This window comes from Plutella xylostella, chromosome 17 (genome assembly GCF_932276165.1).
Source record: "Plutella xylostella chromosome 17, ilPluXylo3.1, whole genome shotgun sequence".
Taxonomy (NCBI): domain Eukaryota; kingdom Metazoa; phylum Arthropoda; class Insecta; order Lepidoptera; family Plutellidae; genus Plutella; species Plutella xylostella.
The window spans coordinates 6,457,636-6,720,110 of record NC_063997.1 but is presented as its reverse complement, the minus strand read 5'-3'; the positions used below and the strand labels follow the sequence as shown (position 1 = coordinate 6,720,110).

General features: G+C 38.0%; 14 protein-coding genes and 1 long non-coding RNA gene across 29 annotated transcripts; 6 read left to right on the top strand and 9 right to left on the bottom strand.

Moving 5' to 3' along the window:
- Window positions 1–7,853: 7,853 nt before the first annotated feature.
- On the bottom strand, window positions 7,854–24,589 carry LOC105383643 (putative inorganic phosphate cotransporter). Its single transcript, XM_038108712.2, has 10 exons — window positions 24,458–24,589; window positions 22,066–22,150; window positions 21,021–21,220; window positions 17,961–18,197; window positions 13,967–14,176; window positions 13,507–13,674; window positions 12,715–12,931; window positions 9,863–9,984; window positions 8,830–8,946; window positions 7,854–8,397 (listed from the first exon to the last, which is right to left on the bottom strand). The coding sequence occupies exons 2-10, from the start codon at window positions 22,097–22,099 to the stop codon at window positions 8,170–8,172; spliced, it is 1,533 nt and encodes a 510-aa protein (XP_037964640.2). The 5' UTR covers window positions 22,100–22,150; window positions 24,458–24,589; the 3' UTR covers window positions 7,854–8,169.
- A 2,267-nt stretch (window positions 24,590–26,856) lies between these two features.
- Window positions 26,857–39,307, bottom strand: LOC105383640. Its single transcript, XM_048626901.1, has 16 exons — window positions 39,299–39,307; window positions 36,561–36,794; window positions 36,083–36,289; window positions 35,519–35,692; window positions 34,750–34,966; window positions 34,087–34,325; window positions 33,669–33,885; window positions 32,183–32,236; window positions 31,798–32,015; window positions 31,291–31,530; window positions 30,631–30,840; window positions 29,877–30,044; window positions 29,476–29,692; window positions 27,728–27,839; window positions 27,422–27,548; window positions 26,857–27,112 (listed from the first exon to the last, which is right to left on the bottom strand). Exons 1-16 carry the CDS (start codon window positions 39,305–39,307, stop codon window positions 26,882–26,884), a joined length of 2,874 nt encoding a protein of 957 aa, XP_048482858.1. The 3' UTR covers window positions 26,857–26,881.
- Window positions 39,308–39,935: 628 nt separating this feature from the next.
- Window positions 39,936–45,800, bottom strand: LOC125489776. Of its 3 annotated transcripts, none has more exons than XM_048626787.1 (3): window positions 45,670–45,800; window positions 42,988–43,037; window positions 39,936–40,216 (listed from the first exon to the last, which is right to left on the bottom strand). In XM_048626787.1, exons 2-3 carry the CDS (start codon window positions 43,019–43,021, stop codon window positions 39,951–39,953), a joined length of 300 nt encoding a protein of 99 aa, XP_048482744.1. In that variant the 5' UTR covers window positions 43,022–43,037; window positions 45,670–45,800; the 3' UTR covers window positions 39,936–39,950. The 3 variants fall into 3 exon arrangements, with proteins under 3 accessions (XP_048482744.1, XP_048482745.1, XP_048482746.1); XM_048626788.1 differs by lacking the exon at window positions 45,670–45,800 and adding an exon at window positions 43,471–43,761; XM_048626789.1 differs by lacking the exon at window positions 45,670–45,800 and adding an exon at window positions 43,373–43,428.
- A 2,576-nt stretch (window positions 45,801–48,376) lies between these two features.
- On the bottom strand, window positions 48,377–150,845 carry LOC105393738 (inactive rhomboid protein 1). Of its 3 annotated transcripts, none has more exons than XM_048626986.1 (13): window positions 149,780–150,845; window positions 82,918–83,069; window positions 81,037–81,244; window positions 78,954–79,116; window positions 70,189–70,358; window positions 63,432–63,596; window positions 57,855–58,068; window positions 55,801–56,007; window positions 54,744–54,773; window positions 54,087–54,175; window positions 53,154–53,409; window positions 52,627–52,881; window positions 48,377–52,436 (listed from the first exon to the last, which is right to left on the bottom strand). In XM_048626986.1, exons 1-13 carry the CDS (start codon window positions 150,277–150,279, stop codon window positions 52,005–52,007), a joined length of 2,841 nt encoding a protein of 946 aa, XP_048482943.1. In that variant the 5' UTR covers window positions 150,280–150,845; the 3' UTR covers window positions 48,377–52,004. The 3 variants fall into 3 exon arrangements, with proteins under 3 accessions (XP_048482943.1, XP_048482945.1, XP_048482944.1); XM_048626988.1 differs by lacking the exon at window positions 149,780–150,845 and adding an exon at window positions 147,479–147,815; XM_048626987.1 differs by lacking the exon at window positions 54,744–54,773.
- Window positions 66,993–68,454, top strand: LOC105393309. The gene is made up of 3 exons (XM_011565048.3): window positions 66,993–67,145; window positions 67,607–67,693; window positions 68,033–68,454. Exons 1-3 carry the CDS (start codon window positions 67,107–67,109, stop codon window positions 68,351–68,353), a joined length of 447 nt encoding a protein of 148 aa, XP_011563350.3. The 5' UTR covers window positions 66,993–67,106; the 3' UTR covers window positions 68,354–68,454.
- Window positions 150,846–158,787: 7,942 nt separating the features above from the next.
- On the bottom strand, window positions 158,788–159,534 carry LOC105385557. The gene has a single exon (XM_011555960.3). The coding sequence runs from the start codon at window positions 159,532–159,534 to the stop codon at window positions 158,788–158,790; it is 747 nt and encodes a 248-aa protein (XP_011554262.3).
- Window positions 159,535–159,839: 305 nt separating this feature from the next.
- On the bottom strand, window positions 159,840–160,794 carry LOC125489783. The gene has a single exon (XM_048626824.1). It carries the CDS (start codon window positions 160,592–160,594, stop codon window positions 159,947–159,949), a length of 648 nt encoding a protein of 215 aa, XP_048482781.1. The 5' UTR covers window positions 160,595–160,794; the 3' UTR covers window positions 159,840–159,946.
- Window positions 160,795–161,439: 645 nt separating this feature from the next.
- LOC105385575 (SUN domain-containing protein 5) lies at window positions 161,440–166,205 on the top strand. The gene is made up of 8 exons (XM_038108696.2): window positions 161,440–161,761; window positions 162,938–163,171; window positions 163,619–163,678; window positions 163,983–164,079; window positions 164,170–164,222; window positions 164,943–165,126; window positions 165,467–165,584; window positions 165,996–166,205. The coding sequence occupies exons 1-8, from the start codon at window positions 161,656–161,658 to the stop codon at window positions 166,182–166,184; spliced, it is 1,041 nt and encodes a 346-aa protein (XP_037964624.2). The 5' UTR covers window positions 161,440–161,655; the 3' UTR covers window positions 166,185–166,205.
- Window positions 166,206–166,725: 520 nt separating this feature from the next.
- LOC105385556 (40S ribosomal protein SA) lies at window positions 166,726–169,415 on the bottom strand. The gene is made up of 7 exons (XM_011555959.3): window positions 169,265–169,415; window positions 168,949–169,076; window positions 168,527–168,760; window positions 168,172–168,336; window positions 167,738–167,899; window positions 167,354–167,533; window positions 166,726–166,863 (listed from the first exon to the last, which is right to left on the bottom strand). Exons 2-7 carry the CDS (start codon window positions 169,045–169,047, stop codon window positions 166,768–166,770), a joined length of 936 nt encoding a protein of 311 aa, XP_011554261.1. The 5' UTR covers window positions 169,048–169,076; window positions 169,265–169,415; the 3' UTR covers window positions 166,726–166,767.
- A 452-nt stretch (window positions 169,416–169,867) lies between these two features.
- Window positions 169,868–189,012, top strand: LOC105385555 (growth factor receptor-bound protein 2). Of its 2 annotated transcripts, none has more exons than XM_011555958.3 (6): window positions 169,868–170,173; window positions 170,261–170,358; window positions 170,482–170,601; window positions 179,400–179,565; window positions 186,529–186,639; window positions 187,118–189,012. In XM_011555958.3, the coding sequence occupies exons 1-6, from the start codon at window positions 170,096–170,098 to the stop codon at window positions 187,178–187,180; spliced, it is 636 nt and encodes a 211-aa protein (XP_011554260.1). In that variant the 5' UTR covers window positions 169,868–170,095; the 3' UTR covers window positions 187,181–189,012. The 2 variants fall into 2 exon arrangements, with proteins under 2 accessions (XP_011554260.1, XP_011554259.1); XM_011555957.3 differs by having other exon boundaries at window positions 179,400–179,574.
- Window positions 189,013–202,326: 13,314 nt separating this feature from the next.
- On the top strand, window positions 202,327–203,629 carry LOC125489753. The gene is made up of 2 exons (XR_007267216.1): window positions 202,327–202,575; window positions 203,249–203,629. It is a non-coding gene; the product is annotated as an uncharacterized LOC125489753 (long non-coding RNA).
- A 1,262-nt stretch (window positions 203,630–204,891) lies between these two features.
- LOC105385553 (mitochondrial uncoupling protein 4) lies at window positions 204,892–220,468 on the bottom strand. 5 transcript variants are annotated; one of them, XM_038108989.2, is made up of 7 exons: window positions 220,156–220,468; window positions 210,895–211,036; window positions 209,960–210,036; window positions 209,460–209,658; window positions 208,841–209,017; window positions 207,643–207,865; window positions 204,892–205,657 (listed from the first exon to the last, which is right to left on the bottom strand). In XM_038108989.2, the coding sequence occupies exons 2-7, from the start codon at window positions 210,995–210,997 to the stop codon at window positions 205,483–205,485; spliced, it is 954 nt and encodes a 317-aa protein (XP_037964917.1). In that variant the 5' UTR covers window positions 210,998–211,036; window positions 220,156–220,468; the 3' UTR covers window positions 204,892–205,482. The 5 variants fall into 5 exon arrangements, with proteins under 5 accessions (XP_037964917.1, XP_037964918.1, XP_011554254.2 ...); XM_038108990.2 differs by having other exon boundaries at window positions 220,160–220,467; XM_011555952.3 differs by lacking the exon at window positions 220,156–220,468 and adding an exon at window positions 212,467–212,599.
- A 3,938-nt stretch (window positions 220,469–224,406) lies between these two features.
- On the top strand, window positions 224,407–230,881 carry LOC105394661. Its single transcript, XM_011566568.3, has 6 exons — window positions 224,407–224,675; window positions 226,101–226,197; window positions 227,528–227,839; window positions 228,554–228,758; window positions 229,229–229,367; window positions 230,077–230,881. The coding sequence occupies exons 1-6, from the start codon at window positions 224,527–224,529 to the stop codon at window positions 230,171–230,173; spliced, it is 999 nt and encodes a 332-aa protein (XP_011564870.2). The 5' UTR covers window positions 224,407–224,526; the 3' UTR covers window positions 230,174–230,881.
- A 211-nt stretch (window positions 230,882–231,092) lies between these two features.
- Window positions 231,093–241,301, bottom strand: LOC105394668 (protein asunder). Its single transcript, XM_048626681.1, has 13 exons — window positions 240,840–241,301; window positions 240,430–240,504; window positions 239,960–240,105; window positions 239,535–239,678; window positions 239,149–239,239; window positions 238,651–238,779; window positions 238,290–238,400; window positions 237,687–237,847; window positions 236,967–237,107; window positions 234,919–235,069; window positions 234,363–234,505; window positions 232,437–232,585; window positions 231,093–231,377 (listed from the first exon to the last, which is right to left on the bottom strand). Exons 1-13 carry the CDS (start codon window positions 241,065–241,067, stop codon window positions 231,142–231,144), a joined length of 1,905 nt encoding a protein of 634 aa, XP_048482638.1. The 5' UTR covers window positions 241,068–241,301; the 3' UTR covers window positions 231,093–231,141.
- A 2,023-nt stretch (window positions 241,302–243,324) lies between these two features.
- Window positions 243,325–262,231, top strand: LOC105394659 (ubiquitin carboxyl-terminal hydrolase 7). 6 transcript variants are annotated; one of them, XM_038108700.2, is made up of 23 exons: window positions 243,325–243,732; window positions 243,811–243,940; window positions 245,491–245,615; window positions 246,854–247,173; window positions 248,185–248,348; window positions 248,796–248,913; window positions 249,479–249,620; window positions 250,170–250,344; window positions 250,897–251,089; window positions 251,442–251,595; window positions 251,947–252,083; window positions 252,881–252,977; window positions 253,388–253,624; window positions 253,980–254,253; window positions 254,523–254,614; window positions 255,949–256,106; window positions 256,599–256,706; window positions 257,101–257,263; window positions 257,358–257,479; window positions 257,784–257,919; window positions 258,349–258,507; window positions 259,695–259,788; window positions 260,087–262,231. In XM_038108700.2, exons 2-23 carry the CDS (start codon window positions 243,862–243,864, stop codon window positions 260,200–260,202), a joined length of 3,363 nt encoding a protein of 1,120 aa, XP_037964628.1. In that variant the 5' UTR covers window positions 243,325–243,732; window positions 243,811–243,861; the 3' UTR covers window positions 260,203–262,231. The 6 variants fall into 6 exon arrangements, with proteins under 6 accessions (XP_037964628.1, XP_037964629.1, XP_037964630.1 ...); XM_038108701.2 differs by having other exon boundaries at window positions 246,851–247,173; window positions 255,961–256,106; XM_038108702.2 differs by having other exon boundaries at window positions 246,851–247,173; window positions 260,102–262,231.
- The last annotated feature ends 244 nt before the right edge of the window (window positions 262,232–262,475 follow it).

Here is a 262,475-nt window from a genome sequence, read left to right as displayed (position 1 = left end):
CACGGTCATCATCATCATCAGCCATCATTATGAGTGACTTATTTAGAAGGTATCGAGTAACGTGCGCTATTCATCAGTGATTTTGGCATATGCAGACGAACGTTTACTGCCAAGGTTGGTCATGTTAGCCATACAAGGGCACACCAAGGAAGCCTGAGTAACCACCTGCAGTCGCCGTAGCCGCATCGGCATGGATGACGACAAATCGGGTAACGTGCACCGCTTCTAAAAGTGTTATAGCACTTCAATTTGATGCCTCCGCTGAGGTAGGGTATTCTATTAAAGCAGCTTTCTTCTGAACTGCCCAAAGTGACCTGTAGACTGCTCCTGGGGATAGTTGTGCAATCATTTTTTTATTTCGATGTCTCTGCTGAAGAAACTGTCTAATGCAGCTTTTGTTCTAAACTGCCTTAAGATCATTGGACTGCTCATGGGAATGGTGACGCACGGTAAGTACAGGAGCGTTACTCTATACTGATGAGAAACGAACGAACGAGAGTTGTCGTGCAATCGGCACGTTTAATACATACAAACAGATAGAGCGTGCACTGAAAGTTCGTTTTTCGTCATATAAAGTGACCCCCCAGACACTATCTTAAGTGTCATGACACATCGGCAGATTCCAGCTTTGAGTCTTTTCTTTTCTCGGCTATGAGCAAAGTGAATCCCACCGGCGAGTGTTCAACCTAAAAGCACTGAGCTAATTCCTGATTTCGTGAAAGTCGCTGTTGCTATACCATACCGCTTCACAAGTTACCGAATTTATTATGATCCTACTGTCGGGTGATCATGATCGGAGTGTCATCGCGGTTTCTGAGTGGCACCATATTAGCTGTCTTCCTTATGTCCCAGTGGATTGTGAGTGTGTATCCGAGCTCTTTGTTGAAAAATGCGTGAACCTCCTACGCAGCAGCTGTCTACAGTTGTAGTTTTAGTTTTGTTGTTAGTTGTGTAGCGAATAAATCGAGTAACGGTGCTCTTGCACGAGACGACTACCTTTTGGTAAAATTATAACTTCCACTATTCTGGGAACATGCATATACCTACTGTGTACTGTGTATCACATCACGTGTAGCCGCAGCCCTAATCAACGTACGGGGCTAGATAATAAACAATGGCAGTCGTCATTAAATTTCTATGAATTTCGAAGGTCATCATTTGGAGCACAATCCAAAGGGTGAAAGTACCTATTCATGCCTAAACGGCTTCTCTAATGAAAATGTATTTTTAATTCGATTCTGGCGCAAACGTTTCATAACTATTTTTCAACACTGTATCTGCTGAAACTACTTAGACTGACTGGTTAAGATGCAGACGTGCCGTTTTCACAATTCCATTTTGAGTAATCCTCAACTGTTTTATGGATCTTTCAGTTAGTTACGTAACTAGTTACCAAGTAAAAAATTACTTGTGTCATGCTCGTACTCGCATCTCATTTTGGAGCTCTCTGGCCTCTAGCTGAAGGCTAAAACTGGTATATATATCTACTAAGCTAGTACAGAGTTATAACCGGGCAGCGGTGACATGGTAGCTGCTTGATTTATTAGAGTTTGCTGAAAACTTTCTAAATAAGTAATAATTATTAGTCATAATATTAACTCTTCGCAGTTCTTTCAGAATGCAATACCAGGTCGCTGAAGTAGGTAACCTTCCTTAGCTGGACAACAACAAGCCTTTTTGTTTTAAAGAGTGTCACAGTTATTCGCCGTTCCACTGTCATATCGATGTCCAAGAACTTTTTCTTGGGTATAGCTAACTACCTAAGTTTACCTATAGATAGCCGCAAGCTATCTGCTGTTGGCGAACTGTCAGTTCTGATTGATAAGTCAGGCTCGAGGTGGCTCGTCCAACTGTCCATGTTCCCGCCACCATGATTGTTGCTTCCACAGATTAGAGTGTCTATGTTGGCTGTCGTTGCATCATCTTTACGTACCATCTTTATTTAATCGAGCTATTTTATTTTGTTTTATCTAGGTTGACTTAATGGTTTCAAAATCGAACCTACAACAATGTAAGTAGGTACCTACCTACGTACCTTTGAAGTTGCAACAAGGCGAAGCCTTAAGGTTTTGGCCGAGACCTGCCCTTAGTGTTGACGAACATACCTAAAGGTGACCTTGTTAATGTTTTCCATATGAAGTACTGAACATTTTACTTATCCTGGTGGCATGACTGATCATTTACTTACCCAGCTAAGACATGTTAGCCGGGTTTCATTTATCAACTATTACAATTGTTATTGTTGTGTTAATCAATCTTTATTAATTGATGTCATCTACCAAGGAATGCTGCCAGAGCTCATAATATTCACACATGATGATACAGAATGATAGTAGCCCACAAAATCGGTGCAAAGGCTTATAAAATAACTTTCCTTCCTAGTAGGACTGCACAGGAACTCGTTAACCGCCGAGTTAGTTAGAATACAAAATTAGACTGTGTGTTACTTGTCAATCTAGAATATGAATATAGTGACCTGCATCATGTTTTGAAAAACTGAATACTTAGTTATCCGCCAGTGTCACAGCCTTCATCTAATCTTTTCCAGTAGCTGATGAGGCTGAGATATTTAGTAAAATTATCTTCCCTTCAAGCACCACTCCTCGTTCCAAGGACTAGATGCCGCGCCAGGTGTTGCAGGCCGTGTCGTCGTACGGGGCTGACTGAGCAGGTCCTCGAGGCTCCAGGGTCGGCTGCTGCATTTCTGAGGTCAGTCCAGAATTACATACCCTAGTCAGCATGTGCTGACCTGAGCCCCAGCGGCCTGGATCGATATTCTACATTTTACAGCTTTTAAATATTGTTGCAAAGTATTTCACTGGTTCCATCCATTCGGCTAGTGTATGTTAAAAATATTGCCTTGACAATAACAAGATTTTGATCAATAATTACTTATAGTATTGCTTTCGAAGAGGCACTGTGTGTATCCATATGTATAAATACCTACCTATACATATGTATAGGTACATACCTTCCATAACTTTCTGACAAGTCAGGAATAATAAGGAAGTACTTAAGTCTTATGTATACTTATACCTTTCTTTTTAGTATATCTATTACCTAGAAATCTATGCATTATAAATTTATAGATTCAAATATTTATCTACTGATATACTCATCAGTAGCTTATGGGTCACAGTTGGTTTTCTCTCCACCATGCGATAATAAACACATCTCACAATGTTTAACTAGGTTTCAGATAGGCTCAGACTACATAATAGACGCATTTTTCCTGAAATAAAAATGACATATTATGTATCTAGCCTATCTGAAACCTAGTCATTTCTGCATGGTGATATTACAACTGAGGCGCGCGGGCGACTCACTCTATTTATATAGGCACCCGCACCTTGCAAATTAAAGGTGGAGAGAAAAATGGACTTTATTTAACTGTCACTGTGACCCTTATGATGCCGAACACGGAGAAAGTCGAAACGCCATATCTCACAATGTTTAACTAGGTTTCAGATAGGCTAGATACATAATATGTCATTTTTATTTCAGGAAAAATGCGTCTATTGTTACGGTATAACATTTCAGACTTAATGGCGTAAACAGCGACTGAAAAACAACGGCTTTATAGGCAAAAAAAATGAGAAATATTTCTTAGTATTAAGTTGTTATATTTTCAGCGATTTTAATGTTTGTTATTAAACAAATAGTTCTGATAATTTTAGTTTGATAGTTTTTTTCACATTATGATTAGTTTTAATTGAAGAAAGTATAAAGATTGTGATTGAGATACCACTGTGTTACCAATTAACCACAGCGTTATCTATTTGTCCCTCGTTTCCTGAGAGTATTCACAAACATTTTAGCTACTCTATATTAGAAAGAATGTTAAACTAAATATAATAATTATAATTCACCTTATTTAGAGCTATTTCTAAAACTTTGAGCAAAAAATTATGATTATTTTGTCCTTTTTAGGGTTCCGTAGCCAAAATGGCAAAAACGGAACCCTTATAGTTTCGTCATGTCCGTCTGTCCGTCTGTCCGTCTGTCCGTCTGTCACAGCCGAATTACTCGGAAACTATAAGTACTACAGTGATGAAATTTGATGGGAATATGTGTTGTATGAACCGCTACAAAAATATGACACTAAATAGTAAAAAAAAGAATTGGGGGTGGGGCCCCCCATACATGTAACTGAGGGATGATTTTTTTTTTTTCGATGTACATACCCGTGTGGGGTATCAATGGAAAGGTCTTTTAAAATGATATAAAGTTTTCTAAAAAACATTTTTCTTAAAGTGAACGGTTTTTGAGATATCAGCTCTCAAAGTCGTAAAAAGTATGTCCCCCCCCTCTATTTTTATAACTACGGGGTATAAAATTCTAAAAAAAATAGAGGTGATGCATGCTAATTAACTCTTTCAACGATTTTTGGTTTGATCAAAGTATCTCTTATAGTTTTTGAGATAGGTTGATTTAACTGTAATATTATATTTGCTGCTACGGAACCCTTTGTGCGCGAGCCCGACTCGCACTTGGCCGGTTTTTTCGAAAAGTATTGCATTAAAACTTATTGATTGGTAACGCAGTGGGAAACTTTATTATAGAATGAATAACAAAACTGAGAATATTTTGTAATTTAAACTGTTAGATTAATGTTTTTTTTCTTACTTTTTATCTGGTATATGTTTACGAACCAAAATATATGTTCCTAACAATAAAACATAATTTTGTATGAAAGTAACGCAGTAGTATTTTTTTCTCATCGTTCCTCGATTAAACGTCAATAACTTTAAGAAATAGCAAGAAAATATCGCTGCAAATGTATTTAATGAATAATATAAATGTTAATTAACATAAATAAATATTGAAAGGTTAATCAATAATAAGTTTATTTTTGAAAAAAATATCTGTAAAAGTATGCCAAATTGTACCCAAAATAAAATAATGGCCCGAATAATTAATAATAACAAACCATATTTTACTATGCCATGTGGTCGAAATTATGGTAATTGCTGTAAGTAGCCGTAGAAAAATACCTACACAGTCATTTATGAACGAATATTGTAATTTATTGCACAAATTATAAGTAAAACTTTATTATAGGTATAGTAGGTCAGTGATTGAATAAAAATTACTTTCCCGGTACCTAAAAATGTATGCTCGGTTGTGTTGTGGCACTCGTACCTACACAGAGCCTATATGCGCAGCAGTGGACGAGTTCCTACGGGCAAATTAATGATTATGCTCGTAGCTTACCAATTTATAACTGAAAATTTCACGTGACATTATTGTGTATTTTAATTGATAATAAATAGGCAGATAAGTCTGTTGTAGGTATGCGTGGATACTGCGTGCAAGAGTCGCTATCTTCATACACCAATGATTAATCTTAATTAAGATCAACTTGTTTTAGTTTCAAATACCAACATGAGCTTTATGATTACAGCTATGTAGGTACTTAGTCATATTAGGGACATGCAGCGTTTCATCGATAAGTAAATACCAAGTCAATTTAAATACTTATAGGTTTCTTAACGTTTTAGTCTAGTCTAAGTACTGGATAAATACCTAAATCGCTGGTGTAATTACCTGTTATAATTTTATCCTAATATGTCTATGAGATCCTTTTGCTCACCAGTAAGTATAGAAGTTAGATTAATCGCATTTGAATGTCTATTTTTAGATCTAGTTCAAAGAACATAACAGAACACTAGTCAGGAAAACAAAGTACCTAAGGTGTACTTGATAATGCATTATGCATGCCATACTTTATTGCCGATTCTGATCGATAGCAAAAGCCGTATTCACTCAACTGCAACGTTTCTACTGCGAAAGTGATATCGTGTGACGACTAGCTCTGGAGTTGACTTGCGAGTATAAGTGCCAATTTCTCCAAAGGCGGTTAGAGCTTAACCTTAATTAAGGTAATAGTGGTGCACTTTTGACACATCTGTCAATAAATTTATATGGAGATGACGTATAATTGATGAACGTAAATTGGCACTAAGGCAGTGGTCCGACCGGCGGCGATGAACGAGAAACGAGTAGAACTAGAAACTATAAACTATCAACGCAATGCAAGTGCGTTATTGGCATCGCACATCTACTTTCAATGCCGCACTGTATACATATAGAAATGATAAAGCGGGAGAGTATTGCTGAGCGAGATTAGTTTTGAAAGCTCGTCGCTTAGCGATAAAACTAGCAAAGCGAGTCTTCGCCGGCAGTGTGAAGAGTCAGCGATCAACTAACTATTTGTACATGCATCTCTTTTATTTACACGGAATGTTATATCTATTGTACGTTTCTTAAACGAGAAAATAGACGATAGTTAAGCGTTTACTCGCCGTTGGTGGGACCACTGCCTAAAACACTTTGTATCCTATTTTCATCGAGGTTTTTATTTGGTATACTAACGTAAATTCAGTATCGCTTTAGAAACGCTGAATAGAACAAAAATAGGGTGGTAGTTTACATAGTACAGTTCGCAGCATAAGTCAATATAAGTACTTAGTTACAGATCCAAATATATTATAAATACTTACTAACAAAACCATGATTATGTTATGTAAAGTATACCTATATTTTGTAACAAATAAATAAAAATTGAACTCTATTTACAAATTCAAGCAAATAACAAATTAAAGAATCACGTAAAAAGTTGTATCTGAATAACAACTTTTGCAGTGGACTGTAGGATAGCATGACATTGCTTTGATATGCATTACCTTCTAGACGTTTTAATCAAACTGCTCAAGACCACACACAACATGAAAACAAATATTGATAAGATAGGCTGGCAGAGTGTAAGTAGGTTGATACCGAAATATCTTTGATCGGCACTATGTATTATGTTCCCAGTATAATTATGTATGTGTGGTACGAAATTACAAATCAAAATCTTCAAAAATGTTACATTAATAAGACCTGAAGTATTTGAGTTTCAGTAGGCATAGAGCGTATTATTATAGTAGTGTAGCATTGGATGCTACGATTTAACTTTGTTATAATATTTTATTTTTGTTAAACAAGAAGTTATAAGTTATTACTTATATCCCAACGGTTCATTAACATTTGTTTAATTCATTGTAAATTTTTCACCCAACGAACGTCGCGTCCACAATGTACGTAGTTTTTAGACGCAACTTTCATTGGGAGAAACATTCAGGGCTAACAACAGTTCATTGGTCACTTATCAATCGGCAGCATTGTTTCAGACTAGTGCCAATTTCTCCATTTTCGGTTAGAGCATAACCATGGAGTAGTGATTAACTTTTGACACATCTGTCATTAATTTTATATGGGGATGACGTTTAATTTATAAATCAATCCCTGTCGATTAGATAACCGACAATGGAGAAATTGGCACTTAAAAGATTTTTTTCATTGTTGGTCAATATGGAATATACTTACTCTATCAGGTTTCTTCAACTCCTATCAGGTTATCTTTCTCAGTTGTTACAAAATTTTAAATGCATTAGATAAATTGCTTGCGGCTTTTCAGTTGTACATGTACCTACATTTTTTATATCTAATATCTTTATCTTTTTATCCGAGTGTTTTGCAAACCTCTTATTTTAATACGTAGATATAATATACATGTACGTACCAGTACAAAAGTTTATTCAGGTACTTTTTGACTTAGTAAACTCTTCTGTGGTAGAACATTTATGTTGTGTGCTTCTTGCATATTATTGTTGTACTGAGGTTAAATAATTACTCTACTGTAAATATGCTAATGGCATTATTGATTTATTACCTGCGTATTGGAAGTTTCATAAATTAATCTATTTAAGTATAAGAAGTAGTTTAACCTTTTGCCTGTCATAAAATCAGACTCAGTGTTCAAGGTTGCAATAGGACCACATTTTATTAAGTAAAATAACATAGAAGAATTACTTTAAATGTATTTATTTGTAACAAACTTAACTGTATCGATATTTAATATCACAATAACTCGGTCATAAATAAATTCGTTACTCTATTATTGGTAACAATAAATTATAAATCACTACAATAGCATTAAAATTTACTACTTTGCTGCTTTCATCAACATTTGCACCGTCAACCCATTTATCATCACATCATAATCTCGTAAATAAATGGCACTTGTATTTTATACACGCTCTATGCAGTTACACATATTGATAACCGATAAAATGTCATCTTCAACCTTTTTCTAACTGAAGCCAAAACGCTATTCAACGAAAATTAGTTACTTGCTACATCCATTTCAATCTGCTTCCTATTTTGATGGTTTTCATAGTCCTTGTCGTTTTTTCTCAGAGGGCCATGTTTCCAGTCGTCAGGGTAGCCATGTTGGGCCACGTCGTCCCACCACTGCTGCTTGCCGTCGGCCCAGATTATGTACATGATGTTTGTGCCCACGAGCACGGCGAAACACACCCAAAATGCCACTCGCCATTGCGCTAATGTTGACTGAAAAAAAGGAACGGATATTTAAAATTGCTGCTTCCCGTTACGTAATCGGCTTAAAAAGGTATATTTAGCAGTTTTTTTTAACAATATTTCTGTAGCTCATTTCAGGGTGGAATTCTTCATAACCTGGAATGTTGCCTTCATAAATATTGAGAGAATTCAGTGCCAGTAAAGGTTTTTTTACCTGTTACCTGAAACGTATGCTTTCACTGTCTAAGGGGCCGTGTCCACAAGCGAAAGAATCGCGACGAGTCCGCTGTCCTATCATTGGGTACCTACATAGTCTCCAAGGACGACTCTCAACGGAATAACAGCGTACTTATCCGTATTTTGAATAAAGTAGCTGTTCTCTTAAGCCAGCTATACCTAGTTGATGTCAGATAGCCAATTTTGTCAAAAAGGCGGTGAAATCAGAAATAAATTAATACTCACGTCAGGGGTGAGTAAACCGATGAGGTACGGCGTGATGATGCCAGATATGGTGGATGTGCCGTTGATCATGGCCGTCAGTGACCCTGCGTAGTTAGGAGCCAGGTCCAGTGCGTTCACCTACAAAAATTATAGAATTTGTTAATTGGATATTAATTGGGGATGAAAAGTACCTACTCAGGTATAATTCAGCATTATAGGAATCAGTTCAGAGCCTCTAGTAAGGGTTTTTAAGGAAAACGAGAAAAGTTTAGTTTTCTTCTGTTTTCCTCGTACATTCAAAACATTCATGATAGTTTCCGCTAGACGTAGGTACAGCAGTGCGACAAACTTATCTGTTCCGGTGAGAGCGAACGAAATTGATCCATATCTCATTACAGAGTAATGAATTCTATATTGATATAGATTAGATGGGTTAATTAAAACCGCAAGGGCGAATTACCACTACAGGCAAATTTAAAATCCTATAGAGTGAAGAAATATTTTACATTTAGTCGAGCTCTTACCGGAACAGATAAGTTTGTGGCACTGTACAGTAGTTTTAGTGCCTATTCAAAATAAAAACACTTATAATAGAGTGTAGGTATGCATAGGTAGATAACCCACAACAATGATGAGTTGATGACATGATGATAAAGTATTGACAGAATTTAAAATTTTATGTAAATATAGTTAGGCATTGTTATTCATTCGCTCCATTCATTCATGATGTACATTCGTAGGCATCAGCTCATCAGACAATTTGACTTTAGTCCAAGGTCAAGTTTGAATGAGTGGCAATGATTTATGGCTAATTAAGTCAAAAAAACGTATCAGTGAATACTGATTAGTCGAGGCCTTCTATTTCGGGATACGACTTCGCAAAGCAGCAAAAAACTTAGTCTCGATTTTCGAATAGGGTTTCAACTTTAAGCTAATGTCGATAGTAAGGTGTCGACTTGTACAGACGAAAACACATTCATTAAATAGCAGGTGTAATTAATCGATTAATGTTGTTTTATATTTATTTCTTTCTTCCTTCTCTGTGGAACTTTACCTTCATCCCGCTGTAAAAGCCGCCCATCAAAGCCATGGAGGCTATGAAGTAGGCGACGGCTGCAAAACGGTCGCATCCGGAGTACGACGCGAGGATTATACAGATGGCCGGCCCGGCCGCCGCTGAAACAAGAGAACAGTGCGATAATCTTACTGCCCCTGTATTTTGTAAGTTATGGATCTTTAGAAACTGGTGATAATTTGAACAAACTTAGGGACTTATGAACCGAAAACGCAACAAATGTTAATAAAAAATACTGTCAGAAAGTTAATAAGTATATAATATATCGGGTAAACTACCCAATTATTGACACTTTAAGACGAGTTGTCTGCAAAACTGGCCATAAATACGCATAAAATATTAGTATTGTGGTATTTTTTTCTGTAGCGGTTTCAGGTGTATATTCATTTATAATATTTTTGACAAAACAATGACCCTATAGTCTTAGTTTTTTATTATCAGCTGTAAATTTGAAAGAACCCCTATTTCCCAATTATTGACACGCGTTTTCCAATTTATGACACCTCCTGTACCAATTATTGACATGCTTGATATTAGGTAATAAAAACCGTTTTTAACAGGAATTAAACCTTTGGGAGGGTACCATGGGTCCGGTTCTCTATTTGGTATATCACGGTGATATATTGAAACACCATAAGTGTCACATACCATAAGTCGTCAGCTAGCTATCTGACATACCATATGTACTGCATCTAATGCTGATGCTAGCAGACTAGTCCCACTGAGTTAGGCTGCTTCGTCTCATGATCTCCTGGGCATTTCTCAAAGGTTCCAGCCAGTGCGTCCTGCTGCTGAAGCCATATGGTTCAGAAACGTGGTCACGGCTGGGCTAACAGGTCCACTGATATAAATTCGTAATGCGGACTGAAATGGGGTAATCAGGATTGATCGCCAATAGGCCAGCCACCCAAGAAGAAAGACAGTTGGAGTAATCGAGTTCTCGAGTGGAGGTAACGAACAAGCAAGCGTGACATAGCACGCCTTTTGGCCATCAGGACCAAGGCTGATCTTAGACATGTACCTGGTAAGTAGCTGCTGGAAGAGAAAGGCCAAAGAAAAAGTGTGGTGTAGCTTTGTCACATCTGTATTGATGAAGACATCATGAATCATGAATATGCCTCTGATATCTCCAGTTTATGCTCGCAGAACTACACGTAGCATCCTTGAGGGTTGGCCTGTAGATAAACATGTTCAAGACTAAGGTAATGTCCAGTGTCCCAATCGAAACGAACGATACCGCTGGATATCATTCAATTTTGTGAATCTTAACACCTATCTTGATCTTGATTTACCCGCCGCGCCGGGTCAGAATCTCAGTTTTAATAGATTACGAGGTGGATTCAGCTGGGTGGGAAGTGTGCAGGACACTTTTGGACAGGCAAAATGATGACAGGTGGACGTAGAGCAGTTGGCAGGCCACCTGCCACTGATAGTCAGACGACTTCGTATAGGTTGCAGGAAGGCAGTGAGAAGTGAAGCAGGAAAAGTTATTTTTTGAGTGTCATAGTATAGTAAGCTCCCATAAAAATATTTATCGTTTATGAGACTAATTATTGACACTTTGCCTATATATAGACATGTCAATAATAGGGAAATAGATTACTGACACTATGTCGATAATTGGATTTCACTGTATTGACACTGTGTCATGAATTGGAAATTCGTGTGGGATAAATGATTAAATAGTGTTAACATGATCATTATAGGATATACTACCGGAAAAAGCAAAAATATGAATATGAAAACAAAAAACATTCCTTCCAATTATTGACCCAATATGTCAATAGTAGGAAAATATACCGAAAGTGGTACCTATAATTGACACCACCTAAATTCGAAGTTATAACCGAAAATAAGTGGTTTTTGAGGTAAGAAATGGAAAAGGAATTTTGTTCACTTTTCAGTCCAAATAACAAATTTATAATTTTTTTTAAGAAATACTAGTAAATTTCTTCTTAAAGTGGCCACTGTCCTTTGCAAAAAGCGATCCAAGATGGCGGAATTTGAAGAAGCAACGGAGAGGCACGAATTGTCTATGTTTTATTGGTCAGCCATTGCTGTAAAAAGACTGACGAGTGTTACCATTACAGAATAACTATTACTGCTGCATTCAAAGATAAATATCACTAAATAGAACGAAGCGTTGTCTTGTTTTCTTTAATTATTCCGCGCTGTGTCAATAAATGGAGGGGTGTCAACAATAGGGTAGTTTACCCTCCTTACAATCAACACAAACGTTTTTTAAATTAGATTAGTCAGTATCTAAGTTGACAGTCATTTTAAAACAACCAATGTCACTCGGAGTTAGGCCTCTCCTATTACGCGCCGTAGGTCGCGTCCAGTGTCACGCCGTAGGCCGCGTCACGATGCTCACTACGTCTACGCGCCAACGTCGGCGTGTGAGGGAGACCGCATCAGTACATTTCTACTCGTATAGTGAGCATCGTGACGCGGCCTACGACGTGACGCTGGACGCGATCTACGGCGTAAATAGGAGACCCGGGCCTAACGGAATAGAGGCTGATCGAAGTTAAAATACATTGTCAGTGTTGAATTTGTATAGTGATGGAACACACAACGAATATTACAGTTTTACAAGTAACATTACATAGGTATACCGCTAAAAAAATAATAATAGTAATAATCTAACACATGCCTTTTGGCTATAAAAGAGATCTCTACCAAGCAACCTTTGTGTATGTGAATGTAATGGATGTAATTTGTAATGTTCTGCTACTACACGTTTTGTATAACTTACAAGAAGAGTTTCAGAACGTGTTTATACACTGTGTAAAATTTGTGAAGAATATTTAATTTTTGAATCTTTTTACCAATAGTAGTATGAATGATCCTTCCAGTCTTAATAGTATGCCAGTTCCTCTTGATGCAGACGTCACAGACCCAGCCGAAGATAAAGGAGCTAACCCACATGGCCAGGTAAGGGATGGCCGTGAACGTGCCCGTGGCCGCGATGTTGAACTTCAACACGTCAGTCATGTACTTGGGGAGGTCTGTCACCATTGTGTAGTAGCCCCAATCGTGGCCGACCTGGGAAGCGGAGTAAGTTATGTTGTTAAGTAATTTAGGAAGGCACTGTGAAATGACCAACCATTGGTATTTTGCGATGTTGTTAGGTCCGTACCTTTTCCTTGAGTTTTTCCTTTAAAGTAAGTATCGATTAGAATAGAAAACCATTGATTAAACTATATACCTAGGTACCTAACGTTTTGTTTGATGACATCATGATAGATGTGGTTAACCTTTGAATAATATACAATTTCTCTGAATTACGTTGAGGACACCAGATATTTGTTCATGTGGTAAATGTACTTATGTGAATCAAACAACACGCATTAAACCTATATTTTTTATGGTTGTGGCTGGTTGTGGTAAGGTAAATTTAAGCGTCCAACTTACGGTATCTATCCAACGACGTATCTACTTATTGGACCAAACGGATTTTCATAAATGTAATGTATGGAGAAACGGCTTCAGCAATGCCGATAAAGTGGACGAATTTCTGTGTATTTCTATACAAAGAATACCGAACGCGATGCGTACGTTGCGTGCCGAAAGGTGGACACTAACCCTAATACAGACAGAATAATAGCTAAAACACTTACGGCGGCAAAAAGCAGTCCCCAAACGGGGAAGGACCGCACGATGGCCCTCCAGGGCACGGGGTCCCGCACGCTTCTGTTCTCGGCGCTCGTGACTGTCTCGTTCAAATACTTGAGCTCTTCCGCGGAAATGTACGGATGAGTGTTTGGCGTACTGAAGCAGAGGATGCTCTGCAAAGAGGTTGGGTTTGTTGATAGCGGTTAATGGTTTGGGGGTGAGAGTAGAAAATAAGTGGTGGTAAATTAAGTTGGCCTACTTTTTTTAAACAATTTTCCTGATTTTGTTGACAATGTAATAATTACGCTGACGAAAAGTCTATAGTTACATATAGAAATAAGATGAAAGTTCCCCGATTTAACAGAACAGTTTAGCGGGAGTCGATATTATTTTAAAGACAAAAATGGAAGCAATATAACATCTCTATTACTTTTTGTATATTTTTAAATAAAATATACTGCTTACCCAGGCAAGGAACCACAGGATACCGAAGCAGCCGAAGAAATAGAACACATTGGCCCAGTCACCATCGCCGGCCATGAGGAAACCAGACATGAAGGACCCGAATATGTTCCCGATCTGAGCGCCTCCGAAGACCAAGGCACCTTGGCGGGACCGCTCATGAGGAGGCACCCAGCGAGCCAACACTATCATCAAGGCTGGCATTGTGGGGCCCTGGAAATAGAGTGAATATAAATTACATAGATACTATACCCGAGTCCACGTTGTACGTTTCTTCTTTATTTATATATTGAAACACTTTATTGTATACAAAATAAAAAGATGGAGAAATTTAAACTAAACTAGTATACAAGGGCGGACTTATTACCAAAACGCGATCTCTTCCAGTCAGCCCTTTGTATTTATAATTATAGACTTTGTATATATAATAAAAAATAATAATAATAATAGTTTTGAAAAAAAAATTTACAGAAATGGCCAACTTAGGTGTTGCTATAATCCGCTGCCCAGTAGCGCCTAATTTATTTATAAACGCTACGAGTTTTAGAACATTCAAAAACTATAATATATTTTCAGGCGTTTAGCCGGATAAAGTTAGTAAAGTAGCATTTAATTCTTCGAAGTCTGTTGTCTGAATCTGGCTGTTTTAGTAATCGTGATAGCATTCATAAATGGACACAATTTTTATACTTACTCAAATAAATTTGTGTAATAGGTATTTAGGGCGAATTCGTCCAAACATCATCTTACACGAGAATAACTATACCGGAATAAAATTTATACGCGAGTAAATATCTAGGATAAGTACATTTGCATTCTACCAAGTTATACCATGATTAATTGAATGAACGAGGAACGAAACTGTAATGCAACTAAAATAAAAATAGTTGCGTTTCAAAGCATGCAATAGAAATGACATGCCAACTTAGTTTGAATGGATTATAATAGTATGAAATTGTTTATGTTTTAATATTTTATTCGCTGTTGTTATTTTGAGAATTTGCCTATTAACTTACTTTTGTTTATGTTTTGACAGATGTGCTTATATGTCATTATGACGGTTTTCTAATCAGCTGATGTGCCGCCGCCATTACAAAATTACTCTCGGATAAGCTCGTTACACGGTCAATTTTGGCGGTATAACATTTTATTCTTGGGATAAGCTACTTATCTTGGTTTCGGGTTTGGTAGAATGCAAAATCGGCTTACTCGCGAGTAACTGCTAGTTTACTCGTGAGTAAAAAGTTACTCGACGTTGATCGAATCCACCCTTAGGGTGAATTCGTCCAAACATTACGTTACACGAGAATAACTATACCGGTATTAAAATTATACGCGAGTAAATATCTAGGATAAGTACATTTGCATTCTACCAAGTTATACCATGATTAAATTGAATGAACGAGGAACGAAACTGTAATGCAACTAAAATAAAAATAGCTGCGTTTCAAAGCATGCAATAGAAATGACATGCCAACTTAGTTTGAATGGATTATAAAAGTATGAAATTGTTTATGTTTTAATATTTTATTCGCTGTTGTTATTCTGAGACTTTGCCTTTTAACGTACTTTTGTTTATGTTTTGACAGATGTGTTTATATGTCATTATGACGGTTTTCTAATCAGCTGATGTGCTGCCGCCATTACAAAATTACTCTCGGATAAGCTCGTTACACGGTCAATTTTGGCGGTATAACATTTTATTCTTGGGATAAGCTAGTTATCTTGGTTTCAGGTTTGGTAGAATGCAAAATCTGCTTACTCGCGAGTAACTGGTACTTTACTCGTGAGTAAAAAGTTACTCGACGTTGGCCGAATCCGCTCTTAGGGCGAATTCGTCCAAACATCACCTTACACGAGAATAACTATACTGGAATAAAATTTATACGCGAGTAAATATCTGGTATAAGTACATTTGCATTCTACCAAGTTATACCATGATTAATTGAATGAACGAGGAACGAAACTGTAATGCAACTAAAATAAAAATAGCTGCGTTTCAAAGCATGCAATAGAAATGACATGCCAACTTAGTTTGAACGGATTATAAAAGTATGAAATTGTTTACAGTGAAACTATAAAGTCCTGAAATTAATGTTTGAGGAACTAAAATTTTCAGGAGCCTGGCACCATTAGAAAAGAAACATAAAAGTCATAACAATTGTTTATGGCAGTTGGCGGTTGGCTGTTTTTTCCATTTTCTTATTAATTATTAGGATAATCTAGATAAAAACAACTATTTACGCTTGTTTGCAATTAGGAAGATGAAGAAAAATATTCGTAGTCAAGCTAGGGAAGTTATTTATCGAGTTTATATACAATGTTTAGCGGAACATGAAGCTGGACACATTTTGTCGAATTTGGAGGATGTTTACGCTCTTACAGCGTCTATGACGGGTATGTAACATTGTACAAATTGTAATAATTCATTTTTTATCAGTACCAACGCTTCATTTATCGATAAACCTAGGTTTAGAGCCCAAGTCGAACATTGTTTACATACCGCTGGTTGTAGGTTTGAGCTGGTTTAAGTTGAGTCAAACCATAACATTTTGATACTTGAAGTTATATTTTATGTTTACTTACTAAATTCTCATTCTGTAACTCTGTTTTTCTTAACTTAGGGTAGTTTCAAATAAGCATTTTTTATTTTATTTTATAGGAGTATCGGACAGTACCGTCTGGCATATTGCAAAAGAGGGCTCTATAATGGAATATTTCTAACTCCGGGAAGAAACAGAACAGGCCGTCTAAAAAGAGATTGATGATTTTACTATGTGTGCCCTTCGTCAACAAATCCGGATATTTTATACAGTTCTAATAACGTTATCTAAATAAATATTTATTGGTTTCACTATTATCCTTCATATTAACACCTTCCAGCTTGAATAATGAGTTTTTTTTTGTGGATGGTAAGTTGTTTTTAAATACAGAAATAGGGTAGGTAGTCACAGGCAAAATTTCAAGTATCAAAGTCAGTTTTGTTTCGCTATATAGGGTTGCTACATGAAAGATAGCTGCGCCCTCATTTAATTTCAGGACTTTATAGTTTCACTGTATGTTTTAATATTTTATTCGCTGTTGTTATTCTGAGACTTTGCCTTTTAACGTACTTTTGTTTATGTTTTGACAGATGTGTTTATATGTCATTATGACGGTTTTCTAATCAGCTGATGTGCTGCCGCCATTACAAAATTACTCTCGGATAAGCTCGTTACACGGTCAATTTTGGCGGTATAACATTTTATTCTTGGGATAAGCTAGTTATCTTGGTTTCAGGTTTGGTAGAATGCAAAATCTGCTTACTCGCGAGTAACTGGTACTTTACTCGTGAGTAAACAGTTACTCGACGTTGGCCGAATCCGCCCTTAGTGAAATAACTTTCATTAGCGTTTTTTATTTCAGCTTGGGCCGCTGAGGTCTCGTAGGGGTCTAATTTTACAAAATTCCAGCTATATCCTTTTACAACCTATAAAAATTGAATAAAAGCGCAGAATTTTGACCTGCTTGTTTTAATACTTTTAATAGTTTCTGAGATCACGTGGTGTGAGGCCAAATTGCTAAATTTATACGCCTTTAAAACCTCTAAACGATTTCAAGTTCAATGGCCGAAGCTTCGCTTAAATCATTAACTTTATGCTAATAATAAACTAAACGAACACCTATTTTTATATAACATAATTATGTTAATTATAAAGCCTTGTATGGAGTGTAAATATTGAAATATTATTTATAAATAGTTATCTGCGGTTTATTTATACATTATTACAGCGAAAAGCGGTTTTCTCGCTTACAATTCACCTCTGACTACCCCTTCGGGGATTACAGTCGTGAGAATTATGTATGTATGTAGTTATCAGTGGAATAATTCATTGTTGCGTCTGAATATTTGAATAAGACTGTACCTTACAGCAACAATTTTATTCCTCAAATAAAACATCTATCCGACAACTAAAAAACTAGCCTTAAAACAATAAAAAATGAGCAATAATCGTACCTCCCCCATTCCCTGCAAGACCCTCAGTATGAACAGCCAGGTGGCCCCTCCAGCCTTAACCACGACTGGAGTCAGGAGTGTGAAGACGGCTGTGCTCAGCAGACCAATCCCGAGGGTCCACTTGCCGCCGTACCGCTCGGCCAAGTAGCCCCCAGGGATGTGGGTGATGGCGTACCCGTAGTAGAAGCCACTTAATATCAGGCCTTGAGTCGACTCGCTCCAGTCGAAGATTGCGTGCTGAAATTTGGGATAAAGTTTGTGTCTGAATTATATCAATATATAATTATTAGGAAATATACAATTATATAATTATTAGGAAAAAGTTAATGAGTTCATTTGGGTTTAATAAGACCGAAAGTGTTTAGAGATGTGGGATGCAAAGAACAGGTTTAGATTTCTGGCGACCAGAAGGTTAGAGCTGAGTGTGATGGTTATAACTTTAGTAAAAGCTAAGTTAACCTAATTTAAGTATAATAAACACAGGGGCTTTACCACAAAAACTTAGACAGTATCTAACGGATGTTTACCGCTGTCAAACGCCTACAAAATCTGTCAAATTTCGTTTTAAACACTAGTTAAACAGTATTTAAAGTTTTTTGTGGTAGCACAGTAGCAGTTTTTAACTAAGAGACAAAAAAAAAAAAAAAAACACGCACTCACGCCTTGTACTAATGTACTCCCTTGCGGGGTAGGCAGAGGTACATTGCTGCACCCACTTTTCGCCAGAGTGTATGTTAGTCCCAATGTAATAGGGGGCGGGCCTATTGCCATTTTACGGGCACATCCAAGACCCGAGAACAAATATCTGTGTTTAAACAAATATCTGCCCCAGCCGGGAATCGAACCCGGGACCATCGGCTCAGTAGTCAGGGTCACTAACCACTACGCCATTCGGTCGTCTAAGTAACTAAGAGATAATTTGAGGTAAGTACCTACGATCCTGAAATTAAAAAAACCCATTATAAGACTGATATAATGTAAGTAATCTCTGTGTACTCAGAAAATTGCTATATTATCTGTATGTACATCTCTCTAGATCTGCTGTATCAGTGTAATGAACACACTGATACAAACAGTGAAAGCACTCAAAAGTACTAAACGATAGATTAAATGCGTTTCAAGTGTTTATTGTCACTATACTCGTGTTATTGCCGCGTCTGATAACACCCCAGGGGGTCACTCTAACTAACTAAGTAACTAACAGTAACTAACTCGAAAAACGAGAATGGCCACGCAATGACCACGAGTTAATACAACAAGATAGAGTCGTCAATTCTGGAGCGTGCGTAGTGGGAATTAAAGATTAACCCCCCTAATGAAAAGTAGCTGATACATAATAAAACACATACCTAATAATAATGATGGTAAATGGAAGGTGTTTTAACTATGCTTACCGCTGATCTTATGTTTTTTTATAGAGTCCGTTTATATGCAATACATGTTTAACATTTTAAGTGTCTGTTTCACAATGCCTGAATAAAGATATACTTTATTTACTAAATGTGTGATGGCAAAACGATAGACGACCGAATGGCGTAGTGGTTAGTGACCCTGACTACTGAGCCGAAGGTCCCGGGTTCGATTCCCGGCTGGGGCAGATATTTGTTTAAAGACAGATATTTGTACTCGGGTCTTGGGTGTTGATATTTATATTTAGTATCTATCTATGTATGTATTTGTGTAGATATATCAGCTGTCCGACACCCATAACACAGGTTCTGCCTAGCTTGGGGTCGGATGGCCGTGTGTGAGATGTCCCCATATATTTATTTATTTAAAACTGTTATGGTTTCTGAACATTTTGTACTTACTTTACTTAGATACCTTCTCTTAAATATTATTCCAGAACCAAAAGTACTAAGTAGGTACTTGCAAAATAATGTAATGGTGCATGTTTAAGGCATGCGTAAATAACATACGTAACATTTTGATAAGGTTTTCATTTACTAATACGTAAATGATTAATCAATTACGGAAAATAACCTTAGTATTTTCCAGTGCCGCTACAGTACCTAGTAAACAATTTAGACCTAACCTACGACAACCCTTATTGGTTTTGAATGACTTCTAGATCTTACCGAGAAGTCATTTCATGGTGTTGGCTTATGTAGGGTAATTGATATTTTAAGTAGTTAGCTAATAGACGACCCAATGGCGTAGTGGTTAGTGACCCTGACTACTGAGCCGAAGGTCCCGGGTTCGATTCCCGGCTGGGGCAGATATTTGTTTAAACACAGATATTTGTTCTCGGGTCTTGGATGTGCCCGTAAAACGGCAATAGGCTCGCCCCCTATTACATTGGGACTAAAAAATAACACTGGCGAAAAGTGGGTGCAGCAATGCACCTCTGCCTACCCCGCAAGGGAGTACATTAGTACAAGGCGTGAGTGTGTGTTTTTTTTTTAGCTAAAATACCTACTGTAACACTAGAGCTGGGCAGGGTTTGCCGGCGCCGTGGGGAAAGCATCCAAAAGTTATATTAACGTCAGTCGCTGACTGCTCCGCCGGACGTATATTGCCAATAACATCCTTACTAATATTATAAATGCGAAAGTAACTGTGTCTGTCTGTCTGTCTGTCTTTTATTCTTTCACGCCAAAACTACTGAACGGATTTGAATGAAATTTGGTATACATACGGTCTAGACCCTGGGAAAGAACATAGGCTACTTTTTATCCCGGAATTCCCACGGCAAAACTTTTTAAGGCGAAGCGAAGCGCGCGGGAACAGCTAGTAATTTATATAAAGAACAGAAACAGGTGATACAAGGAGGCTCTGCGACTTATGATAGAAACCTTCATTATAGTCTACAGTTTTAATTATGAGGTACTAACTAGGAAGACATAGATAATATGAATCAATGCAACTAAAAATAATGAATACCATTCTCTGTTAAAATTAATTACGTTTCATCTTACAAGGTTACCTCTATGTTGGGTAGGTACATACTATGGGTTGGGTACTCCTACACCAACAACTCATTTTGGCTAATGACTAAAAACTCATACACACCGCATTCAGGTCACGCGGGTCATAATCGTCCACTCAAATCCAACTCACCGGCCTCAAGCTGACAGTTCCATTGCCTATGTACTCGTCGTCGGGACACGCCAGGGGGTCCTCAAAGTGGTCTCCGTCGGTCTTGGAGTTGTTCACCATCTGAGTGACGGCCAGGTTGAGACACACCCGCATGGTGTACGCGTTGCACACCGCCAGGAGGCCCATGATGCCGAGGACATAGCGCTGCGGGATCAGGAACACTGGAACAGGGAGTTATAAGAATTACTAGCTGTCCCCGCGCGCTTCGCTTCGCCTTAAAAAGTTTTTCCGTGGGAATTCCGGGATAAAAAGTAGCCTATGTTCTTTCCCAGGGTTTAGACCATATGTATACCAAGTTTCATTCAAATCCGTTCAGTGGTTTTGGCGTGAAAGAGTAACAGACAGACAGACAGACAGACACAGTTACTTTCGCATTTATAATATTAGTTAGGATTAGGATTGTTTAACTATTAGTATGACTTGGTATGTACGGTCAGCTTCAGTAGTTGTTAGTGAGTTTTGAAAGGTACAAAAGTTTATTTATAGCTAACTCTAGAATACTCTAGATCGACTTGTCGTTGTTGCGAGTTGCGTACTCTACTAGGAAGTGAAGTAAAAAAAAGGTTTGTTCTGCGAGTTTCGGAAATTCAGTGTAACATGTACAGTAGATGCAAAATGGGTACGATGCTTGCAAACAAAATATATGAATCCATAAATAAAATAAATGTGTGATCTAAGCGTACCTATGTCGTCGAAAAGAAAATTGTTACGGAACGTGTACTATCGTTTTTTTAGAGTAATTTTGAAACATAAGAAAATTACTTCAGTTTTTTACAACTGAAACAAGTCTTGTCTTGGTAATTATCTTCTATACATAAAATTAATACGAAGTAGGTAGGTGTTTGTATGTACAATTATATACGGTAAGAAGTACCTACTTATTGAAATAAGCAATTAACATGAACAACTAATGTAAATTCTTATGACGCGTTACTTAGTTGTTATAATGTTAAAAACATTATAATTTTTTTTCACGGCAAAAAAATATAAAAATATTTTTACTTACATTTTGATACTGTGAGTCGCCATCCTGTCAACATTGTTTATAGGTCCGAACGTCACCAGCTAAGATGTATAAGTACTGGTTTCATCTGAAATGATAAAATTTAATTTTTATATTTTCTGATTGTTACAGTTACAGCATAATTAGGTAATTAAGTAATTCTCCTTCTTTTTCCTTGTATCGGTGATGAACGTTAAGTACCAATTTTTTCTGGACCAAAAGATACACTAACTTTTTGTTGTAGTTACGTACTTATCATATTTTAGTTTAACGAACGATAATCAACGCATCCCGTCCTTAGCATATCGTCTTCGGTGGTTCTTATGACGTCTTGTTAAATTATTATTATGGATATTTTATGTAAAAAGTTCTGCAAGCGTTGAGTAGAACCTAGATTATGCTTTGGTTAGCATGAAAAGAATTCGTGAGCGACCCAATAATAATACGGTAGAATGTACCTTCAATATACATATTTGTATTTATGTATGTAAATACATTTTCGTTGAAAGAAACCATGTTTTCCTCAATCCATGTTTATGGTATTTTCATTTGCATTTCCATATTATATATTGCTGTTAGTAGTAAGTACTTAGTTTGATTACTGAATCAATTGGACGACCGAATGTATATGCTGAAGGTCCCTGGTTCGATTCCATACCGTGGCAGATATTTGTTTAATGATTAAACGTGTACTCGGGTCTTGGGTGTTAATTTGTATCTATCTATGTATCTGTGTAGATAGATCAGCTGTCGATCCCCTTATTGCCTAGCTTGGGGTCGGATGGTCGTGTGTGTGTGTTTGGTATCATTTTATTAGATTAGTCGTTTATGACCATCAATCTATTCTATTTTAAAGCATGGTATGCAAATATAACTCTACCTAAGTCAATTATGGTATGTATGAATTTCAATTATATCTAGCTGGTGGATGTCGGACGAGCTATAAATAAAATTGTATGCGGCAGTATCCTGGCTGTTATCAAAAAGGGTATAACCGGTTTATATAGGAAAGGCATGACTAGTTATCCGTGACGAGTCTGCCATTAAAATCCTTATTTACTTTTACAACTCCATCACTAGAGTTATAGCAGTTTTATGTATTTACTAGGTATGGTTATATACTTAAATCAGTGCATGATTACTTGATGTTACGGACATGAACTAAGTTAATCATTTCACACTATGTACAAACTACTACACAAAAAATATACAGGGTGTTGCAAAATTGGTATACTAAGCCGAAACCTACATGTGCAGCATGTTATATCTAAGCCCGAAACTGAAATCAGAATTTGGAAATTCGCGAAAAAAAATTTTTTTTTTCCATAGTAAAAGTCACGTGGCCATCAAAGTTTCTATGGAAAATGAATTTTTTTTCGCGAATTTTTATATTCTGATACTTAGTATACCCTTTTTGCAACACCCTGTATGTATGCCACCCCGATTCGTATCTATTCGAGCACCCTCAAGTCGAGCGTTATCTTAAGACAAAACCATTCATTAGGTATCAATCATTAATGGCAGACGACTAGACTGTAAAGTGGTTAGTGACCCTGACTGCTATGCTGAAGGTCCCGGGTTCGGTCCCCTGCTAAGGCAGATATAATTTGTTTAAAGAAAGAGATTTATACTCGGGTGTCGCGTGTATTGCCATATCTCCAACCCGTGGGGAGGCTCATTTCCTGGGGGTTTACTCTTTAAATCGACGAACGAACGAACAAAAACTCATTATGCCATCCAGCTACGAAAAAAATAATTGTATAATAGAGTATAACGTCTAGCTAGTATACTGATCACATGACTAAATTAATCAATATTTAATTAGTAAACAAGTTTTTTGCAATATCTTGCATATAATTAAGTTTGCTATGTACTCCTAAAATTATATTTTTCATCGAAAGATCCAATCCATTTTATTCATCATTAAGGTATGTCAGTTATTATATTTCTAACTTTAATATTTATTTTTAACATGACATAACAGTTGTCCACAATAGTTTATCTAATTCAAAGTTACATCTATCCAGGTATCATCTTTATCTAAACAGTCATAAAGCAATTCTACGAAGTAAACAAATTAACAAATCAAACATAAGATTTGTATGCGGAAAAAATAGTTTTGTGCCGAGATAACTTTTATTGTACACTATATTAATTAAGAAAATACTTTCAGTAAGTAGGTACTTTACAGTTGTATTTCTATGTTTTTGTTGTAACTAACTAAGCGCAAATTTATTAAAATAACTAAGGTTGCAGACTCAAAATAAATTTGAACTAAGCTTATAAATACGAGTGTAATAAGTACTTACTTAATTAATCCTCGATAGTTTTCACACTTTCCCACGGAAAAAATTCCAAATTAAAAAACACACACTCTTTTTTTTTCTGTACTTACAGCACGTGCCACAGCTAAAGGTGCAAAAAAGTAAATAGAGGTTTGCTTCGAGCGTCGGACACGAACTGGCTAAGCGGCGCCCGCGCAGCCTGCGAGCAGCCTCGTCTAGATCAATATGACGTTCGAGACGACTAATCGTTTAACTTTACCCAATGATAGCGCTTAAACCATTCTACATACCTACCTACTCTACATATTTTTTAATAGCCCGTTTTTAGCACCTGGTATTTTACTAACTAGATCTTTCATTGCCGCAAAAAGGTCGCAATCGTCTTCATCCTTAAGAAAAACTCTAATGAATCTAAGAATTAGGTTAAATGGTATTGTTATTATGTATCTAGTTTACACTTGTTTTCTCTTAAGAGCAATACATTGTTAATTAATGAGTATCTCGAGGGTTCGGGATACAGTATGTGTGTAGCAATCCTTATCTTAATGCATTGAGTGCTGTTTTCAATGGATCAATACCCAATTATCAGCGGTTTGCTCCTGGAGTAAACATCCACGCTGAGTTACTTCACCCTTTTGGTCCGCTTCAACACACAACCTGCTAAGTACAAACCTGTCTTTATCATAGCTACTATTTAGTTATAAGTACAAATGTGTATATCTGTCATTGTGATTGTTGTGTATGTAAGAAAGTGGATCAAATAAACGCTTTATCTATCTATCTATCAATTAAATTCCTAAAATAACTCTTGAGCAACGGAAAATACTAACTTATGAATCTATTTAAAAATTAAATATAAAAAAATGTGGTCTATTGTAACGACATTTTGTATGTGGAACCTTTTCATTGCTCGTGAGTGTATCTACTTTTGAAGAATAAATATAAATACTTTTGAGGTCGGAAAAAATAAGTCTTTTAAGGTATTTAAATGAGTCATCATTTTCTGAGTGAAGTGTTTAACAAACCACTCTACGTGAGTAGATCAACCTAGTTATTTGTTATGTTAAAATACATAAAAAAGATATGAGAATTATGCATGTTAAAAAGTAATATTAATAAGCTTTGTAGCAACTTAAATTTTACTATAGCTTAGAACCGGTTATGGATGCCAAGAAGTTAATATTTATGATATAATAAAAATTACTTTACATAATTTCTAATTAGTCTGTGAATAAATTAAGCAACATCACTGTTATTTATATTATTGGCCTTACCAATAACTAATAACCAATAATTGGTTACAATACCTCATCCTCATCAACACGAGTCGACAAATTGAATAAAATTGCATTACCTTAAAAAGTTTGTTTTTGTTCTTCGCATGTTTTTTTTGCTAGATCTTGTAAATTAATCGTTGAAAGCAATGTTTTTAGGGCTTGTCCCCTTCATTATTTATTACTAGCTGTTCCCGCGAGCTTCGCTGCGCCTTAAAAAGTTTTCCCGTGGGAATTCCGGGATAAAAAGTAGCATATGTTCTCTCTCAGGGTCTAGACCATATGTATACCAATTTTCATTCAAATCCGTAAGTAACAGACAGACAGACAGACACATACAGTTACTTTCGCATTTATAATATTAGTTAGGATTAAGTACCATTATTCACACTCCAATACTTACTTAAATTTTTTAACATTTACAAAGTATGATCTTTAACATTGTATAAAATGCTAACATCATTCCTAACTGCGAATAAACTATTGACAGAAAAAGTGCAACAGTCCAGCAGAACCTTGGAATCGCAAACTCTGTATCTGCGACCTTAACTATCGACTGTCACTTCATAATTAAACTGTTTATACTCTATCGGAATTTAATTATTATGAATGGAGTTTTATAATCAAGATGTTTAATTTTGTTGCTAGTGGCATTGACATACTTCTTGACCAATATCAATATTAAATTGCAGACCTAAGCTTACTGACTTACTTTATTTGCTTATGCGCGGGGATTTTTGTTTCATTTTTTTTTGTGGCGAGAAACCTATGTTCAGCAGTGGAGTGATGATGATAATGATGATTATGACCTTTTCTTTAAATAGCCTTCTTATTAGTTCTTATGTTTAGTCCATCACTGACCATCCGCGCAGAACAGTCATGGTCATCCCGCGTAGCGTAACGCCTGTATTCAAGTCATGTTTAAAAAGTAAAATCATATTACAAGCTCCATTGATTGCAAAACATCTTATAATTTGGATTCACAATATAATATTAATAAAATTAATAAAATATGTTTTTTCTTATAAAAAAACATACAGTTCAGTACCAGTGTACCTATAATTTTAACAATGAAATCATCACTGTAAGCAACTAATAACTGATTATAGCATGACAATGGGCCATGCATAGATATTATGCCCTGTACCTTTCACTCAGTCATGCTACGTCGGTCCTAACCTACGACAAAGCAAAGTAGAGTCAGTAAGTTGGAATACATAACAATAAAACAATTTTTTTAGTTTATACTTTATATGTGAATCAGTCAGCAGTAATAGGCGAATGGTCATGCTTTGGATAGACGACTTTTTTTTCGAAGTCTTCCCTCCGTTTCTTCAAGGGTCCGTGCTTCCAGTCCGGTGGGTAGCCGTATTTGTCCACGTCGTCCCACCACTCGGGCTCACCGGAGCCCCAGATCACGTAGATGAGGTTGGTCCCAATGAGAACACCGAATATCAGCCAGAACGCGATCCGCCATTGATGTATGCTTTGCTGAAATTGAATAATTAAACTTGATGATATGTATGACATGTACTATTTAACATCTGACTAATACCCCCCCCCCCCCCGTAACTTAAAGATATTGGATTGCTGCTCAGTTGATCACCTCAGAGTATCTACTTTATGAAACTCACAAATATTTTCTAATGAGATTTTTAGCACTACATTGTACATTTTACCAATTCAAGATAGAATAGAACCATCTTTGTAATACAAAAATAAAATTTTAAGAGGTATGAATCATAACCTATGCAGTACCTATTCTCTATATTACAGTGTTAATATACATTGTCAACTTACATCGGGCGTCAAAAGGCCGACCAAATACGGGGTGATGATTCCGGACACCGCGGCGAGGCCGTTCGAGAACGCGGAGCACGTCCCAGCATAGTTCGGCGCTATATCCATCGGGTTTATCTTCACACTACTGTAAGGTGAGTATAGATTACATAATTTTGTCGAACATTTCTGTGTAATGCAACAATCTTACGAATGGTACAATACAGGCAAAAGCATGATAAAAGTTCATAAAAGGATGATACACTAGAACATATCAGAGATCGGCTAGTTGTTCTGTTACAAGTAAATGTTGCAGTCTATACTCACCTGTAGAATCCACCCATGAATGCCATCGACACTATGAAGTAGGCCACCGCCGCGATGCGGTCGCAACCAGAATAGGACGCCAGCATCATGAATAAAGCTGGTATGGTTGCAGCTGTAAGAAAAGTATGTGGATTTACTTGCGGTTTAATTTAGATTAGAAAGAAAGGGATATATTACAAGTTAAATTATGTTCATATATCTACTCAAATACATAGATCAATTACAATTTCAAATATCTTCTTAAACCAAATCGTCTTTAAACAAATTAATATCTGCCCCGGCCGGGGGTCGAACCCGGACCTTTGACATAGCAGTCAGGGTCACTATAGCCACTACACCATTCGGTCGGATAATTCTTTGGCTGATGATAATCCAAATAAATTTATCATACATAGTCCAGTGAATAAATGACTCAAAATGAGGTGTAGAGTGCGTGAGCAGGTAACTAAGCGATTCCTTCAGAAACTTGTTCAGGGGGCTTAGGTTGTTAACATACCAAAAGTCCTGACTCCTAGGTGATGAGCGGGGGGAAGGAGGGGGGGATAAAGGTACGAATTTTTGGTTTTTAGCTTATATCTCGAAAACGGTGCATCGGAGAGAAATATTTTCAACTAATGAAATGGAGCTCTTAAAATTATCTAAAACTTTTATATCATATGTTTTTTTCTAATTCCTAACCGTTTTCGAGCTATTACCCTCGGAAATAGTTGAAATTTACAAGAAAAATTCATTCATGTCAAAAAAATTATAAACATTGCATCATATTGTCTAAACCTATTCATAAACGAATAAAATGAAGAGGAAAGAAGTTGTAGATTTTTTAATTCCCTTTTAGAATATATATGCATATGCTGGTCAATGTCCAACCCACCTAAAGTTACAGCTATTTTAAACTTGCATTTTGCTAAATTCACTGACATAACTCACCGAGTTAGTAAGCTTAAGTGTAAGTAAAATAGCTGTAACTTTAGGTAGGTTGGACATTAACCAACATATCTATATATATTCTAAAAGGGAATTAAAAAATCTACAACTTCTTTCCTCTTCATTTTATTAATTTATGAATAGGTTTAGACAATATGATGCAATGTTTATGAATGTTTTGACATGAATGATTTTTTCTTGTAAATTTCAACTATTTCCGAGGGTAATAGCTCGAAAACGGTTAGGAATTAGAAAAAAACATATGATATAAAAGTTTTAGATAATTTTAAGAGCTCCATTTCATTAGTTAAAAATATTTCTCTCCGATGCACCGTTTTCGAGATATAAGCTAAAAACCAAAAATTCGTACCTTTATCCCCCCCTCCTTCCCCCCGCTCATCACCTAGGAGTCAGGACTTTTGGTATGTTAACAACCTAAGCCCCCTGAACAATTTTCTGAAGGAATCGCTTAGTTACCCGCTCACGCACTCTACACCTCATTCCTTGACTGGACTAACATAAACTATTTATTTACGAAAAATTCACTCCGAAAGTAATGGATCATTGCCCTTACAAGAAAGAAGTCATCATCATCATCATTGGCCACAGCATCTATATAGATGATTGTTGCAGCGCTCGTGGGTTATGAGTTACGACGGCCGCACCGAAAGAAGTACACTCTCATTAAAAGGAAAACAAACTGTGGTGACGCACGCAGTGTATTATGAATTCGGTAGGAATGACCCGGAACACGTTTCCTGGTCGGTTTATCCTCTCGACTCACAACCCACGCTCAAGGCGAAGTAATTAGCAAGACGACTTACAAATAGTAGTGTATATCTTCCTTCCTGTGCCGATGGTGTGCCATTTCTTGTGGATACAATAGTCGCAAATTGATGCGAATGTAAAACTGCAAATGTACATGGCGACGTATGGCAATGCTGACATCAATCCTGTTTCCTTGATGTTAAATTTTAGAACATCTGAGAAGTATTTCGGCAAATCGGTTATCATTGTGAAGTATCCCCAGTCGTGTCCTACCTAAGAAAAGAACAGACAAAAAGTTAAATTAGTGCTATTAACAATGCCCGTGTGGAAAATAATAAGGGTTTGTAACTGAAGAAATCTTGTTTTTGTTTCAGTAAACTAAAGTTTCACGCAGAAGTGGAATCCATCTAGATTTTCATTGTAATCTCATCACTACAAAGCAACAAAAACCACTTACTGCTGCTAGCATAAGAGCCCAAAGAGCTTTTGATCTCAACAATGCCTTGAACGGCACTGGGTTCAGTTTCTTGTGCAGACCGGAAGCGGATATGGAGTCGTTCAGAAACTTCTTCTCCTCATCAGATATGAACGGGTGGATATTAGGCGTACTGTAGCATAACACTGTCTGAAAAGAAAGAAGGTGTTATAAACATTTTCATAATAAAATGTTGTTACTGTTAATTTTATTTAAATTAAACATTATTAAGTTATTATTAAAATAAAATATTAAGTACTTATTTTTTTACTAAACTATCTATATATTTCACAAATAAAAATGATAATAATATAAAATACTTATAACATCCTGGCCTGGAAATATTCTACCCTTAATAAACAGGAGTTTATCAAAGGTAGAATATTTCTTTTAGTTCGCTGCCGTCGCCCGGGATGGTTCCGAGGAGGCTGGCAGCGTTACTGTTAATTATATTGAACAAGCCGTATTATTATACTGTACTCATTCTTACTTGGCACAAAAGGTAAACAATATTTGTGTGTGTTTTTATTAAAATGTATTGAAAAACTAGGTTTTAAAACAAAACATAAAAACCAATGAAAAACTCAGTAGCAAAAATGATTAATTTCTTAATTAAACCATTTATTTTAGATGTGGTTTGTATATTTAATAATATTCTGGCGTAGCTCCAATGTCATTGATAAACGTTAGACATTCATTTATATAATTAAACTATAAGTACTTTATATCCACTTACCCAAAACAAGAACCAGATGACGCCTAAGCCACCAAAAAAGTAGAAGACATTGTGCCAATCCCCTCCATCAGCCATGATGAGGCCAGACAGGTAGGGTCCGAAGATATTACCCACTTGGGCGCCTCCGAATATCATGGCTCCAAAGCGAGATCTTTCGGAAGCGGGAACCCATCGCGCTAGCAACAGTACGAAGGCCGGTGTTACTGTTCCCTGGAAATTATAAACATACATAATTATGAGCAAAATAGAGGAAAAGTGAGGAATGATGATTGTGAAAATTTTATTTAGACCAACTAACTAAGAGTAAGGTAAAAAGGTCGTGTTGTACCAAGAGATGGAAGAACTGGCTTGTGACAAGCCGAGATGGAGGAACTACATCAAGAAGAGCAAAGTTCTTAACAAAAGATGAAGACATCATCTAAGTAACGGCTAATGCTGATATTCTTCCACTGCTGTGCACAGACCTTTCCTTAGCAGCGCCACATCACTTTATCCCCGGTCTTCCATATCCAGCCTCTGCATCAATAATATCTGTCAAGCACTCAGGTTAGAGGGCTCTCATGCACACTACCCTAAAACAACTGCCTTATATCTTCAGGACTTAACTTGATTATGTGTATTAATAATGATGATGATGTTTATAATTTTACTTGTCTTTACCTCCCCAAGCCCTTCAATAACTCTAATGATGAAGAGCCCGACAGCACCACCGAGGTACACCGCCAGCGGCGTCAGAGCTGTGGCTACGGACGTCACGAGAAGCCCTAGCCCTAAAGTCCACTTGCCCCCGAACTTCTCAGCCAGTATACCCCCGGGCAGGTGCGTGATGACGTAGCCGTAGTAGAAGGCACTGAGCAGCAAGCCCTGCGTCGCCTCGTCCCAGTCGTAGCGTTCTCGTACCTGAAACATTATTCCTGAAACTTGAGTATGGAATGGTGAGCTGTGATTGGCTGTATTTTCGTTGAGTAATACTTAATAAGTGGATTTAATTTAATGAGGAACTGGGCTTTTCTTTATATTCAATATTTATTAATCAAATTCATAAAATAAAATAAGTTACATTCACGTGTATACCTGCTTTCTAATAACCTAGCTAACTTATAACAGACAGTGCCAAACTAAAGTAAATTTATAGTAAATTCCTTAATTAATGATTTGTTAACTTACCACAAAAACTGAACTGCTGTTATAAGGCGTTGTATCTTCTGTTACATTCGTCTCCTGGTCATAGTCGGGACACACTTCGCCAATTATGTGTTCAGATGGAGCTGTTTTGGTCACCATCTGAGTGATGGTCATGCTGAGACACACTCTCATAGTAAATGAGTTTGCCAAAGCAAATAGACCCATAATACCCAGCACATAGCGCTGGGGTATAAATATCACTGAAAAATATAAAATTTAGGAATTAAAAACTTAATAACATGTACCTATTTTGTTAACATCTTGGTTGAAAGGAAACTTCGTGTAAGAATGTTTCAACATATAAATATCTAACACAGCACGTTGAAACTTATATTTACAATAAATTAAAAATATAAATAAAGGTTACCTCGATTTAACACCAAACGCCATCCTCTCAATACCATATTCGAGACAAACAAAACTTAAACTTTACTGCTATTTCATGCCAAATAGTACTAGTAAACATGAATTTCGTCCAAAACAGTAGTTAGATATACACTTTATGTACCCATATCAATTGAAGCGACTGTAAAAGGTACGTCAAAGATGTATTAGGATGCCTCTTGAAACTGCTTTAGATAACATTTTGCCAGTTGATAAGTTTAATACTATCATTCCTCGTATAAAGATATTCCGAGATGAAAAACAAACAACTTGTGATACTTCAGACTGAAATATCTTGCTAAACAATTTGTAGGCACTTTTTTTGTTACCTCTGCATTGTTTACACGTTAAATTGGTTTATGATGTTGGCTACTTTAATCTTGCTTTAATCATTAAATAAATAGAATTTGCCAAAAAAGGTCTAATTAATTTTACATGTAAAGGAAGTAATTTAGCTTCATAAAGGTCATGAAAATTATGTTAAGTAAACAAAACATGGTCTCTAATTAAAATGTTAAGGTTATAGGTACCTAGAGAAAACCTTTCGCAAGTTTTGTAATACCACAATAGATCCAGTACAATATACAAATAACTTTATTGAAAAACACGGAACTTAAATACGTTACAAAAATGGTAAGCATATTATAGGCGGCCTTATAGGTTATAGGGATCTCTTCCAGGCAACCTTTGGGCGAATGAAGTACTTATGGATTAAATGAGGAAGGCGTACACATAATTTTTGCCTAGGGGTCTGCCTTTTAGGGGTCTATATTTGCTGTCGTAAAACGTTTGAAATCTCCATCAATTCACCTCATTCAAATCGGTTTATCCGTTTTTGATCGATTAACCATATTACACACTAAAATACTGTAGATACCACTTAGAATAATATTATACTATCCACTGTTTTTTGCAAATTAACTACTCTGTAGTAAAACTACCTCTAACTGTTCGTAGTTCCAACTATTTGATAAATAAAATAATATATTCTAGGTACATAGTTCAATTCTTACCCATTTCCTATTTCATGTGTGTTATTAGTAATAACACAAATGAAATAGTTACTTACTTATTACTTATTACACTGATATGTGGCGTATCGTTACTTAAATTAATTATGTAATAACTTGGCGTTTTAGATTCCTATTTAGGCATTTGGGTACTTGATCAAGAACTGACTTCAATTTACTCCATTTATTAAATTTTTCAAAGGTAAGTCTACAGACAAATCATATTACTTACTAATGAATATAATGTAGGTTGTAGGTACACTTTACGGAAAACGGCAATGTATTGAATAGGAGTAAGTACCCTTTGTAACTGTAAAATTAGGTCAGGAGCACATTACTAAATAAAATATAAAAATCAACAAGCAACATTAAAACAACATTTAATCACAAATATTTACAACATAAATTAATAAAATTAACCTTATACGTATTTACAAATCTAACCTAATCCGTGTCAATGTTTGTCTTTCTGTTCCTCCACCTCTTTCTTCGTGTCTTCTGCGTCGACTTCCCTCATTGTGAGAGGTCCATGCTTCCAGCCGGCGGGGTAGCCGTGCGTCTTGACGTCGTCCCACCAGAGCTGCTCGCCCTGCGCCCAGATGATGTAGATGACGTTGGTCACTACTAAAACTGCTAGGCACACCCAGAAGGCTACACGCCATTGTTTCAACGTTGACTGTAAGAGGAAGTGAGCATTAGTTACTGATTTTGTGATTCGGTTGTAGACTGGCAAAGATTGAAAAAATATTTATTTACATACATATGCAAAATAATTGATCCAGTTATGAATTCCAATTTAAGCAAATTAGACTCCTGAGAACGCCCTTGAATTACTCAAACACCAAAACCAAACCACACCACATTGCAACAAACTTACTTCAGGCGTTAAAATCCCGACCAGATACGGCGTAATAATGCCAGATATGGCGGCGATTCCGTTGACCATGGCGGTGGTGGTGCCGGCGTAGTTGGGGGTGATGTCAAGAGCGTTGATCTTCATGCCGCTGTAGTAGGCCCCCATGAGGGTCATGGCCGCGATGAACCAGACGGTGGCGAGCGTGGTGTCGCAGCCGGAGTAGGACGCCATGATGATGCATATGCCAGGGCCGGTTGCCGCTGAAGGTAAAGGAAAGGGTGGTTAAAATGGTTTGCGATGTGGTTGATTTACTTCATTGGCATCACAAAAACCAGCAACTAGTGTACCTTTGGTAGGTTATGCATGTATGAATTTCTAAAGCTACCTATTTGTAACCACGTTTACTCAGGTTTTTTAAATTGCTAGTTTTATAATCTGAATATAAGCATATAAATTAATGCACTCTGGTATAACTTTCATCGAAGAGATTTTATTGGATCTAGCAAGCATACTGCTGTAAGTGCTTACGTATTTTGCACTTCGTACAGTAATTGATTGAGAAGCGCATTACCGGCCATCTCAATAGGGGGCTATTAGTTGGGTATATATTCTAGCTGTTAAACCCTTCTATTTATTTCCACTAGAATATCTTAGTATATCCATCTCAGGTCAGCAGTTACTCACCAATAGTAGTGTAAATTTTCCTTGCAGTAGGAATGCTGTGCCAGCCGCGTTTGACGCAGAAGTCACAAATAGTTCCGAAGAAGAAGCAGGATATCCACATGGCGATGTAGGGGAGAGCGTTGAGGATGCCAGCGGTCTTGATGTTGAATTTAAGCACATCTGTCATGTATTTCGGTAAGTCGGTCACCATGGTGAAGTAGCCCCAGTCGTGGCCAATCTGAAATGTAGAGGTAGAGGTTGATATTAGGTGTTATACTTATATAGTGTTTTTTCATTTATACATGTAGGCTTCTTAGCTTATCGGAAACAAACACTAGAGCTGGTTAGGAAAGGTGACAGGATTAGGCAGTCAGAAAATGGTCAGTTGCTGACTGCTAAGGGTGAACGCCGCCGATCGTATTTAAAGCACAGTTGGGTCACTCTCACTATTTAATACCGCCAGTTTCACAACCTGAGAAAGTCAAGTCAATCGGAACTTGAGTATGAAATGTGGCGGTGCTGCGATTCATCAATCTGAGTTGTCATTATATAGGATTTAAGTTACTAGGACTAAAAAGAGAATCTGTGGGGTTACCACCACCGAACATTTCAATAAGCAATCCATAAGCAGCGCCGCTCGCTTGTCAAATCTAACGTAACTGTATGCATTTAAAAAAATGTTTGACAGAGAAGCGACGCTGCTTAAATATTGTGAATTGCTAATGTATCGGTGGTGGTGATGAGTATTCATTTAAGAGCGAGTTGTTAGTTGTTCATTGAAGGTACTTACACCAGCAATGATGAGGGCCCACAGGGGCACCGACCGCAGCAGTGCCTTCCACGGCACGGGGTCCAGCTTCTGCTTGTTGGTGTGGATCAGGGAGTCCACATTCGCGTTCAGGTACTTCTTCTCTTCATCGGAAATGAAAGGATGGGTGTTTGGAGTACTGTAGCACAGGAAGATCTGAAAGAAAATCAGTTTGCGTTTAGTAATAATAGGATAAGCCTCGCCATTCAGCGGGGCAATGCGGCCAGCCTCTTGGGAACCTTGCCAAACGACGGCGGTGACCTAGAAAATATTTTTTATCTTTTAAGGTAGGTAGTTAGGTAGTTTTATAACATCTTAATATTTTTAGGTTTAGTAATTATAATTTCTTAAACCTATGGCCAATAAGACCTGAGTACTACGGTTTTACAGCTCCAAAAATAGCAAAAAAATATTTGTTACACTTATTTTTGTTAAGATGTCAATCTGAGAGGTCTTATAGGCAAAGGGTCCTTATGGCTGGTGCTGGTTTCCAACATATTTAATAATCTCTTATATAGATAGATTCTATCTTTAGATATAACTTACCCAGAGGACGAACCAGATCACACCCAAAGCGCCAAAGAAGTAGAAGACGTCTTGCCATTTTCCATCATGCATAATAATGCCAGATAAGTATGAACCGGCAATGTTTCCTATTTGTGCTCCACCAAAGACTATGGAACCGATCCTTGCTCGCTCTGTTTTCGGGCCCCATCGCGATATCATACACATCAGGCCAGGCATCGATGGACCCTTGGAAGAAAAGAAAAACACATATGAACATTTATATCACTGTAATAAAAAGTAAGTAAAAAATCTAAACTTTAATTATGTACATTTAGGTGCTTAACTATTGACGTTTAACGTGCATAAGACAAGTCACATAAACTGTAGGAGGTAGTAATAGGATAAATTACTTGGTAAACGTATTTACGCCACTGCATTATTTTCTACCTCATCACTTAAAACTTCCTCATCTGCTCACGGTCTAACCCAACATTTTTACGAAATCTTTTAAACTTACCTCCCCAAGACCTTCAAACACTCGTAAAGCGAAGAGCGCCATCGCCCCGCCCCACTCCACGACTATGGGGGTCACCAGCGTGCATACAGCGGTGATGAAGAGACCCAGCCCGAGCACCCACTTGCCCCCATACTTCTCCGCCAGCATGCCCCCAGGGATGTGGGTTAGCACGTAGCCGTAGTAGAACCCGGACAGGATGAGACCCTGGGTGGCTTCGCTCCATTCAAACTGGGTCTGGAAATATGTATAGATTTTAAATTTTTACTAGTCTAGGCTGTTGCCAGTAAGGAATTGGATCTATAGTAATAGTATTTGTGTAATTAAAAGATAAAAACATCTTTAGTAGGTGCTTCACTGTCAGTTCCAACTCATAACGGAGTATCAATAGATGTGTCGGACATAATTATTTTTAATGACACAAAAATAAAGAAGTAATCCAAGTAAGCTATTATAGCTAACAATATGTTTTATAATTATTACCTATAGATTTAATGAATGGTAGGTACGTACATACCAAACCCTAAAACATCCGCAAACATAAGATATCAAAATAAAGTATGACGTTGTGTGACAATGACATTATCTTAAGCGAGGTTTATTTAACTGGAGAGGTTTATTCAAAAGATTTAGATAGTGCTAGCTGAGGGGTATTTTTTATTTGCTGGTGATCAGATTATCTGCATCGAATACCGAGCACTATAAATCCGATGGATACCTACTTACATATTTTATCTTTGTTTTACGTATACAGGGTGTCCCAAAAGTCAACGTCATCCCTTAAAGGGCTGATAGGTCAGCTCATGAGAGGCCAGAATATCACAATATGACCTTAGTAAAAACTCGATAATTTTCGAGATATTGACACTTTTATAAATTTGCTGAAAATCGACACCTTGGATCAGTTTTTTGCGTGCCGCCGGTACAAAAATCCATATTGTTAGAATTCGTTTGGTGTTGCATCACCCTGTATAGCCCTGCTATTGATCACAGTCAAAAAAATTATCGAGTAATGCTGTATGTTTAAAAAAACACGGTTTTCAAAGTCATAAAAGGTAATAGTATTTTTTTATAAACAACTTTGACTCTACATACTGTAAAAAATATATACCACGCAAACCTGGCACCTTACTTGAAAAGATTGCTCATTTAATGCAGTTTCCAAAATGGTATAAAACGTTGCTATTGTTTCAATTAACAAAAAAGTTATTGCTATTTTAGTACAAAACGACCTCGATGTAAAATTGTTTGAAGGAAATTTATGTGACTGAATTTATTAAGGGTAAGTCATGTTGGAATGAGTAAAAGTAAAATAGGTGGTGGGGTCAGCCGTGGCAACATAGATGACGCAAAAATAGCTAAGAAAAAACTTACCAAACTCTTATTTAAAACATATTTTGCGTTTTTTACACCTTATTTGGAAAAACAAACATTTATTGACTTTTATTTTTATTTCTCAAAATTATAACACCACATTATTATATTTAGTACATAACCAGCAAAAAATAATACTCATTAATGGTCATAATCATAATTTTGAGAGTTTGGTTTTGTTTAACAATAACTTTAAAATAAATAACAAGTAATTAGAGGTAATGTTAATGACAAACTGATCGGTCCTTTTTTTGGATAATGTGGGTGTACAATGTACATGACTGTGTAAGCGTTTTACTTGTACAATATCACACATTAGCACTACTCAGGAATGTACGTTACCATGCGCTACATTTATGGGGAATGTGGAGTTGCTATAGTCCACTTGTTTCGAGAAAGAGACTCAAAATGCGTTTTTTTTATTCTGTGACAACGTTGTCTCTTTTCCCACTCCCGGCCACACCACTTATTTTACTTTTACTCATTCCAACATGACTTACCCTTAATAAATTCAGTCAGATAAATTTCCTTCAAACAATTTTACATCGAGGTCGTTTTGTACTAAAATAGCAATAACTTTTTTGTTAATTGAAACAATAGCAACGTTTCATACCATTTTGGAAACTGCATTAAATAAGCAATCTTTTCAAATAAGGTGCCAGGTTTGCGTGGTATATTTTTTTTACAGTATGTAGAGTCAAAGTTGTTTATAAAAAAATCGATTACCTTTTATGACTTTGAAAACCGTGTTTTTTTTAAACATACAGCATTACTTGATATTTTTTTTTACTGCGATCAATAGCAGGGCTATACAGGGTGATGCGACACCAAACCAATTCTAACAATATGGATTTTTGTACCGGCGGCACGCAAAAAACTGATCCAAGGTGTCGATTTTCAGCAAATTTATAAAAGTGTCAATATCTCAAAAATTATCGAGTTTTTACTAAGGTTATATTGTGATATTCTGGCCTCTCATGAGCTGACCTATCAGCCCTTTAAGGGATGACGTTGACTTTTGGGACACCCTGTATACCTACTACCTATGTCCATATTTTCCTCTTATTAATGCTTTTTTGACATTCGAAATTTAAAATTCCATAGATATTTGATGACTGCAAATGAAAGCCAACTTTACTTACTATAACCAGACGTAAGCCAGCGTCAAAATGCATTAATAAGATGGACTATACAACATTATTACTTCTTCGATACATTTAGTTCGATAGAATATGCATGCATAATATGAATAACTTAGTTTATTATAATATTTTTATTATTTTTAGGTAATTTTTCAGGTGTTCCGGTTTAAAAACTATAAGTTCTAAATGTCCATGGTTTTCTAAGTTTTTCATTACAAATCTCACGATTGCCATTGCTTATCCACAGACAAACCAGTAAACTGGTTTTGTGGTTAAATAATTGTATTGTGTTTTTTATGATTAATAAATACGTTGAAAGTGAAAAAAAAATCTGCGATTTCACAATGTTTTTCAGGGCCGTGATTCCGAGTATTTTAGTACGTACATTTTCAGATGCGTCAATCATCATAATCTCACAATGTAAATAAGGTACGGAAATTACCTTACTAAAGTAACTGATTTTACGATACATAGATAGCGGTTTGACAGATTTGTGCTATTTTAGATTTTATCGATAGTTTAATCCTAGATTGTTTGAAAGCCACTTGATCCAATTCAATACCTCTTTTATTTTATTACTTATCTTATCTTGTATTAAACCCGTATACAAACAACCCGCATCATATTCTCCGTAATTAAATCTGAGCTTATAGTTTATTGTTTATATTATTGTATACCGATAAATTCATGATATCAGTCAAACTGAACAACTAAAATGAACTTTTTGTTTCGAAACTTTATATTGAAGTTTTTTTTTTAAAACAAATTTGTATTCATAAGGAATCATTCATCAACCGCTCCACTCTTAAGCCGATCAAAGGAAATCACCGTCTATTAATCAATAATGAATTGGGTAAACCGGAAGTGACTGGCTAATCTACAAACACCTAAAAATCCAAATCCAAAACAACAACAAACTCACAGTGTCGACCCTAGCGAGTTCCCGGATGAAGCTGGTGACATTGACAGGCGCCGCCGGGTCGGGGCACGCGTCCGGGTCAAAGTGCGCGTCCCCTTCCACTAACACTTCTCTCTTCACCATCTGCGTGATGGCCAGGTTCAGGCAGACCCGCATCGTGTACGCGTTGGCTATGGCCAGTCCGGCCATGATGGCGAACACATATCGCTGCGGTATTATGAATACTGGAAATGGGGGTTTTGGTTAGGGGTGCATTTTTAGGGCTGGCAGTGGTAGAATAGGATTACAAAGGATAGTTAAAATTATAAATAATAATAATAAAGTTTAATTAGTATTCATTCAGTTTCCTAGGATTTTGAGGAAGCACTAATGACTAGCTGCGAGTTTCTACTAACTGCCAGTTTCAATAACTCGATCTATCAATAGCTGACAGTTACTTTCATACGATTTTGACAGAATGCAACTTTCTATGTGTCAAAGTCGTATGATAGTAACTGTCAGCTATCAAGTATTGAAACTGGCAGTTAAGAATAAAATATACCTAATATTACTTATCTTTAGGTGTCAATTTGAAATTATTTTCAAAGTTTTATTCCCTAATACAGATGGCTCATTCTCGACCTTAAATGTCATTTGATGAAGGTTACTCGATGTGCATTTACAGTGCCACAAACTTATCTGTTCCGGTGACAGCTCACATAAATGTCTAATATTTCTTCATTCTATAATATTTTAAGTTTGCTTGTATTGTTAATTCGCTCTTGCGGTGTCAATAAACCCATTTCATCTTTTACAATATACAATTGTATAACCATATAATTCATTAGTAAGTAATGAGATATGGATCAATTTAGTTCGCTCTCACCGGAACAGATAAGTTTGTGGCACTGTAACTGTGTTTATGGCACAAGAGACACCCAGAGTAATTGTGCTATTTAAATTCAGTGTTGTAAATAAGTATTACCTATATTTATATTTTAAAAAGAATTAATTTTAAATCTGACTGCTCTAAATTCAATCGTTTTCTTTAGAATAGCCTAAACTTCCTGCTTCAAAAAAGAAGAAATACATAAGATAAGTATTAGCATTATATTCACGTGTTAAGTACAATTCATTTGTTATCACGTATGTAAACTGTAACGTATTTAAACGACACGGTACGTGCTGCCAAAGCAATTTGAATATGTATGAAATTTTATGTCCAATTGTCATGGAATACAATGTTATTATAGATCGTTTCGTATGTGTTATTCTTTACTTTAAACTGACAATAAAGCTATTTGTTGCTGTTACAGACACATTACAATTTGAGTAGCGTGGCGAGCTATTGTACCTAAAGTACCTATACATCATTTATAAGATTAATGAAAAAAACATTACTGAACCCACCACAACAGTCATTGACATTGGACATAGGCCTCCAGCCATATTTCAACAGAAATTAATAGAGAAGCTTCTAATATAACGTAACCAACGTTTGAAACAAACACCCGAAATTTAACACTAAAGTCGCATAACTTTAGAATGGCTTAGCCGATTTTGATAAAAATATAATTATCAAATATGGGGTAACATTATCCATGATTTGAAAGAAAGAAAGAAAGAAAGAAAATGGTTTTTATTTATTTGAAAAAACTAAACGAAAATCGATGCAACCGATTGGGTGCCACGTTACCACAGACAGATACACTTTTTGCCTTTAGGGTTAAATATTATAATAGAGGTAAAAATGATGGTATATGTATAGGTAGTTCTACATTGTCATCTGCCAATATTCCAATAATTAACTCAAAATTTAAAAAAAAACTTTGTGTACATATAAATAGTATCTATCTGTTCGTCCCTTGCCGGACATAGGAACTACTAAAATAAATTGGAACGGTTTGTAAATAGTCATTCCATTCAATAATTTGTGGGCCTCCTAGTTACTGCACTTGGCTATCTTGAAAGGAACCTACGTGCATATCTCCAAGGTCTATACTTCCTTCCTATGGTTAGACCAAGATGTGCTAGCTAGTGTTGCCCAAATGCAAGAACAAGACGAGACTTAGCCAGTCTTGGTCTTGGTCTTGCGCCAATACACCTGGTCTTGGTCTTGGTCTTGGTCTTGCGCCAATACACCTGGTCTTGGTCTTGGTCTTGGTCTTGCGCTCTCAGTCTTGGTCTTGGTCTTGGTCTTGCAGCAAGAGTCTTGCAAGTCTTGCAATTACCTATTAGTCTATTACTATTTATTAAAGTTTACTTTTTGATTTTAATAGATATTTTTATTCGCTATGTTTATGGTATTAGTCTTAATGCGCATAGGTCCAGTTTTTCATATTCTTTGATACAGTTTTTTGCGTCTCATAGAATTCCTAAGCGTACCTACCTATACACTGAACTGTTACACCTAACTACTCAGTAAAATAGCGCTAAGTCCTAGCTGCAAGACGCAAGAGTCTTGCAGGCTATGTCTTGTTCTTGCTCAAGTCTTGCACGGTCAGGTCTTGGTCTTGGTCTTGCTAAAAATACGCGGTCTTGTTCTTGGTCTTGGTCTTGCAAAAACGCAAGAACAAGACCAAGACTGCAAGACCAAGACTGAATTTGGGCAACACTAGTGCTAGCTTAGTGATGCCTTCTGCAACATTGAAGTACCTACATGTAACAGAGCATCAGGATATACCAACGAAAAACGAAAATATGTTGGTGAAAATTTAAATTAAATGTTTGAAAAAATTGGGGTCGTTTGGTGTTGGCATTTTGTGAGTAGAACTTTTTATTGCCCGTGAGTGTAGGTACTTTTTATTGAGCTTTGTTAAACTTTTCATTATATTATTATAATTAGGTTTTATTATTGTGATAAAATATCATGAGGGTATCAAAGCGATCCTTATACTTTCCTTTTAAAAAAAATACACTATAATCACCTCTGATTTACAATTGGCATCTTATAACTACTTCCCTTATTTACCATATTTCATTCTAAAATAATGCAATTAAAAGTTTAAGTACTCACATTTCGACAAAGCAAGTCGCCATCCCGACAGCATCTTGAAGTTTGTTCACCTATAAACAAAAGACAACACATAAATGGGTACCACTTTAAAACGCAATTTTTTTATTTTATTTTTCCGCAGCTACGTCCGTTTAGCTGTAACTGCTCGGTACATGTCTCACATCCCGGAAAGTGTTGACGAAAACCCAAAGATGTTATCATATTTTCTTTGCGGAAAAAATAATACATATTGCTTCCTCGCCTTGTCAAGATTTTTTTTGTAGGTAAACCGTAGTTTGTATAGCTTATTAAATGCTAACTCTAAATTACGCTTTATTTTTTAATGTTTTAAAAATATCGTTTTAGAGTAGGTAGGTAAATAACACTTGAAGTAAGTATAATTTACCTAAGGAAAAAGAAAGTAGGCTTCCATTTTAACACTTTTACTCCTACACAACTACAACATAATACTAACGACATTGGCACAATCCATGCTCCAGTTACCTTTTTGTATGTTTACGTTGAATATGTTTAAAGTCTGCGACACTTTAGAAGTTTTGAAAAAATAAGTATGTGATATCTTTGAAGTCATTAAAATTTACGTAAAGTCATCATTAAAACATTAACACTATGTTTTTACGTAAAAGTATTTCTTATAACTATTGGCTAATTATTGCTCAAAAACTCTTATTAATAAGATTTAATTTGACTATATTTAACAAATGGTAAAAATATTTTTGAATGCCATATCTTAAAAACGCACTTGTACAAATGAGTGTTTATACGTTAATGAAGACATTGAAGACAATACACTCAAATATTTACACACTAAACTCCAGTTTAGCGATAAACCGTGCAAATTTCACCAGTGGCGTTATAAACTAGATTTTTTATTGATCCCGATTAAAAATCAGATTTTTGTTATCTTTTACATGTTCTCAAGATGAAAAGCCTTGAGGTCAGATGGACGTCATGGACGGGACTGACAAAGTGATAGGTATATATGTAGGTACTTTTATGGTTCTTTTTCCTTTTGGAATGTGATACTCGCACGATGTATGACCTATGAAGCCGGCGCTAGTCGCTAGTTTGACTTAATATCTGCTTCCAAACTAGGATAATTTAGTACGTCGTGGCTACGATAGATTATCAATAAATCTAGACCCTGAAAAATATTTGTACCATATATATTTTTTTATTCAGAAACCGTCTATTTCGAAGTTAAATAATTGTATTTTTTTTTATTCAATACTACAAATATTGTATACCCTAACTCGTTACAATCGGAAATGTAGTTTGACATCGACAGATTAAACCATGTTTAACACAAAATATGGTGCTAGTGTTCTTTAAATTCTTTTAACTGTGAAATATTATTTATGTAATTTAATTTAGGTACAAGGACATTCACATTTAATTTTTCATAGAAACTATTTTTAATGATTTGTCACGAAAACATGACTATCCCATAAAGTTATCACCCCAACTTGTTGCCTCCATATTCCAGATTATTTATGATCATACATTTAAAGACGACCGAATGGCGTAGTGGTTAGTAACCTTGACTACTGAGTCGAAGGTCCCGGGTTCGATTCCCGGCTGGGGCAGATATTTGTTTAAACACAGATATTTGTTCTCGGGTCTTGGATGTGCCCATAAAATGGCAATAGGCCCGCCCCCTATTACATTGGGACTAACATAACACTGGCGAAAAGTGGGTGCAGCAATGCACCTCTGCCTATCCCGCAAGGGTACATTAGTACAAGGTGTGATTGTTTATAAAAAAATATTATAAAATTTAAATACTTATAAATAAATAAACGTTTTTATTTGTGAAAAGTATTCCGTAAGTATCTAAGTATAAAAATACCCTTTTATGTTTTACGATGGTACCACAATGGCGTGGCTAATGTTTAGTGTTTATTAGCGGTATAGAAAAGCGGTCAATGACATGCAAAGATGTTTGTTTCTACTTATAACCCAAGTAGCTATCCCATTAAATAATAAAGCACACAATTTATTTTTGCATGTGCTTCATACTATAATTAATGTACCTGCAATAGTACTAATAATGAAATCAATCGTAATAAAAACGTTTAGTGTAATTTTTTCGTATTCATATATCGCAAAATATTGCAAAATTATATAAAAGTAAGTACCTACTACGAGCAATATTAGAGATAACTATAGTACTACGAGAAATCATAAGAAAAGGTTGCGACCTTTTAAGTACGGTATGCAAATAAAATCAAGATTTGATTCTCTAGGAAATTCATAGTGGTAATACTTTATAAATTCATCACATCACTTACGAGTAACTGGTAAAATATATACATCTAAACGATACCGATAATATTCTAACTCTTAACAGAATTTGAAACTTAATGATAGTTATATATACCTAGTCTGCATGCGGTTGTTATTGATGCAAATATAATTAAGTTTGTAGCAAGCAGGACTAAGGGTGACTTGCATAACAAAGTTAATCAAAATTAAATAGTTTGACAAAATGACATAGATTTAATTTTGATTAACTTTGTTGTGCAAGGCACCCTAAGTTAAAGTTATAAAAATTTTTTTACTAATCAATCTGCCACAAAGGGTTTTGAAAATTATTCAGGAAGATTATTTTGACATTTGGCCTAATCGTTCCTATTTTTTTATTAGTCAAATTATTAAAAAATATATTTTAATACCACTTACACAATAGCCAATTTTTGAACTACAGCACCTAACTTTTATGTCCACAGATTGTTTAACTACTGGTTAAATTAAATAATTGTATTGCGGATCGCAACACATCTTCCACTGGGTGGGTTAGCCGTAATCTTATTGTTTTTGTCATCTAAAGTGTTGATGGTATCTGCATTTGATAGACGTTATCAACTTCGTAGGAGCAGGTTACATAAGTAATAAAAGATTTCGCGTCCTCAAGAGTAATTACATGTTGTGAATTTCGACGGAAAGATGTCAGATCATATGATTGTTTTATCTTCGACCGTTGTTGAGAATCTGCTGCAGACGATCTCGATATACTCGTATTGTGATGTACATGCAACATTATGATGTAGAACCATGATATAGAGATACTATCATGACATAAACAGTGAAAGATCACATTTGCACTCATTTTCACAGATGTTACAAAAAACATGACTCGTATCATCTAATCATAATTAGTCTATCTATAAAACACAGTGTGTTCCTGAAAGTATTGATGAAGCGAATACGTTCACGGGCTAATGATGATAATGCAAATTTATCGTTCTCGGACTTCACCTAGCTCAATATAGATAGGTATAGCTATTGATGACGAAGATCCTTGAGTTTGCGTCAGCTGCCATCATGTCAGATATGTTGGTGACACTATTCCTAGCGGTACCTACGGCATAGTAAAGTATGTACCTACTATCACACAACATGTGTCACACAATGGTTTAAACCATGATAATAACTTATCACTCGGAAGATATCTACTGTTTGTTTGCATTTTCTCTTCTTACTTAGGTACTTTCGCTTATTACCTATTTACCTAAACTGCTAGTAACAGAAAAGATCTCTTCATACTATACTAGCTCTTAACCTCGAGCTTTAGCATCATCTTTAAAAGTTTTTCCAAGGGAATTTCTAGATAAAAAGTATCGGGAAGAGTTATAAATTACTTCGGGATAAAGGAAGTTTTCAATAAGTGAAATATATTTTTTTAATCGGTCTAAATCATTGAGTTGAGTCAATAATTTAGAATGCACCACCAATATAAAGAGTTATCAATTTCTAAATGACAAGATAAAATTTAATGCCCCGGGAATTATCGCTGTGAAAGCCTGTGTTATTATTGTGATCGTAAGTGGACAAACACGATATACCTAAAAGAGATAATTTAATATCGAGGCTTTCTTCATTCCATTGGCAGCATTTATTTAATTTTATATATTTTTTCATTTTATACAAGTAGTAGTACCTATAGAATATATAATATACCTATAAAATATAGAGTGCTCGATAAATTATGTGTTTTAGTCCAATTCACGTAGCATCCGTAGTCGAGCGGGCCTCAGTGATCATAACTGATCACCGTGGTTAAGCAACAACTGGCACGGTCAGCCATTGGATGGGTGACCGATTTCAAGTGGTTCTTTTCTGGACGCTTCCGTGCTTCGGACGGCACGTTAAGCCGTGGGTCCCGGTTGCTGCTTCGGCAGCAGTCGTTAAGCCTAGTCGGAGGCCTTCGTGCAGCTTGAAACATCTGAAAGTCGGGTTGCCCACTTACCCGACAACTCTCTCAGCACAAGCTAGCTTGTGTTGGGGTCCACCAACCCGCACTAGGCCAGCGTGGTGGACTAGGCCTAAAAACCTTCCTTCATTGGAAGGAGACCCGTGCCCCAGCAGTGGGGACATGATTGGTCATGATGATGTTGATGAGTGAAATCCACACAACGACAATATTATTTCAACCATTTTAAAATTGCGTTGTGAGCTTCGAAGGCTCTCAAAAACGCTATGCTGATAGTACACCATTCGTGTTCGGCTGTTCGGTACTTCTAGCCGAAGTATACCAAATAATGTAAATACTCACACCTTCCACACCTTTTCCGTCAATGCTGCACCTACTTTTCGTCGGACTATCTTACTATACTTTACATTGTAAGTGTAAGGATGCAGTGTTGGGAGCGGGCGAGCCCACTACCATGTTAGGACGTACTTTTGTCAACAAGGCCGAGTAATGGATGGAATAAATGATTGAGTGAGTGAGTGAGTAATATCATAACTGAGGGTCTATCTATACTGAAAGGGAAGCGAAGCGAAGAGCAATTTTATAAATAAAGATAAAAAGTAGCCTATGTTCTTTCCCAGGGTCTATACCATATGTATACCAAATTTCATTCAAATCCGTTCAGTAGTTTTGTCGTGAAAGAGTAACAGACAGACAGACAGACAGACAGACAGACACAGTTACTTTCGCATTTATAATATTAGTAAGGATATGTATCTATCTCTATTACTCTTTATTGCGATCGTTGGACAAAACATAAGGAGGCCTTCGCCCAGCAGTGGGACACCAACTAGGCTGTTAAAAATATTAATATATGAGTTGTGTAGATACATCAGCTGTCTGATACCCATAAGTAACACAGGCTCTGCCTAGCCTGGGGTTGGATAGCCCTGTGTGAGATGTCCTCACATATTTATTTATTTACTTATAAGGCGCATTGCACAGAACTGGGCGGGCGGTAATTTTCCGTTGTTAGTGCATTATTCCCTCTGTGCTATAGTTAGAGGAGAAAATTACAAGCCCTGTCCCCGAAAAAAAAATCAACAGGTCGACCACTATCAGCTTTCACTCGCACTGGAATCCTAGTGACTCGGCACTTCAGATAAAAATAACAAAGAGTAAATAAAACAACAGTAATATGATAATAAGGTTTCTTGTTTAGTTAATACTAGTTTACAATAAGATTACTTTACCACATTATAATTAATATAATTACTTGTATGTTCACAATGTACATTATGTGAGTTTCCTATGATTAGAAATTCTGTCTCCGCGGATCGCGGGGCCGCCGTCGATCGCCAAGGCCACTTCGAGATATAACACATCCAAGTGATTTCGAGATATTGTGCGGCCTAAGGCCTAGTGAGATTTTTTCTGACCATTCGAGCAGTAAAAGTAAACGCAAATATGTATGACACTTTGTATTCTATTCTATACATAGAATATAATAGAATAGAATGTATGGCACTGCAGAGTCGGTGCCTACCAGCGGCGGTACCAGGGGGGGTCTCTCTCTAAATCAACGAAAGAACGAACTAGAATTCCCACGTAATCAGCACGCGGTTCGCGAACGCTCTGAAGCTTCGGATAAACAGAACTGCAGCGCTAAACACGACTCTATCTCGTTGTAATGAGAGCGTCGATTTCGTGACAATTCTCGTTCGTTCGTTCGTCAATATAGAGAGTGACCCCCAGTATGGTCTACTAATTCACTACCAGAATGGTGGGAAAAACTACCAAGGCTTGCTATCGTCTCGTTTCGCGTCATTTGGGACACGTGCTGATCTATCTAGTAGATATCTTCCTACGCAGGTAGAAATAATAAAATTGTTCAGTGTCATCGTTGTGATAATATATTATGATCAGATGACGATGCTTCTGCATCAAAAGTCTGTAAAATATCAGAGGTGAACATACTAATATCACTGCGGAGTTGACGTACGTAGATACATTTGAGGGTGTTTACGTCTTCAAGCATCAAATCCACCGACGAATATATTAGAAAAACTGATAACTACTGATTTTATCAGAAGTAGAGTTGGGGGGATAACAATCTTTTGTGCTCTATTTGTATGTGCTAGTATCTCTAATCATAGCTTTACATGTTTTGATAGTAGTCAATGATGAACCAAATGACGGTAACCACAGTTTTTGGACTCTACAAATTTATACTAACATCATGGCTCCTCTATGAGCTTAGTTGTAAGCGCGCCGTGGTGTATCTAATTTTAAACAAGTACCTACATCAGTAGATTAGTAAAGCATCTCCCAAATGAAGCGACCAGTTGACAATATGTTTAAAATAATTATTAAACTATATCACTAATAGAAGCTTACACCAGCCAAAGAGAATATGCGGCACATTTATTACATATACTTACGATAACGTAAATATGGTGAGAATGCCTCTATTTTCTTTATATGAAAAAGATTTCTATCAGGATCATAGTTTAATAAATCTTTAAATCTATGTAGACGCACATAATTAAATCGAAATCACTTGGATCAAAACGGCGTATAACAATCGCCAACGACTTTACTAATAAATAAATAATAGTAGGATATAGGCAGTGATGTTTTAAGCTATAAGTTAAACTATAGTATGTGAATATGAATGCAAAATTCAATAAAGTATTTGGGTAACATATTTAGGTCAGCACATATTAAAAATACTTATTCTGACGAATTGATTTGTTTCAAAACAAATCGAATTGAGGTAGAAAAATATTTGATGCTTGATTTTACATCAGTTTAACTAAATATAAAAAAACAAATGATTCCTTAATATATTTATAAAAACAAAACATTATAAGTGCCCATAGGTATATTTTAGTTAAAGTCAAAATGAGACACCAATTCATTTGCTGAAAATTTCTACTCTGGTTCTCGCTGATATTTATTACTTTGCTCCTATTTTTACTTGACATTAATAAAGATGGGCACTTTTAATGAAGAAATGTAATAAAAACTATAAGTAATTAGTCTTCAAAGACACAGGTTACCAACTTGAATAAATGAATATATCTGAAGCTGTATTGGTATTAAATATAATAATTAAGTATCTAGCAATATTATGATGTAAATTAACATGATTTTGTAAACCTACGCAGACTTCACATTAAACATACCTATAAATACAAATTGACAAAATAAAATAAAATACGTGATACTTATACGTAGATAAGACTTCGATTAATACGGTGAAACATAAATGATCAAAATATTAAATATTCGTTTAATTATGATATTTACATTACTTCTTTAGTAATTTACTAAATAATATTTGACACGATTACTTGTAAACGCCAATTTTGACGACAACCATTGAATAAAATCCAATGTTCAATTAATTAATTGGCACTCTCAATAATTCGTGAAATGGGGATTGGAACAAAGATAATTTCAACCAAACAATATTTAGTCAACTATTTAAAAAAACATAGTTCCTAAAAACACAGTCTTAACTTTTTTTGAAATAAACCATAAATTAACATAGGTACTAAAGTAATAACCATGAGGTTACCGGGAAAAAATCGCTGGTAAGTAATCAGTAGGTAAATTTAATTACTTTTGAAAAAAAACATTGGTTTCTTTTTTAAATACAAGACACTTTGAACAAACAAACGAGAACCTTAATCTAGAAAACATGGTCTAGAATTTAAGAAGGTTCTTATTATTTCAAGGTTTACAACACCTACACAGCAGTTTTATGGTCCTCTCACTTTCATAACTTCATAAGTGTAGAATATAATTAGAATACATTTCATAAACGATCTGTTTCTATATATTGGAAAGGTTATTATTTATATTTCAAAGTGAAAATAAATATAGAAAATGCATATAGATATATTATACAGGTTGTCGTTATAGTTTTCCAATCGACGTTTACATCGTAAATTATGGGCAGAACATAGGTACTCATATGGAAATTTATATTATTCAAATAACTTACTTCTATATATTACAGATTATGTACATTAAATGATCTTGTCCAGATGATAAGAAGGTACCCACGAATATTATCACAATAATGTAAGGATATACATTCGACGCCGATGATACAATCGAAGGTCCAAGTTATATTTTCTTAACAAATATTTATTCCAAATATTGTTTAAATTATTTTTATACATTCGATCCGACGTCATAAAATATTACACAATCCACCGGTAGTACAAAACTAGAGCATCTGTCGCCGACTATTTTACTTCATTAACAAATGAACCGAGCTTCTTCTAACAAACATAAAACATGCGACATTCATCCACCACACTGATACGAAAAAGTACATTGCTACAAGATTCAGCAAGATTGCATTGAATATACATGTATACTTTTGATGGAAGTGCATAATACCTATGTACTCGTACTTATGGTAAGTTGAATAATGTAACACGAGGTGTAACTGCGATAGCTAACGATCAGCAACGTTTAATGTTTTGGTTAAACTTATCACGATATGGATTATATGTCACGTTTTCTTAAGTTACATATACCGATATACCTATATGAATAGGTAACGAGATAGACTGTAGCTGGTACTATTACAGCTAAAGTTACACCTGTTCACTATTACAGTTTCCTCCGTCACTTCTGCATCTGTGGTGTTCGACCCACAACTAGGAGTATCAGATGGGAAGGCTGTGTAGATTTCGTAGCAGTGTGTTGAATGATATCGCTCGGGGCCGCCAGGCGGTGCTTGGGCGGCGGGCGGGCGGCGCGGGGCGAGGGGCGGCGGCGGCGGGGGCGCCCGGGCCGCGCGCCGTCATACCCCGTCCAGCTGGCGCACGCGCACGTCCTGCGACGAGCACATGTCCGGCGCGAACGGCAGGCACGTGAAGTACGCGCACGCCGCGCACTCGTACGCCGGCGCCGCGTAGAACAGCGCCACCAGCGCGCACAGCATGCCGCCGGCCGAGAACAGGCACACCCACACTAGCACTATCTTTCTCCGCCGCTCGTAAATGCCCAGCGTTATGAAGGGGAGCAGCGCGAAGGATAGAAAGAAACCGAACACGAAACCGAAAACGTTCGCGAAATTGTCGATCCACGGGAGGAGGCCGAGGAGGAACAGCAGCGCGGCGAGGCTGAGCAGCTTGAGCAGCGCGCGCCGCGGGTGCCGGAGCAGCGGCCACGCGCCCAGCACCTCCACCAGCAGGCACGCCAGCAGCCCGAAGTGCGACCCTGCCGGGCCCACCTGCAACCAATGCCACCATCAGTACCATAATCAACATAATAGAGGGTATACTAGGGAGAATCTCATACCAAGAAATCTCAACAATATCTCTATGAAACTTGTGAACACTTTCTTTATGAAAACAGACATATTGCTCTTATAATCCACTAAGAAAGGTATAACTATGAAGATATGGAACAAACGCTCTTACCTCTGCTCGATACGGCTCGAATATCGCTGACGCCATATTCCCTGCCACGCCACTGCCCAAGTATATCGTAGCTATTCGGACTGGGCCGGCCATCTTCTCTAGATCTCTCATGAAGAGCCATTGTAAAGCTAAAGTAAATGCTAAGTGAAGTAAGCCGGCATGGACGAATAGTGACGTCCACGCCCTGTACAACTGGTCCGGTCTTCTTCGTCGCATGAACGGCAGCATTCCGCAGACGTCGTCTAGGCAGGACACCTGGAATTAAATGGAAACCATTCATTACTTATTAACTTTAACCCAGGTACAGTTCAAATCGATTCACTTAACACTAACCAAATGAAAAATAGAGTGTTATAATACTACGTCAGGGAAACCCATACTTAACCCTTAGACTACCCGATTTTATAGCAATGTCCCGTACTAGCGTGTGTGTTTATAGCGACCACACGAGCCCCTTTTACGCGGTTATAAGGTATAATTAGATTCCCTGATGATACCTACTTATTATTTCAAATAATCCGACATACCTGTGAGCACAGTGACGCTTCCTCGTGAAAGTATCCCTTCACAAAGTCGCAGTGTTCTTTCGTTGTGATGACGCACTGCCCATGCACCCCTATGCAGCAGGGGTGTCCTATGACCTCACAGGCCATGTGTTCCGCCGCGTGCCCCGCCCGGCCGGCCGCCTGCGACCCGTCCAGTACTGACTTCCTGCAGATCGGCCATTTTGTAATGTCGTCGGGCCACTCGTGCGGCGCTATCGAGCGCGGCGCTTCGCAGAATCTGGAACGAGATTGCGAGATTTGTAGAAACAAGTATATGATAGATAGATCCCATGAGTCCAGTTTTAACAACAAGTATGTGTAATTGACACACATCTTCTTCTTCTAACATCCGATACATATCTGTGAATAGTAGGTACTATAGTGACCTTGGTTTTGACACCCTGGTGAAAGGATTATCCAATTCGATTAGTGTTCAGTCGCTGTGTGCCCAATATGTACGCCAGCGTTATAAATTACAAGGCTGCAAGTATGCATAGCATGAGGAAATTAAATATTTTCCGCAGACAGTCATTCCTTTCATGCAGCCCGCCCGACATAAAACTACGATCAATTTATTTGCTCAACAGAACCTAAGCTATGAGTCCAAGGTAATCGAAAAGTAGAAATGATCCCTGATTTTGTTACGTACAACACCGGGTCTTAAAACTACGTCATATATTTATTTGTATTACCTGCAGTTCTCTAGAACTGGGTCATAACTACAGGCATCATACCATCGGCCAGACAGAAGTGTGACATCAAGGATCCATGGAACAGTGGATCTAGCCGCTGAAGCTAATGCCGCAATACTCTAGGAGAGTCCTCTTGGTGTGGTGGGACTCCTCCCTGATGCCCTGACAGGTGGTTAGGTGTAGTTTCTATGGACTAATACCTTGTTTACTTAATTATACTCACTTTGGATCTAATCCACACACGGACCCTGATATCCGGCCGCCCGGGCCCGACTCCCCTGAAGACCACTTCTTCCACGTTGATATTGTGTTCTGAAATTAAATACATTTTCTTTAGAACCGAAACAGGGGTACACAAGTAAATTGAATTGGTAAATAAAAGAGGAAAATGCTTATTTCACAACGTCTGGTGAAAGTGCAGGCAGAGCGTTAGATTCAATATCCTGAAGATATACACACACACTCACGCCTTGTACTAATGTACTCCCTTGCGGGGTAGGCAGAGGTGCATTGCTGCACCCACTTTTCGCCAGAGTGTTATGTTGGTCCCACCCAATGTAATAGGGGGTGAGCCTATTGCCATTTTACGGGCACATTCAGGACCCGAGACCAAATATCTGTGTTTAAACAAATATCTGCCCCAGCCGGGAATCGAACCCGGGACCTTCGGCTCAGTAGTCAGGGTCACTAACCACTACGCCATTCGGTCGTCATCTTCATCTTGAAGATATACTTCTGTAAAATCTCTTAATTTATGCAGCTTATTATTCTTTATTTGCAGTACTATCTTTTAGGTTCCTGACCTGGCTCTTTCAGACTTGGTGAAACAGGACGTTAGTGAAGGTTATAAAAAATAAACCTCCTTCTAATTTCAACTTACCTTTCCCACTTTTGGTATTAATCCTCGTATCTTTGGTTAGCAAGAACAAAAAATGTTGTTAAATTGCATACACCTACTATAAATTTATATGCTAGTTTAAATTAGTTAGACATGGATGATTTGTTCATATTTCTGGAAGTTTTGTACATGCGGGGTTATTCTTGCTTAATGAATTACGAAATTTAGAAGAGCTGTCATACAATCGGTACGTTTAATGTAACGAGATAGAGACGTTATTCTGCCATTTAACTTTCGTCCTCTTGGCTCTAATTGATATTAAAACTTAGTAAAACTAGCTATATTATCAGGAGTCAGTTCAATCGAAGGTAAAATTATATGCCTATTGAAATTACACCAGGAAAGTGTATCACTACTTACCGCCAGAATAGCAGAAAATAAATTTACCTGCAGAAACTCATTATTATTATGAGATTATCATACATGTAATCAATTTAGAAACCAATTGCAAAATGAACGCAAATTTATTATGGTTGGATATTAAATTTGTTCTCAGCTACGATTCATCATTATTGAACGTTATCGTTCCTTGAATACGAATAGGTATGTATCATTACAAAATTAATATGCTACGTATTAATATGCAAAATACCAATTGCTCAACAAAACTATAAGCCGTCTAGCATTTGAAATAGCTGTGAAAGGATTAGGGCCAGTTTGTTATCTGTAGTTCTGTCATGCTTGACCCGTGACTTGAATAATGGTTAAAGATGAACCCGAATTAACAAAATCCGGCCCTTAGAATAACAAAACTGTTCATCTATACTTTTCCTTTTACTACACCACCCAAAACTACCCAATCCCGAACCAGCTACAAGATTCTCACCGAACAATCAGCCTTAGTTAGACGACTGCACGTAGCCACTATCATCATTCCTGATGCAGCAAGCCGTGTCCCGTGCAAAAAAATAATAAACTAAACCGGACTAGCTTTTGTCTTTGCTGTGGATTACCTAGATTGGATTAGAATCACAAAACTTTTCATCTTTACTTCCTACTGCCACCCAAAATCACCCAATTCAACCCACTAAATCCTCACCGAACAATCAGCCTTCGAAGACTGCACGCAGCCACTATCATCATTCCTGATGCAACAAGCCGTGTCTCGCTCGCGCCGCGCCGAGGCGGCGATGGCGCGGGCTATCCTCGCGTCGCGACGCATGCAGGGCGCGAACTTCGCCCCCAAGTGGATGAGGTCCGCCGCGCGAGGCCCCAGCCAGAAGGACGCTGGCTCTTCCCATTCCACCTGGAAATTGTAAGGAGATTAAATGTTATTATTTAATTGAAGTGATGTAAATTAGGTAAGTAAAACTAATATTTTTCGTTAGACTGTGGATAAAAGGTGACAGTTTCAAATTCAAGTAATAATCAAGTAATCAAAGTAAGGGATTGATGTCAAAAATGAGGCGGAAACGGTCCATCAAGAGTCGATTAACTACGCTAGGCTGAAGGATGCTTGGTCCAACGAACGTTTCGACTATGAACTGCGTACAAACGTTCGTTGGAAAAATATTTCGTTAACCTTACTTCAACGTAGCCAATTTAAACGATATTTATGTATAAGTAAGTATATAACCTAGGTAACATATTGATGAAAAACTAATGCCGAAGCTAATGTTTGTATTCCTTTCCACCGAACATGTTCTCATACAAGACTCGTACCTACCAGTCGCCTTCTATCCAGGGACGTCACAAAACTGTATTAAAAAGCAAAAAAGCAGATAAAAGGGCTATTCTAAAGTCTGTCGTGACCTAGATCGTCGAGCCTCTCTCACTTTGAACTCCCAGCGCGCTCTTTGCGGCGCGAGATTTGCTAATTGTTAATAGCTTCTAAGGTTGCTTTTTATGGCGCCTATCTTTCACTTAGTAGGATATCAGACATAAGTAGACACTTTGAATATACAGGGTGTTCGGTACATGGTCTAAAAAAAATAATACTTCCCATGACATCCTCAATCACCGAAAAAAAATATCGGGCCATGTGCCAAACCCTGTAGATATACAAAATAGATAAAGCGTTGTAGCATTGCTGTTCATAAGTAGCTAAAGGCCGTTTTTTTTCTGATGCTAACTTGGCAAGGGCCACTGTCAATTTGGAAAATAATTATAATTTATAACACTATCGCGCACTTGTTTTAACCACCATGTTCGGATTCGTAATATTTTGAATTTGACACGAATTACTTCGAAAATGTTATTCGTTTTGACTTCACAATAGGGCTCCAGATTTATTTCAATTTGACATTTGCTTGTGAATAATAAAATACTTTTACAAACTCACTAACTGCCTATTCATTCATTCAATACAAGGTACAAAGTAAGTGTAGAGCTTAGTTTACTAACCAGCACAATATCGTATAAGTATTTTGAAAAATATGTATAATTTAGATTAATTACACTTCTTTGATGTTTGAAGTCCTCCAATTTGGTAGCGATTAATTTTCAATAGAGTTCTGTCTGAGTATTTAGAGTTCATTAAATAATCTGCTAAGGTTGAATATCATTCAATCACTATAAAGAGAGAGTTTATTAAGAATTGAGTAGGTAATTAAATTAAATTTCAGTTTAAATAGTTTATAAATGATCAGTAATTGCTTAACACTTTATTATAAACGTGCATTTTTTTGTGAAACTTTTAAGAAAACATCATAGCAAAACAGTCCGAGATATTATTTAAATTTTTGTGAAGCTAGCCCTTTCCATCACAGTCCATTCTGAAGTCGGTCATGTGTCTCTTTCATACTTGTACACCTCACCTTCCAGCTTCCCTACCACCACCTGGTGGTACACATAAGCAATCAAAAATCCAGATCCAAGGACTTTATATGACAGATCCATACCATACAAGTATTTTTACAGACTAGCAATGCTTCTTATCTATGAAAATGATATTATTTGCTTATGTGTACGAAGCAGCAGCTACTAGACGGGTTCGATATCGACGTCGATAAACCCGTTTAACGCGCATTCCAATCACAACGCCGTATTTATAGCTCATCACTATATCGTGACGTTTATCTTCTAAGTCGATAACAAACCCGTGTAGCGGCAGCAGTTTTAACAAATTACTTTACAAGTACTTGATATCCTCACCTGTTGCAAACTCAAGCTCTTCACCAGCACTTGCCCAGAGTGCGTATGCCTCCCGAAACCGACCGGCCCGAACCCGTAGCATAGCAATGACAGCAGCAGCACGAGGGTCTGGGCCGTGCTGACCCACCACGTGAAGTAGGGCCGGTAGTCGGTCAGCGCGTCCAGCTGCCGCGCCACGTCCTCTTGGTGGGTCACCGACTTGCGGAGGGAGCGTCTGGAAGTGAGACGGGAAGTGGTTATAACGGGGGGGTTGAAAAAAGGGTAAAGAGAAAGGGTGGATTTAGGGGGTCATTCTAAACGGCTTTTGTTTGAGGGCTCTTGGAAATTATCAAATCAAATCAAATCAAATATATTTATTTGTAAACATGGGTGTAAAATTAGAAAAAGAGATTTTTTATAGTAAGACGTCACGTGACCAACAAGGTTTATATGGAGGATAAACATTTATTTTCATCTTAGCTTGTCGATAACGAACACTAGAGCTGAACTAGACCGTGTTACTGTGGTGAAACGATTAGACATTCAGTAAAGTTTATGTACAGTTGCTACGTCGCTCGAGGAGGCTTCTTCATGCTCCCCTATGGTATCAATATTATTATATTTCGTTAAAAAGAACTGTCTTGGTCTGGACAATACAATGTTACACATCTACGCTTATAATATTAAACCATGAATAATTCCACTCGGAAATCTCAATATACTGGCCTATACTGCAACCTTGAATTTTTCATACATTGAAACTGAAATATTTTACTCTTTACATTTTAAAGATGCGTAAAACTTTTGTAGTATTGTATATTGGCTATGTACAATTGTACATTATATTATGTATATTCATAAATAACCCATTTATTCATATTTATAACATCATGATGATGATGATGATTTATAACTAGGTTCAGGTGGATAACCAAATAATATTTGGTTTTTACTATTTATATTATATGGTACGAAAATATATAAATTCATCAGACTTTAATTAAAACGGACATTTATTTATACATAATAACCATCCTTTTTATTAAGGATAGAGAATGATTGATCTTATACATACACACGTAATAAACAAAGAACAAATTGTATATATTTTTGTCGCTCATATTTGCTGTAATACATTGACGAACGAACTCATAAAACATAAGGAATCTAGACTGTGTAAACTTGTATGTGAATCGACACTGTAAACTATGTAGCTATTTCAGTACAACGCTGACTTGTGGCGTTATGGTTATGACGTCATTACATATGTTATGACGTCATCGGTATGATTGGTTTTGGCGCTTGGCAGATTACGAGCGCTGTAAAAATATAGCCAAAGTTCAGTGTGGGAGGGAGGAGAGAACGGCGATATCGGAATACCTCGTTAAATCTCGTCTAAGGTGCCACCATCATAAAATCAGCTTAGTAACTACGCTTATAAAGAATAAAGTAGGTTGTAAATTCTGTGAAAATTGTGTTTTATGTGTGATGCCTTACTGTGTCTTTAGCCAAGAATAAAGCCTCAATGTGAATTCTACTTCTTCTTCTTTCAAAGTATAAAATCCACTTCTATCCTTTGAAACTTCAATTATACTTATATGTTTTATCTTACCACAAGCAAAAACACAAAATATTGTGCATAAAATAATATGAAAAGCATTTATCTTTAAGTTTTTCCCATAAAAAATAATGGCTGACTCGTAGAAGTTTAAGCCTGCGGTTGTGCTGAAGTTACAGCCATGAATTTACAATTTGCGGTATAAAACAAAAGTTTATTTTTTATTAACCAGTAGATCGTTCAAAATATTACTTGAAGAGACATTTGTTATCACTTAAATTATGGCCAACACTGTATTGATGAGTAAGTATTGATCACGGATGATCCACAGAAGTCATTTTGTACCTATGTAGCGTAATAATAATAAATTACTTAGCAATATGATCAATCACTCACGACGATAATAAAATGTTTTTTAAAAGGGTAAAGGGACTGAAGGGTGGGGTATGTATAATAACCATAATTTCCATTCTCCATTGTGACTATTGGAAGTTGGACTTTTTTTCTTGAATTTTCAAATATCGTATTTTGTCAAAATTGCGAGCTTGGTCACCCCTTTTCCGCTAACTATACCGTTTGCAACCGCCTGTATCTGTATACCGTCTTTGCTAGACATAAAAGTTCACGATAATACAACAAATATAGAGTCTAATATCTAGTTTTTATTATTTAAAGGATTATTACGGAAGCCTGCTGGCCAGGCCTGCAGGTGGGCTGGTTCTCAACTGAAGCCAGTTATTAATTTATATACCGAGGGCGTAGTTTGAAGCATTTTATGGGAAGCGTTCAGTTGGAGTTAGATATTTAAGTTTTTTGTCGTTTAAACGAAGAATTTTCTTTATTTGCACCTGTGTTCCTGTGTATATCAAAACATAGTTACGTCTTACGTAAGTAGAGGTACTATTAAGTAATAAACATTAAGTAAAGCAAGAAAAAAAAAACTTTAAACAAAACTTTAAAGTATTTTATTGTTTTGCCATAACCAACTTGAATTATATTAAAGTACTTAAAATTGTTTCTCGAAGTCAAATTGTTTGTCGAAGTCAAATTCAACACGTAAATTTATAAGTTGTACAACATCTCTCGTTTAAGTGTGATTATGTTTATTTAAAGTAGATTATCCCGATCCGACCTCACCAGTTTCCGATTATACTGTAAGTCACATCTTCTAAATGACCGACATTCCAATCTGGTGAAAGTTGGGGGAAGTCTCTTCTCTAAATTACATTCAAAAACTTTTCCCAAGAACATCCCGAGTCCACTTTTTGAATCGCAAAGCCATTAGCGACTCTGCCGTGCTCCCTTCACACTGATCCAGTCACTCGCTTGCCAGAGAGAGATAGCGATATAACGCTTGACTATGAGGTTAAATTGAATGTTAAAACTGAATTTAACGTGCAAACGATGCTTGAGCTGAATATATACGTGAACATCCATCAATTTTAGGAAGAAGCCAGCAGGTGATTTATTCGCGAGGCCTCGCAACGCTGCTGTGGGTGCCATGTGAAATATTACGTTGCGTTCCTTTCTTTCCTATCCTTCGACGAACCTTATTTGCGCATAAATGTAAAAGGATTTAACAATAATAACATTTATAAAAGTATTGAGACTTGTAACTCACGGTGGCTGTTCGAAGAGGTAGGATAAGGGCATGTATTATGAAGCTTCTTGCGAGAGACTTTTGCATGACTGATTACGATATAATAGCTTATTGAAATCACTTAATCTCTGTTGTGGTAGCTACCTATATTTGCGAAATTACCTTCATTATCCTCTTCACCTTCATCTGCGTTACCTGTCTTTTGATAAAGCCCCTAAATTCCAATTCATCAAGCATTCTCGCTAAATCCCTTATTCGCTGGCAGCCCGATTGTGCTTCAGTATTCCGAGAGTGTGTCGTTTGCTAAGCCATTCTCTTTAACGAGCTGTCACTCTAACACCCACGTGATGCATGCGCGTCTTCCAAAACGCCATTACTCTGCGCCCTAATTTTTCTCCTAATGGCTTTTCGAGTTACCTTCGCAACGTTTTCGGGAATTTTACACTAGAAAAGTTTAAGGACGCTTCGTGTCTCGGTTTATATTACTGCATCGTCTTCGGGCTTAACGGCAGCGATACGTAATAGAAACTTAAAGTCTCGTTTTAATTTAACGGAAAAATCAATACCGTTGGGTCCGCGGCGTACCTACCGTGGCTATAAAATAAAAACAGCGGGCTTAGCCGTGGAACTTCCCCCACCCCGCTCTTTGTGGCGGCTCTTTAATAATTATGCACCGGATCGATAGCGGGGCTTTCCCGCCGCGACTCTAGGATATAAACCTTTGTGCTTATCCGTGCTCTATGAAGGCCAAACTAATCCAAGGATTTTATTACTTTGCAGAGGATTTCGCAGAATCACATCGCTGTCACACAAAAACACTAAGTTCCCGTCTTGTTTGCCAACGTTTAGATAACGTTTATCCGTGGGATAAGTCGTGGTATATCTCTCTAATATTATTTTAGACGGTGTCAGCATTATATTTTCCATAGGTAACCAACATCTGGACATTGTGAAACCGGCTGCATCTAATCATATATTCGTTGCATATTCCAACTTGAAATCTAACTGCAGTCACTAACGCCGGTGAAATAATTAAACAATGACTCCATTCCAGTTTAATTTGCCGGCCACTAGGTACAAAGACGCGGAGACAATTAGTAAATGGAATGCTAACAGGGTCCAGTCGTTTCAGAAGTTAGGAATAGCCCACAGACAGTGGCCGGGCGAGTCGACGACCTGACAATGAATGCTTCAGCATTTTGCAAATACGACAACAAGCGGTCGCTTGTTACGTCAGCTAGCGCCATCTTTCGAGAGCTTGCTCGGCTTCTGTTTATTTAATTCCATGGAATCCTTGAAAGTCCCAGTTTGACGTTTGAAACGTTCGGGAGTAATGCTCTCGCTATTTAATATATTTTATTGCTCACATCTCTATTTATTTCATTTGACAAGTTTATTACAAGTTATTTAACGAACGGTTCATAGTACAACCAAGCTAAGGTAGATATTTTTTGGGTCAGGATACCTTAAACACGCTGATCTCAATTAAAATACTTAATACTACTCAAGCTGCTGGATGGTAGGTATACTATGGAAAACTTTCCAAATGAAAAGTAATTTAAAGTTCATTCATTCATAAAATACAAAGAAAACATATATATATATATATATATATACATGCCGTTTATATTTTCATGAATCGGAACAAAAAAACTAAAGCTTCTTTCAAAGCTCCCGCTGTGAAAGAGGCTTCATGAAAAACAAGGAGACCATAATATATTTTTAGATAGGTACTTTACTACGTTTTCGTAAGTGTGTGACTGTAACTGTTACGTGATGTTTCGAAACTTTCAACCAAGTTTTTATCATCTTACAGCTCCACTACAAGGAAACGGTCCGATTTCTGTTTGCCAGTCACGTAACAGATTCAAAGCGGATTTGTAACTTTTAGAACTTTCTATAACGTAATTTTAATTCCAAGCGCCCGGGGGTTTCTGGACCAAGTATTTTACTGCCCTAAATCTGACTATTGAAAATAAACATTTTAAATACTTACTTTTTTTCATAGAAACTTCGTCGACATTTTTGCTATGATGAGTAGTTATTTTTATGAATTTATAATAATCGTAGAACGAAAGTGATGACAAGCTCATTGCGTCCTTTTGGCTTACTATACCACTTTTGCAACACCTAGTATGATTATACACATGATCCTTTAATTCGATATGGATGCGGTTACGTTCTTCATTGTCCCTATTCGAAACCTGTTCGTCTATACTTAGTCTATTCTTTAATCTCAGATACTAAAATCAAGTTAAGTAGAATCTGGTAATAATTATTAGTATTAGTGGTTTTTTTTCGTATCGTTGCAACTGTTTTGGCAATAATTTTTTTTCTTTCTTTCTTTAATAATATTTCAATCTTTTACATTTGCACTTGTCAATTTGGTATCTGACATCCTTAGGAGAAGGAGAAACATTCAAATCTACAGCGTGCTCACCTGAAGAACCTGCCGACGACGCCCATGCCGTACTGCCTCCGGTTGGAGTTGTCGGCCAGGGGCTCCAGCATGGGAGTGTGGATGCGTGCGCCGCCCGCGCCCCACGACACGCTGCGCTCCGGCCGACGGTACTCTACCGTGCTTGAGCTGAGAGGTGACCGCGCACTGCGAACAAAAGACGATACAAATGAAATGACGGTACAGCATGTGCAATGGACATTGTCCATCTCGCTGGAGCTGAGAGGTGACCGCGCACTGCGAACAAAACACGACGCATGAGGTGACGGTTAAGAAGAACACAAGTTTCATACTTCCACAGTTCTCAATGTATAATTATTAACTGGTGGCACAGGGCAGGAGCCAATTTAGATCACTAACATTAGACTTGCTGACCAGCGTTCACAGGATTCTATACTATTTTCGAATCTACACAAACTAAAGTGTGAGGCAAAGGAGAATGGCCATTTCTCTAAGGGGCCATGAACCGCCAGAGCAGCCATTGATGAAACATATACTGATGTGTAGCCCATGACTACAGTATATCCTTGTGTAAATTTATTATTATGAGGCATGGGAGAACGTAGATATAGATGCTGAAAGATCAAGTCTTTGTACTGACTAGCCTCATACTAAGAATTTTTATAAACGTGGTTTAGATTTTTTAAATATTTTTCCCTCATTAAGATACCTTTATCATGGAATAAAAATAGGTTTGGTTAGTGGCTGCAAAACGGGTCAGATTTGGCCATTCTCATTTGTGAGTTTGTGTCTTTTTTTTCCTTATGTTTGTGTATATTCGAAAATAGTATAGAATCCTGTGATCGCTGTACAGCTCGATGATTTCCAAATGCATAAAGGCAGTTTGTGTAAGTAATATAAGTTAGTTGCGTAATCGTAAGTATGAACTCGAGGGGGACAGATCTAATCTGCGACTCAGCAGACCCATGTCAAGCGGATTAGGGTAAAGTGATATCTCTGTTGCATAACTTTATTTCCTTAGCCCTAGTTCCAATATTCTTGGATAGTAGGTATAGTTGTAGTGTGTTTTCATTCTGAAATCGATGCGGGAAAACTTCAAAAATACACTATACGGTTCAAAATTACTTTTTTGCGTCGGTATGACTGGAACTAGTGCACTAATTGTATTTAAGCATTCTATACAAACCTACATAAAAATGAGTTTCAATAGCAATAAATGATAGCAATATAGATTTTTTGTAACACAACTTGTTGCGACACGATTTTTGGGGCCCACTATTCATAATTTTCAGCTATTTTTTTATCGCAATATGTGCACCGATATATGTTTAAAATCATCTTTACTATTATTATAAATACGAAAGTAACTGTGTCTGTCTGTCTGCCTGTCTATCTGTCTGTTACTCTTTCACGACAAAACTGCTGAATGGATTTGAGTGAAATTTGGTTTACATATGGTCTAGACCGTGAGAAAGAACATAGGCTACTTTTTATCCCGGAATTCCCACGGGAAAACTTTTTAAGGCGAAGCGAAGCTCGCGGGAACAGCTATTATGTTATATTTCCAAACCAAAACGCATTGCACGCAGCCGAAACTTATTACTTGTGTTACATATTTGTTTATCTAATGCAAGTTTTAATTTATTTCATTATTCAAGTCAGTTGAGTATTTAGCGGAAGGTTTTCCAGGTAACATTAAACGAGTGGAGGTGAACTTTTAAACAATGGCTAGTAGCATGCACGGCTGCACTCGCCATATCATTATTTAAAAGGCCACAATTACGTTTTATGAACCTTACATTTCATGTTATACCTACTTTCCAAGAAACTGTATAAATACCAACTTACTTACATACAAATGAGAAATATTTTAAATATAAAATGAATCTCTGTGTGGTGTTATAAAATGTTAAGGTATTTTATATGTATTCATTATTCATATTTATAGTGGCGAATATTATTCAATACAACATACATTTTTTTCTAAACATTCATCATCAGAGTATGGTAGAGATTGCTTTAAGCAATAAGGCCGCCTTTTTTGTACTATTTTATGTATATAAGTTGTGAATTGTAATGTGTCTTTAATGGTGCAAAATAAAGAGTATTCTATTCTATTCTATCATCATAACCATGAGGCAATAAGCATCCGCATCCTCTGCTGTGTATCATAAGAATTAATTCAATCTTATTGATTCTAATGTTATAATGTATGCCTGTAAACTAGTAGGTAGGTACCACCACTAAGCAGATACATACTGCTTTGTGGGCACCACACACAAATTATTTAACTCAATTTGATAGTGACTATGACTCTATTGATTAGGCTTGGCACTTATTTCACAGTCCAGTAATATTAACTAAGATCTCTCTTGAATTTGACTGAGCTGATGCTGAAAAACAGTGATAACCTCTACATACATCATAATATACTCGTATTTATAAATTAAATTATCACACTCTGTTAAACTGATTGAGTTTGAAATTCGGAAGCTAATTACGCTGTCATATTCTCATCTTGTCTAGTTACGTGACTATAATAATAAGTGGTGTATAGGCTGCCTGAGCATGACTACATCAGAGCTCCACTCAAACGGTCGAAGTTGGAGCTACGGGCACTCGAGTACCCTCTCCAACTTTAGACTAATTCGGGAAGCTTCTAGAAGCCGTTCTAGTCGTCTCGCTGCTTCATTATGAAGCTATCATTACACATTTTGGTTAGTTCAGGATACTGGCTCCAATTTTACTTTATGTAGACTCGATTATACCTATCTCCGTTATAGCTTAGTGAAAGTCTTCGAGGTGCGAAATAAGAATTGTTTTTATATGTACAGGGTGGAAATCTTAACTGCTTAAAGTAATAAAAATCTTCATGTTCGAAAATTTTACAAAGTAAGTATTCATTTATTTTCATATCTAAAAGAAACAGTGTTTTGCCTTAAAGAGGCACCGAAATAGCTCTAAGGGTGAATGCCACCCTCGGGTAATAATGTAACTACTATTTTTAAAACAAAACTTTATCCAAAGTTTTATATGGTTTCATTTAGTAAACATTACTTCTGAGAAATGGCATGAAAAAATATAATACCTATGAGCTTCGATCACATATATCTGTACTGTATCCTGGATACACCAACAACGCACGAAAAACGGCCCGGTAAAACAGCGCTTATATTTATGATAAGCGCTGTTTCACTGTCTAGGTGAAATAAGTCTTAAGTGAATGCGGTAAGGTCAATAATTGAAGAAAAATATATATTTACATAAAGTTCTTTTATATTTATTTAATATAATGACAGGACGGCTTGGACGTTTTGTAGTCACGAATGAATAATGCCTGCCAAATATGCCCAATACAAACCGACCCTTATTACAATGCAAATAAAGTAGAGTACTTAAAACACTACATGAGATTATATTACATTGGCATTTATTTCTTTGTTGTTTTTATTTTTCTCTCGCGGTCCTCTATTTCTCGTTGAATGTGTATGGAGTGCGGTATCTTGGGTATAAATATGACCGAAGCCTATGAATCATTAAGTGGATTGAATCATCAAGTATTTCTTTATTCAAGTGCTATAACAACATTCATATACCGGTGATTTTCCTGATACCGAGATAAAAATGAAACATTTGATATAAATATCTACTGCACTAATAGCGCGACAATAGTTCAAAATATCGGTGTTAGCGAAAATGTCGTTTAAAATTGTGTCGGGTTTTGCCATTTTATTGGTAAGTTCATAAAATATAATTATAAGAATGAATTAATAATTTCATTAAATTTGGAGATATTGCCTATTATTCAATAACTTTTCCGGCCAGTTCCGACAGTTTTCCCGTAATAAATTCGTCATAAAAGTCCTTTATGTTATTCAGGGTATCAGCTTATAACGTAGGGTACATTCCATAAAAATCGTCCAACATTTTCTCGTGAACGTGTCTAATTTATAATATTAGTAGGACAGAGGACTCCAAATTACTGGAAAATTCTTTTAACGATTTTTGAAAAGCCTGAAATGTAGAATACTCATTTACCGTAACGAAACCTGAAATTGCAACGAAACTGAGAAATAGTTACTTTCATTTCTTTTGCTACGAAAATGAGAACGAAGTTTCGTAACTATTTCATAGTTCCTTTACAATTTACATCAATTCTGCATATCACCCAAAAAATATTTTCTTTTCTATTTCAGGTATGCTTGTCTGTAGTGGCTGCTGAGGGAATCCCCCGAGAATTTACTCTGCCGGGACTAGTGCCGTGCAACCACACCGAGACGCCGGTTAGTAACAATTATAATATACCTACAGGGTGTTCTACGGCAATGCTACATGGAGAGGAATTAATATAAATAAAACTTAAATAAAGGGTATTAAAAGTCTCCTACTGTTAATAACGTTCAAATTCCCTATGTTCAGAATTTAAGGCACTTCCTCAGTTCCCCTTCAGTTGGCATCGCTGATGAGGAACAGCCTGAATATTATTCAGTTTGTTTCAGTTTAGTTGGCCCAATATATCATGTCCATGGTACCTAGTGAACAATACTTTAATTACCATTTCAAGTTAAAAAAACACTTGCAATTTCGTGACTATAACAAATCCCCCTCCATCTCATATAAAGGGTGCTTCATGCGTGGACTGCTCCCGGCTGCTCATCTGCACTAGGCTGGGGGGGATAATTGTGCCCTGCTGGCTGCCCGGCCCCCACTGCAACAACGGCACCTGCTCCACCGAGCCCAGCGATGAGTGCGAAGTAACTACCACACCGTCGGATAGCTTCGCAAATGCGGATAGCTTCGTACTGTCGGATAGCTTCGTTCGAGTAGCTGACCCTGTGATTGAGTCAGAGATGTTTGAACATAATGAACAGCCTATTGAGGTGCTGCCTTACGCTCTTCCCCCCATACGCGTTGCTGATAACGATGATGATTCAGAGCAGTGAATGGATGGAAATATTTTTATTTGAAAATTTGATTTATAAAATAAAACTAAGCGAGCGGCTCTTTGTATTTTTGATAATAAATTCGCCTTTTTTTATTGGTATTTATTTGTTTTGAATATATTATTTAGGTATGTTGTTCAAACATGAAATTGTATAAACAAAAGAATCGTCCCACATATATAACATATAGATTAGTATTGCGTAGTTATTTACGCAATTACAAGTCGGCCATTTCCCATGAAGTCCAGACACACGGTATTCCGGGCACGATCTAGATAGAGGACGGAACACCTGAAGTTTGAAGCAAGTCACTCAAAGTTATTCGACTCGGGGCCGCACTACAGAATAATAAACAGTCCTTTACTTGGGATTTCAGCTGAAATTAGGTGCTGTTTTCATTATAAAACTACCTACAAATTAGCTTCTAAAGATCTAATGGGAAACGCTGCCGAGTTTTGTAGAGTAATTTTGATAATAATACTTATAAATTATGTATTATACCAACAATTTGATATTAAGATTTTACCTTCTAAATTATATTTTAAAGATTTAAATTATCTTTATTCAATCTTATATTGGCAAATAGGTACATAGGATAGATTTTAAAGAAGACAATAAGTAAGATAATTGTAGTATAGGGCTGAAACTGTGTTGGCTGAAACGGGCGCTACTGAGCACGCTTCCAGGCGAAACTAAGGAACCAATCAGCTTGCCTACATGCTTGCCACGGATGCCCGCGTAACCCAGTTTCTGGAGGGTACTGACGAAAAACTAAAGAACGCAAGCCATCGTGCAAACGCCATAGAATCATAGCTCTGGAAACTACATTTTTCGTCATGATATAGAGTGACCCCCTGGCCTTAGGGACTATCATCCGCAGTGACTCACCTCTTAACCCCATCAGTCGTATCCTCTCCGTCGCGGTGCAGGTGCGGAGGGGAAGTGGGGGGGGCGAAATTCATCAGACTGCCGCGACTTGCGCGTCACCGCAACGTTCTAGAATCTTCATGAACGGCCCCAATGCGCGTTTAGCTGTAGTTACCTAGCCTAATTTTTACCCTACAAAAAGAATTAAAGAGATGCGAAAGCTAGAAGCGCAAGCCGAGAAAAAGGGAAGGGCTGTCCTCTGCTTGTCCTTTTATGTAAGCGCATCTTCAAGTTGGAGTAGTAGTGGTGCCGCGTTGCTATTGGTTCGGCGCGCGATGTCGTGATCTAGCCGTCTTGCCATTGGTTGAATATCACGCCATCGGTGACGATGCCGCGGCGGGCCGGTTGCTCGTCCATTGGTGTAGGATGCAGCGCCTCGTTGATTATGGGGTGTCCGCATATGTGGCGTAGGTACATCGACACGCCACACGCGCTTGGCGCCTAGCTAGTCGCTTAGCGTGTATCAATGCGGCCGTTCACGAAGATTCTAGAACGTTCGTTTTACTAAGCTTCTCGCTTGGTGACTCGCTAGGCGCTAAGCAAACCCTGTCTGTGCGGACGTAGCCTTAGCGAATATCATCCATAGTCACATTACTGACCTCTTAACCCCATCAGTCGTATCCTCTCCGTCGCGGTGCAGGTGCGGAGGGGAAGAGGGGGGGGCGAAATTCATCAGACTGCCGCGACTTGCGCGTCACCGCAACGTTCTAGAATCTTCATGAACGGCCCCAATGCGCGCTTGGCGCCTAGCTAGTCGCTTAGCGTGTATCAATGCGGCCGTTCACGAAGATTCTAGAACGTTCGTTTTACTAAGCTTCTCGCTTGGTGACTCGCTAGGCGCTAAGCAAACCCTGTCTGTGCGGACGTAGCCTTAGCGAATATCATCCATAGTCACATTACTGACTTACCTCTTAACCCCATCAGTCGTATCCTCTCCGTCGCGGTGCAGGTGCGGAGGGGAAGTGGGGGGGGAGAAGAACACGTCGTCCACCTCGTCGTCGGGGGCCGCGGGCGCGCTGCCGCGGAACGAGCGCGACCACTGCGCCGACGCCGACTGCCGCGACTTGCGCGTCACCGCCTGGGGGAAGATGTTAGGAGTTAGAACCATATCACATAATGATGATTGATGATGTCTTCCAAGCCGATACGGCTACGGCGACTGCTAGTGGAGATTTAGGCTTCGTTGGTGTGCCCAGATGAGGCTTAATACTTCTACTACCAGCGATCCGATCATAAGGCTACTAAGCTTTTACATGGTCCTTCGAGCCGGATCCAGGTATACATCTACATGTCGGCGAAGGTGAGGGGTTCGGCAGTAGCTCTCCATCTCCATCAGACATAGTGGGCGTGCAATGGGATCCGGGCTTGATGGAAACACTCTTTGTAGGCAATCACTTGATTTATTAGGTAGGTGCACTTCACAGAATACAAGACAGACTATGATACGAAACGTAGGGTACAGGTCGATAGCGCTCGGCGGTTGGAAGGCAAGTGAGGGAGCGCAGCTCTGCTCCCACCTGCTGCCACGCGCCCCACCATAGACGCTGTAGAGCGCCGCCAGGCGGCGCTGCTGCGCTTCGTATCCGGGCGAGTCAGCGGTGTCAGTATCATGACTGTAATCATGACTTCACCGACATACACAATATCGAAATCACATAATAACATAATAGTAAAGGAATACTACGAGTATGGCTCAAGTGGCTCCCTATTCGCCTTCGCCGGAATACACATATTCTCTCTCTGCTTTATTCGATACTGTTTAATCCGTCTTCACCTTCATACCTTAAGCAACGTTTCGAGTTTCGCTTCACGACACACAATAAAAATCTACGTTCCACTGAAAATCTTCGTATAAATATTCCGCCCCATACAACTTCTTTTTACTCCAACTCTTTTACAGTCCAAGCCATCCAACTATGGAACGCTCTCCCTTTAAATATAAGGCAAGCGCCATCTCCTGCGTCTTTTAAACGTATGATCAAAAGTCATTATCTTGAAGAACAAGTTGAGTCTTAGTTAAATTATTTTTATTTTAGTTATTTAAATTGTCAGAGCTAATATATATTTATAATATATATTATTTTATTTTATTATTGTTATATATTTATTTATGTATGTATTTATAATTATATATGTATTTTATATGTTCAATAATTTTGTTTGTTTTTAGTTGTTAATTTCGTAATTATTAAGTACACCTAAGTGCCCTTTTCCAATGTTTAACTTTTTATCTATAACGGTTGTCTGGAAGAGATCGCTCTTAGCGATAAGACCGCCATTTGTGCATGTATGTTAATTAAGTTAAATTTAAGTTATGTTTCATGGTGTGCAAATAAAGATTATTATTATTATTATTATTATGTTGTGTCGTTACCGTCTCGGGACCATGGGGTCCCGGACATTTGGTAGGCGTGCATGGGGCCGAAGCCAACATGTAGAGGCCCGTTTGACAACATTAATCTATATGAAATGTGACACCAACCGACGATTTTCCCTGTGCAGACTATAGAAGTAAACCCAAGGAAAATCCCCGGTTAGTGCAGGACTATTGTAGGATATGGAGAAAACTAATACAGGGTTATGGAAGGGGGTGCTAAATGGACTGGGTAACTGGGACTATGGAAGGACTATGGCCCCTGCCTGACCTATATGTTTCACACAAGGATAAAAAGGCAGGGGGTGACTCGCACACACATTAAATGGGCCCCCCAAAACAGTCGCTAGCACATTACAGTGACGTAGCAACAAGGGGGCAACATGGCATGAGGTGCTGAGGGTGGAGAGGTATACCAAGGCTCTCAGAGCAATCGCGGATGCCGGTCAAGACCCCTACAAGCACTTACTGGATATACATCCTTCCTCCGAGCATTTCTGCTCTAGCGGTACACCACTCAAGCCAGCCAATGAAGGCAAGCAAGAGGTGGGAGATCCTGTTCCTCGTCAGTGTTCACTCTGGACAACCAATAAAGGCAAGCCAGAGATGAGGAACAGGGGTTCTCCCCGGCATCGGGTGGGTGGGGTCGCTAATGCCCAACAGCTCGCCACAAGCTGCCCTGCCGCATTATTATTATTATTATTAGTATGTATTAGTACTTTAAACAAATTGAAAACGCACATCCTGCTCACTGCATGGGGCTACCACCACTGAACATTAGGAATTGACAATCCTTAAAGCGCTTAATCTGAATAACTTGTATGGATCTGACAGATGTTTGACAGGTGAGCGACGCTTAGGGCGCCTTCAAATTAGTCGCTAATTGTCGCGCGGAAGCAGCGCTGCTGCAGCGCTGCAGCCGCGCTGCTGTCAAAATCCATATAAATTTGGTAATTTAAAAGATTCACGGTCGCAGCGCCGCAGCAGCGCTGCAGTCGCGCGTTAATAATTTATATGGAATTTAGACAGCAGCGCGGCTGCAGCGCTGCAGCAGCGCTGCTTCCGCGCGACAATTAGCGACTAATTTGAAGGCGCCCTGATGCATTGTTAATTGCTAATGTGTGCGGTTGGGTGGGTTGGAGATGTCACACAACGACACAACACAAACATTAAACACCCAGGACCGGAGAACAAAATATTATCTGTCTTTACGCGATGCTGGCCAGCAGAGATTGAACCCAAGACCTTCGGCACAGCAGTCAGGTCTATAATATTATGTTGTGTTGGTAGGAGAATACAAGAATAAATAAAATCGTCTCTTACTGCGGCGAACGACGACGCATCTTTCTAGTCGCAACTCGCGAAAATATTTCCCAAAGGATAAAAATATCACGTCCAATCCAATACAAAATGACACTCAGTGTTAGGAAGCTTTGCGCCTTTTTATTTATTGCCGACACATGATTGTTTGTTCATGTGGAGTTCCTCAGAGACATAGATGTAGGCACAAGTATGTATATATTATACAAAGTACTTACTTATAATCCTTTCAGACATCCATCTTAACATTTTTTTAAATTCCAACTGAATGAATCTTGGGTTGTAAATCATCATGACACTGCAAACCCATTACAAAAATCATCAAGCTGATAAGAAACGCTATTTAAAAACCCTGCAAAGCACAATGTAGAAGAAAAACTAATTCGGAAGCCATTGTTTACTCCGCCGTGTTACATCCGGTTCCGGCGCTGGCTAGTGAAGCCACTCGTCTTTGCCCGTAATTTATGACCCCGTAACGCAAAGTCGATCCCGGGGGACGCCCCATATTTTATATCCCGGAACTATGCCTGCTTAATTCATCCGCCATATTTTTTGTGATCTTAAAAATTATGAGGGTTTCGGGATAACTTTAGTGCTTAATAAAAATCTTTTGTAAGATCATTATGAGCGTCATAATTCATCCCGCGGATTCCTGCGCCCGCTAATCCTAAGTTTAAAAGATTGTAAACAAATTGCAAAAATAATGAAATGATTTCCACTTTTCCATTGAAATAAATGGTGTTAAGATGAAAGTAATGGGGCTAAGTTAAATCATTATACTTTTATGGTCGAAGTACTTTAATACTTTTACGATCTGCGTCATACCTACTCACCTACAATTCCATTTTATTACCCTCCCGTCTTTCATAAAACTTACTACTTTGCAATAACCTAAGTAGGTAGACTAGGTAGCAAATATCTAAACAACGCTTTAATAAAGTTGAGTTGTTGTTAATAGAGTTGTTGTACTACACTTCTACTTTCATAATACTTAAATAATAATCATTAGATATAATTTTACATCTATTATGCTCCCCAAATTTAATTTACCATCACCAGACCATCTCAGACGGTTATTTTAGCTTTTTGATAGTCCCGAGTGACCGCAATTATGATTTCTTCATCGTTGACATAATATATATTTCTTATTTAATAATAAGTATGTAGATACGCTACATGTATGTTTGTATATTTATGTATTGCTTATCTGCTTATTCACTAGGTACCTAATACGATCATACAATGGCACATCAATGCTAACAACACTAATTATCTAAATTGAGACCTAACGAACCCACACGCCTAAATATTCCTATGAAAATATAAATTCCAAATGGGTTCTAATTTCAAACTCTATCTTTCGAGCTATCAAACCATCGGTACATGATGTATCTCACTCCAACACTAAACTCCGTCCCTTTTACTCCGCAACCAGAGATACGGGTAAAATGGTAATGCACTTAACTCAACGCTCAAATAATGTCCTGTGACAAAGAGATCAATTTGCATATGAGATGAGGATCCGATTCCAGCTAGTTCACTCGAAAACTTAATAATGACTGCGCTGAACAAGAAATAACGTAGACTTATAAATGGACAAACGAACTTTTAATGTTTTCAACTCATACATATAGGCACATAGGCAGCCTTAGACTTCGATTAAACATGATTAAAGATATGGTACTGCCACTTTTGAAATGGAAAATCTACGTTCAATGGGTCATACCAGCCACAAAGGTATTTTTGAATTTATACATAAATGTAAGTAACCTCTTCTTTCTACACAAAATCTGGATGTTTGATCCTGTATAGTGTTGCAATAATGGTAGACCCAATCTTATAATAATTTGGTCAAATTTCCAACAGTATACGAACAAAACAGTCGTGCGACGCCTTTTCCGAAACCATAGCTCTATATTCACTATCGTTATGAGCAAATTATCTACACGATATCATCCCGAATTAATATACTCTAACACAAACCAGTGCACAGCTGAATATCATAAAATCTCTACAGAATATATCATCCCGAAGTAACTACTCCTTACATAGCTCTTAACATAATTAGCTTAGCGCTAGGATGCTGTAGTTTAAAACTTGATGTTATGCCTTCAGCATAAATTAACTACATTCATAAAGCTGGGAAGCTCGCATGGTTTCAACTCTACATATAAAATAGAACCCGGTCCCAACGATATTATGTGTACGTGTATTATAATAAAACTTAGGTTGGTACTTCACATATAGGTACTTAATTCTATTTCGGTCACAGTTCGGTCTCATATCAGGCCGCGATTCTCAGTCGCTCGACATCATTCCAATATACGACATATCACTATAGTTACTTACAATATTTCTCAAAGAATACGACATGCGATATGTCGAGTCACTGAAAATCGCCCCACAGTACTTTGATGTTTCATTGTAAAGATTTCATGAATAAGACGATTGTTAGATATAACCGTTATTAAAATTAATGATGGCTGAACGTCTTTTAAATATATCTGTACATGAATACGTCGGTGGTTTATTTTTTTACCAATTAATTACTTTTTAGTTTAAGTCTGCAACCAAAAGAAAATAATACCTTACTCTTACTGTCTGGAGTGAACATCTGAGACTGTTAGCCGATAGTGACTGGATTGTAGCGCTTCGTCGAAGAGGCCTATGTCCATTGTCCATAGCAATAGTGTGCTCACTGATAATGATTGAGACATTAGCATATTTATATAATTGGAATACACAGACATTACAATTTGAATAACCGTCGCACAAAATTTTATTTCACCGTATTTTTTGTTCCTTTTAATACCCATTATTATATTTATGTTATTTTCCGTGAAAGTGTGCCCCCATTTCCCGAAGTATTTCTGAGTTGATTTCTAAGAAATGTTTGTTTAGGTACCAAGTAGGCATTGTCAATACAATCTAAAAATAACGAAATGTATATGAGTCTTACTTTTTTTACAACAAACATTATTTTTTACCGAATTAGAAATAAATATGGTTGTTTATTCGTCTGTGTGTATGTTTTTTGTATGTACTTACTTAATCCGTATTTTTTCTAGCTTAGTGCATATATGGACTAAACGCATGTTTAAACGTTTAATTACTCTGTCTCAATATAATAAAGGAAACTACAGTGTTTGACATACTTGAGTAGATACATAGTTACTGAAGTTTTAAACGCTTAAACTCTTTGAAAACTAGGTTAGCGGCTAAAACACCTGTGACCAGTTTGCGTGGCTTATATAAATTGTTATTTACTTTCATGTAGTTAGTTAGCACGACCGGCTTCAAGTTATATACCTAAGTATCTAGTTAGTTGTACAGGTTTCTAGACAGGTTTTGTTTTTTCTATTGTACGAAACACGATCGAATTTGAATTCGATATACAAAAGTGGCTGTTGCAAAAGTGGTGTATTAATCTGAAAGGGGGTGACTCTGGGGGTCATTCAGAACAACTGTTTACCTACCAATATAGACCTACTAAATTATTATTTTTCTTCTTATTTTCATCATAACTGATCTTTTATTTCTAGCCCATCAAAATTCACCGTTTGCAGTGGCCGAAGCTGCTGTTGCCAACAAAATGGACCTATTTGTTTTTCCATTGTGATGATTTTTATGATCAGAATAGGGATAATTATACTACAAACTTCCATATACATAATATAATATCAAGTATCATTTGACTTTTCCAATGTGTAGAAGACATTACAGGCATACACATGTTGGAATGAGTAAAAGTACACCCACAGTATCCAAAAAGGGGACAGATCAGTTTATCATTAACATTACCTCTAATTACTTGTTATTTACTTTAAATTTATTGTTAAACAAAACCAAACTCTCAAAATTATGATTATGACCATTAATGAGTATTATTTTATGCTGATTATGTTCTTAATATAATAATGTGGTGTTATAATTTTGAGAAATAAAAATAAAAGTCAATAAATGTTTGTTTTTTTTTAAATAAGGTGTAAAAGACGCAAAATATGTTTTATAAGAGTTTGGTAAGTTTTTTCTTAGTTATATTTTTGCGTCATCTATGTTACCACGGCTGACCCCACCACCTATTTTACTTTTACTCATTCCAACATGACTTACCCTTAATAAATTCAGTCAGATAAATTTCATTCAAACAATTTTACATCGAGGTCGTTTTGTACTAAAATAGCAATAACTTTTTTGTTAATTGAAACAATAGCAACGTTTCATACGATTTTGGAAACTGCATTAAATGAGCAATCTTTTCAAATAAGGTGCCAGGTTTGCGTGGTATATTTTTTTTACAGTATGTAGAGTCAAACGGCTGTCCAATTTCAAAACACAGTAAGCGCCAACTTTAAAAAAAAACGGGTCTTTGATTTATACATTATTTTAGGCGATTCCGCACATTCCTGCATTGTCAGAATATCAAACAACGGCTTAGAAACGAAAATAAAATTTCTAAAAACCTAAAATCAAAAATGCCACGAAATGCCACGAAAACCATTTTAAAACACAGTAAGAGCCACCAACCATTTTAAAACACAGTAAGTGAAAATGACTTACTAGGTTTTAAAATTGTCAATGGCGCTTACTAGGTTTTGAAATGGTCAGCAAAGGTCAATTTTTGTCCGTTAATTTTAGTAAGTCACAAATGGCATACATTATTACAAACACTTTTTTCGAAAAAATATCAGATATTTCAGAACCTGTATCTTTGAACCAATGAGACCTAGAGAGGTGAATTAAAAGTAGAACATAAGGAAATTTTGTCTTCTTTATAAAAGCCATAGAGACCTTTCTCGTCAGAACCTTTCTACTAGCCCTATTTTGCACAAACCAAAAAAATCTCAAACATTGTAAACTAATTTTAGCTCAAAATTAAGGAAACATTGTCTAATTTAAGGCAGCCATAAATAATGTTCGTGTCAGACATGCCTTCTTAATATGGCGATTTGATTCATTTAGATAAAACTTAAAAATATGCCGGTATTTCAGCTATTACTTAGTGCGGTCGTGTAAAAGTGCTGCAAAATTTGATTTATATTATGTGAAGGATCCAAAACATATAAAAAAATAAAAAACATATAAATTATTACGTTATTATTGCAAATTCAATATACTTTACTTGTCTTAAATTACACAATAATGGCTCTTACTAGGTTATAAAATGGTCAGTGAGGGCGGTTTTAGGGTGAGAAAACCATTTAAAACCTAGTTAGTGTTTTCTTTTGTGCATTACAGCAACAATATTAGTCATATTTAAATGAAATAGTATTGTATGTAAAGCCTAGGTTCTGCCGGTTCTTTTAAGCTTACATTCGTTTAGATATGTATCATAGTTTTACCAGGGCATTGAAATGAAGGGACAAAAACGTTTTTTGGCTCTCCTGAACATTTTGTCTCTTGGCTGTTACTGTGTTTTGAAATTGGACAGCCGCAAAGTTGTTTATAAAAAATACGATTACCTTTTATGACTTTGAAAACCGTGTTTTTTTTTAACATACAGCATTACTCGATATTTTTTTTGACTGCGATCAATAGCAGGGCTATACAGGGTGATGCAACACCAAACAAATTCTAACAATATGGATTTTTGTACCGGCGGCACGCAAAAAACTGATCCAAGGTGTCGATTTTCAGCAAATTTATAAAAGTGTCAATATCTCGAAAATTATCGAGTTTTTACTAGGGTCATATTGTGATATTCTGGCCACTCATGAGCTGACCTATCAGCCCTTTAAGGGATGACGTTGACTTTTGGGACACCCTGTATATGCATTGACAAGCCGCTCGGCCTCTCTTCTCTTATCATAAAATCATCTAGTTTATTCTTCTTTCATGGTCTTCTGTTATTTACCAACTGTATAATACTGGGTGTTGCAAAAAGGTAGGTTTCGGCTTAGTATACCCTTTTTGCAACACACTGTATAATATAGCAATATAAATATTAAATACTAAGCTTTAAATATCCACATTACTTACAGTAACAACATAAGACAGGCCGGCGAGCGTGAGGCGCGCCACGCTGTCCTTGCCGGGCCGCGGCGGCGGGCCCTCGAGGGGGGCGGCGGGGTGCGCGGGGAGCACGTCGGGCCGCCCCCGCCCCCGCGCCTCTCTAGGAGCCGCTCCCGACGCGCCGTACATACTGGGGATGGAGCACAGGTTAGTGTACTGGGCAGATGATGGGTTAGTACGTACTGGGGATGGAATAAAATGTATTATATTGCATTGGGAAAGTAAAACATGACGTGCCGTATATATATATATATATATATATACTGGGGATGGAGCAAAGGTATTATATATATTGGGCCCATAATGGGTTAGTACGTAGTGGGGATAAAAATTTATTAAACTGCATTGGGAAGTAAAATGGGGATACATGACATGCCGTACATGCTGAGGATGGAATCAAGGTTAACATAGATACTGGAATTCTGGTTGGTATACTGAGGATGCACATCACGCCGAACACTATACTGGGGACATCATAGGTCAGTGTATTGGGTAAACATTATGACGAGCCGTACTTACTGTGGATGGAATACACGTTAGTGTACTGGACACTGTATTATAGTACTGGGGATATATAACAGTTATGGGATTACAGTTTAGTAAACTGAAGAATCAAGGCATATAGTAAACTGGAGAATCATGACATGATATATCATATTTTCTGAGGACAAAAATCACAAATGATGTTCTGGGAACAGGCTGGTTAGTATTTTTAGTATAGTTAGTATGGGGCAATTAAAAAAAAGGTGCTGGAGAAATACCTGTCTGAGGTGTATCTACACATAAACAGGGTGGAAAATAAGTCGGGTCGCAGTGGGAAGCAGGAAACTGCCATAAATCTTCTAGTCAGCTCATTTGACTAAAGGATAGGTATATAATTTTTTTAACGACCTAATCAAAACCAGCTTTTAGTCACTAACAGCCTAAAACAAAGCTAACATAAAGTAAAGACAAGATCGTTTAATTTTATTAACAGACAGGAAAGCCTTCGGACACTAAACTCATCCATCGTCTTACGAGAGCATACGTCAAAGGAAATTTAACTCTATGGACTTGCCAAACTACTGCGGTGCTCTGAACTCTCACGTCGGCTTAACGAAGAAACAGTGTTCTGAAGGTAGGAAGCGTCAATCATGCCATTAGGATCATTTTCGCACAACTTGGCACGAATGTGGGCCATGTTCCGATTTAGTAGAACAAAGCCGTGTGAGCCACGCCGCACACGCCCGCATCAGTTAGCGCTAACAATGCTTACACTCCCAGAATCGGCTTATTGTTAAACTCAGTTATTTGGAAAATCTCACAGCTACCAAAATAAGATTTCTGAACGGAATTATGTAACTGGTAACTGAACTACAGGAGTAAACTTAAATATACTTACATCGTCGATATAACTCAAATCATGGGGTGTGATCTTTTCGGTGTGAACAGGCAATTCCACTAAGTTTATAACTATATTTGTTGGCACCCGCGCAAAATTAATGCCCGCCCGCGCGTAGCTATCTTTATCCCGTATTCATATCCCCTATCCCCTATCGCCATCCCTTACCCCTATTCTATTACGTTACCTAATAATACCCACATCAAGATAGTGGTCGCTTGCGCACAGTTATACCCCTACCCCTATCTCTATCCCCTACCCATACCCCCTATCCCCAATCGCCATCCCTTATTAGCTTACCTAATATCATCCACATCAGGATGGTGGTCGGGCGGCAAGTCCAGCCGCAGGTCGCCCAGGGCCCTGGCAGCGTGGCGCCGCCGCCGCTCGTGCCACAGCCTTTATACGCACAGTGTTATAGAAACAACTACCTTACTATCCCATGGCACCCGCGCAAATGTTGCTATCCCTATCCCCTACTCATATCCCCTATCGCCCTCCCTTATCCCTATTCCCTATATAGGGTGTTGCAAAAAGGTTGTATATCCTTAACCGAAAAAGATTCTTAATTTTCCTGAATTTTCAAAATAGAATGACCGCCTGGGTTACCTCTTTTCGGCTTAGTACACCATATTTACCAACCAACACCCTGTATATCCCATAGCTTACCTAATATCATCCACATCAGGATGGTGGTCGGGCGGCAAGTCCAGCCGCAGGTCGCCCAGCGCCCTGGCCGCGTGCCGCCGCCGCCGCTCGTGCCACAGCCGCCGCTGCTCGCGCTCGTTGTCGCGCTGCACGCCGAAGAACGTCTGCGTCTCGCGCTTGAGGTAGTCCCGTACAGCCAAAGTGTGCGCGCGCCGCAATCTGACGCCATCTTGGAATTGGAAAAATGACGTTAATATTGCACTTTCATGCGGGCATCGTGGGAACTAACTTTATACAAGAAACACTAATTGTTGAAGTTAAAAGGAACAATTAAAGGTTATTTTTAAAGAACGTCTGCGTATGAGGTAGTCCCGCACGGCCAGAGTGTGCGCGCGCCGCAATCTGACGCGATCTTGGAATTGGAAAATGTTGTTACTTTTGTTGTTATGCGTGCATCGTGAGAAATAATGTGTTAGATATGCGTGAAATAATACATTGTAAGTAAGTCTGGCCAAGCTAACGTTACACCAGAAACAAAAAACACTTATTGTTAATATTAAAAGCATCAATTAAAATATTCTTAGTATAATTTCTAAAGAACGTCTGCGTCTCCCGCTTGAGGTAGTCCCGCACGGCCAGCGTGTGCGCGCGCCGCAATCTGACGCCATCTTGGAATTGTGGAATAATGTGTCAAGTTTTTTTTTCTTTATTAAACATTGCAGTGACATAAAACCAACATTTTTGGTTTGACTGTTAGTAAATAATGTCAGTTTCATAAGTCTGACAAAGCTAACTTTGCTCTAGAAGCAAATACCCACACGTCTTGTTAAAGTTAAAGGTTACAGCAAAGTAAAAGGTCACGGTATACGTGATGTTATAGTTATCAAATTTAAGCAAGTATATTTTCTTATTTTTTCAGCATGCTTACCGAAGTCGTAGCGCATGTCACAACGATAAGTCTACTTTAGTGGTGAAAACATACTCATTAGAAGAAAATATTGTGTTAAAGTACGTTAAATAATTTTACCAGCTTTACAACCTTCTCAGAAAACAACATCAGACGTGCGAGAGACGTAACTTAATCCCCAGTTTGTGGCTAAAATTATTTACATTACCCGAAGAGAACATCTCATTAACGCCAAAGCCCACGTTCACGTCTCACCTTCAACCGTGACTGTGACGAACACACGAGTCCGCGTTGTTCTATGATGACAATAGTATCCATCTATCCCGTTAGCGACTACCAATTATTCGTCCACGAAAAAAAAAGTCAAAACAATTCAATCTTGACATGATTGACTTTGCATGAACTGTCCCCGCTGCACGGGTCTGTTATCGTCGTAGATATGCGTCACGATTATGCGATTCGCGATAAATTCGACGCTTTGATTTTTTGGTCGGGTTTATCGATATTGACAATGGAATCGTGCCAGTGGCCAGGCTTTATGACTTCAAAATATACTATTCGTTTCATCTTTACTTATACATATACTTACTGCATCATCATTCTTACTTGGCACAAAAGGTAAACAATCTTTGTGCGTCTTTTTAATGAAAATACTATTAAACAAATTTTAATTAACTACAGCAAAAATGAATGTTTTCATTACGAAATTTATATTTGCTATCTAAACAACGTTTTAAAATAAAGCATATACGAAATACTTATCGTATATGTATGCTTTATTTAAAAAAAAACGTTGATTTTAAGTAAGTTGATTTTAATGAAATTTGGTATGGAGTTAGCTGACACCCTAGATTAAGACATAGCCTATGTGTTAATCTAGGGTGTCAGCTCAAGTTTTTATCCCGGTATTCCTACGGGAAAACTTTTTAAGGGAAGCTCTCGCTCTCGCTCTCGGGAACAGCTCGTTTTAAATAAAAGCAGTACACATTCCTTACCTTCGTGGGCAGGTTGCGGCGTGGGCTCCGGGGGCGGGGGCGCGAGCGGCGCGGAGGGGGCTGATACGGCGCGCGGGGGTGAGGCGGGGGGCGCCGCGGGGGACGCGGTCTGGCAGGACAGCTGCGGCGCCAGCAGCCCTGCACTTGACCGCCTGTGGGGGAAAAAACGGGTGGCTTAGTTTTAGGTTAACTAGACTGATTCAACGAAAAAGGACTTAGGGAATTTAGATAATAACTGTAGGTATTACATATATTATTATTCACCGGTTAATTGAATGGATTGCCTGAAAACGGAATTTAAATGGCTATTTTCGTCCCTACGAAAAATGCTTTCTTACTAACATTGGTTCTTAATATGCAAAAGCTGATGATAATTAACACATTTTAATGAGGAGAGATGAAAATTTATTATTTCAAAAAGAAAGTAAGTACATATAAATTTGTTATATCTGCAACAGCTTATTGATAGAATTCGTCGTATTAGTAATGACAATGCATAGTTTTTTTGTTTAAGTTACCTAGCTACTCTATGGACATTCAGAATTCAGTTTTAATAAAATAGACTTGCACGTTCAGGCTTTTAATCGCAGACTTAAATTAAACTTTTCTATTCGAACGTCGAGTTTGAAGAGGTAATTTCCCCGGTGGCCGTTCGATCTATTTATCTTGCATATATTACGTACATCATATGTATCATTATGTATTATTTACTTAGAATCACCAGCCTCTATTGGTTTTCTGTGACAGTCTCATACATTTTTTTTTAATAAGTATTTAAAATACTCGTATTACCTAAAAAGAGCAATTGTACATTCACTATACATATAATACTCAAAACATAAAAATAAGATTTATCTCGACCAAACCAAACCTCCGATATTATTTAAATAACCTACATTATGATTTAGAGAGGAACGTAAATAGTCCAATGGGCCGCTCCTATCGGGATCAATAAGTTTAACAGCGGGTTTCCTATTGCAGACTCAAGATATTGCTTGCGTGTCAAGAATATCAATCAGTCGGGAAATACCCGTTACCCTCCAGTGCTCTTGATAGCGATGCAAAAGAGATACCTACTAATGTTTTTTTTATAGAGGAGTTTAGAAAATTAAAATAAAATAGGAAAATAAACGGGTTTTCCTTCAAAATACTGCTACCAAACGACAAAGCTTGCATAAGAAAAAAAAATGTTAGTCATAACTGAACAAATGCAGAGACTACAATTATGACCTCTTGCAATCTAACATTTCGCCGCCGCTCCGTTATGTACTCAGTAGTGGTACTCTCGACGCGCAATCCATTGTGTCACGCTTGCCTTCGAGTCATTTGGCACTCTGGAACACGATGGTAGCGCCACCTTGCCTACCGTATTTGGTGGTTTTCGGGTGAACTAGTCTAAATTCGGTTACGAACGCAAGTTGGTACTCTTGACCGCCATTTTGACAGTTGTCAATATTGAACAAACTGGATATACGCAATCGCTAAGGCAAGAAGAAAAAAGTAACTTTATTACTTGTATTTGTACTTGTGAGTGGCGATTTTGTGTGGTTTTGTGTGGTACTGGTATTTGAGACTAAAGATGCTGTGTTATGGCTTATTTAGCACTACGAATAGCGATTTAGCGCAATGCGCAGCGAAGAGATATCCGGAGGCGCAAAAATCTGCGGCGAATGGTGAGATATTTGGACGAAGCAGTGGAAATGGGACAGGCGGAGTTCGTCGATAATTACCGCCTCACAAAAGAACTTTTTGATGAACTATGTGGAGACATAGAGCCCTTCATGAAGGAAGGGTTTAGGCCTAGTCCACCACGCTGGCCTAGTGCGGGTTGTTGGACCCCAACACAAGCAAGCTTGTGCTGAAAGAGTTTATTTATTTATTTGAAGACCAACAAATGATACACTTGTTACATACATCAAGGCTACATAAATAAAATACAGTACAGGCCTCTGACTAGGATTAAGGACTGCTGCCGAAGCAGCAACCGGGCCCCACAGCTTAACGTGCCGTCCGAAGCACGGAAGCGTCCAGAAAAGAACCACTTGAAATTGGTCACCCATCCAATGGCTGACCGTGCCAGTTGTTGCTTAACCTCAGTGATCAGTTACGATCACTGAAGCCCGCTCGACTACAGACGCTTCGATAGTGTCAACTTGACACTATTCACGACAGTTTTTGTTATTTTTTCCTTTTCATTCATTCTTTCACAAAGTCGATAGGTAAAACAGTTTCAAACAATCATAACCAAATTTTAAGTGAAACCGAATTGTAACCAAATAGACGTCAAGAGTACCAAATCTAAATTGAAATTGGTTCTGACTCGAGCACAATATTAACGCAATATGAATAACCGTCTTGCGTATCAAGAGTAGCAGTACAGATATTTTGTTCATATTGTCAAATAAACCATACACAATTCATATTTTATTTACGAATCGTCGCAAATAACAATAACAATTCGCAAAGAACGCCCCCAACGCATTACTTATTCGCGTCGCAAACGCGGAAGTGTATAAAGAAAGCGTTTTTTTTTTTACGTTAAGCACCACCTGCTTTGCTACACAATAATAAGGAGAATTTATCAAAGGAGTAAGCACTTTATATCTTGATTTACAGGAGGCGGAGCTGCGTGCAAATTATCCTGAGCCCAGGTGCTACGAGGCACCTGTGCGATGGGCGAGAGACTCCACTAGGATACGGCATTGGGCCCTTTTTAACTTAATATGTAAATACAGCAGAGTTGTGTCTTGGACCATGCGAATGCATCGTCTATTCCACCTTAAATGCAGTGTTATTCTTTAAAACCATTTTAGGCTCCAATAATCACGCCAATACTTTCTACTTTGATACTCTATTTGTAGAACAAAAAACTAAGTCACTCACTACACAAATTTATAACACAAGTTAGTAATTTATTACTAACAGTATAATTTTTCGAAAAACTTTCTTGCAGCGAATTCACTGGTAATGATTCGCAGTAGTGTTTATTGAAATTTGATCTCTAAGCCAATAGGCCCAAGGTGCTAAACTGCTGGTTATTTAGCTGTCGGTTTGCAGTAAGCCAGTGAGTAATGTTGTCCACTCCATCATGACGAATTAGTTTGTTTGATGTAAATAAATGGCCGTTTTAACTACACATTGTAACCTAGTTCAATTAGATTTATAGTGCACCATGTTAACTAGTCATTTGTTAGTACAGTAGTTTGTTTGTTAGTTCCAAGTGTTCTTATAAGTATAATGAAATCGAATCGATCTCAAAACGGAGAGTCAAATTACTCATACGTGATAGTGATAGTATTGTTAGGAAATTCAATTAGGCTAATTTCTTCATTTGATATGTATATTCACACATTACAATAATTACAGTAAAGACACTACAATTATAATATGCGAGATAAAAAAATTCAAATAGACTTATCACGTAACATAACACGGGTATTATTCGTGAGTTTTTAGTAGCTACTTATCGTTAGAAAAATATTCGGCAAATCCATTACTTGCACATAAACATAGCCCAATATTGTGGTCTGTTTATTTGCAAGCCACGGCGAGCCGTCTACCAGGAAGACATAAATTAAAACACAAACAGAGCTCCCATTTCTGAGCAAACACACAGTCATTGCCGTTCTGTTTGCATTGCCAACTATGCTACGAGCCCCGACTTCGTAGCGCTACGCCGTAGCGCGTAGCCCGTAGCCCGTAGGTCGTAGCGTCTCGTAGAGTTTGTGTTAGGTAATAATGATAGCTTCGTCTTTAATCTTGGAAATATAGCTGTTACCGTTAGTAATGAGTCCATCTGCTATAAAGTAGCTAGAAATATTGTGATGTATCTTATAATAGTTATGAATTATTTATTAAGATATCTACCATAGTATGTAAAGTGGAGCATATTGCTTAGGATTTATTACTTTACTATTTAGAATAGTTTTTTAAATAATTAAAAATTTATAACGAACACAGTAGGTATTTGTATACCCATCCAGATATAAACGCCATGGAGATTTCCAAATTCAATAATAATAATAAATTCAGTTTCGGCTATTTTCGGCCACTATCCACATGGTTCACCTCTACCACTCGGCTATTCGCAGCACGCGACCAATAACTCACAGCCTTCTGCCACTGACTCCGAGGAAAAGGCGCTTTTCCGGGGGGAAATATTAAAAGAACGTTAAGTAATTAACACCGCAAATAAGATGAGTAGTGCAGCGTCGACTTCATGTGTTAACAGACGGTTAGTTATACGTACATAATTAATTGTAAGCTTGGGTATAAACCTATGCTCTCTTGTTAAAAACGAAGACTTAAGATAGTTCTAGTTTGAACCCATTTGAGACTATTGATTTAGATAAAGTTCAGAAATGAAATCATGTTTATTACGGAGAAATTACTTAAACGTGATTTATGTGGGTGTGTATATAGGTTCCTGCACCTGGATCACTTGAATGAAAACTTTATGTACTACAAGCTATGTACATTGTACATACTATTTTGCCACCGATCATAAAATATGGATATTTTGTTTTAGAGCAAAAGATTTCAGCAACCGTATATGTGTATAAATACAGCATAAGTCCAAATACTCCTCCAGATCAGGTGATTAGTGAATCTTAGGTTAACAATAACAAGATAATATACTTAAAGAGATTTTGTAAAATCAGACTTTGTATTTAAGATGAGTCACTGTTCATTAAAACCACTAAGTATTATAGTTATGAGAATAAGAAAAAAGATGAACCATAAGAATCTCCGTTTGAAGATAAAAGGAATAGATCAGAAAGAAAAATAAGGCTTTGACGAAATAAATCTGACCCTTCAGTAGTACTCGTATTCATTCCGTTTTTATGTCAAATCACTTTTTAGGGCGTCCGCTACGTTCAGGGTCCTCGGCCGCGGATAACTGATTTTTATAAATGTTCTTATTGATCGATCGGTGGACGCTTTTATTATTTGTCTGCTGCCGTGGGGTGCTACACTAAACTCAGCGGAAGTCCTTAGTTCTAGAATGTACAGTTCGTTGCAAAAGTTGTATAGTAAGCCAAAGATTTTGATTTGGGTGGTCATTCTAAGCAACTAATGTTCGGATTTTGGAAATTAGTGAATCAAAAAACTGTAAAACTTTACGTAACAACTAAAGTTTAAACTAACATTTACTAAATTACAAGTCCCCTGTGACTCTCCTAATATAGCTTAAGTAGGTATATCTCTCCTCTCCAGAGATTTCAATTCGTGCGAAAAATTCTACATATTTTTAATGTAAAAAATAATAATAAACATGTACATAAGTATTTACTTTGGCGGGACCACCAACATTTTTACACTTAGATTTAATCTAAAACAAGTTTTTGGGAGCTGTCCTAGTTTTCTTTTAGTAAATGCTGATATATTTTTCAGAGCGCGAGGCCGTATTTCCTACTGAATTATTTACGTTATCTCGTAAGCTATATCCTAGTTATAATATGTATGACTTGTGACTTCTGCAAAATGACATATCATTCGTTTTTATTTCTCACTGGTATTTTTTACATGGGCGGAACTAACTGTATGTATTCTCGATTTTTTTAAATTTTTTTGTCATATAAATTAGCGGTTTTATTCATTATCATAGTTTATCGATAAGCAAAAGTAAATTATCATTATTTAAAAAATATTTTACTCTATCTAGTTTATTTTACACGATAATCTATACTCAGAGAAGCCGCAGTATGCGAATAAAAGCTACTCTTTAAATAAAAGATAGTTGACATATTATAAATAGTTATACTTAAAAAAACACCCAAAATATATTTATAAACAAATAACGAGTTGAATCGAAAGCAAATACAGCAGAAGCACTCACTTTTATTTCTTGGCATTAAAGCTGATTTTAAAGTACCTATGTAATAATGAAATTACTAAATAAAATAAATCTACTTCTTTACTATCCTGAAAGCAAATAAATTGCAGTGCAACCGTTGAACCCTCTCGCGTGCCTTATCCAAATAAACAAATGAATGATAACTTCAAATTTGGAATCTTTATATTTCCTTTATTTCCACTTAAACACGAGTTCTGCGCTCGCGTGCGGCGGTGCAATATAATGAGAGGACCTCCAAATTGTATGCCAAAGGTACAGTTACTTAGTACTGTGTCTGCATTTCGAGCTTCCATGCCATCACAATTTCGTCTAATTTCTATTATTTTTATCTCAGATACTAAATTGACAAGTACTTAGGTATGTCTAAAAGTTGCCTGGAAGATGCTTATACAGGGTGATTGGTAATTAGTGGCGGACCCGTTAAGGGGAGATAGAAGAGGCCATTTCTAGTCGATTTCAATAAGGTATGTACTATCCGAAAGTTAACCATTTCTGAAATATTAATAAATTTAGAATTTTATAAAGAAATCGTCCATAAAAAGTTTAAACATTTATTTTTAAAAAAGTAGACCATTTTTAATCACTTTTTTTAATGGTTTTACATTATTAAATAATTGAAAAATAATAATAGCTATTAAATTTACATAACTAACGTTATCTTAAGCCATAGGCTTCAAAACATCAAAATTAAAATAAGATAAAACAGTCACTTTACAGAAAAAAACCTTAATTAAAGTAAAAAATCACATATTTTTTTTTGTTGCAAATTAGCTTGAAAACTTCAGTATTTCATGAGCTTTCGAATGAGGTATAACAAACCTAAATTGGCCCAGGAATGACAAAAATATGACTTACTTAACACAATAGGGCAGGTAAAAAACTAGAACAAAAGAGTCGCAAGAGTATTGATATCTAAGGACTACTTGGCAACCTTTTCAGTCCACTCCTGAAATTTAATGCGTTCGGATGTGTTTAAGAAGCGTCCGTAGTCGAGCAGGTCTCAGTGATCGTAACTGATCACTGAGGTTAAGCAACAACTGGCACGTTCAGCCATTGGATGGGTGACCGATTTCAAGTGGTTCTTTTCTGGACGTTGAAATTCAATATAAATAAAGTGTGCCTAAATAAATTGTTGATCTAGCGTGTAAAATTCGAATAGATAGATAGATAATTATTTATAGCTCACAAACAGAAATTATTAAAGTAAATGCACAACATAGACGGTACAATTATTACTAAGGCCCTGTTCCACAATGTCTGGTTAGTGGCTACTTGTCAGATAAAACACATGCTGTCACCCTCTGTTATTATTTTTTTGACAGTGACAGTTATCTGACAAGTAGCCACTAACCAGACATTGTGGTACAGGGCCTAAGAGTAATTTCTTCAAACTACCTCGGAGGAGAGAAATTATACAAGAAAATTTATTGGAATGTTGAAAGGAAGCATGTAAAATTGTTAAGTAATGTAGATAATAATATTGAGCCTATGAGACAATATAGTAGGCAATGTCAAGTATTTCATAATTACGAGAAACTGCCTTCAGAATTCAAATATCGAATGCTTCATATTAATATACTATGATAAAATTCTCATCAATAATTCCTACACTACGAATGTGAATACATTCAATACATTTTGAATAAAATATATGAATGCTTTGTGAGGGTGGAGCATACAGAAGCAAGATTATATTGAAGTGCCAAGCCTAAGTCCAACGGCTGTATTATAAAACCAGACTACAATACATGTACTATTGTAGGTCTACATTTATATATTTTGTTGTTATAAATATGTATAGTAGAAAAAATGCATGGGAATGTAACTATTCAAAGAAATTACACTTTTATTATTCATCGAAACGACAGTTTACTTTAATCGACGGTAATTTTACAAATGGATAATAAACAAAGTAATGTACTTTGTTTATTATCCATTTGCAAATAAGTTATGACAAAATTAGTTGAAGTTAAAAAAATTGAAAACAAATAATGAACTGGTCATACATCACTTATATAATATAAAAATACACTAGCAATTGCTATACACAAGCCTTTACCAATTCTTATCCTGTAAGTTAAACTAGCATGGATTTTAAAGCCAACACAAAGGTGAAGTCAATATTTCTAAAAGCTTATATCTTTCTAAAAGCACAACTATGTCCCTCGCGCAGAACGTGCCGATGTCCTATAATATTATTCTTACTCGGAAAGTACATTAATAATTCAGCAGCGAAGCGACGACTACACCAACGGGGTGACCATTTAGTTCGTAAAAGGCGGGACTAGGGAGAAAAAAACTGGGTCACCGTTTCCCAACTGTTAATAAAGGTGAATGTATGTTACAAGTTTGTGTCGACAATACAATCTCTGGCAGAGATGGGTGTGTTTTTGTTGACAAGTCCTAGCTTTATAAGACGTGTGGTAGCCCTAGCCGCGGAATCCATCCGTATATAGTGGCACATTTTCTTCATCTCGTAATGTAAGTGACGGTTGGAAGTGTTTTCCCTTCCGCCTCAGCATCTATCTAAACATTGAAGACTGAAATATTTGTATTGGATCCTAATGTATGTTTATGATAGGTGAAGTTTATGCCCGGATATGAAATATTTACTCTCATATTTTTCAATTTATTTTCAGTCACATATCTACTAGTTATTTATATGATATATGTTTAATATGTTTATTGAACTGAGATCACTATAGCTCATAATAAGTATGTCAGTGGGCAGCTCATGTTAACAAAAAAAAACCGTTTCATTCGGTAAAGAGTTCTCGACTATTCCTATACACACAAAAGTAGCCGGTAGTGACTGAATGAAAAAGACTGAGCAACAAGGCGCTGCTTGGGAGAGGCATATGCCCAGCAGTAGATGAGAGGATAACTAAAGAATTACGATAACTTGAAACTAATCAACTACACTCCCGGGCAATGAAAAAGTGCCACTCACAAAATACCGACACTAAACGACCCCAATTTTTTCAAAGATTTAATTTAAAATTGTTCAAAATATTACTTACCGTTTTTAGTTGGAAATATCCTGATGCTCTGTTAAATGTACTTCAATGTTGCAGATGTCATTATGAAGATGTCATTAAGCTACCTTTTCCGTTTAGAAGTAATTTGGTGTTTTTCTCAGTGGAACCTTTTCATTGCCCGTGAGTGTATTAATAAATACAATACAGCGTCAATAATACGCATTTAAATAGAACGTTCCAACCCTGCATCCATGATAAAGCGTACTTTAACGCTTGTGTTGCTATTGCAGTCGGTGCTTTAGCAAATTACCAACACGGTACCTATTCATGGAAAATGACTTCAGTAAATTATGGATACGCACGATGCAGCCAACGGCCACGTATCTAATCTAGCGGTATGACATGGACTCATTGGGTACGCTTATAGCGTACAGCGTAACTTTAGTACTGTATGGTAGAGCGTAGCGTACCTGTACCGGAAAACATACCTTTATGTATAATGCAAACAATACACATTTCTAAAACAGGAGTGAGCATATTTTACAGCAATAAAATGTGTGTATTAACAATTAAATAAACATAAAATATATTTTAAAAATAGTTTCTGAAGTTTTAATATTTTCGTTACAAAATACATATTTTTGTACAAAAACATATTTCATCTTTACAATATTCAGTATCACTATGAATTTCAGAATGACTATTAGTTTTTTTTTATAGAATACGATCATAAATATGTGTATTGCGGCAAGACTACGAATACGGCAATACAGCACAGAATGGCATGAATGTAATCAGAGGGAAGCTGTATCGGTTAAGCCGCCTTAAGTGATCAAAGGCATTATATAATAGAGGTATATATACTATATGCGCTGTGCACGGTGCACCTCTGCCTTTCGTAACGATCGAGCTACCTCAGTATTTATTATATCTATAGAACCTTCCTCAATCATAAACTCACCGCCTCATAATAATAGTGAACACTTTGCAATTAATGTTGACATCTGCCTCAAAATGTATTCCGCTTGCCGTCGTTTGTTATGTATGTAATATGCGCTCGCGAGCAATAAAAATGTTCCATGTAATATGAGTAAATAAAGTAGTTTTTTTTAGTCTTCAAAAAGTACTTTTGTGCTATGTTATTGGAACAATTTCATTGCTCGTTAGTGTATTATAAGAGCTACAAATACACAAGCATAGACAAGTCTATAGATACCTAATGGGGACACTCCACCGCCGTCGCTCTCAACTCTGATTGGTCAATTACTGTGGAAACTGATTCACGAAAGAGTTGGTGGATAAACCTATTTGTGAACCTATTTGTGAATTAAGTGCTCATCAACATAGCCGCATGGAAAACACTCCGCTGTAGTGATGTTTATTTTGAACGTTTTAAATGTGTATAACTCGTATTTAAAACAGAGTTAAGTATAATAAACTAGAAACTTAATAAGGTGTAGTACTTAATGTTTGATTTCAAATTAAAAACCTTACGGTTTTTATTACATACGTAGTATGCTCACGAAGGTTTTTAATAATTAATAAAAACCTTATTTCTTAGACTTGTACTGTGTATTAGTTATAGAAGTTATATATTTCAGTGTTTGTATGTTGGCACAATAAAATTACTACATACTACTACAATTTCTACTACTTATTTTAAACCTGGTCGGTCGCTGTCGGGTAAAAAGCAAAACCTCCATAAGGAACCCAACAATGAGGTACAGCATTTCCAGATTAAAATCAGTTTTCGACATTTAGGTTGCCTGGAAGAAATCACTTTTAGCGATAAGGCCGACTATTGACTAATAGCCACTGTATAATCTTACTATTATATGTGTCCTGTTAAATCAATAAAGTAGTAGTATTCTATCCTTTACCATCCGTCAGTGGAGATTAGTCTTCATGGCACTGACATGACCAAAACTAATGACAGTTCCGGACCAACGGAACCGGATGTAGAAATTAGAGAGCGCCGCATGGTTTAGTTTGGCTATGGATTATAGAGTAAGAGGGGTAGTTTTATTAACTCCATTACTATTTCGAAAGGATCACGTTAAGATTGACGTAACATAGCTGAATATTGTAATTACTCGTATAATGGAATTCTATAAGTAATGTCCCCTGAAGTTTCTCTTCAGGTAAAGTAGACACTAGTCTTCTTCATTTTCAAACTAACCGTTCCCGCGAGCTTCGCTTCGCCTTAAAATGTGTTCCTGTGGGACTGAAAAAAATGTTAAAAAGTAGCCTATGTGTTAATCTAGGGTGTCACCGAACTTCATACTAAATTTCATTAAAATCGGTGCAGCCGGTTCTACGTGAAGAAGCAACAAACATACACACACACTCACAAACTTACAGATTTAAGTTTAATATTAGTGAGCATATGTAATGTAAATAAAAATATCCTATATTTTTATTTACATTGCATATGCTCACGACTGTGAGCAATCTACCCCGAAGGGTTAGTCAGAGGTGACTCGCAAGCGCCCGCTTTTCGCTGTACATTTGCACTCATGAGATAGGTTGCGAGCCGTATCGCCGTTTTTGAAGAGTACAGTGCACTGAAGTTGTCGGGTCCGACTGTCAGATGTTTTCAAGCTGCCCGAAGAATATTCTTTATTTGCATTTAGTTAATAGATCCATATATGAGGAAGTCCTACTACTATTTGCTTGTGAACATATCGGATCTTGTTGCTAAGCCATGCAGGATATCAACAAGCGTATTACGAGTTAGTTAGCGCATGCAAATGAGAGGAAGCGAACATGTGTGCCTCGATAATATGTGATAAAGGTTTAATTAGAGCTAACAGATACAGTTGCAGGTTCTGCTAAGTAGGTCATTATCGGTAGCTGGTACAGGTTTGATAGTTTGGCCAAAACTATAAAAGTTTACGTTTTCTCGCATACTAAGTGGCGCCTCTTGCGTAAACTATCACGCAACTTCTCCTGTCATCTGCATACTTTATCTGTCAAAAGTTACAGATAATGTATGCAGATGACAGGAGAAAACGTAAACTTTTTTAGTTTTAATAAAATAGCCATCGTGTTCGGTAACCCTTTCAAAAAGCTACCTTCTATCGGTATCGTACTCATCGGACCAAGCGCATTGTCAGAAATGCATGGAGAAACGGCATCGGCAATGCCGATGAAGAAGACGCACTTGTGTGGATTTATTTATATTATACGTGGTTACCGAAAAGTGGACGCTTACCTATAGCTGGTACAAAATTGTTATTTCATTAGTTTTGTACCATAATTTAATATCATAAAGTTCAAAATATGGTGGCTATATTTAGACTACTATTAAAAGGTATAATCGATCACGGCGGCCAATCTATAGAGAAATTTAGCTACAAACTAAATTCATAATACTCGTAAGAAGCAATTATTTTGTACTAACTGTCAATCCAAAAATTAATACAGTTATTTTCTATTTCAACAAATTAAAGCTTAACATAAACTTGAAAGTTCCAAGCCTACTTTGTTGTATTAAGTTATGAAGAATTAATTATAAGTCCATGTTTCCAATAATCGCAAAATCGCTTCGGCAACTAATGATTTTTGATAGTTTTAGAACGTTTAAACAAAAAAATTAACACCTGATTGCATAGAAACAAAGAATTTTTAAAATAAAATTTGTTTCAAACCTCTATGCTGGACGATAAATAAATTTCCGCGTACGTTCGATTCGCTAAATCTTCCGCAGTGCTGTTTGAATGCAAATACCAAGCAAATATACTTAGTGCTGTGCACAATGGCGCGACACGCTGTTGAACCGAAACTCAACTAGTCTGCTATAAAGTATGTGCTAGCTCAACTTCATGAAGACAATAACAAATTGAAATAATTCGGTGGGAATCATCGGTAAATACAATCGTCAGGGAATAAACCAGTAGCTCATTAAACCAAGTACTACAAAAACAATCGAATAATCTGAGAACGGCAGTAGTGTACTATAACTGCTTCGTGACTCACAAAATGTATATGTACCTAACATGTATTCAGGCGAGATCGCGAATAACGCTAGGGTTGCGTTGCAAAAGCATAAATTTATAGTCGAGTGGCCTTTGCGTGTGGTTTCATATTGCTACGTAGCTATTTGTTCCATTTTCTACACTATTTTCTAATTACAACGCGCATATGCAAAGCGTTTATACTGTCTTATGGTGCAAATATTGGAATATGTAAGTTTTATTCTTTTCAACTATACTCTGTCCATTGTATTATTGGTTTTTTGACATTCGAAATCCCATATACATATTTGATGACAGCAAAGGAAAACCAATTTTACTTAGCTTCAATTCACACGTACCACAACTACACCACGTCGCAGCGACAAAATGTGGTCAAGCTGTGGTTACGTGTGAATAGTGTGACAGCGGCTTTTTGCAGTTGCGTTGTGGCAGCGACAAAATGTCGATGTGGTTGCGTTGTCGCTGTCATTGCGATGTGGTAACCACGTCGTCGTGTGCAGTTAATACGGAGAACAGGTTGCCGCGGTGCCGCCGCCGCGTGGCGGCAAAATGTGGTCAAGCTGTGGTTACGTGTGAATAGTGTGACAGCGGCTTTTTGCAGTTGCGTTGTGGCAGCGACAAAATGTCGATGTGGTTGCGTTGTCGCTGTCATTGCGATGTGGTAACCACGTCGTCGTGTGCAGTTAATACGGAGAACAGGTTGCCGCGGTAGCGTATAAAAAAACCATTTATCATTACTGTATTTTGTTTCCTGAATTGTGCATTCACCGAGATAAAAATCCATAAATGAATGCGGTGTTTGTTTACGTCTATACCTAACCAATCACTTCGTTAAAATTAAATTGAGAGAATTCGCATAAACCAAAACCGAATTCGAAATATAAATTGAAAGCTATCCGCATTCAGATTTATTTAGGCACTAGACTATGAATTTATTCAACTGCAGGATTAATAACGATTTTTGTTTCCACGAATTCTAGTCTTTTTATTAAAAACTTTCGAGTTCAAACAAAAGGGAGTAAAACAAAAATATCTACAGCGCGACTATCTCAGCTTTTGCATCCAGCTTTACACGGGAGCTAGGCTGGCTCCCGCCACCACCCCCTCAGAATAGAATAGAATAGAATAATATGTTTTTAAATAAACAATCATTACCATCCCTTACCTTACCATCAAAACGCATGATTAACGCTGTCAGTTGGCGACAGCCTTATAAATGAGCAAATTTTGATTTAAACACTTAAATAAGATTTTTTATAGTACCATGTGTTACGGTCCCGCAATTTTATTCATATTCAACAGTTTTAGAATTCCCAACGACAAAGAGCACAAAACACTGACGCCGGAAGTGGAAAGTTGGCGCGCAAATTATAAATTAATTAACTGCAAAAGGCTTTCGGGAGGCCAACAATTACTTTAAGATTTCGCGTCTGCGAATCAGGCTCTTTGCCAAAAAGCCGGCCAGACATTTAATAATTATGACTCATTTCGTGAATAGTTTCAGTCGGCTGCATAACATGCACAGAATAGTCCGCGCAGCAAGTTTCGTCAAACATTCGTATTTAGTAGCGACAAAATTAATTGGAATAGGGAATATTAAGGTTTTTTTACTGTCATACAACATACACATTTTCTGATTGAAGCATTTTTAATTTGATTATTTCATCAATAATATACATATTAGTTCATGATAAAACATCTATTCATTTGGACTGACTGAATCTGCTGACTGGCAATGAGTAAATACTTTTCCTCGTGATGAATTCTAACAAAGAACTGGTATCTTTGTTAGAATTCATCACGAGGGTATTATTGTCTAAGAACCGAAAATAAATAAAAATAAAAAAGAGAGACAAAAAAAACCACGGCTATTATAATGGGTGTTTTATAAATTATATGGTTAGGGGTCTGTTTTACATGTGGTTGACGAAAATTATCTGGGACCTTAATGTCATCTAATTATTTTAACACCAAAAAGCTTTCGTCGGGAGAGGGCAGTGAGGGGTGAGCGGGGGGCGGGGTGCGGGGTGCGGGGTTTCAGGCAACTCTGCGTCGGACACAACAAAACCATTTCATGAAAGGGTTGTGTGTTGTGTGTACGGACATTTTTGTGGCTTTCTTTATTGAGATTTAAATTTTAAAACAAACTTTTGCGAAACGATTGGACCGTTACCGTTGCCGGACTTTTTCAATCACAATTTTCGTCTTTATTGCTCAAACAAGTTTTGAAAGTCAAAGTTCCAAATCGTAAAATCTCATGTATTTCCGACTTTTTATCGCAATCATATTTCACACAGTGACGCAGCTCCATTTCAGTAGCCCGTGAAGCGTCACCTTTTATAGTCGCATCTGGCCCGTTTCAACATAAAACATGTTTCAGGGGGTCACTCTACGACGAAAAACGAAGGTTGAGAGAGCTACTGCGCGAGTCACGGCTCTATCTGACCGTCTAATACAGGTTTTGCAATTTTTGAAAACGAAAAAAGTTTAGGTTTCCTTTTTTCATCTGCTGTATGCTGCTATCTGTCAAAAGTTTAATCATAGTTTCCGCTAGAGGTGCCACTTTATATGCGAGAAAACGTAATCTTTTATAGTTTTCGATAAACTATCAAATCTGTACTAGAGTACTAGACGGGCTGTTGTATTAAACGTGTCGATTCCACGACAGCTCCCGTTCGTTCGTTTTTCGTCAATATAGAATAATCCTCCTGTTTCGTGCCGTTACGCGAGGGACGGGCAGCGGATGCTAATGTTATGAGAATAGGCCTTCTCTCGGCCATACGATCTGCGACAAAAAATGCAAGGTTGCCTTTTTAAATCTAATATTTTCAGGAATAACTTCCGGGAAAAACGGAATTATACTTTGGACCCGACAGATCCTCGGAACAATAAAGCTTTGAGTTAGTGTTGTGCTGACGAGTTAGTTGCTAACAAAACACTGCAGGTAGATTATGTCTCGAATGATTGTTGTAACCGATTCCAATAAATCATTCATCATTATAATGGTACATTATTCTTTAGAGCTAAAACATTATCTCGGATTTGTCATTGTTACAGGAAACCTATAAAATAAGGGCTCATTATCACACTGGCGATTTCCCAGCGATCTACTTTCAGTAAAATGATCTCTTTAAGGTCTTTATTTAGATAAATTATAACAGTTATAGTACAACAACAACAATCCACAGACAAAGAACACAAACACAATATACTTAGTTAATCATTTCCCAGGCTATATCACTTTTTTGAAATTTGAGAAAAAATTTGACTGTTACTTTAAATTTGTCCTAATTTATTTAATCCTAATTTGAACTTAAACATAAGAAAGATGTGCATTTTTATATTTAAATAACACTTAACTATATAACGATTCCTACCAGCAAGGCCACCAACACAACAGAAAACCAAAACAATAGAAGAAGGTAAAATGACCTATTTTATCTATTTAAGGTATACTTCCCCTCCATGTCACATCACCGTGGGACACCCTGTATACCTATAGCTCTATACAGCGATGACGACGCGACGAAGGGTCATGTTGGAACCGTAACTGGGGTCACTCTATACGACGCAAAACGAAGTTCCAGAGCGCTGCTGCGCGAACCACGACTCTATCACGTTTTATTAAACGTGCCAATTCATTTATTGTGAACGACACCACTAAACCACACCACTGTGGTGTCGTTCACATTTTTTTTTGGTAACTACATCACCATAATGTCGTTCTAATACAAAACATTAAAAATTTACATATATCGAATTGTTTTTTTCATATAACACATTAAGAGGTAGCAGTGTCGTTACCAAAAGAAAATTGTGGACGACACCACAGTGGTGTGGTTTAGTGCTGTCGTTTACAATACATGTGCCAATTGCACGACAGCTCAAATTCGTTCATTTTTCGTCAGTATAGAGAAAGAAAGAAAAGAAAGAAAGAAAGAAACATTTATTTGACACACTGAACAATAAAAAACAGAAACAAAAAGAAATATACAAAAAATATATATGAAAAAAAAACAGAAAATAATTCTAGAGTAACCCTCCTGGCTGGTAGAGATGAACCTAAATACGGTTTCAGGAAATTTATGCAATAAGGTCACGAGCACTATCGGGAGTTCTCGAATGATATTCATTACGGAGGGCAACCTGCTGCCCGCTGTCTGATGTTAATCATTTACTTAATGAACACTTACAGCCACTACTGAGCTACTCGCAATTCTGAAGTTATGATTGTTTTCGTGGAGATGTTTTTCTATACCTACGTAATGATTTAACAAATTACACTGCATTCAAAAGCCATAGAAGTATTTCTTTTCAGAATGTTATCCCCCCATATGTTATCTATTTTTTGGCTTATTGTACCTTTTTAAGGGGTATGCATGGAACAATAGGCTAGCTTCAAGAAAAGAATGTAAAAGACAATCAATAATAGTAATCGCGGATAAAAATCAAAAAAATATTATGTTTTCAAAACCACCACAATAATTTCCGAAATAAAGTTTTAAATCTTATTGAAAAACTAACCGTATTGCTACTACAGCTAGGAAGTTCCCAGTCTCATATCCCGCTAGTTTCTATTTCGGCGAAGTTAGTGAGATCAGACAAATCTTGTTACTCTTAATTGAGTTGCTCAAATTAGTTCCGGGCTAATGAATCACAGAACACAACGACGAGTGATACTAAGAAAGAACAGTTCCTGTTATTACCAGTTTTCCTGATATGTTATTAAGAAAACATATTTTTTGTGCAAACATGTGTGTCTAAAATGCTACAACTCAGCGGCTACGTAGGTATATACTAAATACGTTAATTACTGTACTGTACCACAATACTGAACGATGTCATCACAAACCATAATATATTTTATATTATCTCGTACACACAAGCAGAGTTGGGTGTAAAGACCAAAACACATTTTGGCTCTTAATATCTTTTACAAAATACACTCACGGGCAATGAAAAGTGAGAAAATCACCAAATTACTCCTAAACGGAAAAAGCTACCTTAATGACGATATCTGTAACATTGAAGTACATCTAACAGAGCATCGAATATTACCAACTAAAAACGGTAATATTTTGATCAATTTTTTATTTAAATGTATGAAAAAATTGAGTTCGTTTGGTGTCGGCATTTTGTGAGTGGAACCTTTTCATTGCCCGTGAGTGTACTATGCCTACATTATAGTGATTATGCCAAGCCTGTTTTTTATTCCCACACTTGCCACGACGCCCGCAGGCCGTAGCTCGTTTTGACATAAATATTAGCTTTATAAACGAGAATGCTATAACAAAGGTGTGTGGGTCGAGCTAATTTCCTGTCTATTATGCCTTTTGGTTGTACGAATACATTTAGGTATACATCTAGATACACATTGAGAAAGTTCATTCCCAACTGACCCATATTGAAGCTTTTAAACAATCCTAACTAATCCTAACTAATATTATAAATGCGAAAGTAACTGTGTCTGTCTGTCTGTCTGTCTGTCTGTCTGTCTGTTACTCTTTCACGCCAAAACTACTGAACGGATTTGAATGAAATTTGGTATACATATGGTCTAGACCCTGGGAAAGAACATAGGCTACTTTTTATCCCGGAATTCCCACGGGAAAACTTTTTAAGGCGAAGCGAAGCGCGCGGGGACAGCTAGTATATTAATAAATATACCAAGTAGGAGGATTAAAAATAAATAATGCGCAGAAGTACGCCTTTATTTAAGGCGACTCAAATTTAGTTCAGTTGTTCATATCTTTTTTACTTTTGTTATAGAGTTTTCGGGAATTTTCAAGCAATTTTTCAGTGTGTTAATGTATGTTATGTTAGTGTAGGTTACTAAGCCCTCCCTCCCTACTACTAAGTTCTCCCTGGATTTCGCGGAGCAATTACTCAAACACATGTATGATTGCGTTCCGAAATGTAATAAGTGGTTATGGAAAATTGTGCGTGACTCGTGTAAATATAAAGCAATTCGAGAAACAAATTAGCCGTGTTTCTGAACGCCCCATGGGACCACGAGTACCACGGCTCTGAAGTTCAGAAACCAAAATTTCCTCTTTACGAAGCTCTCTATCTGTTTTATTCACACCTTGTTTTCTTTATGCCAAACATAAAACTTGTTTATCATAAAAATATTACGCCACGGGAGTTGTAACTCTAAATCTACGCCGTTGCGGTTCTGATTCGTAATGTGCTTGCCCATTGTAACGTTTTCAAAGTAATACAGTTTTGAAATACCGTCTGTCAAAATTTTACGATTGTTTTATTACATTCTTTAAAACAAAGTTCAGAATCGCGTGCAAAGTTTTAACGAGTGGCAGTTCCCGATTTGTGACTTTTGTGATACTGCTCCGTGCTAAGAAACAAGTGAATATAATAACGTTTTGTGCCAGTAAAAATATTTTATTAACAACATTTAAATTTAACGATATTATAGTGAGTATTATGTTGATGATACTTAGTATCACAATGTTAGAAAGGATACTTATAAATACCTCCATAAAATGCATGTAGGTATTTAAGTTTAAAATAATTTAAGTACTTACCTAATAGTATTTTTATTGTAGATAATAAAGAAAGCGAAGCAGCCAAATCGATTACAAAGAGCCGGTCACCCGACCTTTAAAAGCCATCACTACAATCAAGATGGCGGAAAACAGACTTGAGAGAACCAACAGAAAACAATGACACAACTAAAGCCAGAGATAGATAGAAAGCAATTAAACTGTCTCTCAATGTTATCCGCACTCAAACTCGACCAAGCCAAATGAAAGTCTTAAAAAAGATGAGACAGACTTGATCCATGCCGAAGACATCGTATTTATCTTTGAAAAAAAAATCCTTTAATTAAAAGTCTGCCTTCGCATCTGATGTAACTTTAAGCTGCTATGACCTTATCATTATTCATCGGAAAGCTCTTTTGAGGTCAACCATCTATAATAATCCCAATTGTAGTTTAAAAAAAACTATGAATATGTACAAATTAAGTTCTACGTTTCTTAAAAACAGCAAATGTACATAGAATCGAGAACGCAACATCGATCTAAATTACACAAAAGACAAGTTTGTCATTTTAAAAACTTGCGGCATCGCATCGCATCGCCGCTGACCCAGATACACGGGGTCTTCCTAACTTTTTCAATAAGAAGTTCGCTTGACGCTGATTACCAAGTCCACATTACTACTAACTATTCGTGGCTAGTAACTAAATATCTCGATTTACTTAACACATGCTAAACGTTGTCCAGAGACAGTCAAACGCGTTATAAAATTATGTATATTAAATTTATATGTTATAATGACCATTTAAACGTGTTCTTTTTAAAGGTATTTCAGTAGTTAACTTACGTACGTAGGACTTAATGGGCTGTGATGATGTGATGAATAGACTTAAATTTAAACGGTGGACAAACTAGAAACTTGATAAATATAACTTGCTACACGTTCACTTTGAAATTTAAACTGTGCAAAATTCGTTTGATAAAGGCCGCGAATTTTACAGTTTTGCTTTGTGTACCTATTACATATATTTTGTATACATTTATTCAATATTGTTTTGTAAAATGAAAACAGAAATAACATAAAGAAATAACCACGTTTCATCTAGTATTACCATTTCGTGAACATTATTACTAATGTATCGATAGTCCACCAAATTCACCTACGCAGTATATATGTCGCAGGCATTTTGTAAGATCTCGCGCCGTTTACAAACGGCGTCGTCATTTTACAAACGCTCGCTGTTTTGTAATATGCCGAAGGCAAAATGTATATTGCCGTGTCATTTTATAGTATGCCACAACATTTCATTCACAATCCATACGCCGTTTACATAATGCCGCGGCAAATTGAAGAATTTAGTTCTGGTTCTTACCACGCGCGGCGTTGTTGATCACAACAACAAAAATGGAGTCAAGTAGTGGTTCTGTGACTCAATAAATACTCAAAACAGTGCAAATATTACGAGTATAGAAGCATTTTCACCAAATAATTGTGACTTTAAAGTCATTTATTATAGAGCAGTAAAAAGGCCGTGGACAAACGACAAAGTTTTTGAGGTTATCCCACACCTAAAAACTACTACGTTATCCATAGATCCCGGTGTACGGAGGACACATGCAGGATATTAATTTAGAGCTTCATAAATTGTTTGTAAAGGGTTTAGCGTTTTCCTAAGTTTAGTGCATTCGGGCACCAGTGTTTGTTTTTATCTGGAAATGCCTAGGTTTATTGTTGTGTATAAATAACTACGTTTTATTTAAATGTATCTTTTTATTAAATATTTAAACTTATCTAGTACCTGCTTAGGTTACTTTAGAAAACAAAAGTAAAAAGTCTTACTTGAAATGTTGAAATAAAGTCCGATTTTTCCATTTGTTCAAAGTAAACTGTGTTTTATCATGGTCACCCTAAAACTGCAATTAACCTCGAAAACAGAAAGATTGAACGAGTTATCAATATGCCTTCGGCAAATTACAAAACAGCGAGCGTTTGTAAAATGACGACGCCGTTTGTAAACGGCGAGATCTTACAAAATGCCTGCGACATATATACGAGTATTCCTTATACGAACCAGGGGATCACTCTATACAACGAAAAACTACATTTCGGAGCTTTGTTGCGACTCTATGTCGTTGTAATAAACGTGCCGATTGCACGACAGCTCTCGTTCGTCCGTTTTTCGTCAGTTCTATACGAACGTAACCGTTCAGGCGAGGCCGGCTATAAATCGATAAGGTTTTCTCCCATCGCTGTAGCATCTATGACGTAAGCCAATCCTTGAAAATGTCAACAAATGTTTCTTGCCTTCTGACTAGAAGTCGTAGTTGGTAGAACTCAGGTGTTTGTGTTACGGTAGTGAGAAAACATTGATTTTCCAAGAAAACAGTCGCAACAATTTGACTTATCAAATCGTCCTACCACAAATTCTACATTATTATCATTTTACTCCAAATTCCAATTGTATTCCTATTTTACTCCTAATTCCAACTTCCAATTGAAATTTATGCTGGTGATAGATTTCACAAATCGTATAATGTATTCTTCTTCTTTCGTGTCAGAGAACATGCGAATTTTTAAATTTGAGAAAAGAAGCAAATTTGAAAGTATTTAGGTACATAGATTCCTATTTTATACGTAATTCATAATATTAAATTTGTTAAGTTATGATAAAACAAATAAGGAAGTCGATATCAAAGAGCGCTGAAAGCTCCATAATGCCGGATTTACATAATCTCAGCGAATTTGAGACGCACACGACCGTTACGGTACGATATTTCCACAAACGTCGTCAGACGATTTACAGACTAGCGCTAATGGGGATATAAGTCAAATTGCAATGCAGCAAATAGCAGTCACAGTAACAAAGATAAATTAGAGAAAATTAGTGGAGTTGCAAAAAGTTATTTGTAAAACATGCAAATTTGAACCCTAGGGAGCAGTGCGCTACGGCCGAGCAGCTCAAGCGCTTCCAGATGTAAATGAGGCGACGGACTCTAAGATAAGTTATTTAAAAGTACAAGTATTCGCGTTCCTAATATAAAAACTGCAAACCGTATAGGTTATGTTTGATACACCTACCTTACCTAGACCAAGAAAGCCTTGGTCCAATTCAGAAAACTAGCCGACGAGCGAAATAACAAAATAAGTTGAAATGTTATCTAAGTCCCATTTCAGTATACATCAATTTATTAAGTGAAATAAAATAAATTAATGGTAATGATGTACGAAGGTACGGAACCTCTCACAGTTTCAAAGTTAAGTAACTGAAATATCGTTTTCAATGCTCTCTGAAATCATCATTCAACTTGTTTTTTTCCGCCCCATTACATTAAAACGTCCATTTACATTATTTATGTCGCTTTACAAATAACACAATTTATCAGAAACATAACAAAGAGCAAACAAGTCTTTGTAAGCAAAAAATCATATTGAGAACGCCGTGGAAAAAGCAAATTTACTGTTACTAGCAAAACTAAACTATCTTTCATTATGTAAATAGTAAGTTAGATTGGTCATTATTAAACGCGCTTTTTATATAGAGATGTACGAGTATTTGCATAAAAATCTGTACGTTTCTCATTATGAATTTATTTGTAGTGTTCCAGTATTGAAAAGTCCCAATATTGACTTGAACCAAGACCTTTACAAGTAGGTTTATTAAAATATAAATGTATTTCTAATGAAATACGTGAAGCAGAAAATTCGGAGGTACAGAAATTCAAATTCGACGAAGGTATTGTAGTGTAGTTGATAAATGAATGTTGAAGAAATCTCATTTTGATCTTACTTTTACTTGGAGGACAGCTGGAGGGCTTTGAACTTTTCTTGGTTTACATAGTGAGTGCTGTGTAATATTTTATGTATTCTCTAAGATATTTACTGAATATTCAATAAATGTTTGGACTTATACACTGTTAGGTAGATACATTAGAAAATATTTTATGATATCAAGATTTGAGACGTCCACGACCACGAAGGGAAACCTACTGGAAATAAGGATATATTAGCAATATTCAGATTCCCAAATTACGAATAAAACAAAAGACGTCGCATTAGAACCCAAACTCCCCTCTTTGAATGACTCACTCTGAATATATACACACACATGCGACACACATAGACAGTTATAGAGTGCAGAATGAATCTAATTCATAATCTTCTGTGCTCGGCAACGACAGCGACACAGTCATTTCCGAAACCAGTGTGCAATACGGCGCTCGCAGATAGCTGGCGAAACTTGAAGCGACAATTTCCATTTATATGGCCGCCATAAGCTCTTCCGTGCGGCTTTGTCCGGGTTCAGGCGGGATTGTTTCTCTTATTTATTTAATAGGACATTCTCGTTTGAAGTTCGCTGCCAAATGCGCGCCTCTATTATCGTCTTGGCTGTCGAAGTTTTGACCGCCGGCTTTCTTGTAAGCATATTTTCGGCTTTGCTTCCCTGGCGATGGCGTGACAAACAGGTTGCAGCGACTTCTGCAGTAAGCTGTAACGACAGCGTATTTTTATAATGCATGAACTTAGCCTACTCTAAGTCACATACTTTACATTGATCGTATCGGTTTGCCAACCAACATAAAGCTTCAACTACATCGGTCTGCGCCCGTAGTCTGTGTACAGCCTAACCGCACTCTACTCGATTAGTTCACTAATTTCATTTGCATTCAATCTTCAGTAGAACTCCGCCAATCGCGCATTTCAGCATATTAGTGGAAGCTCTTTATCACCTGTAATTAGGATTAACTAAGTAGTCCGTATACTATCGAATATAATTATAATATTATGGAAATTTAATTGAGACGGATTCATCTTCATATTATTTAGTTAATTATTATAGGTACGAATAATATAAAACTGACTTTAAACTGATAAAAATGACTTTTTTGTAAAGTGTTTAATAGGATTTTTATATACTTTGCTTCGCATTTTTTTATTCAACCTATTTTGTTTCAATAGCCTGCATGTACCATCGTTCATTCTTTCATCGAAATAAATAATTCGTTAGGAAATATAAATAAAAAAGTAAGTACCTACCTATCTGAAAAACTCGGGAAAACTTAGAAACTTGAGGTGAATTACATCGACATTAAAAAAATCATCTCTATCATGCCAGAGCTATGTTCCATTATTTATGAGCAGGATCCTTAAAGAGCAATTTCGTACATTGTCACTGAATGCTGCTTTTGAAACGCTACACCCGTTCTAATATGAACATTTACGATCACTGAAGCTAAGTTTTATGTTTCATGCCGCTACTTAGTACTTTCATAGCGATTATAAATTATAAAAGTACCTGCATGTGTTTTACTTTCACTCTTTCACAAAATAAAAATTCTTAAACACGATTTACGAACAACAGATATACACCTAGGCATCTATAAAGGTAACAGGGTGTTCTAAAAGTTAAAGGTATAGTGCGCCGAAATGGGGTGACTCTGGTCTGGATGGTTATTCTGAATAACTTTTGATCTACTATTAGGAAATTCGTAAAAAAAAAATGTTTCACACAGTACAAGAATTGATTGGTGAGTGACGCAACTTTTTACATGAAACACGTAATTAAAAGTTAAAATTGGTGTAGATAATACCGTATAATAGTAGATAAATTCGAATGAAATATTTCATAGAAACATCGAGGGGGTCAACACAGTTAAAATGTTACATGATTTCGTACGTATTCCCCAGAGATGGACATTAATTTGGACTTTCTGGATAAATCAGACTCACGCAAGATTAAAGGCCATGGAAGTTCACAACTTTGACAAATTAACTGTCTCTGGGGAGAATATCTTGTACTGGGTTACTATAGTAATAATATGTGCTCATGATTTTACTATTAGGTATAGCGTTGTATACAGTTATGAATACACTGACTTAGAACATAATGCATATAATGTAGGTACCTAAATTCAAACTCCGTGTATGTACTCTTTAGAGCGGTAGACAGCAGAGGTGTTTTATCTCGAGTTTTTTCAATGTACGAACGAAATGATGTAGATAAGCAATCCTCAGCATTCATACTTTATGTTTATGGTGCAAATGAACCTATGACATATTTTCTGGTAATTTTAAGATGTGAAAGCAAGCTGAATTGGACCTATAACCTAATACCATGCAAAAAGCATCTTTGGTGTGTACCATATCGTACAATTTTCAAGAGGTAGGTATTGTTATCCAAACCCCAAACCTCTCATAAATAAAGATTGTATAAAAAGAGAAACACAATATAAAGCAAAGCCAAAAAAAGTTTTTTTCCACGAATCCGTAAAAAATATGATGTTTGATTAGTACGGTTCCGGTATTCTTTTCAGTGTCTATCAAATAAAGACTGATTGTCTTCTTGAAAATAAAAGGACCTATATTTTAGAACCGCTTCTCGGAAAGACGCTTATCTTGATGAGAACCAGAGCAAATGAAGAAGCGAAACCGTTTTCCGATGGAACCAATGGCCGTGTAGACTTCTGATACAAATTGATGTATAACTTTGGGACTTAAGACAATTTGCGCCCGGACTTTCTGAGCCGGCTTAACACTGTGTGACGCGGCTTTAACACAATAAAATAAAACACCCTGTTGATAGATGCTTCAAAGGCGCACTTTCACACCTTTTTATGTCTAGTCTAACAAGTATTTTTTTCATACCTAACTGGATTTAGGATTCGTTGGTAAAAATAAATAAAAAATCATGAAAAATATATGAATATCTCGTTTTATTTAAATATTATGACTATTAGATATTAAACAGCTGATTGTGTCAAAAAATTATGCTGACACACAATATAAAAGCCTATTGTTATCGTAAAAGTTTATATAAGGATGGGTTAATTTTTGTTACTCTTTCACAGGAAAGCGGATGTAGCGTGTTAGCGATGTAGCTTGTTTTGATTAAATTTGCTATTTAAAAGCGACACCTTGCGCCAGCACCAGCTAACATAATATGTATACCAAGGATACTTTTTATCTATCCGAATAAGGTGAAGCGGAGCTTGTGGGCAAGTTCAAGTTAGTCCAATAAATAAATGACAGATTATGATTTAAAATCGTCCCAGCCTAACCCAAACTTTACTCTTGGAAGCTTTGTAAGGACAGACTTAATTAAAACAAAGCACCTATAAACAATTTATTCAAACAAACAATGGGAGAGCCATAAATCAATATCAAAATAAGCAAGTACGTATATTTAATATGGATTGCCTTTGCGTGTAGCAAACAATAAGACGTCGTAAAAAAGTTTGGATTGATTTTTTTACTATGTACACACGGCACCTCCAAATGGTTGGCAGGGCACACAAACGTAGTGTATGTGTGCACACTAACGTGGTCTATGTGTGCAATAAAGCAGAAATCGGTAAATACACCAGTAACAAACCACACACACACACACAACAGCACAAACGAGTTTGCGCGTAGGCAAACGCCCTTACTTACCAGCTGTGACATAAAAATATCAACCGGTCGAGTAAGTCAAATAGTTATAAAATTGACTTGAAGCAAAATTTCACAACTTGTAGCTATACTCTTCGTAGCTCATTGGTAGTATGTTAGACTTATGAAACATAGGTCGTGAGTTCGAGTCCACTGATGGGTATTTTTATTTTACTTTATTTAAATTTAGCGTTAATTTAAACGCTGTTGAGTATAAAATAAATTTATTTGAAATTGACAAATGACTACAAGCTGCATAGCTGTCGACTATTTCTCTTCGCTAAAAATATATGATTCGTTCTTCATTTGAGAAGTAAAACCATTCTACCCTCATACAATATGAATAAACGAAATTAGTTTTTAGTTTTAGTGACAATTCACCTCTGCGTCTGCATAGTGATTCACTTTGTGATTTGTCAATTTATAATTAATTTATCTTCGCAGTCACTATGGAAAGTCATTTGACCATGTTCAAAAAGGCGGAGATAATTGTATTATATGAACAAAATATTACAATTAGTGAAATCGCAAGACGTTTAACGGTAAGTAACATAGAATTGTAAATATTTTATTTGACTGTTAGAATATTTGTATTTGTATAAGCTAAGTATTTGTTTTTTTTGTTTGCAGAGGAGAACTGTTCAATTATGGGTTCACCGATACGCAGATTCGGGACAGTAGTCGTCTATACGGATGCATCACCACGCCATCGAGAAATCGTAGCTGCACATAGCGCTGATCCGTTCTGCAGCACCCGTTCTACGGCCACAACACATAATCTATCCCTACAAACCGTACGGGTTCACTTGCGTGCTGCAGGGTTGCGGTGTCGGAGGCCGACGAAGAAAATTGCTCGAACCGATCAGCATCGTCGAAACAGAGTGCGTTTTGCGACTGACTATTTTAAACTTTGATTGGTGCAACAATGTGGTGATATTTAGTGATGAAAAGTCCTTTAAGTCAGACAAGGATGGATGGTAAGATATTATGGCGAAAAAGTGGTGAAAATTATAGTTATTGGGGTTAGCTCAGTAATTTTTATTTTTCCATTTGTATAAGCTTTTAGTTATTTTGTTAAATACTTATTATTATTTACAATTATGGGTAAGCCAATGTGTTAATGATGTTATTGTTACTGAGGTTGGAATAAGTTATCTTATTTCTAGCTAATTAACATGTTGATTCATATAACTAATGACTTGCCTATTTACTTTAGTAAAACAGCCAGTCCATCCTTTTCTGATGTTTATTATGATTTAAAACTGCTAATTGAAAATTTTCCTTATTAATATAAACTACAACTATGTTTTAAAACGAAAAACAACAAAAACGTAACATCCTTAATGTTTATGTTACGGCAAGAATAAATTTTGTAATTTTAACACTTAATAACTTGTTTCATTTACTTTCTGTGTTGCTCTTATTCGTATATACTACAATACTATTATTAGCCATATTAAAAAATAAACTAAATCTATAAAAAAAACAAAAAAGGAATTTTGCAAGTTCACAGGGATTTGAACCACCATACCGATTATTGTAAGTCTTGTATCATACCAACTGAGCCATTCAATCTATTACAATTCATTGCAAAATTTTGCTTCATATCATAAAAACAATGAATCATTGTCACTGGCACAACTACATGCTTACAATATCCGTGTGTGGGTTGCCCAGAACTAAATAATTACGTCGACGTCGCTGACACACACATACACTACCTACGTTAGTGTGCCCTGCCAACCATTTAACGTTGCCGTGTGTACATACTTTACGTTGACATGTTTTCATTCGTCTTTCTTAGCATCGATTGCCATTTTATGTGTCTACTGAACCCTTTTTGTCTAAATCATATTTGTTCAGAAGTAGGTAGATCCATTCATAATTTTATTTGTCTGGCTTCAGATTGTTAACTTCATGCAGACACGATGTTTTAAAAAAAACATGTTTACAGTGTATATTTATTACATTATTAATTTATACTAAACTAATTTATTTGGCTCTTACAATGTGAGTTTTTGTAATTTATGGCGCGGCAGAGTCGCCACCTAGCGGCACACGCGCTGCACTAGCTCTGTCCCATACCACACAAACTTGTGTTGATTTTCACTTCTCGGTTCAGAAAAACTAAACTCTAAGCTCGTGACCGAAACTTCTCAGTCGGCGGTGAACAGTTTGCAAACTGAGGAAAATTTTATAGAAATAAAATAAAAATATTAAAATTTGTGGCATGGTTAGGTTAGGTTAGCATGTGCAACTCCGTATATAAGACACAAATAAGACAGGATAACTTTATGTGGCGGACTTTCTGACAGCTCATTATAAATAATAATTTAAAAAAATAAAAAACCGACTTCAAAAAACCACTAAAATGTAAGTAATAATTTAAGGTTTACACAAATTATATGTGACAGTACAAATATACCTAAGCAGGAACTGTTCTTTTTTGAAGTTGGTGCCATATTTCTTCAGATTACTTTGTCACTGCACCAACATCAAAAAAGAACAGTTCCTGCTTAGGTATATTTGTACTGTCACATATAATTTGTGTAAACCTTAAATTATTACTTACATTTTAGTGGTTTTTTGAAGTCGGTTTTTTATTTTTTTAAATTATTATTTTATTTTATAGTTTTTAGTTTATTTGCAATAATTTTTAATCAAAAGTAAGATGCAAATGATACCAAAAAGTCCTACTAATCAATACAAATCATTCAAGCCTAAACACGAGGTAGTTGCTATATACCGTTGAGGAGTTCCCTTGACTGCCTTCCGTTTCCATCATCAGATCAGCTCAAGGTCACCATCATATTTTATTGTTATAAGAACTATATTTACGTTCTTAATTTCATTAGAATCGGTTAATATGTGTCCAAAATGGAAATTCATACCCTGTTTTTACCCCTTTACCCACCCTTAGGGGTGAGATAAAATTCTGAAAAAAAAATAGGGCCACCTGGAAGCTCAACCCAATACAACAAAAAAAGAATTTTCAAAATCGGTTCTTAAAGGGCGGAGTTATCGGTGAACATACATAAAAAATATATAAAAAAAAAAATATCCCGACGAATTGAGAATCTCCTCCTTTTTTTGAAGTCGGTTAAAAAAGAACGAAATCATAGATGGCGCCCAACGCCCAATGCATTCATACACATACATTTCAAACAACTGCTATAAAAAACGATATGCTGAGCGCCATCTATGATTTACTTAAGTTCTTTTTTATGAGCTGTCTTGTCGCCGGCTCACAAATTAGGCTAAAAACAGACGGACTGATATTTAATGCCTACTGTATACTGACAGGCCTGTGTCACTCCGCGCGCGGGCGGCGCAGGCCACGTCTGCGTGGCCAATCTAGTCGGCTGCCGCAAGCAAAAGACGACACACGTGCGCGCGCTATTTAATTTTGTTCGACTACGTTTAACTTTATAAAAAAATATATATTAAATTTACAGACACAAGACTTCCCTCAACATGTATTAATGAATCGATTGTAAAATGTGAGCTGAGTGGGATTCGTGCTCAACTAAACTAAAACAGAACATAATGATCAATTAATTCATCTCATTATTATCACACATTATGAAGAAAAAAATCATTTTTTGACTGAAGTAAATGTTTTAGGTAGATATAGGTTCCTATCTACCTCTTTCTTTTACTTCAAATAATAAGTCTTTAACTATGAAATTGTCGTAGCTTTTACTAGTCATTTCCAATAGAAAATAAATTTGGAATAGCTTTGTATTCTAAATTCAAATTTATTTTGTTTTAAAATCATGACATTCTTTTTACAAACTCAGTCCGTTGCTTAGTAAACGTTGTAGTCTGTGGTGCTGAGGCAACCCTAAGGTGGCTTCTTTTTCAGTGCGTATAATTTATTATGCACCGTAGACCAGTGAAATAAGGCGCATATTCCCTCAAAAATAAATTGGTAGGTAAGTAAATAAAAACGTGTGCGGCTGGAACGCGATCTAGTCATGGATGGAGTCATATTTCTTTGATAGCCATTGCGAAGATGGACTTCTGTACTGGTACTAGTTATTATTCTGTGATACTAATACCAACTTTACTGTAAACTATCTAAACGGTTTTTTTGCATTACATTATGCATTTTCATTCTCTTTATGGTTTAGGTTTTTTTAAATATCTTCCTTCTTCTATAACTTATCATCTTCATCATCATCAGCGAACGGTCGATAAATTGAACCGCATGTTGTAGCTTCGACTTCATGCAGTCATAATTACAACTGCACACAGCTGCAGCCGACCACAGTCGAGTGAAGTCAATGAGTGCGATTCTGAAGGACGCATTTTAAAATTAGCGCTGTAACTTAAAATTAGATATTTTAGATTTTAGCTCATTTTAAAATTAAGAAGTGCCGCGTTCTGAATCGATGTCATTATGTCTCATATGTATGCGGAATTACTTTCAGGCGGTTGGCTACTATAGTTGAGTACCTAGTGTCGTGAAGTGTAGTGCGCCCGCGCAGTTACTAACTCGCTACGATTTCAGTCCGTCTGATGTCAGCCGAATCGGAAAAAATAGAGTGTAGACGGACACATTATATTAATATTGGAAAGTTGCGGGTAGAACTAAATATCCACGTAAGAAAGCACCGCGTGGTCGCAAGTAACTTTTGTGTGTGCAGCCGCGGTGGGCAGACTGAGATAGTCAGCAGTGTTCTGAGTGCGAGGGTTCTAGTGGTGTGGAGCTGAGGAGATCAGGGAGCAAAGGCCGACGTGATGGCTTGGCTCAGGCAACAGTTACAGCCAGTGCGAAGGTAAGTGCCTTTGTAACCGTATATCAATTTACTGTTTTTCTGTATTTTACTATCGGTGTATGTTAAAATTATGCATTTCATTTTCTTGATGTGTACCTCTAAATTGCGTTTATAATATATGAGGAGGTTAGATAAGTTATTATGGAGGTTAGGTGTTGCGAGAAGGATTAGATAGTCAGTGCGCCGTGAAGAGCCTCACATGATTAGCCCAAGAGTAGTCCAGGAACAAAAGACCTATGCGATCAGTCCCAGGGAGCTAGTCGGGCCGCCTCCGATGGTGGAAAAGATTGGGGGAGGTGAGTTCAGCAGCAGTAGTTCCTATGTTCAGCAGTGGACGTCTTATGGCTGAGATGATAGTCAGGAAAGAGTTGGCTATATGGCTATAGGGGAGGTTACTGGAGACACTAAATTCTTAGGTCAGTCTAGCTTTGAGATTGGCTGATAGATCGGACCTGACGTGTGTCTGAGATAATTCAGTAGGTATTTTGTTTGTCATAGATTCCATGTCGTTAATTACCGTGATTAGGTATATTAAATCACATACAGAATGTTCGTTTGAGACATGGACCGTCATTTTTTTTCATTATTACCCTTAATTTTATATTTAATGATAAGTAATCAGTATAGCATTAAGTCCACCTTTTGTACACTTATTTTATATTTGTGCAATAAAGTATTAAATTAAGAAATAAATAATCCTTAGGCGGGTTACCGGTGGAGGCTGGATGAGGAAGACCGAGGGCTGATTTTTGTGGCGCTCCATGGGAGAGGCTTATGATAGATAGATAGATAAGTTATTTATTTACTTAACAACTTATGTCCAGCAGTAGATGGTAATTGGCTGATGATGATGATGATGATGATGATGATGATGAAGATGATAAGTTATAGAAGGGGGAAGATATTTAAAAAATCTAAACCATAAAGAGAATAAAAAATCGTTTCAATAAGTTTACAGTAAAGTTGGTATCCGTATACCTACAGTAGGCATAAAATATCAGTCAGTTTACAGTATAGGTACCGTATCAATATACAGTGTCGGTATACAGTAGCTGCATACATTATCTGTATCAGTATCTGTGTACTGTATCAATACCAGTATAGAGTATCAATGTACATACCAGTACAACGTATCAATATACAGTATCCGTATCAGTATCCGTGTACACACGGCAACTCCAAATGGTTAGCAGGGCACACAAACGTAGTGTATGTGTGCACACTAACGTGGTCTATGTGTGCAATAAAGCAGAAATCGGTAAATACACCAGTAACAAACCACACACACACACACACAACAGCACAAACGAGTTTGCGCGTAGGCAAACGCCCTTACACCAGCTGTGACATAAACATATCAACCGGTCGAGTAAGTCAAATAGTTATAAAATTGACTTGAAGCAAAATTTCACAGCTTGTAGCTATACTCTTCGTAGCTCATTGGTAGTATGTTAGACTTATGAAACATAGGTCGTGAGTTCGAGTCCACTGATGGGGTATATTTATTTTACTTTATTTAAATTTAGCGTTAATTTAAACGCTGTTGAGTATAGAATAAATTTATTTGAAATACAAATTACTACAAGCTGCATAGCTGTCGACTATTTCTCTACGCAAAAAATATATGATTCGTTCTTCATTTGAGAAGTAAAACCATTCTACCCTCATACAATATGAATAAACGAAATTAGTTTTTAGTTTTAGTGACAATTCACCTCTGCGTCTGCATAGTGATTCACTTTGTGATTTGTCAATTTATAATTTTGATTTATCTTCGCAGTCACTATGGAAAGTCATTTAACCATGTTCAAAAAGGCGGAGATAATTGTATTATATGAACAAAATATTACAATTAGTGAAATCGCAAGACGTTTAATGATATCGGTAAGTAACATAGAACTGCAAATATAATTTTATTTGACCGTTAGAATATTTGTATATGCTAAGTATTTGTATTTTTTGTTTGCAGAGGAGAACTGTTCAATTATGGGTTCACCGATACGCAGATTTGGGACATGTAGACAGTAGTCGTCTATACGGATGCATCACCACGCCATCGAGAAATCGTAGCTGCACATAGCGCTGATCCGTTCTGCAGCACCTGTTCTACGGCCACAACACATAATCTATCCCTACGAACCGTACGGGTTCACTTGCGTGCTGCTGGGTTGCGGTGTCGGAGGCCGACGAAGAAAATTGCTCTAACCGATCAGCATCGTCGAAACAGAGTGCGTTTTGCGACTGACTATTTTGAACTTTGATTGGTGCAACAATGTGGTGATATTTAGTGATGAAAAGTCCTTTAAATCAGACAAGGATGGACGTAAGATATTATGGCGAAAAAGTGGTGAAAATTATAGTTATTGGGGTTAGCTCAGTAATTTTTATTTTTCCATTTGTATAAGACTTTAGTTATTTGGTTAAATACTTATTATTATTTACAATTATGGGTAAGCCAATGTGTTAATGATGTTATTGTTACTGAGGTTGGAATAAGTTATCTTATTTCTAGCTAATTAACATGTTGTTTCATATAACTAATGACTTGCCTATTTACTTTAGTAAAACAGCCAGTCCATCCTTTTCTGATGTTTATTATTATTTAAAACTGCTAATTGAAAATTTTCCTTATTAATATAAACTACAACTATGTTTTAAAACGAAAAACAACAAAAACGTAACATCCTTAATGTTTATGTTACGGCAAGAATAAATTTGGTTATTTTAACACTTAATAACTTGTTTCATTTACTTTCTGTGTTGCTTTTATTCGTATATACTACAATACTATTATTAACCATCTTAAAAAATTAATTAAATCTATAAAAAAAACAAAAAAGGAATATTGTAAGTTCAGTGGGATTTGAACCACCATACCGAAAATTGTAAGTCTTGTATCATACCAACTGAGCCATTCAATCTATTACAATGCCGTGCAAAATTTTGCTTCATATCATAAAAACAATGAATCATTGTCACTGGCACAACTACATGCTTACAATATCCATGTGTGGGTTGCCCAGAACTAAATAATTACGTCGACGTCGCCGACACACACATACACTACCTACGTTAGTGTGCCCTGCCGACCATTTAACGTTGCCGTGTGTACAGTATCAGCATACAGTACAGGGTGTTGCAAAATTGGTATATTAAGCCGAAAAAGGTCCACACAACTTATCCCGGAGATAACGTTTTCGATGTTGGAATCGGGCGCACGACATTTTTATCGTCCCATACAAAATTTAATCCATATTTTATTCTGTATCGTTTTTGGCAACCCTACGTTCTGATAGCATTACGTCAAAGGCTGACGTGTTTATTGTAAACAAAAACATAACCTCAAAAACATATGATAAATCGGAGGCCGCAAATTAGAAATATTACTGATTAGAAACACAAGAGTATGTTTGGAATTTGTACGTTATACCTCCCTAGTTTTGAAACATTGCAACAAGAACATTCTTGGGATACAATCAAAGAAAAACATACCTAGTTCAATCCAATTTCACAACAATCCTTTTCCGCAACAAACACAACACTACATCTTCAACTCTTCACAGACATCTGATGAACCACCGCAGCCTCAAATAATCACATTCCATTTTCACAATACTAACTGTTTTGAAGTAATACTTAACACGAAAAACAACAAATCACTTGAACCACGAGAAAAAGGTTAAATCGGTCAGACTTGTGTAAGTTCCAAGTGTTTCTGTTTAATTACGCTAAAGTTTAAATCGGCACTGAATCACGATTATAATTATTCCTATGAACTTTCAAATTAGTTACTAGTAATATTATTTAGAAGTAAACATAAAAAAGCAGAAAGCAATTTTTTCACCTGTTGCCATATTGTTGAATTGTTGCCAATAGAGAAAATAAACGACCGTCGAAGACCCGTTCCCGTTTCCGACATTTTTATTTCGTCGGATTTCAGAACCCAATTTAATAAACAGAAAAAATAGTTTTACCAAGTCTTTTTTTTCACTGTCTATTATTTACGTAATATTACGTAAAATAGAGACAAGTAAAAATAAATACCGGCGTAAAATCGCGTTTCGCGGACGTTCGCGGCGCGAGTGTAGGGTGGACTTAAAGAATAAAATATTTAAAAATGAACGGATCGGTTTCCATAGGTACGTGATTTTATAAGGTCGTTGACACTCGTCGATATGTAGGTCACTGTGTCACGTCAGGGTTGTTGGTACCCAGTTTTCGAGTAAAACTTTGGACGTTAATTACTCAAAAACGGTACCGTATTTTGAGATTCTGACTTCTTTCCCGGGCTTAGATATAACATGCTGCACATGCTGGTTTCGGCTTGATATACCCTTTTTGCAACACCCTGTATATCCGTATAAAATAATAAAAATAAATAAAATAAATAGTCATTTATTTCAGGCTAGACCCATATTACACATTATATAAACACACACATTGTATAAAGCGTATCAGTTTACAGTATCCATACTGACAATGTTATTTAAAAAAAAGGTTCGTACGTTTGTAACGAATTATCTCACCTACTGTATGCTGATACCAACAAGAACTGAAAACTTTTAATTTTGATTTTGATTTTTTTAAATTATGTTTCTGGAACTTTCTATTGCTTGCGAATGTATGTACTTACGTACCGCGCGTGCGGTTATAAAATCTTACTGACTATAAACTTTTTCTCTTTTTATTGTACGTCCCACGTACGCGGTACAGAAGATACGAACCAAGGCAGCTATGACGTAGTAGTGAAACTTTGAAGGTAACTAGTCAATTAGCAAAGACTCGACCGTTTCTCGACTTGTGAAGTAAGTCAAGTTTGAAATGCAATTTTGGTTCATTTGCATTGATACATAGAGAAACGACGCTTTCGTTGTGTTCTTCGAAAGTGTAAATAGAGTCACGTTCATTATATTTTCATTAAAGGTAGGAGCTAGGTCATCTGACCCTTATAGGTTATACTTAAACAAAAACCAGCAACAATAGTACCCTATGCAGGATTGTAACCAGCGACCCCGTGCTTCGCAAGCAGGTTCACTAACGCCTGCGCCACAGTATAAAATGTATAAATGATCGTTACTGTTCTATGTGGTGCTGTGCTAGGACTTTTACTGCACCTTGCAGTTGCAAGTTTTATTGTTCCCTACTTTCTTTTGTAATGTTTTATACAGAGCTGTATCTACGACGAATAAAAGAGCAACTTACATACGTATGATACGTATTTTGTTGTCCTACATACTGAGTTCAAGCTGCTACAACAGTTAAAAACATTACTGTATATTTCTCAACATGAAATACGTACAGATTTCTAATTTTATAGAAGTACCTACACGATAAGAGGTCACATCAATGGATGTGAACTTATAGTAAAATCATACAGATAATCATAGCAAATCGGTCTAGACTGAACCAATTCAAACTTCGACGAAACAATACAAATACATTGATTGGATCAACTTTCAAATTGGCTAAACTTGAGACGAATAAAAAACAAACAAGTTCTAAGTATCGCCCTACAGGACAAGATACGAAAGTGAATCTAGAAAGTATATTATTAAGGGGCAATTTGTATTTATTTTCATGTAGTTTCAGCTTTCAGATATTCTAATGAAGTAAATAATGATGAGGGTACTTACACTCACGGGCAATGAAAAAGTTCCACTCACAAAATGCCACCAAATTAACCCAATTTTTTTCAAACATATAATTAATGATTTGAACAAAATATAATTGTTTTTAGTAGGTTATATCCTGTTGCTCTGTGAAATGTACTTCAATGTTGCAGAAGGCGTCATTAAGCTAGCCGTTTAGAAGTCATTTGGTGTTTTTCTCAGTGGAACCTTTTCATTGCTAGTAAACCACATCTTTCAAAAGGTCAGATTTTTTTTTTCAAATAATAAATTATGATCTAACCACCTTTTATTATCCTTTTAATCCATTTTCACCTTTTAATACCGTCTGCACGAAAGACATTATGATCATTTTCTTTACGTGACGAACAATTACAGGAGCAAAAAAGTCGGCACAAAATGTCGCTTCAGGTATTCCTTTATGAGGAGAAAAATATAATACGAAACTGGCACAGTCGTTTCAGAATAATGATTCTCCTGTGAGAGCCGTCTGCGTCATATTTTATACAAAACTATGGAACCCACTGAATTTTAAATGTTCGCTTGGACTGTACTAGCCACCGCTACACACACGTGAGTTAATTATGAATAACTCATGAGTGTACGCAACGTACACATACCTCTGCACTAAATACTTTGAGGACTAACATATGATTATGTTTTATACGTATAATTATGTTTTATTATAGATTTTATATATAGGGTAATTTAAATCAAGCTCGTAGTTTATGAATAATTTATTTTACTTACAAAAGTATTTTGATCTTTTACTATGCATAAATATGTAAGTACACACTCTCACTCAGAGTAAGTACTCACACATCAGTATACAGGATAATGTAAGTACTTATGTATACCACAGAAGTAATAAAACTCATATGTTTAATATCCATAGTATCCATAGGACAAAGGGAGGCTGTAACACCCTCTTTTTGGTGATAATTAATTACATTGAACATGTTCTGATCACATTCAAGTCCGAACATCTTCAAAAAAATACCTGCATGCCCCAGCCAGAAATCAAACCCGAGACCTTCGGGGCTTTAGTGGCTGAACTAACCACTACACTATTGACGTAATAAGCAAACAAGTTGTGATGGCCGATATTTCAGATGCTGACATGAAAATATTACTTACCACAATACATAGTATAAATACTTACCTAACAATTTTTTGTACATTTCGCAGCTAATAATTTAATATCAATTGAAGCCAACGATGTTCGCATGAAACGTAATTAATTTGGGAAACGCATACTAATTGCATTCACAAAGCTCGAATGCTCTGGCAAGAGAAGTAGATGTAGGTATCTCATACACGTACATACACAGCTACATATGTATGTAGGTACCTACTATGTGGGTAGATACACGTTGTCGCTTTGTGTCCAACTCCAGTGACATCGCTTAACTTTCCACCAACGGGCGACGACTACTCGGGTAGAAACTAACTAAAGATAGCTAGGTACCGCTTTTAGCAAACTTCTAACTTAGCTAAAATTAATATCTTGTTTCTTTTTAGGTGTATTTTGAAGACTCTTTTAATTTTCCAAACTTGGTTAGGGAAAACTGGGAAACGTGATGATTATCCAAAATATGTAATGGATACGTTGTTAAAAGTTGATCGACTCAGTCAATTACTGAAGTAAACGAAACCCGTACCGTACACGATTACTTTATTTTAAAACGTTAAACCGTGTAATAGCGGCCACAATTAGCTGTACCCATGACTATAACTAGGTCAATGTTGAGGTTGGAGTCTATACAGTTAGTCGAAATTAAAACTCCAACGTTTTTATCAGAAAAAATAATAGCGAGGTCGTTTTAATTAACGGCACTGCAAAGCTTTGCGTTTAATCTAAAACAAAGCCTCTGCCGGTTTAATAAACGCGGCGCTAATGTGGCGTACGGGAGCGACAAGTAATAACGTACACTTCATTAAACGAACAGGCACAACAAATGCCTTTCGAATTGACGACCCAGAAAAGTTGAATCTTAATCCCTGATAGGAGGGCTTCATAAATATTCAGTGTCGTTATTTCACCTCGACGGATGTCGATCCTGGCTGCCGGAGCCTGTGTTTATGTTTACAGGGAGGGGGGGGACCAGCTGAGATGCCCCCGCCGCCCCCGCCCCGCGCCCCCCGCAGGCCGCGGAAAATCGATACGTTGCCAGCGCCGCAGAACTCCACGAGACTGTTAAGAGTGACGTATATTTTGAACATAATGCCAGAGTTTTCGCTCCGTGTATGTGCGGTGGTATAAGTGTAGCGACGTAGCAACGCTCTTACGTGATATTACAAAGTTGACGCCTCATTACCAAGTTCTGTTTATGAAACTGAAAGACTACATGCCGCCATTAGCATGCCAAAAGACAACGTCTAAGCCCGGCTTTCTTGTCTAATTGAATTGAATTTGACTGGTCCGAGATAACCACGCAAGAACAAAGCTTTGGTTGATATTTCTAAAATTTAAGATGTACTTTCAATGGGCGGATCAAACCGATTCATGTAAAATAAAGAAAAAAAAAAAGTATGTTTTAGTCTAATCTCTAGTTAAGAGCATACTATAAAAACGACATAGAACTCAAATTAAAATACAAATATACTCTTAAAAATAGTGTGTACAGTCCGCACTAATAATATTAAAGTGTTTTATTATTGTAATCGGAAGAACTAGCATCTGATAAGAGTACCTACACCTACCTAATTTAATTGATTACTTTGGCAAATATTCACCCAGCATGATCATCATATGCATACGCTTTCTAATATCTATACTGTGTAATATTTAGGGTGCCTTTCACCAGATATTTTTTATGCAACTATCGCAACTATCCTACGATGATCTGTAAGAAATCCGTTCTCACCAGGGCTATGCTATGAATATGATTGGTGAATATCAAAAGCATCCATCCTTAACAACGTATCATAGGACATCTCTGGTGAAAAAGCACCCTTATGTTTGTGTCTGTGAAGCCCCACTATAGAGCGGAGATTCTACCATAACACTGCAGGGGAACACCGTATAATTCATATTTATAATGGCTAGTGGCGTTGTTATGAATATTGATGGTAACCTTTCAGGGTTTCATTCAATACAGTAGGCAGACAGGTAATTTATTAAACATAAAAGCTCGTGAATGAGCTCGCTTCATATTGATTTGAGAAGATGAGGGTGACTTATTATATGCTTCCATTATCGTATGACTCATGTTTAATGTGTACAATTATATGTATACAGTCATGTATACAGTATACTCGTATGTTAATGCCCTCTTGTGGCTGCGTCATAGAACATCGCTGAGTCGAGTGAGCCGCGAAGTCTAACTTTAGCAGCTAGACAGTAATATACATTATTATGGTACTTTTGTGCTAATGCAAACCTAAGGTGTATTTAATATAATACATTATGTATTTAATATAAATATTTATTCGGGCTACATAATATCCACACGATAATTACTGAAAAGTTAATTTATCCAATATGATTAAAACTAACTAAGACATAATGTATAAGTTAGTAGGTACAACCACCAATTTACATAATCTTTACCGAATGCTTTTTATCATAACCTTTTACAGCTTTTTCCTTTTTCCTAGCAGAATTTTATAAAGGCTTGAAGAACCTATAAAACTGTTTATGTATGAAGTTTATCGTCTGCATCTCGAATGTACAATAATGTAAATTTCAAATCGTTAAAATTTCAATCGACATGTACTCATATGGGGCTGCCTGTCGAACCTTCTAGAACCTTACGTGAAAGAGCACTAGGAACTCGCTTATATTACAATTTATACCTTTTCGTGATCTTCACGTTTGCAGAAATGCGAACGTATAGTAACTTAAAGTATTGTATTTATTTCTAAGTATAAGTTTCGTGGCGAAACTCCAAAACTAGGTACGCTCAGAGAGCAAATATAGTTTTGTTATTCGTACAAACACTGAAAACCCAAGTTATTATATGCTGCAAAAAAAAATTAGGTACCTACCTAGTTGCTACAGAACCCTTCATGAACTGAGTCTAACTCACATGTGATGGCTACTTAAGCTAACTATTTCTGATATGTAAAATTAAGCTTGTAAATTAAGGCCCATCCTGTATTTAAGATACTTACTTTCAGCAAGAAGCACCGTACCTGACTGAGACTGAGTTAAAGAAATAGGTCAACTGAATTGAATTAAATGAGTGTTCCTTTCTCAGCAACAATATAATATTCCAGGAAACAGATGAGACGTTGTGATGCTAAGTTATCTTTGTTATATGTATTAAATTAACAAGAATATTTCGATATTTTTGTACTGTACTTAACTGTAACAAAAGATTCTTATGTACCTATGAATAGTTAAATAAATTATATTTCCACAAAAGTAGGTAACAGATCATATTTAATAATGACTTATGTAAGTTATAAAAAAACAAGTTCTTTTGACACTTTACAATAGGTTTAAAATTGTCGTATCACGAATTTCAACTTTTAGACTGACGTAAAAGTTGAAACTCGTGTATTTGTTGTACCTACCATTACAATTTACGTAAATTTACAATATGGTTAAAATTTACTATCTCTAGGTCTATGAATTTAAGGGTTGTATTTTATAATTTTATAGTTTCAAGTGCACTCTAATCATAATTTTGTGTCGTCTCTCAATTGAATAAAGACTACAGGTAGTATACACTTGCTACTTGCTAGCACAGGAGTTTCGTTAAAATAGGTCACCTGAATTGAATTATTCGTATTCACCCGGGCTTTACCGGTATTAACCGGTTCAACTGATTGTATTATACAGTATTATAGCTGTTTCTACGTGATTTGCCTAACTTGTCTAATTGGAAACTCATTTGAAAGTTACGAGCAATAAGATTAAACCACCGTTTTGATTCGTTTTATATCAGGATTAATTGTGTTTGTTGTTTTACGTACGGTAAGTACATTATGTATCTCGCGTAGTTAATGAGAAATTAACTACTTCTATAACGAGAACGATAAATAACACTGGTGAGAAAAAGAAAACTATAAAAGTTCACGTTTTCTCGCATACAAAGTGGCGCCTCTAGCGGAAACTATCAATAAACTTTTGACAGATAATGTATGCAGATGACAAAAGGAAACATAAACTGTTTTCGTTTTCTAAAATTGCAAAACCCGTACTTGACGGTCTGACGTCTTGAACTGTGACGTCAGAAGTTCTTCAGCTTCAGTTCACCAATAAGCAAAGCTCACTGTCTTGATAATTCCTATCTAGAAGACTCTAGTGCGAAATAGGCTTTGATAGTACGTTACACAAAACAAATTAAAATAAAATAGGTAAGTAGTGTCAGAAAAAAACGGTTTCGGAATTCTACAAACCTTTGGCAAGGCTATTCACGGACATTGTATTTCCATGGCTTAGCCTAATTCTAAGAAAACAAGTAAAAAATGGGTTTTTGGAAAGTAACATTTTCTTAGTATAGGTAGCATATACCCAGTACCCACCAAGTACAAAAGAAATATGTTTCGTTTTAAGGTTGCAAACCTTAAGATCTCTATCATTCGTAGCTAAAAAACACTACTTTCAAAAAACACAATAGTGATGTATATGTATACACCTACCTACTATGTACTTAATACAATTAAATTAAAGCATGTCTCTCTTTTTCATTCCAACCTGATTCTATTAAAATCTTTTTTCGTTCCACCTCCTTTATCTAACAGAGGCGGTATTCATTTTTAATTTTCAATTTAAAATTTCCTTCCCGGCAGCCTGTGAGACCGTGATACATTGACAGGCTGCAGAGCTCTTCAGAATTAGGTCACCTGGATTGAATTATTCGAAACTGCAAGTCTTTTTAGGCTTAAGAGATCATCTGAGAACTCGAGGCTTGCTCCTTTATTAACGTGGTCAAATGCTTTTGGTCATCTGAACTGAACAAACATTAAATGTACACTTAACAGCTACTTATAAGTAGTATTTTGGCTCGAAGAATTGCCTTATTTATTTGGTTTTAGAATTCCTTAGTATTCCGTCGTACAATATAGACATAGGTTCCCTTTGTACAGTACATATACAAATACTATACCATACAATATATATGTACTCATCATTCTTTAAGTTCTGTCTAAACATTTAGTAGGAAAAACACAGCTTTCGCAATAATTTTATTGCGTACCTATTTGTCATCAACTCATCATCTTCAGCCTATCCAGGCAGTACAGAATCCCAAAGCACGCCATTCTTTTTTTACCTTTTTAGTTCAGGAACAAATGCTTGCTATCAATTTAGGTTACAAATCATAGCCAAACATGCAATATTTTGTCTGATCAAAAACATATCTTAAATACTCATACTTTGTCGCAATAGACTTAACTAAATTCATACTAAAACTAAATTTAATCGTGTCAGTAACGTTAATAATTATGCGAATGACAATAAACCGTAGTAGGTATTCAACCGACACTCGAATGGGGGAATACTAACTTATTTAAGGCGAAGGAACGTGTCTCGTAATGAAATGCTACAGCCTAATAAAGTCGAAGCTGGCTATAAAGGAGCTTGACTATCCGAGCCTTAATGAGGGCTATTCCCGTACAAGCTGCACTGAGATAGTTGGATTACAGCTGAACGCTATTGCATTGCAATTCTGCAAGTCTTATGGTTTAATTTTCTATGTATCGCAATCGGATGCAAAGTCGTTTCCAGCTAATGTCCGAATGATCAACTGTATATATTTATTTCTTTTGACGGCTGAATGGTGTAGTGGTTAGTGACTCTGACTGCTATGCCGAAGGTCCCGGGTTCGATTCCCGGCTGGGGCAGATATTTGTTTAAAGACAGATATTTGTACTCGGGTCTTGGGTGTTGATATTTATATTTACTATGTATTTATTTATTATATTTGTGTAGATATATCAGCTGTCCGAGACCCATAACACAGGTTCTGCCTAGCTTGGGGTCGGCTGGCCGTGTGTGTGAGATGTCCCCACATTTATTATTATTATTTTTTATTTTATCATATGAGTTCATACCTTCAAAAATAGTGTAGGTCTGTACAATTATTGCCGATGTTGCATTGTTACGAAAAGGGTAAAGGAAGCCGAAAGGGTGTGACTCTGAACAAATTTCTATATACTCGTACGACTTTGATTCGTGATTTGAACGAAGGCGTTTCGTTTCGTTTGGACCTTCCTCCAAGTAATCTATGCTAAATATTTTTGGGTACTTAACAAAATGAAGTGTTCGTTTTCTATCTACTAATAATAATTATGAATAAATATGATCAATCTAATCAAATGAACATACCATAAGCCTGTCTCAAGACTCCGAGCAGTACTTGTAGGAAACAAGTTGGCAGTAAAATCAGGCATTCCATTACTTGCGTCGACGAGACAATCTGGACTTGCCGACCTATTTACCAAGTCATAGACTATAGACTAACTGCCTACGGAAGCTACAACCCATTCACAATGCCGTGGCTCGAATTTCGGCATCTAACATTCGGCTCTCAGCTCTTATTGCTTGATATTAGACGCGGTATTCGTTTGATATTCAGTTAAAGTGGACGGTAGCGAGGAGACTGGCATTGTCTGTAGGTATGGCTGGATTGTTACGGAATTGCTTCAGGATTTTGATGCTATTGGGTTGGACGGTTATTTGACCAGGAAGACGAGAAGCTCTTATTAAGGTTCTTAGTTCGATGTTAATGTTCATTATGGTTATTGTTATTTGAAGTTACTAAGTGACAATGGAATGTTCTTACAGCCTGTTTCCGTCTGGTGTTGAGTGGTTTCTTGGTACTTATCGTTAATATAACTCATATTCACACTCGTACACAATATATTTAGGTACTTATTCCTTTATAAATTCGAAATGTTCTGATGCAAAATTATTGGTTAAATTTTATTCATAAACAAAACAGTCGAGAATTTAGAGAACTCTGCGCCAAACGAAAAGTGAGAAAGTTCTACTGCAGTTGGCACCATCAGTAGGTGTACGGTAGTATCCAGATAGAAGTAAAATCTTTAAAAACGGGTAAGATAATATATTATAACCCATTAAAACAAATTTAGATCTTATTGCCCTTCAATATTCGAGTTTTACCTGGTACGATCAATACCATAGAAACCCGAAGAACTTCAGGTAAAGTGTCGCATTTACGTACATTTAAGTTCCATTTTCTGACGGCAGAGGCAGAGCTACGCGAACGTGAAGCGAGCCCAGACTTCGTCCGATATAAATCTTTGCACTCCAGGTGAATTCGCTCGGACTGCGAAGTGATACATGAAACATTCACTTCACGTTGCTAAAAAATGCAACCATCTGTTTTTCAGTCTCTTGGATTGCAGGATCCTTTTCAGAGACCTAATAACGCAAGTAGGGTAGGTTTTTTATAGGTAAGTATTTAAATTGTAATATTATAGATCACCTGACTGCTGAGCCGAAGGTCCCGGGTTCGATTCCCGGCTGGGGCAGATATTTGTTTAAAGACAAATATTTGTACTCGGGTCTTAGGTGTTGATATTTTTATGCTACATGTATTTTTATACTACTATATGTATTTTTGTGTAGATATCTCAGCTGTCCGATACCCATAACACAGGCTCTGCCTAGCTAGGGGTCGGATAGAAGCTCATGGACTTTTCATGCATAAAATACCTAATTTCGTACCTAGGTAATGTAATCTCATAATAAAATTAGTCTTAGAACTATATTATTATTAAACGATACCTTATCCGAAGACATTTGATACTGTTTTCACTACCAACACTTACCTGTAACAAAAAAAAATTAGGTTAATAGGTACTTTGTTTTAGTCAATTCACACTTGCAAACATTACGACTGAGTCCGCGTTGTTCTATTCTTGCAAACAAGTTGAATTTTGTTTTGGCATATACTTACATAGTTTTTATAAGGTATTATTATAATTATTATACCTACTTATATAGTAATATATTCAGAAGTACCTAAATACACTCACGGGCAATGAAAAAGTTCCACTCACAAAAAGGCAACACCAAACAATCTCAATTTTTTCAAACATTTAATTTATAATTTGAACAAAATATTACCGATTTTAATTGGTAATATCCTGATGCTCTGTTAAAAGTACTTCAATGTTGCAGAAGGCGTCATTAAGCTAGCCTTTTCCGTTTAAAAGTAATTTGGTGTTTTTCTCAGTGGAACCTTTTCATTGCCCGTTAGTGTACGTTACAATATTTAAATAAAATCCATCGGCAATTAAAAAATTATGAAAGATACAAGAAAATTATCATTATAAAACTCTACGCATGTCTCTTGGATATATAATGATTTACTAATATTTAAATACAATTTTAAAGATATTTAATCATATTCGTTAATGATGTAGTTTTACTGTTACATACCTACCTTACATTTTAATAATAATATATACCAAATAACACATGAAAAGTATCATACAATTTTAATTTTATAAATAAAATAATAGATGGCGCTAGTGCCGCGTAAGTATTCTATGTCTACGCTCGCTATCCTTATCTGTTTCGGGTGCATTGCATAAATCCGTCCCGTACTACATTAAAGACCTTTATTAAAAGGTTTAATTAAAACGCACTTAATCAGCATTATTATTAGTTAATTACATTATCATAACAAGATGTAATATTAACATTAAATGAAATAAGTAAATTCAACTTGTTATATCAGCTTAAGACGCCTCTAACATTTGATTCCTACATCGCGGTGGTTAAGTTTTTCAGATGAGTCAGTATATATGTCGAGAATTCAAACATCATAAGGGGAGTCCGTTTTCTACGCAGTAAAGCAGTGATGGGGTTAGAGCTGCTCTAATTCTTACCCCACTACGTTTGAAGCAAATGCAGCCGCGATGGCCATTTGTGGATACAAGCCAGAGGTATCAAGCCCTCAGACCTAGCGGGACCACGTCCCTAGAGCCGGCTTTCGAGCCACGATCACGCACCCATGACGACTCAGCCCCGAGTGGCAGACTCATGCGGAAGCAGTCAAACCAGGCCCACGTGCCTACAAACGAATCCTGTGTACTCACGCGCATATTAACGAGGGAAACAGTCCCTCAACACCACTGATGTAGAAACTATGACTCTCTTTTGTTTTTTTTTTAACTTTATTTTATAAGTTAATGTTTAATTTCTTTTAAGTATAATTAAAAAAATACATTGTCATTATGTATCCTTATATTATGATTCTATATTATAATTGTTTGAAGAGTGTTCTTATCTATTGACAATTCATAAGAAATTTATATTAATAATTAATACTTATATGTAGAGGACCTACTACTACAAAATCAGAAAAAAAAATCTAATTTGTACGGCTCTAGAAATGTTACATCATAACACGTTTATCAGCTGCCCATAGGTAAGTGTTCCGTGCCCTCTTTTATAAAACGTGTTTGTTTTTTTTAAGCCTCGCGTACCTATACCTCATCCAGACCACGGGAAAAAAAACACTCACTCACGCCTTGTACTACTGTACTCCCTTGTGGAGTAGGCAGAGGTGCATTGCTGCACCCACTTTTCGCCAGAGTGTTATGTTAGTCCCAATGTAATAGGGGGCGGGCCTATTGCCATTTTACGGGCACATCCAAGACCTGAGAACAAATATCTGTGTTTAAACAAATATCTGCCCCAGCCGGGAATCGAACCCGGGACCATCGGCTCAGACCCCGGGACTGTGACCAAATGTTGTGTTCATTGTAACACCTTATTTTTTAGGCTATCTATTTTAGATCAATGAATGTAAAAGTACATAGTTGTTACTTATGTATATTTTATAACAATGAAGCGGCTAGATTCTACTAGCTATAAATATTCAGTAAATTAAACATACGTCGGTAGAAGTAAAGGAATCTCTTTATACCTCGTATTCACTTTGTTCAAAATACCACAACAAAGTGTAGCACCACTATAGAAGGATTCTCATTCCACATCTACAGTTTCTTACCTGAATAAAATAAACAGTAACCACGCTTTTATTGCACCGACATCCTTTCGCTCGTACAGTTTTCAAAAAAAAAAACTCGGGTACCGTCTCAGTAATGAGAAAGGGGATAAAAGCTTTTACCAATATAGAGGGGCGAGCGTTGACCTTTCTCGGTTGATACAGTTGGTATGGTAACGAAATTGGTCCTTTTCGATAATGCAGTGCAGACATGACGTCACACGCTTTATTCTCACATAAGTACAAGGTAGTGAGCGCGGTGCAAAACTTTTGTCACGTCTTAATTGCGTCCCGTGCTAGCCCTTCAGAATGACCCTGAGCCCGTGAGTCACCCCTGGTTAGGTACTATATCACTTTTTCAATACCCTCTATACAAAATCGGTCATTCATTAGTTATAGTTAAACCGCGCTAACAAGCAGCATCGGTGCATCTATGTAAGTATTGAACCCGTAACAATAATTAGCTTCAAAGCTGTTAGCCCCTGTATTAACAATATGTAATCAAAGCTGGTCGAGGGACGCTAACTTCGGGCTACAACGTGAGTTAGTAACTAGTATGCCAGTGTGTTAGTTATGTAACTAATTTGGAACTAAACTTTGTGATCGGTGGCTGCTGCATCTATATTAGTTACTTTTTTCGGGGGTAGTTGTGAAAACAAACACAATTAACTGAACAATTAATTTAATTTATATAAATAACTAAGTAACTTTATTTAAAATATTTTAATATTTTATGAAAGTTTAAACAGTAATACCTGCTAGCAACTATTATCTCTGCTGTAACATCTACAAGACCTGCACAAAATGGAGAACTTATTTGAGTCCATAACTGAGCTGAAGGAGCACTTCACAGTGAAAATGGCAGACTTCCAGAGCCAAATAACTAAGGCCCCCGCCTCCACGACCACAGATGGACTTGCCTCCGAGTTCACTGTCTTCAGATCCTTCATAATGATGGCACTGGGGACCCTTCAGAAGCAGGTTGAGATGGTGGTCCAACACATGGACCGGATGGAGACCTACAGCCGGCGGAAGATGCTGCTCCTTCATGGCGTACCCGATAGCAAGAGCGAGGACACGGCTACAGCTACAGTGAAGGCCATCACAGAGCACCTGCAGGAGCCTGAGTCATTCTGTGCGGGTGACATCGCACGCTGTCACAGGATGGGGCGCCTTGGGGACAAGCCTCGCCCAATTCTCATCAAATTTAAAGATCTGGCAGTGAGGAACAGGATCTGGTTTGGCAAGTCTAAGTTCAAGGGCAGCGGGAGGACACTGGCTGAGTTCCTGACGAAGCCACGCCACGACACATTCATGGCAGCGAGGCAGCGGCTCGGCGTTTCACAGTGCTGGACCAGGGGCGGCTGCATCGTCGTACTGGGCCGCGACGGGAAGCAGCACACCATCGTGTCGATGGCGGAGCTCGATGCGATCTGCCCGGCCGCGGCGGATACGCCGGCCCCTGCTCCTGCGCCTAAAGCGAAGGCCGCGGTCACTGATGCGGCTTCATCGTCCAAGGCGAGGGTTAAAAGGGTAACCAGGAAGTAATCGCCATATTCCTGATCTTGCGCATGTAATCCGGCCCTTGGTACCTAATAATTCGCACTGTTTGGTAGTTGGTACCCTCTGTTTCTAGTTTAGTTTTCATTCATTATTTTGCAAGCAAATGTTCTCTTGTGACAATTGTGACATGTGTCGTGTTTACTTGTCTTGTCAATGGAGTGTCAATGCCAATTGCCAATGTGACAGTACTGACAGTGACAGCTGACTTTTTCGTGCGTTCATCAGCGTTCATTCAGTCATGACCCAGTCTTATTACTTTTTATTTTGTTATTCGCTGTCATTGTAATTTCTGAACGTAACCGATCTTTGTTTTTAATAGTGCGTTTTGTTATTGCAATATTGTTTGATGTTAATATTATTCTTCTTTACATTGAAAGTTGCTAGTAGTAACTGTAACTACATAATTTTAATTTAATTGTAACTATAAGGTACTGTTATTATATTTATATATATTGATTATTGCAATATTTTATATTTATTTAATAATATTTATTATACTTCTTATTATAACTAATTATATTATTTGGTATATTTATGTTTGATAGATGCAAGATCCTGGTGCATGCAGTGATGATGAATTTGGTTCCATCGTAACTTCCGATGAATTGAACAGTACAGGTAGTAGTTTTTACAGTATACCGGATATTCCGGATGTTCTTAATTCTGTTTTTTCTGACGTTAAGACAAATTTTAATGTTGTCCATATAAATGCCCAAAGTATTCCGGCACATTTTACTGATATGTTGGCATCATTTGAAAATAAAAATTTACACGCAATATTAGTATCGGAGTCTTGGCTCAAGCCATGTCTCCCGTCTACTTCGTACGCATTGCCTGGTTATAGTCTGATTCGCAATGACCGCACCGGTAGTGGTGGCGGTGGCGTAGCTATTTATCTCCGATCGCACATTCCCTACTCAGTACTTAGTATGTCTTCCCAACCTCCACCAGGCGATGCTGGCGAACATCTTCTGATTGAAGTTACGCTATTGCACACTAAGATTTTACTTGGTGTGTACTACAGTCCCTCGTTGCGTGTGAATTTCTTTAGTTCTTTTGAAAACCTTCTTGTCAACTTCATTCCTAATTACAGTCACGTTATTGTTATGGGTGATTTTAACACCTGTCTCCTTAAAAATGACAGCAGGTCGTCTTCCTTAAAGTCATTAGTTAAGTCCTGTAATATGGAAATCCTTCCCCTTAATGCAACACATCATTTCCCTGACTGCGTACCGTCCCTTCTGGACCTAATTCTTGTTTCTTCGGGCCAACATGTTGCTAAACACGGGCAGTGTGCGGCGACAGGTTTCTCCTATCACGATCTCGTATATTTATCATATAAAATTCGCCCCCCTAAGGCTAAGCCAAGAACGCTTCTGCTGCGCAGTTTTGGTGGAATGAACGTAGAGGATTTGCGGCGCGATGCAGTAAATACGGATTGGGCTCCTGTTCTCAGTGCATCTGGTGTTGATGAACAGGTCACCTTATTCAATTCCTTGCTCACCAAGCTGTATGACGTGCATGCGCCTTTGCGACTGATTAAAGTGAAACATCTTCCGGCGCCTTGGCTCACTGAGGAGATAAAAACTTTGATCCGTGTCAAGAATGCTGCCAAATCCAAATATAAACGCCGTTCAACTGAACTGAATAAGGAGAAATACATTGCTTTACGAAATCGCTGCAACAAGGCTTGTAGGGATGCTCAACGCCGCCATATCTATCAATCAGTTGAAAATGGAGATCCAGCTAAAGTTTGGAAGTTTCTACGGTCATTGGGAGTGGGCAAGTCACGTACTGATTCCATACCTAAAGATTTAGACATTGATTCTTTGAACTCTCACTTCTCTTCATCAGCAGCCATTGACAGTGCTGTAAAAACTAGTACACTTAGTCGCCTCACGGCTCTGCCTACTCCTGACTTTCCTTCGTTTTTTCTAAGTCAATTTACCGATTGTGATGTTAAAAAGGTCATTATGTCTATCGCTTCCAATGCAATTGGCACTGACAGTATAAGTCGAAACATGATAGTACCTATTTTAGATATCATCCTTCCCATCATCACCCACATCCTAAATTCCTCCTTATCTACTGGTATATTCCCATCGTCCTGGAAAGAGGCTGAAGTGGTTCCCCTCCCGAAAAAATCCAATCCCTCCTCATTTTCTGAATACCGTCCCATATCCATTCTACCGTTCCTATCCAAAGTCCTTGAACGCCTTGTCCATTACCAACTTTCCAATTTCCTTACCCATAATAACCTGATGAATCCTTTCCAGTCTGGCTTCCGTCCTGGCCATAGCACTGTCACAGCGCTTATAAAAATCACTGATGACATCCGCCAGAGTATGGATAAAGGTCAAATCACTATCCTTTCATTGTTAGACTTCAGTAATGCCTTTAATACTGTTGACTTCGACATCCTGCTTGGAATACTTCGATCTCTTAACATATCTCCAACGGTAATCGACTGGTTTCGCAGCTATCTGCATGGGCGCCGGCAGCGTATACGCATTGAGGAGTCACATTCTCAGTGGTGTGATATCTCGGCCGGTGTTCCACAAGGCGGCGTGTTATCTCCACTACTCTTCGCAATTTTTATCAACTCCATTTCTGAAAATATTTCAGCTTCTTACCACCTTTACGCAGACGATCTCCAAATTTATAAGCATGCTTCTCCTTCAGAGCTTCCAGAGGCTGTTGCATCCATTAATATAGACCTAAATGCAATTTCAAACTGGAGTAAAAATCATGGGCTCAAAGTGAACCCCAACAAAACCCAAGTGATTCTTATAGGCAGTTCACGATTGATCTCCAACAACAACTTGCAGAATATTCCACCTATATTATTCGATGGAGTTCAAATTCCGTTCAGTGATACTGTTAAAAACCTTGGAATTTTATTGGACAAGTTTTTTACATGGGGCCCTCAGATGGAGGCCGTTAGCCGGAAGATTTTTGCGTCAGCAGGTTCACTTAAAAGGTTGCGTAATTTTCTACCTACTTCCACCAAGATCGCGTTAGCACAATCACTTCTCCTCCCTGTTCTTGACTACGCCGATGCCAGCTATCCTGATCTCACCGAGGAGCAACTAAACAAACTTGAGCGTCTTCAAAACTTTTGTATACGGTTCATATTTGGCGTAAGAAAATATGACCACATCTCCGAATACCGTACTAAACTCAAGTGGCTCCCAATTCGCTTTCGCCGGAATACCCACATTCTTTCACTTCTTTACTCTGTACTGTTCAATCCATGTACCCCAGCATACCTGAAGGAGCGTTTTGGGATGCGTTGCTCGACCCACAGCTGTACCCTTCGTTCATCGCAGAATCTCAGGCTGAACATCCCTGATCATAAAACTAAATTCTACAGCGAATCTTTTACTGTCCAGGCCACATTGTTGTGGAATGATTTACCCACACATATCAGACTTGCGCCTTCACTAGCATCATTTAAATCCCTGCTGAATAAGCACTACAATAAATTATTATCTTTGCCAGAATAATATTTATTTATAATATATTATATATTTAAAAGTATGTATATATTTAAGTATATAAGTATGTTGTATGTAGTTTATATTACCTATTACTAGGTATAGATTAGGTATCATTTTATATAATTGTTAATTTTTCCTTTTATAAGTTATGTTTGTAATTTTTTGCACTTTCCCCTTTTCTTTTGTATAATTTCTCTCCTCCGAGGTAGTCTGGAAGAAATTACTCTTAGTAATAAGGCCGCCATTTGTACCGTCTATGTTGTGCATATTCTATTGTAATTTCTGTGTTTGTGTGCAATAAAGAATTATCTATCTATCTATCTAGTTACAAACTGACTCTGATTTTCCACTTTGGTAATTATTTTCTTAGCTGCTTCGTTGTATATTTCTTTGTTCAGTAGGTAGGTGTGTAGGTACCTATTGCATAATCCTACTTAGGTTTGCAGTGCTTTGCACTGACATAATTATAGTGCCTTTTATATTTTCATTAACCTAAGTAGGTACTTTCTTCTTTTATTTCTACTTTATTGTATTGCTGCCACTATTTACTACATTATATTTATAAGTATGATATTTCTTACTTTTCAATTTAATCGGGTTAACACTACCTATAAAATGTGATAGTTTCAATAAGCCTGTAAATAAGATATTGGTTTCAGCTGATCTTGCACTAGATATAGTAATAGCTATAAGTACTTGGGTACCTATATATGTGTGGCAGGATACATATATGTAGACGATTATCAAGTGTAAAACTTGAGGCCTTATTCTCCACTGCTACGGAGCTTCGTCATAAACCGAATTAAAATATCGGAAGGTGAGATTATTATGCTTCTCCATCTTGTAATCGGAGTAGTGTAACGGATAAGCTGATGTGAGTTTCTATCTGCTCGCTGCGTTAATTAACTTTTGCCAAACACAGTACCAGTAAAAAAAGTATTTATGATCTGAAAAAATACCCTTGCATAGAATCGGTATGGATACTTACCATTTATTTTGACGCTCTCACTTCTTCTTTCGTGTCAGTGTGAAAGCATGTTTATATTTGTCCAGACTAAAAAACACAAATCTTTATTCCAAAAAAATAGTTTAAAGCATGTAAGTAAGACTCTACGATCTGCACACAAAAAGCGAATTCTCTATGCAAAATAAAACGCTGAAATGCTTTCTCCAGACCACTCTCCGTGGAATAATCTAATCAGTTCTGGATTGCACTCACAGTCGTACCCGGCACGTAGGTACCTAGTGAAGGTACAGTGGTGGAGGGAATCTGTTCCAGTCACAGCTACAGTATGCTGTAAGCAGTGCCGGTGAGTGACGGCCCAATCTGCATTGTATAACAACGTCGCGTGGATTACCGTCGCGCGATTGCACCCCCGCTATAAGCTGTGCTTTAAGACAACGAGTTACAGAGAAGAGAGTAAAAATTATAATTTATTTATTTTGGATACAATACCATGCAAGGGAGTCCTAAACTTTCGTTGTAATAGTTAATATTTCGTTCAATACGGTTCTTTACCTCAAAGGGAAAAAACAGAACCCTTGTCGGATAATTTTGTTGTCCGTCAGTCTCTATATACCTTTATTTTATTATACTTACCATATTTTTTATTATACTCAACTATATTAGCTTACTAAAGATACACAAAGCAAGAAAGATCAAAAAATTTAGTGTGCTTTACCAATATCGGGAAAGCGTCTATAGTTATTTTAAATTTAAACCTCGATTACGGATCATAGAGACTACAAATTATCACTGTGTTCAAATAAATTAGTTATTTATACGATCGTTTATGTTGCTATAAACCCATATTAGAGATCTTATGTCACCAAGATGCCAAGAAACTTAGAAAAAGAATAAAATTCCACAAGCACAAAAATAAGTGAGACCGTCGGTACTTCTCCTACATTCGAAGTCCAAAGTGTGATATAGTTTGGTATTCAAGGAGAGTGGAATAAGTAAATGTTCTGCTATTGTCGTCGCTACTAGGTTGTTGAACTATAAGTAAACATCTTGGCAGTATTTTGTTTCAAAGAGTGAAAAAAGTTCGACGCTGGTCAAGTGTGCAACTTGTGCAAGTCATAAGCCCTTTTCAATAATAGAAGTTAATTTATAAAAAAATATCATAGTCATAATATTTTTGAACTACTTATCAATATCAAACAGATTACACAGGTTACTTAAATAAAATTATTTCTTATTATTATGAATAACTGAACGGAAATTAATTTTAACGCTCGACCCATGACAACTTACCTTTCTCTATTTAGACGAAAAGCAGGTAAACAAAAGCGTTCTACTTTTAGTTATTTCAGCGCGCACCTCTAACAAGCCCGAGTTTATTTCCATTTCGTTATTTATCATCGCTTTTATCACACCAACTTTGAGATAGTTGGGAACAAAAACATCCAACATTATGCTGTTATGCTGAGAGTGTTTTGTTAGTTGGTAAGTGCACAAAAACAGGCGCCCCCCCCTCACCCCTGTGGGTCACGTGACCCACGCCTCGTGACCCCATCCACGTCTCCCTTATTATTCGTGTGCATTGTTCATTGAATCTGGGGGGAAATATTACGCTAACGAGATATAAAGTACTGGACATGGACTGAAACTTCTTTGTGAAGCTCAAATGACGCGTGTGGGCGCAGCTTGGGCCGAGTTATGGCGGTCGACGGGCCTCCCGCCCATAAAGGTGTCTGCAAGACTTACACAAAGGGTTTCCCCTCCCTAATTTGATGACCAAACTGTCGGTTTGGGCGAAAAATATCTCAGAGGATCTCCATTCGCGTCTGACCACCGGCACTGTCGTTATTCGAAAGAACGTTTTGCAATCTCTCTCAAAATATCCGTTGTTAACTAGCTATCTAAACTATCATTCCCGTACAGTGACCCTGTCAATGTATATACGTACCTACTTACTTCGTTAAATCGACATAATACTGTTCCGTTTTATATGCAGATAAGGGGGAAAAAGAGCGAATTAATTAGGGACACCAAACCTCATAAATTAGGTTCGCAGCTGACGAAAAATGAGAGCGGGGCGTGCAATTAAGGCGGTCACGTCGGCTGGTCGCGGAACGAAAATAATTACACGTCAAATGAGTTGAACGACACCTATTTATACTAGCGAATGAACTGGCGAATACCGGCGCGTCCCGGATTAATGTCCACCATCCTTCCACTTGGCTTTTACTTACCTACTAGTTTACTACGAACTTGCACAGTCATCTTACGAAATATCTACTCTACACCTTAAGAATTCCAAGTGATCCTAACCTTATTTGCTTTTCACCAACTTTCAACATCTAAAATCTAAACGAACTTTTATGTAACGTCAGACCTCAAACCCCACCCAATAGGTCACCTAAATCCCGAGCGATTTATTTGGAAAGCTCACTAGCTACACACAGTTTCCGCTCACCCCTTGCGGTGTAATCCTAAATTCTTATATACCTAGGTAGAAATAGTTTAACTGATCGGTTAAACAAAACGACCTTGTCAACAGCTGTGATTTATTATTGCAGTGCGCTGCGGCAATGCAAAAAAATCTCTCTCATGTTGTTAACACAATATGTGGGCGCATTCTTCGCGAGGCAAACCCTGTAAATAGGTTAATGCATGCTCTTATGGCAGCGATAAATAAGCTAAGAGAGGCTAGGCTATTTCCACATCGCGATCGCTACGAATAAACCCAGCCTTTCTACTGCTCAGGCCCCATTCCAGGCTATAAAGATACCTCCACTACGGAGATAAACAATAACAAATGCAACGAATGTTCGCATTCACAGATAAACTGAACTTCCTATTCGTAACAAAATCACACAACTGGCAATCTAACACGAGGGCTCGTAAACTAAGCTAATAAATGAAGGCGGTGGGTTCCTCTCCGCTACCTGAGCTTCGACTGTCTCCGGCCCTGATAAGTACTTGTTCGCGTCGACATTGAAATTGAGCGATTCATTTTATCTCAATAAAACGAGTAACCGCTGGGGAGACACGATCGAATGTAACGCAATAAAATTAGCCTTTATCCGGAGCGGTAGACGCAGTGAAAGCGACAAGGCGCGGGCTGCGGGGGTGCGGGGCGGGGGGGCGCCCGACCTACTTACTGCGGTCCCTCACCCGGCCGCCTACTCTCTCACTACCCGCTATTGCTGTATTCACACCAAACCAGGAGCGACAGTGTATATAGTAAGTATATACGCTTGAATGTACACCTTAGAAAAGTCGGTAAGTATAGAAGTTTTCTCGAACGCCATGTTATATTGGTCTGACGGATGACTTAATTACAGGCACGGCAATGTTTCTACCGGTTCTGTTATAGACGCCACATCCGAATATGATCGCGAGAGGGAATGCGGGAGGCATTCCGCTCGTGTGACGCGGAATTGGACTGGAAGCCGATTAGCCACAGCCTCCAGGCACGCCATCGCTGCATCATGGTATGGGACCACTACCTACTACCTAGGTATATTGTGCATTGTGCCTATCCTAATCCTAATCCTAACTAATATTATAAATGCGAAAGTAACTGTGTCTGTCTATCTGTCTGTCTGTCTGTCTGTTACTCTTTCACGCCAAAACTACTGAACGGATTTGAATGAAATTTGGAATACATACGGTCTAGACCCTGGGAAAGAACATATGCTACTTTTTATCCCGGAATTCCCACGGGAAAACTTTATAAGGCGAAGCGAAGCGCGCGGGAACAGCTAGTAATGTATAATTCGTATCAAAGCCAAAGCCAAAGTTGAATCTAAGCATCTCTACAGTTTCATTATACTGTCCTGATTCACTGACTGGGACATACATAGGTCTACTTAAATTCTCTCTGACATACATAAGGAAGGATTATTACGTCACTGATGGATTAGCCGACAAAACTACGGCCGAAATCTTCCTTTGTCCTCTACTCCATATGCCTTATTTGGACAGTATAAAGTCACTATGTAAATTATGGAATAGAATATGCTTAGGCAAAATACAAAGTTCTTTTAGTTTTGTTGGTAACATTGTTGTCGCATTTACAGGGTTTTTTTATGATTTCGGTTAGAGATGTCGGTCAAACTATTCACAAATCGTAAGGGGTGTAATGTAACCAACCATGTAGGTTGACAAGTGCTGTTTACACAATCGTACAAGTATTCAGTATGATGCTTTATGCTACATATCCACTTACTACGATTTATGCACCTACATCAAAAACAGTGTACTTACTTAAACTAAATATCCGATAAGCCAATAATACACTCGCGAGCAATGAAAAAGTTCCACCCACTAGGTAAATTGCTATGCTACTGAAACTTTTCACAAGCTTTCAGTTTGCTTTCAGTGAGCTTTTCATGGGCAAACCTCGATCGTCCTCAAATCTAAAGTGGCGTGCAAAGTAAACTGTAATACAGGCGTACACACGAAAGAATAAATAGTTAAATCAAAAGCCAATTTGTTCTGTAATTGTCTGGGAAGCCAGGCCTAAGGAGAACTTTCCTTGTGCTCATTAATTACCAATTTAGCAGTGATCGACCGCGGCTCCGGCACTCTTAGCGGTGATATTTTGAACTCGTTTAAGTCCCAATTTCGCCATAGTGGGTTAGAGCATAACCAGGGATTATTGCTTGACTTTTGACACATCTGTCAAGAATTTAACATATGTAATTATGGAGATCTAACCAACTATGGAGAAATTGGAGCTAAAAGTTATAGAATTTACTAATTTGGAAACTACAAACATAATAATAGTTCTGTTCTCAGCCCTTATTAGCCTACGGAAGCCAAAAAACAAAAGTAGGTATACGGAGCTTTTAGACATATCTATGAAACAATCAAACGTGTTTCATGAAGCAATGAAACGGCGTCATAACGTTCTCATGCCAAAACCCTACGGAGTTTTTCTCTTCATTTAATAGTAACAGCACAAGTTCATACATTTAGTATCACATCCCGCCAGACTATCTGTAAGTACCATCGGCACACTGGGCCGCCGCCAACAGCGATCTTGGAAGGGAACTATCTTGACTTTTACCTACCAAGTTTTTTTGAAGTTCTCGAGTGTTTTGAATTTCAGATTAATAGTGCACAGGAAGATAAAAATACATGAAATTAATAGAAAGAGCAACTAAGTTTGATCACTTTAAATATGTTTATCTTGTCATTGTTGGATCATACATTGGCAGAACTTGATTTGAAGATTGAATGTTCTTATAGCTTACGTTTGGTCTTAACGTTATCAGAGGGCCGAACAAAAGTCAGTACTTTGTCTCTGTTATCCTAGCTAAGGTCTAAAACTGTAGTAGGCTATGCAGCTTGAAGCAATAGTAAAAATTTCAATAACTATTGATTGACAAACGTGGTAAGTAGGAACTATGGCATTACAAATACCATATAAAACAAGTATTAAAATAACATTTCTTTAAACCATGTATGTTCCGTATAATGTGTTGTAGTTTTTCGCCATATCTAGTCCAAAAATGAACGTTTATATCTAAGGTTTCAGTACCATTCCCCGATCCTGGGCGTCGTCCAAGAAGAGATATCGCTATCTGATAGAGATTTCCTGCAGTTGAGCGGTTTCAAATTCAACTTGCTTTATTTTCCATGAGCGGGTGTCGAGCGGGCCGAGAAATGAATCCGAGATGGCCAGTAGACTAACCCTCAAATTCATAGACCGTATTGTAAATTAACAACAAGGTTAAAATTTACTTTGAAACACACGAGTTTCGACTTTTTATGTCAGTCAAAAAGTTGAAATTCGGATACCACAACGTCAATTTTAATCCTATTGTAGAGTGTCAAAAAGCTCTATGAATTTGGGGGATATTCTGCATTGGTGCTGCGTATGACTGTTGACTGCAAAAATGTAACTAAGGACCTGTTTCACAATGTCTGTATAATGACCACCCGGTTGGATAAAAAACATGCTGTCACTGTCTGTAATTATGTTACAGGCAATAAAAGTATGTTATACATAATCGAAGATATCAACGCAGGTTTGAAACTCAGACTCATCTACTGAAACGATTTAGTATTAAGATATTGATATTTATAATCATCTCTAAGCATTTAAAGGTTAAAAAGCTGAGCTGGAGGGCGAAGGCTAGTTTAAAATCCTAACTAATATCATAAATGCGAATGTAACTGTGTCAGTGTGCCTGTCTGTTACTCTTTCACGCCAAAACTACTGAATGGATTTAAATGAAATTTGGTATACATATGGTCTAGACCCTGTGAAAGAACAAAGGCTGCTTTTTATCCCGGAATTCCCACGAGAAAACTTTTTAAGGCGAAGCGAAGCTCGCGAGAACAGCTAGTTGTACAATAAAGTTAATTTAGTGAATTTATTCGCATGGCGCGGGTTAATTCGTTAACTTGTAGATGTTTTCTAAGTTTTGGCAGTTAATTTCAATATAAAGTCTGGGTGTTGGCCAAGTCGCAGCCGAAAACTGCGATATCACCGTTTTATATCGCGATGGGGGACTCTGTAGGGACAGTCAGCGAAATATATTACGTACACCGAGGAGGCGGCGGCGCAAACATTTTAATAAAATTAAAATATTACCTACGTAATAACCCTCTTCGATCCATCTTCCACCTGATATACCTACATATGTATATGAGTTAGGTTAGTATTAGGTAAACTGTACACTTTGATTATAAATGGTCGAAGACTGTACATGTACCTACACTGCCGGAGGATCTTAACCATATTTTGTTGACTTTATACCTCTACGTAATAAATGTTGTAAGTACTTTTAATTGTAATGTAGTAGTAGATTTACAGGATACTGTGATTACTATTAGTACTTTATACTTACACCTTATTTTAAAAACATTGTTTTTAGTAGGAGCTACGGAACCCTAAAATGGATGGTATATTGCTATCAGAGAACTGCGACACATAATTGCAATTAACTATGCCAGTAGTAGGCAAAAATTCATGTCACTATAATTATAATGAAAACAAGCGCAGTATTGGGGTCAGCGGGGCGACCGCATATGCATGTTTCAACAACATAACACGCTAAATAGCTTCAAATAAATAAATAACTAAAATGCAATGAAGTACATAGGTTCATACATTGTACAGACACGTGATGTTGAGCAGGTGATAGTGTAGAGAAGGTATAGTTGTTCAATGCGTCTAGAATGTAAGTAGATACTTATAGGATAGGCGAGTCTGAAACGAGTGGTCGGTGGCGTCTTGAGTCAGTTTAGTTATTATAAGTATAACAAAAAAATGTGTTTCTCGTAGGTATGTGCAGGTCAAACAAACTAGATACCAAGTTAACAAAACAGTCCCCATCAGCTAAAACTCACATAAATTTCGTTTTGCTGTCAGTGTTCTGTTGGTAATGGAATGTCAGTAACTGTAAGGCCCGGGTCTCCTATTTACGCCGTAGGTCGCGTCAAGTGTCACCGCCGTAGGCCGCGTCACGATGCTCATACATCTACGCGCCAACGTCGGCGTGTGAGGGAGACCGCATCAGTACATTTCTATAGTGAGCATAGTGACGCGGCCTACGGCGTGACGCTGGTCGCGACCTACGGCGTAAATAGGAGACCAAGGCCTAACACGTCGGTGTATTGACGTCGGTCGTCAGCAACAACTGGGCCGGCACTCGACCCAAAACGTGGAAATAAATGCTTAGCGGATGTGTCTGCCTGCACTGACTACACTGCGCTTTCAAAATGTCCTCCTGTAAAATTTTGTGACTTCATTTCTGCGAAAGCGCCAAGACATTGTGGTCTTGTCAGTAATGCTCGCACCACTTCTGTTGATGTTACGGTTTCTAGAGTACCTAGGTATTTTTTTTTAGAAGCTCTGTTCGTTTTGCTAATTAGCTATTGCTATTACCGTCATATTTTATAAGGTAAGCTAGCTTGCTTGGAAAACATTGTTTTATTGTAATTAATTGCACATGCTATTAATGTTTTCTTAGCAAGTAACATTACTTCCTTCACACCTACAAAACAGCTCATCATTGCGCTGTGTAAAAATGATAGTTATAGTCTTGTATATTTTTTTACATAAGTATGCTACTTATTTGTATATCCTGCAAACGGTATCTGACTATCCAACGCAGTCAGAAGAGACCAAATCCGACCATAGTAGCTTTGTCTCGCTCGTAACTCGTATCACATATAAAACCGAGGAGCTGAACAGCATAACACCATAAACAAAACTGCCAACACACATCATTTGCATACATTGTGAAGTTCTCACTTTAACGCGCGTTCAAAGTCCAAACCCATTCTAGCAGAGCATGTTATATTAAACAAAGTAGGAACTTAGTGCAGTCGTTCCATATTATTGCATACAAACTTTCTTCCTGTTACTTAATGCGATTGCAGCATTTCCTGTTTGCACGAGCTCTTTATTATTCAAATTTTCTAAGTTTCCCGTGAACTTTGGCCATTTGTTTCAATCTCAACACTTATTGCGTTAGGATGGATGCTGGAGAGAACTGTTTATGGTTATGAAGGGATGTGCTGATTCGCTGAATCGACCATGTACCTATAAGTTCAGAACTCAAGTCAGTAGCTAGAGTACGAAAGTTACGTGAAATGATTTTCTTCCGGAGGAGTATCGCTACCCACCGTACATGTATTTAAATCAGCTTATTTATACAGACTACATATTCTGCAAAAAGCTTGTATATGAGATTATATTTTGTATATATGTTTAATAAGTATAACTCTATTTCCCTTACCGATTAAGAGAGATACTTAAAAAGTATAAGTACGCCATGACATGCTTATTTTAGTATTTACTTACAAGCTTAGATTTGCATTTTGTGTCTGATTGTAATTTTTCGTTTAAAACAGCCCAGGATGTTCATTACAATGAGCCAGGGGATAAGTTAACTAAAACAAATGTTACCTGCGATAGCTTTCACAAAAAAACAATAGGTACCTAATATAAAATTATATTTACTGTTTGAAAACAAAGGTCTAAGACTAAACATAATATCCATTTCCACGGCAGATACGAATATATTTTGATTATTAAATAACTTTTTATACAAAAGTAAAGCAGAACGTAACTTCCATTGTTCAAAAGAAAATCTAACCTTCATCAGTGTGGAAAAATCTGCAAAACAAATATTTCCTTATTACAGCAAAATAAGATTCATTTTCCGTCAGGTTTAAGAAAATACCGGCTGCCAAGGGCATATGATAATTTGGGCTCAAGCCAAAGAGTTGGTTCTGAAGATAATGACGTAACACTAAGTCCCTTCGCCTCACCATGGTCCCGTGGGAAAATCGGGATTAAAGGTATGTATTACTTAAAAAACTTTAATAAAAATAAAAACGACTTTGGCATTATTTATAGGGTTATAAGCAAGCATTCACTTATTTTCAAAATGATAATAAACTACAGCATCTTGCTACTAAAGGCCGTCGATTTTTCAGCCAAAAAGTCGTAGACAGAACAAAAGTTATGCCCGTAAAGCAGACAACGACTATGAAACATATGTATAATATCATGTACCTATAGCATAGGAAATTCTTAACTTCATCAATCTATCCAAGCAATAACAGTTGCCAGTAACGCCCGAATCCGATGAGCCGTGAAAATTACACGAGATCCCTTCGGAATATTATCCGTGCCTTATCTTACTGATTACTGTAGCCCCTACCATCCTGTACAGTGTTTTAGATAGATATGTGTTACAGTTAGGTATGAGTAAATTATTAATTTGTACGCCAAGAACAGGAAATATCCGCGTATTTTTTAACACGTTTGTCTACTGCGGGTTCACATTATTTCATTAACTTAATCTCGATATTCTTCAACTTCGACTATTGTTTGTAGTTAAGCATGATTGGGTTGGGTATTATACATCAAAATTTTACGGCCTCGATACCTAATACTCAAGTAACTATAATACCAAATTAACGATAATCTTAATAGAGGATCTTAAGATTGCGCCGCATATTTTTAATGTATTCCAAATCCAAAATACTCATACATGAAATTGCACATACGTATCTAGAATCTAGATCTTATTTCGTATTCAGACTATTACAGTATATCTTTGTAATGAACAGTATTTTGTATATTCAGTATATACTTACTTTTATAAATAAATTTAATGTTCATGTTACATTTCATGGCTGCTGTTATTATGCTGATAATAGGTTATTGAACTCAGGAAGTCAGGAACCATGTTTTTGTATCGTAGCAGGAATGAAGCCATGTACCAACTCGTTAACTCTTGTTATTTTTCAGTATCTGTTTAAAATAGTGAGGAAACAAATGAGAAAGTGAAGGTCGTTGCTCTATGAATCAATATTTACCTTTGAAGCTAGAAAACGTACCCAAATTAATATAATTTCCTACCTGAACACAACCTTATAATGTATTTTTAGAAAATCAAAGCAATTTCCGTTGCTAACTTAATGTAAAGGAAACTTACTTTGGCTTCTTATTCATACCGTAGTCATTGTTCATTATTTTTATGATAGCAATAACAGACGACCACGGATTCTATTTATGAACACAACTTGTCCAAATTCGGACATTACACTTTTTAACACACTCCACTATTCATTTTAATTGATGAATAAACACTATTACAGTTCATTTAATACGTTTTGTGAAAAATCCGTGATATATTTCACGCCAGTGAGCGTCTACACTGAATTTCAGTGGTATCGTGATGTCATGGTTACCGACTGTTATCTTGAAAATATTTGTGTAGAATTACGATGACTTGATAAGAAAACGTGTGAGTAGAGTCATTGTACATTTGTTATGTTACGTAATCTGTGCAATCCATGAATGTAGTTTTTCTTGTGACTAAAAATCAATGATTATTTACTTCCCGTTACTAGTTCAATGTACCGACATATTAATTAATCAAATCAGGTGCTTACTTAATTTAAAAAAAGTTACAAAAGTGGCTACGTTGGCGCTGTTCTTTTTCCATAGTATGTTTGTGTAGTATTGAAAACAGTATCGAATGGTCAGGTGAGGTGTCGACGCACCTGAAGCGGCACTGATATTCAGTGTTTGAGGTTTAAAGATGATGGAAAATGTATTTATTTTTCAATGTAAACTGTAATGTCAGATAACATTATACCGATTCGATAAGTATTTATTACGTAAATGGAACATTAAACGAAAATTTTCATAAAAAATACATACAGTTTCAATTTTTATATCCATTATATACCATATTGTTTTCGTTAAATCGTATAGCAATAAATTTTGAGGCCAAGAGGAGCGGTTGCGGCAAAGATGAACGTTACAGAAAATGCAATATTTTCAGGCTAGCAAAGTAAAACTTAAGCTCTCGAAGACATTGCCAACTGGTAAGCATCCAAGTCTTAGAACAATATAGGGATGCGAGGACAAATAAAAAAAGGCAAATCCTTGTCCAGACGTAGGAACTAGCAATCATCGGTCGAACCTAGGTAATCAATCTATAGAAAATAACTACCCTACGCCATTTTTATTTATATTATAATAATATAAAAAAGGTAAGATACTTACATGTTACATGTATGCATGTGTGTAACGATTAAATACAAAAACTACAGATATCCTTTCAAAAAATCCTTCACATTATCATTTATTTATTTTCATGCGTATTCTATCCTGAAAAGCTTTAAATACGATACGACGCGTCGTATCGTATTTAAAGCTTTTCAGACGCTTGCATGATAACTAGTGTGTGATATAGGTACCTAGCTAGTCTAAATCTGATTCGGTGTTACAGAACAAGAGTCTGTTCAACACATAAATCGCCATCGGATGAAGTACCTACCTACCGCTACATACTCGATTTCAAATGTATCCTCATAATTTATAATTTACTTAATAGAAAATAATTTTAATAAGATACTGGAAATGATGGGAATGTGTGTGGAATGTGTAGACAGTGATTTTCCTGACCCCCCTGTGTATGGCAACAGAGATTCTGCGATTATCTATATTTTACTGAAGAAGCAAAACTAATAAGTCTAGACAACATCAACTCTGCTCACTCAAGCACGTATATACATACATATTGTGTACATACGTGTGTGTGTGATAATCATAAATATAATAATAAACGACATAACGAGCTTTCACACAGGAACGTTGGTACCTTATAAATGCCTATATAGAATCCATAGAAACGGTAATCACAGGATATTTGCTGTCAACCGGTAGCCAGCGAGCGACCATCATCAATCAAGCGTTATCAAATCCGCCCACAAAATATTAACCAATTACAACCCTCCCGTCGCCCAGCCTGAATCATTGGAAACGTTTTAATCTCACAGAAATTTTATAATAACGATCCAAGTAATAAATCGTTCGACGTGTCCAGTCCAAGGTTGTATGGTGCGTGTGGAACTTTGAAAGCCCCAGGATTTTACTACGATTCCCATGAATATAAATAATAAAAGCTGGGATAGAATTCGACGAATTTAAACCCATATTTGGAAAGATGGAATGGTTCCTAGAAAAGCTCCGCTACGCTACGCATTAGCGCGTATGGCGTAAGTTCGTAGCGCTACATTTACCTATGACTCATACATTTTCTATAATATGCACTTATAATGACAGTTCATCACGAGGTATCATTCAACTTTAGCGTAGGTAGTCATTTGTTTATCTGTTGTGTATCATGTAGATTTGTTAACCTTGATAAACCAAACTAAAATTAAATATTCTTATTTGACCTTCTTAGCCACTGATATGCACTGGAGGTAGACAGAAGACTTACCAATCATGCGCATTCTGCGGTCGCCTGCGAGCCTGCAAGCAGCAGGGTGGCTCCTGAGGGTCGCAGGGCAGCTGCAGCGCGGGCGGCGGCGGCGGCGGCGGCGTGCAGGCCAGGCGCCGCGCCGCTGCCCCCACGTACTCCGCGTAGCGCGGCGGCGGCGGCGAGCCCGCGCGCTCCTCGCGGCACGCCGAGCTGCAGCACTTGCGCGGCGGCGGCGGCCGGCACGCCAGCCCGCAGTACACGGGCGGGGGCGGCCGCACCGGCGCCGGCGGCCGCGGGACGTAGCGCTCCACCGGCACGTGCGCCGCCGGCGGCACGTAGCGCGGCCGGCGCGCGCGCTCCGCCTCGGCACAGCGGCGCACCCGCCGCGGCGACGCCGAGAACCGGTCCGGCAGCGGCGCGGGCGGCGGCGGGCTCAGCCGCTCCGGCGGCGGCGCCACGCTGAACGCGCCCGCCGCCGGGAAGCGCTCGCAGGGTGAGCGCGCGTACTCCTCGGCCATGGCGGGCCCGCCGCCGCCCGCGCGCCCTGCCTGCCCCGCCAGCTCGCCGGCTCACATGCCGCGCGTCCACTGTAGCACTGTCACTGAGTAACGCGCGTCGCGCGAGCGAGGCCTGCAGTCCCGATGTCCGCATTCACTCCGCGAGCGCCATGGCGCTCCGGATCAATAGCGCGCGCGGCGAGGCTCAGGGCGCGCCCGCGGCCCGCGCTGCTCCGCGCCGCATGCCCTGATTCGTCCGCGAACTCACCGAGGGCCAGCAGCCTCAGGCTGCCCAGTTTGGGCGAGGCAAACTCGAGTCTTCTGGCAAAATGGCCGCCCTCGACATGACCGTGTGAGTCGCGCTTGCGCGAATATCACTCTGCGATGTTTGTTTTCACGGATGAGATTCTAAAAGGATCACGTTAGCAAGGTGGATGAGCCGTTTCACTGAACTGTAACTGTGTAACACTGTTGTTTGCGGCGTGGTTGGTGCGGGGTGCGGGCAGCACACAGCTCGGCACAGCTCGCTCGTGGCGGCGGCGCGGTGGCGCGCGGGGGGCTGGCGCGAGGGCGAGTGCTGGCGGGAGGCGGAGGGCGCGAGGCTCGCGCGGACGTCACTCCGCTGCGCTATCGACGCGCCGCGCACCGCGCATGCGTTTCAGCCTCAAATTGCCTCTCACTTCACTCTGGACAGATCTAAACATTGGCTCGACCTCCAAATATAGCATTAGCACACTTATTTCAGGTCCTCTGCAAACATTATTATTGAAAATATTGAATTGTGTTTTAGAGGTCGGTGTCGTTTCTAATAACTACTCGAAGGGGTGCGGTGTTTCATCACACGGCTATAAAGCTGTTTGCATTATGAATCCCTAATCCATGGAGGGATTGATGGGCACGATTTCTACTAAAAGTGAGATGGCCTAATTAGGCTTACGAAAAGGTTATCTTTACGGCTATTTCCAAATTTGGGCAGTAGCTTTTCTAATGGGACAAAATGAAGAAAAGTATCTTAATACATTTGAGGAGATAAAAGTTATGTAATAATGTAGAGCAGCGTGTCGTGTAGGGTGACGCGGCGGCGGCGGCGGCGGCGGCGGCGTGCGTGCGAGGCGCGACATGCTAACTCGCTATGTTTTATTCAAGACGCACATCCGACCGCTCGATTGAAACGAGCCCTGTTCTAATATGAAAGGGCACTTTAAAGTCAACGGTTATGTTTATCAACCCTATATCGTGCCATCGAGGGGCTGTGTGGGTACACTTGCCACCGCCTACCGCTGTGCGGTACTCAAAGATTTTACATGTTAACAATTTGGTTTCTAAATTCTTTTGTTTTGCGTAGGATTTGAAGAAGTATTTCAAGAATGCTGAAATTAGAATGCGTAGGTCGGCGAAGGCGTAACTGAAATATCATACCTGGCAGAAATTAGCTCTCGAGTTTTGTTTTACTATAATCAGATGATTAGTCCTCTTACCTATACGTAACCTCTTCTCTTGTATATAATTGCACCCTTGGTCACAAAAGTGACCCAACGACCATGAGCAAGGTTAAAACAGTTTTTCATTCGACCTAGGTAAGGAAAAAATAATTTCATTATTATATTGTTCGTAGTTCGTAGAATAAATCACGGAAGCCCGGAAACTTCTCATTTCAGAACAATGCTGAAGTTAATATTCATAAAGATTCGGTGCAATGCTTTTTATTTTCCCATTGTCTAGTCGATCGTTTCATTATTAACATCGATGACCAATTTTAGTCAACAAATCATGAACTTTCACGTGATGACGTGTGTGTGGCACGTGAACCATTCAATAAAGAAAGGCTCTATACCTATACCTATTTGATATAAGTAAGTATTATTTTTGTTTTGTTGTATTGTATTATTTGTACCAATTTGTCGAAATGTTTCAATGTACCTATAAGGTATGTAAGAAATAAAAGCATTACTACATATCAGAATCAATTCATCATCAGACAATAACTGGTAGCAGGTAAACTCGAAGATATTAGCATTGGCTGTATGCCGCCGTATCGCTCCCTCTTCTCATGTCGAATGTTCATTTTCAGGGTGCCCAGAGTGTCCACATTCTGGAATGTCAGGAAAGCTCTAAATGTTCAGGGAAGGTAAGTAAAGTCAGGGAAAGCATGTCTTCGAGAGTATTTTTTCCAAAATGTTATTTAGAAATAGCCCTTTCGAATGTAGGGTGCTTCGCCTAAAACCGCGTTTGCACTGTCGGCCCCTAATGAAGCGACGTGGCCTAACGAACCGAGCTAAATGCATTTGCCGTTCACTTAATAACTGCTGCGAACTCACACCTTTACACTGACGACCAGTGTGAATAGGCCTTTATTTGGAAAAAATGATAAGTATAGGTACTGTTTAAAGTAAATGTAAAGTAATAATTTCAAAGATTTTCAGAAAGTATAGTTTTGTTAAAGATATAGTTTTGTCTCACATAAGTAAATTGGTGCAATTTACTTATGTGAGACATAGTGCCTACAAGAGATGTTCAAATTTGATGACCCTTACAGTCACCTCACCACCTTCCGGATTACCTACTATAAAAGTTACCCTTTAGTGAGATAGCTACACTCCCTTTATTAATATTCTGAAACAATAAGATTGATTATAAATAACTTTTACAGTGTTTAAAATGTTCCCTTCATATTATTATGTAAATATAGGTACTTACTTCTATCTATTCTATTCTATTCTATAGGTAGGTACTTACTTACTTTAATATTTTTTGGGCTAGGTTAGAACAATTAAATTTGATACTTACTCATTAAACTTCCACCAGCGAAAGGTCCGGACCGGTTGGAGTGACTCCCGAATTTCAGGTAAAACAACGAAGAATGTGATGTAATAATGGTTCACTAACGAATGTTTCCGTTTCTTGTAACTCTATAATCCCGTGCATTCATTAGGACACTGCCAACCCTTCTCAATCTAACTAGATTTAAACCTAGGGTACCTAATCATGACAGTACGCCTCTCTGTATACCTACTTATACGGTAAGTAACTCATAAACCCCAAGGACAAAAGATCAATGAAAATGTTAAGTTACATAACAATCATGTTTATTTTAATTAACCCAGCAAATTGATCAAAACTTCGTAACCCAAATGCTTTGGGAAAGACACAAGAATTTAAATTAAAACCTTAAAGTCTCTTCGAAGTTAGCCAATTAATACGGCTGTTCTTAAAATAAAATACAGGTTGTACAGTGAGGTGTAGGATTATATATTTCTATACAGGGTGAGGTAGATATAGAACCCATTCGCGCCTAATTAGCTACTTCTAAGAAAGACTCAATAAAATCCTTGTTACGGACGGTGTTATTCAATAAGGCTACATCTTCTCACTCGCGGAATACTATTTCACAAGGGTTCCGACGTAACAGTACTGCGGCATTCATCCCTATTAAAGATAAATTTATTTATAAATATATAAATATTAGGGGTTTCCTATAAACATCCGATGGTACTTACATTATAAAATGAAACTAAGTACACTGGGAAACATACATACGACACAGTAGCCAATTTTGTCGTCTTTCCGAATACATGACACACACGATGCACGAGAGAGAAAGAAAAATAATTTGTACTTAATCATCAATATCAAAGTGAGTTATGCAATAACCAACAAAACCAACAAGACAAGAAGCATGCCTCGATCTTATCTGTAGTAATATTGTGGATGCTACTGGTAAGGTTATTGAGCTTGGATTATCAGACCACAACACGGGACAGATATTAAACATTCCTCAAAGTACCACCAAGTCAAAAAGCTGTATTTACACATATAAACGAGATTTTAACAACGACAACATAAGAAAGTTTCGTGAATGCATTAATAGTTTGTCATGGAGTGAATGCTACAATACAATTGATGTCAATGAAGCTTTTGATCATTTTCATTCCATCTACTCATTAATGTACAATCTTTGCTTTCCATTGTGCAGAGTAAGAGTAAGAGATGTCAAACAAGGTAAAAAATGGATCAGCAAAGGTTTAAAGATTTCATGCATTACAAAAAGTCGACTAAGGTCTACGTATTACAAAAATAAAACTCTAAATAATAAATCCAAATTTCAAAGTTATTCAAAAATGTTAAAAAAAATAATAGATTTATCTCAAAAAAGAACAAAAACTGCACTTATATCAGAAGCAAAAAATACATGCAAAAAATCATGGGACATAATAAATAACTACACAAACGGTCAGTTATCGGTAGAAAAAGGGATAGTATCAATAAAATCAAATAAAAATGAATTGATTAGTGATCCCAGTAAGATATCAGAATGTTTTAATGACTTCTTTATAGATAGTGTTTCTTCTGATATAATAGATAAAAATAGTGCAAGGACAAAAACACAATTACAACCCATACACAGCAGCATGTTTCTCCGTTCTACATGCCCTGATGAAGTTTTTAAAACCATATTCATGCTAAAAAATACGAATTCTGTTGGTCCTGATGAACTTTCAACAAAAATACTAAAAATTAGCGCTAATATAATAGCTTTAGTTATGTCTCATCTCATCAACCTATCATTTGAGCACGGAATATTTCCCAATAAACTAAAATTTTATATGATAAAACCGCTACATAAACAGGGTGACAAAACATTAATGAATAAGTATAGACCCATGGCACTTCTTCCAGTAATATCAAAAATATTTGAAAAAATATTTAAAAAAAGGTTGATTTCATTCCTGGATAAATTCAGTATCATTAGAGACGAGCAATTTGGTTTTCAAACAAATAAATCAACTATACTAGCTATCTATAATCTCGTAAAAGATATTTCTCAACTAATTGATATTCGGAAACCAGCTGTAGTAATGTTCTTTGACATGACAAAGGCATTTGACCATGTTGACCATAAAACTCTTTTAGAGAAATGTAACTGTTATGGCATCAGGGGTCCTGCTCTGGATTGGATAAAAAGCTATCTAGAGAATAGACAGCAGTTTGTTCGTATTGATAGCTTGGTCAATGATGAAATGATGTCTTTTGATTCTTCAACGAGAGTAAATACATTCGGAGTGCCTCAAGGAAGTGTCCTTGGCCCAATATTGTTCCTTTTGTATATAAACGACTTACCTGAAATATCCCAATATAGGTCAATTTTATTCGCAGATGATATATCTATTTTGATTTCAAGCAACAAAGAGGGATTAGAGAACGAAATCAATCTAACCATTAAATCTGTTGTTGAATGGCTTGAATCAAATAATCTGCAAGTTAATCTTGATAAAACTACATATGTCCAATTCCAAAATGGGTCTCACAGTAAAACATAATAATAAAACAATCAAAGAGTCAGATACAGTCAAATTTCTCGGAGTTACAATTGATAGGAACTGTAATTGGAAATCTCATATTGAAAACGTATGTAACAAGCTAAATAGGTTCGTGTATGTACTGTATAGATTGAGCAGGATAACAGGCCAAAAGGCTGCTCTTGCAGCATATCACGGATATGTATTGTCTGTCCTAAGATATGGCTTATTGATTTGGGGAAACTCCACAGACTTTAATAAAGCCTTTATTGTTCAAAAAAAATGTTTAAGAGCAATATACGGTAAGAAACAAACAGATTCGTGCAAGCCTTTGTTTAAAAAGTCTAAAATTATGACACTTGTTTCTATGTACATTCTAGAGGCAGCTATACATGTTAAAAGTAACCCTAATCTTTATAAAAAAGCTGGCAACATTGTAAATTTTGACATAAGGAACAAAGAACGCCTAGTTCTACCAAAGCATAATAGTGCCTTGTATAACAAAAATTGTCACATCATGACTATAAAGGTCTATAACTGTATACCGCATGAAATAAAACAATTGCCTCTAAAACAATTTAAGCATAAACTAAAATATTGGTTGACAGAAAATGTATTTTATTCAATCAATGACTTTTTTAATTATAAAAGAATGAATTATAAATTAAATTATGAGATTGCAAATGAATTTTAATATGTATCAATATTTTGTTATTCTTATTTTAATTTCAATTGACATATAACTAGTACCTATTTAATTAATTGTATTGAATTGGCATAGTATTTTAATTTATGTAATTATTGTGGTGCATTTAATACCTATTTAAGTAATCTCAATTTGTGCATGAAGTAACATTTTATTTGTTAAGTATTTCACATACCGATTCCTCGGTGAAGCATGATAGAAACTGTAATTTGATGTTTAAGATCTCATGTATAACTTTGTTTCTTGTGAATAAATGAATTCTATTCTATTCTATTCTAATATATCGCACTACCTAGTAGGTAGTACCTACAAGTATATTCATTGGCAGATGCCTATCTATATATCATAGAATAACAAGTACTACTCGTTATTCTATGCTATATATCCAGCAGACGACTGCTGGCTAATATGATGATGATTGCTGATTGTCGAATTCAAAATGAGATGTTACAGCGTCGTATTGTACCTAATTAAATGCAAATAAATAATAAGTACTTACTTAAATTATACCACCTATGCATGAGTTAATTAAAATGAATATCTATTTATCTTGTTATATCAGGTGAGGATGGTATATCATATAGATTCATACATAACTTTACTGAGTCTACCAATAGCTATCTATCATTTATTCATTTCCGGTACTTATATATTTTTTTCTCTCCAGGTCCAACCGGCCTGTCCCAAAGAGGTGAGGCCAGCGCAAGGTCCCTCACCCAATTAGCTGTAATAGGAGCGACGGCCCACTCCTAGGGGGGGGAGGGACACCTGTCACCTAATTTCGTTACCACCCTCTTTATGTCACGGGAATTGTTGGTCAACCTGCTCCTCAACATATTTAGTGGCTTTGCTTGTACCTTGTAGGTACCTAAGTAAGTGCATAAATCTATCTAATAAGCACTGTCTACTATTTATTTATTTTAAAGCATCATAAATATAACAGGTAAGACACAATACATTTCTAAGTAAATATAATATGTTATTTAACAAAAGATCTAGTGACTTAAGTACCCTAAAGAATATGATGACAACATGCATATGTCGCAGGCATCTGGTTTAATCTCCTTTTTGATTGAACCACTAGCCCGTTCATTGGATGGCGGTATTCAGTTGTATGACTAAAGGACAACTCGTCAAGTCGTTGATTGTAACGTTCGACGTCTTGACTGAACGTCATTCAGCGAAGTCGTTGAATGGGATATAGTATAGCAACTTTGTAATGTCTGGTTAGGGTGAACATGACCAGACAAGAGTCCACAAAAATATACTATGTTACAAAGCTCTTATCTTACAAATTAACTAAACAATAACAATAAACGTACCTTCATATTGTTGTTCATAATTATCCAGTTTCGCCACAATCGCAATCGCCGACGGCGTAATAATAGGTAAATCCATGTTGTCACACTATTTTAACACAAATAACGCACTTTGAAGTACTATTTTTTTTGCAAAAAATTAACAATAAGTATAGGTGCTTTTTGTGACAGCTGTTAGCTGTTAGACGCCATATTTGTTTTATTCACAACCTGCCCTTGTAGCACAGGGCGCTATTAAGGCGTGACAAGAGTTCTCCGTCGCGCTCGCTCTTGAGGCTGCACGATGTGAGTGAGCGCGATGCAAAACTCTTGTCACGTCTTAAGTGCGCCCCGTACTAGCCCTTCTGACTGACACCTGACCACCACGTTTTGTGACGCTTGTACAATCAACGTTCGCCCTAGTCATACAATTGAGTAGCGCCATGCAATGAACGGGCTAGTGGTTCAATCCAAAAAGGAGATTAAACCAGATGCCTGCGACACATAGGTACACTTTGATTACAAAGGTAGTGAAAATATGTGATGGCTCGCTTGCGAATCAACCCCTGTTTACATTTTCAGGGATAAGGTACCTAGTACCTACATACTTGAGATGACCTTGTAGGTACTAGGTAACCTAATTAAAACGTCAATCGATAATCTAACGGTTTTAGCTAGAAAAGTGGAAATTTGTCAGAAAACCGTCATAGTGAATACCTATAGACAGCTGCAACGTAACATGCAATATAAACCACAATTAAAGAATTAGTGTTCAGTTGTGCACGCTCATCATTGGCACTATGCAAGGGAATACTTTCATAGCGTTACGTTACCTAGTTGTACTCAGCTCAGCTTATAAGCTTAACATGCATCCGAATTTGGGTTTTTTTTTTCAATGTGTGGTAACGATGGTATTACTCACCACGCCACAATCAGTCATATCCTGTATTTAAAATAATCCTTGATCCTCCTATAATAAGTAACACGTACCTAATCTAAAATATTTCTACTAAGTATCAATAACAGAGGCTAGTGAAATAAAAGAACCAGATTAATAAATTTTAAAAATAAGTTTATTTAAGTAAAAAAAATCTTTACTTACGAGTATAATTCTTTAGTCAAACAAAATAGTAGTAACAAATTATTAAACGTAGGTATATACAACAATTGTATCACTGGAAATAACTGGGCTTATATTATTTAAGCGTTTAGTTTGAAAATGAGTTTCTCAGTAGCCATATCCAGGCCTTGGATATGCTGGGTATGCTGCATGAGCATGTACGGGCTCAGGACACTCCTCCCACAACCACCAAACTGTAATCAACACTTCCAAGTTAATCAACAACAACGATATCACTGGTATAGCCAACTTACTTATCAGACTCTTTAATCCCCCCTTGGCAATTAACAAGGGCTTAACTATTCCGTTTATTACGATGTCCTTGAACCCTTTGAGTTCTACGTCGCCCGTTGAGCCGGTGAGAAGGGTGAGCACTAGGCCGATTAATCCACTCACTTTGCCGGCAACTTTTGACGCCAGTGGCTTGACAAGATCCGGGATCTCCACTAGTTTTAGTTTGGATGAGGGCGCGCTGTGGTGTGCTTCCAGCGGCGGAGTGTAGGCGGAGGGCGGCGGCTGATGGTAGGATGGTTGCTCGTGGTACGGCGGTGGCGGACCATACGAAGGATAGGGCGAGCTCGGCGGGTAGTTTGGCGCGTAGCCGGGCCGCTGCTGGTACCCGTAGCTCGGAGGGTGCGAGTAGGGCGAGTAGCCCGCGTACCCCGGGCTCGGCGGGTAGTCGTAGTCCCTCGCAGCTGCTCGAGAGTGATCCTTATCTTCGTGACCATTCTCATCGATGCCGAGAGCGTGCAGGAGCTCGTGCACGTCGACCGTGGAGTTATTTTCACGTTGTGGCTTCTCCGTCGTCACCGGTAGCACGTTGTCCATGTGGTCGTGATTTTCTAGCGGCTGCATCGGCGGGGGTATGTGCTGGGTAGTATGGATCAACCGCTGCTGCCTTCCGCCTTGCATGGGTCCTTGTCGTGCGGGTTGAAACTGTGGCTCCGCCAGGGGCACCATAAAAGGCACATTGTCTCCAGATACAGCTCTTAACTCGAACGGTGGAAAATACGCAACGGGATCCCCCGCATTTGCAAAGTTATGACAGCAAAAACACGAGCAGAAAATTAGAACCGCCAAACACACTAAAGCCATGGCGGTTGATTGTGTAAATGCATCGAATATTTGCAATGTGCATTATTTATTAATTCAACGTTCACCTCATAATTGAAATTTTAACTCAGCATTTTTGATAAAATCGCAATTTGCCTTTGTTGCGAATGTTCCGATAGGTATTTGACACTAAAATATTTGTTTACACTTGTAGCTAACTGATGTCGACACCCGAGCTACATTCTATGGCCATGCACTTTGACACTTTTTCTCCTGCAAAAATATCCAACAGTGTGCTGACGAACGAGGACTCGTCCTCGACATCCTCAATCAAGGTGAACGTTAGCGCAGCCCCTAAGTTCCCGCCCCATCCGTCACGCGCTGATCTCTGAATTATACAAGCTATTCTTTGCGAGCAATCCTTGATCACTCTTCCTTTTTCCCATTTCTTTTTCTTCTTCCTAAAATACTTTATCATTTTGGATATCATAGGCCACAACAAAACTGCCTTCAAACCAACCTTAGCGAGGATCATGGTGGTTAAAGGGACGAGTAACATTTTGGCGCCCATGAGCTTCATGAATACTAAAGCTGCTGCAGCTAACATTATTTTCGCGGCACTGCCTAAAATGCTGGCAAAGGATCCTAGCGAATCCGTCTTCGGGCAGGACACGTGGTACGCTGGTTCAGAATACGACTTCCGCAAGGCATCGGGATACATGTAACTGGATGCTCCTGCCAGTAGGTCCATAAAAGGCGACGGGATCTGCTGCGACGGTTGCACGGTGCTGAGAGAGTTGCCTGCGTCTTGAGCCCAAGCTTCAGCCGCGATAAATATGAGCAGTCCAACCGTTCCGACCATGGCGGACCAACTGTTCCGCTTCAGACCTTCTATTTGCTATAAAACCTCGTCCATGTAATTATAATTACAAGCTATAATACTCTGGAATTGAACTATCAGTCTACGATATAATTTTATTATTAGCTCGTAACAGCATGCTCCGGAAACGGATTGGGCCAATTTAATTCGTCGAATAATTTTATTCTCAGTATAAAAAAGAAAGTGCGTTACTTTTTAAACGTATTACTTTCATTAAATTGAAAAGGAGCGTACCTACTTCTTGACTTGTAGAAAAAATTATAAGAATATAGGGCAATAAAGAATAAAATAAATAAATAAAAATATATTTTTAGTTATTAAATAAATTGTACGGTAAACAATGTGATTTTCAAAATATAAAAAAACATCAATTTTATAGGATATCCGCATACCGCTTACTATAGTGGAATCTTAATTTTTTCTCTATGAGTGGTATGATTCCCTAACCTTTTTCCCTAACTTTACTACGAGTGAACTTTAATGGTACTTTTAAAATGTTGTCTATGCATAATTATTACGAAGTATCCGCATCCTATTTTGTTTAAAAAATCCTGGCTGTTTTTAGGAAAATTCATTTATACTTTTTCTTGTTTCAGAGCATAATCATTATAATATGTATAAGTGATAAAAGTAATATTTTATATTTAACCTACAATTTATGAGCGGAAACCCGTTGATTATATATGCATAGAATACGCGGACTCGGGTGATTTTATTAATCGAGATATCCTAAACCACGAAAACAAAATGCGGCAGTCATGGCTCAGAATAATCACTTCCTTGCACTTGGAACATTATTGGCAGCAGCAAGATAAAAAAAATTGCAGGATTTTTGGTTATGGTTATTAACTTTTTAGTTTTTTATTTTTATGTTGGCGCTTGGCGGGTTTTTATACTTGAATTTAATCAAATTTTGTTTTGTTTTTTTAACTTTGTTTAGTTAGTTAAAGGTAAACAAATACCTTTTATAAAAAAACAAGTGGGCTATGCTTTGAATTTTATACTGTAGAAAGAATCTTTTGCAATATTTTTCCATCACAGAAATGGTAATGGTAACAAGAAGTGCTCGTCGGAACGCATGCGAAATATTTGATGATTCTAGAAACAGCAGCGATATGTCTTGCAATGTACCGCCTTGGTGCTCTTCAGGTCAGTATACCTACCTATGCAGCATAGCTAATAAACAGTAGATTATTAGATAGGATAGTAAACAAACACGTTAGTACAGTGGGGAACTTTTTTTATTTTTATGGTTATGAGCGGTGATACCTAGCTCAGTCGGGTGGCGCCTCGCCTTCCTCTCAGGACAGAAATGCGGGTTCAAATCCCGACGGTACAGTGTATGATGGCGTGGTGGGACTTTAGACCTTATGGGGATGCACAAAAGGATCAAGAGAGCCAGCTGCCGCAACTGACATCCCCTCCACTGAATCTCTTGAAATACATCGTAGGAGACACGGGCCTAGCTAACTAGATCTACAATTAAAAATCTTAAATTAGTGATGGAGCGTGAATTAGTTATTCACTAAAACATTCGTTTCCTGAAAATTCATCCCGCGGGCGGGCGTTTGTAACAGTACAATGCCAATATGATTTTTGAGTAGGTAACCTACCACAGATTGATATTATTAAATAAACTTTCATAAAATTTCGCATGGAACGCAAACAATACAATCAATTTATCATCGTCATTGAACTGAGTCAGCATTAACGATGGCCCAGTATTTTGCGCTTTCGTTGTACAAACTGTCCCTAATTTAGTTTGACCCAAAAACTGATTCGATGGTTTCGAGCTTGCATATAATGCAATTGGAGCGAGATGCCACTTGCCACCTGCTGGCGTTCAATATACAATTTATGTCTATTTATGTATTACGAATGATAAGTTTTTAATGCATTAGGTACTTTTAAGAGTTTTAAGCATCGCAAGTTAAAAATATGTATAAATAATAATACGTAGATAGTTACGTTACTTGAATTTAAAAACATAAGATTCCTACTATGCAGGTATAAATAGGTAGGTAGGCTACACATGATCCACATCCTACCTACCTAAACCTATTATACCTAAGGCACCTATGGACCTTATTGAGTACTTTTTTTTGTTTGTATCGGATGCCTTAAAAAATCCAATAATACCTACACTACTTAGATAATTATAGGAAACTAATTTTAGCTAATCCAAATATGCACCTAATCTACCTAGCTTTAGTCACATAACCAATCTATTTAAAATAGCCGTTTTACTAAGTACCTGTACCACAATTTAGTTAAACCTCTTTATATGCATTACACAAAGCGATAAACATGTGATAACGATTTCAGGGAGAGCATGCGAGAGGAGGCCTCGCAAAATACCGACGCCAATATGCGACATTCGATCCCCTTTCGTCTTACGTTCGAACTTCTGGAAAATTCCGTCCCAAGATAAAAGCGTACAGAACTCTAGCTGCTCCAAGAAAAGGAAAATCAAAACCTGTCGAGTAAAACAGCGCGATAACATCGGCAAATGTAGAGTGCTTCTGTTCTTATTGTGCGCGCTGGCCGGCGGGGTAATAGGTTCGTAGCCTGAGAATGTGCAGCTGATGTAAGCCGATGTTTGAGTGAGATTTCTTTCAGCATTGAAACAAGCTGGGAATTTATTCGCGGTAGAGCTTCTTTAGCTTTCAAGAGTTTTAAGAACCTATAACAAATATAAGAGATAGTATAGGGGGGTATCGAGATTTATCTACTGACAAAATGTTATTCATATAGAGTACGGTAATTATATCAAATATGCACGCTATTTATGCAGTAAGTATAGTAATTACATCGGAAACACAGACATACGCAGAGACATAAATAAAACATGCCAATACACCTTAACTCAGGTCTCGTTACTCGTTAACAATATCCCTGAATCGTCAATTACTTAATCAAGCATTCATTACGTTTAGCCACTTCGGCAATTCAATATTTTATATCAAATTCTCAGAATATATTAAAACATTTGCACGTTCATTTCAGTATGGTTTTGGAGATATCAAAACATAAATTTGAATACGAGGAAGGAAATTATATCATTATGTAAGTAACGGCGGCGGCGATATCTAACAAAACCTATCCTAAGTTATAACTAACAACTGAATAATTTAATTGATTTTTAGCTGATTGATTATACTAAAGCCATAAGGCGATCTGTAGCAATACATAACGAAATGAAACAATAGCAGTCCCTATAGTACACCGCAAGACCGCAACTTAATAATTATCTATTTAATAACTACCTACATAGGTTTCCCACAGCCTAGAGCAATGGTAGTGCCTGTGATTATTTTTTTTCGATGTAGTCCATTCTTTCTGCAGACACTAAGACGCTCTATGTTTTCAGTCGGGCTAGACCAGACATCGGTAGCTATAGATGAGGAATGTTGTCACAAGATGAAACAGCTGGCTGCTGCCTTGCTATTAGCTGAACAAACCTTGAGGTAAATAGAGAAAAGAACATGAGTATAGCCCATATATTAGTCATAAGTATAACAAATTAACAATGTACCATGGTTATTTTCAAATTTCAGAAGAGCCAGACGACATCATACGCTGATGCTAACTTCACATTCTGGAAAAATTGGTATGTTAACATATTTTAGCTATACATAGTATGCACACTAAAAACATAATAATATTAGGTATACCTGCGTAAATATACCTATATCTAAAAAACTATTATCATAAATTTTACTAAACAAAGAGAATATCGTAACATTCGTAACCTTATTCCATTCTACATATAACTTTTGTGCACAAAGTGAAAACGACAGCCAAATCACTTGGGTGTTCATGTAAACGGGCAGACGTTGCATTTTATAGAAGCGGTGAGTCGATAGAACGTTCCAACGATTTTCGGTCGCCCGCAAATACGAGTACCCCGCGACAGTCGCGTTGCGATGTCAGTAAATTCTGCATTAGTGCAGTTGCAAATCCATCCATCTGGCCTTATCTTAAACCCGTTTGTGAGACGTCGTCTTCTTGCTAGCACGTTGCAAATTGCTGCTATCTGCTCGTAGAACCAAGGTCCTAAAAAATGTCAGATATTCGATCTATGTAAATCGGAATTTTATTTCGGTTGGTAGTGTAAGTCGGTCGGTATAGATGTGGTATAGATACTAATTTTACATGAAATACACATTAAATTTTACCTAGGGCATATTACAAAATACATGGGTATTGTTTCTCAATACCTATAAGTCCACGACACCGACACAGTCGTAGGCGTAGGTACCCGTGCAACCGACAATACTGTTACTAACTAGTTTTATTCGTTAGCTTATTAGCTGCCCTACCTTTACAGAGACCCCAAGCACATCCTTCGAGCCTGACCTAATAGCCGACGTGGAAGCAACTAAATCGGGGGGCGAGGAGTGGGGCGGACGAGCGGCGCTGTGGGGCATAGTGCCTCTGTGGCGGTCGTCGCCGCCGCCCCAGGTGCTGCTGGACACCTCCGCGCCTGCCCCGGGCGACTGCTGGCCGTTTAGGCGCGTTTTTACTTTATTTTTGTTGCCCAACGGAGGTTAGAATTCAACATTTAATAAAAGAGTTATGTCGAGGCCACTTTGCTTTTTGGATAAGTATAATAAAATGATAAGTAAAAATATTCTCGATCAAGAGATAAATCATCTCTATTATAGATCAAGGCATTCAAATCCGTTCATCCGTTTCGAACCTGAGCTTGTGATGATGACAGTAGGTGTAGTATACGTTTATTAAATTCATGTATTATGGCCCGAAATTAAAATTCAAGTAATAAACCGACTTCCTTATGACTTACAGTTTCCATTTCCAACATATCCTTAACCGTTATCTGTTCATCTTCAGCGGTTCTCAGGGCGAGGTGACCTTCCAGTGGAGGGAGACTCGGCGCGTCAGGCGAGTCAGCGTGCAACACGTGCGGCCCGACGCCGCCCGCTCTGCGCCACACCACTTTGCCCTCTATGTACGTGCGATTAAAACCTATAATACCCTACCACTCCCTCTTGTGGTAAGTCTTAAATAAATGAGGTCCTTGGTACGCGCATGTGTTGCGAACTTTGAGCTGTATGTAAGCGTGGTTAGAGTAAGTTATCGATTGACTCCATTCTTCCCGTAACCCCTAGAGAACCCTCTGTATGGAAACGTACCGAGCAGGACTCTTTATGTCAAGTTGTTTATTATAGTCATTGATTTATTGCGCAAGTTGAAAAAATAAGTTTTTCAGGGAGCGTCCTTTAATATTTTAAGCGAATTTGGTACCAAGGTCGCATCTGCCACATGACTTGTGTATTGTATGAATGAGTATATTTTAGGTACCTACGTATAATATGTAACCATATGCAACGAATTTATTTATGATATTTATAATTCACAGGGTATTCTTGAAAACGGAACCTGGGTAAGCGGCATGTATGGACAATACACTTATGAAGGGCCAGCTAAGCAGTTCTTTACATTGAGACCTGAATTCCCACCAGTAAAGCAAGTGGCATTTAGAGTTATGTCCAACCATGGAAATACTAAATATACTTGTGTTTATCGAGTACATATTTATAATAAATAGCAAGTTATGTTTTTAAATGTACCTATTGTGATTTTATTTCTCAAACAGTACTTTTTTTGAGGTACAGAATCCCTTATACCCCGCTTTTCGATATTTAATTTTTATTTCTTATTTATTTATTCGAGTCTTCAGAAATGCAACAAATAATTACTGAATAAAATGTAGCCTATGAGCCTCAAAAGCAGCCTATTTTCAAACATATTCATATGTTAAAGCAATAATACTGTAAGTTTCTAAGTTATATAGTTTATAAATAAAAAAGTAACATTGTACACTCGCTTACTATTTATAATACTAATATTAGTGCCTGGCCATGGTAAAAAAAGTATTGTCCAGTCAAGTTATCGTCCATCGCTGACTACCAGTGAACATTCGTACAGGTTGATACATCACTCAAGGAGCCCTTTCGTGCACCCCAAACATGGAATCTGGGTGTAATTAGTTAACATTATTACTACTACCTCAGATGACCAAATATTTGTACTGCTAGCCTAACTTAGTGACTTGTTCACAAAGGAAAATAGGAAATAAAATACCGTACTAGTGTTTACGACTGTATATTGTCACGATGAAAAGTCAACGTTTACGACGCGCTCCAGTCCTGGGTGTTGCCTCCCCACGAGGGAGTGGCGGTGGCGGCGGCCGCGGGCGGCGCGGTGGAGCCCCACTCGTCTTGGACCTGTAAAGTTTATCACATTAGTAATGAAGGTGTCCTAACATCATAATTATTATTTTGTTAGACTTAATTACCATTTTTATGACAAGGTTTAAATTAAAAAATAAAACTTTTCCATGGTTGAATTCGCATGGCTGGTACGGGTTGCTAACTAAACAGTGCAAGTTGGCAAAAATATGTTAAGTAAACTGAAATCCATGTTACAGGGTACAGTAGGTCCTCAAAAATATCAAACTGAAAGGCATCATTGCCGTTTGCAATAAACGATAGGATTGATAGGCTATATCGAACACCTACTGCAGATTGCAGAGGCGTGTAAAGTTTATAAAAACTAGTCATAAGATACAGGCAGGAAATGAAAGTGGCAACAACTACTCTAAAAAAGAGATTCCAATCCCACTGACAAACTGTAACAGTTTGTGTGACACATTGTAAAACAGCAGATTTTGTATAAACTTTAACAAATAATGAATAATAGTAATGAACTACAAACCTGAGCGGCCCAGTCCTCCTGCGCGCCGGCGGCGGCAGGCGCAGCAGCGGCGGCACCGAAGGCGGGCGCGGCGGCGGCGGCCGGGGCGCCGTCCTCGGCCCACGAGGTCACGGCTTCTGGGGGCTCGGCCCACTCCTCATGCACAGGCGCCGCTACCTCAGGCTTGGCAGCTACGACAGCCTGCGAATAAGGATAAGATCGGATAAGTATACTGTCTACAATGAGATATGTAAGTAACTGCAAGTGTCTGAGACAACTTTAACACACGCGAATGGCAATTATGGGCATGGTGCAACAGAATTCGACTAATTATGTAGATAGAATACTTCAATCAGCACATTTAGCATGTCTTGTTATGTTAATATTATCAGAAAGCCATCATACCTGTTCCTTAGCCTGCTGCTCCTCCTTCTCGCTCTCATCAGGGTCACGGTAGAAGAACAGGTCGACGACCACGTCCCACCTGGTGTCGCGGGCGAGCACGCCGCGCAGGCGCAGCACCTCACGCGCCAGCATCCACCACATCAGACCGATGGAATGGGATGACTGGAAGTAATAATGATAAGTGTTAGAAGGCTGGTAATTTATTTGTACATGAGGGCAAAAGTTGCAATAGAAATGAGTGCGACCCTGCAAGTGTAACATTTTAAGATTCCAATGCAATTTGTAAAGGATAACATGAGATTGCAGAAAAAATTGTCACTGGCACCAAATTAGCAACTAACATACTTTAATTTTTGAAATAGCATTAACTACAAGACTGTGAACTGAATTCATTTTTAAAATTGACTAGGTCATAAATGATCATTAAAAATTACCTTGGTGTTGCATGGGATGGCAATGTCAACAAATCGCAGAGGCGAGTCAGTGTTGCAGAAAGCAATGACGGGAATGTTGACGTAGGACGCCTCAGTGATGGGCTGGTGGTCCTGAGCGGGGTCCAGGACGATCAGCAGACGAGGCTCACGGAAAGCAGCCTGGATCTGTAATGTTACAAACACTTATGTTATTTCTAGGGTGAAAAATTTACAACAAATAATGGATAAGATGGGAATAGTTTCAGATAAACTTTAATCAATCTGCATGAATGCAGTCAGTGGTTCCTTAGTTTGTTTTGTCATCATTAAGTAAGGAATTGAACAGTATACATTTACATATCAGTAGTAGCCATACCTGGTTGGTGAAGGCACCAGGGGTGAAACGTCCAGCAATGGGCGTGGCGCCAGTGTGTGCGGCGAACTTGAGCACGGCACGCTGTCCGAAGGGACGGGACGAGATGACGAACACGTCAGCGGGGTTCTCGATGGCGACCACCGCTCGGGCGGCCAGCATCAGCTTCTCCCAGGTGCGGCGGAGGTTGATCACGTGGGTGCCGTCGGAACGACGCTTGTACACGTATGTTTCCATCTACAAACCAATATACAAGTCTTTAACAACATGATAGGAGCAAAGAACACAGTGTGGTATTTTAAGAAGACTTCAGTTGGGAGAATTGATCGTCAATATAATTCAGATTAAATATGGAACGGATTCTGATATCATCATGGTAGTTTTGTTGTCTTATTGAAATTTTTTAGGTTACCGCAAGTACTAACCTGGAAGTGCACATTCTCTGAACCAAGATGTGTGGTGGCTGCCAACATCTTGGTGACATCTTCCTCATTGAGGGCTAGGATATCTAGTCCTCCCGACATCGTTGCGTTTTTGTGAGTTACGACAAAACCTGAAAGAAAAGTAAACAACGTTTGTACACGAGACCAAGACAAGATAAAATAGCGATGAAATTGTACAATCCGTAAAAAGACTGTAATTTATAATAGCATAGGAACCTTTCACATCGTAATATTATCATCTTAGATACCATATTACAGTGATTACACCAATATTTTTAGATTAAATTTTAAAACTTACGCGTATAATGCCACTGGGAGCGAATTAGAAAATGAAAGAATGAATTTACTTGTCAGTTTGACATTGTCATTTTTCTGACGTTTCAACTCAACTGCAGCTACCTTCATTCGTGTGTATCACAGAATAGCATTGTACCTCAAAATAAGTTACCACTGTGTGCAAAGTGTGAGTTTTTGTGATAAGTAAATGAAAGTTTGTGAAAAACGAACAAGGGCTTCAAAATCTCGGTCTCGTTCGAGGAAAGAATTTTAAAAATCTTAGTGGCTATCCGGAGCTATTTCCACATTCACAGGCGAGAGAATCGCGAAGAGGACGAGCGATGATTCCGCGAGCGTATCGTTACGACTCGCCGTCGCAACGTATCGTTGAGACTTGCAACGGAATCGCATTATTTTGTTCATGCTATAATCATATGCAGTTGCATCTCCTCCATTCAAATATTAGAATGGCTGGCTCGACCAATGGCTGGAATGATTCCGACGGAACCAAAAATAAAAAGACCGTCTTGTTTTGTAAAGTTGGCGCACACCACCACCAAATTTTTAAGGAAAAAATTATAACAAGTAGGGTATTACCAAATCCAGCCTATTTTTTTTCACTCTGGCAACAATAGTTTCTGATGTGTCTTGCTTGCTTGAGGAGTTTCTGTGCTAGAAATTGAAAAATTCTTTAATTTTAACAGTGGAATTGAGTTTAAATTGGTGTTATTTCATTAAATAAAGTGCATTATGATTACGTTATTACCTTGACATCTAGTTTTGCCAAATTACTATATACTTTGTGAGTTATTTTCGTAATCGGTGACATTTCTGTGGAGTGCCTAATTTGATCATGGAGGCTGTAGCAAAACACGATTTCTCTGCAACTGCAGACGATGAACTCAGTTTTAAGAAGAATCAAGTTCTAAAAGTAAGTTTCAGTGCTAGTTTTAGTGTATTGTAAAGTTTAGACTACCTTGAAGTGACAGTTTTATTCTAGATTTTGATCACCTTACAGATACTAAACATGGAGGACGATATGAACTGGTACAGAGCTGAATTAGACGGCAGAGAAGGACTCATACCTAGCAACTACATTCAAATGAAGAACCACAGGTGAGGTTCTATCTAAAAACAAATAAATGTTTTGACTAGCTGATGGAATTTCATTCAGTATGCAAACCTGCACCAGTCTTCCATCATTGACTCCAAATGATTCATGATCAACTTTGTTTACAGTTGGTACTATGGAAGAATCACAAGGGCAGATGCAGAGAAACTTCTAGCAAATAAACCAGAGGGTGGTTTTCTTATAAGGATCAGTGAATCTAGCCCCGGTGACTTCTCATTATCAGTAAAGTAAGTTTGTTGCATATTATCATTATTTTATGGGCACTACAATACAATTAGGTGCACTCTGTATTAACAAGTAATATGTTATTCTCATCATCCTCAAAGTATAACATTTATAAATAGATATCTTTCAATAAGTTCTACAATACTCTTTTATCTTTGAAACTACCAATGCCATGCCCATAAAAAAACATAGGGTTTGCCACTATTGGAATGCAACTATGCTCTGGCCTTATTTCTCATTGAGATGATGGATACTGCTACTGTACCACGTGCAACACATTAGCAATCAACAGTTCTTAAGCAACATCACTCATCTGTTAAAACTCTATCAGATCCATACAAATTATGTCACTTTTGAAAGATAAGCAATCCTGTAGGATTGTTGATTGCTAATTTGCAGTGGTGGTATTATAAGCATAAGAAGATATATTAGCATTTACCAACATCAGGTTTTATTTAGCACACATGCTGGCCCCTCCCACACTGTCATTGGTAATCTTGATATTGAAAAAAATCCATGACTGTGAACAAGACATTCAATATTGTGATTGGGCTATTGATACTAGTCTCCCTCTTCTAGAAATTTTGATTTGATACTGAAGTTTGGAAACATGCATACTCTGGAATACTGTTCAAACCTGCAAACAACACACAGCCTTTAATAGTCCACTGCAGGGCTTAGGCTACATGCAAGACATGAGAGGTTTTGCCATTAAACCAAGCTGGCCGGGATTCATACCCAGGTTCTTTGACACAATGGAGTAAGAGTCAGTGTTACTAAACGCTGCAGTTGTCCACTTTCATACAAATTAATCAAATAAATCGCAATTTATGGTATTATACTATCATTATTCTAATTTGCAACAGTGCTATCATGTTGTTGTTGGTATCCTAAGGTACCTCAGTGGTGTGTTTAGTTTTTTTTTTGTACAACGGTTGAGAATAGCATATAGACTAAAGCATTAAATAGTAATAGTAATAGTAATATATTTATTGCAACTATGTAAGTTTTACATTGGTCTTAATATTATGTACACATGGTCCTTAACATAGTGCCCTGTAGGGCATAGCAAGTTGAATTCTTATATCTAGGTAATAATATTCTAAGTACAACGTAACAAATTTTTAGGTATTTGCTTACATAATAAAGATATAAAATCTATATAAAATTTTAACATTCGTAATATTATAATCTTTAACATGAAGTAAGTAATAATAGAATCAATAAACAATTTTTTCATAATAAAGATATAGGTATTTATAGTTAGTTATTTAAATTTTCAAGTAGGTATTCATTTACTGAGTAATAGCATTTCTGTGTTAGTAGAGTTTTTAATTTGGAAGTGAATTTACTATAGTTTAATTCAGATTTAATGAAGGTTGGAAGTTTATTATAGATTTTTATGCATTTAAAATATGGGCTATTGTTAAAAATTTGCATATTAGATTGTGGCACTGATAGTTGATTTTTGTTCCTAGTGTTAATTTTATGGACTTCGTTTACCTGTTTGAATAACTGCATATTGTTCCTTACAAACTTGGCTATTTCGAAGATATATAATGAGGGTAGTGAAAGTATTTTATGTTTGATGAAAAATGGTTTACAGCTTGTTGTGTTTTGAAGATTTGCTATGATCCGGAGACATCTTTTTTGTAGAACAAATAGGTCATGTACGTCTACACTATCACCCCATAGAATGACGCCATAACTTAACCATGCATTTGCATATGCATAGTATGCTGTGAGAGCAGTGTTTATGTTGGTGTTAACTTTTAGTATGCCTAGGGAATAGATGAATTGGGACAATTTGCTTTTAATTATTTGTACGTGACATTTCCAGTTTAAATGAGTATCTAAATGTATGCCTAATAACTTGAATGTGTTGACTTTCTCTATATTAGTTAGTTGCAGATCTATAGGAGCTTTTTGGTATGGCCTAAATTGGATCATTTTTGTTTTTAGGATGTTAATTTCCAGGTTGTGACAGTCTAGCCAATTTTTAGTATGGTGAAAAATGTCTTTTAATTGTTTGTTGCAGTCATCTTCTGTGGAACTTTGGAGTAGTATTGATATATCGTCAGCAAAAAGTATATTATGGGTTTTAATATGGTTAGGTAGGTCATTTATGTAAACAAGAAAGAGGATGCATCCTAGGACACTTCCTTGTGGTATTGAACAGTTGGTTATGCCGGTAGTAGATTTTATTGTTTTTATTCGTTGGGCGTGGAGGTCGGTATGTTGTATCTGAACGTATTGTTGTCGGTTTTTGAGATAGGAACGGAACCAGTCGTGGGCTATTCCACGCACTCCTGAATCGTATAATTTACTAAGTAGTATTTTGTGTGACACTTTATCATATGCTTTAGATAGATCTAGCAAAAGTCCTATGGCATATTTCTTTTCATTCAAGTAGTTGTATATTTCTTGCATGTATTTATACACAGCTAGTGTAGTTGAATGTCGTTTTCTAAACCCGTGTTGATTTTTATGAAGAAGATTATTTTTTTCCAGGAAGGTATTTAGTTTATTAGTCATGGCTTTTTCATAAATTTTTGATATGACTGAGAGAAGTGCAATGGGCCTGAATTTATCCGGGTCTGTATCTTTTCTCCTTTTGTTTTTAGGTATTGGTATGATCTTAGCAATTTTTAATTTTTCAGGGAAAATTCCTTCTTTAAATGATTGGTTTATTAACCGTGTAAGGGGGTATTTCAGAATATCAGCGCAGCTTTTAAGAAGTGTGGACGGAATTTCGTCATCACCAGATGTGTTTTTATTACCTAGGCTGTTTATTATTTTGAGAATCTCTGTTTCGGTAACTGGGTGCAAGAACATGGAGTGGAGTGAAGATGAAGCAGCGCGCGGGGGCGGCGGCGCGGGGGCGCGCGGGGGTGCAGGCCAGCCCGCCGCGGCCGCCGCCGCCGCCGCCGGACTCGGGGCCTCTCCCACAGACATAAAGTATTTGTTAAAACAGTTGGACACTAATTCTGGAGATTCAGTTACTTTATCGTTTACTTTAAGTTTCATATTGTTTACAGTAAATCCGGTTTGAGATTTTGATGAAGTGACTCGTTTGATTATTTTCCACATAGTTTTTGTTTTATTTTTTGATTCGTCGAATTCTTTTGCATGATACATTTTTTTTGAGGATATGATGCATCTTTTTAATGTTTTATTGTATTGTTTATAAAAGTCTTTTAAAATTGTATTATTATTACAGCTGTTGATATGGCTCCTTAATAGTCTTTTATTTTTACAGGATTCCCTAAGTCCCTTCGTGAGCCAAGTCTTCTTAGGTTTTAAATTAATATTTATTAAAGTAACTGGAATATTTTTATTTAATAAATTTTGTAGCTGTTCGAGGAAATCGTCGTAATTTTTGTTTGTAGATTTTGTGTCGACTATAATGCTGTCCCAATTTATGTTCTCTAAGTCAGCTTTGAATTTTTGTATATTTTTTTCATTAAATATCCGTTGGTTTGTATATAGTTTTTGGTTTTTATTGAATGTATTATTAAGTTTTAATTTAATTGTTATACCTCTATGGTCTGATATTCCAAATTCTTTTACTTGTGTTTGTATCTCGTACTTTTGGTTTGCAAATACTAAATCGATACACGTAGAAGAAGTGGCTGTCACTCGAGTCGGTTCAGTTATAAACTGTTTTAAGTTACATGATGACATAATTTGATTTAATTTTACTGTATTTTGTGACATAATTAATGCATCTATGTTAAAATCTCCTGTAATAATTATTTGACATTGTTGTTCCTTGAATTTAATTTTATCAATAAGTTTGCTAATACATTCATAAAAAGTTTCTATTTGACGGTCACCTCTATATAATGCAACAATTAGAATATTGTACATGGGTACCTCTACTGCACAACATTCAACCACGTACTCGGTGGAGAGCTCGGCGATGTCGGGGCGCGCGCGGTGCGGGGTGCCGCGCGGCAGCAGCACGGCCGCGCCGCCGCCCTCGCGCGACACCCGGTTGAAGCTGGCGCAGAACTCGTAGCCATTCAATTGGATAATATCTGACAGGTGCTCGGGGATCCAGGTTTCGGTAAGTACTATTGCATCATATGGTTGGTTTTCCAGGAAGCTTTCTACGGTCTCTAGTTTGTTTTTAATGCTTTGTACGTTTTGGCATAGAATTTCGAAAGGACCTACTTTGTTCGTGTCTTACAGTAGGTGCACTATTTGGTCTTGTCTGGGTTATTTGTGCACTTGAGGTAGTAGATGTGGCTTGTTCTTGAATATCGTACGGTCTACTTTGTTCATTTAGGTCTTTGGCTGGCTCTTGTTGGCCGTTGTATTCTTGTCCGTCTATAAACAGTGTGTTGTGGCGAATTACTGCATGATGGTTGTTTTTCCGCGCAGTTCGGAGCAGTTCGCTTAGTCGTTTCCTTTCTTTCAGTGTTTCTTCATCTAGAAAAGGAGTGACTGATAGTCCTACATTTTTGAATTGTTCCGCATGTTCTAATATATATGTTATCATCCTTTTACTTATTAGTTCTATCTCAATCGGCCTACATTGTCCTCTCTTTCCAATTCGCCTTATGTCTTCGATATGTCCATGAATGTTAATATTCATAATATCGTACATGGCTCTAGATACAGTTTCTTCTAGCATATGTTTATTTTCATTGTAGGAGTCCCTTATTCCGTGTACTACTATTTTCTTGGAATATTCTTTCTCTTTACATTTGATAATATCATTCTTTACACTAGTCAGTTCTTCATTCTTCGTGTTGTAGAGTTCTTGGACTTGTCTTTGCAGTCTTTCTCTTTCATGTTCTATATGTTCAATTTTTTCATTCAATGCTTTTATGTTTTCTTCAGTATTTTTTTGTTGTGTTGACAATTTCTCTGTTTCCGTTTTTATGTGTACAGTTGCATTTTTTATTTCTGTTGCAATCATGTTTTTTATTTCGACTAGCAAGCATTTTCTTATTGTAGCAAACTTACTGTCTAGTTTCGCATCCAACAGTGCACTGAATCGGTCGTATGATATAGTTTCCTGAAGCAGTTCACGCTGCGTGTCACCAGCGACCGCAGCCGGCCCGTCCGCCGCCGCCTCGCCCAGCACCACGTCCTCCAGCGACAGCGATTCGCAGGATTCACTAAGTGTCGGCTGCACGGGGAATACCAAATACAATAAGTAAATTGTGTTGAAATTAACTTATACAGGGAATGTAGATACAACAAACATTTAATGTATGCATACTTAAACATTAATTATCCAACTGAATAGATGAATTCTTGGAAGTGATATGGATTGAGTGTGCTGCATTTTTTGTTTACATTATTTCATGATTATTTGTTGCTGCTGGTGTTTCAAATAATGTGTGCTTTAGTATATTGTAGCAATACACAAATCAGGGTCTGTCATAATATTTATGCAGATTTCTGTGAGATAATGAAATATAATACTTAATGTGTGTTGTTTGTATTTATTATTAAAATACTAAATTTATCTACAGTAACACCCATTCACATATAAAATGTGTGAATGCCTGACTCTTTATTTCCATAACTAATTATTCCAACTTTAGTTGCCAAAAAAAACGACTATAAAATAGAGTATAAAACCTATTACAATATCAAAACTGTACATTTTTTTAATAAGCCAGTTTTTGTGTCTTACTGCTGGGCAAAGGCCTCCCCATGTAAAATTTTAATAAATCTAAAATCAAATTAGAATCGATCATTGAGTAGGTACTGAGAGCAGTGATTTATTTATTGGTAACAGTATACTGAACAGTGGTTTATCTGTAACCACAAATGATAAACACATGCACGCGCGTAGTGCTAGCTTTGAGTTAAATTGGTCAGGAAAAAAAGTACATGTCTTGGCATCTCTGAGTCACACTGTCCCGAGCCTGTCTGGTATTTTTATATGTTTTTTTCCCCTTTATTTTGTCATGATTTGCTTCACAGTGTATTGGTCATGAATGAATCATGATTCATATTATTTATTTATGTATTATGTAATCGTCATAATTATGAAGATAGATACCTAGTACTAAAAAGAATAAGTCTTTCCAAACTATGACTTTGATTACACATGATGTTTTTTTTTTCTGGTGTGCCTTGCAGAGTTAATACCTATTCATACTGCCTATAATACTGTAACTTACATTTATTACTAATTACTACTGATAAATCAAGCGCGAAGCGTCCGTAGTCGAGCGGGTCTCAGTGATTGAAGCGTCCGTAGTCGAGCGGGCCTCAGTGATCGTAACTGATCGCTGAGGTTAAGCAACAACTGACACGGTCAGCCATTGGATGGGTGACCAATTTCAAGTGGTGCTTTTCTGGACGCTTCCGTGCTTCGGACGGCACGTTAAGCCGTGGGTCCCGGTTGCTGCTTCGGCAGCAGTCGTTAAGCCTAGTCAGAGGCCTTCGGGCGGCTTGAAAACATCTGACAGTCGGGTTGCCCACTTACCCGACAACTCTCTCAGCACAAGCTTGCTTGTGTTGGGGTCCACCAACACGCACTTGGCCAGCGTGGTGGACTAGGCCTAAACCCTTCCTTCATTGGAAGGAGACCCGTGCCCCAGCAGTGGGGACGTAATGGGTCGTGATGATGATGATGACTGATAAATCAGTGATTCCTTTGGATATAACTAGCTATTATAGCTTCACTGTTTGACGTCATAAATTCAGTTAAACTTTCAATACTATTAATGGGATAACTACTAATGCCGCATGAGCATGACTCACTCATTCCATTCATATAATTCGTGATTATAACCGGTTTTATGTTTATTTAGGCCTCATTTACGTTAAAAGCTGTTTGGACATGCAAGAGATTCCCCAGTTCTTTATGTTTTGTAATACCTACATAATAAGTCTTACCTTGCTTTTAAGTTCAATATTCTACCAACTTGATAATTTTACTTATATGATAGCAACGCGATGAGTTGACGACAATAATTTAGGGTATCGAGTGTAGTGTCGCCCAACAAGGCCACTTGTGGTAAGAGTATGACTCACACTCCACTCAGCATATTTGACTGACATTAACCTTCGACTTTATTGATAAAACAAGCATTTTAATAAGTACCTACAGAGAGGGAACCAAATGTTTTGCTTTCTTTCACTTTATTCTTTATTGTCTACTAGCTTAAAGGGTTTCCCGTGAAGCAATCGCGAACTTTTTTCAAATTCGCAATCTCATCCGTCTTTATTTACTCCTCTTTTAATTTAAACCTATGGTCTTCCATTAATTATTCCATCCCCGTGAAAGAGTCCTATGTCTCGGCCATCTTTTAAACTTTCTTGGTATTCCAAAAATAATCACAACAATCACAACCAAAATTAGCATAATCAGTCCAGTTCCAACCCCGCCTATCATTCCATGCCATTCGCCTTCCCATCACCTATCCTTTTCCTTCACATACCTTCCCAGCCCATCCTTTACCTTCACTTATATTAATAAAGCCAAATGATTCATCTTTTTAATATTAGTGTGTTATAGTTTATTGTAAAGAGAAAATGATGAAACGACTTCATTGAAATAAATAATAATATACAAATATCTATAAACAATAGGTGGCAATAACAATCAACAGCTGTAATTAATCAGTAATACAATAACCGACTGGACAGTTATCTATTTTAATTGAACTTGCAGAAGCGGGGCTAAATTTAGAATTGCATTTGGTATCTCTTGAGTAGCGAACTTTGGTCTTCATAGTTTGAGATTTATCAAGTAGTGAGTATGGATGGCCCTTACATTACATACGCTTATGGAAATTAAATATAGCATTATTTGAAGTGAAGGCTGATTTATTTCTTACGACAAACTTTGGATTGGGGAATTTTCACTTACCCACTCGGATATTATACCACCTAATATATCAATATCTTTCTAATGTAACGTAGTTTTTTGTTACCATAAACAGAAGCATACTAGCAAATTGTGAACACTCCCTTGAAGTATGTATAATGCAAGGGCATACATACTGAACTGACACATCGCCTACTAAGTAGACAAATAAATAGGAATAGCAAACCCTTGGTGACTGAAAATTTACACATATTAGAATATTTTTTTAAAATATACCACCATACATTTGTGGTGGACTTGTTCTCTACACATATTCTAATAATTGTGACTAATTTCTAATTACGAAAGAACTCTCCAGAATGAAGTCGCTCGCAAAGTTTTCCAGCGTTCATCAAAAGCTCTTTAGTCCCAAAACAACATAATTTCCATTATCTTCATTGACGCGTCTTAATTACTTAATTGTTTGCCCTTCTGACCCGTGAACACTACGGTCAACTACGTGCCCGCTCATAATCAATATTCCAACTTTATGTTTGAACTAATTCAACTTTCTCGCGCCCTGTCGCGTTTAGTTTTAACTTTTAATGAAAAATCTTTTTTTATTCACTGAAGAATCGAAAAGTTGACTTGTATTGTACCTACCCCAACAAAGTTGACTTGTAAGTACCTTGATCAAGAGTGTGTTTTCTTTTTGTTTGTATTCAGACTTTTTTTTAAATGTTGTCAGGTTCCAACTTAGCAGACTATACCTTTTAAGGTATATGTAGTCTTGGTAGGTGTTGACACCTATTGTACCATTTACTGACCCATCAGTCACCCATCATATTTCCCCTTTATTCTTTACTCATTATCTCATTGCTATGACTGTCAGCACTTTTATTGACCACAGATTTTCTTTGATTCTATTACCCACAGCCCTAGTCATGTATCCTTAGAAGAAGTATCCTACTATCGAAGTTAATAAACTCATTCACTCATTCAAATCCCTCATTCACTCAGATGCCCCGACGGCGTGCAGCACTTCAAGGTGCTCCGCGACGCGTCCAGCAAGTTCTTCCTGTGGGTGGTGAAGTTCAACTCGCTGAACGAGCTGGTGGACTACCACCGCACCGCGTCCGTGAGCCGCCAGCAGGACGTCAAGCTGCGCGACGTCGTGCCGGAAGAGGTGAGCGAGGTGACTGACCCCTTTCTCATTCATTCATTTGTTTTTTATCCCCCGCGCTACGGAAAGGGGTGTTGTAGTTTAACGTGTGTCAATGTGTCTGTTTGTCCCTACCTTAGCTCCCAAAAGGGTGAACTGATTTTCGTTTTTTTTTTCATGCATAAAATTGATTCAGCACTTCAAAAGTTATGCGACTTTTAGTGTTTTTAGGGGGTATTTAAAGTTGGTTGGGTTTGGTTATTGATGCTGTGGTGAAACTGCCTTTTTTGGAGTAGTGCTGTTGAATGCCTGTTGGAGAGGACTGATGATGATGATGGTCGGGAACTTGCTATTCAATGCATGTTGAGGCTAGTTTACAGCCTACTCTTGTTGTGGTCAGTGTGTCAAAGAAATGTTTCTTTCTCCAATCATAAATAGTGCGGAAATAATAATGGAGTGTAGTTGGACAGTGGAAATACCTTAACACTGCTTATTGATGGCTATACTCGGATAATACTATACTCAATGCATTTTTTTAATTGTTGCATGAAAGGCTACTAATACCCATATGGTTATGTATCAAGTATAATAAGTAGATTGGTCGACAACTATTGTGCGTCTTCTGATCTTCTCAATGATATAACACTTAACTAGCTAAATACGTTTCAGTGTATAAACTTCATCAACATTAGTCCAATCCATAAATAAAGAGCGTCATAATAGGCAAGGCGAAAGATTTTGAAATCCTCTTCCGTAATGCAGATAACCATCTATTGTTTACAACAAAACCTTTATTTCGGTAATAAACTTAAGATTTTGGAAATTTAAAGCCATTTTTATAATCATTTTTAAATACTGCGCGAAAACAGCTCGCCGTGTCATGGCGTCGTGTGTGACGTCACACTTACGTACGTCAAATTTGTTTACAACAGCAAAGTAAACAAACACTGCGTATTTTTTGTGTATAAGCGGTGTGCAGTGCCTCAGTGCAAAAATACATCAATAAAGACACCCAACAAGGTGTTTGTACATGTCCCATACAAGAAAATAATAAGAGATAAATGGTTAAAGCTTGCACGGCGAAACAAACTTCTACGAAACAAACTTCTTCGGCGAAATAAACTTCTACGAGTTTAAAACGAGTTTGATTGCTACTTAGTCATATTTATATCTAGTGTTAAAGATAACGTAGCTAGTCACGTAGCCCGCAGAGCCGACGACCGCTGGAGTACAAAGGTTCTGGAGTGGAGACCCCGTGTCGGCAAACGGCGTGTCGGTCGCCCCCTAACCCGTTGGTCTGATGATCTGCGGAAGGTAGCGGGAAGCCGCTGGATGCAGATGGCGGGTGACCGTTTGGGGTGGCGATCGTTAGGAGAGGCCTATGTCCAACAGTGGACTACAGAAGGCTGAGAGAGAGAGAGAGAGTTAAAGATAAATACTAATAAAATAAACTTACAAAGAGGTTTTCACGTTTCTAAATTCGGAAGAGCAAAATTCTTTATTTGTTGCAAGGAACTCGCCTAACATCAATAAATCGATCCTGGGCAAATTTGCACTGTTTGCCTTAACAAAACCTGGTTCCATTGTTAAAGATAGATTCGTGTTATAATGTCGATAAATCACAAAAAACAAATATATATCAATCGTAACGTGATCGTAACGCGCAATCAGTATGTAAGGTAATCAAAACACAGTGAAGGGTACATAAGTATGACGTCATGCGCTGTGATTGGCGTTTCAGTCAAAATGGCCGATTGCAGTATTTTACTCTTTTATTTTATTGAAAATCTTATTAATCTCAATTTTTTAAATAAAACTAAATCAGTTTTTTAAATCCTTTGAATGTGTATTTTCCTCTTAAGTCATTAAATCTTTGATAATGTAATACTGTCGACACGCCTATTATATTATTATCTATATCTAAATATCGTCGGCATAATAATGAACAATTAAGTGTAAATACAAGTCACAGCGCAGCGGCGAGCCAGAAAATTAACTGAGCCCGCATGTTGCTCTTAATTATTGCGAAAAGTATGAAATATATAATATCGCCTAGGGGCGGCCAAGTTTCGTTAATTATCATAAAATTCGCGGCGTCGGCTACGAGCATCTTGCTATATTAATTTTATTATAATTTAATAAGGCATATAGCAATAGTTTTATGTAAATTAATATGTTTGTATAGGTAGATTTCATTCAATTTTTTTTGGCCTCTAAAGTAAAGCGGGTATAATAATTATCCATCTAATCGTAAAATATAACTCTAAGATTCTAGCACGTAAAGCGAGCAATAGGACCTTATATGCGTAAATCCAAATATTTTGCATCATTGTCTGATATAATTTACAGCTAATATACATGCGAACATGTTCAAGTGGGGCATTAAATATTATGTGGAACAGTAATACCGAACCACTTGGGTGAGTAGGCCACAGGTGTGCTACCACTACATTATCAATTAGGCACCGTTCTCCCCAAATGGTCATCTAGAAACTATATTATAAGTGAATAGCTATTATAGCTAATAAGCTATTTATTCCTTGAGCTTAGACAGTATTTACTGCAACCCCGTTCTTAGTTCTTTATTTATGTATCTAAAACTGATTGTAAATTATACATAATTACGTACTTTACAAAAATATGTCATACATAGCGTCGCAAACTGAAAATTTATACCTAGGGGATATATGCACAAAGGCCACAAAGGCTCCATTCGAGAGGGCCAGGTGCACGTACTTACTTGTACACCGCCACAGAGAATATAATAGAATAGCGTCGCAAAGAAATTTTTCAAACCTTCAGCGATACTTTAAAGCCTGGATAATCCACATCTCTGAAGGTTCACCGCACCTAGTTTCAGTGTTTCAGCATTCAGCCCGTCCATACATCAGTGTCGTTAATAAAATATCGCTGACCCGGATCGCTCTGGGGGTCACTCTATGATGAAAAACTAAGTTTCGGAGGGCTGCTGTGCGAGCCACAACTATTATATCGTTGTATTAAACGTTTGCACGACAGCTCTCTTTCGTTCGTTTTTCGTCAGTATAGAGTGACCCGCCTGACTCGTCTTTGCTCAGTCGCCGCCGCCGGTCCCATTATTAGTGAACCCACCGCGAGGTGAGGTCGCAGGCTCATGTTCCGAAATATCTTTACTCATCATAAAACATGACGCGCACGTTGGAAATTTGATTTATGATGTGTGTAGCTTAGTTATTTGCTAACTGCTAGGCATCACACTTTTGACCTTGTCTAGTTTTTCTCCGTGTGTTTGAACTTATGAACTTTTCTTTTGCTTTGCCTACTAATCGGAACAGATCTGAGTGAAGGACTATCCAAGCGTATACTATAAACTTTTGGCAGAACACAGTTACTCGTGAATACTGTTTTTTTTATTGATTTAGAATCCATATTGTAGACTGTATGGTCTTAAGATAGACTATGCTCAAGCTACGCAACTAAAATGAAAAATAAACTATTCTCAGTCTTGAGATTCTCTCATGTCATACGGTGTGGTTTACTTCTCGTTAGACCCTGATATTCAAAGCACACACAGTCACAGTATCAAATCAACCCTGTTTCCTTGCAAAACATGTCATTATTTGGAGTCCTTAGTCAAGTCGCGCGCCTTAGTCTCGCGCGCCGCGTGCGAGTTGCCCCTCCCGTATTTACCTACTTTTTTTGTCGTCAACTCGCTCGACTGTGAAAATATGTAGAGTCAGCCACAAAAGTTATAATTTATTATGCTATTTATGCTTAAGGTAACTACTTAAAATGTATAGGGTATTTTATAGGACTTAACCTTAAAATAAAACACAATATCCTTTCGGAGATGTATAATTTAAGATATAATATTCTAATAATAATCAACAACCAAAAATTGGCTTATTACTTATCAACATAAACTAATATTTTTATAATCTTATATAACAAAGCAAATAAAAATAAACAATAATATCACAATATGTGAGAGAAACAATGCACTTACTATCAAACTAAATTATTTAAAACAAAATATATGAAATTAAGGCTAAAATTATCAATAGGCAACTAAAAAAAGCATTTGGCTAATAATTACTTAGGTACTAATAAAATCAGTCTTACATGTAGGAACTACAAATCACAGTTTTAATTGTTATAAATGATTTTTATAACAAACGTTACTAAGTAAAACTATCATAAATATTAAAAAAATCACAAGATTAAAAGTTCGATACATTATTATTATTATTATTACTTCGTTTATTTTCCAGCAACACTTATATTTCCACTGATAAGTTGGTTAATTGTGAAGGTAATAATAATATGTTCGTCCATATTGCAGGTTTCCTTTAATTTGGTAGTTATATTAGACCCTTTTAAGTACAAAGTTTTATAATAATGATCTTCTTCTTGTAAAATGGTCAAAAAATGTGCAAAAACGAAACGAAACTTCTTATGCTAATCAGCCAGGGGACAATATTTAACTTTATTTGTTAGTTTCAATTCGTTTGCATCTGACCGTACTTTACATGTACTTTACATGGGCACGCGAGTTGATGATATAAAAAAACAGTAGATGCCAACTCGCGCGGCGCGCGACTCTAAGGCGCGCGACTTGACGAAGGACTCATTATTTGTATTTCATTATGTTTCCTTTTATATACTGAAAATTCCCCTGTAGGCAAAGCGGTCTTTTTACCGGCTTCTTCGGAATCTGATCTGAAACAAGTTTAATTAAAAAAGCAAATGACTAATAAGTTATATTCGATAACTAATAGTATAGTCATAGGTGAGAGATTTTAAATACGTACATTCAATACGTCATTAAACGTACATAAAGAATCTCTAAACCGTGTCCTAATAACTTGACTGTACTAAGGGCAAAGCACATACTTAGATAAGTACAAAAATAAAGATTGCTCGTCTAATGATGATGATACCCCGTAAGGGCTAGGTTAAATAGTAGCGCAGCTGTTGTGGACATCTGCCTTTGCACTGGGCTCGAGATTATAGCCACTTTCGAATTAGGTTAAATGTTCTTCGTTTAGTATTATGCTAATAAGTGTATAAAAGCGTCATTTTAAAAAAGAGCATTGTATACTTTTTTGCATAAAAAATATAAAAATATACTTTGGTACAAACGGGCAAGTATATTTATATTGGGTTCTTGTTCTGTTTTCATTTACTTTTACGTTTTACGCGCGAGGCTTACAACTTTTCACGGTTAATTTAGCTCAGTTTGATCGCGAATTAGACGAATCTAATGCTATTGAATACCCATATTTTATGCTAAGCACATACCTATTGCACTCATATATGTAGTAAATTAATATTTTAGTATATTTGAGCGGGTTTCTGTTGGTATCGTTAAAATAGCTGAAATAACTCGCTCCTATTATAGGCGTAGTTGAGTCATAGACGGGTTTTCCCAAAGCGAATTCCAGACAATATTGATTTTGACATCGTTCTTAGAAAATATTTTTGTTCCTACCTAGAATTAGATAGAAAAGCCCGATGTTTGATAAAATTATATCAGTATACTAGTTTAGTAGAACATTCTGTATACCTATTTTATAATGTATTTGTTATGTACTGGCTGACTTTAATTTGCTAATGGGCCGCTGTTACCTCAATGTGTTTACTGGTGGAGGACGTTAATTGTTCTCCATTATAGCAAAAAAAAAACATGAACCATGACCTCTATATTCTATTCTGTCCTGTAGAGTAATCGGCATTTTCACTTAGACTGGCTGACAGAGCCATAATTAATGAAAGGTCCATGGTATAGAATTATAGATAACTAGCTCTTCCCGCGAGCTTCGCTTCGCCTTAAAAAGATTTCCCGTGGGGATTCCGGGATAAAAAGTAGCCTATGTTCTTTCTCAGGGTCTATACCATATGTTTACCAAATTTCATTCAAATCCGTTCAGTAGTTTTGTCGTTAAAGAGTAACAGACAGACAGACACAGTTACTTTCGCATTTATAATATTAGTTAGGATACTCTAACTATAATTTCAAACATGGAATATACATTAAATTCAATGAATTTTTTTTTTAATCGACTCTATTCTTATAATTTTAAATCTCGTTTTCCAGTAGCTAAATGTATTTTTTGTAATTGCTAAAACTTAATAATTAGCTTTCAGAAACGATACCATTGTCTATGTCCAGTCATAGAGCCTATTTGTTGATGACAACGAAAACTTGCAAGTATGCAAGCATCAGGGTCCAATGTCCCAGTTTCGGTCACAGGGTAAATAAATAAGTCGAACCAGCGTGTTGACACAAGGAGCAGTGTTCTCTGGAATCAAACTCCTACACGAAATAAGTCAATACAGCCGTGACGTCCGAGTAAATACTAGCGCACACGACCCTGATAGTGGAACAGAAATAAACCTGACAGTTAGACCATTCTTTGCTAAACATTTCATACGAAGCACTGGACAAGATTTATTAGACCGACAAGACATCGTGTCTAACGCGAGAATAAAACTAATTTGGGTGTTGCGACGATGTATCCATAGATACTAGCACAGTGGACAGATGGCATTTGCCGCAAACGACTTGTTCAACATAGCTGGTTTCTATGTATCATGACTGCAGCAACAGTAGGCAACGGCGTGTCGGCTACTAACGTATAAATCTTTAAGCTCTGTTACTGACACTAGAACTGGAAAGCCATTCTCTGGTTGAAGTTGCTTATTTGTCGTGTACGGTATAATATCTGTATGTACCTACATCCTTACATACATAGCTCCTTATACCCTGATTACTCCTACCGAGTAGTAATAGCGAGACAGTATCCTCGGCCGATCCTGGACCAATGACTGGCTAGCAATTAATTGACCGAGTGCTCAGCCGAGGATACTGTCTCGCCACAGTCGCCACTCGACTCAGAGTGTAACAAGGGTATTAGCAACCACAGCACCGAGGTGTTAGCTTCTTCAAATAAAATTTCTCTAGTAATAGTAATAAATTATAACAATGTATAAACCTTCTATCCGCAGATGCTGGTGCAAGCGCTGTACGACTTCACACCGCAGGAGGCGGGCGAGCTGGAGTTCCGCCGCGGCGACGTCATCACCGTCACCGACCGCTCCGACCAGCACTGGTGGCAGGTATGTACCGAATACTTCACGTGTTATACGAGTACATAGGTTGTACGGTCAGCTGCATAAGTAGCTATACACATCTGTACTTTATGAAACTGACAAACCGTCAATGTATCAGAATGGATAGGCGGTTTGTTAGATTGACAAGGTACAAAATTGTATAGCTACATATGCAGCTAACCGTACATTCGTACATAACCCCCGAATTCATAGAGCTTTTTGTCACTTTAAAAAAGGTTTACAAATTACGTTGTGATGTGATATACGAATTTTAGCTTTTTGATAGTGTCGGAGGCCAAATAATATAGTCGGATGTGGAAAGTAGAACAAGTTCATCGCATCAAAATGTTGACAGGTGGACATTGAGGTCAACTATCTGCATAGGAGAAGGGCTGAGGCGCAAAGCCGACTGATTACACCCTTCAAACATAGAACCTCTACATTATCCTCCGTTGATTCTAATATATATTTTTCTAATTTCCAGGGTGAGATCGCTCACCGACGCGGCCTGTTCCCGGCGTCATACGTGACGTCTTATCATTCATAGTGGCGAAACCCGTCGCTTTCCCTCACATCAGAGCCGCAAGCGGGGCCCAGCCAGCCGCCGCTCCCGACCACACCCGCTGCGGCAGAGGAAAGCAACCCAGATGAGATGTAAATCATCCATCCACTTAAAATTGTCTGTGGTCATCATAGATTATAACTTGACTTGACACTAAAAGATATGGCGTTGTCTATGGCTGGCTATGACCCCATAGACAAAACTCGCTTTTTTGCTCTGTGACGTTCAGGAGAAAAGCTTTGTTGAAGCAAATTATGATAAAAGTTCAAAGTTTCGTCGCGCAAGGCGTAGCCGAGAACGAGTGTATATGAGTTTTTGGCGAGTATTTGGTGCTTCGTGTCCTACAGTCTTCATTTGCTTTTTGGGGTGTAATAATAATAATAACGCGTTATTTTAGAAATGCCTGACCCTCTTTATAACATGGGCATCGTGCATTGGCACCAATTTATTGATGTTGCTCTATGCGGTAAGATTAGGAAGTACAAAACTTCATGGTGTCTTCGCTTATATTATGTACGCTATCAAAGTGACGAATATATCAACATCTCATATCGTTCGTGACAAATTTGTCCTCGATAATTATGTGCCAGAATGTTATTTGTAGTTCGTTGTCGTATATATTTTTAAGTAACAGAAAGGTAACGGGGTCTACAGTTATTGCTGATGCTCCCGGCAGTATGGTTTTGATAATGTGATTTTTAAAGTTTGAACATTATTTATCCTTTTATTAGTATCTAATGCTCATTTTTTAAATATTTACCATTTACAAGTTAAGTGATAGTGTTAAGTTCGTTCTACGCATTCGGTCTTATTTTCATAGCTATACAAAAAGTGTAATCTGGTATCTTAGTCATGTAGGAGAATATAATACAATGTGTAGCTCTCCCTAGCTTAGCGTCTGTTAAATACGTTTGTTTCCGCACAAGTTTGATTGCCGATATGTATACAATTAATTAATGACAACAGTTGAGTGTAGATGTACATACAGCGAAGCATTGTAATTTTAAAATAAACTCTAAACTATGCATACGATGTAAGGTTTTCTCGCTTTTGATGTCTCTAATTACAGCCTTAGTTTAACTTTAACTATAAGGTGGACGAAGCTGTCTTTAAATTCGTATAACTACCATTAATAAAGAATTAATGTAAGATGACGTAGTAAGTAAATTCTGCGAAATCACTAATTTTAAGGCGGGCTATTCTACTTTGTTAGTTACAAAGCATTTGAGCGACGCATCAAGAGCACATTAAATTACATAAATGTTTTGTTATAAAACAGAGTGGAATATGTCGGTCAATTATTTCTCAATAATACATGGTGTATATTGTGGCACTCGACGTGTCATTGTACTTAGTTAGCGTTTAACATTTAGTCAAGACTTTGAAATTAATAAAACTTTGAGTGCTCGTTGATCCAATGTAGATATTTATTTTTGTTATTGTAATGTACCCAAAATTACTATATTTATGGCAACATATTTGATAGGAATTAAAACGTAATCATGTTTGTGAATTAACTTAACCAGTAAGGACTCTGATAATTCATATTGTAACGAATTCGCATTTTCTTTTATTTCTTGACAGTCTTTTGGTCTTGTAGACTGTATACTTATAAGTTACTTGTAATTTCAAATATATTTTCACCAATTATGACAAACTATTTGCTTCTCGCTGTAGTGACTAGTGCATGAAGGAAAGTTTATAAAATGGAAGTGCTATAATCTATAATAATCAAAATATTTAAATAATTAAGTTATGATTCTCCAATATTGTGGAAGATGTATAATATTTTTTACTAATAAATTTAATATTGTAAATATCGACTTTTATTTCCGGTCACCTCACTGGTACAACATTATTTAAAAATATTTTTTAATGCGGAGTTGGGAGTAGGACATACCCACTTTGACCGCATAGATGTCATTCAGGGTTTACAAAGAGTAGTTTTATGACCTAAACTCGACCTGAGGTCAAAGATCTGCTGGAGCCAGTGTTTTTGGGAAATGTGGATAGAGTAGGGAGTTTAACATAATAGACCTATCAAACAAAGTATTAAATAAGCGAGTCAGATTTGGCCATTCTCTTTTGTTTGAGCAAGTCGCCTGAGTTACCATGTCGCAGATTGCCCGCATAAAAACTGCAACATATAAATGGTCGAAAATGCAGGTTAAGCTGCGTACAGACCGGGCCAACGAACGCCAACAGTTATCCCAACGATGCTTATTTATCATACATAATAGACGCATTTTTCCTGAAATAAAAATGACATATTATGTATCTAGCCTATCTGAAACCTAGTTAAACATTGTGAGATATGGCGTTTCGACTTTCTCCGTGTTCGGCATCATAAGGGTCACAGTGACAGTCCATTTTTCTCTCCACCTTTAATTTGCAAGGTGCGGGTGCCTATATAAATAGAGTGAGTCGCCCGCGCGCCTCAGTTGTAATATCACCATGCAGAAATGACTAGGTTTCAGATAGGCTAGATACATAATATGTCATTTTTATTTCAGGAAAAATGCGTCTATTATGTAGTCTGAGCCTATCTGAAACCTAGTTAAACATTGTGAGATGTGTTTATTATCGCATGGTGGAGAGAAAACCAACTGTGACCCATAAGCTACTGATGAGTATATCAGTAGATAAATATTTGAATCTATAAATTTATAATGCATAGATTTCTAAGTAATAGATATAGGGTAACAGTACCGGTTATCGGCCACTTAAGCGACTTGTTGACTTCAGAGTTAATTTCTATCATAATGTAGTGTGTCAAGATTTTCCAAAAAAATATCATTTGATCTTTCAATAGTCTAGTTTCATAAAACCTTCAGTTTATAGACGTAGCAGTTATACGTGATTTAAAAAAATATATTTTTTGTAAAAATAGCAAATATACCGGTTATCGGCCATTTTACCCAGTTATCGTCCACCAGTGCACTGGTTATCGGCCACGTAATTCACAGTACAAAAACGAGTCTTATTCAGTAGTTCATAGGGTTTTTGAAATAACAAATTAAAATCAAAAGTCAAATTAAATTAGCTACTCTTGGCATTGGCATCCATAAAAATTATCGGCCGTTTTATTATCTAATGGCCGGAATCAGGTTTAATTTTACCTATTTTCGGCCACCTACTATTTCAGACGGCCGGAATAAGGTGTAATTTTTACCTATTTTCGGCCGCTTATTTCGACGGCCGGAAACAGGTTTTGTTTTAACTGGTTATCGGCCGCTAAACATTCGATATTTTTTTAAGGTCATATCTTTGAAACTATGAGGTATTCTGGCGGCCGGAATCTAGTTGTCAATTCACAAAATTCTAGCTGTTCACTAATATAATGGAATCTATGTTAGTGCATTTAAGGTTTCCGCAATATAGGCAAAATTGAATGACTACACTTATACCGGTTTCCGACCACCCGGCCGGAAACTAGATTTTGAAATAAATCGATAACCTATTGTCCGACCACCAAAAATATTACTGTTTATTAATGTTTAGGGTGGTTTAGGCACTTGAATATTGAAATTAAACATACTTTAATACACACAAACCAATTCAATCACTAATAAAACAGTAGGAATACTTAAAAACTTACCTCTGAGAATCAATCCACCTGCTATTTTTTCTGCTAAATTTGCCACGCATCCACACACAAAATTTTGAAATGGTGACTGAGGGCTCATTTCGCAAATTTCGAGGCCATGCCGTTGGATTATGAACCTTGATGTTCGTTCGGGTCGAAGGGCGCGAAAATAGAAAGGAGATGTCTCAATACTATCCTATTATTCAAAATAATGTGCGAAGTGGCCGGAAAGGGGTAGTGGCCGGCAAACCGGTACGTTTACCCTACTAAAAAGAAAGGTATAAGTATACATAAGACTTAAGTACTTCCTTATTATTCCTGACTTGTCAGAAAGTTATGGAAGGTATGTACCTAAACATATAGGTAGGTATTTATACATATGGATACACACAGTGCCTCTTCGAAAGCAATACTTATAAGTAATTATTGATCAAAATCTTGTTATTGTCAAGGCAATATTTTTAACATACACTAGCCGAATGGATGGAACCAGTGAAATACTTTGCAACAATATTTAAAAGCTGTAAAATGTAGAATATCGATCCAGGCCGCTGGGGCTCAGGTCAGCACATGCTGACTAGGGTATGTAATTCTGGACTGACCTCAGAAATGCAGCAGCCGACCCTGGAGCCTCGAGGACCTGCTCAGTCAGCCCTGTACGACGACACAGCCTGCAACACCTGGCGCGGCATCTAGTCCTTGGAACGAGGAGTGGTGCTTGAAGGGAAGATAATTTTACTAAATATCTCAGCCTCATCAGCTACTGGAAAAGATTAGATGAAGGCTGTGACACTGGCGGATAACTAAGTATTCAGTTTTTCAAAACATGATGCAGGTCACTATATTCATATTCTAGATTGACAAGTAACACACAGTCTAATTTTGTATTCTAACTAACTCGGCGGTTAACGAGTTCCTGTGCAGTCCTACTAGGAAGGAAAGTTATTTTATAAGCCTTTGCACCGATTTTGTGGGCTACTATCATTCTGTATCATCATGTGTGAATATTATGAGCTCTGGCAGCATTCCTTGGTAGATGACATCAATTAATAAAGATTGATTAACACAACAATAACAATTGTAATAGTTGACAAATGAAACCCGGCTAACATGTCTTATAGTGCCACAATCTTATCAGCACGCGTAGCACAGTATGGCGGTGACAAGATATAAATGACAGCTAGTTGCAACAAATTGTGTGATACCAGTTGTCCTCACAAACGCTAACATGGCCAACACGAAATAATCACTACAAGATGTGAGTTACAATTTTGACAGCGAGATTGGAAGATTTGTCTTATTTCCTAACATGGGTGTACCAATTTATCCACACATGTCTCAGTTTGACATTTGTTTAGGTAGCATTATATCACTCAAGTTCGAAGGTGGTGATAACATGTGACACAAATAATTATTTGTTTAGTCTTTGTTAATTTCATCCTTGCTCTACAAGAAGAGATGCAGGAAAGGAAAATTACTATAATACTTATAGGGAGGATGATCCGGGACTCAAATAACCCGTTGAAAATGCTTTAAAAACAACATTTGTCAAAACACACATCCTCTTTTTTATTTGACTAAAATTATACATTAAGTATATTATTTATATGTAGCGGTGTTAGCTCAGACGGGTAAGCGCCCGCCCCTCACGGAAGAAATGTGGATTCAAATCCTGTCGCTCACATGTGCTAAGAAGTTAGATAGATAGACATTAGTTTGTTTGGAAGCAACTCAGTGCATATGTTTGCCCTTAGGAACAAACCACTGATTTTCAGTTGTCTCCCATATACTTTAAGTTTGCCTATTCACGTCAAAGTATGTAGGTAATGAAGTGGCTAATTGAATAGTTTGAATGCTAAATGTGGAGTTCACGAAATGTAAATCATATACATTGAATAGGTCCGGCACACCGGGCAGTCAGCGACTGATGCTATGTTAACTGGTTGTCCTTTCACCACAGCGACAAACCCTATTCAGGCTTTATTATTTATCAACAACACACTAACTAAAATGAAGTGGCTAATTGAATAGTTTGAATGTTAAATGTGGAGTTCAAGAAATGTAAATCATAATATAAACTGTACATTTAATAAGTCTGGCACACCGGGCAGTCAGCGACTGATGCTAATCCTTTCTCCACAGCGACAAACCCTAGTCAGGCTTTATTATTTATCAACAACACACTAACTATAAAAAAATAAGTGGATATGCTAGCATGTATAACTAAATTAAATGGTTATAAAAATATAATATTTTCTTTAGGTAAGTAAAACATTTATTAAACTTTTAATTAATAAATTATAAAAAGTATACTATTTCACACACCATAAAAGCATATTAGGTATTCTTAGTTACCAACTATCACAATAATCAGTCTGAACTTGGCTTATATCAGTCATCAAATAGGTCTCATAGTATGTATGCCAAGTTTTTCAACTTTTTCAGTTCGGTGCCGCTCTGGTTCATTGTATCACCATAAGGTTGCTGATGTCATCTGACCATCTTCAGGTGGTTTCTGCCAACAAGAGCTCTCCAACCGTGTCTAGGCCATCATTTTCTGACCGGTTTTGACCATCTTCCGTCTTGCTTACGAGCCAATTTCAATGTTCTGTAACAAACAAAAATGTTTCATTAGATTTTAGTTATACTTATGAACTAAGATTATGACTCCTATTGTCATCTTCATCATCATAGCCCATCACGTCCTCACTGCTGGGGTACGGGTTTCCTTCCAATGAATGGCCTAGTTGACCAAGTACTGCCAAGTGAAAAAAGTTTTTTGAGTTGTTTTGTGTGCATGTGCCCAATTATAATAACATGTGACTGGTACTGGCACTTACCTACTGTTTTTTCCTTCCATTGATTATATAAATATTATCCAGTCAGGCCGTGGGACAAGCATAGTAGATGATATTCGTTTGCGCCCGTCAGGATCCTGCCCGAGCTTTTGTCTCAAGGCCTTCTAGCTCCTGGGGCCGGGTAAACGGTGGGTGGGTCATCAGTCAGGTGGCATGCTGTTTTGTTCTTCGTCTCATGGAGCCGGTGCATAGAAATCGTCTGCCGAAGAACTCCCAAGGAATCTGATCGTGCTTGGTCGGGAGCAAGCTCGGTCGTATATTATTTCATGTGACGATGTCCAAGAAACTCAAGAAAGTAGTTAATGAGCCAATATGAGCCCATGGGGTAGCGCAATGCAAAAATGCAATGGTAATATTACCAAAATATTTCACTCAAACGCACCAAACAGCGAAAATTTTCTTCAAATTTGACGTTTGGTGACATTTAAATTGTCATAGACAATACAAACAAGAGCCACAAATGAGGGATTTTCTAAAAAAAGAACGAATGAAATACATATTTCCACAGAGCAGAAAAGTTTCAGTGTCACTGTGGCTTATATCGAATCACACAAATAAAACGAGTCCCATGTACACCCTATGCTAACATTTAAGACTGATATCAAAAAGTGACTCAATTTAATCAGTCACTTCACATGTTGTCTTATTATGGCCATACTAGCCGTGTTTCCGGTGGCGGCGTCGCTGTCATGGAATCCAGTGATGCCATCGATGAAATTTTGCCTATTTCTGGTTTAAACGACAATGCATTTCTGCTATTACCTATTGTTATAATTTTAAACCAGAAATAGGCAAAATTTAATACATTCATAAGTATAGATAAATCAAAATATAGGGTCGATAGTAAATGAAAGTGGATATAATATATCAAACGACATTTGTTGTATGGAAAATTTGTCCACGGCGAACAGAAATAAAATTAGTTCTGATTATGTTCTGCTTCTGATACAGAAGATTAAATCTAGATTACAATGGATACAATATATGTGGGTCGTGAGAATAACGAGATAGATAGACTTAAAAAAACTATTAATTAAGTATTATTTTTGAACACTTTATTTTACATTTTCTAAAGTAACAAGAAACAAAAGCATACAATTAAAAGAAATTCAGACAGTGTGCAAAGGCTAATTCATCATCATCATCATCATCTCGACCCATCACGTTTCCACTGCTGGGGCACGGGTCTCCTTCCAAATTTGTACGCCATAAGTATGGCAAAACATAGAGAAACTAACAATTTATATTTAAGACCATTGTATGTTTACAAATAAATACTTTGACTTTGACTTTGACAAAGGCTAATTGCTAAAAAGCAATTTCTTTCAGCCAACTCTTGATAAGTTGGGAAAACAATGACATGTCATAAATCATCATTATTTCGTCTAAAATCGCTGCAGGTGCACGAAATTCTTCTTGGTATATTGCCTAAGATTTAAAGTATCATGTCACGTCCTCACACCTGTAACCAAAGAAAAATAAAGATTATATACTTTTCATCACGAGTACCACGACCCATCCCGTCGCCACTGCTGGGGCACGGGCCTCTCGGGAAAATATTTCATAAAATTACATGGAGAATATATGGGTAAAATTATTCGTCATATTTGGCAACACTAACCTGTAGCCGCTGCAACTCGTTCTTCCAATTTTTCAAACGGAATTAAAGGCGCCTGAATACGTTATTCTTCCTGCATAAAAGCCAATATATGTATATAGTACTACTTTTCTTGCATCACATTACAGCGTTTTTGGCAGTATTTCACCCTAAAAATCAAAAAACAAATTAAATAACGTAGCGTCAGCTTCTTCGCAGAAATTGACAACTCAAATAACGCACAGAGTATGAAATGACGTTTGACAATGACGTCTCGTTGTTGCACATTTTGACCACCGGAACAGATAAGATTGTGGCACTATAGCTGGGTAAGTAAATGATCAGTCATGCCACCAGGATAAGTAAAATGTTCAGTACTTCATATGAAAAACATTAACAAGGTCACCTTTAGGTATGTTCGTCAACACTAAGGGCAGGTCTCGGCCAAAACCTTAAGGCTTCGCCTTGTTGCAACTTCAAAGGTACGTAGGTAGGTACCTACTTACATTGTTGTAGGTTCGATTTTGAAACCATTAAGTCAACCTAGATAAAACAAAATAAAATAGCTCGATTAAATAAAGATGGTACGTAAAGATGTTAGTTGTACCTGATCAGACCTGATGCAACGACAGCCAACATAGACTCTCTAATCTGTGGAAGCAACAATCATGGTGGCGGGAACATGGACAGTTGGACGAGCCTGACTTATCAATCAGAACTGACAGTTCGCCAACAGCAGATAGCTTGCGGCTATCTATAGGTAAACGTAGGTAGTTAGCTATACCCAAGAAAAAGTCCTTGAACATCGATATGACAGTGGAACGGCGAATAACTGTGACACTCTTTAAAACAAAAAAGGCTTGTTGTTGTCCAGCTAAGGAAGGTTACCTACTTCAGCGACCTGGTATTGCATTCTGAAAGAACTGCGAAGAGTTTATTATGACTAATAATTATTACTTATTTAGAAAGTTTTCAGCAAACTAATAAATCAAGCAGCTACCATGTCACCGCTGCCCGGTTATAACTCTGTACTAGCTTAGTAGATATATATACCAGTTTTAGCCTTCAGCTAGAGGCCAGAGAGCTCCTAAATGAGATGCGAGTACGAGCATGACACAAGTAATTTTTTACTTGGTAACTAGTTACGTAACTAAATGAAAAATCCATAAAACAGTTGAGGATTACTCAAAATGGAATTGTGAAAACGGCACGTCTGCATCTTAACCAGTCAGTCTAAGTAGTTTCAGCAGATACAGTGTTGAAAAATAGTTATGAAACGTTTGCGCCAGAATCAAATTAAAAATACATTTTCATTAGAGAAGCCGTTTAGGCATGAATAGGTACTTTCACCCTTTGGATTGTGCTCCAAATGATGACCTTCGAAATTCATAGAAATTTAATGACGACTGCCATTGTTTATTATCTAGCCCCGTACATTGAGTAGGGCTGCGGCTACACGTGATGTGATACACAGTACACAGTAGGTATATGCATGTTCCCAGAATAGTGGAAGTTATAATTTTACCAAAAGGTAGTCGTCTCGTGCAGGAGCACCGTTACTCGATTTATTAGATACACAACTAGTAGACAGCTGCTGCGTAACGTAACGGCACCAGTAATGGACATGGAACCAGTAATGGACACTACAAACTTATAGTGTCTAAAATAAGAGTATGCATAGTTTTACGAAAATTACAACACCTTAGTTTCAAAGCCTATACATCCCTCCTTTGTTATATAGACAAGTGACTTTATGTCATCCATTTAGATTAAAAATTGTGAGGCAAAAAAGTTCATTTGGCGGAGGTTCACCAATTCAACCCAAATTTGATAAGGAAATAAGGAAATCTTCGAAGAGGTTAGGTGTAGATTTTTGTTGATTATTTCGTTTTATTTTATGTTATATTAAAATGCTGTGATTTTATGGAAACTATACTGAATTACGCACATATTTTCAAAATAATAGGAGAGCTTACTTTTATGGAAATGATTTCAGAGGGGGTGTTCATTACTGGTTTGTAAATTTTCAGTAAATCCAGTTATGGACACATGTCCATAATTGGGTGTCCATAACTGGATTTTTTATTTTCTTCAAGAAAGACTTATACGCCCAAGCAAATGGGATATGCTATTATGGAAGCACAAGATGGCCACTGCAGCCATGTGTTACGGAGACACAAACATATTCCCCCTACATCTATTTAAAGTATTCCAGCACAAGTATTGATCAAAGTTGCACATGAAAATCCAAGCCTTCACAGGAGCGGAATTTAATTGAAATTTAGTTTAGCATGTCTAGATATGTGAACCCATCAACCCGCCGTGGACCAACATGGTGGGAAATGGTCCAAACTTAGGAAGGCAGTTTAGACCTAGGGGATATTCACAAAGGTTCCATTCGAGAGAGCCAGGTGCAGGTACTTACAGCCCCACAGAGAAAAGAAATAGAGAAATAAACAGTGATAGTGTGACAAATAGACCAGAAAAGTTGAGAATACCATGAATAGAGAGGATTTGAAAAGAAGAGGCTTTAGGAGGAGAATAGATTAAGAGCAAAATTTTACTAGATAAAAGGGAAGTGAGAGAAAAGGTTGTCTAAAGAAAACTTAAGACTTAAACTAAAGGCATTTTCTGGCTAGTGTAAATGCAAAACCTGGATAACCCAGATGATATCTGTCTGTCTGATATGACGAGAGGGTCGTAGGAACGGAACAAGTTGGGACCCGTATCCTGGCTCATCTACTAACGCTACCTAGTTGTTGCAGGCGATGGTGGCATTGACCTAGATGTGGGCGCCTGTATTGATACGGTCAAAGGTGCATTTGCGTGTCTGCGATCCATGTGGCGGTCAAAACACCTCTCTATTAAAGTGAAAGATATTTAACACCAACGTTACTAAAGTCGGTACTGTTATACGCTTGCGAGACCTGGTAGACCACAAAGACAAATAGGTACACAGAAGCTGCAGGTCTTCATTAACCGCTGTCCTTCGCGGAACCTTCCAACAAAGATCTGAGGAAAAGCTGCCATGAAGATCCTGTTGGTTCACAGATAAAACGAAGTTGGAATAGCCATAGCCTGCGTACAAAGACAAATTCCAAACCCTGAGACAGGCTCTCGAATTGTATCCGCAGGGCAAGCATAAGAAAAGCCGCCCTAAATAGACCTGGCGGCGCTCGATCGGACGGAGATGCGGGAAGTTTGAATGACGTGGTCCGATGCAAAGGCTACTGTCCACAGTCTTGGATAGAAAACTGTTGTGTTTACCTTCTGCCCCACTGTGGGAACATAATTATACTAAGAAGAAGAATAAAATGCAGGAGGACAGGATTTATAATGTTATGAATTAGAAATTTTAGTGTTTATGTAAAACTTTTTTTTCAGAAAGTTGTATTAGCCATCTTTGATGCAACATTAACATTGCAACCAATCCTGTTTGTGTAAACGGTTATGATTACTCATAATTACGGTTTATGATTACTCATAATCGATATAATTATAATAATATAAGTATAAAATACTATTTTATACTTTAATTCAATAAAAAAACACTGTCCAACATTGGGTGTCCATAACTGGAGTTTGGGTGTCCATCACTGTGGTTTTAGGTATTTTTTACAAATATACAATTTACTGAAAAACCAATAGATTAAATCGAGCTAGTGTACATTCATCTTAAACGGCATGATATTCCTACGATTCATACCAACTTTCAATATTCTAACTCAAAAATTGAGCGAGTAACAGCCAAATCATTCGTAAAAAATCCTTAAGGTGTCCATTACTGGTGCCGTTACGTTAGGAGGTTCACGCATTTTTCAACAAAGAGCTCGGATACACACTCACAATCCACTGGGACATAAAGAAGACAGCTAATATGGTGCCACTCAGAAACCGCGATGACACTCCGATCATGATCACCCGACAGTAGGATCATAATGAATTCGGTAACTTGTGAAGCGGTATGGTATAGCAACAGCGACTTTCACGAAATCAGGAATTAGCTCAGTGCTTTTAGGTTGAACACTCGCCGGTGGGATTCACTTTGCTCACAGCCGGGAAAAGAAAAGACTCAAAGCTGGAATCTGCCGATGTGTCATGACACTTAAGATAGTGTCTGGGGGGTCACTTTATATGACGAAAAACGAACTTTCAGTGCACTGCGGCGCGAGCCGCTCTATCTGTTTGTATGTATTAAACGTGCCGATTGCACGACAGCTCTCGTTCGTTCGTTTCTCATCAGTATAGAGTAACGCTCCTGTACTTACCGTGCGTCACCATTCCCATGAGCAGTCCAATGATCTTAAGGCAGTTTAGAACAAAAGCTGCATTAGACAGTTTCTTCAGCAGAGACATTGAAATAAAAAAATTATTGCACAACTATCCTCAGGAGCAGTCTACAGGTCACTTTGGGCAGTTCAGAAGAAAGCTGCTTTAATAGAATACCCTACCTCAGCGGAGGCATCAAATTGAAGTGCTATAACACTTTTAGAAGCGGTGCACGTTACCCGATTTGTCGGCAGCCATGCCGATGCGGCTACGGCGACTGCAGGCTTCCTTGGTGTGCCCTTGTATGGCTAACATGACCAACCTTGGCAGTAAACGTTCGTCTGCATATGCCAAAATCACTGATGAATAGCGCACGTTACTCGATACCTTCTAAATAAGTCACTCATAATGATGGCTGATGATGATGATGACCGTACTAGCAATAGTGCAGGCGGTTCCGCTGAGCATAAAATCTCTTCCCAGACAGGGGGCGTTTGGATCTGGCAACCAGAACAGGAGTGCCAGGTGTGCGCAGCGATGCAGGTGGGACAACACAGCCGCCAGGGCAGGAGTGCATGGCTGGGTCTATGCAGCGATGCAGGTAGCACAAACCGGTGGCCAGGGCCAGGACCGGGTGTACGCTGCGATGCCGGTGGCACAAAACGGTGGCCAGGGCCAGGACCGGGTGTATAGCCGCCAGGGCAGGAGTGCATGGCTGGGTCTATGCAGCGATGCAGGTACCACAAACCGGTGGCCAGGGCCAGGACCGGGTGTACGCTGCGATGCAGGTGGCACGAGACGGCGGCCAGCGCAGGAGCACAGGGCCGGGTGTATGCTGCGATGCAGGTGGCACGAACCGGTAGCCAGGGCAGGAGCGCAGGGCCGGGTGTACGCTGCGATGCAGGTGCCACAAGACGGCGGCCAGCGCAGGAGCTCAGGGCCGGGTGCAGGTTACACGAAACTTCAATTTCACCGAATCGGCCTGCCTACCCTCAGCGGGTAGGTACCGGCGGATCACATTACTCGCCGCACATGCCACAATGTCCCAACATACTGAAACTCGGAGCCACGTGCTTCCTGTAAAAAATCCTATGACGGTCCTGGAAAGCTCCTGTTTGTAAAGCCTTACATAAGCTATAATCAAGTGCATTATTGTAATAGCAAAGTTTTTATCAACTGTTTTCTAAAAATATTAGAAATTGAGGGTAGAAAAATATTTTTTTATTATTTTTTTTCCTTTATAAAATTAACATATGCTTTACTTAAAGCGGTCATTAATGTAAGTATCTAGCTCAAGCGCCACTAGTAGGACCGGAATATGTGATCAATCATCACCACGACTATTGAATCGGACCCTACTGCGTGGGATAAAAACCCCAAGCGCCGGAGCATTATGACCAGTGGCTGAGCTTTTAAAAGCAGTAAATAATAGCATTTTACTCACGGCTTATCAACTCAAACCTTCGTTGCGAAATCCTCAGCAATGGCTGCGTGCGCAGCAGCCGGCAGGCCCCGCGCCGCCTGGTCCGCATCACGCTACAGCTCCCGGCAGCGAGGACTCCGCAAATTCAATATTATATTTTTCCCCGTCGGAGCGAAGCCGACGAGAACCGTGGCTACATTGAGCCATTTTGCCGAAGTGTTCACTTCAAAAATCAAAAACCAACTGAGGCGCGCGGGCGACTCACTCTATTTATATAGGCACCCGCACCTTGCAAATTAAAGGTGGAGAGAAAAATGGACTGTCACTGTGACCCTTATGATGCCGAACACGGAGAAAGTCGAAACGCCATATCTCACAATGTTTAACTAGGTTTCAGATAGGCTCAGACTACATAATACAGGGCAGATTGCAGCAACGAAGGTCAACGAAACCCGTTCGTTGCCCCGGTCTGTACGCAGCTGTAGACAAGTTAGGAGCATGAACGTTGTTATTTCTTGCTGCATCCACTTTTCATCAGGGATACCTGTGTCTGTCCTAACCTTAGAGTATATGGTCCTAAAGCCACGTACAGACCGGCCCAACGAACGGGTTTCGTTGACCTTCGTTGCTGCAATGTGCCCTGTATTATCCTAACTAATATTATAAATGCGAAAGTAACTGTGTCTGTCTGTCTGTCTGTCTGTCTGTCTGTCTGTTACTCTTTCACGCCAAAACTACTGAACTGATTTGAATGAAATTTGGTATACATACGGTCTAGACCCTGGGAAAGAACATAGGCTACTTTTTATCCCGGTATTCCCACGGGAAAACTTTTTAAGGCGAAGCGAAGCGCGCGGGAACAGCTTATATTATAAATGCGAAAGTAACTGTGTCTGTCTGTCTGTCTGTTACTCTTTCACGCCAAAACTACTGAACGGATTTGAATGAAATTTGATATACATATGGTCTAGACCCTGGGAAAGAACATAGGCTACTTTTTATCCCGGAATTTCCACGTGAAAACTTTTTAAGGCGAAGCGAAGCGCGCGGGAACAGCTAGTGTATGATAAAAATATCCATCGTTGGGATAACCGTTGGCGTTCGGTGGCCCGCTCTGTACGCAGCTTAACGCAACCGAAGGATCCGTGGGCATGCGTTCGGAGTGTTCGGACACCGACGCATCCGTTTCCATCTAATGTTGAGACGGCTCGGCGGTAGAGATCTTACTATAGCCTTTTTTATTTTCTATATTTATTTATTTACAAACTGTACAGAAAACTACCCCAGCCAAATCACTGTCATCATATTTACTTCGCATGTGTATGAATTTTCACAGACTATAATGATGACCTCTATTTTTTTATCTGTGTTTATACCTACGATTTCACGTTTTTTCAAGTTTAAATTTTGTTTGTTTTGATTTGATTTAGTTGTGTAATAAATGTTTTGAATCAATTAAAATTATAGACAACTGTGAATTTATAGCTTTTACCATGTCCTCAGTGGTAGCAAATCGCGATCGGGATTGTTTCTCTTGTCGCATGGTGAGCGGCACCGGTTTGCTCGGAATTGGGGGTTATCTCGCATATCATGCACGAAAAAACCCTACAAAAGCTGGTAGATTGACTATTTCATCTTTCGCGTTGGGTTAGTATCATTTTTTATATGAGTGGTGTGGTCTCCTTTGTTATTTTACATCTGTACCGTAGTTATTTAAAACAAGGCTAACATACCTATATTTGAACTTGTTTTGGTTAATATTAAGCTTCTGTGTGTAACTGCAGATTCAGCATTCGTACCTTAAAACCACTGCGTTTAATGTACCAATCAATACCATCCCCACATCTATGGAGCATGTGAAGTTCAGTCTATCTTCCATTGGATGGTTGTCAATTTATTTGCCTTAAGCTGCGTACAGACCGGCCTAACGAACGCCCCAACAATGGATATTATCATACATAATACAGGGCAGATTGCAGCAACAAAGGTCAAACAAAACCCGTTTGTTGGCGACCGTTTGGCCGGTCTGTCTGTACGCAGCTTTACATTGGACACTCAATGATTCATGTTTCCAATATCTGTGTAAAACAGTCACTGATATTGGTAGCTGCAATCTTCTGCAGAATGTCACCATGGAAAATTAACCCTAGTTGCCCACCATACCTTACCCACCTTTACAAAACTACTGCGGTGAACTGTAACAAGCAAACTTTCTAACTGATCTATACCTCTTTTTTTCTCTTAACCATATCTATAAGTTCATTGCCTTATTTAATATATTTATAAGTGGATGAATTTTGAGCAGTATTTCATTTTTCAGCTTTTATTGGACTTGGAGTAGCGAGATGTGGACAGCTGTATCCTTTCGACAGGCACACCAGAGCTACTTAGATCCAACAATTCGGTGGAAAAGGTAAAACGACTTTAAATTCTATGATGTAATAGTACAATTTGCTGTACTTTAAATTCTAAGTCTGTAATGTGAAGCATTTTAATGAACAATATTGTTGATAGATTCTTGAAGTAGGATAGTCTAAGTGATGGTTATGTTATATTAAGATTTAGAATGGAAAATCTTGTAATGGAAGCAGTGGCATCATGCATTTATATATTTAACTATGAACAATAACAACTAGTTTTTTTTAAGTTATTGATTGTTATTTTTATAGATGAGTAAGAAAATAAATTGTATTTAAACATACATTTTCAAGGTTTTAATAAAATAGAAAATTACTTATAATGCTAAATGATATATCTAGCATTTCTTGTCTCCTCATTTCAGCATTAATCTCAGCATCACAACACAATGTTTAGTTTTCAGATCATAAAATAAAGTTTATTGCACCTAAAGCTTAATGAGTGAAACAACATTTAATTTGGTTCAACAATTTTAATAAACATTCTTATATTTAACACTTACACATTATCACAATTTTCTATTTTTCTATTAGGTACCTACATTTACCTAGATATTTGAATGGCGTCTAAAACTGGTAAGCCTAATGTAGGTACACAAACTAATAATTCATATTGAAAATCTTTTTCATAAGTTACATTTAAATTATGTTACTTTTAAATTAAAAGTTGACCATATTCATAAATACAGCATTTCATATATATATTTTTAGGTTTAAATGAATTTTAAATCATAATTTTAAAAGTTATTGTCATAGTTGCTGCATAAAAGATTAAGTATTGTAAGGGTGGGTTAGATTTCGGAAATGTAAGATAAAAATGTGCCTAAATCCCTGGTACTGCACTCTTTGCACTACAGTAAAGTATAAAGCTGTCAGTATCTTGCTCAAACTATACATATACTATAAATACATATAATACATACTATTTATAAAAATGTACTGCATACTGTTTCTACATAATTACTACAGTTACAATAGTAGAAAAAAAAATAAGATAATTAGAAATAAACCTTGTTAAAAATTATTTAAACTTCACTTTCATCACGACCCATTACGTCTCCACTGCTGGGGCACGGGTCTCCTTCCAGTGAAGGAAGGGTTTAGGCCTAGTCCACCACGCTGGCCAAGTGCGGGTTGGTGGACCCCAACACAAGCAAGCTTGTGCTGAGAGAGTTGTCGGGTAAGTGGGCAACCCGACTGTCAGATGTTTTCAAGCCGCCCGAAGGCCTCTGACTTGGCTTAACGACTGCTGCCGAAGCAGCAACCGGGACCCACGGCTTAACGTGCCGTCCGAAGCACGGAAGCGTCCAGAAAAGCACCACTTGAAATTGGTCACCCATCCAATGGCTGACCGTGTCAGTTGTTGCTTAACCTCAGCGATCAGTTACGATCACTGAGGCCCGCTCGACTACGGACGCTTCACTTACTACGGACGAAACTTCACTTTAATTAAAAAAAAATAACACTTTTTTAATGTGCTATATTATGTATAAATATTAAATTTTTAAATTTTAAGTACCTACTTTTATCTACAATCCCCATTGTATAAACATGAAGTAACTTTGCCAAATACTAACTATGTATTCAAACAAAATTAAAAACCTAACACTCTGTAAAATGAAGTAAAATATACTTATTTCTATTATTTATAGAATCTTTGGGATAATCATTTCAACTGACTCAACCACATTATAAAAGGCTTAACATCACCCATCCTTCAATCTTTCAACCAGTATAACAATAAGCAATCTACTTAACTACATTATTTTGTACTAAAACTAAAACAGGTATTATCTATAATACCCTATAATTAATATATTGCAGTGTTGCTGATATAAATCAGTAAAAACATAATATATTAAGTTAAATTGGTGTCGATTGTGATTATAACTGCTTATTGCTACGACAACACACACCCCCCCTTTGGACGTCAACCTAGTATAGAGAGAGATTTAAACTGCCTCAATATCCTGCACAGTAAGGACCAGTTTCTTGATCCGTAGTAAACCATTGGTACAAAGTCACAACCATTACTACACCAATAAAATTTATATGCAGCTGTCATGCTTGAAATAGACTTTGACCAATGGTTAAGTTAACTAGGGTACAAAACACTGGCCCTTAGTAATAACTAGTTCTAGAAGGTTTTCCCTCCTATAGCGAGCATGATGTTCTCGAATGCGATCCAGTTGATGAGCGCCCAGGGCCCCAGCCGCATCCACAGCGGTAGGAACCCCTTGTACAGAGACAGGATGCCCTCATTCTTCACGGTCTGCTGCAGGCAATCGATCATCCCTCGGTATAGTGTGCCCCTGGGAAATAAATTAAAATGGTTAGGTTAGATTAAGATGCCACAGCAGTGGGCTTGGTACTGGATGGATTGTGTTCTGAAGTTGGAGTAGACTAAGTAAGGTAAGTAGAGTAGTATAAGTAAGGTACATGACGTACGATAAATAGGAAATTGAATATCGATCGAAAGTATCGTAACCTTGGCCGGACACACGGATGGTTTCATATAAATTACCACGGCCTCAAGGTGAAGTTATAAATCAAACGCGACAGGAAACATACAACCCTATTTTAATACAAATTGGAATAAAGGCACTTAATTTCATGTTTAGGGTTGCGTCTATTGCACCATAACACTGTAGACGAAATACGTTATCTACTTTTTAAACCTTTCACTGATAACATCAAAGGGAAATGTTAGAAGAGGGCTGCATACAATACAGTAGCCATTCAAAACACATAAAGACGAACGAATTCGAAAGATGCCGTTAGCAAGCTTTCAACGCAGCAGCTGTGAACTAAACAGCGGCCGTCGCGACCTCTAAATTGTAACTCTGTACCTAGTTCCCACTCACCATACCCTAGTTACGACTTTGACCCCGTTTCGTGCGACCTCGGCCGCCTTGCCTAGCCCCTACAGTGGCCCAACTGTCCCCTTTGTTGCCGGTGTTTTACGAAATGTTACCCTAAACAAACGGCATGGCACCCCAAAACACATGTTTTACCCCTGACCTAAAAATAGGGCTTCTATTACAAAGTAATAAACTTTGATCTGTGTCTGTTTGTGTAATGAGTGTTTTTGTCAAGAGCTTCCTTCGTCTTTTAGCTTCATAAGTTTTGTTCATTGTATTTTAGCGGTGTATATGTACCTAGTGCAAGTTTCACATTTGAGTTTGCGTATAAATAGATTAAATAGTGTAAAGACTGCGAGAGTTGCATAACACCATACACGTGATGGTCCAATAAGAATGTTTGTTATGAGTTTGTAAAAAAACTTGATAATGACTATTGACCTAAATTGTTTTGATGTAACGGCAGTTGTATATTTTATAAACAATACAGACGAAAAAGTCGGTGCTATCCGATAAAATGTGATAGCTGTAGGTATGTTATGACAATTTAAGTTCTTATATATTGAAGCAATTCTATTTTTTATGTGTAGAACACGAATCACGATAATAAAATTTTTATAACTATGAAGAAAGAAACAAATGCCACTTCTTTAAAATCTTGCTGTGTAGTTTTGTTATAATAATGATCGTGATTGCATAACATCAAACATTTTTGTACCTACCTACGTGCAACTGCAAATAAGACTTACGTAAGAGCCCTTGGATCCTCAGTTATTTATTTACGAGACGGAAACACATAGGTCGATATCGAGTTCAACGACACGGAACGAGAGTGAATCATATATTGTTCCGCTTTTACTGAAAGCCGATGACGTCATCGGGGAATCCTTTCCCTTCACTGAAGCCAAATAACTAAATAACATTCGCTAGGCATTATTATCCTATACTGATTTAGCAGGTCTATGTATTGTATACCTAGGTGAGGTGGACATGGAATCTAATTTCCTTCATCATCCCGTAGTCTTTTACTGGACATAGCCCTGTCACAAGGGTGGCCACAACACTCTCTGTTTGGCTTTCCGGATTTAGCCACTGTCGGGAATTCCGCCGGCTGCTGCTGTCTAATCTCGTAGGACTAGTGTCGGGTTGCAGTCCTACGCACGCTTCTTTTATCTGTTCATCGTCTCCGTCGGATATGTAACCTTACAAAAAGATAGAAGCAAGAGTTTTGGAGTACCTAATCGTTTTGGAGCTAAGTAATCTATTTTGTGATCTCGCTTATTTGTCACAGACACAATCCCTAAGCTATATAGATATACCCTCTTTTCCGGTCGAGTATCAATATAAACTAAAACCAACCCACGTAAATTACGTCTGGATTTCTGCTCAACACTTCAATTTACCCTCTAAAACGTCCTCGAAAACTTAAAACTCACCTTCCATCCGGCCCGACGGGCTGGTTCATGAGCCTGGTCTTCATGACGTCAGCGGGGGTGCCCACCACGGCGGCCACGAAGCCCGCGTTGAAGGCGGCCGCGAAGTGCACAATCGCGTTGTCCTCCAGATGGTACTCTCGAATCAGGTAGTGCTTGGTGAAGTCGTAGGCGGCCAGGTCACCCATGTTGACCAGGGCGGCGCGCTGCACGTTCGGTACCGCTCCTGGAAATTTATAGGTTTAAGGTAGAGGTAGGTAGCGAAAAGAAGAGACCGAGGGAAGGAGAGTGTGGGAGTAGAAACAGCTGAGCACCTGAGCAGATGTCCTAATAAATTCTGGAGCCGTCCGTTGGGATAGCGAAAAGTTCTGGAGCAGGGACCGCGAATAGGGATATAGCGTTGTGGGAAGAGTCTGTTAGACGTCTTGTATGGTTAATTAGTTTTACGTTATATGCTAGAGAAGTTGTTTTAGTAAACAGCAGTACATTCTCTGTGGCATGGAATGTGCGAGTTGTAAAATGCTATGAGAAATACAACAGTTGTCTTATTTATATATCTATGTTGCATCTATAGACTATAGATAGTTCAGTCGATGTAGTTATGATGTATTTCATGGATACGGATACGTTTAGCTTTCCTACATTTACAGTAAGTACCTACTTAGTTACAATAATTAGTATAAGTACAGCAAGAACGTGCACCTATACTAGGATGAACTAATCAATTATTCCACATGCAGGGCTAGTGCAGAAGGCCAGTCAGTATCTATTTATAGGCCAAAGTGCAATTAATAACCTACTCTGCGCAATGCTAAAGTAAAATTATCGCAAACTAGGATCCATTATCACAAGAATAAAACGAGACTGTTTATGAAGAAAACGTTCAAATTCCTAGTCCATATAAATTCTTCTTCTTATCGCGTCAACCAAATTAACAAAGTCGCTTAATAATACATGCCTAGCTAGAACTGGGCCACAGATATAGCGGTTATGAGCTCTTCTCGCCTACACAATTTTATAATTTAGAAATCATTTATGCTTCTTTACCCATCACCCACCTTTAGTCCACCAACTAGGTGATGAGCATGATGGACTAGGCCTAAAACCCTGCCTTCATTGGAAGAAAGCCCGAGCCCCAGCAGTGGGGACGTGATGGGTTGTGATGCGATGACCCAATTTAGTTTAAAAACAATAAACGAACCTCTCCAAAAGCCCCAAATCCCGCTCTCAGCATACAACATGGCGTAGGCCTGCCGGCAGTTGGCGAAGCGCGGCGCCTTGCCCTGCAGCCGGCGGCGCCCCTCCGCCTGCATCTGCACCTTCACCAGGTCCGTGGGCGACGCGATCAGCTGCGCCAGCGAGCCAGCTAACAGACCGCCTGTGGGACTTGAGAACAAGCGTGTTACGGGACCGGTAGCGTGGACGGTATACATGGAAGATTAGGTGGGTGGATTGCAGTGTAATGTCTCTTAGCTTCATGGTAAAATCTAGCGCAGTTCGTTCGTTGATGCTTTAATATTATCGCAGGCAAAATGACGTTGAAACCAATTGATTAGATATCAATTATTTATACCTAACATTGACGTAAACCGTAAAATTTAAATGCCTTGGGCAGTCGATTTCTCATTAAGAGTCATTAATAGTATCAGTAAAGACCTCAGGGATTCGTTATGAAGAGGATGCAATAATATTATTATGATTATCGAATGTCAACCCTCAACAATTTCAAAATTAAAGCTACATCAGAATGGTTAAAATTGCTTTTTCATCAGGCAAACGTCCACCATCAGTCTAGAACAAACAAAAACTCTTCGACTAACCCAAAGACGCGTAGCCGAGCGAGATCTGTCCGGTCCCGTCGGTGCTGACCCGGCTCCTGAACTCCTCGTAGAAGAGCAGCCGGCTCCCGGAGTAGATGGCGTGCCGCTGGTACATCGGCATCAGCCCCGACCACAGCTTGGTGATGCCCTCCTGCTTGGCTATGGCCATTACTGTCTTGATCATCCCATGGTTTTCTATCTGAAACGGAAGTAGTGCATTTACACCGTGAATGTGTCAGCCGACTTTCTTTTTTTTATTTTAAACCCATGTAGCGGTATTACTTCTACTCTACTTCACTTCAACTGATTCATTACTAACATCAAGGAACACTATATTTTACGTCACTATCGACATCAAAGGAACGATGACCACAGTCCATATCAATTTATGTTAATGTAACCTACGACAGTGTCAGAACCTCACGGCTCTTGACTAGGAAGGTATGCAGTTAACGGTCCTCTGTATAGGTAAGGAAAGAGGTCTTTAGTTAAGGCCTTACCTTATATCCTACTTTGGTGGCCGCTACCTCGGATTGGATCTGTAGTCTGGTCTTTGTCAAGTCAAACGGGTATGTCGCTGCAACAAAGAAACAAGGTTTTGAAGGGCTAAGAAAGACAAAAGAAAAGGTTCTAACAGGGTACGGGTAATAAGTTAACAAGAGTCAGCAATAATAGAAGCCTTTACTTAATATCTACCTATTTCTAAGAACAAAAGGGACTACCTACTTAGGTTACCAGCCCACATTGATTTACAAAGCAACCGAGAATAATTTAGTTAAATCATTGTCTACACTACAGCTACCTATATACTTAGATAATATCGATGGGTCAACTTGACTTGTACCAACCAACGTATCATTTATTTATACTTTGAACCGGATAATGTTAATCAAGAAATGAAATATCAACCTACTTATTCAGACATTAGCATTTCTTCGTTCTACCGTGAATGTTGTCTTTGTATAATGAATAAGTAACTATGGTATAAATAATAATATCTACAACCTGCTACAAAAAAGAAAGTTCCCTGATAGCAAACTCGATCATTGCATTACTTACATATAATACTGATGTCTATATACCACATATACATACTGAACTCAGCAATGTCTTTAGGTTGGGCTAGTGTTTTTACTATGCGTTGGGCAACAACAACAACAATAAGGGCAAGACTTTGTATATTCCATATTTACAAATATATACGTATACGTAGTACTTACTGATTACTGAGATTACTTATATTATAACTAAATTACTGTACCACCTCTACAATCTAGCAAATTCTCAATCCATAGCAGATTTCTGCAGCATTGCGCATTCTTATCTGTCGGATCAGCGACAGATAAGCAATGCTGCATAAGTATTATTCATTACCAATTTGCGACACAGTGGTACGGTAACTGGTCCCTAACCCTGACACCTTCAGCTCACTAACCTGCCTCAGCGGCCCAGGCGCCCAGCACAGCCACCACATATCTGGTGTAGAGCGAGTCGGTGACCCTGGCGGCGGGGTGGTCGGCGTTGCGCAGCACCGGCATGGTACAGCAGTCACCTGGCCGCTGCCGGTCTGCCCATTACTGGAAACGGAGAATTGGGAGTTATTGCCGAAGGACTAGGTCAGTTGTACTATCAACTACTACTCAGCTGTCTACAGCTGATGGGTGGAAGACATACGTTACCTGCCCTGGATGCTTAAACAATGTATATGTATATAGTTAAGTACCTATGTCAACTTAGGAAATATTTAACTTTATCACTAATATTTTTTTCACGCTAAATTTACACTTTTTACGTACACACCACATTACCTTGTAGCGAGGATATTAGCACTGCCGCGAAGCGTATGTTAGTTGGTATGGTAGTATTAGGTAATGTAGGTAGGTAAATGTTTTTTTATCGTGATAATATGAATCAGTTTCTAATAAATACTAACTTACCTAGTAGGTGTTATCTACATAGGTACTACGTACGTGTAGCGTGCAAATTCTTTATCTTTAATTTTCATACAGTTTTTGTGATAAGGAAAGAAACGCAATAGCATCATATGCATATCATATATCATATATTAAGCTTCTCACGCCAAAGATGCGGGTTCAAGTCCTGCCCCTGATGTGTAAGTACAAAAATGTATGAACCCACCAACCAGCAGTGCACCAGCGCGCAGCGTGATGGGAATCTACGTAGGTATTGCATAGGGCAACAGGGCACTTCTGTTCAATAAAATTGTCCTATAGTATAGAAGAGCAAAAAATTCATAGGTAAGTACCTAGTATTCATTATGCAACTACTTGATGAGGACTTGGGATTCCAGTTCGGCCACAATTTTAACGAAGAATGACAAAACCTCGACGTATGTATGCTATGTATTTTATTACGTACTTATATCATTGCTAAAGGAAATCTATTGGAAGACAATGTTTTTGGCAAAGAACTGTCCGTACTATCGAAGCCAGAATGGACTGCCTACTTCTGTGTCTCTGACACGAGTAACTTTTGGAAAACAGCCAGATAGTTCAGCGGAATTGGAATGCTACTCGGTAGAGATAAGCTATTATCTAACTAAAGAGAAGCTGAACTTTGTAGGACCCTTCTTGCACATGACTTTGAAAGCCTGCCGTAGATCTACAAAAGTTATTTAGGTACCTACCCAACGATATTAACACGAGTATTTTTTTATAGTAACTTATTGACATTTTTCGATACTAGTTCGATAGAATTTGTTCGTGTGATTGAGCTATATTATAATATAGTGTGACAACCGGCTACCTGTCGTTAGACAAATCGATAAGTTTGCGTAATCTGTTTGTCTGAAAACTCGTGCCCCCCCAACTATGACTACTACTACCATATTAAGTTGGGGGCGCAGAAAAGCAACCTCCAATATGTATAGTTACGAATAGTTACGATAGGAAATCACAAGGAACAAAACCCTAATGATGAAGAAACTATTATGTTAGATATAAGTAGTTAAGTATACGATTGTCAGTAAATATTCACAAATGATTACCCTTTTCCAGCGATCGGTGTAAAACTGCAACGGAGGCAGCTGACCACGCAACGTTACTGTGACTACACAACAGATTCACTGATCAGTTGACCAACTTGTCTCGCATAAATAAACCTAGCAACTACAGCACACACATAAACACGTAAGTACGCTAGTTACCTCATTTATTACTTATTTAAAGTAATTGACTCGCGCAAAGTCCGTTTGTAGAACATTTCTCCAATTACTACTATGTAGGTAGGTACTGACTACTACTGATTCAGTTCAGTTTCATTTATTGTAGCGTCAGAGTGTCAGAGAACAGGGTTCCCCTCATCTCGCATAATCTTTATTGACCAAAACTCATTTCGCATAACTCGTATGGTCTAAACTTTTTTGGCCTACCATCACTTTGCCAAGACTTATGTGGCATAAGGCTCGTTTCGTCTAAAACTCTTTAGGCACAATCTTTAAACACCTAAGTTTCGTTTGCTCAAATTTATTTTTGTAAAGATATAATATTGTTTTTCCTATTATTATCATAATAAATAATATATTAAGTATGTAGTAATTGTACAAATTGCGAAATTTTTCTTTTGCATCCCGAAAATCACGATATTGAATGATCAAAAGACGAAAGTGAATTGAATGACCATTATAATTACTTATTACAAACGCCATGGGATCGAAACCTAAAGATAGGTGCGACGACGAGCAAAGCGAGGAGGAGCGTGTTAGGTGCACATGTTCGTCAAAAGCAAAGCGGAGCGCAGCGAAGCGGAGCGGAGCATTTTCCACATAGTATAAACAGTGCAAGGCACCAGTTTGCGCTATGTAGGAAAACACTCCGTGATAGTTAAAGCAAAACGAATATTATTACTTTGTAGTCTTTGTACAACATATGCCATAGCATTATTAGGCTATTTATAATAATAATAATAATAATAAAAACGTTTATTCCGTGCCATCGCACACACACAGAAAAAAAAAGAAAACATAATGAAAAACAGTAATAAATGAACACATAGACCTTATGACTAAACAAAAGAAATAGATGAGAGTATATGTGTGCGTTGTCTGGCACCGAAACGGACGGCGGCTCAGCTAAGGCGGTAGAAGATAATATATTACCTACTACCGCGCTGATTTTCAGCCGCTTCCCTTTATGATGCCACTGACTATAAATAAAAACTAAAAACTAAAACTATGGCAAGTGCACGGCCGGCAGCTGTGAACCAAGGTCACCCGGGGTACTTCACACGCATAAGCGGTTCGTGTTTTCAGCGGCCCCGAGTGCCTCACGCGGCTGTAAAAGGCTTTCAGTGCCTACGCTGCCGCCGTGCTGCGCCCACACTGTGCCATAAACTGTAAATAAATATATGATTGTGATTTAAAACGTAATTAGAAATATCATGTAGTGAATCTGTAGGCGAGTGGTATATTTTTGTGTAATGAATAATTCAATTTTACGATGGATATTGGGAATGAAGTCATAGACTAAAGGTATGTAATTACTAAATAAATTCGTTACTTACATACATGGCATTGTGGTTTTACTTTGTTACCTTGATTTTACGTTTCTTTCAGAAGGTATTCATATTGAAGGTAGCTGTGAACATTAGCTGTGTTGCAAAAAATGGGATGATTTTGGAGATAAGAAAACATGTACAATAATGGAAGATTATATTATGCCGCGGGAGTCCATTTGTGTGTTGCGAAGAAAACTAGTGTAAGTACCTACCTATTATTTATTTATTTATTTATTTTTTTTATTTTTTTTACTGCCCAATTCAAATAGTCACTTGAACTCACGTCCTATAATAATATTGGGTTGAGTTAAAATGTGTGTTAAAGTAGTTATAATAATCACTAGAGCAATGTCATAGAAAACCTGCAAACTTCTCCATAACTACGACTACTATACCCGTAGATGGGTCGACTGTTGTTTTGTTAGCAGAATTGTTTTTAACTTAGACTTAAACGATTTTACGGTTTTCAGGTCGCGCAATCCAGGATCCAATTTATTCCAACAGTGTGTGGAGTTAAAGGAGAAGCTTCCCGCAAACGATGCTGATTTATGCTGAGGGGTTAGAAGCAGGTAGGAGGATGCCCTGGTTCGGTGAGAGTTGAGGTCACGTGACCACCGTAGTTTATTAAACAGATATTCGGGCAGCCGTTTCTGTATAATCCCAAATAGAAGGCAGGCAAAGTGAAGGTGCCGACGGCTTGCCAATTTCAATAACTTTGATCTTATGAGGTACGGAGTAACGTGACTACGAGCAGGGATGGTGTAGCAGTATCGGGCACAAGCGTTTTGCACTCGCTGTAAAAGACGCTGTGTTTTACCATAGATGCAAGGACCGTATACTGTGTCAGCATAATTTAATTTAGATAAAACTAAACTTTCACATAACTGCTCACGAATCTCAGTTTTTATGTAGGGTCTTATACGATAAAGAATTTTTAATCTATAAAAGCAGTTTGACACTAAATTTAAAACATGTTTCTCGAAGCGCAGGTTAGAGTCAAAGTAAATGCCGAGGTTTTTAGCTTCACTTACCATTTGGATTGACTCGCCAGCTACCTTTATATCGGGGTTATTGGCTTTTATTTTTGAAACTTGTTGTTTTGATCCTATTATAAGAAACTGTGATTTGGTGGGATTCAGTAAGAGCGAATTACTTTTAGACCATGCTACTATTTGGTTTAAATCCTCATTTATTAATGTTACTGTATCTGCAGTGCCATCTGGGACACATGATAGGTATATCTGTAGGTCGTCTGCATAGATATGATATTTACAGTTTTTTATGCAGTCTACTATATCACAGGCGTACAGAATAAATAGAATAGGTCCAAGTATAGACCCTTGTGGGACTCCTCTGGTCACTTGACTAGCTGAGGAAATTTTCGTTTCGCCATTAATATTGGTAAGTTTTACAATTTGTGATCGTTGGCTGAGATAGCTATAGAACCACCTTACTGTATCGGCTTCAAATCCATAGTAGGTCAGTTTGGCCAGTAGGCGAGGGACGCTAATAGTATCGAAGGCACGCGAGAAGTCTAATAGCGTTAAAATAGTGCCCTGACCTTTATCTTGCGAACAGAGTATATCATCGACTACATCGAGGAGAGCCGTTGTTGTACTGCGAAACTTCCTAAACCCGGACTGGACAGTAGGGAGAATGTTATTGCATTCAATATATTGGCTCATCTGGTCGCATACAACTTTTTCTAATATTTTAGACAGGCAAGCTAGTATACTTATCGGCCTTAATTCATTAACAGTAGAGGGACACGATGTCTTAGGTATAGGTTTTATGATGGCAGTTTTCCATAGTTGCGGGAATGTATAGTTCATTAGTGAGTAATTTATAATATACGTTATGACGTCCAGCGTTCGCGGAAGAGTGAGGCAAAGCATTTTAAGAGATATACGATCGATGCCTTGTGCGTTAGATTTTAATATATTAATGAATTTTTGTACTGTTTTGCTATCTACAGGTTTAATTTGGAATTTGGAATCACCAAATCTGTTACTTTCAAAATATGCTAAGTCAGCAAAATTTAGTTCCTCCTTCGAAGGCAAATTTAAAAAGTGTGTATTTATGGCGTCCGGATCATTAAATTGTGGTGGTAGGTCAGTCGACTTATGACTTCGCAGTACTGTTTTTTTTAAATTTTTCCACAGTGTCGTCGAGTTTTTACTATTATTATTAATGTAAAACTCATAGTAGGCGCGTTTTTCCTTGTCTAATGTAGAAATAACCAATTTTTTTAAGTCAAGGTAGTAATTTTTATTAACTTCAGACCTAGTTAATTTATATTTTTTGAAGGCTTCGTTTCGCAAATACATCATATATTTTATATTCTCGGTGATCCACGGGTATCCGGGATCCCTGATACATATATTTTTTTCTGGCGCATGAAGATCAAATAATTGTAGAATCAAGTTATTGAAAGCGTCCACCATACTATTTATGTCATCACATTGCATTATACTTTCCCAATCTAAGTTATTTAGGTCATTGTTGAAGTAGTTCCAAAGTATATCGCTTAGCGGTCGAATGGTCATAAATTTAGGAGTGAACTTTGGTTTCTTTATGTTTAACGTTGCTGTGATAAATGCATGTCTACCTAGTGCCGGTATATAATCTACGTTAGTGTGGCCAATTGTACTATCTGTGCAAACGACATCTATCAGCGTCTCACAGTGGTCGTTGGCAAAGTGAGTAGGTTGCTGAACTGTTTGAGTTAACCCAACGCTATGTAAGAAGTCCTTAAATAAAGCCGTTTTGTTATTGTTGGTCAATAAGTCTATATTAAAGTCCCCCATGAGTAACAGCTGGTCATATCCTGAGAATGACGTGACCGAGTCCGTCAACGCATCAAAGAACGTGTTAATGTCCAACCATTCTGGCCTGTATGCTGTACCGATAAGTAATTTGATGGAGTTGACAGTGCAGCTGAGCCACATCTGCTCCACGGTAGGCGATACGGGGTGCTTCCGGATACGCGTGCTAATACCATTTTTTATGTAGAAGCCTATGCCGCCGCCGCGGCCCCGCAGGGCGGGCGGGCGCGGCACGTGGCGCAGCTTGTACCCTGGCACCACCGGGGCACGCTCGTCCATATTCTGTTTAAGCCACGTCTCATTAATTCCGACTATGTCCGCTCCGTAACGTTGCATAGTTGTTATAAATTCGTCATGTCCAGTAGATAAGGATCCCGCGTTAAAAATTCCAACGGTAAATAATTTTTGTTTCTTCATTTTTCTACATATTTATTTAAAAGAATTTTTAATGATGTATGAATGCTTAGTACAATTATAGTGTAGTACTTGAGTGTATTAATCTTAGTGTATAGGTATAAGTAGGTGTGTGTAGTAGGGTATGTGTATATAGTAGTGTAGATAAATAAAACTGAGCGTATACAAGTGGGTATCAGAAGAGATGCCGCTATCAAACCACAGCCGGCAACCGAGCGGGTCGGTTCCAGACAACAACGTGCATTAAACATGTACTTATAACTATCATTATAAGATAACAGGTGGCGACCGCAACTGAAAGCCGATTCACAACAGAAATAAGAGCAAAGTAATATTAACTTGAACAAGACAACATGACTCTTATAGTTAGGACATGAGGCTTCAATATTGTGTAAATTATAACACGAAAAATTTAGCAATATAGTGCTCGACAGTAGACACATTAGAATAGCATATAATGTACAGATAATGCAACAATATGACATTTTGTATGCATAGGTATAGGTAGCAAGGCTTATAGTATTATCGTCAGGTTTACATTGGTGAGGTTGTCGTCGCGGCACTTGGTGCAATACCAAACACACGAGTAATGTCATTAGAGGTGCGTATCCACTGTCGTGGAGTGTCCTGGGCCTGTCGCGCGTAAATACGACCTTTTTTGGTCCATAGAAATCTCCACGACTGCCTGCGCCCGATTTCTCGAACCTGATAGAATAACTGGCGGTTGATTTTGGTCAGTCGTTCATTAACAAAGAAGGGGCGCGGCGCAGAGGACTGGCCGAGGTCGGCCGAAGTGGCTCCGCGGCGGACGCGCGCGGCGGTAATCAGGTCGTCCTTGAGCGCGCGGCGCGATAGCCGCACCACGAGCGGCCGCGGCCGGCCCGCCCCCGCGCCCGCGCCCTTCCCGTCCTCGCCCGGCGCCCGGCTCCATCCCTTCCTTGCACCGACCCTCTCCGCACTCACCACGTCTGACTCATTCAAATTGAGCCCCAGTTTGGCAGCCACAGACAGGATCAGGTGCGTAGTGTTTTCCCCGTTCTCTTCATTGAGATTAGTGATCTCAACATCATTTTCCAGTAGCTCCTGATCTTTCTCATTCAGTTCTACTCGTAAGTCCGCTATGATAGATTCGAGACGCGACCCCGTTCCGTCAGTGAGCCGCTGCTCCAGCAGGTCCACACGAGAGTCCAGAGCGTTCAGACGATTATTTGTCTCAGTGAAAGAGTTCTTAAGCTCTTTCACTTCAGTGCGGAACATCTGAATCTCCTCTCGAGCGGCAGTTAGTTCCTGACGAAATAGCCTTATCTCCAGTCCAAGCTCCACCTTAAATTCTTCGGTGGTGTCGTTTGCCGTGGAGTTGAGCCGGTCCTCAGCCACGACCAGCTCGGGCAGCCCGGGGCTACTCACTCCTGTTTCTGAGACGGGGGCGACGGCAATGGTCTCCTCGACTACCTGGGCGCATGCAGGGCAAAGCCAAGTAGCAGGCCTAGCTTCCATATCACCCTTCAAACAGTACGGGTGATATATAATTGCACATTTGGCACATTTAGCGCACTTTGCTATATCGCCCCGCGGGACAATTTTTTTGCAGCCTCCGCATTTCGTCATTGTACGTACCTACAGAATAACTAGATGCGCGCACGGCAGACAGTTAGTTAGCTAGTACGAGCGTATCACGCAAGATGGCACCGCAGAATACTTATACAGAGCGTCACCAGATGGCACTGCAAAGGGTTTTTATGTGAGAATGTATGTATAATTTTGCACTGGTAGGGTAAACTCACTATAATTAGCAAATGTAATACCCGCAAATTGTATCTAATGGTAGATTCACTGAGCACTTTCAGGTCGATTTCTCACGTTAATACACCACTTTGCACAGAGATAACAATTAATGTATGTTATTATCACTTATTTTACTGTTTATTAAACTTTTTACTATTGAACTACTTGTTTTTATATATTTAATAGCACGAAGTTAATGATGTGCACCTTGTGTACAACATGTCAGTGACGTCAAAAAGATGTATTTAAGATTTGACCATAGTAATATGTTTTTAATACTAAACATCTTCCCTTTTTTTGTCGTATTATATTGTTATCTGACTGCAAGTGTATCGTGTTTATAAGTTTAGTAAAAAGTTTGTAAATATTTGCGGTTAGAGATTATATTTGTAAGTAAAATAATACTTCATTTAAAAACAGATTACGTAAGTAGGTAGGTAGTACCTAATTAATGTAAAAAACCTGGGAGTTAGAATAGGGGTTGCCCGCAAGCTACGCTTGTTAAAATGTTTTGATATGCAGCTTATTGATTGTCGATTGCTAATCGGTGCGGTGGTGGTAAAGCTACTGCTATTTTGTATGTGTATGTGCATCTGTGGCTCCATCAGTAGCCATTTGAATATGATATTGTTGTTTAACTTTTATTCTATTACTTAAAGCCACATGGAGGTGAAAAACTCCTACAAAATGAAGATGACAACCGAATGGTGTAGCGGTTAGTGACCCTGACACATACAGCTAACACTGCTATACCGAAAGTCCCGGGTTCGATTCCTGGTTGGGGTAGATATTCGTTTCGTTTAAAGACAGTTATTCGAACTTGGTATGTTTCCTATCTATGTAGGTATTTGTTTAGATATAACAGCAGTCCGATATCCATATTACAGGCTTTGATTATAGGGTCTGCCTAGTTTGTGGTCGGATGGCCATGTGTGAGATGTTCCCAGATAATTATAATAATATGATTTACATGATATCTACTTAAAGTTTCTTTCACCTTCTGAATAGTCAGTCGACAAATATGAACATTAATAACAACTACCTAGTTGTAACAGTCCTACCCAGGCAATTAGGTAATACACGGCAGGTTTCACTACTGATTTCCGTGAAGATTTATGTTTTATAAAACAAGTTTTGAAGTCAAATAAAATAAATACCCACGTAAATGTCCGCAGTAACTCCAGCCAGCCAGAGGCACTCGATAATCACTTCTGCTGATAAGTACTTTCATCACCTGATAGCAACCACAACGTAAACATTGAACAGATTACATCAATGACACTATCAGGGGCAAAGAGAAATTGTGCGAAAGAGACGACTATGCACACACACTGCTAAGAGAGAACGGGAAGGAAGTGTAGGTTGCCCTAAATTCGTGGGACGGAACGCCCCTTGCGCGAAAGAGCGCGAAGCTTTCAAAGCGAACGATCGGGCGTCCGCCTCACATCGCTACCGACTTGTGACTAATTTCAATTTCAACAGCATGTATCCAACGCCAAAAGAAAGAACCCAATCATCTACTATTAATACTACGTTATGGGTAAGTAGTAATTAGGCGAGGTTGCACTGACCTACTGGAAATGATAAAGTGCTAACTATATAAGAAAGGAACGTATCAAAGTAAAACAACCGATTCCTGTCCACCCGATGACAGGAAATTTCTTTATCAAAAGCCTTTTGGAGCTTTGATAGCCCACTGCTGAAATGCTGAAACTTCGTCTATGTGCTCCAAGTGTTAACTTGGCTGATGATGATAATCTGACAGATCTGATAAGATGATCGAATCTCGCTTCCACATCTGAATCTGAACACATGAGATATAGCTTAGAAGTTTGTTTTCCTCTTCAACATGAAACCCCTCCGATTTGTGACGAGATCTCTATGGAGATTTTCAAGCACATTATCGTGGGTGTAAAGGTAAAACTCACTAAGTACTCCCAAACCTAGACCAAAAGGGTTTCTACATTACATTAATGGCGGATATCCATCATCTAATGATTTCCCAATATAATATTTAAAGGCATAGATTTTGAAGAAAGGGAAACTTCACTGAAATTATCAAATGATTTTCTTTAAAATTACGTAGGTAGGTACTTACCTATTTAGTTTTTTTTTCTTTTTTTTGTTAGAGTTAAATAAAGAGTTTGGATTGCCTTCCTTAACTTCAGAAGATTTGTTGAAAGTGATCAATTGCCATAGTAAACCAGAGTGTGAGAGTGAGAAAATAGTCACGCTGCCACCGAAAGTTGTCGCCTGCGAGATTTCGTATCGTCTCGAGCGTTCGTTGAAGAACTACGTATAAACTCGTATTACATTAAAGTTCCACCAACAATATACAGATGTCGCTATGAACCGTTTTTATAATATTATTTATCAAAGTTTGCGTCATCATCATCCGCTCCGGTCATTTTACATGATAGCATCAACTGTTATGCACAAATTTGAGCTTTATATGTTCACAGTTAAGGTATCAAATTAATATCCGACTACTTAGGTTCTTTGAACATAATGGCTGGTTCTAGTGTTGTAAAAATACCACGGTTCTCGGTATCGCTAGCGGTGCCCCGACATCGTTCGTTCGACGTCGTGATAATCATAATCACACTCAACGTTTTAACCTTGGCGCAAAAACAAGAAACCATTTTAATTCCGACAGCGGTGAAGCTTGCTTGAGAATACTAATGCAAACAATTTGGTGCTTAGTTCCTAGAAAAAAAAACCCTGTTGAAATTATATGCCTTCAATTCAAGTCGGGTTTACAGAGCCACCTTCTATTAGTTCTATTAGCAAACTTGCAAATAAAAAATAAAACCATTTTAAAAACTTCATTTAAATTTAGAAGGCGGATAAACTAATTTATTTTGTTGTCAGCCAGCATTTTTGCCCACATTGATCGCAGCAGGCTGTCCGACGGGCTTCCATGCGTATCCATGCCTGGCTTGGCATTAAAAAAATAAACCGAACCCTCGTGTCTCGCGCGGCTGTTGTAGCATGGACATGGGACGGGGTCCCTTCATAATCATGATGCTCGTGGTATTTTAGCAGCTATGTCAGGGTGAATAAAGTTCATTTTAGTTGCCCTGTTTACTTAAACGTGTTCTTTTTGTGACTTGATCCCTTGGAAATTTTTATTCCGCTTATGCCGATAGGGGCTGTACCCGGTTTGAATAGTAACCTGGGCCTATGTTGGATACCCTTTTGAAATATTTTATGAGAAATGTTACTGGGAATAATCTTTTAGTGTGAAATACAAAGCGTTATCTTTCGTACTTTTTCGTAACGTTATTATCACAATTTTTTATCAACTACTTACTAGGTTTATAAAGGGTGATAAAATCCCAACTAGACTAGTAGAAGTAGATTACGTATCCTCCTAGGCGTCCTAGGTATCAGCGGAATTTTAAAACATAGGGTCACTAAAATCACTATGCCAGTTTTTAGTTGATGTTTCGATAGTTTGCTATGGTCACAAATTTAATGTCTACTAATTTAATATCAATTTCTTTAAGAAATACATATATTGTAGACAGTTTACTCAATTTTTTACTAAATTTTCAGCGGTAAAAAAATTTACTTTTAACAAATTTTTAGTGTTAAAAAAAGTTGGCTTTGCAGTTTTTTTTATTATTTAAAAATATGGTAGGTACAAAAATAAGATTTACACCTTACTCATCTCAAACCTACCAAACAAATATGTATAAACGGTTTTTACAGACAAATGGGCAACAAACTGATCCTATAACGTCTCCACTTTTATTTCTTGTCTCTGAGGCCGTACATTCGCTGATGATGATGAATAGACAGAGTTCGTGTCATCGCCAGCACTTTATTTTTTAAATAAGGATAGGGATTGAAGAAGGATTGATTTACTGACTTACTGTCCTTACTGATATACGTGCCGGGTGGAATTTTACTATAATCATTCTGAATGCAAGGAAGGTCAATGTGCCTATCTATATCTGACATCTTACTGGAAAATAATAATTGAAAATGCAAGTGAAAAAATATAGGTAAGTATTATTTTAAACTTATAATTCTAAATATTTTGTATGCAGTAAGTACTTAATGTAAAAAGATTTGTCTGACTATGTCATCTACGCTAAGCTAAAAAATAATATTTGATAAAACTGAATATTTGGGTATAAGACCATGTCTTGACTTCTTGGCGCTATGTTTGCAAACCAAATTGGTCGAGATTTCGAAGTTAAAGGATGTAGGTACTACATAACCTAACTTTATTTAGGAACTTATTTAAAAATTATTGTGTAGGTACCTTAAGTATTTTAAGCATTGTGTGTTAATAAGTTATTAATAGAATTCGGTAGGTAACTATAAGTTAGTTTCCAAAGTTTCTTGTTGGTCCTTCTTTTAGTACCTATACTTAAACGTAACATACATAGCAGATAGCATATTCCTTACCTCTTCTTGCTATGTATGTTACGTGATAACGCATTAACTGCGGAGCATGTTTAATGAATTAAATTCTAGAGAAAAGGTATAATGCAATATGCATCGATTAAACTTTGGGCCCTTAAAATTCCCGCGAAAATGTAAGTGTGTTTATATTCGATGTAGCGGAGCAATTAACTTTTTTAACGACCGGAGATATACCGGGATACTTAACAAAAGGCAATGATAAGGTGCTAAATCCATTTTTTTACCATACGTCGTTAAGTACCTAGGTACTATTTTGTATGTTCTACTTATATTAAGTAATATTCTTCCAAGTTTTAAATTATCAAAGCAGCTATACTTTCTATAGTTGACTGATCTTACTAGCCCACCTAAATTGCAAAACACGTGGCTATCTATCAAAACAACAAAGCCGATTGGTGCGGTGACGCGGTGCCACCCCGTCATATACTACGTCCTACTACCTAAATGCCTTATGTACACCGCTAGTTACTACTTCATGACTGTGAGAGCTCAGTGTGTACTGCATTGCAACAGAAAATATGCGTGTTGGTTGACCAAAGTCGTTTCGGTACAACGGTGCCGTTGCGTCACGCCAAGGAAACTGATTAGTTAACTAAGGTCGAAGTGAATGTCTACCAATTTAGTGTGTTAATTTGTGTGGCATTTTCATTGGAAACAGTGCTTTGTGCAGTTTTGTGGTTTCCCAGCAAAATGGATTTTATTTTTTCTCTTCCTGTCATTCCCTCGGGCCAGACAAATCCACGATGCCACGGCATTAACTTTGCCCGATATAACCTTGATGTGACGCGTAAGTATTTTAGCCTTTGTTAACATGGTATTAAAATGTACGTTCAGGGGCAATAGAAGCCCAGAAAGTAATTTATTTGATAACAAAGTTATTATTTCGTCAAAATAAATGTAAATGCATATAAAAGTACAAGAAATAGGTTGGGCAAAAAGTGAATAATAATATTGAACGTCAATACGAGGTTCATTCTACAAGATGGCGTCGAGTGGGGTGAGGGCGCCCAGTTGGCCAGGTGCTGCCGCCGCGTCGAGTTCGGAGCTATAGCTAACTAAATACGCGGAGTTGTACATTTAGAACGTTCACAATGGCTACCGCGAAAGACACGTCTACTTTCTTCCTTGAGGGTGATTCTAAACAGTTTGATAGTGTTTTAAAGTTATATCCACAAGCAATTAAGATAAAGGCAGAGCAGAAAACAAAAAAACCCGAGGAACTGATAAAATTGGACAACTGGTAAGTGGGAACGTCTTTTAGAGGAGAAAATGCGGCCGTGGCGTGTCAATGAACTTGTATTGTATGTGTGCCCGTGCAAACTGATTTGATAGCTACCTCCCTCGCGGACTGCATCTCTAGTCCGCGAACCGCTCATTAAAATCACTACGTCACGTGGGATCGATGTCAAATTGAGTCTTTCGTTTTCCTAAAGCTAGTGCGGAGGAAAATATCGCCGTGCTAGGGCGTTATAAAATGGTGGCTGTCCTCTATTGCATGACTTGTTTTATGCATTTACTGGCTCTCCTAGTCTTTCCTACTTTTAAAAATGGGACTTTGTGGATTTAATGAAGGGGTTTAACTAATTTAACGTTCACAAAGTTAACGTTGTAGCTAGGTTTAGTACTAAATACAATGCTTTGTTGAGTGTCTCACATCCGCTCAAAATGGTGACTTGCTCTTTACATATAACTTGGTTGTTGGAGTTTTGTAGAGTCACTTTTAGTTAAATTTACGAATGAGCTATGGTTTAATTAATAAAAAGTGTCTATCCCTAGATCATATTAATATTCTTATTTTATATTGCAGTTAGTAATGAGTCATTTCCATCACGTACATACCTAGGTTGGAGAGTACCTCTTCTACCTACTTTTCTAAGTGAGGCTGAAAGTGACCGAGTTCGCGATAGTTTACATGTTTGTTTACGTTTAGAGCACGCGGGAAACTGTTGTTGCGTTTACACAAAATGCAGTCATTAGTTTGGGTGATAGATATTAACTTCAAGGTCATTTTGTTTTAAGGTTAGGTTAATTAACTAGGATTACGTTAATGCATGGGTAGGAGTAGGTATTACAAATTCTAACTTTAACTTGAGTAATTAGGTTATACTTACTTAAATAATTACCTAGGTCCTGGTTAACTATATAGTTTAGTTAGTTACATACTTATTTATTTAAAGCATTGTTTGTTGCACAAATATTAAATAATATTAAATCTTATATTTTTTACTGCCATATTTTACCCTTTCCTATAAGGCTATAAATACATAAATAAGTACTTACCTTGTAAGAATTATATTTACTTTCAGCCTAATTACTGAATTAGGTTGAAAGTAGGTAAATATAATTATACATAGACTTACCTCCACCTACATAATTAAAGGTATATAAGTACATTGTATTTTTTGTTGATTTAAATATAGAAATATATACCTACTACCTACTTACTAGTACTTACTTAAATAAGTACCTACTTATAGGTTGGTAATATGGCTTAGGCAGGGTCTTAACTTCTTTTCTATTAAGTAACTAATTACTTACCTAACTATGACGGTGTTACTTACTGCACCTGGCTCTTAACTTGTTAACTTTACCCTTTACTTTACCATAGACTAAATTGGTATTATTAATCTATGACTTTACTAAGCATTTATAAAATAATTTCCAGGTACCAGAATGAGCTGCCCAAGAAGATCAAGTCGAGGGGAAAAGACGCGCATATGGTGCACGAAGAATTGGTGCAACTCATGAAGTGGAAACAAGCGGTAAGTTATCAATTAAGTACCTATGTCGATTAAGGAACAAATTGTAATAACTTAATTTTAATGCTGTCAAATACCTTAAATTCATTAGTTAGTAAAATGTAGGTACTTATTTAGTTTGACAGCTCTAAAATGTGATTTTGCCTTCAGAAATTTCAGAATCGACATTAATAAATCACTAACGAAATGCAAAGGTAGGTTTAGGCAAAGAAACAAATAAATTAATGGTATCTAGGTAATATACCTAAGCAAAAGACTGTTCGTTACCTTTTTGTAAGAAAATAAATAAAAAAAACTACCTGCTTCAGATATTCATCTCCTCATTCATGGATCTGAACTGAAGAGAAGCACCATTAAGATTAAATAAAATTTAAAACAAATAGGTAACAATAGTAAGTACTTAATAAAATTAATTAAATAAAACAGCACAGTAATTAGGTACCTACCTAACCTACCCATAAACTACAAATGAATATTAATGTCACCACGAAATAAAAAAATTAGGTACCTAAGTACATTAATAGACACAACTATATTTTTTGGGCAACCTTCGGGAAGAAAATTAGAGATGTGCAATGTTCTGCCACCGCGGGTCATCTTTGCACAGGTGACTCGCATCGCAAGCTAGCCAATGATTATGATATTATTACGTCCTATCAATAATGCATCATAGTATCATAACTATGTATTTTGAAATGTAGGTATCAAGTTGTGAACCAATGGGTAGGTAGGTGGTAGACTTATTATAGACTGGCCGAAAAGGGCATAACCATGCACGGTTATCATTTATTTTATGATTGTATCAAAGTTCTGTACCTAAGCCCTAACCTCATCTAAAATAATTTAGTTTGATATGACGCCATTATTACCCATGAATTTGATATAATCACATTAATAACGCATCTACTAGACTAAAGTGAGAGATAAATCTGATAGTAGGTAGTCGCGCCATTGTTTAGAATACTTTAGAATAAGAATGCAGAGCATACTTTTTCCTAGGTATTATGTTTGATGTCAAAGCATTATGCATTTTACTGTGTATGTTTATTGTTTTTTTAACATAAGTTCTATTTATATTTTCTCACGCCTACATGATTAAAGTGCTACCATAAAATGAAAATTTATAATCAAGGTGTTTAACTTCAATAAAATCATTTTACAGTTGTTTTATTCTAAATATGAACGGTTTCTAACTACCTAAAAGTTAAAGAATAGAGGGCTCCCACCTCCCAGCAACACCTGCGTCTTCCGCCAGTCAATAACTAAGTCCACCTTCCCATACACCTGCCTGCCACAGTTAGATAATAATGTAATATACATTTCTTCATTACAGAGAGGGAAGTTCTACCCACAACTGTCGTACTTAATAAAAGTGAACACACCCCGAGCAGTCATGGCGGAGACCAAGAAAGCGTTCAAGAAGTTGCCCAACATCGAGTCAGCCATGACAGCCCTAAGTAACCTCAAGGGGGTGGGCACGGCCACGGCGTCCGCCCTGCTAGCCGCCGCCAGCCCCGAGATAGCCCCCTTCATGGCGGACGAGTGTGTACAAGCAATACCAGAGATGGAGGGAAGCGACTACACTGCCAAGGAATACCTCAATTTTGTAAACCACATTAAGAGTGTCTGTGATAGGTTAAATAAGGTGAGTTTTGCATTTTATGCTTCTGTACGTATTTATTTTCAAAGGATAGTGATAAAAGTCAATTATATTTGAAAAAACTATGTTCAAGTTACTACCAATTACACTTTACTATAAGCTATACTTAAGGTAAATGTGCAAACTTAGGGAAACCCCACATAACTTAAGGCGACACCCACACTGCAGTTATTAATAATGATATTTCTATTATTGGACTTGCGTCAGCTGTGCCAACATTTACCCTTGACTAGCCAATATGAGAGAAGCAATAATATTACAAAGTCTAGTCACACAACACTATTCATCATAGCATAAAATATAAAGTAACATACAGTTCAATCATTTGACTATTGTTACCTACCATTATTCGTTAATGTTATTTATTTTCGGTGAAGGTACACAAACAGGCGACTATAAATGACATTTGGTAAAATAGAAAGCTTATTGAAAAACCTTCAACAGCTGAAGCCACAAAATGAACTTACAAATAAATATACCTACGTTAATCCAATCAAATTAATACCTGCCCTAGAGACACGCACTTTCAAACCCAAAGGCTAGTCAGATTATTTATATTCAGATAAAATATAACTGATTAAAAACAAAACACAATCTTTACCAAATCACGTCACTGGATGCGAACTATAGGTTTCCTTTTCCTTTTATTAAATTAATTTACTTATAAGCAGTAAAATAACCGAGAACCTCAATCAACAGGAACAAAACGGGTGCGGCGACAACAAATGGTCCCCCCACAATGTGGAGCTAGCTCTGTGGACACACAACATCCTGTCGGACCTTCAGCCCGAGCTGCTGGGACAGTCCCCGCTGCTGAGCCAGTCGCCGATTGTGCCCACCAACGGGGGGTCACCGCTGCCGAGTGATGAAAGCAATCTCGAACCACCCACGGCTAATGGGAATGGTGAGTGGTGGCTTTATCTTCTTTCAGTCTTGTTTGTCCATGTGAAGCTTTACGTTTGTTATTTTTTGTTTTCAATCGCATCATCATCATCAGCACATAATCTTTCTGTATTAGATATACCTAGGCCCCTCCAATACTCTCCATAGAGCGCTAAACACTCGGTCTTAGTCCATCCTTATGTATATCTTTGTTATGTATAACATCTTTAAATGTTATTTCTTCATGTTCATTCTCACCATGGTATTCAGTTAAATGGTTTTTCTCTTATCTATTCTTCTCATCATCTATCATCTTCAGCCTATATCAACCCAGTACATTGTATAGCACTGGGTTGATATAGGCTGAAGATGACAATCCTCCATGTTCCACGACCTGTTCAACAGTCATCCAGTTTGATCATTGATCCAGTTACTTTATTACGTCACGGATCTTTCTTCTTCTCCTCATAACCTCTTTTTTTACCCTCACAGGCAAGATAGCGGAGTCAGTGCTCGAAGACACGCCGACGTCGTGCACAGAGGACTCGCTGGACAAGGCGGCGTCGCCCGCCACGCCGCCCTCGCCCTCCGACAACAGTGACTCCGCGCTTAGCACGCCACGGACCAAACGGTAAGTGTCATGTGGACCAATCATAAGAGAGCTACAGGGAGCGTGTGTATGTGTATTGTTTAATTAATCAATTACGTGCGTACAGTGCTCCAAAATTGATAATGCGCATAGAAATCTTTGACAGATCGGTTCTTTTCGATTATGTGACACATGATATTGACTCCTATTTCTTTCGAACAAGGTGCAAAATGCTAGTGTTTTTTAAGGCTCTTACGATTTAATGATTTGGGTGTGAAGATTTGCATGTGCATTATTAATTTTGGACAAGTGTACATGTTTTGTATTGACGCGCCTCGTCCCTCTCTGTCACCTCTTGTGGGACCTAATAAAAGCCTACTGCTCATAAATGAAGTGAGTGAGATGACTTGAGTATCCTTCTTGAGTCCGACAAAGCTAACTTTGCAAAAGAAAAGCGCCAAAACCAAACTTTCTAACACTGTCGTTACGTTTTCACTCATTTAGAACAATCCCCATCTATGTAATTATATTACCCGTTGCAAAGTTAGCGTTGTCGGACTCAAGAAAAGAATACTTAAGTCCCCACATAATTATATTTACATATATTTATTGCCGCCCGCTCTTGGTCCATTGCAGCATAGAAAGAACTCATAGTTCTCGCCAACTACGATCTCTCTTGCCGTCCGGGCATAGGGCGGCCCATTACATGTACACACAAATTATATACTGACTGTCTAATTCTCCATTGCAGAGCACTAGAAGAGGCGAGCTCAGCGGACGAGAACTCGCTGGACACGGCGCCGCCGGCCGCGCCCGTGGCCAAGAAGCTGCGGGAGGCCACCCACTGACCGCCCGCCCACCGCCACATAGCTTCTAGACTCAAACATATTGTACCTAGCTAATTTATTTCCAATTCCGATTAATTTTAACTTAGCCTTAAGTTTAAATACCGAACGGTTTTGTAAGTTTTATAGGGTATTAATTATTAAATATTAATAATAATGAATATTTTGGATGCGGAAGAATGAGATTGTACAATATATCGATGTGAGTGTATACCGGCTATGGAGCCTTAAGCTCTCGCGAGCGACGCCTCGGCGGGGGGTCTGTGGCGCCTGGACTACAGCGGCACGAGAACCGGGGTTCCATCGGCCACCTTTAGTTTTAGACGTTTAACACTTGTGACATAAAGTTGTACTTCATTTGACATATTCGGGTTAGCCGATGTTCGCCGATGGGGCCTTGGCTTCAAGTGGAACTATCCTATCGCTGCGGCGCCGCCGACCCGCCGCCGAGGCGCCGCGCGCGCTCCAGCCATTAGTTTTGTTTGTAATAAGTTTTGATGTTTGAAGTTCGCATCCCGCGTGACATTCCAGTAATTGTAACAAGTGGAGATCCGGATCTGTCGATGCCTCACTCACACCATTGCCTTATGAAACAGTCTGCCGCAGAGTTTATATGCAACAAGATAATACAAAGGTCGTGTTACCCGGGCCCCGGGACACGGGCCCACAATGTAGTTTTTATTGAACAAATATAAGATATTAATTTTATAATGTTGCATTTTCATTTGTTGTCCTTTTAGCACTTGTATATTAATGTATACATATTTTAGTCTGGTAGATATATTTAGCAATCATTATTGTTTCTTTTCATAATTATATTTCTGAAATCTTGATTGTAAATCAGACATAAAAATTGGCATTAAAACTTTAACTTTGCGAATTAGATTTAAAAAAACAGGCGGCATTTCATAAAAATATATCAATTTATTCCTAATTCCGCTTAACCTATCTAAAGTAATCTAAACAATCATCTAATGAGAACCCTCAACATCCTTCTGCAAGTTAGGATATAACGTCGCCACCCTGCCTCCAGCAGCCATGCGGCCCGCGAAGTCAGGTCGTCTAGACGGCCTGGGCGCCCCCAGCAGCGTGTCTAGAATGTTCCGCGGCGCCCACACGTCGCTAGTGGTAGTAGAGCCGTTGCCCGCCCCCGTGGGGGATAGCGGCGAGTCCGTGGTGGCTCGGATCACTGATGCACGGGATTCACCTGGAGAGGGAATAGAAGGGTTTGATAGATAAGGGTTTTTTAGGCATGAATAAAGTTATGACTTAAACGCTTCATAAAATATTGGTAAATTGGCGTAGGAGACTATTTTTCTAAGAATCGAAATAATCAAAAATTCTATAGTATTACAGATAAATCATAAACTATCGATGTAATGTATCACACCCTTTTGTTCATTCCAGGCAGCCATCGTTTCGTTTGGAACAACCCATTTTTAACTTAATATTTTTTTGTGCATTACAGAGAGTCAGGTAAGTAGAAGGTATACACCGTCATTGCGTGGTGTAAGTAAAATCTGTTCTCACAGTATTTCTTGTAAGTTCATGAAACAATGCAGGCATGGGAGCGTTGGTAAAACAAAGCGTCTCAAATCTCAATACTTATCTGCAGCCGACAGTCTTATACAATGGCATTGTTAAATGAGCTGCCTGCCTGTGTAGGGTCATTTCTACCTCCGTTCGGTATTATTGCTTACCTTGCTTCTGTCGGTATAATATATCAGAATGGTGGGTAAGAAAACATATTAAAAAATACTTTTATGTTTACTGAACTTGATAAATTATGTTAAGTTTAAGTATCCGAATAACCGCTGCCGCTGAAAGGAATGTCGTGTACCAATGGTATCGTGCGTTTTAGCCTTATCCTGCCCGCAAATCCAAGATGACATTTATAAACAGTATCTCCCGCGCATAGGTGTCCCAACTGTCACTTGATGCACGTCCAGCTCGCATCTGCCGTCATTGATCCTCTCGCCTCCAGCTCTCTATATACGTTGTAAAATATGGCATGAGTCGTACGACTTTTCATTGACACTCATATCATGTCTGGTAAAAAAAGTTTAACCTTGAAAACGAGCTTGACTTGTCATAGGGCTCATGCTATATTTTAGAGTAGACAAAGGATAGTATACTCACTGTCGCTAGGCTGGTTCTGTAGTGTACTCACTGTCGCTAGCCTGGTTGTGCAGTACACTCACTGTCGCCAGGCTGGTGGTTGTGTACTCTACTCACTGTCGCTAGGCTGGCTGTGTAGTGTACTCACTGTCTGTAGGCTGGCTGTGCGCGCGGCACTCGAGCGCGGTGCGCAGGAGCGCGCGGTGGCCGGCGGACGCGGAGTGCGCGCGCACCAGCGCCTGCAGCTCGCCCCACACCTGCCGCCACTGCTCCTCGCGACGGGATGAGGATTTGCTTCTGGAGGTTATGTATGAAAGTTTAGTTAGAGACCGAGTGACTTGACTCTAAGCTGTAATCGGCTTGTTAATTTTATCAACAGTATGTGGGAGTACTCAAAATTTCGTACTATATGTAATGTGGCCATTAGTGCTGTGCACTCCTTGAGGTATGCGCGCAGCGAGACGGGGGGAGAAATCGGCTACTGCGCTCTGTCACCTCACCGCTCCGTACCTCACCTCAGCGTGCATGCCTCAGGGAGTGCACAGCGGTAATGATCACACGATAGAGGTCGATATGTTTAACTTGACCCTATACCATTTTCCAGGTTCAAAGACATGGGTGACACTTTAAAATTTTCCATTTAACGCATGAATACTATTGCAAAATCTGTCATTTTATTGACAATGACCACAGATAATATATATTTCTAGAGTACGCACTTTGGTAAAATGGAACGTACTAGAGATGCGACACATCAAAGTCGACATTCTGAAATCGATTAAAATTTATACAATATTTGAATTTTTACAACATTGTATTATACAGGTAGTTCAAAAAGTCAACGTTATCCCTTAAATGAAATAATTAACTATCGAAAGAGGTATTTTATTTCTAAAAAACATAACTTTTCCTTACATATCCCTATTCGAGATATCTTTATTTTAATGACACTACACTAACTATACAGGTTCGGAACAACTTCTGCTATATGACTTTAAGAAATTCTAAGTCAAGTGACCAACAATTTTTATATGGAGAACCATTTTTAGGATACATCAGATTCTGAGAGCAATAGCAGTAGTAGCATATACTGAAAGCGGCATTTATAATGTGTTTTCCGAAAATACGAATAAATTCATATTTATATTAATCTATGGAGTATATACACATCGATAGGTTCAAGTCGATAGGATTTCACTCTCGGACATCTCTAGAACTGTCAAACTCAAAACGTCCCACATATCATAGGCTCTGAAAAATGGTATAAGCTGTAATCAGCTTATTTACTTTAGCAACAGTATGTGGGATTTCTTGAGTGGAGGCCACGAACAGGCCAACGCACAGCGTGGGACGTCCGCCTGCCCGCTGGACTGACGACCTTAGGCAGTAGTGGCTGGATGAGGAAGACCGAGGACCGAGTGTTGTGGCGCTTCTTGGGAGAGGCCTATGTCCAGCAGTGGATGATTATTGGCTGATGATGATGTGGGAGTACTTAACATTTCGTACTAGTAAGCAGCACGTGCGCCTAGAAAAACTTGTTAACGCAAACAAGCTGCAGGTGCAAACTACTACATACTCCCCACTCCGCCCAACAAGTTGGTATAAAAGTGATCGCTCGAACTCTCAGCGGCTCAGATGTTGTCCGACTGCGGAATCGGCAACACGGATGCTCTGAATCGTCTTATCAGGTGATATTTCTATTGTGTATTTCGATGCATCCACAACACATACAATTTATGATTCAATATAGGTATTGATTTATTGGTACAACCCTTTCCTTTTTAATTTCACCTTCACAAGTAGATACTTAGATGAATAAACAAGAGCAACGTAGCGTGCATGGTAACATTAACTATTTTCGACTCACGAGCTGACATTGACAACATTTTTTGTTTAGTGATTTAGTGTTTGACTTAGCCCCAGTTTTACCATACTCTGTTAGATCATAACAAGGGATTAGATATGGAGATGACGTATAATTGATGACATTACAATGTAACAGGGTATTAATGATCTAACAGAGTATGGTGAAACTAGGCCTTATACACATAGCATAGCATTATAAACTTCTCACCTGGCATTAGAGGTGTTCTGTGCATTGGGGAACTCGTGTCTGGACTCCATGGCCAGCAGGTTCAGTAGCACGGCCCGGCAAGTATCTACTTCTTCATCTGTGAGGTTCTCCTGAACGACTAGTCTTGTTAGCGGTTCCATTACCTGAAAATATTGTAAATTTATAAGAATGTCTTTCTGTGAAAACCTGCACATCTCGATTCTAGATGTGTATCCTAAGTGCATTGTACTTATCCCAAAACGGCGATATAGTTCGCAACCTATCACGTGAGTACAAATGTGCTCCGAAAAGTGGGTGGCTCGCTTGTGAGCCACCTCTGACTACCCCTTCGGGGATTACAGTCGGGAGTGCATATGTATGTATGTATGTTCTGTAAAAAAATTAATCTAAGTATACTTTTTAAGTCATGTTTTACGCCTAAAATGAAATAATTTAGTTCTATTCAAATATTGTTCGATTGGATGTTGGATTCACATTACTCTCTGATTTCTTACATTATAACGTCTCTCTCCACATTTCTAAAATTTCTATTACCAAAAAATACAGCGCAACTCACCGAGCCAAGATTAAATATAAGCGTAGAGGATATAGTCAGCGGCCAGTACGTAGTGTGTCGCTGCAACCGTGCCCGCGCCTTGCCGTTGGCGCCGGCGCCTTGTAGCGGGCACAGCTTGTTTTGTTGCATTAGCGCTCCGAACTCTTTTATCCTGGAGGTGGGAGAGGTTTGTTGATGAGTGAAATTGACATACATAGTAGATAAGTAAGTGTGGTAGCTAGAATGAAAGTTACTTAAGGAGATGCGTACTGAGTAGTTTAATGAAGATTTCGAAATTATTTAAATTTCATCAGAGGTTGGTTTCTTTAGATGCGACGTACTTCTTTTTGGAGCTATAATGGGAGCTAACGCGTGTGAATTTGCCGCTAGGGGCGCTGGTGTTGACTGAGGTCAAGTGACATTTTACTTTTCATATAATTTGTTTGGCGGGCTTCGTGATAAATTATATTTTCGTTCATTTCCCTGTTGAAAAGTGATCTCTTTTCGCGAAATTATCGCAAATATGGATTATTTGTCGATGAATGTGCACGCTTTGAAAGCTGAATTAAGAAAAAGAGGCGCAAAAATAAGCGGTCTCAAAGAGCAGCTTATTCAGAGGTTAGTTTATTACTGTTTACAAACTATTTTTTTACGAAATGTATGCTTGTTTGCTTAGGTAACAGCTATGTTTTTTTCTTTTTACAGACACCAAGACTATGACCGTAACAGTAACTTGGTTGGAAACGTAGAGGACGGCATCATACAACAAAATTGAGTGGCCTTCAGAAACTTTGTATAGCAGTGTGAACACTAAAAATGAAACTCCAAATCTAGATATTGTCACCAATGAGTACTTTGGAATTTATGTACAGTGTACATACCATCGCTCTTACGGTGAATGAAAACATCGTGATAAAACCTGCACATCTAGATTTTCGAACCCACCAACCTGCAGAGGACCAGCGAGGTAGGAAATGGTCCAAGCTTAGGAGTGGAGTTTAGACCTTAAGGCGATATGCACAAAGGCTCCATTCGAGTGAGCCAGGTGCAGTTAGTGACACCCCCACAAATATTAGAATACTTAGTATACTATACTACCATTATTTAGTTTCAACTAACAACTCAACCAGCATTCATTGTGTGGATTACTAAAGTGTCATATTTTTTGTATAGCAGTGTGTTTAAACGGAAAGGATAAATAAAAGTTAAATCAGTGTGTAATTATTTTATTTTTATTGTATTTATTAAATGCCTAATCCTTATTTACATTATGTTCTTACTGAAATTGGTTATAATGATTTTCACAAACACGAGATTGTCGGATAATAATTATTTCACAAGCCACTGTTTTAGAACAGTTTTGTCACTTGGTAACATATGTCCTCCTTTTCTTTCCGAACATAACGGATCTGCACAACATTGCGGCATAGTAACTCGATATGATAATAGTTATTTTATAATTAATAAGCTTATAAGATTCAAGATTTTAAAACTTTATTTCGCGCCAATTTGATAAAGTCGCCTTTGATAAGTTTGACAGCTATGGTACCTCTTGACCTCAGTCGACAGTGGCGCCAACTGGTGAGCAAAAAAACGGTAGTCCCCATTAGCTCGCCTCCCGGGCAGCATTCACTAGTGCGATGATCCTCATTTATAAGAACTTATTATGCGAAAAACCCACACAGTCCAATTTCGAACGGTTCCCAACAACCAATAAGATGCATTCTGTACGATCTCATGTCACAACAAATACAAATACATTAGAGCAGAATAGTTAGCACGGGGCGCAATTAAGACATGACAAAAGTTCTCCGTCGCGTTCGCTCTAGACTCCGCGCGATGCAAAACTTCGTCGTCGTGGGGCGCGCGGCCGCCCAGCGCCCCGACCCACAGCTCCCCGCCCTGCGCCGCCAGCACGTGATGTTAAATCCACGAAGGAGTATCTTGGCAATAGTTGCTGCTTCTAATCCTGGCCGCCTTTTTGTACTGTTTTTATTTTTAAGTTATATTTTGTACGTTGTTCTGGTTTGGTGCAAATAAAGAGTATAGTATTGTATTGTATAAGTTACCTATAGTCGGTGACGCGTCCGCCCGCGCCCTCGGACAGGGCGGGCGGGTCGTCGTGGGGCGCTCGGCCGCCCAGAGCCCCGATCCACAGCTCTCCGCCCTGCGCCGCCAGCACGTGAGAAGCGGAGCGGCCGCCGCCCTTCCTGAAACATAGGAAAGCAAATATGTATTGTTGTACCTTCTTAGGGGTTTGGTCACCGTAGTGAGAGGGTTAACTAGTGAGAATAGCATTATTGGATGACTGCCCAGAGTGCGCCGGACGTATATAAAGTACAGTTGATACGCCACTCGGAGAGATTTAGTATATGCAGACATAGCTTAGAGCTTTTCACCGTGGTGAATGGATACAAGGGATTAGTTGTTGGCTTTTGACACATCTGTCAAGAATTTAATAAGGAGATGACGTATAATTAGGTACAATGTAACAGGGGTGTTAATGATCTAACAGAGTATGATGAAACTAGGCCTGTCAGACCTGGCCAGGGTGCACCTGAACAGGATTCGTCAAAGGGCTCCGTGCACCTGCCTAATGATGCTGCTGTTATTACTAACCTGGGCACCTCCAACGTAACCGAGCATCCGTTCAACAAGAAGTTGACGGTTGAGCGGCCCGTTCAGCCACTGTGGCCTTGAAGAATAGGATAGGCCATATGGTGAACCTGCTTTCTTACACCCTTCTTATAATTATAATGATGATGATGATGTTGATACTGAGTACTAACCTAGGCACCTCCAACGTAACCGATCTTCCGTTCAACAAGAAGTTGACGAGGCAGGCCGAGGGGCGCGAGGCGACATCAGCCGGGGTCACACGCCAGAGCGGCCCGTTGCAGCCGCTGGCTCCGCCCTCCGCGCCGCGCGGCGTCCACCAGCGGAGCACCACCTGGGGGAAGGGAAGTTAAGTTAAGCAATGATATCGATTCTGTAGGATATTCTAATTTTAACGCAGCCAAACTATACATTTTGCTAGTAAAAAATTTGGTTTACGGGAACATTCATAGAGTCGAATTTTAAACAAATAAATGAAGGTATTGGCTGCACTAAAATTAGAATTTGTGCCTTCAGAATAGACATCATTGTCATTGTATGAAAAGCTAATGTATAAATCTATGCAAATAGGGGGACTTTCATGCATTCACCGCCCATAGATGGTGATGTTGTGTGTGTGTTTTCCACTTCGTAGTTTACTTGTATTTAACACCAGACGGCGTTGTTGGATACTCTCTATCATAGTTCACTCGTCTACCCACAGATGGCGTTGTTGCGCATTGTAGTTCCCTCGGCTACCCACAGATGGCGTTGTCTTGTGTTTCTACATTACTCACAGACTCGAGCGCCTCGGCGGCGGTCTGGGAAGCGCGGAGGCCGGCGTGCGCTTCCACTGAGTGGATTATCTCCACGTCGTAGTTGGCACTGGAGCTCGCGTTTTGTTCCTCCTGGAAAATAAAATTGATAAATCATTCTCGGTATTACACGTTGCGTAGGGTAACAAAACTTAGAATCTCTTACCCTCACGTCACGCTTTCTCTTATGGAGTACCTATCAGATAATTGAAGTGACAGTGGGCCAGTTACACCCATTCAGTAGTGGGTACACTCCAGATCGCGTTGTTCTGCGGTTAAACCCTTCCTTCCAGAGAACAATACCAACGAAACGTAAACCAAACATGCCAACCAATATTTTTACCTTCATAGGGATGCCAGTAACTGTGGTGATGGCGAGCTTGTAGTGCGGCAACACGAGTCGACCCAGCAGTGTCGCCAGCTGGCTCGCGCGCGACACTATCACCTCCACGCCCATCAGCCCTCCGCCCATCTGTACACACGAATAAACAGTTTGTAGACGGCCCATGTAGCTGTAGAAGCTATGTAGACCAACTTAAGAGCAAGGCTTTCATTTCGTGTCGTGCCAAGAAATGAAAGAACTGGCTTGTGACAGACCGCGGTGGCGGAAACTACACCAACAAGAGCAAAGCTTTTTAATAAGAATAAGATGGCCAATTGAGATTTGATTTTATTAGGCATAAAAGCGTAATGTGAGTATGTGTTGTTATATATTACCTCAAAAGCAGCAGTCTGCACGTAAGCATTGGTGAATGACACAACATATGTGAATGAGGTATTGGTAAATGTAATTTAATTGAGTATATTCAAATATTAAGCTAACATAAATAATATGGTTTACCTCTGTAAGCGGTTGGTTCGTAACTTGAGTCTCTTGTTTTTCAGGAGTCACATTAATGATGACAAGATGGCAGTAGTGCACCATCAATGGCCTGGAAAATATATTTTAATATTAAACAAAGTGAAACTGCAGCCCTTCCTATCCTATCCACCTAGTAATAAGAAGAGAATACACTAGCTTCACTTTGCCTTTAAAGTTTTTTTCTATGGGGATTCAGGGATAAAAGTATCCTATGTATGTATCTAAAGGGAGATAGCCTACTACAAGCTAAATGTCATGAAAATTTGGCCAGCCATTTTCCCATGAAAGAGTATGCAACACTCATCCATCCATTTAAATTTTTATGTAATATATAATAATAATAGCAGCATATCAAAATATTTTACTGTGGTGTCGTAGATGACTCGGAAGTGGTGGACTGAGCCATGGAAGCCTTCTTGTTCTGCTGGATGAGCTGGTTCATGGCAATCTCCGTCAGACTCCGGATGGAGTTGTCGTCCCGGGCACTTGTTATGCAGATAATCCGACCTCTGTAAATATTAGGTAAGTTATCAAAGGGAGTTCAATGTTCAAGTTCTTAAATAGATTAAAAAGGTATTTTTGTTTGTTTAAAAATATTATTTAATAAAAACAAAGTAGTGCCTAAAATAAATAATCGGCACCATTTTGAATAGTCTTCAAGACTCTTAGCAACTTCTGTTTTCTTTGATTATGTATTTTTCATTACATTTTTTTGACTTATACTTCAGAAGCTAAACTTGGAAACTAGACCTGCTATGATAGATATATCATAAGTGTAGTTTTGAAATACCTGTTCTGAAAGTGCCTCTCTGAAACAGGTGGTGTTGACTGGGCAGGGGATGGTTCGCCAAGGGCTTCTATAGCTGGACACAAGCCCACCACATTGCCCCCCGCCCCTCTCCGCACGGGACCCACCAGGCAAAGACCATTTAGTAACTAAAATGGTAAATTATTTGGTTTGTAAAATGGGTGACAACATACTTATAAATAACAACACCCTATAATTAAGATTTGAGACATAAAATAAGTGATATAGGTAGTTGTTAAGAGCTCTTAATGTAGGTGTTTGTGTCAAAGTGTTGTTGATGTATGCTAGATATCTATGTATTTGTGACGGTATATCAGCTGTCTTGACACCCATATTGTATGGTCTGCATGCCATTATTTCATTACTGCCACTATTGGGGCATTGAAGTTATCTTCAGCATGGGTAGGTAAAGTAGGTTAATTCATAGGTTCATGTTAAGTTAATGTACTTACATGAGTCAAGTTCTGTTGCACTGTTACCCATGTGTTGAGAATGTGTGCTGCTGAATCACTTATCACAAATCTGACCTGTAAAGAAACAACAATTGTAGTATACTCAAAATGACAGAGAAATACACAAGTATCCACATACAATCAATATTATAGCAGGAGAGGTGGGAGACAGAATATTGTAAAACTAGTAGGACTAATTAAATTCACAAAATTAGAATGTCTTAATTACTAGTGAGTTTTTGGTGTAATAAATAATATATTTTTTTTTGGGTAGTACCTGAAGTACATTCATGTAGTTGGAATATCTTTTTGGATAAGTACTTATGGCAAACCGCTCAATACTTCTATAACATTATAAATGGTTAAAGTATAGACTTGTAAATAAACCACCTAATACATTGATCACATACCAGTTTACCCTCAGGGAATAAATCCCACACAATCCTGCAGTATTCCACCGCGGCTTCGACACTGCAGGTCCATAGAGATTTACACACGGGAGGAAGAGGCACATAGCCTGGGCCTCTATTCTTAGAAACATCGAAGTCAATAGGATTCTCTGAGGATATGCCGAAGTACGGCGTGTGATCCAACACAAAAATTGTCTTGTGATTAGTTGGAAATAATGAATTCGACATGATTTTCGAGGTAAGGCGAGTAACTCCGGTTAACCTCTCATTGAAACAAATATCCTTTAATCTTAATCATTCGTGATGAAAATACTAGTATTATGTAAACTTGATTAAAAAGCCCACTCCTTTATTATATTGATTCAGTAAAATATGAAAGGCTCAAGAGAACAAGAGATTTTCAAACACCAAAACGCCGAGTTCCGGGAAACAACAATAACAAAATGACAATGACACATAACATAACATCAATGTGACAGGTGAAATCTGGTCAGGTTTATCTGTGATAGTCTACCTTACACGGTCGAAGTAACGGTCTAGCTGTTCAAGTAGAAAAAATATGATTTTTATTATTATTCTAATGATAACCGACGGAAGACATAATATTTTAATGTGGCAACTTTGTTTTATCTGTCCATTTTTTTTTAAAACTAAAGACAACAAACTACTAGTGTAAAACCGGTAATATAGTCAGTATGTGCAATCGATTAATTTTCTAATACCCCATTTACACTCTCGCCTCGGCCCTCGCCTCCTCGCTCGCCTCGTCACTCGTGCGGAGGCGCGAATGTAAACACCCACTCGCGTGTGACGCGAGTGGGTGTTTACACTCTCGTGCAGAGTTCAGTTGTCTTTGAGCTAGCAACGATGGAGGACGTCGAAGTTTTAGCCGCAACAATAAAGAATTTATGTATGATCACCGATTACTTCGCCGTTTATGGACCGATTTTGAAAATTCTTTTTTTTATGTATTGGGTTGAGATCCCATGTGGTCCCATTTTTTTCAAATTTTGATTCCACCTCCAAGGGTGGGTAAAGGGTTAAAAATACCTATTAACCGATTGTAGTTAATGAAATTTAGAAAGTACATAGGTACTTACCTATATTTTTAACATTAAAAAAAGTATGATGGTGACCTTGAGCTGATCTGATGATGGAAACGGAAGGTAGTCAAGGGAACTCCTCAACGGTAGGTATATAGCAACTACTTCGTGTTTACTACTGACTAGTAGGACTTATAGGTATCATTTGCTTCTTAATTTTGATTGTCAATTATTGCAAATAAACTAAGTATAAATAAGTAATAAAATAAAATAATGATAAAAAAACGACTTCAAAAAACCACTAAAACGTAAGAAATAATTAGGTTTAGACATGGTTTAGACCTATTCTATGTGACAGTACTAATATATCTAAGCAGGTAAGTACTGCTTTTATTTCTTACGTTTTAGTGTTTTTTTATTATTATTATTTTATTGAAATATTTACTTATATGAAATTAAATGTTTCGTCTTGCGACCAATCCATTATACAACTGAGGAAAGAACCCTACGTTATAATTATACGATGACGAACACAACCTGCGCGGCACGATGTAGAAGCCAGAATGAAGCGGACGCGAGAGTGTAAACACCCGCTCGCGTGCGACGCGAGCTCGACGCGAGTTCCTTTGACTCGTGCCCCAAAAACCGCTCCGGACGCGAGCGCCGCGAGTGGCGAGGCGAGCGAGGAGGCGAGCCACGAGCGTCTGTTCACACTCGCGCCTCGCCCCTCGCCTTGTCGCTCGCCTCGCCACTCGTGCGAGAGTGTAAATGGGGTATAAGAGCGAATGATACGATTTTTTGACAGATCATATACACTTTTGATAAATAATTACAAATAAAAGGATTTGATCGATGATGAATGATGATGCTTTGTTGCTCCCACAAAGATGAAAAGTCACGCTATCGATACGATTCTTTACTAGCTTTGCAAGTGAACAATAAAATAAAATAAATTTCGAATATGGCTTACAGCTGACATATTTTAGTGTAAGTTTGTACCTAACTAGGTAGCTTTGAATATTTTTTTTTATAAATAATGTAATAAGTAGTTACCTACTTAAGCACTTAAAATTTTATTGCTTTGTAGGTAGGTGTATCTGTGTGAAAGCTGACGATTTTGATGATGTTATTTTAGGTTCACTCAGACTTTACAATAGCATCCCTTTTACAAAAGATTTTTCTCTCCGCCTTAAGCTGCGTACAGACTGGCCCAACGAACGCCCAACGATGGATATTTATCATACATAATACAGGGCAGATTGCAGCAACAAAGGTCAACGAAACCCGTTTGTTTGGCCGGTCTTTACGCAACTTTAGTGAAGTTTAGTGGATACAAAGTGATGATAGTGTTGACACTGACAACATGAAAAAAAGTAATCGATTCTAAGACGATTTATATGGAATACACGCTAAACACCGGTTTACAACACTAGAGTGAATGTGAAAGAATGATAAAATGGTGCATTCGTCGATCAAACCGGGCCACACATCGAAAAATTAAATTATCAGCCACCATTTTGTTTATTTTTGCGAAAATAGATCTGTGCCCGAGTACATTAGTGATTTTTTGTAGTTCGTCGCTATACGGAAACGTGATCAAGATTTTCTAGCCGTGAATAAAAGATCAGGAATGTGCTATTAGCGTACCCATCTACTATTTGGCCCTTGTGATAAAATTTGCAGACATCGGCCGCGCCGCTAGTAAACACTCTTTGAAAATTAACACCTCATCTTCAAAGAAAATCAAAGTAGCGAGCACACAAAGTATCCATGTCGATGAAAAGAATTCGCTGAAGATCTTTCAACGATTTTTTACCAAGTCCAAAGGGAGCGATCCCCTGGCGTTAAAGGTAGGTTCACCGTGATAATCAGACGTCAGAAAATTGTGTAATGGTGTTGGATTTTTGTTAAAGTGAGTGTTTGTGCAGGAAATATCGAAGAGTAGCGGGCGAGAGTCCTCGGTGGCGCGTCCGGCGAACATGAACCACACGCCCGCCGCGGAGAGGCCGCCACACGACGCCAATGTGACCCAGGTCGAGGAGATGGAGACACAGGACGGTCAGTGCCGCGCCTCCCGCTCCACCGCTCCCACTGCTCACCACACCACAACAATCGGCTGTCCCACCAACCAATCATCAGCCCACTCATTGGAATGTCAATTAAATCCCCATAAATAATACCCAAACACTAATGTGTAAAGAAGATGATACTAACTGAACTTCAGATTTTATATCTCAGGTGTAAATAGTGATGACTTTCCTTTGTTCTGAAAGTGCAAGTCGTTGACCAATACACACAAAAAGTCTAATTTTAGAATGCAATAATGAAAATGTTGTTCCTTGAAAGATGTTGTGTTCCGTATGCATGGTGAATGATCCACATAACCTACTGTGTGTTTTGATTAATTGTGGCACTCAAGTTGTACATGGGAAGTAAATTTTTTCAGTGATTGATATCACAGTGTGTTGTTCCCTGTATTGTACTAGAAATTTTAGGTGGTTCAGATATGGATCTCATGACCAGTTGATAGCTAGGAAACAGCTTGTATTATAAACATAAGACATGCATAACAATAAGAAAGAAAGTAAAATAATGGTCAGTGAGTGAACATGGCTTTGATCATATTACAAAACTTTTTAGCCTAGACTACATGAAACAAGCCAATTTTTTTCATAGAGTATACTTTATTTTGACATTTGTCTGATGGCCTTATGTCATAAGATGTAAATTAATTTTAATATTAGGTAAAATACAGTGGATTAGTAATTAATAAGCTTATAGTGAATGATTTATGAAGTTAAGTTGTGTTTTTTGACTACCATTCATATAAATATCTTAAGACAATGGTGTGGTGTACAAGAGAGTCTTATCCAGCCATTGGCCATTGATGAGTCATGAATAATTACTACTTCATACAACCTAAGTTTGGTCCACTATTGAATGGAACTTTAAAACAAAATTAGGAAAAAATAGGACCTTATATTCAGCAAATAGTTTATATAATATCTCATAACCCTTAATTTAATTGGTTAAATACAAAATATCTTGCCTTATACAGATATTAAGAGTACCTACAAGATATTATGTCAGTAAATACACACTTGCAATCAACAAAATGATAGGAAAAGGTTTCTAGTTTTTTTTTTCAATTTTAAAAATGTTTCTCAAGTATGTAAATAATAAACAAAAATAAAACATTTTGCTTTTACAATCAGTGTACACAAGTGCTTATATCACATGATTATTAGAAGATATTTCTCAGCCTTGTCTGTTATCAGTAGAGTGAGTTTTACTTCATTCATACTGATTCACTCTTGGGTCTATTTGCCTACATGTACAATGTAATCTAAACACTGTCAATACATTATCACATAACCTAGCACTGTTTGAGCATAGTTTCTGAATAACATTGTAGGTTTTTTAATTACATTGCTCCTGCTCCCCATAAGTCTATTTATTGCTTTAATGAGTTTCATGAATAGGCCACCACCACTTGTACTGCCAAGCAAAACCTGTCTTTCCCTTCTCAAGTTACTCTTCCTTTGTTGTTTGAGGGAACAGGTAATGTCTTAAAATAAATGAGTAAAGGTTGTATTGTGAACTTGCAGTGGAGACCATAGACACAGCTACAGAGAAGACCTGGGACGAGGACCTGCTCATGAAGGGCTCCAATGGGGAGGTTGTGATGGCCGAACCCGTCAAGAGTCTGGAAACAACTGCCACCGCCATGCCTGTGAGTATTTTTTATTTATTTACGGAAAAGTACAACTTGTATTAGTTGAATAGCATTGGAAAAGTAAAAGCAAAATAACAATATATAATACAAATATAAAAAAATGTGATCCAGTTATATCAGATTTCAGTGAAAAAGAAACTTTAAAATGTTATGTATTTAACAATAATTTTATGTAACATAGACAATGGAATACATCAATTTAAATTATTATAAACTTACCTATTCAAATTTAGAGATGTAAAACATTATTTGTAGTAAATAATATATTTGTTTAATTAGAGCCTTTTCTTCAGGCAAACTGTGAGGTGTGCAGGCAGATGAAACTTTGATGTTGTTACTTTATTAAATGTAAAATTATGCATTTATTCTCCTTCATTGGAGATGTTCATTAACATTATAAAATTACTCAATTAGCTTTTACATCTATCAATTAATATTAATTTTGATTAAATGTGATTAATTTGCTTTAGTCATGCAATACTGGCTTATGGTGGCTTCTGTACCAATTATGATAAATTGTATTGTTCTGGGGATGTTGTAGTAAGAATAAAAGTACATAGATTGAGATTTTGCCATAGTTAATATTAGTTGCCTTCTAGCCTACCTATTCAAATATACGAAATAGTTACTTGAATTTATAACTTAAATATGCACGTGCTTTACGTAAAAAACATAAAAGTGCATTTAACTGACTGTAAACTGGGTAAATAAACATGTCAGGTTGTAACATCATATTTAAGTAATATTAACAAAGACAACTGATTAGTATATATTTGAGATGACCTTATACGGTTTTACCGTAGGCAGTGGGATGAATCATGTCATCATAGCCATCATCAGTCAATAATATTCCATAGGAACAACAAAAACTATTAAATTATACAGATTAATAACTGACTACCAAGTCCAAGACTATGGCCACGTGCTCCTACGGTTAAGGATAAAAATCGTGAGGAAACCTGCACATCTAGATTCAAAATGTAAACCCTAAGTCCATTGCACTAAATTAAAACAGCAATACGGTTTGCAACCTATCACGTGAATAAAAAAATATAGCGATAAGCGGGTGGCTCGCTTGCGAGTGTCTTCTGACTTTCTGACTACCCCTTCGGGGATTACAATCGTAAGCATTATGTATGTAAAGTCAAAGACATATAATTTCCTTGCATCAAGCACTGCAGTCACCATAGAGGAAGCCCACAAACATCTCACTCACACTGACGTTATCCCCGCAGGACGCGGAGATGGAGGACGACGAGGCGCGCTCCGAAGCCACGTTCCGCTTCACGGTGCACAACTTCAGGAATCTCAAAGACTCCGTGCTGTCTCCGCCCTGCTACGTGCGCAACTTGCCGTGGAAGATCATGGTGATGCCGCGCCAGGCGCCCTCGCCCGACCGGCAGCAGCAGCAGAAGAGTCTCGGCTTCTTCCTGCAGTGCAACGGCGAGTCTGAGTCGTCGAGCTGGTCGTGCTACGCCATGGCCGAGCTAAGGCTGCTGTCGCACAAGCCCGACACCGAGACCTTTTATAGGAAGATTCAGCATTTGTTCTACAGGTTTGTTGGTTTTGATGTTTTTTTTAGATTTTGGTTGTATTCATAGGATTTTCGAGTTACAGTTCTGTACGTCTATCGCTATTTGGATCTGTGTAAAGAAAGCTTCCCATGGGAATATTGGGAAGATAAGTATCCTGTATGCACGATTGTTCTGTAGATATACTAATTTCATAGTTGCGCAACTAGCCGTGTAACTAGTTTGGACGTTCACATGTTAGACACATGTGAACGTCCAAACTTCGTGGATCATACTAATAGTAGAATTGGAGGGTTTCTAAAGCACTACGTAGGTTTCTGTTCCACAAACTAGCAACCATACCTACATAAAATTTACATGCATAGTACCTACAGGACTGACATCGTACTGACTATAATTTCATGATATATGGTTTCCGAATGGTGTTTTTGTACGCTTGTGCAGCATTTTATGGTATTTTGCAAGTCAATCATTTCGGTAAACAATTATTTATACTTGCTACAAACTTGCAAGAGCTGTTTAAATATTATGCATCATAGCCAATATTTTTTTGCCCTGATGGTATGAATCATTCATGATTGGCAAACAAGATAAAGTATAATTTAATTAACGTAATACTTTATCTTTATAATCGCGCATTTCAAGTTGATTTTATTCCAGTTGAAGGTTTATTCAAACTAAAATAGCAAAACTATTAAAAAAAAATGCTACTGTATAAAATTTTAACATCGCTGGAGTATTGGTTCACATTTAGGGTAGTTTTACGCAAAAGCAAAGCATATGATTAATATGAATGCAGATTCTCCTTATATTCTCATATTATTAAAAACTTCCCATTAAGATCCAGATTAAGAGCTGTCTCAACAGCGCTGCCACTGATAGCCCACTTTCTACATGTACATAACCCTGCACAGTCAAAAAGTAGAGGCAAAAATGCATCTCTACCCCACAATAGAATACACTTACCAAAGAGCCTCGGTGTTTATAGCACCCTAGCAAAAGACATGAATGTTTACACTTATCTACCTTCCCAGCAAGGAGAACGACTGGGGCTTCTCCCACTTCATGGCGTGGAACGACGTGCTGGACCCGGACAAGGGCTACACGAAGGACGACGCCATCACGCTGGAGGTGCACGTCACGGCCGAGGCGCCGCACGGCGTCTCGTGGGACTCCAAGAAGCACACCGGATATGTCGGTCAGTACAGATTGTATATGTGAAGCATGAGCACTGCAGCACTGGGTGACACTGGAGGTGCACGTGACGGCCGAGGCGCCGCGTAAATTATTACTGAAAACTGTGTTTAGCCTCCATATTATGTCTGCATATCAGTGGCCAGATATCCTGTAGCTAGACTATAGGCAGCCAGGGGCCTCCACAAACAACCTTTGTCAGGTCACCAAGATTGTCCGCCCTAAATTCTCTAAAGACAAAGGACCATTTTTTTAATAAAGAGTACCTACTTAATTTTAACATTTACAAAAAAATCACTATTTGTAGGTAATTGATGAATTCAAACTTTTCTTTGTTAGCCTTGTCTCATTCACACATAAAATACTTCAGTAAACTGCCAGAAGACAAGCATAATTTATTAGAGGAATTACTTCAATTATACAATTTGTATAACTAAATGATTTGTTTCAGGTCTGAAAAATCAAGGAGCGACCTGTTATATGAATTCGTTGTTGCAAACTCTTTATTTCACAAATCAATTGAGGAAGGCCGTCTACAAGATGCCCACAGAATCTGATGATAGCACAAGGTAAGCAAAATCATTGCATGCTGATGCAGAGTAATCTCGGACTTTTGCAATGAATATTATGTAATATGTATTATAAATACTTACATTATTTTGATTGATTACCGAGGCACAAAAGGGGATAAAAGAACTGAATTTTCTTATATTATGATCATTTACCCTAGATATGGTCTAAATCCCTGCTTTCTTAACCTTGGTAGACCTACTAGCTCCCCGCTGGTCCACTGCCAATCAGTTTGACCATTTTGCTCTCTACTCATATTTATTTATTTATTCTTTTATTGCACAATATACAAAAGTAATTATGTACAATCAGGTGGACTTAATGCTAAAAGCATTTTCTACCAGTCAACCTGCATGGGAGTGAAAAAGAAAAACAAAACTTAATACAACAAATAAATATAATATCCTGCAACAATTTATACTCATACAATTTACTAATAGATAATATATAAACCTATCTGCATAAAACTATCCACTTAACCTTCATATTCGTCACTATTCCACCGCCCGATCGTTTCACAACTTTGTACCCTACACCCTACTACACCAGCCTCCCACCCCCCAGGTCGGTGGCGCTGGCGCTGCAGCGGGTGTTCTACGAGCTGCAGTTCTCGGACAAGCCGGTGGGCACCAAGAAGCTGACCAAGAGCTTCGGCTGGGAGACGCTCGACTCCTTCATGCAACACGACGTACAGGAGTTCTTGAGGGTGAGCTGTTGTTTATACTCAATTAAATATTGCATCAATAAGTTATACAAATTTATATTTATGTCTTGGATTTAATGCTATGTACTACACATACGTAATACGTATTAACTGTGCACCTGACGGATAAAACCCAGATATCACATTAACTAACTTTGGGGTAGCCGGCGTGACTATCGTGCTTCTTGTTGTTCTTGACGTGGCCAGGTGCACAGTTAATTCGTACGAGTAGTATGTTTTGTTATCTTCCGGTAGAAAAAGCTGTGATATGTAGGTTTATGCGTGTGTAATTGTCTTGTAGAAAAAGAATGAATTTGTAGGTTATAATGTCTAGTAGCTCCAAAACGGAGGGATGAATCCGATTACGTTTTTTTATGGACTTGAATGCGCGCGATCTCTCTATGTTATTCAAATGTTTGGCTTTGTTTGCTGATTCCATCTTAGTCCCTAATCTTAGACACCACAAATAAAACGGTTCGGCCAAGTAATAAAAAATCATTTTTCTCCTTTAGAATATTGGTCAAACTCAATAAATATAATTTCCACCCCCAGGTGCTACTAGACAAGCTGGAGAGCAAGATGAAGGGCACGTGCGTGGAGGGCACCGTGCCGCGGCTGTTCGAGGGCAAGATGACGTCCTACATCAAGTGCAAGAACGTGAACGTGTCCAGCACGCGCGTCGAGACCTTCTACGACATACAGCTTAACATCAAGGGGAAGAAGAACAGTGAGTAGAATAGAGTATAGAATATATTTTTATATAATAAATACGTAGGTAAATTGCAAATTATTACAAAATTATAAGTACAGCTAGCTACATCCTGCCCTTTGGGGGCGTACAAATATTATCATTGTCGTATTATTATGGGATTGGCTTTGTGTGGAGGTGTTAGGGGTTAGAGGGTGGTGAGAATGATTGGGGTTCACCGACATTGGTGATGAATTTAAATGTCCGAAATGCAAGGGAGTGACCATATGAGGCCTGTGGCCAGGAGTGGAGTTCTACTGATTTAGTTATACAGTTGAGTAGATGAGCGTTGGCAGATGACAAATTAATAATGGCTATGGAGAGCTGCTACCAATCAAGCCACTGTAGAGCTTCTACTTGGAATTCTGTTACAAATCATATTTTTTCATTTAATATTTTTATAATCAAATCCTCTAGTATTAGACCAGGGAAAGGTCTAGCCATTCAGATAAGTAAATTGGCAGTCACTGACTGCCATGACTAACTGTATTTCACGCATCTCAAGATACTAACCAAACCCTTCAATTCCAGTCGACGAGTCCTTCAAAGACTACATCAACACTGAAACCCTCGACGGGGAGAACAAGTACGACGCGGGCGAGCACGGGCTGCAGGAGGCGGAGAAGGGCGTGATCTTCGCGACCTTCCCGCCCGTGCTGCACCTGCACCTCATGAGGTTCCAGTACGACCCCATCAACGACAGCAGCGTCAAGTTTAATGATAGGTGGGTTTGTAGTATGTATTATGTTGACTATTGGGTATGGGGCATTGTTATAGCAGCCTCCTAGCGTATCATGATCGTCAGTTTGGTTGGACGCAAATATTCTGTCCGTTTAATTGGCGGACGAACGGTATAACGAAGCAAGAAGTCAACTCACTGGTATTAGGTCTGTATAGGATTTCTTACGACTAACTTCCTGCGCATACAAACATCCACAAGGCCACTTATGTAATTTCGTTCCCAGTTTCCCACCATATTCAAAGTCGTATGTAAAACGACCGCAAGGCGAACAAAATGAGTGCCTTATTTTGTCCCAGAATCGTATTACCTCTTTTTAACCCATGCTATGCTTCAGGTTCGAATTCTACGAGCACATAAACCTGGACGCGTACCTTCAGGAGAAGCCGGAAGTGCCCGCGGACTACACGCTCCACGCGGTCCTAGTTCACTCGGGGGACAACCACGGCGGACACTATGTCGTGTTCATCAACCCCCGGGGCGACGGGAAGGTAATGAGTAGCTCATGTGTGGGCACTAGACAGGGACTAAACGGTATCCTACTAATATTATAAATGCGAAAGTTTGTGAGTATGTGTGTATGTTTGTTACTTCTTCACGTCAAAACGGCTGAACCGATTTTAATGAAATTTGATATGGGGTTACCTGACACGCTGGGATTTTATCGCGGAATTCCCATGGGAAACACTTTTAAAGGCGAAGCGAAGCTCGCGTGCAAAGCTAGTCTTAAATAACAGCTGTTGCTCAAGACAACAAACTCGCTCGTCATCTCTCGACGTTTTCTGCTTCCAGGACATTATTTATTTTAAATGAATTTCTCACTAATATTCCTCTCTCCACAGTGGTGCAAGTTCGACGACGACGTGGTGTCGCGCTGCACGAAGCAGGAGGCCATCGAGTACAACTACGGCGGCCACGACGAGGACATGGCGCTCACAGTGCGCCACTGCACCAACGCGTACATGCTGGTGTATATCAGGTGAGTGTGGGTAGTTCGTCGTAGTCATCGCAGACAGGGGCTTTGATCGTTTACTGCTGGACATATGCCTCTCTGCCTCTGGAAGAACCGATAACCGTTGTAGTAGACGAGTTCTGGAGTGGAGACCACCCTCCTGCCCGCTGTACCGATGACCTTAGGCGGGTAGCCGGTAGTGGCTGGATGAGGACGGCCGAGGACCAAATGTGTGACGCTCCTTGGGAGAGGCCTATGTTCAACGCGTACATGCTGGTGTATATCAGGTGAGTGTGGAGTGGGGGTAGTGTCAGAATAGTTATAGAAAAAATGTATAAGTATAAACAAACAAAAAACCCGACTGCACGCTAAAAAAATGAAAACAAGCCTCAATGTTAATGGAAAGTATCGCAGGCGGGGACCAACTTACACTCCTCCTTCGGCAGTCGGGTAAATAGTCTTGGGCACCTTTGGATAAGTGTGTCTTATGAAGTCTTATCGTCTCAGGGAGAGATGCATTGTAGTCGTCATCAGGCTTTAATCGTCCACTGCTGTAGCTAGGCATCTCCAGAGGAATGCACAGCATTATGACCTTGGCCTGGCATCATCAGGCACTATCTTCTTCATGGCTAAAGTTGTTGGTCCAGAGAGCCATTCGTGGTCTCCACTTCAGAGGTCGTTTACCCAAAAACCTCTCCAGGAGATAGTATACACTATACACAGGGAGATTACTCCAGAGTATTCATTATTTTACTATTTAAATTGTCACAATGTATTTTTTCATCATAATGTTTGTTATAATAACTCTGTATATTTCTACACAGAGACGCGGAAATGAAGACGGTGCTGCAGGAGGTGACGCAGCTGGACATCCCCACGGAGCTCAGCGAGCGCCTCGCCGAGGAGAAGAGGATCGAGACCGTGAGTTGTTTCACAAAATGATAAAAGATTCCTGCATCGTAGTTCCAAAATCCCGCGAGCTGCTATGTGCAATTTTTGGTTCAGCATCACGTTTTGTTTGGTGACAATTAAGATCTTCAATCAATTAATTGGAAAATCTTAGTGGTTACTTGCATATCTCTAAAGCTGCGTACAGACCGGGCCAACGACCGCCTATCGATGGATATTTATCATACATAATACAGGGCAGATTGCAGCAACGAAGGCCAACGAAACCCGTTCGTTACGTTACGCAGCTTAAGACATTTCTGGTACTTGCATAAGTTCAGTATTTTTAAAAAGTTAAGTTGTACATATCCGATCTTTTCACCATGATCAAAACAGCCAGACGCCCCCCAATACTATTCTCACCATTCCCCTCCAACCCACAGATCCGGCGCAAAGAGCGCAACGAAGCTCACCTCTACATGACGGTGAACGTGGTACTAGAAGAGGCGTTCGACGGGCACCAGGGCAATGACCTCTACGACCCCGAGCGCGCGCACTACCGCGTGTTCCGAGTGAGGAAACAAGCGACGGTCGCCGAGCTCATGGACATGCTGGCCGAGAACTTCAGATACCCGCTCAAGCACCTCCGGCCTTGGCCTTTCAGCGCGCGCTCTAATCAGGTAAGCGAGCCTTGATGGTCTTACGGTTTGATATAAAGGGCGTTGACCAGAAGCGTGCATAAACAAGCGACGGTCGCCGAGTTCATGGATATGCTGTCTGAGAACTTCAGATACCCGCTCAAGCACCTGCGGCCTTGGCCGTTTAGCGCGCGCTCGAATCAGGTGAGCGAGCCTTGACCTTCTTTTGTTTGGGGTTACGCTTTGTTATAGGCTGAAAACTTCAGATACCCCCTCAAGCACCTGCGGCCGTGGCCTTTCAGTGCGCGCTCTAATCAGGTGAGCGGGTTTTTGCCTGGTTTTGTTGGGGTTTGTATGGACCTAACACACCCGCCTAATCAACCAACTCAATCCGCAGACATGCCGGCCCACATGCCTCGACATCCTGAACGACCAGCTCAAAACCGTCGCGGACGTCTCCGAGAGCACCAACCCGTGGAACATATTCCTGGAGATGCTGCCCCCGGACTCTGGTCTAGCCGCTCTACCCACCTTCGACAAGGAGAACGATGTGGTGCTGTTCTTCAAGTACTACGATCCGAAGAATAAGCGGATCCACTACTGCGGCCATCATTATCTGCCGATCGCGAGCAAGCTGGCCGATCTGATTCCGATACTGAATAAGCGTGTTGGTAAGTGTTGCCGTTTTTATCTGTAAAGTAGTTGTTTATTGCAAAAACAAATAAACAAGAAACTGAAAAATAAAAAGAGTGGTGTAGATTAGCGCCAAAATAATTTGATTACCGGAGAATCTTAGCTGAGAATTATAGGTGGTAAAGCAAGGCTTCCGCCATAGACCACAAAGGCAGTCTGGCATCTAGGTTTGAATCTATAAGCATGTGATAATCATTGGACTAATAAATCAAAATTGATCTTATATTAAAGTTTTTGTTTATTCCAGGATTCCCACCTGATACCCCGCTTGTGCTATACGAAGAGATCAAACCGGACTTTGTGGAGAAGATTAGCAACTACAACGATCCTCTAGAAAAGGTATTATTTATCAGTTTTACTCCAGAGCCCCTTACCTAGCATAAACAAAAACAACACTCAGTAAATTAAATGAAATAAATCAAATCAGTATTTAATCAAAAAGTAGAGAAAGAACACTACAACAATTAATTGAAATAATTATCCATAAACTGTTGGTATATTGTTCGAATGAATTATATTTTCGAGGACCTAATAACATTTCTAGTTGTCTCGGAGAGATCAGGTATGATAAATGTTGTGATAAGGAGTTTACGCCAGTCATTGGGCGCGTAATAAATGATCGTGAACTCATACATTCAAAATATACATGTTTTCACTGATAAAAATATGCGTAGTTCATTAAACTTTATTTCTTTTATTATTCAACAAAGCATGCGATTTTAGTACCTACCGCTTATCAGTTCTCTAGGCTTTTTTTCGATCTTATCTGATTTTATAAGTGTACTGTTATTCGTTTGTTTAGGCTATTGGTGTTGTCTTACATTACTATGTTGTGTCAAGAAATATTTGAAATAACTCATCATTTCAAACAGCACTTTATGATTTAAATATAACAGATGCTTTATTTTGTATTCTATAAATGTATTATAATAACACCCACTACATTAACACGCACAATTTCTCGCAGATTAAACTTTATTTTAATGCACAGATATTATATTTTGCTCATTATACGTATAATTTGCCCATTGTGCTTCTATATCTATTATCATGTAACTTCAAAACGACCAACGCCTGGCTTTATTCGCAATACCTACTGTCAAACTACATGCATAAAATACGCCACGCAAAGCATTGACGCCTTATGTTTTGACAAAACAAGTCTGAAACGGTTCATCCACAGTCGATTGTCGGTTCATGCTAGTCGTCAGAATGTTTCACCCAACTAACGTTTCGTCCACCAACTACGTACAAACTTTCGTTAGACGAAAATTTGTGTGCTTTTTCACGCTAACCCTCGCGGGCGCGGTAGCTGCCGCACGGCCGCGGCGCAGCAACTTACATTTAAGGTCCGCGCACATTATGTCGGGCCGCATCGCAAAAATCGCTCCAGTACATTTTATATGAACTATCGTACACTATGCCGGGCCACGATTGCGAAGCGGCACGCTACGCAACGACATAATGTGCGCAAACCTTTACCGTGTGATATTTCGAGACCTCGCCCGCGATCACAACGTTAACAAGCACTTGGTGAATCGAATGTTGATGAACGGTTACACTCGTCAAAATGTCATTTACTTACGGCACATACACGAGACAGTAGGCATTGCGTGGTGGCTTCATCTCCGTCCGCCCTCCCCGCCCCGGTTGAGTCGTGTGCACGCTGCCAGGTACTGGACGAGCTGATGGACGGCGACATCATCGTGTTCGAGCGAGCGGACCAGCGCCACGACGAGCTCGAGCTGCCCACGTGCCAGGACTACTTCAAGTACATCTTCTATAAGGTGGAGGTGCACTTTGTGGACAAGAGCGTGCCTAATGATCCCGGGTGAGTGCAAACTTGTACTTGGAAAACTTAAAATATAACACGAGTCCTGTGACAGCTGACAAATCCAGGCGTTTTTATTTGACATGTACTGGTTTTAAAAAGCTGCGTACACACCGGGCCAACGAACGCCATCGGTTATCCCAACGATGGATATTAACATACATAATACAGGGCAGATTGCAGAAACGAAGGCCAACGAAAAACGTTCGTTGGCGTTCGTTGGCCCGGTGTGTACGCGGCTAAAGAAAAAACTATTTTATTTACCAGGCATATGGCATGTGTATATGTAATTCAAACGTCATAGGGCTCATGCTGTATTTTACAACATGTAGAACGCTATACAGGGTGTTGCTAAAGTGGTATAGTATGCCAGAAGGGGGTGTTTGAACAAAAATCGATGCGATTGACCCCTGAGTCACTTTACTTGCTTTTGCCAGTTTGTCATTTATTATGGTAAAAAACTATCCTAATTATGTTGTGGTTGCATTTCAGATTCACAATGGAACTGTCGATGCAGATGCGGTACGACCAGATGGCGCGCGCGGTGGGGCAGCGGCTCAACGTCGACCCGTACTTAATACAGTTCTTCAAGTGTCAAAAGTAAGTTCCAGGAACTGTTTAGTGTTTAGGGATCCCTTCTAGAGGCTCGCACACATAACTGCTGATTGGCGTCGCATCGCAAAAACGCCTCCCTCCAACTCGCAGGTGTTCAATAAGAGAGAGCGAGACGATTTCATTTCATTTCATCGCTCCGATTCGCAGTTATGTGTACGGGCCCTAAAGGAAGGTTTACACGAAAAGAGTAATGTGTAAACACGTGATTGGATCACTCTTGGACAACGGCAGTCAATCAGCGCTCTATTTTGATACGAGCGGTCTAGGACCAAAAATACTCTGATTGTGTTAAACCCATCGTGTGATTTTCATAAAAAAAACAAAATATACAGTTATGTGTAAAATTATCATTAATAATTGTCCTTTTTCTTCTTTTCAGTTACAAGGACAGTCCCGGCCTGCCTTTAAGATACTCTTATGATGGAATACTTAAGGACTTATTAGTGTACTGTAAACCAAAATGCTCTAAGAAATTGTTCTACCAGATTTTATCTATTAAAATTAATGAATTGGACAACAAAAAACAGTTCAAGTGCTTATGGGTAAGTTATTAGCATACTTTATCACATTTTAAAAAAAAAACCGGAGTTATCTAAAGTTTCTAGTCTTAATCTAATGACTCGTATATCTTTTCAGGTTGGACCAAATTATAAGGAAGATAAAGAATTAATTTTATATCCAAATAAAGGTGGCAAAGTAGCAGATATATTAGAAGAAGCGGCAAAGGTTGTTGAAATGTCCCCAGAAGGATCTGGCAGGTAGAATTTAGAAAACAAACTTAATTTTATTGCATGTAATCTAGTAAAGGCCAAAACAGACAGCCTAACGGCTGTAAAATTGATATAGGGCCTACTACTCTATACCAATTACTTCTTAACGATAACCTTATTCAGCTGAAGAGTCTGAAAACTACCGTTGCATCTCCGCCTGCAGCATAAAGGTCATAGCTCATTAGAGCCACATTCACACTCACAATTCGCACACCAACAACTTATTAGGCGCCTAACCTAACAGCACCACAATCATTTCCTAATAATGACCCGTATCCATGTACATTCACAGGTTAAGAATAGTGGAGGTGTCGTGTCACAAGGTGCTGCCGGGGCCGGAGCTGGAGCTGACGCTGGACCAGGTGATCATGTCGCCGCCGCGCCTCTACCGCATCGAGGAGATACCCAGGGACGAGCTGCATCTGCAGGTACCGACAAGCACGTTACTGTAGTAGTAGAAAGCCGTAGAACGACGCCCTTTGACATTCTTTTTCTAACACCGTGTCGAGTGATTTGTTCATCCTGAGAGTTTGTCAGCGACCGCAGTGCTCCGTCCACTCAACGCATCTAACGGACGGGCGCATGTACTAAATGATAGTTGCTTCCTCTCTGTCAAATGTTTTAAATAAATCTTACGACATTGACGTTTATTTTATGCTACCAACCCCTATACTACCAACGACGGAAACAGTACGCTCGCTAATGAGCCTATGTTGTATTTTTTTAATTTTGTAAAATCCTCACAATTCTTTAGAAATTGAAATCAGGGATGGAAAATTCAACTGAATAACCCCACGTATCTGCATTGACGCCCTACACAATTGTCACTATACTACCCCCTTTATCTTCCCCCCCAGGAGGACGAGATGCTGGTCCCGTGCGCGCACTTCCACAAGCAGGTGTACGCGACGTTCGGCATCCCGTTCTACGCGCGCGTGAAGCAGCACGAGCCCTTCCAGGCAGTCAAGGACCGCCTGCAGAAGAAGCTCGACATACCCGACAAGGAGTGGGAAAAGGTAATTGTGGATTGGTGGTGATTGGTGAAGTAGTTTGGGGCCGTCCATCAATCACGTGAGGTCGTTTTTCTCATTTTTTCACCCCCCCCCCCCCAAATAATGAACACAGTGTCTTCATTTTTCTTGCCAATGGATGTAACAATTATCGATAAGTGTTATCGATGAATTCGAGAACATGGGTTAGAAATACTAATTTCAAATTAATTAGGTATAGTTAAATTTAATTACGAATGATTAATAAACGAAGTCACCCGCTTTTCGCTGTATATCATTTATACTCACGTGATAGATCGCGAGCCGTATCGCCATTTTTGAATGAGTACAACTGAAGTTGTCGAGTAAGTGGGCAACGCGACGGTCAGATGCTTTCAAGCCGCCCCTTCGGGCGGCCTCTGACTAGGCTTAACGACTGCTGCCGAAGCAGCAACCGGGACCCACGGCTTAACGTCCCGTCGGAAGCACGGAAGTATCCAGAAAAGAACCATTTGAAATCGGTAACTCATGCTGTACCAAATCCGGAATCCGGATATTCTATGAATTGAAGCTGTCATTTTAGTATATAAACAAATCATTTTCTATGAAACGAACGCTTTGCCAACTAGATTGAGTCTAGTGAAAATTGAGACTGCAACTAGTTTTTATAAATCGGTGGGCCTTTCTGGCCTACCACCCCGCCAGAGGGGAACGTCTGCCTATTTCGTCTCCAGACCATTCATACTCAATGCTTAGGAACGGCGGGCAAGTCTAATCAAGGTTATACTACAAATAGTTCAAATTTTTGCGCCGTTCAAAATTTCGGTTCAGAAATACCTAGCGCTTTTTGACAAAAAATTCATACACGTGATGTCTAACAAGACCCCCCCCTCCCCCCTCGTGATATTTCGTGAGGTTTTCCGTACCCCTCCCCCCCTTTGATCCTCACGTGATTAATGGACGGCCACTTTGTACGTCAGCCGCTCGGTGGCCAAAAATTGTGACGCGCAACGCGTGACGCTCAATGTCGCGTGTAACGTTGCAAAACAACGCGCTATGTTGCCGCGTTACTGTCGCGTTGTTAATAAAAGTTTTATTCGAAGTAACCAACAACAATCCACTGCTGTATACATGCCTCTCACAAGGTCTCTTTACAATAATTAATACAGATTTGAATTATGGTGTAACTAATTAGATTTTTTCTTTATTTTCAGTACAATTTCGCTATAGTGACAAATGGCAGACCTAACTATATTAGTGAAGGAGCGACAGTAAATATTTACGAATTTAGGCCAAGTAGTAACGCAAGTAAGTGTCGAATTTTATATGTGTTGATTAATATTTATTCATATCATTCATTATTATTTGCTCGGTCTAATGTATTATAATATTGCATGAATTTGATACTCTGTACAGTATCAATTTTATTTATTTTAAGCTTCATATTTTGCCTTGTAACGTTTGTAATTACAATTATATCAAGAAATAAAAATAAAAAATCTCCCGTACTTCACATAATCGAGCTCTAAATAATAACCGCTCACAGCCATCCGGCACGTGAGTAGCCCAACAACTCGCCTGTAGAATTGCATTGGAAAGTGAACAGATTTGCCCGTTTCAGACGCGACGGGGCGGCCGTGGCTCGGCCTGGAACACCTCAACAAGACGCCCAAGCGCTCGCGCGTCAACTACCTAGAGAAGGCCATCAAGATATACAACTGAGCTCAGCGCCCGCCACGCCACCCTACGCTACGGCAGTAAACTGACATATCATCGCCAGTACAGGGCTTGCGGACACGACCAAGCCCCGGCTAAACTCGCCTTACATGAATTTAATATTCTAAAATCATAAGCAATATCTCAGGTGATCCGACATCCAGTGATACAAGTGGTAGAGAGACCATGTTATAATGATGTTGAAGTTTACCACTGACATGTCATGTTACTACCGTGTGGACACGCCTTCAAGTAACCTACGCTATTTAATGTAATACAAGTCCAGCCGTGCCCGAGTTCCTGGGCCCGGCTGGCACTCGCAACACCATGTATCTACTCTTGTTTTGTCTACTAGATAAGTCTTTCAATGTTGGTTACGTTACTGCGTTTTTATAGTCCTATAGTATTTCAGTGTCGAAAGTCGTACTGTGGCCTCTTAATATTTAGGAAATCCAATTTTTAAATTGCTGTCTTTAATTTAACTTATTGTCACGTCTAGTTGATTGAAATCTGACTGAAATGCGGACGACGCAGGCGTTGTGTTGTCGCGGTCTTCGTAAAGGACTTGTTTTAATCAATTAGACATTTTTTTGGTGATTCGGCAAGGTTAAGCATAAATCAAAGGATACGGTATATTGTTTACACTCTATTTTCTAATTGTAATATGAAGAAATATACGAAAGTTTTAACGCTATTTTATATGTAATCAAATTTGCCTGTTAGTGGTGCCTCATTGCTCCTACACGCGTGTTGTTTGTTAGTGAATGTGTGTTTGTGTAGTGCTCAGGTGAGCTTTGTGTTACAAGGCTTACGTTATTGTTCAATATGTATTTTATATCGACTGAAATTGCGACTGACACTATTTTATAATGGCCCGGGAGCCACGGCAATAGTGTACAAATGAAGTGGCTTTGAAAAATATAATAATGTAATGTTTTCAATGAGTAACCATCTGTAAATTAATGTTTTTACGTATAACACGCACGACCCTAATGAATGACAATAGAAGTATATTTTTTTATCATTAACTTGCATTTTGGTGTGGTAAGAGCAAGCGCATTGCGGTATATTTTAATTTGGCAAATAAATGTATAGTTGTTAGTTTGCTTCATTTGTTGGTTAGTTGTACAACGTAATCGCTGAATTTGATAGTATTGTGATAAACTAATATATGGAGCCTTGTACATAGCGGCGAAGGCTGCGAGTAGAGCGCGGGTCGGCTTGAACTAGCAATACACCGGTCACTATCATTTTATGTAAATTTCTGAGTGTTGTATGCGAATTTTTTGAATTTAGTATATCGTGTATAGTGTTTTAATTGTTGTCGAATTGCCAAAAAGGTAGTGTACGTTTGAGCGGCCGCGCCGGCTGCGAGCGCGCACTAGTATAACTGCACATAATGTAACACTAACAAGCACCCTATTTGTTATCTCCGGCTAAGAGCTCTCGCAACACCCTCCCCTACATTATACATACAAACATACATACGTTACTATTTAATTTTTTACTTGACCTGCCAGAGAAAATGTTACGTTATTAATAAAATTATTATGTCGAAATTATGTATATATATGATGTAATAAATTTAAGAAAAATACAATAAGTTTTCGTAAAGATGCCTTAGATTTCTAGTTATCTGAACCGGTTATATTTAAATGTCCTTTAGTTTTTTTTAAGTTGCGTTGTGCGGCTCTCTGCGAGTCGACTGTTCTAACTTGTATTCGTTATGTCACGCTGATATCATAACATTGTGTGATGGTTGCGCTGTTAACACCAATATCAATTATGAGGTATTTTCAGAGAAAGCATAGTGAAATAGTTGCTTAGAGTAATTTTTCAAGAAAAAAAGAAATAATTGTGGCGAATGGGATTATAATCTAATTAGTTCATTCATCTTATGAAGAAATACCTTATTAACTTAAATCTTTACCCAGTGTCGAGGGAATATACACAGTTTGTCGAACGAGGACTATGTTGGTGACCCATGTTGTGTTGGATTTGAATGTTTCACTGAATATAATCCTATATTTGTTTACTTTGGTTTGTTTTATACAAAGGTGTATTACCCTGAACAAATAATAAGTAATAATTAGAAATATTCATTTTGTAGATCTCCTTTGCACGTATCAGAACTTCGTATCGTAGACTAGTTATCATGATACATACGCGTCGCGGCAAAAATATGGAAAAATTATAAAATTTTATTGTAGACCCGGTTTTATATCGAATTTGTTTAGCTTACCCACCCTTGAGGGGTGCAGAGGTACAGAAACTACGAA

What these genes read in the sequence shown, in the direction of transcription:
- LOC105394668 (XM_048626681.1), bottom strand. Translation starts at nt 241,067, where the DNA reads ATGTCGAATTCATTATTTCCAACTAATCACAAGACAATTTTTGTGTTG. An exon ending in GTTACGTTGGAGGTGCCTAG is followed by an intron (nt 237,108 to 237,686) that starts GTTAGTACTCAG and finishes CCTATGTTTCAG; the next exon opens with GAAGGGCGGCGGCCGCTCCG. An exon ending in TTATATTTAATCTTGGCTCG is followed by an intron (nt 234,506 to 234,918) that starts GTGAGTTGCGCT and finishes CAATATTTTCAG; the next exon opens with GTAATGGAACCGCTAACAAG.
- LOC105383643 (XM_038108712.2), bottom strand. Translation starts at nt 22,099, where the DNA reads ATGTTGACAGGATGGCGACTCACAGTATCAAAAT. An exon ending in TCCTGTGGTTCCTTGCCTGG is followed by an intron (nt 13,675 to 13,966) that starts GTAAGCAGTATA and finishes ACCTCTTTGCAG; the next exon opens with AGCATCCTCTGCTTCAGTAC. An exon ending in GGGGACTGCTTTTTGCCGCC is followed by an intron (nt 12,932 to 13,506) that starts GTAAGTGTTTTA and finishes TCCGCTTCCCAG; the next exon opens with GTCGGCCACGATTGGGGCTA.
- LOC105385555 (XM_011555957.3), top strand. Translation starts at nt 170,096, where the DNA reads ATGGAGGCTGTAGCAAAACACGATTTCTCTGCAACTGCAGACGATGAA. An exon ending in ATTCAAATGAAGAACCACAG is followed by an intron (nt 170,359 to 170,481) that starts GTGAGGTTCTAT and finishes CTTTGTTTACAG; the next exon opens with TTGGTACTATGGAAGAATCA. An exon ending in CCGACCAGCACTGGTGGCAG is followed by an intron (nt 186,640 to 187,117) that starts GTATGTACCGAA and finishes TCTAATTTCCAG; the next exon opens with GGTGAGATCGCTCACCGACG.
- LOC105385575 (XM_038108696.2), top strand. Translation starts at nt 161,656, where the DNA reads ATGGTAATGGTAACAAGAAGTGCTCGTCGGAACGCATGCGAAATATTT. An exon ending in ACCGCCTTGGTGCTCTTCAG is followed by an intron (nt 161,762 to 162,937) that starts GTCAGTATACCT and finishes TAACGATTTCAG; the next exon opens with GGAGAGCATGCGAGAGGAGG. An exon ending in TTAGCTGAACAAACCTTGAG is followed by an intron (nt 164,080 to 164,169) that starts GTAAATAGAGAA and finishes TTCAAATTTCAG; the next exon opens with AAGAGCCAGACGACATCATA.
- LOC105394659 (XM_038108699.2), top strand. Translation starts at nt 243,862, where the DNA reads ATGAACCACACGCCCGCCGCGGAGAGGCCGCCACACGACGCCAATGTG. An exon ending in CATCAAGGGGAAGAAGAACA is followed by an intron (nt 250,345 to 250,896) that starts GTGAGTAGAATA and finishes CTTCAATTCCAG; the next exon opens with TCGACGAGTCCTTCAAAGAC. An exon ending in TCAGCGCGCGCTCTAATCAG is followed by an intron (nt 253,625 to 253,979) that starts GTAAGCGAGCCT and finishes CTCAATCCGCAG; the next exon opens with ACATGCCGGCCCACATGCCT.
- LOC105385557 (XM_011555960.3), bottom strand. Translation starts at nt 159,534, where the DNA reads ATGCAGCCGCTAGAAAATCACGACCACATGGACAACGTGCTACCGGTG.
- LOC105385556 (XM_011555959.3), bottom strand. Translation starts at nt 169,047, where the DNA reads ATGTCGGGAGGACTAGATATCCTAGCCCTCAATGAGGAAGATGTCACC. An exon ending in CTGGTGCCTTCACCAACCAG is followed by an intron (nt 168,337 to 168,526) that starts GTATGGCTACTA and finishes GTAACATTACAG; the next exon opens with ATCCAGGCTGCTTTCCGTGA. An exon ending in AGGAGGACTGGGCCGCTCAG is followed by an intron (nt 166,864 to 167,353) that starts GTTTGTAGTTCA and finishes TAAACTTTACAG; the next exon opens with GTCCAAGACGAGTGGGGCTC.
- LOC105393738 (XM_048626986.1), bottom strand. Translation starts at nt 150,279, where the DNA reads ATGGCCGAGGAGTACGCGCGCTCACCCTGCGAGCGCTTCCCGGCGGCG. An exon ending in CCTGATGTGGATGATATTAG is followed by an intron (nt 79,117 to 81,036) that starts GTAAGCTATGGG and finishes CTCCATCCCCAG; the next exon opens with TATGTACGGCGCGTCGGGAG. An exon ending in ACGACTGATGGGGTTAAGAG is followed by an intron (nt 63,597 to 70,188) that starts GTAAGTCAGTAA and finishes TTTTGTTCGCAG; the next exon opens with TGCGCGGTCACCTCTCAGCT.
- LOC105394661 (XM_011566568.3), top strand. Translation starts at nt 224,527, where the DNA reads ATGGCTACCGCGAAAGACACGTCTACTTTCTTCCTTGAGGGTGATTCT. An exon ending in TCATGAAGTGGAAACAAGCG is followed by an intron (nt 226,198 to 227,527) that starts GTAAGTTATCAA and finishes TCTTCATTACAG; the next exon opens with AGAGGGAAGTTCTACCCACA. An exon ending in TCTGTGATAGGTTAAATAAG is followed by an intron (nt 227,840 to 228,553) that starts GTGAGTTTTGCA and finishes CTCAATCAACAG; the next exon opens with GAACAAAACGGGTGCGGCGA.
- LOC125489783 (XM_048626824.1), bottom strand. Translation starts at nt 160,594, where the DNA reads ATGGTCGGAACGGTTGGACTGCTCATATTTATCGCGGCTGAAGCTTGG.
- LOC125489776 (XM_048626787.1), bottom strand. Translation starts at nt 43,021, where the DNA reads ATGCTGTCGGGATGGCGACTTGCTTTGTCGAAAT. An exon ending in GCGACTTGCTTTGTCGAAAT is followed by an intron (nt 40,217 to 42,987) that starts GTGAGTACTTAA and finishes CCCCATTTCCAG; the next exon opens with TATTCATAATACCGCAGCGA.
- LOC105385553 (XM_038108989.2), bottom strand. Translation starts at nt 210,997, where the DNA reads ATGCCGGTGCTGCGCAACGCCGACCACCCCGCCGCCAGGGTCACCGAC. An exon ending in CGCCTGGGCCGCTGAGGCAG is followed by an intron (nt 210,037 to 210,894) that starts GTTAGTGAGCTG and finishes TCTTTGTTGCAG; the next exon opens with CGACATACCCGTTTGACTTG. An exon ending in CCACCAAAGTAGGATATAAG is followed by an intron (nt 209,659 to 209,959) that starts GTAAGGCCTTAA and finishes CTTCCGTTTCAG; the next exon opens with ATAGAAAACCATGGGATGAT.
- LOC105393309 (XM_011565048.3), top strand. Translation starts at nt 67,107, where the DNA reads ATGTCGTTTAAAATTGTGTCGGGTTTTGCCATTTTATTG. An exon ending in CGGGTTTTGCCATTTTATTG is followed by an intron (nt 67,146 to 67,606) that starts GTAAGTTCATAA and finishes TTTCTATTTCAG; the next exon opens with GTATGCTTGTCTGTAGTGGC. An exon ending in GCAACCACACCGAGACGCCG is followed by an intron (nt 67,694 to 68,032) that starts GTTAGTAACAAT and finishes TCTCATATAAAG; the next exon opens with GGTGCTTCATGCGTGGACTG.
- LOC105383640 (XM_048626901.1), bottom strand. An exon ending in GCGTTTGGTGTTAAATCGAG is followed by an intron (nt 32,016 to 32,182) that starts GTAACCTTTATT and finishes TATATTTTTCAG; the next exon opens with TGATATTTATACCCCAGCGC. An exon ending in TCGGCCTTTTGACGCCCGAT is followed by an intron (nt 27,113 to 27,421) that starts GTAAGTTGACAA and finishes ATTCAATTTCAG; the next exon opens with CAAAGCATACATCAATGGCG.